A 288,358-nucleotide genomic window follows, 5' to 3' on the forward strand; every position below is an offset into this window, starting at 1 on the left:
GGGGAGGTCAGTGCTAATGAGGCCAATTCAGTTATGGTGGATGTGGCCTATTTCCAACAGTTGACAAGAAAGAGTGAATATCAACAGAGGGAAATTATTTTTTTTGCCAGCAATACCCCTCTGCCATCCATGTACATTGGCCAAACTGGACGGTCTCTATGCAAAAGAATAAATGGACACAAATCAGACATCAAGAATTGTAACATTCAAAAACCAATAGGACAGCACTTCAATCTCCCCAGATACTCAATAACAGACTTAAAAGTGGCCATTCTTCAACAAAAAAACTTCAAAACCAGACTTCAGTGAGAAACTACAGAAATGGAATTAATTTGCAAACTTGACACCCTCAAATTTGATGTGAATAAAGACTGGGAGTGGCTGGATCACTACAAAAAATAGTTTTCCCTCTGTTGATACTCACACCTTCTTGTCGACTGCTGCGAATGGGACTCATCCACCATGATTGAATTAGCCTTGTTAGCACTACAAAAAGTAATTTCCCCTCTGTTGTCCTTTGTATCCAGGTTCAAGAACTCAGAAAGTCAAGTAGCCTGTAATTAAAGGAAAGGCCTAACGCTCCTGGTCTATCATAACTTGGCTTAGGGCTGGTGGGAACCTGAATCACCCAACTCAGTCAACCCAGGCCTACATCAGCTGTTACAGTATCATTCCAGTACAACACTCACTTTAAAAAAAAAAAGCCATCAACACTTTGATCCACCCATGCACTCCCCCGTCCATTCCAATGGTTTTAATTTGTTTTGCTTTCCCCTTGTAGTCAGACTCAGTGTTTTGAAGCACACAGATGTTATTTTAATCAGAAAACCAAAAAAATGGCAATTCACATCAGTTTCTTGGCCCAACTTGAATCTTTGGTCTGCAACTGAGGTTTCCCCGAGTAATTCCTTCTTTAGAATTGGATTTTCAGACTGATAACTGTTGCATTTTGCACCCATGCAAAGCTGATCACACACAAACAGGAGAATACTTCATTTCTGTAGTAGGCTTTCCTTTGGGACACAGTGACAGACAGATTCTTTAGGAATTAGGAGCTTTTCATAAAACACACACGAAAGAATTCCTTTTCCAACACAGGTTTTCTAAAGGGCTAGGAGAAGAATGGACTGCAGTCCCAGTTGAAAGCTATAGTCAAAACAGGAGTACTTTCAGTTTGGGAAACAGATTAATTAATTGGAGATGGATGGTCTTGTGATCAATGCACCAGACAGAGACTCAAAAACTTGCAGCTTTGCCACAGACTCTTCCAGGATATGTCTACACTGCAATAAAAACCCACAACTGACTTGGGCTCACAGGGCTCAGGATAATGAGCTCTTTAATTGCAGTGTACACATCCAGGCTCGAGCTGGAACCCAGGCTGTAGGACCCAGTGAGGTGGGAGGTTGCCAGAGCTCAGGTTGAGCCCAAGCTGGAATGTCTACAACACAATTAAACAGTCCCTTAGCACGAGCCCAAGTCAGCTGGCATGGGCCAGCCAAAGGTGTCTAATTGCAGTGTACATGTACCCCTCATGACTTTGGGCAAATCATTTAGGACCTGATCTAAAGCACACTGAAATGACTACAATTGACTTCGGTGAGCTTTGAATCTCTAGTTCTCAAGTCCCCATGTGTAAAATGGGAGGGATAATCCTGATTTTCTTCCAGCCTTTTGTCTGTCTTCAGCTCTGCTGCAAGCTCTTCTGGGCAGGAGCGCTCTCTTGCCATGGTTATGTACAGTGCCTAGCACAGTGGAGTTCTGATCTTGGTTGGGACTGCTCAGTGCTATGGTTATAAAAATGATGGTGTAACAGAGCAAGCACTCAGAGAAAGGCCTAAGCAATCTGTTCTAAGGCGAATTCATGCTTTAAGGAATAATAGTTCCTTGATAAGACGTATATAAAAGTCTTTTTTGAATTTGATTAACAAATAGATATGCAATACAAATACATACAGGGACTAGTTCACTTTTCCTATGGACAGGAAATTTGCTATGTCTAGTACTCTTCATATTTCATGGCTGGAGTCACTTACAGCCCTGTCCTGCTTCCTTGACATCCAGGTTAAAATTCAAAAAACTTCTGTTGCAGTTTGCAAATGCAATATACCTTCCAGCTCATTTGTAAGAGATCTTCAACTAAAGCACCATAGACAATGTTGCTCCTTAGGGACTCTGGTAATTTCCTACCTGACAATGCTGCACTCAGTCAAGTGTTTAATCTGTAATATAATAAATATCACATTTTGGGACAGATCAATAATTTATTTTTCACTGTCGCAGTCATGAATATTTTGAGGGGGATTGTCCTTTTAAGCTTAAAAGATCTTTTTAAAAGAAGACTGAATAAAAGCTGCTTCTTCTGCCTCCTTCCCCCAGTATATACACTACCCAGTTATTCAGGGATTTGTTTTATTTCCTGGGCTCAATGTACCATTTTTAATGCGATATAACCTGATGTGTTAACATAATGGGGCACAATACGTCATCGAGCGGAGGCAAGAGCCCAGAAAATGAAAGAAAAGGGGTCTTCTGAAATCTGTAGTTCCCCTTGCCCTTAATAGGTTTAGATTACTTCTCATTAAAATACCTGCGTATCTCTTCTGTGTGTTTTACAGTATCAAACCCCCTGCTTGCTTAACACATAACCTCTATTAAATAAACTTAAAAGTTTCAGGTAAGGGCCCAGTGTTGATACTTCTCTGTATACAGTTCAAAAGATACACTTCTTTGTGATGTTTCATGTACTCAACACACCATCTGAGTACAGAAAAAATAGTCCCCCATCCCACACTAGGGTAGTGTCACATCATCATTTTATAAAGACCCAATAACAGTGACAAATATACCATATGCAGAATTTCCCTGTCTAAAATGCTTGAGTATACTTCGGTGGTTCTGATATATAAGATGACGACTCAATCTTTAGTATTTACATAGGTGAGACTGCAAAGAATTGTAAACAATATTTTAAAAATCTCAAAGCGATTGAGGAGGATGCAAAGCTATATTCCAGGTACAGTGTCACAAAAATCCCAGAAGGACAGAAAAAAGCTTAAGTGCCGCTGATTGACATACTGTGACGCTACCTTACAGACAGACTGTGCTGCTGCTAAATGCCTATCCTTGACTGCCCTTTAAGGATTCAATTAATAGGCCTGTAAAGTTTATTAATCCTCTTGGTTTTGGTGGGTGGGTTTTTCTGGTGCTAACTGAATAGATACTCACCTCCAGGAATTCTCTGACAGCAATGAGACGGTTCAAACCGATACTCGACAATTTACAGTCATTACTGTTTTTGAAGGTGTCTTAGTACTACAGTCACTTCTTGATCAACTCTAACATCCACAAAACTCTGAATAATGATTGGAAATAATAAGTGATTCCTTTTAACAGGTTTATTCTTAAACTATCACTGCTATTAAATATTGGGACAGCTAAGTGGACAAAGCATCCCACTTTCACCACAAAGACTACAATTTATTTGTTGTCGCAAATTTACCACAAGCAGTTAGGGACACTTAGCTCTAGCAGGTCACAAGAGGCCGTGGTAATGAGCAGAGAGATGAAATGGGTTCTTTATCCCCAAGAGGTTCCCTCGAAGGCCAGAGTTGAAGTTGCTGGCAGAACAATGCAAGGAAAAATGCTACGAAGTCCACAATTTTTGCTTCAGTTAGCTAGGGAGATGAACAGTTGCACTGCCCTCATGATGCTCCTCAGACATTTCATAGCCACATTTTTCTCACTAGAAGGAAATCAATACTGCCTTAAGGACAGGCTTTTTGATGCTAGCACCTGTTCGTTTCTCCAGTTTATTATTGTTCATTATTTCTATTACTGTAGAACATCCCACCCCCACTCAAAGATCAGATCCAATTGCTCTAGGCACTGTTCAGGCAAGTAAAATGATGTCTGAAAGTTTAATTTGGGATGTTAATCCCAGAAGTTTTAAATTCCTGCTTCCCCACCACCCAACTATCCCATTCTCATATACAGATATTATAAAGTGTCAAACCTAGGAATCCCTGGGCTTGTACTTCCAGTAATAAAAAGGTTGGATTGAAATAACTTAATGCTCACTCAAAAACCTACAAATCTGGGCTAATATATTTTAAATGTAAACCCCAAATCTCTCTGAAACATTGTGTTATGTTCCTTTATGCCTTCTATGGTGACACAGGATGCATACAAATTGCTCTGTAAAGCACAACAAGATAGCATGAAGGCTGCCACAGCCCCTTTTGCCTTTAAAATCGTATGGATGCAGTGAGTTATGATACAAAATGCTCTTGTCTGGTCTCGAAAGCTGTGCCTCTTCCTTCTTTCATTATGAAGACCCAATGGATTGCTTACTTAGCATACACCAGAGGCTATAGATAGGGCGAGCAGTCATTGCAGCCAGAAAGCCCCGGTACAGAACGAATGCAATTACCCTCAATATGCAGCTACTTTGGAGCTGAATTGTGCCGAAAAGAGAAACCCTCCAGGTGACAAAACCATGCGTGACTGGGAAGAACAGCCACTGCCACTCAGCTGAAAAAGCAATGCAGTAAGTGACTCTGATATTGCAGCAGACACGGACGGTTTCCTCCGATTAGTTGGGAATTGAAGATTTGCAGCTTTTCTTGAGCGAGTCTCTACAGTCCAGGAACAGCATCAGAGTTCTGTGAATGTCTCATAGTTCTCTTGATTCACAAACCAAAACGACCAAATGTAACTGATACGCACTGATGCTACTGCATACATCTCACATTGTGTGTGTGTGTGTGTGTGTGTGTGTGTATATTGCAGAGGAGGAGTGTTTGCTGTATGGTTCTGTGCTGAGCTAGTATTGTTAGGTTTGTCATGCTTTTCTATAGTCATTTTTAACAGTGACTAATGGAGGGATGTCACTTAATATGATAGTGCACACCTCTATATTACATTTTAATTAGAACATCGTAATTTATGTGCTGGGGTGCAGATTATTTTCCATGCTTTCACTTTAATGTTTAGATTTAGAAGGACTTTGACTGGCAAGTGTTAAGCTGTTTCTTGCAACTATCAATATGAATGGACACGTACCCTGTTAAACAATAATTTTAACTTGAGTGGATAGGTCTAGTTTGTGATAAAATACTTAAGCTAATTGGGTCTAGGTAGCAGCTGATTTTTGTTGGTGAATACTTGCAAGCAGTACTTAGTCATGCTGTATCTTTGTGTTTTTGTAAATTCCGATGTTCTGATCCCACATTCTGCAGAAAGAGACTGTGTAATTTATAACATGTAGCTGAGTAACAGCATGATTTGAAGTTTAGTTTATGAGACAGAATGTGTGTCTCATTTTGCAAGTATTCGAGGAAGAGGAGTTTGGGTTATAATCATAGGCCTTCACTAGAAACTCAGTTAATCTTTAGAGGCAGATTAACAAATTTAAAGATGTGCAGTTGAATTTGGGGCTAATTCTGAGCTGCATTTTTCTTGATACAGTTTCTTGATACAGATTTGTTCTGTATATTGTGGGGTTCTGGATTTAGATACATTCTAATCTGGCTATTGTGGTCATCACTGCCATTTTGGGTTGTGAAAAAAAAGTTTAAAAAATATAAAAAGGCATTATTTTAAAGAGTTAAAGCGTTACCAATGAATTATAGTTAGAGATTCTCCCAAGCATTGAGTCAAATGTTAACATTAAGCAGCTGTGAGGTCTTGTTGAACAAACCACTCCATTTAAACACGCAACTTTGGTCTAAGAGTAATTGTCTGAACTATTGGAAAATGAAGTACCTCACATTATAAAAGAAAAAGATATCCAGTTCATTTACTTCATCATGTTAGTTCTGTATAAATTTCAGTGTAAACCAATGTCTACTGGGAATTATAGTGTTCCAATGACGTGACTGAAGTAAAGTTTTTGTTGAAATATTTTGTGCGTGGATATTGTTTAAAGGATAGATGTTTTAGCTTTAGGCTAAAACGAAGAAACTGAGAAATACATTGAAATTACAGTTGAAGGGTATCAGGCCTTTCTTCTCAGATGTAATGTACACAAATCTTACAGGTTTTTTTTTTCCCACTTAAGTAGGCATACAGCTGGTTTTTAGATCTGCTCCCTCTGAGAAGGCAATTTAGAAAATTTTCTCCTTCCAGTCTAGGTGGCCTGTGACATATGGTACAGTCAGGCTAAAGTCATTAAGATGAATAATTAATAAGTTAAAGTTATTCCTCAGTAATAGTACAATGAATTATCAAGAGGGACAAATCTGCAATTAGAAGGGACTGCATCTAAAGCTGCATCCCCACTTCCCTGCCCTCTTCTGCTTACAGAACTTAATAGTGCTTCCAGCCCCTCTTGTCTAAGGCCCTGATTCAAAGCCCACCAGAGTCTTTTGACTAACGTGTTTTGTATCAGGGCCTTTGTTATTTTCTATAACAGGCTCTCCATGTGAGTCCAGAATCTCTGCTTAGTTGTCCAGCAATGAACTTGGAGCATAAGAGAGTTAAATATTCAAAGGCCTTGAATGTGTCTTATAAAAGCTTAGTATCGGTTAACTATCCTGTACGAACAGTAGTTATTTCACTTGTAGTGAGAATGCATTTAAGCACAGCCAGCCTTGACACTGCCACAAGACTCCTTCTGAGGTGAACGTTGCTGAAAGTAAGAGTTTTCCAAATGTTTTCCCTAAAAACAAAATTTGGGAGTGGGAAGACAAGAAAATGCAAAGAAGAGCTGATATTGGGAAATATTATATTTGTAGTGAGAGTCACAGGAGGACATTGGATTCACGTGACAATTATGTGGAAGCTTGAAAACTGCTGAGAATCTTTAAGTGTCCTGAACTGTGACTTTATAATAGTTTTTCAGTTGTGATTGTTCAAAGTGGAAATAAATTAATCAAAATGCTAAATGTGAAATCCAGTTCATCTGTCATGTAGAATAAGTATATTAAGTGAGTGTAAGTGCTTTAAATTCTGCTTTACATCCTTTAAACAAAACTTAAAGGGTAAACGCAGCAAAAGCCCTGACTCACAGGGCGAGTTAACTTTATTCCATTTGCAAGTTTTACATTAGAGAAAGATACAGAGGAATGTTTCCCAGGTTTAACTTCCATAATAGTTAGTTGTAGTAATTGATCAGCATCATTAAATCATTAATCATCAACATCATTTAAGGTAATCAAGTCACAGTAACTTTTTGAAGGGTATTTTCCTATAGCTATATCCCTTTACCACTTGTTTCATTTGCAGATGCACTGAAATAGATGCTCACATACAACATGAAATGTGACAGCACCATCCTGTGGTTGGTGAACTAAATCCTCCATTATAAAAACAAAAAACAAAAAAACCAAAGAGCATACAGCAGTTGGATCTATATGTTCAATAATTTCAAAGTGCAATTTGAAGGAGACATGTCCCATTTGCAACTCAAGCCAATGGCACAGGAAATTCAATATATAATAGCATACTATCAAGGGACATACTTAACTATATTCTAACAGTTTTTCATAGCATTTTTAGTAGAGCTGTCATTCTTCATTCCTGCAAGGATAAAGAATATTTGACAGTAATATGCCCTAAAACATAGCACACATTTTCCAACAAAATAAAAGAAGGTGACAGATTCCCCCACTTTCCCCATTCTGTTATTCAAAGCTTCTGGATCGTTTAACTGTCTAGATACTCTTAAATAGGTATAATTATTATTTGCATTTATGAAAGCAGATGACTTGGAACCTTCATTATTCTAGACTGCTGTGATCCAGGGGTGGTTTCAATCAGAGCCTTCCAATGTATTTTGCAAAACATCTTCAAATAATGGAGCCAGTGCTTCAAGCATCATTTAGGAAGAAATGTAATTAAATATCAAAGGTAATTGTTTGATACTTCACATTAGCTACTGTTCACAACAGATGCATTCCTCTCCCCCACATTGATGAACAATATTTTTAGACAGCTGAAACGCTGGACTTGCCACACACACAAAAAAAGTCCTCAGACCTACAGTGCATAAAGAGCAGTGCACTATGTTCAAGGAGGTTAAAGGGGCAAGATAGCAACATTTAGGAAGTGCTCTGACTGAGCTGGTTTGTGGAGGTTTTTTGTTTAAATTTACTCCTCTTTCCTAATGCAAGCATTAACATGGCTATAATGTAATGTATATACTGTACATTTTGAGCTATTTCAAAATTACCTCTCATTGTCATGCAGATGCAATTTAATTAACCTTCAGGGTTACAGAAGAACTAACCTATACTTCCTCAGTCTTAGTTCCCTGTTCTCTAAAGCTTTATAAATATTTTTAGGCAGGAATTTAGTGTCAGGTTAACATGGGTCAATGCATTTTAAATAAAGCTGTGAAATCATGGATTTCAATAAATTTGGGGGATCAGTGTGCTATAGTGCACCCCAAGTACCTGATCCTTCTACTAACATCTGGAGGAAACCCTAAGTATTGCATATTCAATAATGAATCTTCAATGATTTTTTCCCATCCCCTTTGAACTCAGCCAGAAGATAAAACTTGTGTACGGAACACGAGCCTACTGAATAAAGACAAATGCAAAGTGCTCCACTTAGGAAGGAACAATCAGTTTCACACATACAGAATGGGAAGAGACTGTCTAGGAAGGAGTACAGCAGAAAGGGATCTAGGGGTTATAGCAAAAAAGCAAACGTGATTCTGGGATACATTAACAGATGTGTTGTGAGCAAGACATGAGAAGTCATTCTTCCGCTCTACTCTGTGCTGGTTAGGCCTCAACTGGAGTATTGTGTCCAGCTCTGGGCACTGCATTTCAAGAAAGATGTGGAGAAATTGGAGAGGATCCAGAGAAGAGCAACAAGAATGATTAAAGGTCTTGAGAACATGACCTACGAAGGAAGGCTGAAAGAATTGGGTTTGTTTAGTTTGGAAAAGAGAAGACTGAGAGGGGACATGATAGCAGTCTTCAGGTATCTAAAACGGTGTCATAAGGAAGAGGGAGAAACCTTGTTCACCTTAGCCTCTAATGATAGAACAAGAAGCAATAGGCTTAAATTGCAGCAAGGGAGATTTAAGTTGGACATTATGAAAAAGTTCCTAACTGTCAGGGTAGTTAAACACTGGAATAAATTGCCTAGCTAGGTTGTGGAATCTCCATCTCTGGAGATATTTAAGAGTGGGTTAGATAAATGTCTATCAGAGATGGTCTATACAGTATTTGGTCCTGCCATGAGGGCAGAGGACTGGACTCGATGACCTCTCGAGGTCCCTTCCAGTCCTAGAGTCTATGAATCTATGAATTTATGAAACAGTGGACATTGATATTCTCTCTTGTCATTATATTAAACATTTACATTTCAAATCCACTCCACGCAGCTTTGCCAAGATTCAAAACCTTTCGGTGCCCAGTCTGAGAGCAAGTGGAATTAATACTAGAAAGAGGGAAATATTCTAAGAAAGAGTATTCTAGCCCCACATCCAGCCACCATTCAGTTTCCTCATCCTTTGCCCTGAACAAAGGACAGTACCTAAAATGCAGATGCTCACATTTCTCTGGCTAGAGGCAGAATCCTTTTATTTCAAAAGATAGATTTCTCTTAATTATTCTAATCTTTTCCTATTTTACCACAGAGCTTTGGTCCAGGGCTGATAAAAAAAACTGGGCTTGGCTGAGAACAGAGTGCAAACCAAACAGGTTTGCAGCTGACCATTACAGCAGGCAGATCAGGAGAAGAGGGACATTTATGCACCACTTCCTCCCAAGTCTCTGTGGCAAAACACAGACAGCAGTCAGAGGAAAGGATGATACCCCGCTACCGTTTATTGCCTTTCTAGCCTCCAGTGTTTCAGGGCCTGGGGCGGTCTTGCTCTACTCTCATTGAATGTGTTGAAACATGTCTGTGAAGTGGTGTTCTGTATAAAGCCTACAGGGAATATGACCACCACGAAAATCCATCCACAAAAACAAGAGCTAGAAATGATAATATCTTGCAGTTTCTTCATCTTAATCTTTTCTGCAGTTAATCCTTGAACTAGAAATGAGCCAGGATTAATCCTTAAGATTTCCTCTGGCTGTACAGCTAAAAAGCTGTGCTACAGGGATAGCAGAGGATTCCTCCTGATCCAAAGAAACCATCAAATTATGCAAAGCTAGTGTTACTGGCTCCACACCATCCATTCCCTTGTCCACAAAATACTGGGGCTATCAGGCATGTAAGGAGGCAGGATTGGGGAGACAAAGTGGCTTAGAACCACTTTTCCTCACGTCTTCTCAGCTGTGCAGAGGGAAAATTCCTTGTTGAGGGAAAAAGTGTGTGTGTGTGAGAAATAATCAAGCCCCTGGGTGAAATCTGGCTCCACTGAAGACAACAGAAGAGCTGGTTAGAACAAAGTGAGCAGTTGTCTATTAAAAACGCAGCTTGTGTAATGACACAACTGGTCACTGAAAGTTTGTTTTGGAGGGGGGAAAGTTCAGAATGTTGAAACATGCTGCTTTGACTTGTCATTCAAAGTGACTTTCAAAATTGTTACAATTCAAACTTGTATGATATATTTAAAAAGTTAAAACTGAAACAAAATTTCAGGGGGTGATTTTTTTTCTGAAGAATTTTTTTGGGTTCCATTCCAAATCAGAAAAAGCTAATTTTGAAATCTTGTGTAAAACAATTTGTTCTCCATACAGCTCCAGTCAGGAGAGAAACTTCCATTGAAATCAACGGAGTCACAATTCTATGCCATGTGTTGATGTTATGCTTTCAGATTACACTTAATCGGGTGGCCACCAGCTCAGTGTGAAGACACTTGACCTAACTGTGAGACTTTTTCCCTAGCTTTCCTTATACCTTTCTTTATTCCACAGTATATTTACCATAAAGGGTTAAATTCTGCCCTCAGCAATACAGGTACAATTTCTACTTAATTTACTGGGGCAAGCTTCTGTCCTGAGTTAAAAATCAATGGGATTGGCTCAACTAGATTTGCAACTGCACAACTGAGGGCAGAGTTTGACCTTCTGTTGTCCTTAGACAGACAAAATACACAAGCTGTCTTGTTCTTTGATCCTGAGATGCACATTGCTAAATACTGACAGTTCAGTGAATTTTGTGGTCTGCATAAAATAAATCAGCATTGTTAATTTCTTTGTTCTTATGCCATGCCCTGCAGACCAGGCAATTCCTTCTTCAGCTGGAGTTAACTATAGCCCATTTTCCACTACTCCCTCATATATTTGAAAAAGCTGCAGTGCATTGACCCTTTCTTGTTCCAGTCTTGAAAGAAATTCAGATTCTCTCTTCCTCCTGGCCTTACCCCAGACCAAGTTCCAAAGGAATTGGAAACTATCGCTACCTCTTTCTCTTTTCCCGTTAACAGGTATAGCTCACTTTTGTTTGCTTGTACCTCTTGGAGGGTAATAGTGTCCTATCAGATTTACAACAACCATGGCGTTAATGAAAGAGTGGATTCCAAGACCATAGTATTTCTGTGTTTGAAATATCTGGATCTGTCACAGCTGCATAAGCCAAAGTCTGGCTGCCCTATTTACCACCTTTAACAACTTAACTGTGAGCCTCTACGGGCTTGTCTACATCAGAAAGTTGCAGCGCTGGTGAGGGAGTTACAGCGCTGCAACTTTGAAGGTGTACACATCTGCAGGGCACCACCAGCGCTGCAACTCCCTGTTTGCAGCGCTGGCCGTACTCCCGTTTTGTCTTGGGTGTAGAGGATCCAGCGCTGGTGATCCAGCGCTGGTAATCCAATGTAGACACTTACCAGCGCTTTTCTTGACCTCCGTGGAAGGAGGAAGCCTCTGGTAATCAAGCTGGTCTCCTTCCCTGCGGTTTGCTGGGTGGCTCCGGGAACGAGAGAGCAAACCGCGGCGAAGCGGGTCTCCTTTCCCGGTTTGCTCTCGCGTTCCCGGAGCCCAGAGCAAGCAGATCTCCTTCCCTGCGGTTTGCTGGGTGGCTCCGGGAACGCGAGAGCAAACCGCGGCGAAGCGGGTCTCCTTTCCCGGTTTGCTCTCTCGTTCCCGGAGCCCAGAGCAAGCAGATCTCCTTCCCTGCGGTTTGCTGGGTGGCTCCGGGAACGCGAGAGCAAACCGCGGCGAAGCGGGTCTCCTTTCCCGGTTTGCTCTCTCGTTCCCGGAGCCCAGAGCAAGCAGATCTCCTTCCCTGCGGTTTGCTGGGTGGCTCCGGGAACGCGAGAGCAAACCGCGGCGAAGCGGGTCTCCTTTCCCGGTTTGCTCTCTCGTTCCCGGAGCCCAGAGCAAGCAGATCTCCTTCCCTGCGGTTTGCTGGGTGGCTCCGGGAACGCGAGAGCAAACCGCGGCGAAGCGGGTCTCCTTTCCCGGTTTGCTCTCTCGTTCCCGGAGCCCAGAGCAAGCAGATCTCCTTCCCTGCGGTTTGCTGGGTGGCTCCGGGAACGCGAGAGCAAACCGCGGCGAAGCGGGTCTCCTTTCCCGGTTTGCTCTCTCGTTCCCGGAGCCCAGAGCAAGCAGATCTCCTTCCCTGCGGTTTGCAGGGTGGTTCGGGAACGCGAGAGCAAACCGCGGCGAAGCGGGTCTCCTTTCCCGGTTTGCTCTCTCGTTCCCGGAGCCCAGAGCAAGCAGATCTCCTTCCCTGCGGTTTGCAGGGTGGTTCGGGAACGCGAGAGCAAACCGGGAAAGGAGACCAGCTTCGCCGCGGTTTGCTCTCGCGTTCCCCGAACAAGCAGGTCTTCTTCCCTGCGGTTTGCAGGGTGGTTCCGGAACGCGAGAGCAAACCGGGAAAGGAGACCAGCTTCGCCACGGTTTGCTCTCGCGTTCCCCGAACCACCCTGCAAACCGCGGGGAAGGAGACCTGCTTGCTCGGGGGTTCGGGGAACGAGAGAGCAAACCGGAGAAGGAGACCAGCTTCGCCGCGGTTTGCTCTCGCGTTCCCCGAACCTCCCTTGAAGCCGCCCAACAGCGCTGCAGTGTGGCCACATCTAACACCACTTGCAGCGCTGGTTGCTGTAAGTGTGGCCACTCTGCAGCGCTGGCCCTATACAGCTGTACTAATACAGCTGTAACAACCAGCGCTGTAAAATTTTAGATGTAGACATGGCCTACATGTAGCTAGAAAGGGGAGCTATCTGACCTATGGGTACATATTGTTATGTCACTCCAGTGCTCTGGGCTCAGAATTAAGGTTCATAATATAAAAACATAGGCCAAATTCTGCCCTTGTAACATCCTCAATACTCCGTTGGCATCAATAGGTCGCATGGTTATCAGAGGGCAGGACTGGGCTTCATTTTACCTCAAATGCATGTTGGTTACAGGTTAAAATCAACAGCCAAATTGAGGAAAGAAGCTTCCTCCTCTCCTCCCTGCCCCCCCCCCCCAAAATCTATGCATGAGATCTTCCTGCACTGATAGTCTGACTACAGATCTTATTCTGGGGGGGCAGGGGCAGGGAACTTTCCTTCACATCCACAAATGCATTATTGTGGTTATGCATTATGTGACTCTATCTACTCTGTACAATAAATGGAAATACTTACCTTTGCCCTAAATCATTCTAACAAGGAGCTACTGGCCACTGTGTGTGCTGAATGAGATACCAAGCCCAGCTTTGTAATACACCTTCCAATGAAGCTGGGGCCTCCTCGTACACTTTGTAGCCTTGGCTTACTCTCCAGGAAGCTGCTGCAGAATCTATCCATATTATGGCAGTAGCAAAGCAATTTAAATAAGCAGATTTGGCAGCTAAGGGGGAAGTTTTTGTTGTGTCAACACCTTGCTAAAATTGAAGATTGACAGAGATATGGCAAGGCTTACGAAGAAGTAATCTTAAGTCTCCTAGTTCCCACAACCAACCTAGCTTAAAGATTTCTTTGAAAGGTTCCCCACACTCAGAAGATGCATGGGTGGATGAGTAACTCATAGCATTGCCTTTGATCTAAGTTACTGCATGATGCTATCTCTATATTTGTAGGCAGTTTATTGAACCATAATTTGTTTGGGTTGCTTTGTGACTGATTTCCGTATTCTCCACTACCGCCCAACAAAGCTAATGAGACTTCAAACAACATAGCGTACAGAAAATTAACATGGGCAGCTTTGGAGGTGTTGAAAAGGAAGCAACTATGCCTGCTATTAGGTTATGCAAATTAAAACAGTTTTAAAAGGGAATTGTTCTGGAATAATGCTAGTCATCCTACCTCAGAATGTGGCCTTAAGATGTTGGAAGTACACTATTGCTTTGCTAATATCTTTGATACATTTGTAGGCGAATTTTCCCAGCAGATTTCCAGCTTCCATCCCAGGAAAGATTGCCTCAGGTTTACAGATACTCTTATTTATGCATGGACATCTATTTGTAGTTTAAGCAAGCGTCAGCAAAGCGTGAATGCCCAATGCTGCTCACAATTAACTGCAGAGAAGCAAATTACATTGGCACTGTAGTCAAAATTGTAATTCGGTAACAATGGGATATTCAGGGAAATTAAAACTGTACAGTTAAAGTCACGCTTGCTTATTTGCTCAGGGATTAGCATTTCTTCCTTCTTTGGCTTCACTTTCTCCTGGCAGTTTGGTGGTATAATCGAATCATATTCACATCTTGACACCTGGGGCCAAATTCAAAAAAAACCTCAAGGAACTAGTAGATCCCCTCAGCTTACTTAACGTTACCTTACATGCTCCCTATTATTGCTACATCCACTTCCTGCACTCAATGTACAAGTTACACATATTTACTGATTTATCAATGTCTACAGTAATTTATGCCACCATTTACATCACTTCTGAATCAGGTCCTTGACATTTATTATTTTATTGTGGGACTCCAATAATGGTCCACAGAACAACATGATGATTGGAAGATATCCAAGCCCGTGCTGATCTCACAAAGTAGCAGGGTGGTTACCCGCTCCTGCCCTGACAGGGTTAAGGCCAGCCCTGGGAGAGGACTGGGGCTGTAAGGAAAAGCCCAGGCTGCTTGGGAAAGGAGGCACAGGTGGGGCCATGCCCCAAACAGAGCGTGTCAGGTCCTTATAAGAGGCTGCTAGCTTGGAGCTAGAGTAGCTCTCTCTGGGGAGCAGGGCCTGGCTGTCGGTAGCAAAGGTACTGGGAGTGAAGCAGGGCTGGGGAAAGGCCAGAGGAGCTCCAGGCTGGCGACTCACTAGGCTGCAGGACCTGGTCCTAGGCCCACCCCTGAAGTAGTGGGTGGTAGAGGAAGACAGCAAGTCCTACCCCCTTGCCTGTGATGACTGGCTTATACTGCAGTCTGCTTAAGGGAGTGGGAGCTCATTGCTGACTGGCAGTAGCCACTGGCTGAGGCAAGGTGGGTTTAAGGGGTTGGGGGTCCTGGGGAGGGGAGACCCTGAGAGTGAAGGGTTACTGCCAGGGGGCAACACCCCAGATAATGGGGCACCGAAGTCCGGGAGGGACACTGGGGCCAAGTGATAGCAACATACCAGCCTGCAGGGCGCGCCAACAGCTGGAGAGCTCATTCCCTGAGACAACCAGCAGGAGGTGCTGCAGGGGTGAGTCCCACACCCTTACACACAAAGATTTTATGTATATTTCCCACGGAGCAACAGACCATGCTTTAGGCATCAAGGATTCCTCACAATGGCTTAGCAGCAGCTGGAAAAGTCTCCTGACATTAAAGGTTGATCGGCGTTACAAAAGAGCAACTGACAGATCACACAATAGACAAACGCGAGATAATTCTGCTTCTCAGAAATATGGATACCATTTATTTAATAGCATCCACAAAGCTGCTGTTACTCATTATGAACCTGAACTTCAATTTCACAATTGAACATAAACAATATCACATTCCCCTTAAACTGTACTGAAACTGGTACATAACACAGAAATACAATATATAATCACATTCTGCTTATTAGCCTAATTTGAAAGGACTCTATAGCTGTGTCCATTCACCTTTGGTTGGTTAAAATAGAAGTTTGACCTCTGACCATAAATCAAAGCTTAAACTTCACAGCTTGTAAGTTCCCATACCAACATTTGAGACCGTCTAGTTAAACTTGTGAGCGGTTCTATTACATATCTTATTTTCTAGAGTTTGGCCTCATACTTGCTGCATCTGAAACTTGAGGTCTCAGATTCCAGTTTATACATTTGTATATTTTTTTAAAAAATCATGTAAATCTCCAACAATTAGCTATTGTCTTGTAACATACAAAATCAATCCTGAAAGCCAAACCAATTGTCACCTTGTGACAGGGCATTGTCCCACTCCTGTTTCTTTTCTAGCCACAAACGGCTCCCAAACCTTCTTCTGGTCAAACATCATGTGCAATTTATTTAGTGTTCTTCCCAGCATCCTTACAAACTTGTGCAGCTCTGTATACACACACACACATACACCTTAGCTCACACTCAATCAGCCAAGGAGGAGGGGAGACAGACGATATCGTTCTCCCTGGGAGGTCACTCCTGGCTCTGACTCGTAAAAGCCCTCCAGTCTCCCCTCACCTCCTGAGCACTTCCTTCCTGTGCCTTTTCTACTTTCTGGGCCAATTAGCCTTTTGGGCTCTCCTCAACCCAGTTAACATGAGTATTGCTCTAACTCAAATCTCATTCACATACCTAAACCTTTAACTGAAGCGTATTGGTGTTTTTAATTCAAATTGGCTGGCCCGTCAGGTGACATAGGCCAACGGTTCTCAACTTTTTTGTTTCTGAGGCCCTTCCCAACATATTATCAAAACTCCACGGCTGAGCTGTGACACAACTCTTTCTCTGCATATAAAAGCCAAGGCCAGCATTAAGGAGTAGCAAGCAGGACAGTTGCCCAGAGCCCCACGCCATGGGGAGACCACAAAGCTAAGTTGCTCAGGCTTTGACTTCAGTCCTAAGTGGTGGGGGTCAGGGCCCCGGCTGCAGTCCTGTGCAGCGGGGCTTTGACTTTCTGCCCTGGGCCCTACCAAGTCTAACACTGTCCATGCTTGGTGGACCCCCTGAAACCCGAACCACTGATATAGGCTACAGCTCAAGTCAGCACAGCTCATCAACAGCTAAGGCTGCTCTGTGTAGCTGGAGTGTTATGACTCAGTGTGGCTGCTCTCATTCAAGCTAGGCTAATGTAATGTGTTACTAAAGATCAATTTGTTGCGTAGGAAAACATGGGATTGGGGTTCATTGGATGTCAGTGGGAAATGTAATGCAAATATAAGCATGAAATACTCAGGAGGAGTTGGAGAATTTCAAGTAAGAGATGACCAAGTTTTATTTCTGGGTTTTTATAGCCTGTCATGTTTGTTTTCTTTAAAAAAAATTACATAAGGGGAAAGGGATTTACAGAAGGAAACAGATCAGAGTTTCTTTACCCTCTATAATGTCCAAACATACTTTGGAAGAATTCCATCCTCAAATAATTACAACTAATAATCAAACAATTATATCGATCGGGATAGGGAGGAGACACTAGCGATTCATGTATCGGGTCAATTAATGTTCATCATTACCCTAGTACTTGTTTTTTGAATAAGACATCACATTTTAGAAATTAGCATAAAGAAGGTTATAATGCAAAGGGAAGACCAAAGCTGATAATCATGAAATAGAGAGTGAGTGACATAAATGGTATCAAGCTAGCGCTTGACCCAGCACTGTATCCTGCGTAATTTAGAGATTTTTCAAAAGAGTTTATGAAGTTTTATCACTGACAAAGGGGCAGGGAAAGGGAAATGCAAGCCCTCCAGCTTTTAAATGCACAATACTGTACATGCTTACCTTATAGGGACTGGGCTATAGCCTGAACACACACACACACACACACACACACACACACACACACACACACACACACCCCTTTTATTTTTTTTTGTTGAATTGTTGTCTTTTAAATTGGTATGGTTGGTTACTCAAGGACTTCTGGGTTTTCCTTTAGGCAGATCATTTGGTTCTGGAGGCCCCATATTAGTTCATCAAACTAATTAAAACTAAGGCAAAAGACATTTTAGCAGACTTAAAAAAAGAAACATTTTGTAAAATGACCGAATCCTGTTTTGAAACCGTAATACAAAAATAATTCATAGTGAAAGGTTTACAGGAGTCTAGCTGGGATAGCTATTGATTGGATACATTTGGGGAACTTCTTTGTCACTCAGTCCATTGGTTTTATATTTACAGATTCTAAGGCCAGAAGGGACTACTGCAGTCATCTTGTCTGACCTCCGGTATAACACAGGCCATAGGACATCCCTGAATTCATTCCTATTTGAACTAGGGCAAATCTTAGAAAAAAGATCCAATCTTGATTTAAAAGTTACCAGTGGCCGATTTTCTCTTCCCAATCTTTGGAAAGTTGTTCCAATGGTTAATTACTCTTGCGGTTAAAAATTTACACTTTTTTCCCAAACTGATTTTTTTATTCTAATTCTATGATCCTAACACAAAGGAAACCAGACTAATAAGGCAACTAAAAAGAGAAACCTCGCAGTTTGGACTGGACTTTCTAGACAATCATTGGGGTTTCCCCCCAGAAGTAAAGTGCTTTCTGTATGTAAGACATGTCAATCTGCTCATTCAGGTGAAGAGCCCTTTGCTTCCTGTGCATTATTTGCATGAAAGTGTATCATCTTGGTTAATAGTATATCAGTCAGCTATTGTCTATGCTCTGTACAGTACGGTTAGATGCTGTGCCAAAACAAACCTTTTTACAAACTGAACACGAAGAGTGCTCTGACAGTTTTGATTCCCAACGGTGCATTGACAAGCTACTAATCTACCTGAAGACAGAATGTAATTACACAATTAATCTTTTTAATCAAGCACCGCACTTTCAATAGTCTGCTGAAGAAACAAAGAAAAAATCTAACAGTCTGAAACAGGTCTGGAATCAAAGCTCCTTTCAGTAGTCTTAAACAGTAGCTCTAACGGCCCATTTTATATAGAATCAAGGTGCTTACAGCGTAATCCTCCTACGAGATGACGGAATATCTGTACGTGTTCACAGAGTACATCAGCAGCAAGAAAGCAACTTGCAAGCGTGGACAAGAGTCCAGACCCTGTTGCCATTGGTGCAGAGTAGGAAAAAAAAGTGGTGTTAACCCTTCTTTGTGCCCACCCCACCCAGCACAAATGCCAGGGGCTGGGCTGGCAGCTATTAGAGCAGTTTAAGACTGCTGGTCTTCACTCCAGCTTGCCACAGCACCTTCCCCCACCCCCCACAAGGGCTGTTTTAGCAGCCAGGGATCATAGAGAGCTGTCCCAGCCATTCCTCCTTTCTCCCAAACCATGCCCCACACACCAGGGGCAAGAAGGGAAAGTGGTGCATAAGTCAATGTGGTGGCTCAATGCCAACCATAGATTCCTTAATGCCTGGGGAAATCTGCAAGGTGCTGAATCTATCCCCACAGAAAGCAATCAAAGAATTGACTTAGGGCCAGATCTTAGCCCGTGCTCTGGTAGTTAAAAGCAATGTTTAAGTTGCTTGGGCAGTTTTCATAGGAAATTCTTGATTGCTCTCTATCATCTGACTAGATACAAGACAGAGTCAGTGTCCTCTGAAAGGCAGCAGCACTTTCTAGAATAGTAGTACAATGCCACCAGATTAACATTTGCAATGCTATAGTACAGTGGTTTTCAACTTCCCTTTGGGAATCTTAAATATATCCTGCAGACCTCCAAGAGTCCACTGACCACAGGCTGAAAACCATTGCTATAGTATAATCACATAAATAGTGTGACAGGGTCAGGCCAGATGACTACAACAGAGTGGTCAAAGGTAGATACATTCCAGGTTCCAGGTTAAGCGGGTCCCTTTTCCTTGGGTAAGATAACAGGGACTATTCCAGAACACTCAGGAACTTTCTAGAACTAAATTAAGGGAGGCAGGCTAATTAGGACACCTGTAGCCAATTGTGAAGCTGCTAGAATTAAGGCTAATCAGGACACCTGATTTTAAAAGGCTCTCACACCAGTTAGTGGTGTGTGCGTAAGGATCTGGGAGTGAGATGATGTGCTGCTGGAGGACTGAGGAGTACAAGTGTCAACAGACATCAGGAGGAGGTCCTGTGGTGAGGACAAAGAAGGTATTTGGAGGAGGCCATGGGGAAGTAGCCCAAGGAATTGTAGTTGTCGTGCAGCTGTTCCAGGAGGCACTCTAGACAGCTGCAGTCAACAGGGCCCTGGGCTGGAACCCAGGGTAGAGGGTGGGCCCAGGTTCTCCCCAAACCTCCCAACTTCTGATCCAACACAGGAGGTTCCAGCAAAGGGGAAGATCACTGTGCTGTTCCCAGACCCACATATTGGATCATCAGGAACTGCGGGGATTGTTCTCACTCTTTTTCCCCATACTGGCCAGTGATGAAATTATCTGAGTGTGTCCTCCTCTACCTTGGTGGGTCCTGCGCTTATTGGCAGATTCGCTCACCTCAGTGATCTTCCCCACAGTCTAGGTCAGCTCCTCCTGTGTCTGATCATTGTTGGGAGGTTTGGGGGGGAACCCATGCCCACCCTCTACTCCAGGTTCTAGCCAAACACTCCAAACACTTTAGAAAGTGACCCAGTAAGACAGGTAATTGTCATTACTATAAATTACTGCAGTTGTGGCAGCATTACATCCTGCTTTTTTAAAAAAAGAACTTGCCTTTCCAAAAGCTTGGCCCTCACTCCTTTCTTAATCTTTCAAAGATTGCCCTGTGGAGCTGGGGAGATTTTGTGGTTTGGTTTTGTGGGGGAGAGATGGTGGTTTTGGCTATCCTGACTAGGCCGAGATTTCCTTTTGGAGGTTGTGTGGCTAGGAACACTGCTATTATTTAGTACAGCGAGGCTTTAATGTACAGATTTAACAGATGGGAAAACCTAAAAAGGTTAGGGATGTAGGTATTGAAAGAAAAAAGATTGCAAGTCTACACAAACCCAGGACCCTTCTTGACTGAGGCCTCTACTCTAACCATTAGCTCATACAGTCTTTCACTTGATCTTTCTTAACACGCAAGAGAGAATATTTGCAGAGTCAGAGGCCAGAGGGGTCATTTAGTCTCATACTTATCAGGTTCCTTCACCCCAGCCAGCACCGTCAAGTAAATGCAATGCATTTCCTCTTTATTACAAATGGACCAAACCTTTCAAAGTCATCTGGCTTGTCTCTGAAGGAGAACACAACCCATCCCACTGGGAGACAGTTGAAAATATGGTTTATCCAGATACCAACTGGATCCTCACCAACAGGCGCTTTTGTGTGCCAGTCTCTATGGGACTGTATAGAAGGGATGTCTGGAAATGATGTGGCCCAATTTTCTGTGGTTCTGAGCACTTGGGCAGGTCCCCCGACTGCATCTCTGAAACAGAGCATCTCAGACCAGAGTAATTATCATGGCAATGTAAAGTACGTTTGCCTGAACAGATACCAGACCAGAACCAGTAATGAAATTCTTATGTCTCCAGCTGCCAAAGCACCATCAAACTTAGCTAATAAACAGCTAAGAGATTCTCTAGGGGTGTTTGCATGACACAATGTATCTGCTCTTTACTATCTTCCTAAAATAGCCATTTATGTCAGATAGCCCATTGCAAGCCATTTTGGGGGACTCTTGCTTCTCTTTCTAGTCTGCAATGCCCCCTTTCTCACTCTTTAGGCCATTGGAGAATTTATACCTTTGACTAGTAAATTGTTTTGCCTGATGTTTGGTTTGCCCTTGTTCCAAGTTGTAGCACTTGTCTTGGTATCTGGGCTTTTTGGCTATTCTTTTGTACTGGGAATTTTTGCACAGTGCTTAGATACTGGTGGCATATAGTTTAGATTGATTAAATGTATAGTATTGCCCTGATTGTCAAGCATACCTGTATGGTATTAATGCTTACTTATCTTACATGGTCAGCCACCATGAAGCCATGGTGACTTTGCACTGTGAAATCCTTGCAGATTTGTTCCACATTAAGAGTATTATATACATACACTTCATAAATGTAGCTTTTTAAAGGTAAAAATGCAACACATTTGCCTCCTGTGAGAAAAGCACTGTGTGTCAGAGAATTTGGGCTTTCATTCACCCAGACAGATTGTTTCACAGGAAGAAAAGTGCTCTGCCTATAAAACATACCTTGCATTTCTGTAAAAATATTTGAAGCGTGAGAGGAAAACGCATATCTTGCTTTTTTTCTTTTCCAGCTTTGCCTGCAGTGAGAAATTTCCACACAGTTCTACTTACAGTTCTCCTAACACTGATTATTTGGTAAAACGTCACAAAATAAGAACAAAGGACACTTGTCTCACTCTGTAAAGTTTAAATAGCATGGAGCAGTGGTTTTCAGCCTCATTGGCAGACACTTGCTCGGGTTCACATAATAGCCACATAGCATTTACAAGCCTTGGTTTGAAGGCCAAATCCATTTATTTCTCTAGGACTTTCTGTATTGCCGCTCAATATGTTTAAAGGCTAAGTGTACATTGAGGGTTATTAGCCTTCCTTTCCTGAAAATACTGTATATATTCTGCATTAAGGGTTGTCTAGACATCATTAGAGGATAGCTATTCAAATCCATCTAATCTCTAGGCATCACTTCTATGACTTTGCATTTTGATAGCGCCACACAAGAGGATCTCAAAGCCCTTTATAAACACACAGGAGTTAAGCCCTACATGTATTAACATTAAAAAAAAAACAACCCAGCAATAGCCAATATCGCTCAGAAACACATTGTCACATTCATGCTGGAAAGAGAGACACTGCACGGTCCCCTAGTCTGACCTATGCAGGAGACTAGTCTTTTCTTCCTTGGGCTGGGAGGGACTGGTGTGTCTAGCATTGCTCATCAATGAGCCCTTTGGCCACTTCAGGACAATCTAACAATTCCAAGCCAGCCCTCCTCAGCTGGAAGGACAGTGACATTAAGGGAATTAAGTAGAAAAATTGAAATATTTAGGGCGCCCTTACATGTGAGGTACCCTGAGAAAAATATTTTTTTGGAAGTGGTCTCTGCTTGCCCTGTCTGTCTCTCTAAATGCACATTACAACGCCCCCCCTTACCAACATACCTTCCAAATCCTCTTTTGGGGTAGAGGGTAAATGATGAGTGCTCAAATCCCACGCCATACATTACTGCTGAACCATGGTTTTCATTATTCTTTTGCATTTCTTTGGGAGGCTTCTAGACATTTTCAGGCTCACCATGAAGCAGAAATTTGACCAGGAGTTACCTAGTAGTGAACTAAAGCTTGGAAGATGGGAGAGGCTTGTTCTCAGAGTTTGAGATTCCAGCAATCAGCTCTTTAGCTCTAATCAGTAGATCTTCCAAGCTCCGCAACATTTGAGTTGTCTGAGATCTAATGTAATTATCAGTAACTCCTAGAATCTTAGCTAAATGTTGCTTAACCCAACAACAAAGCAAACAGTGCCAAGTGCTTTATAAGTGAATGAAAAAGGATCAGCTATTTGACCCATTTAAGGGAGGAGGGGGGTACTCACTAAATTGCAACAACCAAATTATTTTAAAAATATCTTGAATCATCTTCTAAATATTGTGACCCAAGTTTCTCAACATTAAAAGTCAGAGAAACCTTGGTACAATACAAGCCTTAAATGCTTTCTCCAGACTGATGCATGTGTTCATCAACTTTTTGGGCAACCACAAATGATCTTTTTAATCTTCAAAGGAACTATCAACAGCTAGTAATTTATTATATAGATTTGTTAAAACAAATGTACTGAGGAACACTTCTCTGGTTCATATACAAATGATTTCAAACACAGATTAACTCATGAAAATTTGTTTATTCAAACTGATCTTAAGCCTTTTGAAGTACCAGTGTATGAATTAGTTCTGACTGGAGCAATAGATGAAAAATTAAGTGAGGTTAAACAAAAACAAAAAACCTTACTTTATGCTACAGTAATCGGGATCACAGGGTGTCTGTGCTACTAAAATAGAGTATTGATTTCCTCCTGAAAGAATTTTAAACATAAAAGGATAATTAGTCTTTTTTTAATGGAGGCAGCACTTAAAGAATTGCTTTCTAGTAGGGCTGTCAATTAACTGCAGTTAACTCATATAATTAACTCAAATTAATCATGATTAATTGCACTGTTAAACAATACCAATTGAAATTTTACATATTTTTGGATGTTTTCTACATTTTCAAATATCTTTCAATTACAACATAGAATACAAAGTGTACAGTGCTCACTTTATATCATTTTTATTACAAATATTTGCACTGTAAAAATGATAGCTTTTTTTAATTCACCTCATACAAGTACTGTAGTGCAATCTCTTGATCATGAAAATGCAACTTATAAATGTAGTTTGTTTTGTTTTTGAGTGCAGTTATGTAACACAAAAATGTAAAACTTTAGAGCCTACAAGTCCACTCAGTCCTATTTCTTGTTCAGCCAATCGCTAAGAGAAATAAGTTTGTTTACATTTATGGGAGATAATGCTGCCCACTTCTTAATTACAATGTCACCTGAAAGTGAGAACAGGCATTTCCATAGCACTGTTATAGCTGGTGTCCTAAGACATTTGCATGTCAGATGCACTAAAGATTCATAAGCCTCTTCATGCTTCGGCCATCATTCCATAGGACATGCATCCATGCTGATGACACTCGTTTAATTTGTGACTGAACTCCTTGGGGGCAGAATTCAATGTCTCCTGCTGTTTTACCTGCATTCTGCCATATGTTTAATGTTATAGCAGTCTCTGATGGTGACCGAGCACATGTTGTTTGTTTTAAGAACACTTTCACTGCTAATTTGACAAAATGCAAAGAAGGTACCGATGTTAGATTTCTAAAGATAGCTACAGCACTCAACCCAAGATTTTAGAATCTGAAGTGCCTTCCAAAATCTGAGAGGGACAAGGTGGGGAACATGCCCTCAGAAGTCTTAAAAGAGCAACACTCTGATGCAGAAACTACAGAACCCAAACCACTAAAAAAGAAAAGCAATTTTCTGTTGGTGGCATCTGACTCAGATGGTGCAAATGAACATGCATCAGTCTGCACTGCTTTAGATCATAATCAAGCAGAACCCGTCATCATCATGGAAACATGTCTTCTGAAATGGTGGTTGAAGCATAAAGGAACATATGAATCTTTAGCACATCTGGTATGTAAATATCTTGCAACACTAGCTACAAAAGTTCTATGCAAACGCCTGTTTTCAGTTCAGGTGACATTGTAAACAAGAAGCAGGCAGCATTATCTTCTGCAAATGTAAACAAACTTGATTGGCTGAACAAGAAGTAGGACTGAGTGAACTTTGTTTTATTTTTTAATGTAGGGTTTTTTGTATAAAATTCTACATTTGTAAGTCCAGCTTTCATGATACAAGTACTGTAGTGCAATCTCTTTATTAGGTGAATTGAAAAATACTATTTATTTTGTTTTGTTTACAGCGCAAATACTTGTAATCAAATAAAGCGAGCACTGTACACTTTGTATTCTGTGTTTAATTGAAATCAATTTGAAAATGTAGAAAACATCCATAATATTTAAAATTATATTGTATTGTTTAACAGTGCAATTATTTTCATGATTAATCACAATTTTTAATTGCTTGACAGCCCTACTTTCTAGACACAGAAAAGTTAATCTGTCTGGATCCAACCACAGTATTTCACTTTCATTAAATACTTACTATTTCTGATTATAAAGTTGAATTATTAGGAATAGTATGGTATGATTGTGTCCAGACTCCTATTTTATACATCTGAAGTTTAAATTAGTGTTGAATTCATTTGACATGCATCTGGGGACAAAACTAGGAAAAGAGATCAACTATTTGAGCAATTTTTATATTAGCTGATGAGATTACAGTTACTTAAAAAGTTCAGGGTCAGGACTGGCCCTGTGGTTTAGCATCATCTGAGAATCTGAATTTGGGTGTTAAGTCCAGCCTCTAATTCTATGGCCCAGCAGAGGTTAGAAGCATTAAAGGAGGCAACATTCTGAGTTCCTAGCCACAGGAGCAAATTGTGATACATACAAGAAATCCATTTGAGTGAACAGTGGCATTGATGCATTCCGGAATAGCTGTATCTAATCCTCTTTGGTTGATATCATGGGATCCTTGAGGGGAAAAATTAATAGAGATGGGGAAAAAACATTTCCTGAACTGGGACAAAGTCAAAACCCTCAATTTTCACAAAATAAAAGAGAGTCTGAAAAAAATCAAGTCAGATCAAAATGGTTTTTTAAAAAATATTTCAATATCCTATTTTGACTGTAATGGGCTTCAATTTTGAAACAATTTTTTCAGACAAGAGAACTGGAATTTTTCATTTAGAGAAAACATTGAAATGAAACATGAACAATTTCAAACTTCTTTAAAAAAAACAGAACCAAAATGTATGAGAACTGACCCTTTTCTGCAAAGAAATTCCTTTTCAACAAACTGGTGTTGTTTGTAAAAGAAAAAATAAGATTTCCAGCCAGCTCTAGAAGCCAGCTGAGGAAATGGGGAAGATTCCAGAGACCCAGTTAACTCATAATGGAATTATCTTTCACTATGGATGAGATTATTTACAAAAATACATCAAGAATTTTGGATTTAAATAAAATCCCCATTTTTGTACCAGGGATGTTCTTTTGGGAAAAAGTTGGATATGAATAAAAATTGAGTTTCTCCTCTAAATCAGGGGAATCCAGACCGAATGTCCCCTCAGACTCTTGCTACAGAGAATCCCTGCAGTTTAATGGAAATTGGTAACATTCACTGTGCATGTGCAAAGGAGGTTTGTTTTATTTTGTTTTTTTGCAGGCGACCTGGGTGACAATAGAACTGCTTACAGGTCTGTGTGGAAGTGAATCTGATTAGCATCTGTGTGCAAGTAATGCTATTGTGAGCACCAACGAAACTTTAGGTACAGTCACAACTGGGACTTAGACCTACGTTATTGGAATGCTAACATATGATTGAAAGCCTCGCATCTGGAAGGTATGGATGCAATTGTATTTATGAAATCCAATGTGGTTTCCCTGTCCTCCCCTCCCTGTACACTGCCTATATTTTATGATCAGAAATGGGAGAAAATTTTCTGTTAAACAGGGAAAGGAGCTCTGTGTGCAAAAGCCAGTTAGGAATTTGTCTAATGGATTAATGACACTGGGGAGCTTAAGGGATGTGCATGCACCCACTAGGACAGATTGCTTCTGTTGCTTAGGGATTGTTGCAAAATGGGTCTTTCCCCAGGCCTGAATTTGATTTGCATGTAATTGGGCATTCTGTTAAGCAGAGTTACTTCTCATCAGAAGCCTGTGTAAGTGACACAGCCCTTTTCCAGCTGAGGGCTGAGCAAACCATCTTTAATAAAATTAAGAATGGCCCTTAATCTTCATCAAAAACCAGAAATAAGCCATTCTGAAGTACAAACAATTGTTTTCATACACTCTTGGATGTTCTGGTAGATCTGTTTCAGATGAAGCCAAATTTAGGCTCCAAAAGCTCTCCGAGGAAGGCAGGGAGAATTTCACATACTGTTACCAGTCATGTAAATATAGAATCTTAGGTTAATATACTGTGGGTCTCATTCCCCTCACTGAGGCCAGCATGTATTCAGAGTAACTCCACTGGAGTGAGTAAAGCTGCACACCAGAGTAAGAGCAGTAGAGAAAGATAAACTGACCTTGTATCTAGTCTCAACCTTTATCTTTTGCTTAACTCCTGTCACCCATCCCTTCTGCTTGCTTCATTAAAATATAGGTGTTTTATGTGCTTGGTGACTGCCCAGAAAGATACAGCTACAGCCCCAAGCCACCACAGTGCAGCTATCTCCCTGAGCCTAGCCAACATGGAAATTATCCGCCCAAATTGCTCTCACAGCAGACTCGCCAGCCAGCTCTAAGCAATGAGCAGAGTCTAGAAGAAAACTGAGGCAGAACTATGAAGAATTCTATATACTTCACTTGACATGAGGGTGAGGCAAGCCCAGCAGGTAGCCAGATGAAAATGGAAGTTTTCTTCCTTGCTGCTATTTAAGAGCCATTTATTAAATGAGAGAAATTAAGAATAAAAATAAAACAGCTGAAAGAAACCCATAATAGGTCATTGGGAGGTGATAAATCTCACACACACAGTGCTTCCAGCTGCCAACAAGATGGAAATTCATGTTTAGATTTATATGAAAACACTAATTAACCACAGTAGGCACAGTTAATGTTTATGCAATCCACCTGTAATGCACTCTTACTGCGGTAGGTAGTTACCGTATCAACTTTATTAGGCCTCAAGCAGCGCTTATTTTGAATGATTAATTTTTCTTGCCTGGATGAGAATGAGCATTGGCCAGATGCAACTCTTGCTGCACTGTGGGGGTGAGGCTGTTTAAAAGCTGATAGAGAAATTTCATTAATACTGTTTCCTCTGTGTGCTTGTCTGTAAGACATTAGGTCATTATGCAAAAAAAAAAATGCCATCTCTGTTGTGGCAGTCCTCTAAGGAAGAGCAAGCTGGGGAATATCTTGCTTTCATTGAAAATAAAGGCGAAACTAAGGAGCTTTGACCAGATTCTTATCTGGTGTAAGTCAGCATTGCTCCCAACATCTTGCTCCTACAGCCATACAATTGAACATTTAGCAACGTTTCATGCTTGAGAAAGATTTGTGCCATAGTTCTCATCAGCACTTGACAACATCAGTATCTTTGAGTATTTCATGCCCTGGTTTCAGACCTGCCAGTATTTGCAACTGTACTCATCAGCTCCAATGTACATTTTATTTCATACTGCTGAGTTAACCGTTCTGTTCTGTTCAGATGCAAAGAGTGTTTTTATGTAATGGTGGGGTGGGGGAAGGGTCCTGTTGTATCTTGGTCCTTCAGTTGTTTACTTTCATTGGCCCCATTTGAGTAACTTCCCCTCTGATTATGTTGACCGTTAGAATTATGATTATGGCAGCAATATCTTAGGTCCACAGGCATGGTGTTTACAAGGGCTATTTACTGTGTGTTACTAGATGAAGAGATCAGTCAACTGTCCTTGTACAGCAGCTATGTAATGGTCTTGTCTTGTTAATAACTCCTTTCATACATACTACTGCACCCTTTTAGATAGAATATGCCTTTTATAAAAGATCAACATTTTCTGTGAAATCTTAATACTTTTTATGAGAAGTTTCACTTAGTTAAAAAACAAACAATTTTCTGTCAAAAAACAGTTTTTCAATGGATAATTTTTCCACCAGCCCTAGCTGAGAATCCGTATATGGGAATCTGTAACAGGGTAACAACATTGGAGAGAAAAATCAAGCCCAAACTAGCTGTTCACTTAAACCTCTAATTCCAGACAGCTTCCCCATTCAGGACAGCTCTTAACTTTACCTGCTTGAAGTCAAAGGGTTGTCAACTTGAGCTTAAGTGCTTTCCTGAATTGGGCCCTTAGTCCCAATTCAGTTGCTCAAAATTCTGATGCCTTTGGATGTTAGCTCAAGAGCAGAGCCAGGCTCAGCTATTATCCTCTATCACAGTGTTTCCCAAACTTGAGACGCTGCTTGTGCAGGGAAAGCCCCTGGCGGGCCTGGCCAGTTTGTTTACCTGCCATGTCCGCAGGTCTGACTGATCACACTGCTCTACAGCCAAAATGCTTCTGAAATAAATGTAGTCCAACTTTACTAATTCTGGGTCACTGAGAACGAAAATGATGCTTAAAATTGTTGGTTGGCTCTAGTTTTCAAGATATGCTATTGGGTCAGTATATACGACCCTTGACTTGGGAATGGCGGAGGATAAGTGAGTTATAAAGGGAAGGGATCTCAATTTAAACCAGAAATGACTAAAATACATCTTTGACTGGATCTATGAATAAATCTATGACTGGGTTTGGACAGTACTTGCTTTTTAGGCAAAACAATGAATGATGCAATCTGAAGCTGGTCATACATGATATGAATTGCGTCATACATGATATGAATTGCATCATGTTATTCCTAGAAGTCATGGATGATGCAATCATAACGAAGCTTACATCACTCTGCTGAACAAATTGCCCTATATCAGCTCTAGAAATCATACAGTGTCGTGCTCTCATTTGTCAGTGTTTGATTTTGCAAAGGGACACATTTCTGTTTAGCCAAAGTGAGCAGAGATGCCTCGTACTTGTGTGAACAGTGCAGATAACTTCTGCTATGTTTGTGGTGAAGTGACTTTTGCATCACAAAAGCACAGTATACCCACTATGGTTAAGAAAGCCTATCACTTTTCTTTTGGCTGCAAAATTGGAGATCAGGACAAGAGGTGGGCCCCACACATATGCTGCAACACTTGTGCAACAAATCTTCGCCAGTGGTTGAACAGGAAAAGGAAATCTATGCCTTTTGCAGTGCCAATGATTTGGAGAGAGCCAACAGATCAGACCAGCAATTGTTACTTCTGCATGGTGCCTCCAGTTGGGAAAGGTGTGTCAAAGAAGAAAAAGTGGACTGTGCATTATCCAAATATTCCATCAGCTATACGCCCAGTACCCCACGGAGAAGGACTGCCGGTTCCTGATGCACCAGAATCCTTCTCACTTGAGTCAGACGAGGAAGAGGATGAAACTTCTGGTCCTGAACCATCAATGTCACAGGACCCACATTTTCTCCCATCCTCCTCCTCTGAACCACACCTCATAACACAAGGTGAACTGAATGACCTTGTCAGGGAACTACCCAAGAGTAAGGCAGAGCTGTTGGGCTCCAGACTACAGCAGTGGAATCTCCTGGCAGGCTATCAGGGCAAATGGAGCCCATCAATGCTTGCAGACTATTGCTGGACAGTGACAAGAGATGCTCCATTTAATGAATCCAAGAGACAAGCCAAGAAGCGCCAAGTAGACACTGACTAGGACTAAACTATGTACATAATAGTTTTTTGCCTTTTGTTTCATAATAAATTTTATTTATATAACCCTTTTGCTGATTTTTAAAGTGTTACATAAACAGGACAGGTGAAATATTATCATGTAAAGCAACCATAAACACATGAAAAGACCTAGGTTTACAATTTTTGATTAAAACTCTACTATCTACACAATATACATAGACATAAAATGTAAAAACTTAAATATCTTAGAAACAGTAGCCAATCAGTTGTTTTTAATTGTCATATTTGAATTCAGCACATCAAAATACATAATAAATAGCACATTTTATCTCTGAAGCAGACGACTTCTCAAAAATTGTAGACCAGTGTCATGGCTGGTTCGCTGGAAGCGGTGGCTCCCATTGGCCTGGAGCAGCGAACCGCGGCCAGTGGGAGCTGCTATCAGCTGGACCTGCTGACACGGCAGGTAAACAAACTGGCCTAGCCCACCAGGGACTTTCCCTACACAAGCAGCATCCCAAGTTTGGGAAACACTGCTCTATCACCACTAATACAACCTTGGAAAGTCTGAATAGCACAGCTCTGAAACTATTGTCCCACACCAGATTTCTGGAGCATGAAGGTGATAAGGCTCCATACCTCAGAACATTTCGCTGTGGCTTGGTCTACATTAGAAAGTTTTACCAGTAAAATGTTACTGCTATCTCCACAGGCTTGCCTGCATCCATACTCAGATCTGAGTCCTGCAAACAAAAGCCTGAACTTTTGCTTGCAAAATTAAACCAGTCTTCAGATGGTATGATTCTACTGGCAGGATGCCTGTGTGGACACAGAAGTACCTGTATGGACAAATACAGTCCTCCAGCAACAAACCCACAATGCAACAGTCCCTGCAGCAATGTCCTCTCTAGTCAAAGTTTTTAACTCTGCTGCCCTACAGTCACAATGACTGACTGAAATCTGCCCCCCTGTAAAGCATGTTCTGGAAATACCTCTTTACCCGCCTGCAACCTTTACAACCACAACTGTACAAGCTTGGCTCCAGCTGAATCGCGTGCTGCTTCCCGGTCCAGCAAAGAGGTGCTAGCGTTCCTTGGCCTGTCGTGGGATAGTGCTGTGAAGGCACAGCTGTGAAATTCCTACAGAAACAAAGATCTAGCTCTTGATATTGCAAAGAAGATGCAGAAGCTGGGTTACAACATGGACAAGAACCAATGCTGGGCAAAGAGGAAGAAGCTGTAGCAGGTTTACCAGGAGCAAAAGAGGACAACAGAAAGTCGAGCACTGCTCCCAACAGCTGCCACTATTATAAGGGGTTTGATGCCACACTGAATCGGGATTGCACCCTGGACCTGTAGGCTGAGGAGAAGCTGAATGAGGAGAGGGATGTGGAATATTCAGGCCCAACCAAGAACCAGTGGCTCTTGGAGACCCAGCTGAACCCAAAGAGAGAACTCAACACTGGGAAAGGGGCCTAAGGTCAGTGTAATTTACTGCCCCCCAGTAATGCACAACATACATTCTTCAGAGCTCTTGAAACTTCAGTCTCCTCCCTTTTTCCTCTCCCTCTCTCAAAATGGCAGCGGACTCTGCAGGGAACAAAGGAATTCTGTTTTAAAGTAGCTGGTTTATTTTAAGAGCATGAACTGGCAGTAACAGGCAAAACTGACAGAAAGAAAACGGGAAAAAGCCATACTTTTGCTGCCATTCAATGTACACATGCTTGTTGGTTACCAAATCATATACACAGCCATAGGGAAGAAAAAAACCCGCTTGCATTGATTGTAAGCTACATGCAAACCAATAAGTGACAATTCAAACTACATGATTTTGCAGAAAATGCTTTGTAAACTGGATGCAAGTTTTCAAGTCCAGACCACATTACCTGCAGGCTGTGATTAGATGCAGGAAAGTGGTAGAAATAGTGTGTCGTTAAGTGGTGGGGAGCTGGCATGGACTGGCTCACATTGCTATCTGGCAGTCATAGGGGCCCTCTGCCCCTGGTGGAGGTGCCCGTTTATCTGTGCCTGCACAGCTTTCTGGCCCTCTGGGACAATTTCACTGAACTTTTCACGCAAGTAGAATGTGATTTTTGCTCAGACATGTCAAGGCAGAGCAGCCTAGTTTCTCCTGCCAGAGTAGAGCACCTTCCCTGCCACCCTGTATAGACCTCTCAGGGGAGCATTGCTGCAAAGAGGCTGTCAGTACGAAAAGCCTCAGGCAACCATGTCCCTTTCATTCAGAGCCAACGGACAATATAGAGGACTGCTTTGAATACATCTACACTGACCTGCACCTTGTACTTTCTTTTTTAATAGCAGCCAAATGTGAATGCACCCTGCCAAAATGGCTGTGCTGGCAGGAGTATTCTGGCAGAAATTTCGGCGGTAAAACTTTCGAATGTAAGCAGGGCCTGTCTGTAGACATACTTCACTGCATTAGTGTCTGGTTCCCATGCAAACCACCCTTTGATGTCGCTTATTCTAGCTCCAGTTTCTTCCCCCCAGTTGAAGTGTGTTTGAATGTTACTGAACAATAAGGAACTGCTTATGGCTAATCAATGACTAGCTCCAAAGTTGCAGATGTTTAAAGAATGAATCCGTGTTCTTGTTCTTTTCCAGCAGAGGCCCTCACCTCCTTCACCCAGCAGCCTGACAAAGGGTGGATGTCAAGGGAAATCTCTCTCACCGCTCATTCTGTAAGTCGAGTCAGTTTCCCTCCTTTAGGGCCCCAATGTAAATCAATTGTGTTAAGATAGAGAGAATTTGCAGGCTACAGAAACTGGCCAGCAAACACTGTTCTGTGCTCAAGCCCACACATTTAGATAATGAGGATGGAGAGTCTCTGAGATGATATAGTGCATCAACCACATCATTCTGAGCAGCATGGCTGGTGATGAACCTTGAGTTTAAAAGTCACAGTGCCTCCCTGGAAAGCATGAAATTGCCAGTAACTCTTAAAATTGCTGCAGCTGAAGGAGGAAATTTATAGGAAAAAATGTTTGTTTTTTTACTATTTTTCCTTTTGTTTGCTTTGCACGAGTGACAGCACTGTGACTACAGGCAGTTCCCCTAACAGTTGTTTGGGTCTTTTACAGAGTAACAGTGAAGAGTAACCTATTTTAAAAACAGGAGGCTGTAGGAGCAGGTGTGGCAATTGGATTTTTTTTTAACAGCAAACAGAGGATTAGATTTCAAGTTGATGATGCCCCTTTAACACTGTTTTCCTTGTAAAACAGACACTCTTGACTAGTCTCTCAGGAACAAACAGTAAAGAGCTAAATTAACAAACATGGGCATCGCCACAGAAGAGCCCATGTTTGTTCTATTTCCTGCTTTGCCTTCTGTCCCATAACATTTCCAGCCTCTCTTACCCACCAGGGTGCAATCCTGCCCATTGAAGTCAATGGGAGTTTTGTCATTGACAACAAAATCCTATTTTCCCCATGCTTCGTGATGCATCTCAATGGTCCTTGACAATGGCTTTGACAGCATGGTTGTTTTGCAGGTGTACGATGATGGTAGCAGTAAGCACAAACCCGGACAAGGAGAGATGCAAACAATGGAGGCCCCAACACCACAGACTGTGTACGTTGATGTGGACAAAGGACTAACATTAGCATGTTTCGTCGTCCTTTGCCTTTTCTTGATCGTGATGATTATTCGCTGTGCAAAAGTCATCATGGACCCTTACAGCGCCATCCCAACTTCCACATGGGAGGAACAGCACCTGGATGACTGAAAGGAACACTGCTGGAAGCTTTCAGAGCACAACCTGGATGGCCTTTTCATTCAGAGAAGGTGAATGTATATTAAACTGAGATACAGAGTGGTGCAAATACAGCGTACTGGTTACATTTTCTTGCACAGCAGGTTGTAGACATCGTTGTGTCCCTATCTGATGGTACAGCCTATTTCCAGTATAACCTTCACATATTAACAAGAAAAATTATGATTGTAACTTGAATAGCACAAAAGCTTTCTAGGCAATAAGGCTCCCTTAAATCTTCTAATATAAACCTCAACTTGGCATTCATTTCCTTAAGGAATATTTTTCTATATTGTTTCCAATAAATAAGAGGATGGATAGCTATCAGTACTTGGAAAAGCAATAAGGGCATTTAATCTTTCTTTGATAACGGGTTGCTTACAATATGTTTGTCAGTTATTTTTGTGTGGCTCTTAAGGCTATGAAAATCCCACACCTTATAGGTGTGCAAAGTCTAAGGCTATGAAAAATGCCACATCTTACTGGTGTGCAAAGTCTCCTGGGAATTTCTGCCCCTGGGATGGCAATGAATGTAAGTACTAAAAAGGCACATACGGTGGAGGAGAGAGTGCGCACAAACTTATTCTTGGCTAACTGAGTTCTAGGCACACACTTTCCCCTGCAGTATTGTGGAAATGTACTTCCAAGGGTCAGGATTATGAAATACACAAAACTTGTGATGATTTTCAAATGAGCAGATGTACAATTGCTCCCCTCTTTTATTGACAGTTGTTAAGAGTCAACCTTGCTCCTACCCATCTGGGTTGCACAAGATTAAAGAAACAAAGGCAAGAGAAGAAGAGACGTAACTCAGAACTAGCTACTTTAGATAAGATGGGGTTATATTTTTCTACTGGTCATAAGAAAGAAGAGTATTTAGCAACAACTTATAACATGCATTCTGCTGTGGCGAAATTAAGTACCTTTTAATAGAAGAAATTTTCACAAAATTTGTAATATAAATATCTTCCCTATTTCCCCTCCCCTTAACCATTCACTAATTATTGCAGATAAGAGGAGAAAGGGATTCAAAGAGCACACAGACTATATTGTGCAACTTTGAGGTTTGTAGGGAAAGGAATTGCCTCTGAAAAATAAATCCTAGGTTCTTTATTTCCTGAAGACTTTCAGTCTTGTCTCTGTTGCAAAAATTCACCCACAGCTGCCTTCCTGCAGTGACTACAGGTCTCGCTCAAAGGAGTTCAAGGAACTACTGGAGTAATAAGGAGTTACCCTACAGGAGTCATGCTGCAGATGCTAGGTTTCAACTAGAGCTGTCATGGGTGCATCTGTGAGGAACTAGTTTCCACCAAACTTGGAGGTATCCAGCTACTCACACACAGAGGGGGGTATTTAGCTATTTGCCCCTTATATTTCCAACTCCGTTACCATGCTGCCAGGTGTCTTTCCCCAATACGGTTGCCTCCATGTGGTAGGGTGCATCGTATAGGAAGGGGATATCCAATGGTTGGAGCAAGGAATTAGGAATCAAGGATCTTTGGTTTCAATTCTCAGCTCTGTCGCAGATTTGTTACATGACCAGACAAGTTACTTCATTTCTCTATGCCTCACTTTACTCATCCGTAAACTAAGCCACAGTAATATTTGCCTGCCTCCCATTGTGCTCCGAAGCTTAATCAAGATCAGCAGAGCACTTGGAGATCCATAAATAAGAAGCACTGCATATAGATACAAAGTATTAATGTATTGTTATTACTTGTGAAGTTGGAATAAAGGGAGTGGTTCAGACTCATTATAGGATAGGTTAAATTCCCCCCATTTCAGAGGAACCCCATAAGGTGCTCTGCACTATTTAGTGCCTGCCTTAAGGACCAGATTTTGCTGTTCTTAGTCCTGGTTGTTAGTACTTTGCTCCATTAATCAACCCATTGGTTTCAGAGAGATTCTTTGTGGAGTAAGATGCTATTCCACATGATTAAGGGCATCCAAATCTGGCTCTAAGAGGTGTGGAGGGCATTGTGTAGAACTTCTGCACTGGCTTGAATTTCACCCTCATTTCATTTCCGGTGTTCATTTGGGAGAAAGGAGTTTACTATAAATGCTAGGACCTACCTGGATAGTGCAGCTCTCTACCCAGCTACCTGACCTGGTTGAATTACCCATTGCCACTAATTTAGCTGACAAGTTTAGCTCTGGTTTCTGCTGGCCAGTTACCCTCAAACTGGTTGTGGATTTTTACAATGTGAACATTATTCAACATAGTGTGTGCAAACAAATGGTCGTCTATTTTGTTCCTAGCTACAGCACTGTGAGTATCTCTTTACACTATATGAATTATTGCCTAGGCCACATGGTATTGTTTCTGCTCCCTGACTAGGTGGCTCAATTTTGTCAGCCATAGTTACGTTGAATAGTATCTTACATTGAGTTTATTGCAGAGTTCAACATGAGTACGGGGAACAGAATCAGTCCATTCGTTGGCCAGACTCACTTTTTTGTTTGCAAGTTATCTGTGCGCATAACTGCTCAGCCAATTGACAGTGCAAATGAGGCTTGTGATAGCCATTTTCAGTGTGAACACACTGGTGAATGTTTATCTGCACCCATGACACTTCGGCTTACTGTAGGGTCACCAATAGGACCCCAATCCAGCAAAACATGTAACCACCTTAGAGTTGCTGTTTGGCAATTCAAAACAAGGGAAACGACCTATGGATATGTCTGTTTTCTACTAATAATGCATTTCTGTTTTGGCTGTAACCTCCCTTGATTCACCCTTCTGTTGGTAAAAGGAGAATTCCTCATGCTTATTAGGATTTCCATAAGCATCTACCCAGTCATCTAAGACCTTCCCATTTGAACTTCATATCTACACATGGCTATTTCCTTTCTTCATTGATCATGCAAACAAGACCTGATTTCTGCATCCAAGTCTGCTGCCACCTCACTCACATAGCCCCAAAGAAACCTGGGGGGTTATCAGTAAAAGGCAATATGAACTTCTGTGCCAAAAGCAAAACCACTCCTTATTTCTTGCCTCCTGAGTGTCCACTTGGCATTTTCTCTCCTGTCCTTTAATCAGCACACATTACTCTACTGCACACACAATTCTGATCCTGCAATCCCAACATCACGTAACTTCCCTTGAAATCAATGGAAGTTTTGTGTTAGAAACAGCTGCAGTGTTGAGCATAGATAATAATTTAAACTGCATGTAACAAGTGCCTCGGCTACTTCATTGTATTTTAAATAATTATTCTCTACTTACAATCAGAAAACCTACTCTTCTTGTAGTGAATGTGTTTTATCTAATACAATAAATGGCCTCAACACAGAACTTTGTTTTTGTTGTCTTTTAAAAATAAGGCAGTTCTGGTTCTCTCCTGGTCTTCACAAACCATTCTGCTGGTCTCTACTATCTGAATTGTTCACTGGGCTATAAAGGAGTAGATTGTAACTTTATCCTCTACCTTGAGTAAGAGGTGGCAAATAGACCAGAGACTCAGTCACAGTTCCCTGCCGCTTTGGTCCAAGAGAAGAGTAAGTTACTTCACACCTTTCATGGAGCAGCTTCACTTCCCACAACTACTGTGGCTGACAAATGGGAGCCCCTTCCACTGTCCCTGCAGTTGTCTACATCCTTCTCTTCCAGCTTACTCACAGCCCAGTGTGTCAGACAAGTAGCCAATGCTCTCCTCACCACTCTGGAGTCACAATCTGAGCAGGGCCAAGCCAGGGGAGTCAGAGGGAACTAATTCCCCTGTAGCCTCTGTACTTGTGAGTAAGGGCTGTGACAATCTAGCCTTACTGAGAAGTGTCCCCATGGTAGAATTATGGGGGTAATTTCCAAGGGACATGGTATTTTGTGGGCCAGATTATCAAAGCTGGGGTGAACTGGGGACAGTTGTTCTTGCTGCCCCTGTAAAATCCACCTTTGTGCATATAGCTCACCCATGTAAGCACCTTGTCTGCACTAACAAGTGGCCAGTTGCATGCACGTGCTTGTCCTGGTGCAACTGCTGCACCAACCTTTGAAGATGTGGCCCTTTGTACCTTGATCCTTTGCAATTCTAACCCTATTGCATAAGGGGGGAGGTATGTGGACAAGGATTCTAGGCAGGTGCAAACTCAATTAATGTATCATCTAAAATAATTTCATGGTACAAAGAGATTCTTTTTTGTTCCACTAGTTTCATTTAGCAAAATCAATTTGGCACCAATGAAACCTGAAGTTATGACCACTTTGTTTTACACTAGCAGGATTATGGCAGCAGGACTTCTAGAATTCCCTGAGTAAATCTGTCACTGCTCTTTAATAACTGTAAAAGAAACAGGAGGTTCACAGCACATAACAGGCAACTGCAAATCTTTGCCTCTGAAATGATCCCACCATGTGTGAAATCCTGAAAGCTTTGGTAAAAAAAATTAATGTTTGCACAATGGTCTGGCTTCACAGGCTTAACAAGGAGAGAAGATCAGGAAACCCATTCCAATGGTGGGCCTTTAACATTTCAACACGCAAGAGTAATTGAATAAAAGAATACATTTGTGAGCTGTGGAACCTCTGGCATTTCTAAGCCTATCTGCCTTTCTCAAATGACAGCAGTGATGGGGTACGATCATCATTTTATACAACCACTTCCAGATGGCCTGTTCACCAGCTGCATAGAGGAGATCTCACAGATTCTAGGCTCTAAGTGTTCATAAGTATGGGCTGGAGTGTTCCTGCATAAAGGGTCATGGAAGGCAGCAGCTGTAGACAAAGCTCCTCCTCCCTACGCTGGAGTCGGGATTAATTAGTACCATCCCCTTTTCCCTAGCACAATACAGGGGTTCACACACAAGAAGCAGTGAGGCGATTGGAATTAGAGCAGGGGTGTGGCCACTCTCTGTAGCGCCATTCCCTGTAGACCCTAGGTGGAAATCATGAGGGAGCTAATTCTGTCCCAAGAGGTCCTATGACCTCTAAGTTTGGAGGCCAACCTTTCCCAGACAGCAATTCTGATGTCCCTTCCCTGATCAGCTGTGTAAGAGGGATGCTGAGGTTGACCCTTAGCTCGCAGGGCACTATTTAATGTAGTCTGTCCTAATGATTATTCTGAGGCACTATGGTATAGATGCCTAAGCCCCTGCAATTGTTTACTTTGGACTGAATTTGTATTGAGTAATGTTTGAAAACAAGGAACATTTTTTGGGGAAAATGTTGATGCACATTTAAAATCCACTGAAACACATCAGCTTGGGCTGGCATGTGCTGCATGCGACCTGCCCAACAACAGTATTTCATGGTATTTTCACCCAGGAGAGGAGACCCTTTGAAAGTACTTTCTTGCAGCTTGGTGACACACGGCTAAATTCTTTCCTGTTGTAAATGAACCCTATTCCGAAAGAGTCAATGGAATTATACTTGCTTATACCAGCAGTGAATCTGCAGGGAACTGGAGCCGGAAATGTGGCTGAGCTTGTAACAAAGACTCTTAAAGAGAAAAAACAGTAAGATTTATAACCATATTCTAGCAGGAAACAGGTATGAATTTTCTGAGTTCTCCTAACAGGCTCAAGCTCTGATCTTTAGCTCAGCACTATAGAGTGAACACCCTGAGTCACTCTAAATGCATTTAGGAGAGAAGTAATTAACCCTGAATTTTCAGAACCGAGACCTTGTCCAATGCTAGTTTACAGCTTGTCCTGAAAGAAACAGGGATGTGCACGATGCCCGCTACAAAACTGCAACAGCAGCACAGCCAGAAATGTCATTCCTGCTGACTTACTGTGGGTCTGAGAGAGTAACTCGGTCTCCCACTGCTTGAGGCCAACGAGCAAGGCTAGTGTAGGAGTTGCAAGCCTTGGTGAGAAGACTATGTGCTTCTGCTCTGGCCACCCAGATGCCTTAAGAGAGTCTTGGTTCCTGCACATTGTGGTCTGCATAGGTTGAAGTCTCTAGCGTCCTGAAAAAGCGAGATGAAGCAGGTGGCATTGAAGCATCTGGCTACCAGTATTACATATGACATAGATGCAAGGGGAGGAGAGGAGCTGTCCAGTTGCATCTCACATTGGTCAGACTGTTAACATGAACACGGTAAATAGACTTTGCAAACGCTGCAGAGCCAGGACTATGTATTTAATCTGTTTGGTGGCCTCTGGTGCCCATTAAAAATGGTGGGGCTGCAAGAGGGGTAGAGGGCACCAGTGAACATGCAAGATAGTCCTAGCTTTAGTTTTAAGAGACTGATAAGTTTATGAGCAGGATTATCTGACAGGGTTGCGGGACTGGAGTCAATGGCCCAGGAGGGCCCTTCCAGTCCTAGGTAACCCTCTACTTTGCCTTTGTGGAGCAGAACTGAAACAGCTACACAGAAGCCTATAATCCTGGCTCTGGCCGCCTCCCTCTGCTGCCTGCAGTCCATATGTCATCGATCAGTTGTAGCACAGCTTCCAGCAGCAGGGAGCAGGTCCACCAGGAGCTCTCCAGTGGCAGCAGGCTGTACTGCACCCTGCAATACATCTGCCACATTACATGGATGTGATGTGACTGGTGGGGCTTAGCCCCATCATCCCAGAAGGATCAGCTGCCCCTACAGCTTTGCACGCTCAAGCTGATCACACATAGATTAAACCTCACACACCTTTTCACAGCTCTGTCCTGCTTCCTTGGAGGCACTAGGCCCAATTCTGACATCACCTACACCAGTTTTACACTGGCATAATTTCACTGACGAATTCAATTCACTCCTGATTTAGAAATGCATTGAATCAAAATCAAGCTGGCTACCTATATGAAAAGCCCCATTTCAGCTGATTTCTGGAGAGTTCTCTCTGGTATGGAGATCCTGGTCACACACTTTGGAATTTAAATTAATTATATTTTTCTGCCATTCAGTCTGGAGTGGTTCACAACTGTGATGCCGACCTCAGGGCAGACACCCTAAACTGGTGGTGTGTTCGATAATTATATTTCACCAACCCAGTAAACAAATGTGAATTTCTGGATCACTGTAACAGTCTTACGATGGAGTCACACAGTCCTCTTGGGCATCCCAGTCTATCTTGCCACCCAGGAAAGCTGGAATTAGTGATAGTTGGTTGCTATATTACACCAAAGAACATAACAGGTTCAGGTTGCTTCCAGACCCAAGAGACCAGTCACTTACCCCAGGTCAGTTGAACCTCACATTTCACCCCATAGACAATGCCTTAGCCAATCCTATAGTAAACTAACTAAGGCTTTATTAACTAGGATAAAGTAAAGAGAGTTATTTACAGGTTACAGTAGATAAACATATATCTACATATGAATTATAGTTTGTGGTTCTGAAAGGTGACAGTTTTTTGTTTTTAATCAAAGTTGGAAGGAACCTTAGGAGGTTATCTAGTCCAACCCCGTGCTCAAAGTTGGACCAATCCCCAGACAGATTTTTGCCCCAAATCCCTAAATGGCCCCCTCAAGGATTGAACTCAACCCTGGGTTTAGCAGATCAATGCTCAAACTACTGAGCTACCCTCCTCCCTACAGTAGGGATCTGTCTGCACTCAATGTCTTTTAGGGTTAACCCAGGTTGACCCTGGGAATCTCTGCTTCTGATACATAGCTCCAGCCCTGTGAGAGTCCAAACAGCCAGAAAGAGAGATCCAGTTTCTCCTTGTCAGGGATTATTATCCCTTCCACTCCAGAGTCCAAACTGATGGGATGAGTGTGACACTGCACCCCATATTCTTCATAATGATATTATTATAGGATATGATTATAGCACACTTATGATGTATTTTATGCAAGACAGGTCATGTGAGGTGTCATTGGAAAAGTTATGATTTGCTGAATATGATTATCCTATTTGTCTGCATGTATCATTTTTGTATCTAAAGTTAGGAATATTGACTATATATCGGTATTTCAATTGTGCTTACTCTGGGTGACACAACTAGTACAACAATGAAGAAGCCAGACAGTGCTGACAGCCCATCAGCAAAGACAACGGATCCTGGAAGAACTTAATCTTCCTGTGAACATTCCAGACAGCCTGTGAGTAATAGCTGCCATGACTCTACAAGGACATGTGACCAGGCCACCTGATTCTGGACTCCATCTTGGGATGTCAATATTTTTCCACAAACCAGTCTGGGAACAAGTTTTGAAACAAAGGGTTCCTGCCATATGCTAAAGCTATATAAGGGAGGGAGTGACATTATCTGTTGTTCTTTACTCTTCACAGAAGAAGATGCCTGGAAACACCTGAGGAACAAAGCCTGAACTGGGGGAAGTGCTGGACCCAGGCCAAAGGGATTTCTAGCCTGTGTATGAAAGACCTGGGGATTCCAAGCTGCAAAGCAAATGTAGCTTGTGCCTTAAGAATCTACAAGTCTGCCTGTACCATCAGTCTGGATATGAATAGCAGATTCTTACCCTATCTATCTAGTATATTAAGCTTAACTTGCATTTTTGTTTATTTGTTAGGTAATCTGCTTTGATCTGTTTGCTATCATTTATAATCACTTAAAATCTATCCTTTGTAATTAATAAATGTATTTTATGTTTTAATCTAAACCAATGAGTTTGGAGTGAAGTGCTTGGGAATTTTAGTGCAGAGAGGCTATTGCATATTCCTCTCCACATTGAGGGGGAGGAGAACTAGAGGAGAACTGGCTGGGGTTTGGACCAGAGCAGGATGGTACCGCTCTGGAGTCCTGGGCTGGAAATTGGGGGGTTACTTTGGCTATAGCCTCTCTATTTTGAAGCCATGCTCCCAATTGCTTCTCTCTGCTCCCTCTAGATTTTGCTCCTCTGCTCTGTTACAGCTCCTGACACCATCAGCTGAGCACCACCATTGGCTGTGAATGTGTTTCTCCTATAAACAGCATGGCCAGGTCCTCAAAGGGATTTAGGAGCCCAGCTCCCACTGAAATCAGGATCTGAGCTCGCATAATATACTAGAGGACTAGCTCATATTGTTTGTTCTTGGCAAGGCATTTTACTTATACTGCAAATCAATTAATATGAAGTGCATAACGGAGGCAGAAATAGAAGGAAGAGGACTGCGTTCCCACTCCCAAAATGTGCTGACAATTGAAAATCGAGCATCTGGTTGACTGGGGACAGCTGGAATGGAACAAGTCATGACAGCATACTTCATCATCTCCTTTCTAAGGAAGCCATGTGATCTTAGGCAACATCAGAATGGCAAAATGCAGCTCTATTTTAATCAATAAGCATCAGCTTGTGGCTGGGTATATCCAGAGAGCTTATTCATCAATTAATTGCATGGTGCTACTTGGATATGTACAAAGGCATTTGAAAAAGCATGTTCACACACGTATTCCTAAACTAGCATCAGTTGTTATGTAAGATTTAAGCTAAAATAATGAGGAGAAGAACCGTCTCTTCTGTAGATTACCAGAGCAGTCCATTTCCTCAAGCTGTCAGTCTGGTTTTTGGGCCTTCAAGGAAGGCTAAGGACCAGATAGCAGGGAGTAGCACTAAGGTATTGTGGGTTATTGGGATTTGAAGAACTCCAGTTTTTGTTAAAGGGGGAAGTTAAATTTATTGGATATGAGATAGACCAAAAATGATCCACGCAGGAAACATAAAATGTGGAGAGGCTCATTCCTTTCGCCTAAGTAACTCTTCCTAGAGTGGAACCTTTATAGTTCTTTGTTTCTGATGTAAATACATTTCAGCATTAAAAGTTGACAGGAAACCAAACGTGTGTTGAACTCAGACTAAAATAAGTGACGTCCCTCAAAAGGAGGAGCAGCTGAGTGGTATGCATGGATTACATCCAATCTGTAATTTAAAGTAATGGTAGGCCAGCTCAGAGCCCAGCATGAGCACTCTTAGGTGATGTTTGATAGGTCTAAATACATAGATTAATTTTAAACCATTACGTATTTCTTGGTGAAACTACAAAGTATATTCTCCCTTCCCACCAAGCAGCAATGCAGCTAACATCCTAAACAGAACAATTAGTTTAACCTAACATATATACTTCTGGCTTGGAATTGAAAAACAGGGTCAATGTAATTTTGATCTATCAATTTCTCCTGAAGTTCCATTTAATGAGATCACTAATTCTACTCTGAACAATTATTGAAAACCATTTTATGACCAGACATTGTGGGCTCGGCTAATTAAGGCATTATGAGCTATGTGCATGTGTTTTATGGATGTGTTTGCAGGGTGAGCCCTGGAAAGAGAGACATCGGCATATATAAGCAAACAAAGAAAGCAAATCTAACTTATTTCTCCAGGGTTCAGCAATGATTTACGTGCTTCTGTGCTCACGGATTCAGCAGAAATCCATACTTAACCTCTCAGACCTTTAATTGTATGAACTGACAATACGCACACCAGAGTTCTGTCATGATCTTGACAACCACAAGCATATGTGGCCTGGAAGCATAGACCTCATCAAGTTCTAAAAGCTTGACTGTGAAGCAGAAAGAAGCTTAGGGTAGGAATTAAGACTGATGATTTACCTTCCTGATGCATATTTCCTTTACATCTTTTCCTCACTGGTTCACAAAGCATTTTCTCTCTCTTTTCCCTCACCTCTTACACCTAATAAATAAGAACACCCAGGTATTTTGCCAGAGAATAAGGACACATTTCTGGGCTTCTAGGGATCCAGGAAAAGATAAAGGATTCTCAGGGAGCATTTGCTCCCCTTGGAGTTATAATTCCTCTCTGCGCTCGTTTGCAAGCCCACAAGAGTGGAGCTGCTGGAGAGAAGAAGATGTGGGAGCTCCATTTTGATTTTATTTTTATTATTTTGTCTGTCTTCTCCTGTAAGCTGGGGATCTGAGCAAAGCCTGGAGAAATAGATTTCTGTTGGGTTAGGCTAAGGAACCCATGAGAGTAGAAGACTGTGCTTTGCCGAGCCCCTTTTAACGTTTAAGGAACCTACTTCCAGGGAAAGCTTCTGCAGGTAAAGGGAAATTCTTTGGTGGGGGGTGGGCAAACCATTGAGTCACTGGAGTGGGGGATAGAACTTCGGAAATAAAACCTTCTAATCATTGTTTGTATAAGTTTACACACTGGTGCATGAGATGAAGCTCACTTTTGCCCTGGGGATCTCCATTATATTTGACAGACGCCCTGGGTACCGCTCATTTGTAACTTTGTCTTGGGGCTTAAACAATCCCCTGCTGTGTTTACAGCCCAAACTCTGTAGCTTTGGGCACCTTTTCTATTGTTGCTATATGCTTTATGACAGTGGCTCTCAACCTTTCCAGACTACTGTGCCCCTTTCAGGAGGCTGATTTGTCTTGTGTACCCCCAAGTTTCACCTTACTTAAAATCTACTTGCTTACAAAACCAGACATAAAAATACCAAAGTGTCACAGCACACTACTACTGAAAAATTGCTGACTTTCTCATTTTTACCATATAATTATAAAATAACTCAACTGGAATATAAACACTGTACTTACATTTCAGTGTATAGTATACAGAGCAGTATAAACAAGTCATTGTCTGGATGCAATTTTAGTTTGTACTGACTTCACTAGTTCTTTTTATGTAGCTTGTTGTAAAACTAGGCAACTATCTACACAACCTCTGCGTACCCCAAGTTCAGAACCACTGCTTTATGACAGTGTTTCCCAAACTTGGGACGCCGCTTGCGTAGGGAAAGCCCCTGGCGGGCTGGGCTGGTTTGTTTACCTGCCGTGTCCGCAGGTCCGGCCGACTGTGGCTCCTGCTGGCCGTGGTTCGCGGCTCCATGCCAATGGGAGCTGGTGGAAGTGGTGCAGGCCGAGGGATGTACTGGCCGCAGCTTCCAGCAGCTCCCATGGGCCTGCACTGGCAAACCACAGCCAGTGGGAGCCGCGATCGGCTGGACTTGCGGACGCGGCAGGTAAACAAACTGGCCCGGCCCGCCAGGGGCTTTACCTACACAAGCGGCATCCCAGGTTTGGGAGACACTGCTTTATGAGATGAATAAAGCAAAACTGGACACAGTCAAGACCAGCATGTGCCATTGATTTATACCAGGACATTCCAATGCTTTTGTGTAATGCACGATTCCTTTCATTTAAAAAGCTCTCTAGTGATTTTTAAACTATTTGTATTTAGTTGTACTAGTAGCCCCTGTAAACCCCAACCAAAATCAGGGCTCCACTGTGCTAGGCACTTGCACGCATGCATAGTAAGTGATTTACCATCTATATAGACAAGACAGACAAAGAGTGGGAAGAGGAGCAGAGTGGTGAAGTAAATTGTCCAAGGTGACAGAGCAGGTGACTGGGCAGCCCAGGATTCCTGAGTCTCTTTCCCACTGGACCAGGCTCTCTGAGCAATAATACAAACCTGTGGGCATGCAGTGAAACAGCTCTTGACAGAAACAAAGCCTCTCTTTCTTAATAATGCTCAACAGCATCTTGTTCTTTGCCCTCCACTGTGTATTGAGAAGATGATCTCACTGAGCTGTCCACAGAGATGCCACGTACTTTCTCCTGCCTATGTTTGAAATCTGCACTCTGTGGGCCAGATTCTGATCTTATTTACATGGATGTTACTCCACTTTTACACTTGTGTAGATGAGATCAGAATCTGGCCCCATGTGGTCAATGGAGCCTTGCTCAGATGGTACTGGATGCAAGCCTGAATAGTGGATGCATTTTTAAAAAATGTTCTGTATATATAGTGGGTGAAACTCTGTCCCCAGTGAAATCAGTGGGAGTTTTGTCTTTGACATCAATGGGACAAGGATTTCATCTTGTACATCTGAAGCCATCCTCCTCCCTCCAGTGGAGAAGTCATACATGACAGTACTGCTGGTTTTCCATAAGGGCTATGCTAGGAGCCGGACCTGGATCCTACATATGTTCCATTCACAGAACCTCTCAAACTTCGGGGAGTGTTCAGGTCTTGAGGGCTTATACCAACAGAATGGAGCAGTTTAAAACATTCACACACCAGACTCCATGCACTGATTGTCACTTAACCTTTCCTGCAGCTCCCTTTCTCTCTTGTTACTTAAGCAGAAAGCGCACTTTCCATTTGTCATGCTGGGGACAACTGCACTGATGAGATTTCTCTTTTAAAAAGAAGGTCAGCTCCTGGGAATGGGGCTGCCTTTAGTTCTGCAAGAAATAAGAACACAACACAAAAGATTTATAGGTTTCCAATAAACACATCTGTCTTCCGAAACCATTGCAGCTATGCTGCTACCCGAATGAACACTGTAATTAGTATGTGTACATCAAGATCAGAGCCCATTAACAACAACATGCCAGGCTGGCTGGCCATCAGCAGCTGTTGTCAATACAGATTTTACCCTGCCTTTTCAGAAAATACCTTTTCCTTCAGCATACAAGAAACTCCTCCTTTTTGTCTCCAGCGAGACCATAGCATTATGGTGTCCATACAACAGTAATGCTCTTAGGCCAATGAAACATTCTCCACCTTTTTAGCAATGTTTAACATTATAGGGTGAAATGCTGGTTCCACTGACTTAGTGGGGTCAGGATTTCAGCCATACTTGGTAAAGAACTAATTGCATGGGACTGCAGAAGAGATGGATTCCAGCACAAGAATAGAGAGGAAGACGTGTGTTGAGGCACGGGACCAGAGCTCAGGAGGTCTGTGTGTTATTCCCCACTCTGCATCAACTCCCTGCATGACCTTGAGCCAGTCATGCGCTCTCTGTTCCTCAGTTCTGTATATGTAACAGCCCAGGAGTTGGTAGGATAATTCTGTAATGACTGCAAGGCACTCAGCTGTCCGAGAGAGGTTAACCAAGGCTATCTGAATTGGTAATACTGGACCCTGTGTTTGTTGATGGTGATTATCAAGGAGAGCAGGTTGCTAGGTGTCCTTAAGGAAGCACTGGGAGCAATTTCCTCTGTTCATGAACTGAGCTTCCAGGACCGCACCATGGGCATAGGAGGTTGGGAGTGGAGATGGGCTTGGTGTCACCTCTTCAGAGCAGCTCCTCAGCCCCCTGCTGCAAAGTTCCTTAGTGTCCCACCGAGTTATTCAGGCTCGGCACTGGGGAGAAGATTTGCCTCTCAGTGGGGTGTGGCGACAACCACAGCCCAAACAGAAGAAAACAGGAGGTCGCGCCTGTGGTGCAGGTACATCCTGTCAGTATTTCCAGCATCAAACTCAGATTTCAGTCTAAGCCTGGGCATCTCACAGGAGCACTCCGCACTGTACAGGATGGAGCCCTTCATCAGCTTCTCACCATTGCAGCTACTGGGGTACGATGAGCCATTGTTTGGAGAACCCTGGAGAGCAGGATAACAAGGACAACATTCCTAAGCACAACGTAGATGAAATGGAGGGTGTTTTCTGGATGTACTTTGCTGTCACAAAGCACAATTCAGAAAGTGAACAGGGAAGTGTTATCAACCCCTTCACGCAACACAAGAACCAGGAGTCAGCTCAATGAAATTAATAAGCAGCAGGTTTAAAACAAACAAAAGGGAGTACTTCACCCAACACATGGTCAACCTGTGGAACTTATTGCTAAGGGATGTTGTGAAGGCCCCAAAATATAACTTTTTAAAAAAAAGTTAGATACAGTCATATAGAATAAGTCCATCAACAGCTATTAGCCAAGATGGCCAGGGATGCAACCACATGCTCCGGGTGTCCTTAAATTGCTGACTGCCAGAAGCTGGGACTGGATGACAGGGGATGGATCACTCGAAATTGCCCAGTTCTGTTCATTCCCTCTGACGCATCTGGCACTGGCCACTGGCAGAAGATACGATGTGGGCTAGATGGATCATTGGTCTGACCCAGTATGGCTGTTCTTATATTCACTGTTGGTATTACCCCTACACTCGAGAAAACTGGAGCACAGCCCTGAGCACAGGCTGAACTGCAAGGAAACACTCATGGTAAAAGGCAAACTTTCTCAGGTAACACAGCATGAGACTAAAACTGAGACCTTCCCCACTTATGGGCATTAATGAGCCTGTGGACTTTTCCGCAGGAATTGAGGCATTGACTTTTTATGTCCTGACAATTGTCTAAGAACCTCCAACTTCCAGCAGAGAGTGATCTGCACCTGTGGATCCCTGCTGTGGATGGATCCTGCTGTAGCTGGAGATTGCTCTTTGCATGTCATTCTCTCCTTCTTCTTTACCCTATGGAAGCCCTCTATAAGGCTGGAGAGGAAATAGGAGCAGGAGGTCTCTGACAGAAACTCCACTTCCTCAAATCTGCACAGCAACACAGTGTACATTACTACTGAGTCTACAGTCCCTTAGTTAGCTCTGGCTTTACCTGATCTATCAGCTCACGTCCCGCAGAGAGGACAGGGACACAAGTGTCACATGCAAACTTTGTCACCTCACTGTTGACCTTTCCCAGATCTAGAATATATCTATAGCAGGGGTAGGCAATTTATGGCACGTGCGCCGAAGGTGGCACATGAGCTAATTTTCAGTAGCACTCACACTGCCCGGGTCCTGGCTACCGGTCCGGGAGGCTCTGCATTTTAATTTATTTTTAAATGAAGCTTCTTAAACATTTTAAAAACCTTATTTACTTTACATACAACAATAGTTTAGTTATATATTATAGACTTATAGAAAGAGACCTTCTAAAAACGTTAACATGTATTACTGGCACACAAAAACTTACATCAGAGTGAATAAATGAAGACTCGGCACACCACTTCTGAAAGGTTGCTGACCCCTGATCTATAGTGTACATTCAGGGCACCCAGCTATAAACCTCCTCTACTGAAACCAGACCATTTATTACAGATCTGTTCTCCCCCTCAACCAGTTTGTGACCCAGGACAAACCGTTCTCTCTCAGCCCAATCATGCCTCAGATTCCTGAAGAGCCTCATGTCAGGGACTTGAACAAAGGGGTTTGAAAAGTTTAAGAAGTTTCTCTACTGCTGACTTCCATAAAGAACTCCAGCAGCTTAGAGAGAGAGGCATATTTTTCCAGTACAGAAGCTGGGCTGGTTCATTGCCATATTACTTCAGACTCAGTTAAGGATTTTAAACCTAGCTGTAATTGTTTTTCAGCTAATTTACCTGCTACTGAAGCAAAGCGTATTGGTCTGTAATTCCTAGGATCAACCTTAGCAATTAAAAAAATAATCAGCATGACACTGGCTGAGCTCTAGGTCTCTACTAGAACTGCTGATTTAAACGGTAAATCATGTGGGTCTGATTCTGTGCTGAGCTTCTGGGACGTGCAGCCTGAGATCACTTTTATGTCTGGGTTTTGGGAGCAGCCCTGGGGGCAGTTTTCATTTATGGCAGCCTCATGAAGGCTGCCTGTGAACTGCTCTGCAGCCCAGTGTCCATGGCAGTATACACTATGGACACGTTCCCTACTGCTCCCAGCTCACCACCTACACCAGAGTGATTCTCTCCTGGGACAGCTGTACAGCCCCTACTCAGTGCTAGAGCAGTGTATAAGGTGTAGAGGTGGGGAGACTCTCTGCCTGTATTTCTGCCAGCAGTTCATCCACTTAATTCTTTAATCCAGGAACTCTTAAAGAATTTACCATCCCATCCTGGTGACTCTTTGGCATTCAAGCTATCAATCTAGGCAACACCTCAGTCCCTAGTACTATCTCCCCTGTATTGCCTGCAAGAGTAACTCTGGGGCAGGTATCTCCCAATTATTCTCTGTGGTGAAGACTGATGCAAAGATTCCCTTATTTTCCTTGCTTGCTGTAGTGCTTTTAAGTGTCTCAACAGTAAGGTGTTCCCCACTTCCCACAGAAGGTTATTCTACAAGAACCCACCCCATTCATGGTTCAAAATGTTCGGTCTACATTTTTCTTTGCTAATATAATCCATCTGCTCTTGTCTTGTACCATGCAAAGCTCCTCCTCTGACTCATTGGTGTTTACATCTGTCAAGGTACTTGGAGAAAATCAGGGTGCCCCAGCTCAGAATGCCCACTACTAATGAACTGTGTATGAGGACTCTACTTACATCTATGGGGACTTAACCAGGACAGTATTACAGTCATAAGACGATGACGACACGGAAGGCAACTGCATCATTAAGATATTTATTGATAACAGTTAACATACTCGGGAAACTCCAATCATTTATACCAAAAATACTGATTTTAAAACTGAATGCGTGCACACGCGAACATGGATTTTAATTTCTTTATGTCAGAGAACGGTTACATCAGGAACGTGGCTAGACTTCTTTCCTTCCTGGAAAGTCACCTTGTGCAGGTAATCACGGAGCAGAGATGGCTGGAAGCACTTTTCCTGAACATTGGCCAAACCCCACGCGGTACCCATTTCCCTGGCAGTAACCTGTAATAGGGAGAGGAAGAGAGTCACCAGAGGGGCACCTAACGGATTTTTACAAGTAAAAAATAAAATAAAATAAAAATAGTACAAACTGCAGTACCAACATGAAAGGACCTGAAATGAATGTAAATACACTGATGTAGGCCTAGCTTCTTAGCTGTGCTCAGTGGGGTGATCCAAACCCCATTGATCCAAACTTTCCCATTGACATTGAGGGGCTTTTGATCAGGCCAATACATACTGGATACCACTGTGGGGATGGGGCTGTAAGGCAATATTTGTGGGTCTCGGTTCTATGCTAGCCTGGTCCCTGGCATAGCTTAGAGCAGCCTTAGGAGAATCCTTAGCTTTCCAGACCATCAATGGGGCAGCTACAACTAAAAAACCCAAAAAAAACTAATGGTCAGATCCATTAAACTGTATTGGCACAGTTCCATTGACACCAGCTGAGGATCTGGTCCAAGGTATCCGGCTATGCTCAGTTATATAAACAGATAATGAAAGTCTATGACTGCTGTCAATGTTGCCGGTCATTGATTACATCTGTAACTACAGAACGATTTGACCTCTCAATATTCATGAGAGCTGTGAGAGTTGACATTCTGACCTGCTATCCTACATTTTTTTTAATTCCAATCCTGAGTATGTGGGTGCTGGAAGTGCCCCCTTAGTACTGGTTCATTCTGCCATGTGCTGTATGTATTCAGAAAGAGCAATCCATTAGTTCAGCTTGCGGAGAGCAGGAAAGGAAAGTCAGCTGAAGGCATTTCAGCCTGTATGCTTCAGGCATATCTGAAAATGGTTATTCTGAGATGAAGCAACAGACAGAATTACTGTAGACCTCAGCTGATAATGTTTAGTGAAGGGAACGACAACAGTGATACAACATGTCCTGTGAACAGTTTATTTTAAGGAGCAATTTCATTGTTAAAAGATGGATTCTTCAAAAATGATGAAAGATATTTTCTTCCCTGCATGTAACTAAATGGTACAGCAGTTCCAGTGATTCATCTGTCCCTGAATTTCTATTAACAGAGAAAGAGTTAATGTTATTCACATAATTTGTATCTTCTTACTGAGGGCTTGTCTTTACTGCATTGTTAGCTCAAGGGATAACTCAATGTTACCCCTAACCTGACTCCTGTCTACACACAAAAATCTCTAGCTCAGGTAAAGTGATGCTTTAAATGAGAACTAGCTGGTCCATTGGGGTGATGGGGAGTGGACTGAAGCTTGAGTGCTGCTGACACTTAAGCTAGCAATGCAGTGGGAATGCAGCTACAGGCTACAACTCATGTTAGCAGTGGGTGAGTTGTGCTACACCTATCAACCAGCCTGTGTAGTCCAAATGTTGTTTAGTCATGTGGCCACTCTCCCTTGAGCTAGGCTCACAGAACTTGCAGCCCAGAGGGACAATGGGAAAAGCCACCTTTGTGCTCTTCCAATCTCCATAGAATCATAGGACTGGAAGGGACCAAGAGGGGTCATCTAATCCAGTCCCCTGCACTTGTGGCAGGACTAAATATCTAAACCATGCCTGACAGGTGTTTGTTCAACCTGCTCTTAAAAATCCCCAATGATGGAGATTCTACAACCTCCCTAGGCAATTTATTCAAGCGCTTAACCACCCTCACAGGAAGTTTTTCTTAATGTCCTACCTTATCCTCCCTTGCTGCAATTAAAGCCCATTGTTTCTTGTCCTATCCTCAGAAGTTAAGAAAAAGAATTCTTCTCCCTCCTCCTTATAACAACCTTTTATGTACTTGAAAACTTATGTTCCCTCTCAGTCTTCTCTTTTCCAGACTGAATAAACCCAATTTTTTCAATCTTCTCTCATCAGTCATGTTTTCTAGACCTTTAATCATTTTTTCCCACTCTTCTCTGGACTCGCTCCAATTTGTCCACATCCTTCCTTAAAATGTGGTGCCCAGAACTGGACAATACTCGGGTTGAGGCCTAATCGGCACAGAGTAGAGCAGAAGAATTACTTGTGTCTTGCTTACAACACGCCTGCTAAGATGTCCCAGAAGGGTGTCTGCTTTTTTTGCAACAGTGTTACACTGTTGACTCATTTAGTTTGTGGCCCACTATGACCCCCAGATCCCTTTCCGCAGTATTCCCATTTTGTATGTGTGCAACTGATTGTTCCCTCCTAAATGGAGTACTTTGCATTTGTTCTTATTGAATTTCATTTTTTTTACTTAATTGGCTTGGAGCAGGGAACTGCTGTCAGTGGGAGCAGTGATCAGCCAGACCTGTGGACACGGCAGGTAAACAAACCGGCCCAGCCCACCAGGGGCTTTCCCTACACAAGCGACGTCCCAAGTTTGGGAACCACTGCTTTAGGGAACTGGAGCACCAATCTGAGACACTCAGTATCTGAAAATCAGGCTACTAATTCCAGTGCCTGAATGTGGTTTGAGTGTCCAAGCACTGAAATTTGAACTTTTCTGATCTAGCTGACTTGTCTTAAGTGGCAGAATCTGTGTCAATAAAGAATAATCTCATTAAGTGGTAGCTGTTTCACATCACACAATGCACAGTGCATATTGAGATGGAAGAGATGGGGAAATGCTCCTCTTTGTTCCACATTCTTCTAAGAAGTAAAAACCAAGGACATTTCTTCTTGTTTGAAAAAATCCGCCAGGACAGAGGATGGAGGCTGCAAAAAGAGGCAATGTTCTGAAATCCAGGACATATGGTAACCTCAGACAAGGGGAGTCTGCCTATTAGCAGGTGGTGGGGAGTGACAGTGGGAGCAGCTGCAACAGTGATTTAAAAAGCAAGACGCAGTTCTGAAACGTAACTACTACAGGATCTGCACTTCATTCACCTCATTTACACCACTTGTGTGCAGAGGTCACTCCAGTGCAACTGTAAATTCCACAGCCTCTACACCATCATGTATGTGCTCTCTCAACAGACCCACAGAGAAGCAAGTACATGGTGAGGCTCCACGTCCATCTCTGCATGGAAATCTTCATTGCCTTCTTGTCCATCATACTGTCACCATTACCCCTCTGGATATCTCAGCTCATTTATTGCAGCTGTTGTCAGTTTCAGTAATTCCTGTTCTCAGTTCAGGGGATCTATTACAGGGCCTGCTCTTGTGATGTCAGAGTGGTTAATCTTATTGATGCTTTCGAAGGGGGTAATGGGCTGTACTGATGTGCATGCACCACTGTGTGCTGGATCTTGCCACCTCATTTATTTCTGTGCTCTCTTTGAAGTGCCCCTGCAGTGTTTGTTTAGCTCCATACTCAAACCTTGCACTGATGCTCCTTCACTTGGCTAGAATTATTTTCTTGTGCTCATTCCCTAATTGCAGAGATACCCAGCTGGGGAAGGCACCCTAGTTTTGCCTCTGTGTTGTAGGTATTTCCCCTCTATGACAGTCCTTGCACGTTTCCCAAACAATGTTCCTCTCACCAGACATACGTACCAGCTTCCATGACTTAGTCATAATTGTTTTCTCCTGTTCAAGTCACATTAATTGAATTCTTCCTATCACTTTGGCAGCTTCATTGTCTGTGCAAATCCTGTGGGCTACTCCACTTAGTATATGTGTAAGAATGGTTGTGGGTGGGGAATCAAAGAAACTGTTCAGGTCAGTGGTGGTTTCTGGCTAGTGAGATTTGTTGATGTGAAGAATTTCACAAACAGTTCTCTAAAACGGCCAGCAGAAGAACTGAGGAGATGGCTGCAAACTTGGGCAAAAACAATCTCACAAGAATGGCTTTGCCCATATCAGAAGTAGGAGGAAAAATGTAATTTCTGGTTCTGAATCTGACCTTGAACTAAAAAGACACAGGAGTTGGGTTTGGATCAGGAATTTGAATTGAAACCCCCTCTCCCATATTCAAAAGAGTTTAGATCTAGGATTCTGGGTTTGGATCCTGCAGCCAGGACAAATGGCTCAAGGGCATGCAGGCTTTGGCTGGGAGTTTCAGAGGCGCCTAAGGGAGACAGGCACTCCAATTCTATTGAAATTCAGTTGGCACCTGTCATAAACAGATAAGAAAAGTTAATAGCACAGAAGTACTTTATATCTCTTTGACTATAAAGGGTTAACAAGTTCAGTAAGCCTGGCTGTCACCTGACCAAAGGACCAATCAGGCGACAGGATACTTTCAAATCTTGAAGGAGGGAAGTTTTTGTGTGTGCTGTTAGTTTTGGTTGTTGTTCCTTCTGGAGGCTCAGAGGGACCAGACGTGCAACCAGGTTTCTCTCCAATCTCCCTGATACAGGCTCTTATAGTTCAGACTAGTGAGTACTAGGTAGATAAAGCGAGTTAGGCTTATGGTTGTTTTCTTTATTTGCAAATGTGTATTTGGTTGAAAGAAGTTCAAATGTGTATTTGGCTGGAAGGAGTTCAAATTGGTATTTTGCTGAAAAGATTTTAATTTGTACTTGTATACTTAGGCTGGGAGGGTATTCCCAGTGTCTATAGCTGAAAGACCCTGTTCCTATTCCATTTTAAATTTACAAAGATAATTTTTACTGTTTTTCCTTTCTTTACTTAAAAGCTTTTCTTGTTTAAGAATCTGACTGTTGTTTTTTTATTCTGGTGAGACCCCAGGGGACTGGGTCTGGATCCACCAGGGAATTGGTGGGGAGAAAGGAGGGAAGAGGGAGAGAGGCTGATTTCTCTCTGTGCCAGGATTACTTTCTCTCAGGAAGAGTCTGGGAGGGGGAAAGAGGAGGAGGGAGGAAGGTGAATTGTCCTCTCTGTTTTGTGATTCAAGGAGTTTGAATCACAGTGATCTTCCAGGGTAACCCAGGGAGGGGAAGCCTGGGAGGGGCAACGGTGAGGGAAAGGGTTTACTTTCCTTGTGTTAAGATCCAGAGGGTCTGGGTCTTGGGGGTCCCCGGGCAAGGTTTTGGGGGGACCAGAGTGTACCAGGCACTGGAATTCCTGGTTGGTGGCAGCGCTACAGGTTCTAAGCTGGTGATTAAGCTTAGAGGAATTCATGCTGGTACCCCATCTTTTGGACGCTAAGGTTCAGAGTGGGGGGGTTATACCATGACAGCACCTGTTGTGATAATTGGGGCAACAAATTTAGCCTAAATCTGAGTGAACCCAATTTCCCCATAAGAATTAATGTAAAATGAGGGGGTTAGGCACTAGGGAAATTTTTTCACCAGACAAAAGACTACACACACACACACACACACACACACACACACACACACAAAGTTTTAAACAAACAATTTAATACTGGTGCACAATGATGATGATTGTGAAGCCTGGTTGAGGTGGAAGAGTCAGAGGGTGGGATATTTCCCAGGGAATGCCTTACTGCTAAATGAACTAGCAATTGACTGACCCCTCAACGGTTAACTCTCACAATACTCTACAAGGCAGCAGGAAAGGAGGGATGGCAGACAGACACACACCCTGTGTGTGAGAGGAAAAAAATGCAAATTTTCCCTTTAAGCAGCTGACCCTAGGCTTAAGTACACTGCCTTGTTAATTAAATCAGCTTGTGAGACCTGAGACAGCAGCTACTGTCTAGAAGCTCCTTCCCTCCATTGTGTCCCCTCCTCCCCCCAGCTCTATGGTGCAGGAGCAGGGGGGGAGGGGGAGACACCTTGACTTTAGCCCCCCTTTTTCCTCCCTTCCCCCATACAGCAAGCAGGAGTCTCTGGGGGCAGCTCCAAGGCAGAGGGCAGGAGCAGCACATGGCAGTGGAGGGAGGGACAGCTGCTGCACAGGGAACTTAGGGGAGCAGGGAGCTGATGTGGGGGCTGCTGGTCCATCTTGGTTCCAACCACCCACCAGCTAGCTGCAATGGGCTGCTCTTCCTGCAAGCAGTGGACAAAACAGGTGGCTGCCAAAGGGAGCATTTCACAACTTTAAACAAGCATGTTCCTTAATTGATCAGGAACTTAACATTGAAACAACATTAACCGGGATGACTAAGTGAGGAGTTTCTGTATATAAAACAACTATGGGCCACACACCATGGTTCTAAGCCAGCTCACAGTACCAAGAGAACACATCCTTAATCCTTTTGTTGTTACCTGTTATAATGACTTCATCCCCATCCTGCAGGAATTTACGAGAATGTCCATTCCCGAGGTCAATTACTTTTGTTCCCTTCCATGACATCTCCAGCATGGAGCCAAAGTTCTCCGGATCCTTCAAAGCACAAGTTAGTAACAGAATTGTAAAGCCATTCCACATGTCTGTACTACCATTAACCCCCGACCCCCTGCTGCTGGGAGTGAGAAAACAAATACATTGTTGGATTCTGTGCAATGGAACCTTGCCAGTAACAGTCACTGATCCGGTTCATTGATGTGCTAGCTTACTCGCCTGTCTTTGGTTTTTAACTCCTTACTTGCTGGAGGCCACAACTGCCTAAAGCAATCTTCTCTTTGGTATCATTAGCTTTAGTAATGGGCACTATACGGAAAAATTGGATCCTGTTCAAGGAAGTATGGAGACAAATCTAGGGCAGTATTTCTGCCTCTCAAGTATCTGTCTGTTGCTACATTTCAGAGTCCCATTCACATTCCATTGTGCAGAGGAATGCTACGTATTGTTAAATGTTTAAAGGATTTTAATGTAAATCTGCAGCATGATGTGCTTTTTCCTTCTCTCTAGCACTTCACTTGTACGTGCGTGTACACCCTAGCAGGATGGTGTATGTGCTTTATTACGCTGGCTTGCTACTGGAGCCTTATAGAAGGACAGAGGGCAACGCACTAGGTGACTAGGAGCAAGACCCAACCCCCACTGACATTTCCCAGTGGAAAGTCTCCCAATGACTTTATAGGCTATTGGACACCAGGTTATGAAATCTTAACTTGTCCTTATTTTCTATTTCAGCAAGAGGAAAGAAAACACCACATCACATCTCGGTCCACCACTGAACAATGTCCAGCAATGTGCTGGTCAGGAGACAGAGCTCTGTGAATCCCCAAAAAATACATTGGAGAAAATGGATTTTGCATTTTCTAAGTACAGTGCAACAACAGTGCAGTATAAATTAAAAGAATGGACTATGAAACGAGGGTCATACGGAACTGAGAGATTTGGAAGTGTTAACACTTTGAACAACAGTAACACTTATATTATCTAGAGCAGTGGTTTTCAAACTCTATTTCTGGTGACCCAGTTTAAGAAAATTGTTGATACCTGTGACCCAATGGAGCTATGGATGAGGGGTTTGGGGGTGTGGGAGGGGCTGAGGGTGCGGGAGGGGGTCAGGGTTCTGGGTGCAGGCTCTGGGGTCACAGATGAAGGGTTTGGGGTGCGGGAGGGGGCTCACTTCCAGTGGTTCCCAGTCAGCGGTGCAGCTGGGGTGCAGAGACAGGCTTCCCACCTGTCCTGGCATCACAGACCGCACTGCGCCCCGGAAGCAGCCAGTAGCAGGTCTGGCTCCTAGGCCGGTGCTTAGGGCAGGGGCAGGGGCAGCGTGGAGCCCTATAGTCCCCCTGCCTAGGAGCCGGACCTGCTGCTGGCCGCTTCCGGGACACAGTGCGGTGTTGGAACAGGTAGGGACCAGCCTGCCTTAGCCCGGCAGCACTGCCGATGGGACTTTTAATGGCCTGGTGCCTTCCATTCCCCCAGTTTGAAAACCACCGCTCTAGAGGTTGTCCTCCATCGATCTTAACATACTGTTGCTGTGGGGTTTGTTTTTAACAATGAGATAGTAACTGTAACTCTCAGCAGGATTGGGCTACTTTTGTGGATACCTTTGTGCATGAATATTGTTGCCTCTAAAATACCACAACAGACTTTTATGGATACTGACAGTAGGAAGGCTTAAAAAAATATGTACTCCAAAAAGACTGAGGAAGAACTACGAAAAGACGTCCATGGTAAAACAAAGTGGATTTAAGGCCAGGATAACATCTGATCAGTTTCTAATTGCTGAGTACTTCGTTACTAGCGACAGCTGTTAGTTAAATGCTTACAGGTCCACTGATTGTTCCAGATGCCAGGAGATCTCCAGGTCTGAGGTTGCATCCATTGATGGAGTGATGAGCCAGCTGCTGTTTCATGGTCCAGTACATGTACTGGAAAAAGGGGAAAGTGAAGGACAAACATAACGCACAGATGTCACTAGTCTGTACAAAATGCATTTCATTCTTTCTGGATCATACTGTTAAACATTAGCCCACAAGAATGACATCCTTATCTAATCAGGAGCCTTCAGCAGCCTAAATGGAACATTTGTAATTACTTTAAATTGATCCTCTGGCTCATTGATTGGTCTCCAGATGTATGGCCTGAACACAAATAGTTTATGTTTGAAGAGATGAGACGCAACTATTGTAACCCTGCTTTCAGAACATACAGCACATTAGTACCCCAACTGGCCTGGTCCAAAGCTCAGTGGAATGAATGGGAACCTTTCCAATGACATAACGGACTTTCAGTCAGGCCCACTCTATATGAGTATTTGACCCTTCACCAGGAATAAGCACATGTCAGTGGAATCCTGTGTAGAAAGATTTTAGCACCTGAAGGCGTGGCATTAATGTTGGGGTTAATGGCAATTTGTGGCTACCAGAGTCAGAAATTTCTGTGCAATGTAACAAGTCGACCAGTCCTAATAATTGTTGAAGGGTAGCTGGCCGTCAGCAGTGCAGGTACCTGGCAGTACAGCACAGACATCAGTCACGTTACTAATATGACTTTCAAGGGGAAGAGCCTTTTTAGACACTGACTCGCTAACCTAGTGAGGAGGGTTTTAAATGAAGTTCAAAGATCGATGAGAAAAGCCCACAGGTAAGTATAAAAAAGTGACCTTCACAGAATTCCAGGTGTTGACCTTAAGCGTATGTCTACGTGCAATAAAAGACCTGCGGTTGGTCCGATCAGCTGACTTGGGCTATACAATTATACGTAGATGTTCAGACTTGGGATGGAGCCCAGGCTCTGTGACCACGCCCCCTCACAGGGTCTCTGAGCCTAGGCACCAGCCTGAGCCCAAATGTCTACATTGCAATTTTATAGCCCCGCAGTCCAACTCAGCTGACCCGGGCCAGCCACGGGTCTTCTACTGCAGTGTAGACATACCTTAAGGCGGCTAGATGTTGGGGGCGGGGCATGGAAAATTACAATAGGGACACAGGAGATAATAAGGGGGAAAACAAAAGTTACCTTGAAGTTTGATTTGCATATTGTGGCTGGGGTGCTCATTCCTTCTCCTAAAGGGAGAGGGGGAAAAAAGCAATCGGTGAAGAGGTCTATGGCGTTTTCATTTTATGGCTGGACAGAGGCTTACATTACCATTGCCAGGCTCAGTAGAGAATAAGCCATGACATGCTCTGTCCTGGTATGAAGGGCTGCAAGGGGAGGAAGTACAAGTCAAACAAACAATCTGGTTTCTATCCCCTGCTCTGCCACAGACTTCTCCTATGACTAAGTCACGTAATCTCTTGTACCTCCGATTCCCTCACCATAAAATGGAGATATTATTTCCCTATCTTACAGGGGAGTTGCAAGGCTTATTTTGTACTAATGGTAGGATCTACAGAAATACATAGCATTATTAAAAGGAAAATCTCCTTTGCTATTTTCATTTGCATGATACTTAAGCTAGAATCATGTTAAGGTAAAGTCCTCATATGGACCCCATCAGTAGAATATCATTCCCATTTTACAATGGCACAGAGAGACTAAGTGACATGTCCAAGATCGCATGGGAAAACTGTGGCAGAGCAAGAAATTGAGTCTGAGACTCCATAGTACAAGGTAGTGTCAACCACTGGCCCAACCCAGTTCTCTCTTTGACTCACTGTATCAAACTTTTGCTGCATCATCCCAAGAGGCCACGAACTGCAGCCGTGAAGGGGATGTGTTGGGGATTGAAAGTCAAGAGACGGAAGATACACAATCTCCTGCACCCCCTTGCTGGCCTAACTGGGTTTTAGGGTGCTGAGCTCCTCTTCTACTGACACACATTCAACAGTAAGACCATGATAGTCCCACACATTAAAGCACAGCATCAGAGGATTGTGTTCGGATCCCTATACTCATTTTGGGACATACCTTACTCTACAAGTCCCAATGAAGTCAGTCATCTTTCACCTCTAGTAAAACACACATTCTTAGTACTCTTTCCCTGGTCTTCCCTCTGTCTGTTCCTTCTGATTATTCGTTACCACCCACTTGCCGCATCTTGTTTTAATTAGACTGCAAAGTTATTGGAGTTGGGACTGTGTCTTTTACTCTGTTTCCACAGAACACCAGCACAGTGGAGCTCTGAGCCCGCTTGGGTGTCCAAGAGCTATCGGAACATAAAGAATTATCGTAGATTTTTTTTAAGGTTGTGAAATGGTCATATGCAGCCACCGCAAGGGGACTGTTTCCCATAGCACAGCCCTGCGCTAACGAGTAGGCACATTATGAGCTTTTTTACCTTTCTCTGACTCAGCAAGTATTGCCCTATGCAGAAATCAGGATCGTAGAATTGATGGAACAAATGTCTGAAACTTATGGCGGATTGTACATCACTAACTCCACAAATCATTTACTGTACCTTTGATAGCGACAAAGAGATTTATGTCAAAAGTATAGGGCGCTTCATCACAGAGGTATGGCAGTGGCTTGGGAACCTGAAAGCATATAACAGGCATTACAGCCTGAAGGCCAAAAAGAAAGAGAAAAGACTAGCACATATCTTGGGACATTTTGTAACAGCTCTCTTCACAAGGCTCTGCTGAGTACCATGTGTTCCTTTCTCAGGGCACGCATTTTTCCAGTCCCCTTGCCTTCATGAATAATTGCCTAAGCTACTGTTTCATACACACAATTCTGTCACAAATGTTTATACCACTACCAAGATATTCATTTAATCAAATGCACTTTTTCTCTTGGCCTCCAAAAGCACTCTTGATTTTTCACATGGTTGTTAAACCCAACCAAATAGAATTTTAGTGCACCTTTGTCCTGATTGGCACACTGTGTGTACTCAAAGCTTGCAGAAGGCTTGCAGTTTCAGACTTCAGCTGTTTAGTTCACACACAGAAGAGTGACTTGTAAACTCTCTTCACTGTATTAAGTCTAATTAAATGGCTACATACCATTGAATCAAATACCCTCAAACTATGGGCAGGTTTGCCTCTTGATCAGAACATTTTGGCTAGAGTCCATCACCCCTACCATTTATTGTAAGCACTTGGGTTCTCAAAGCTATGCAGCCATACGCACCATGACTGAAAACCTAGCCTGACTGAAGACAATGGGCATTTTCCCATTGGTTTCAGTGGGGCCAGGATGTCATCCCACATCTTGGAGGCAGGATCAAACCTTGAAGCCAGTAGAAAGGTGCTGGTACAACCAAGCGTTTCTGTTCTCAGAACCTAGAGACCCCCATTCTATTTGCACTCAAATAATTTCTTGTGACCCAGCCGTTCTCTTGCTAACCTGGACGGGGTTTGGCAACACAAATGGCATGAGAGCTTCCATAGTAACAACCCATGGAGAGATGGTTGTGCCAAAGCTCTTGCCCAGAAATGGACCAAGTGGAACATATTCCCACTTCTGAATGTCTCGAGCTGAAAAAAAGGAAAATCAATGAAAAATAATGAAATTTTCAGAGTTACATGGACCCCAGGCCAGTGATAGAGAGCCAGATGAAGAGCTCTGCACACCAACAGCCACCACCATCCACAGAACAAGCAATGAAATACCACCTGCTTGCCCAGGATAGCTCAACCATGACCTCAAGCAGTTATCTGGAGGGCTCAAAAGCACAGTTCAAAGTCCTCTGGGTAGGTCTAGCTTAGAAAGAGAGGCCAAGGTTAACTAAACCTGAACACACACGTTAGCTAACTCCAACCCAGCCAATATTTTTCCCTAGCCTAGACACAAGTTAACATCTTTTATTTCAACTAGTTAAATGGAAGTAAATCTTAAGGTCCACCTTGATTAGTTAAATCGAGCTAAAGTGTTCACCTGTGTCTACACTAGGGAATATGTTATAATTGCTAACTCTTTCCCCTCTAATCTACAGCTACTCTCTGCTGAGAGCACCAGCTGTGGTAATGTTTTAGGTTATGTCCCTGATAAGCAGGAATTAGACCTAAATCAGCTAATTTCACACAGACAGCTAGATGATCTCCACTAGCAGTAGCTCTTAGTCACTACTGACCTGAGCTGGATTTGAACCAATGCCTGAAAGTTGCAGACTGTATTCCACTCCCACTACCCTCGGCCCCTCAGTGTCCTGAGTAGTTTATATTTCTATCATTTAAAACAAATACAATATCTATCAATATTATGTAACAGCAAAAAGCATTCCCCCAGGGAGTCAGAGTAACACTTATTACCACTCCAGTCATTCATAAGGACCATTCCAAAAATGTGCTCATGAGCTTCGTTTATTGGGATAGGTTCCCCAAACTTGTTTCCAGGGCCTACAAAGAACGCCTGAAATGGAAAAGAAAATGCTTCAACCAAGTCAAAGGTTTGAAAATAAAACCTTTGTTTACACCAAGACAAATCCCCTGCAGGTAGTGCTAAGACAAGACAGACAGAGTAGAATGTGATTTTACTTGCTTTCCGCCTTAACTTTAACTGGAATATCCTTGTGCAGATGAAACAAGAGTTACAGCTTTTTCCTTTTCCCATGCGAGAGAGCAGGGTTGAACCACCTGAATAGCAGTGAGCTGATAAGAGTCAGTCATTAAACTCAGGGCCTGAATTTGCCAAAAGGGACTTTCATTTAAACTGCAGCTGCCACATGCACAGAGCTACAGCTAGCGCATTAAGAAATATGATCAAGTCTCCCTGTGCAGAGGTTCTAAGTTCCTGTAACAGAATCTTATGCAGTGAACTCTGTGCTTCCTATTTGCCTAACCAAGGAATCTTCCCTTCTCTACATCCCTCTGCCACCTCTGCTTAGACCTTTGCAGCTACAGCCGATTAGGTTATCAGCTTAGAGACTCGCTAAGGGGCATGCCATGGGCTAATAGAAAATGAATATATTCGGTATTTCCTACAACAGTCTCACTAAAATACACACTACTTACCAGTCCCTATTATGCAGCCACTGTTTTTCATACCCCTTGAACTGGAACGATACCGGAGAGGAAAGTTAGCCTAGAATTGCATTTTCTCATGCAATGCTTAGGTATTGAATTCTCCCCTTTGAAGCAAGTTCTATTGTAGGCAATATACCACCCAGAGGGAGGTGCTAGAAGACTGTATATAACTGATGTTATGAAAACATAACAGGACAAGCTCAACCTTTTACTCTCTTTTATTAAAGGGAAAGTTGTAATACAATAAATATATCCTACCATTTCTAACTCAATGTCCAAAAGTTTGCAAGCACCAAACACTGGAGGTTTAGCTGTGAATTAAACAGACAGAAAGGTGCATTATGAAGCTAAAATAAACAAGCAATGAAGCTAGAAAAGACAAGAGGCGGCCAAACATACTCCAATGCCATGCTGCTCGCTAAGAGGAACAGCGCATTTCAATAGCATGACCAGGAACTCACCATCGTCAGGTCGCATCTGCCCCACTGGTCTTTGAATTGGTGTCCCCGACACCACAACCGAAGATGCACGGCCATGGTAACCAACAGGTAAGTGCAACCTTGTTAAAGCAAAAGCATCGATTGTGTGTTAAATGCTGTATTACAGTCACCAGAACCATGCACTGTGGAAGCTCCAAGCACTCTACAGTAAGTTACTAAGTTTCCCCTGTCATCTAACCACTTTTTTGAATATATTTTTCCTCTGAATGGTGCATCCAGATTTATTTACTGACAAGCAATCATTGGTTTCTTGCTATATGCGAAGAACCAACTCTCAGATGAAACAGTCTCTGAATCAGAGACTGTTTCCAACTGACTCCTCACAGTCGCTCCTTTCTACAACAACTCAACACAGCTCAGACATAGTGGGGAACGGAGACGTGGAATTTCAGACACTGGGGGACAGGTCCTCAGGTGGTATACATCATCATAGCTCCATAGCAGAGCTATATGTACACAAACTAGAAATCTTTTTTTCCCTATAAGGTTATACAGGCCTTTGCAAAACGCGTAAAACACGACATGTGAAAACAAATAACTGAACTACGAACCAGTTAGGCATCAAAGCATTCTCTTTCCCTCTGAACATGATCCCAACATTCGTAGCATGTTCCCTTGAAGAATAGAAGTCAGTGTAGTCTCCTGGGAAAAAGAAAAGCAGAAAATATAGATCAACTGTATGAAAGACCCTTATCTGGTAGGACAAAGGAGCATAAACTTTCCACATTCTGTTGCCCTGAATAGGATGGAGAGAGAGAGAGAGAGAAGTAGAGGAGTTTGGAAACATGCAGTCACAAGACTGTAGTAATCATGCAGATAGTCTATAAGAGGGGACGGTTGCCAATGGCACATGGAGGGTAAAAGTTACACACTACAAAACTGTTGTTCATCTTTTTAAATTTGCAGTGAAGAGCAGCAAGAAAAAACACCATTTCAACCCATTAGCTACAAATATATGAACAAGCCACATGCTTTGTACAGTTTAAACATTTTTTATTGTCATTTTCATTTTGCTGATGCTATTGAGAATGCAGTACTGCTAACAAAGGAAAGGATTTTGTAAACAGGGCATCTACTGCCCCCTGGTGCCCTTTTTGGGAAATGGTTTGACTCACATTTCAATTACCTTGGTCGCCCTGATGGAACTCAAAATGTATCAAGTGGGAATGAAGAATAGCAAAGATAAGAGACTTTCCTCCCCTTCCTGGCTCCACCCTTACCTGTTGAGCCCACACATGGCTTCAGGTCCCCAGTCTAGCACCAGTTCCAAAGTTACTGACAGAAACACTTGTGCCAATTCGTGTGATTTTATCACACGTCTCATACGATTTTGTTATAGCCCCAGCTCCTGGAGTCAGGTGATTATGTGAGACTCACAGTTTTCATTTAAAGAAAAAAGGTTTCCCCTTATAGTTGCAGAGAAAGGCTTAAAATTTGACTCACATGCACCATAAAGGCTCAAAACCCAGAAGGCGAATAAACAGAACTCCACAATATTTTATTCTATTTTTTTAACTCTCATGATTGCTGGTGCCTGACCTGTTTGAATGTTTGGGCTTGGTAGTATTGCAGAAGAACTTGCAGGCCACAGTGGCAGAGAGAGTTTTTGAAATTCAACTGGTCATTGGTTAGAAACAAGGCTGATTTCACTCCATCTCCCTTCCTTGGTTTGTATTTATCAGCTCTGTTAAAATCAATCCCTCAAAAACACACACACACTCATACAAGTCTTGCCTCTTCCTTCACCTGAAGGTCATAATGTGTGTGCTCCATAGTGACAGACAACCTTATAGAAATAGATGGAAATGGTTGCTCTGGTGCTTTCCGGAATTGTCAGACTTAACCTAATGAGAGCTACTAGTCCCCCAGGCATCCAGCCTCCATAAACCCAGGACCTCCAGAAGTCACCCTGCAACCTCAGTGCAAAATTCAGCCCAGTGCTCACTCTTAGGGCAACTGTGACATTGCTCTGGTAGGGAGGATCTAAATGGCATAACTGAACCTTAAGTTATTTGTAGTTACATGACACAGTGTTCTGTAGTCGAAATAATCATCTGCCTAAAGAAAAGGGCTTTAAGCCAGTGGGGTCATATGGGCCTTTGCAGACATAGTTCTGACTTCAGGGATTATGTGGCACTAGGGAACCTTGATTTGATTAAGTTAGTAAAAGTTGATTCCGGAGACCTTACATCTATGTTAAAATATGGCACACATTTTATTTGTGACATCAGAGATGGCGCCTGCAGTTAAACATCTGTAATATCTACTTTACACCCATTCCTTGTCACAGCCACAATCTGACCATCCGGAATATCTGGGGCATGTGGGAGTCTCAGTGGATACAAGCAAATCGTGTAGATATCAGTTCAGGAGACTTACCAATTTTAGCTGGAAGGTGCATTATAGTAGAGGCCTGAGGTACAAATGCTCTAAAAATACAAAACAAAGATTACAACTCTCAAAAAGACTGGTGTTACCCTGGGCTGGCTTAGAGGAAGTTCAGTCTCTTTTTGCACTAACTACATTCTGGCATCTGCTCTGAAAAAATCTTGCCTTGCTGCAATTCTGCGCTAGCTCATAGTCTATGAAGTGAGGGCACAGGCTGCTATTGCACTGAAGTGGTTAACTGATTCTACGAGCTCCTGTGAGGAAATGTACAATAGAGCACTGGAAGGGTTCCACGCCTGGGAGATCTCATTCTTTTCCTATGGGAGGAAATGCATCCATTGGGATGCGCTGGCAGGTGAGTATGTGTGTTCTCACTGCCCTCTTCTGGATGGAAGGTGTGATCGCACTTGTTTTAGATTCAGTTGCTCTCCTGCACGAGGCCTAGAAACAGCCTTTACTGACAGCTGTAAAGCTCAGAAGGTCTCTCCTTAGACCAGGTGTTAAGACACCCTTGTTTTCTGACCTCACAAGTGCTAAACCTTTCAGGACTCCGGGGGTACGTCTACACCGCAATAAAACACCCACAGCTGACAGGCTCACAGGGCTGGGGCTGTGGGGCTAGTAAATTACAGTGCAGATGTTTGGGCTTGGGCTGGTGCCCAAGCTCTGGGACCCGGAGGATCTTGACTGCAATTTTATAGTGCCGCCTCCCCCTCGAATCTTGAGTCAGCTGACATAGGCCAGTGGCAGGTGTTTTATTGCAGTGTAGACATATCCTGACTTTCATGCTGCATGCATGGGATTTATGGGACCAGGGCTGGCCTCACACATGGGCGACTGCCCTCTTCCCACCTTTCCCCCTCCCCCCCCGCAAGCCAGCTCAAGGCCCCTTTAAACCCCAAGCGCTGGGCCCAGAGCCAGGGAGAGGAAGGGTTAAGGGAACCCTGGCTGGGAGCTCCTGTGGTGCACTAGGCTCCACTTGCTAGCCCTGGCAGGGCAGAGAGGGACAGGATTTCCTCCTCCCCTGCACCAGCCATACCCAGGGCTGAGTCAGACCCACCTCTGGGACCCTCCCCCAGCTGCATGAAGCTCTGCATGCCTTCTTCCCCCGCTTCCTGCCCCCGTCACTCCCCATCTGTGGGGGGAGGGGACACCGTACGGGGAGCTGCCCCTGCGTTTGCCCAGGGCACCATTTTCCCTAATGCTGGCCCAGAATGGGACTATACGGATATCTATCTATGCAGCCAGCTCCAATTTCATTACAGCAAGGAACTCACATGAAAGTTTACCTCAGGTTGATACTGTATTGTGCCTTCTGAGTTTACAAAAGGCCTTGAGAGCTACACAACAACAGATCCATCTCTCCAGAGCTATGTTAAATATTTACACAGAGCCACTGTTAAATGAAGCATCAAGGAAGGGAGAGAAGACTGGAACTGCAGTGACTTTCAACTACTCTTCTCCAGGGAACTGGACACTCTGCCAGCGAGGCTAGAACACCTCTTTAGGTGATGCACTGATTGCTTCTGTTTACACTCCAGCAGCTTCTAATAGTAGTGTGCAATAGCTCCCAAGCCTGAACAATAATAGCAACCACTCTGCTCCTCTCCACCAACTCTTCGGAAAAAATCTCCTCCAGCTGGGAATAATACCCCAGCTCCAAATACAGACAGACCCTGAGAAGGCTGAAGAGCCAAATAAAAGTGCTTTGTACATGTGACGAGGAACCACAAATGTTACTCTTGAGTCACTTCCAGCTCCCGAATGCCTCACCTTTTCCGTAGCTCAGAGTTTTCTCTCAGTGTTGGCTCATTGGCTGACAGTAGCTTTTGGAGAAACATTCTAGCTTCCTTCCAAGCTTCATGGCCCAAGCCCATGAAGTCATTAAGGGCTGGCTAAAATACAGTATAAAGATAGAGATGTGTGAGAGTGAACATTTGTTTTCTCAGCTCCATTTGCTGTACATGTGGGGTACCTGCTGTGTTACCAGTACTGAGATTAAGTTACTAATCCTGAGGTAACAGGCAGCTCCGTGTGCAGAGACCCTGCCTATCATGATCATGAATATGGTCTTACTGTTTCTTTGTGCTCCCCCACTCGTCAGCCAGTATACATCTGTTGTCTCTTGTCTCATACTTAGATTGCAATCTCTTTGGGGAAGGGACTACGATTTTCTACAGCACTTATCACTATAGGGTCCTGGTCTGTGAGAGAGGCATCTAGGTGCTCTTGCAAACCAAATAAGTCTAATAATTAAAATAATCATCCACCTATATCTTCAAATACCATGGAAGCTTGCAATGACAAGACTAGTTGTGATCTGAGATATAAATTATATTAATGCCCATGCAGAGAGCCAGCAAGGTCTATGTACCACTTAAATCCCACTTAATCCAAGTTGTTTCCTTTTGGAGATTCCTCCTCATGAAGATGCCAGAAATGTAGGTGTTTAAGTGGAACTGGAGTTGTGTACAAACCTTGGTACTGGCCCTCTGAACTAGGTGGATTTCACTCCAGAATGCACTTCTTAATCAGATGAAAGAAACCTTTAGGAGAGCTCATTTATTTTACTATTTTTAAATTTTAATTGCAGGTGCTCTTTGTGAGTGGCTCCATTCCTAAGTGATGTAGGTTCCAATTCAGTAAAGTGCGCCTCCCCCTACGCCTGCCTGTGCTTTGCTGAACTGAGGCCATAGTTAGACCATCTAACACTCTGCTTCTGATTGCTGCAGAATCATCTGGGCAGCAGTGTGCACACAGTGCCAATCCAGCACTGTTACACTCCAGTTTTAAGCCAGTAATTCCATTTAGCAGAGTTACACTGACATAAAACAAGACCACCACAATGGTGAATTAGTCCCAATCCCCCCCACCCTTTTATTTTTTTTTAAAGGGAGGGGCAAACCAGCAACTCAGGCACTCACTTGTAAGCTACCACAATGCTCTTGATCTGAGCCTGGGTCACTAAAATTTCATATGACATTCCATTTAAAACATGGTAGAGATGGACACTGTCAAACTGTATGATAAATACCTGGTCAAAGACATCCTGATGCTTGGAAAGGGCTGGTCCACTGAACAGATGTTTAATAGCACTCAGATCCAATACCTGGTCTCCAACTGCCACCCCAATTCTGTGCCTAGGCTACAATGGGGAAAAAAATGTTGATACCTGTGGCCGATAATGCTCTTATGAGGGTTCTGGGGAAAAAACAATGTAGTACAAGGCGTTTAAGTGGGGCAGGAGCTGAGGAGCTACATTGGTGCCTCCTTTATCATAGTTATAATTAATGGACAAAGGCTGCTGATTTTAAAATCTAGGAGGAAGAAGGCAGGAGAAGCTGCTTTTTTTTTTTTTTTTGGCAAATTCCTCACAGGTTTTGAGGATGGAAGGACATCCTTCCACCCCAACCTTCCAGGGGTGTGGTAAGGGGAGGATATTGCCCTTCCCCCGACTATCTATCCATGGTACTCATATGCCCCCCAATCACCATAGTATCAGAGGGCCTCACAATCTTTGTGGGTTTATCCCCTCACCCCATGGGAGGTAGAGAAGTGCTATTATCCCCAGTTTACAGATGAGGCAGAGAGAAGCTAAGTGATTGCCCAAGTCACAAAAGGAAGCTTGTGGCAGGGCAAGGGACTGAATCCGAGTTAACCAAGTCCCAGGCTAGTGCTCTTATCATTGATCCATCCTTCCACATGGGAAGGAGGAAAGGCTGGTGTGGAAGGTTCCCTCCATGCGTAAAGAAATGAAAATAAAAACCAAAAACCTGCTCATCTGTGACAGTTTTTATAGGACCTACACAAACTCTGTTCAGAACTTGCACTGCTACATTTGCAGTGGCACAGACCACATCCTCCCTAGCACAGCTGTGCTGAAATCATAAGGACGCTTTGGCATTACAAATTAGTGAATTTAAATAGTGAATTTAAATGAAATACAGCCATAGTAACCAGTTTCATCCCAAACAAAAGTACAGATATTCAATTTTGTCTCAAAGAAAACAGAATAAAACCAGTACAGATTTAAAAACAACTGCTTTTAGCCTTTTTTCTTTGAACAAGACCCCAAATCTGATTTGCACAAAAATAATCCTAGATGTTTGTTCAGCAAGCACTCCTGCCAGAAAAATATCAGGGCTGAACAAGCTAATTTGTAACTTGAAGCCCTTAATAAAATCAGTTATTTTTACTGAGTGATTATTATAATATTGTGATAGGACATTAATTACCAAAAGGTATAAAAATCATATTAATCATCTTTTTAAAAAAAATTGAGACATTTGTGCAATAAAGATGAGTTACCAGGGAAGGAAAAAGTGCATGAGACAGTAACACACAAACACACATATGGGAACAGATTAAGGGCACGTCAGCACTGCAGTAAAACACCCATGGCTGGCCCATGTTAGCTGGCTCGGGCTGTGGGGCTATAAATTTGCAACGTAGGGTTAAGCTGGCTCATGTTCGCTGGGTCAGGCTGGAGCCTGGGCTCTGGGACCCTTCCCCACTCATGAGGTCCCAGAGTCCAAACTTCCAAATCAGCTAATAAGGGCCAGCTACAAGTGTTTTATTGCAGTGTAGACATACCCTTGGTTTCATCATCCAGCTTTTATCTTTGCAAAACACCAGATAATTAGAGCTGAGGCTCTACTATGCTCAAATTCATTTTTAAACTACTACTAATAGGTAAAAACAATGCTAGAGACTGACTGAGAACCATTACGATGACTCTGCAATGTCCATTAACCATTGACAATCCTCCAGCTTCTCCGTTTTCAGAGGTATCTGCTTGCCAGCTCTCTTTTTTATGGGTGTGTGTGGTGGTGTGTGTGTGTGTGTGGGGGGGTGTTTCAGAGGCTCCTGTATTTCATTTCTAAATGTGCACATGTGAATGTAATCTGTTGCAAACAGCAGCATTGAACAGTAAATTGAAGGTATGTGGTATGATTTTCAAAAGGAGTCTAAAAGAGTTAGGGACCCAGTTCCCATTGATTAACCCAGGCCTGTACAACATGCGGCCTGCGGAGCCTCACTGTGCCGCCCGCGGGGGGATTCTAAATCCTCCGCACACGGTGCTCTGCGGGCAGCCCAGAGCCCTTTGAATCCCGGCCACAGCAGGGAGTCAGAGGGCGCTGGGCTGCCCGCAGATTCCCAGCCATGGCTGGGATTTAAAGGGCTCAGGGCTCCCCGTGGCTGCGGGCAGCCCAGAGCCCTTTGAATCCTGGCCCGCAGCTGCTAATTGCCCCTTCCCCGGACCCCTGCCACAACTGCCCCCCAGGACCCTCACCCTCTATCTAACACCGCTGGTCCTTGTCCCGATACCCCTCTCCTGGGACCCCTGCCCCTAACTGCCCCCCAGGATCCCACCATCTATCTAAATGCTGCTGCTCCTTGTCCCCCGATTGCCCCCTCCCGAGACCCCTGCCCCTAACTGCCCCTTGGGATCTCAGCCCCTATCTAAGCCTCCCTTCTCCTTGTCCCCAACTGCCCCCTCCTGAGATCCCCCCAAATTTCCCCCAGGACCCCACTCCCTACCTGTCCCCTGATAAACCTCTGGGACTCCCATGCCTATCCAACTGCTGCCTGTCCCCTGACTGCCCCCTGAACCTCCGCCCCATCCACCCCCCCCCGCTCCCTGTCCCTTGACGGCCCCTCAGAACTCCCTACCCCTTCTCCAACCCCCAGCCCTCTTACCGTGCCACTCAGACCAGCGTGTCTGGCTCCATGCAGCTCCAGACACGTTGCTGCCATGCTCCCCTGCAGAGCCCACAGCCCCAACCCCGCAGCACCTGCCTTCCAGATTTGAACACCTCAAAACTTCAGGAGTGCTCAAGCTCAGTTTGGGCAGCTGTTACGTCATTTCTCTCAATCAAATATACTGAACCACTGTAACTTGCTGTAGAAAAAGTAGGATAAAATTGAGCAAGAAATGCTTGTTAGGACTGGAATTGCTATTTTCAACAGCCATTGCCTTTTTGTTTGTTTAAAAGGAAGACAGTGATACTGCATTGGCAAATTCCCCATAGAAAGAAAGAGTGGAACAAAAGAATAATAAAGGCACCTCAACTTTTCTTCATTTATGGAGGACGGTCTTATAATATGCATCCAGATATCCTCCAATCACACAAGCTGAAAATTGTTCCACTTTACTGCAGTTCTGTAACCATATGGGAACCAATCCTGTCTGTGTTTTGTGCACATCCAAAATTCCTGCTGAATGACCCGCTTTGGGAGCATTACCAGTGACCCAGGGCAGGGGTGGCAGGAGGTGTGTGTGTGGGGGGACAGTTCAAGGCTGGGGCACCAGTGGTGTGGGGGGAGGGCACTGGTGGGGAGGAAAGGGGGAAGCCCAAAGCTGGGGCAGCAGGGGGTGTGGGTCAGTGGGGGGAGAGCCCAGGTCTGGGGCAGCAGGGGGGTACAAGGGGGAGCCCAGGGGTGAGACAGGGGGCAGTCAAATTTTTTTTTGCTTGGGGCAGCAAAAAACCTAGAGCTGGCCCTGCCGGGTTCCCCCAGCCGCCGGAGCCCCGGGCCCTTTAATTTGACCCTGAGGGCTCCCAGCCACCTCTTCAGCTGGGAGCCCCCGGTTGATTTAAAATAAAGTATCACCTCCCCACCCCCAACCTTCCTTTTTGGCCCACAGTTGTTTTGGTGGGGCAGCTGTTTTCTTTGGAATAATGTGGCCCTCGTCGCTTTATGAGTTGTGCAGGCCTGGATTAACCCAATTAGGCTTCTTTCAAAACCCTAATCATGTTTTTCTTCTATGGACAGAAAATATAAGTGTTGCTGTAGCTATGCTGGATCCAGGATATATGAGAGAGAAGGTGGGTGAGGTCATAGCTTCTTCAGGTCAACTTCTTCAGACCTGAAGAAAAGCTCAGTGTAAGCATGAAAATTTCTCTCTTTCATCAGCAGAAGTTGGTTCAATAAAAGATAGGACCTCATCCACCGTGTCTCAGAAAATATAAGTCCCACAGTGTGGTCCCTGCACATATGCACTGAATGGAACATTAAATATAACTTGCAGACTACTACAAAATTTCAAATGGATGTGTGGACCCCTTCGGAAATGTTAGACATAGTCTGAACTCCCAGGAGTTCATGGACCACAGGTTGAAAACCACTAATATAGAAGATAAAGAAGAGACTTGACTTGCCCAAGTCACTCAGCTAGTCAATTGCAGGGTTAGGAACAGAACCCAAACCTCCTGACTCCCAATCTTAATTAGGGAAAAAATGAAGGGTAGGCCCTTAATTTATAGGATTATAATTGTGGCCCTGTAGTCCACTATCATGTTTAAAACAAACCTTACTTGAAAAGATATTTAGCTTGGAAGGATTAGATTTTTAATCAGTAAATGTCAGTAAACATCAATTCCACTGTATATACAGGAAGTGACAACAATATTTCATCAATAATAGTTGAAGTTTACTGACAGGCAAACTAAGAAAAATGCCACTTGAGAGCTTATTAAAATTTTATTTAAGGATATTGACTGTGTATATTGATAATTTGTGTTTTAATGGTTATAAAACTTCGAGCAGGAGGTTGGACAAGATGATCTCCTGAGGTCCCTTCCAACCCTAATAATCTATTATTAAAATAAGCTTCCAAACTATATCTCAATATCTACTGTGAAAGCCTAATTATTTTACACAGTGATTTCTTTTATCAAATTTAGCGTTCAGATACATCAATTCATATTGCTTACAACGAACATTTCACAATACAACTAAGATCAGTAGTATATAGGATAAAAGTTAAAATGGGCCTTTGAGAGAGAAGAGGAAGGAAGGGTTAAACTCAGCCATAAAGAAGATGATAAAAATGGTGCTGGTAAAGAAAAAAAAGTGAAAACTTAATAGCATACAGAGAGGCATGAATACAGACTTTTATACTCAAAAGCAGAAAAAATATATTAAGTCCATATTACATACATATAAAGTACTTATAGAAAATATTACTGTTCTTTAAAGAAACAGCCTTCAGGTCATCATTAAATTAAGAAAAAAGACAGTATATATGCTGAAACTTCTTAGTGCAATCAGCTAACCCCTAGGATTCCCAGCCTGGCAAGCTTTTCCTGTCCCTGGCCTCTGGGGATCATCACACAGCATTTGAAAAAAATTATTTTCTCCTCATTCATAGCTTCTGAACTTCAGAGCAAAAGATTCACCCACAACAGCAGCAATCTTTGCAACACAAAGACAAAGCAGCAGATAACTCACCTTCTCCTCGGTAGAGAAAACCCCATAGGGAAGGTTCTGAAGAGGGAAATTTGAGTTCTCTTCTATCTGGATGAAAGACATTTTGAGCTCAGGGCAAGCTGCGGGGCACTCTCCCAGCTCAGCTACAATCACACTAAGAGAGCCTCCACATGTTGCATTAGACAACGTGGATCTGTCGGCCTACCCTCTTCTTCAGCCTCAAACCAACCAGAAGCCGCTCTCCAGCCCACTCCCTTCAGCCCTGCTCCTGCTTGTAAGCTAGATGGTTAATTAATACCAGAGTTCTGCATGACTCAGCAGCAGGGGCCTCTGCATCATTTAACAGTTTCTGGCTAGAGCCTCTGTAGAGGAGTATATTGCATGGTTACTGAGGGGAAGGCTGTTCCCCCTTCCTGAACCCTTGATTACTGGGAGAATCTACAAATATGTGTCTGCTGGGCCAGGAGACATACATTGATTTCCCATCTGTTGGGGGCACTTGGCTATAAAAGTATCAAGTGACCCTACAAGAACCTAGACACAAAAGGGGCAGCTCAGCTGTCAGCTCAGATACCATGGGGAGAGCAGACAGTTTTCATTTAGACTTTGTGCAGTTTAGAAGTTCCAAAAGAACCCCATTTGGCCGATTCCTTCTATAAATCTCCAGCCGCTGAGGTGTGAATATCTGCTAACAGTGGCAAAGGACAGAAAACACAACCTCACTCTGTCCCATATCTTTCCCAACCCTCCTAGGTCCTTTTGGGAAAAACCTAGACCAAAAGTTAAAAATCCAATAGTACCACTGTTCTACACGTGGACACAAGGCTGAATGTAAAAGCAGGACTTTTTAAAAGAAGAAAAAAGAACGGCTGGGTTAGGATGAGGGAGAAAATTCCTTTTTAATGAAGATTATATATAGACTCCTGGCTATCAAACCACAAAGCTGATTATCCTGAATTGATTTTGGTGGGGGATGAGACTAGTTAAAAGAACAAAGATTTGCTTGGATTTATTTTGATTTGCTCTGCTCTCTAATGTAGCAATTGTAAAACCTACTTTACTAATTTAAAGTGGCATAGCTTCAGTGACTTCAATGGTGCTGTGCTAGTTTACATCAGCTGAGGCCTTGGCCCATGTAATTTTAGGAATGTTATTTGCATGGAAAAATTAGCTTTCAAGCAGTTATATACTATGTTTAACTGCAGTAGTATCATAGTATACTGTGACATTTGAATACCTACATTATTATGGTAGCCAGTATATATTGCTAAACATTTCCACAGCTGATTTGATTTTATCTATGCCAAAACACAAGTTATAGTTAAAGCATTAAGTTTTGAGAATGTGTTTCATTGAAACGCACTTAAATGCCTCTAGAATTAGGATTTCTTATAGCATCACATTTAATGATGCAACAGATGCACTGGTATAAAGGGAATTAAATGCTCATCCACTAGCATCAGGCAGGCCATCTACCAGGATGTGAAGCATCAGTGTCGTAGTGCTGTCATTAAGCATAACAAGAGTCAAATCAAGCTCCAGTGTCATGTGCTATTTCTATTTTAGTGCATTAATAAATTGTGAAGGATGTTGTCCAAAGTCTATTATATACAATGCACTTAACTCCTAGAGGAATTTTTTTAAGCTTGGAAGACAATGACAGCATGCCCTCAACAGCCAGGCTGCATACTTATTTCATTGGTTCAAAATAGATTTGCACAGAGGAGGAATTGGATAAGGTTGACTCTAAATCTTTGTCAATACCTCCATCTGATTTTGGAAAAGCAGCATTTTAAGTTCTAGTTTCCTCTGGCTTGAGGGTGGTTGTTCCCAATATGCAAGGTAGAGGGCACAATTGTTCCTGCTGCATGTCATAAGTGCAGAACCAGGTAGCAAAGGGAGCATGGGAGCTGCACAGGCAGCTGCTTTCCCTGCACTTGTTTCCCTCCTCCTCACTCACAGATGTCAGCCTTACTCCTGCTCCTCCCTCCTACATGGAGCAGAGAGGCAGCAGCACCTTTTAAGCCAACCAGCTTCTCTTTATGCATGGTGCGCCTGTTCTCTGGTCAGTCTTGCAGCAGCACAAACACACCAATGGGCTGCTATGTTAAATATACAGTAGAGATGAAGGGAGAGAAAGGAAGCTGTGGGGAAAGAAATAAAAAAAGAGGAATGAAGGGAGGGACTGACAGTGTGGGGAGGAAGAAGAAAAGGGGGAGAGGTTGAAAACTTGAGAAGGAAGATCCAGAAAAGAGGAAGGGAACTGGGTGAAAGGGTAGTAGGGGAGGGTAAAAATGGTAAGCAAAACCTGTGGAAAAAACATAAAATACAAGACTCAAGGGCGATGTGACTACCATGCTATGCCATTGCATGACACTTGGATGCACTGTTCACAACATCATAAATGAGGATTTTTAACCCAAAAAGACTGGGGGACCACTGAAATATCTTGATTTGCAAGACCTTGATTCATGCCCTCCCCCTAAGTGCCACAGCCAAGGAGTCCTTAGGAGTGCATGGTTCAAAGTCCACATCTGATTTTCAAAGTTAAAACCTCCATGACATGTTCCTGCAGCTACAAAATGGTTTTCTCCATCATCTGAAGTTGTAGATTACCTCACATGCTACCTGATGGAGTCAGACCCTTTTTGCAGTGCAATGTATCCGTCTTATCTGGTAATTGTCAGCAACCACTTTTCCTGCAGAGTTCAGAATTTTAAAGGATGCTTTCAGCATTGATTAAAGAAAATTAATCTTTTAAAATAAAGTCAAAAGCCTGAATGGCTGAGCAACTGCACACAAAATCTCACTTGTTCCACAGTATTTGAAAGCTGTTTAATCGGAAGTAAGAATCACCAAGAGAAATGTAAACTGCAGATCAGATCCAGAGCGGAATTTGAGTCCTATTTCTGCATATTTGTAAGTTTTGTAAAGAATCCAATGCAGGGTGAGCTTACATGTGCAGTTACAAAAAACTCACACACTTTCTTATAGTTATAGCACATAGCCTTTAAATGGACATTGGTGATTAGATGTCTGTGAACATCTGTTGGCAGAGTGACGATCCAGGACTTGACAAGAAAGGCAGCTATGAGTCACAGAACAACTGCAAGACGGCCTTGTCTACACTGCCAATTTACAGTGCTGCAACTTTCTCGCCTGGGTGTGAAAAAACACGTTTTTTTTCAATTTCGAGAGGCTAGACGAAAAACAATTTCATGTGCCTCATTTGCCCCAGAGTTCCCTGTCACTTTTATGATCACATTTGCCTATTTTAAAGTTCATTTTTATGTCTTGTTGCTGTACAAAAGACAAGTAGGGAGAAACAAAAATATTGACTATATACAAAAAGTGTTTTCAAATGCACAAGTTAAGAATGACGAAGACTTTATTCCTTCCAGTCTTTCAATAGGTAGGTGTTACTTGTAACTGTAGGTAAAATAAATTCAGATAAAAGTTGACTTAATTGCTATTCAGACCTACAAGGGTATCCGAAAGCATTGTACCTGGAGAAACCAGAGACAAGAGGTCCAAATCAAAATAGAGGGCTGAAAGGAATCAGCGAGACAGATACCAGTGATCAACACAAAATACCCCCGTTTTTTAAAATTTTATTTAATCAAAGTTAAGACGTGGATAAACATAAATACAGCACAGTTACTTCAGATCATTCTTCATATTTGTGTACATACAGACTGATGAATGTAATCCCAGTGAAACCTTCAGTCAGCAATGAAGTGCATACTAGCCTACCCCGCCCCCCCCCCACACACACGAAAACAAAATCTAATTTTTTTTTTTTAAAACCACACAAACTTATAATCTCAGTACACACTCTCTCATTACAAATGATTCATACATAAATAGGTAGTGGGTGCAAACAAGCTAATATGCTAACATGTATAACCTTTCTTGTTAATGAAAACCAGAAGCAGCCATAATGATTAAAATACATTCAGTTACTGATAACTAGTTGTGCCATGAGGCATTACCAAAAAAGAAATCGTGCTGCAGAGAAAAGCTATATACAACAAGAAAATAAACTGCAAAGTTAATGCATGCATGTTTTGTACTGGAAAAGCACAGCCCTCCCATGTTTTCTCCATGTTTGTTATAAAAGCCCTCTGCACTCAACTAAAATTAAAATGATCTTAAAGGATAATACTTATAAAGTTTTTACTTAAGTCTTCAGCCACAGAAAACTGCAATGAAAATAAATGTTCAGAGTCATTTTCAAAACAAAAACAAAAAAAATCTATTCTTCTGATGACATGCATGATTAAAAGGTCTAGGCAAGATACACTGCTCTACATTCCTGATGACTAAGGAAAAAGCTCAAGTCAATTTAATCTGCAGATGGTCTAGGGATTTTATATTCCAGCAGAAGTAGCAGTTCAGATCTTCTGAATCTTTTCCCCAACAACTACAGGATTTTCTTTCCTGATTTTCTCAGCAGCATCAGCTTTGTAATTGTAAGAGCAACTGTGTACATCTGAATAACGGTGCACACCACAGTAAACGTTTCCACACCGGCATTCAAACCCTGTAAACACAAATATTGACCTATTAAGACAGACACTAAAGACAATTTAATTCTACAGGTTTGGCTTTTTTAATATCCTAAATACTACATTCACATTTGGTACCAACTAATCTCAGTCACCGGCAGTCAGTAAAAGCCAGTTTCTGCTGCCAAAATTGCTGTCACATAAAGCACCAAAGTAATAAATCTTTGTTGTAGTGATTATAATAAAGAGCCCTCACTTCAAACATGCATCACTATACAGCACTACAAAAATATACTCCCTCAAGACTTTCTGCAGACATTTTTTTCAGTCATCACACAGTGGAACGACTCGAGTAATTTTCAAATACTTAAACTGAATCATACCACTTCATTATGAAGGCTGATTAATGAGCAGACTATTACATTTACCTCAACTCCCCAGGCCATTATATAGGAGCTCCCAAACAGAAGCATTTGTAATGAAGATCATTTTGCTTAATAAATGAAATAGTTAAAACACAAAGACATATGAAAAGTCCTCTTTAATAAGAGCTACTGGTTGAAAACCCCTTAGGGCCAAGTTTTACTTCAAATACATCAAAGTCAACAGATTAACCCACACATGAATCTGAAGGCAGAATTTGGTCCTCTGATATTAACTGCATAACTTAGTCTTGGATTAAGAAAAGAAAATAAAATATTTCTTACCAGTAAGTCCCACCTTCTTCCGGCACATGAAACAGCGATTCTTTTTCTGTTTTGGTTTGTCAAGTGACTTGTCTTGTTCTTCAGATGTAGACTCTGCACTCTCTGACACTAAAGCTAATATAAAAGAGATAAAACACTGAAAAAAGAGTGGAAAAAAATTGCAAGAGATTTGTTTGAGCCACAAGAGAATTTTGTAACTTCAGGCTCTGGGACTTGTAACCTTGTTGTAATCAATTTTTCCTTCCATAATCTACAATCTAATCGTGTGTGGAACTTGCTTTAGCAATATTTCTGCATCACACAACAAGTGCACTTGAGCTCCCTCTTTCAAAATTTAATTATCCAATCTGACTCATCCAAGAGAGAAGTCAGTTGACAGTACTGAATGTTTTATATATATTTTATAACATACAAACGTAAGAACTAGTAAGATAAAGAAAGACCAAGGTTTAAATATACACACACTGTTCCTTTTAAATCTCAAAAACCAAGATTTGAAAATGGACCTGAAGTTATCAAGTTTGGCAAGATGCAAGTGTAAGGTTTAACAGTTCCATAAAATTGTTACAATTAGCAGTATTCAAAGCTGATTCAAGTGAGAAGCACAGATAATTTACCAGAGTTTAGCAAAACACTCCTCTCTTCTGCAATGCTGCCTCACAATGCTATCTTGCTGAGGATAACAATACTGGATCAAACAACTTTCGGGATGTCATATTTACACTACTGAGATGCAGCTTCTCTTTCCAGCTACTGGAGGCTAAAGTGAAGACATCCATTGCCAATGGAGAAACAAATTTAATTATGAAATCTGAGGGAGAAAGAATTGCCCGAAATGAAAACTACATCCTTTTGGGAAGGTGGAGCTGTAATGTTTCCAGGCAATTCTAATCTTCTCTCACATCTTAAAGTGAGACATGGGCTGCATATGGGAGAATCGGAGTAGAGAACATACAACTGAACAAGTTGCCTGACCCAAGAAAAACATGACTGGTATTTTGTTCAGTTGCTGCCCTCTTCTCTACACCTTGGTGTATCCAAAACTTAAACAAACTGACAGCAAGGGAAATTAACCTTGTTTTAAATGGTTTGTAAGCCAAACACTACTACCAGCTATCTCTAAGTCACAACAGGACAAGCTTGCACTGCCTAGGGTGTAGGAAAGTGAGCAGAAGATATAGGATGTGCAAGGAAAGGGACAGAGAAAGAATGAAAGGAGGCTGCAGCTGGGTGAATGCCAGCGGAAACCAGGTTAATCATATACATTCCAAGGAAGGGATACAGCAGTAGTCCTAAAACTTTGTCTGAACCTTGGCTACTTTTTCTGACAATATACACACAGGCAGAATCTGTCAGAGATACGGTGAAGTAACACTTAACAGCTCTTTACCACCTCATTACTACTCCTAAAGACTCATCTTTACTTGACAGTTCATGCTTTTTTTACTGTCAATATTATCTGAATGTTTGGGGTGTGTCATAACTTATTCCCAGATTTGGACCTTAGCGTCCAAAATATGGGGGTTAGCATGAAAACCTCCAAGCTTAGTTAGCAGCTTGAACCTGGTAAAGCTGCCACCACCCAAAAAATAGAGTGTTTTGGGGCACTCTGGTCCCCCCAACAACCTTCCCTGGGGACCCCAAGACCCAAATTCCTTGAGTCTTATAACAAAGGGGAATAAACCATTTCCCCCCCCCCTTTTCCCTTTCAGGTGTTCCCTCCCTGGGTTCCTGGAGAGATACACAGAAGCAATCTCCGCGAATCTAAACAGAGGGACGCCACCCTCTCTATTTCCAGTCCTGGAAAACACAAGCACCGAGAGAGAGCCAAGCTCTCCCCCACCCCCCTCCTTCACCCAGAGGGAATGCAAAGTCAGGCTAGTAAATCTAACACACACAGATTTCCCCCTGACTTCTTCCTCCCACCAATTCCCTGGTGAGCTACAGACTCAATTCCCTGGAGTTCCCCACTAAAGAAAAACTCCAACAGGTCTTAAAAAGAAAGCTTTATGTAAAAAGAAAGAAAAATACATAAAAATGGTCTCTCTGTATTAAGGTGACAAATACAGCGTCAATTGCTTAAAAGAATATTGAATAAACAGCCTTATTCAAAAAGACTACAATTCAAAGCACTCCAGCAACTACACTATGAACTAACATGTAAATACTAAAAAAACAAACCTATCTTTGTACTTACAACTTTGAAACAGAAGATTAGAAAGCAGGAGATAGAAAAATCCTTCCCATAGCCGAGAGGGACAGACAAGACAAAGAACAAGGAACTCACACCCAAACTTCCCTCCACCCAGATTTGAAAAAGTCTCATTTCCTGATTGGTCCTCTGGTCAGGTGTTTCAGGTTACTCCTTTCCAGGTAAAAGAACATTAACCCTTAGCTATCTGTTTATGACAGGGTGTGCTTAGTATGTACATACAACTTTGAAATTATCAATGGTCCAACTATAACTGTCTTCAAGTGTTTGTTAACTAGAAGTCCACTTTGTAGACTGGCAATCTGACACTTTGAAAACTAAAAATAAAAGGTTACAAGAGACAGGAAAGTAAGTTTGGATGCAGAACAGGAGAATCTAAGTCTTTTAGAACTAACAGGATGAAATTCTAAGGTAACCAACTCCACTCATTTACTCAAAGAGACTTGGGACAAAGCATGACGTGCAACAGCATGTACAATGGTGGCAAGGTGTGTGCAAGAGAGGAAAAACCTTATTTTAGTGAGTTAATATCTTAAAAGTTACTGTTTAAGGAAAATTAGTGAGCCACAAAATACTAAATAGCAAAATAAAGGTTTGTTACAGCAAAAACCTAATGCAAATAAATACATCAATTTTGTTGAAAGGTTAACCTAGTGAGGATAAATATATAAATGAAACATCCATGAAGACATCCATTCCATTGTAAAGCAATATTACCATCATGACACATTTGTACCAAAGAATTTTATATGACTTAATAAATACTATACATTTGGTGACATATAAGTAAAACTTTCACTAACCTATAGTACATAGTTTAAAATCTGTATCATACATCTCTCCACTCTCTCTGGAGCCTTCATCTAGGAAGTCAGGATCATCTACATTATTTTCTCTGTTTGCATCATAAAGTAAGTGTACTCTGTTTCTGAGCCCCCTGTAGTATGAAGTAAATCTAAAATATCCATCAGCAAGTCCTCTCCCATATGGTCTACTGAAATTCTCTAGGTGAGGTCCACAGATGCTGGTTGGGTTGGCACATTTTAGATCCATTTCATTTAAATGTCTCAATAATCTGTGCTCATTTTAAGTTACTCATTTGCACTTTCTGTTTAGAAATTCCTTGAGTCTTATAACTAAGTAAGTAACTTAATATTCACAACTGTGGAGCCACTAGGGCGCTTGCTTAATATTGCTCCACGTTGCCATTTGCAATAAATGTGCTCTTTTAAGCACTACCGGCAATATATGCAAACTAAATCTGAGCAGTTCTGTCACAGCTCTGATCCAAAGCCTTTTGAAGTCTATGGAAATGTTCCCATTGATTCCATGCGCTTTCAGTCACACCAGCAGATATAGTGAGCTCCACAGCATTTACCTAAGATATTCAATAATGCATGCAATGTGTTCCCTGTAGTTAGTCCATTTTTATTTTAAATAATAGTCCAGCTCAAAAGATTATTGACCTATGGACTGGACAGACGAAGACGAGTCAACAGTGAGCACCATCCAGTAGTCAGACAAGACAGACAGGCCTTTCATACATTTAGCCAAGTTCATTTTCATTGAGCTCAGTCAAGTTTCATGATGGCACACAATGCCCAGTGACTTAAATCAAGCTATTTCTACTTCCTGGCCATCTACAGAGGAGGCCTGAGAGCCTGGTTTTTATGGTCTCAATCTTTTGCTGTTCTGGGCCAATGTATGTATCTACCATCACGCTGAGTGCACGTTTCATTAAAAAGCTCTCAACCCTACCACTTGTTGAAACTCACTCCCATTCTAAAAGTTATGCAGATATTGCCATTAAGCAAGAAAAAAGGCAGACCAGTCTTTAGCCCTACTATGCTGCGTATCCCCTTAAGTGACCTTTACATTATAGTCAGAAGAAGTCAAAGAATATTGGAGAGTTTAGCTGCACATGAATAAAAGTACTACTGTGTTACCCTGCATTTAGCAGGGAGCATACATGAAGATAATGAAGGTCTGTAGCACTACAACTTGCAAAGTGGTTTACCTGAACATTTCTAGGGCAAAAACCTCATGAGGGGGAAAAAAAAAAAGTTAGATTTTATCTTAATGCATTTTGTCTTGTCATATTAGGGATAATGCTCATCAGATATGAGAATGTTCACAATTAGTATCTTTTAGAGTTATCCAATGTCTTTAGCTTTGCTACAGTATTTAATACCTGCAAACAGTTTGAGTAAACAAACTGTAGAACATACTGACTATTTGAAAGCCAGGTTTGCTGAAGTTTCCTACTTCTTCCTTGATCTGTTTTGCAAGGCATAACACAAACTTGGGTGTATAAAGGCAAATCCACACAGACTAGATCAAATCAGAGCCATCTGAGGGAATTTGTAACCTGGCAATTTTACCTAGGTTGCCTGAACATGTTACATGATATCTGCACAAGTGCAAATAATACTTCATATGTCTGTTTGCTAGTTTGTTTTTTTAACTTCTAGGAGAGTCTAAGTAAGTGTGATTTGTCCAAGCTCTCATTTACACTTGCAGCTGCATGTAGCATATGTGTAGCCACATGCTACAGGGAAAAGCAGACTGCAGCCACAATGCTGTGTGTACCTACATATGGCAGTGAAAGGCTCTGGCAGTTGGATAGTACACTGCTAAAAACAAAGTGTAGATATAGGAGACACAGCTTGGGCATGTAGAGAGACATCCAGGGTATATATTCTAGGGTCTGGCATCTCTTTACTTACCTAAGCCAGTGGTCTCCAAAGTGGGGTGCGTGCACCCAGGGGATGCGCAAGAGAATCCTTCGGGGTGCACGGCAGGAGGAGCACCACTGGAGCAGCGCCACTCCCCCACCCCCACCCCCGGCTGTTCAGCCAGGAGTCAGAGCAGCTTTCCACCCTTCCCTCCCCCTGGCAGTTCGGCCAGGAGTCCAAGCGGGAGCAGGGGGTGCATGCTCAAAAATTTTTTACTGATGGGATGTGCGATCAAAAAAGTTTGGAGACCACTGGCCTAAGCAGTGCCTCAGTGTCTACACTGCTGTTTATACCTGTGCTAGCTGGGTATGCAATGTCCGCACACTGCCTTAAGTGCAGACCTACCCATTATTGCAGCCTTGTGTGTTCTGTTACACAAATCTAATAGTAACCAATTTAGATTCCCACAAAAAACATTAGTGCATACTTTAACCTTTATTAAATGACCAGTATGGAACATACTCGTAAACATCACATGATTTATTTGAATGAGGTATGTTTATATTTGGTTTATGTTGATTATATTGTGCAGAATATTTTCATTTTGAATTCTCAGCTGATGCAGTGTTATATGCAATAAAGAATTAATGCTTCAATTTGGCACTAATGCCCCACTCTGCTTTAACCAGAAATTACAAGCTATTGGGGGGAGGGATAGCTCAGTGGTTTGAGCATTGGCCTGTTAAACCCACGGTTGTGAGTTCAGTCCTGGAGGGGGCCACTTTAGGGATCTGTGGCAAAAATTGGTCCTGCTAGTGAAGGCAGGGGGCTGGACTCGATGACCTTTCGAGGTCCCTTCCAGTTCTAGGAGATTGGTATATCTCCAATTATTACCTTATTACCTTTATGGGAGCTACTGAAGCAGCTACCAAAACATGAAACTTTCTTAATTTAAGGTGAACAGGTACAACTTTCTCATGCACAAAGCTAGCTCCAAGCAAAAATTTTGTTTGCTAAGCGTCTAAACAAAAAAATTAAGTGTTACCTGCAAAACCTGGAAGTGAACAGACTGAACTTTGTGTTTGCAAAGTACAGTGTTAGTGGTCTGCATAGAAACTCCCTTCAAAAGAGAGAGAGGGCTGACTGCCACCACTGGAGAACAGTTATGAATTTGCTTGTGACAGGGAATTCCATGTCTGGGTTATCATGGTTTAGATCTGTAGTTACTAGATGCTGGTGATCCTTACAGTGAAACAGGCAGTAAAATGAGGCATGAGACCACAACGCCCAGAGTTCCTCAAGCACCAGGCAAAGGAAAATTCCCATTATAGTAACTCCTCACTTAATGTCATCCCATTGTAACGTCACTGATCTACTAGAGAACATATTCATTTAAAAGTTGTGCAATATTTGCTTATAATGTTTGACCGTGGGGGCTTGGAACCAGGGTCGGCTGGCAGCCCCCCCGCCCAATCAGCTCCCGTCCACCCCCCTACTCAAGCACCTCCCGGCTGCCAGCAATCCCCCCCCTCCCCTCCCCATGCTGCTCGCCTGCAGCAATCAGCTATTTTGCGGCACTCAGGAGGCTCGGGGGGAGGAACGAGGCAGCAGCACGCAACCTCCCCCTCCCTCCCCTTGCCTCCCACTCACAGCAATCAGCTGTTTCATGGCATTCAGGAGGCTGAGGGGAGGTGGGAGGAGTGAGGACATGGCGCACTCAGGGGGGAAAGAAGGTGGAGCAGGGGCAGGAAGTGGCGTGGCAGGAGTGGGGCCTTGGGGAAAGGGGGTGGAGTGGGGGCAGGCCTAGGGCAGAACCAGGGGTTGAGCACCCCCCAGCACTTTGGAAAGAACAGCAAGAGGAGCAGCAGGACGATCCTCCCTCTTTCACCCTCTGACTCCAGACTTCAACCAAGCTTCAGTCGTCATTGCTGAGTACAGTATTAAATTGTTTGTTTAAAATTGTTCCAAATTTATATTGTATATGTAGATAATGTCTTTTGTCTGGCAAAAAAAAAATGTCCCTGGAACCTAACTCCCCTATTTACATTAATTCTTACGGGGAAATTGGATTCGCTTAACATTGTTTCGCTTAAACTTGCATTTTTCAAGAACATAACTATAACATTAAGTGAGGAGTTACTGTATCAGGGCTTCTAATTTATGTGAGCCTGCCCTCTGGTGAAAAAACCAACCAACAATATACTTTTCACTCTTTTGGGGGAGGAGGCAGGGTCATCTGGCAGTGCATCCAGATGGGCAAGCCTTGGAGACAGGAGGAGAAACCTCTTATCAGCTGATTACCAGCTCCATATTCCAGAACGAACAGAACACCAAACTGGCCTCCAAGCACTTCCTTTAGGGCACTGGGTCAATGGAATGATACAGAATCCTTGTTATATGAAGGAACCACAAACCCTGAAAATCCTGAGATGACATGAGGCCAAAGTGAAGTCTGGGATGTTCCCAGCAAAGAGCCCTCTGAAAAGGGAGAGCAACCTGATCCATATCATTAATATTTTACTGCTGGGGAAATGTAGGGAAGCGAGAACTGTAGCTCACAATACCAGACAGTGTCAGAATGGGAGATATGAATCTGCTGCAGAAGTAAAATAAGCAGCCTCAAGGTCAGGAGTCTTTCTAGACTACCCTTGTGTTTTCCTATCTGCAATATTGAGAAGGATACTAGAGTTTAATAGCTAGTCTGTCTTAGAAAACAGTGCATCTGCCCAACTGCCCAGTCCATTCAGGGGACACCCATGTCATAAACAGATAGTTAAGGGTTAATAGAACAGGAGTACTTCATGTCTCTTTTGACTGTAAAGGGTTAACAAGTTCAGTGAGCCTGGCTGTCACCTGACCAGAGGACCAATCAGGGAACAGGATACTTTCAAATCTTGAAGGAGGGAAGTTTTTGTGTGTGCTGTTAGTGTTTGGTGGTTGTTCACTCTGGGGGCTCAGAGGGACCAGACGTGCAACCAGGTTTCTCTCCAATCTCTCTGATACAGTCTCTTATATGTCCAGAATAGTGAGTACTAGGTAGATAAGGCGAGTTAGGCTTATGTTTGTTTTCTTTATTTGCAAATGTGTATTTGGTTGGAAGGAGTTCAAATTTATATTTTGCTGAAAGGATTTTAATTTGTACTTGTATACTTAGGCTGGGAGGGTATTCCCAGTGTCTATAGCTGAAAGACCCTGTACAGATTCCATCTTAAATTTACAAAGATAATTTTTACTGTTTTTCCCTCTTTAATTAAAAGCTTTTCTTGTTTAAAAACCTGATTGTTTTTTTTATTCTGGTGTGAGACCCCAGGGGACGGGGTCTGGATTCACCAGGGACTTGGTGGGGAGAAAGGAGGGAAGGGGGAGAGAAAGGTTATTTTCTCTCTGTGTTAGGATTACTTTCTCTCTCAGGGAAAGTCTGGGAGGGGGAGAGCGAAGGGGGAGGGGAAGGTGAATTTTCCTCTCTATTTTAAGATTCAAGGAGTTTGAATCACAGTGATCTTCCAGGGTAACCCAGGAAGGGGAAGCCTGGGAGAGGCAACGGTGAGGGAAAGGGTTTACTTTCCTTGTGTGAAGATCCAGAGGGACTGGGTCTTGGGGGTCCCCAAGCAAGGTTTTGGGGGGACCAGAGTGTACCAGGCACTGGAATTCCTAGTTGGTGGCAGCGCTACAAGTACTAAGCTGGTAATTGAGCTTAGAGGAATTCATGCTGATACCCCATCTTTTGGATGCTAAGGTTCAGAGTGGGGAATTATACCATGACAACCCACTTGAAGAGTCTGTTGTAAAGTTTGTAGAGCTCAAATTGCTTTGTGAGGGCAGATTTGGCATGTGGATTGGCACAAGCCACCCATGTTCTTTTGCATATATGAATTAACTAGCATGGCCTCCGGCTTTTCCTATCCCATTCCCCTCACCAATTTTGCCTCAGAATCTTCAATTCATAGTCACAAAGACATTTGACAATTAGTCCCAGTTCTATTGATGAGGCTCTGCAGGAAAGCTCAGCAGGTAGGTTCCTTCCTAGTCTGGACACATTCTCTCTCTTCAGACGAGCTAGTAGGAGAGTGTCATGAGAGAGATCTGAGGACTTGTTCATTTTTAATAGGGCCAAAGGATGAAAGACAATTACAGATTCATCCCCAGGGAAGAAATCAATTGTAGGTCTCAAATCTTCTCAGGAGAAATAAATGGGTAAACCCAACCCTACACTGTCAGATGAGATCGCTCAATTCACTCCAGGACTACTGCAAAGAAAACAGGGGAAAGCCAGTCTGGAACCACCTGAGCTCCCTTACCAAAAGGTAAGTGGTCTCTGTACTCATCTCAGAATCAGTCAGTTATAAGCTAGGAGTGGAGGTTCTGCTAGTTTTGGCAAGTTATCCCGTGGTTGGGGTCTCTTACAGCAAACCCTCATGGAGCAGGGACAGCTCACTGAAGAGAATGGGTGAGGAAGAACCCCTTACTTTTTCATTCACCTGTGGAAGGTAAAAACAAGATGGTAGATGCTGCAGAGATGGAATGGCTTAACTGTGCTACAAGCTGAAACGAAGTGAGTAGAGAGCAGAGCATGCACCGGATGCAAGGAGAAGAGCCATAGGACTGGAGAATCTTGGAAAGTTATTTGCCAGCGTGAGAACCAGTAAGGAGAAGGGAAAACCCAGCTGTGTGGCAGGGAGACCAGACCATGGAAATATACTTTTTCCTAATATACAGTCCACAGCATTAGATCTCATATTAAAATTTAATCTTCATAGATGAAACTGAGGAGTGTTCACTTGGGGGATAATTCCATATGAATAAGAGTAAGATATTTTACCAACGATAAGCCATGGCAGTTTGTCTGCAAAATGGGAATATAGAGATATGCATTTACACATGTTCATTTACGTACTGATGGATTTTGATGTGAGAATTTACCTTAGAAATATCTCTATTTTAAACTGTGACTACATAAACTAAAAAAGCATGAAACCACATAGAAGAACATTTTCCATGTTCTTCTATTTAGCACAGGTAGCAGTCAGTCAGAAAGACGGAGTGACACATCCTATCTCAAAGAGGGAGAACAGTATTCAAAATGATAAAGTTTAAACTTTAGAGTATATCTGAAGAGTGGGGTTCAGACATCAGGGGTGGGTGTGATATAAGAATATAGCTTCAGTCATGTTTAGTAAATAATTAAATTAAGTTAGAGCAGTGTTTCCCAAACTTGGGACGCCGCTTGTGTAGGGAAAGCCCCTGGCGGGCTGGGCCGGTTTGTTTACCTGCCACGTCCGCAGGTCTGGCCAATCGTGGCTCCCAGTGTCTACGGTTCACTGCTCCAGGGCAATGGGAGCTTCTGGAAGCGGCAGCTCGTACATCCCTCAGCCCGCGCCGCTTCCAGCAGCTCCCATTGGCCTGGAGCAGCGAACCATGGCCAGTGGGAGCCGCGATCGGCCAGACCTGCGGACGCAGCAGGTAAACAAACTGGTCCGGCCTGTCAGGGGCTTTCCCTACACAAGTGGCATCCCGAGTTTGGGAAACTCTGAGTTAGAGGTATAGCAGGTCTTGTATCTGTGGAAAAGCCAGCCACATACTTCTAAATTTAGGGTGAGATTTTTTTCCAAAGGTGCTCAGCACTGCCCTAATCTTGCTCTCACTCAGGTGCAATTTAAATCAATGGAGCAAGACTAGACAACACTAAGCTCGTTTGAAAAATCCCACCGTTAAGGCCTCTCCACGATGCCTTGGGGTTGATACATTCATATCACATAAAGACCCTGAAGGTGGCCCTGCAACAGTCTGCTCCACTGTCCTTGTAGCTGAAACAGTCAAGAGTTTCTCTGCCACTGCGGTGAAGATAACCAACAGCATAGTGTGAAAGGGCCATTCCACGGTGGTGGCAAATATCAAATTAGTCTGGAACATTTGAACACTGCCTGAAACAGCTAAAGCCATCCTCCTCCTCAAGCAGTAAAAACCCTGAAGATTGATATCTGCACCATATCTGAAGTGCGCTGACCAGGAAGCAGTGAAAAGAAAGTTGAGGACCACATAATGATGATAATGCCTAGGTATTGCAAGGTTCTGAGAAAAATTAGGGACACAGAATTGGTAATTCCATTCTCTCCCCGCTCCCTCTGCCCATCTCATAAAACTTAACACTATTATATATCTTTACTTATGATCATGTTAAATGTGCAAGCTTGCTGTAAGTAACAGAAAACCGTGTGGAAAAAATGCACTTTGTGCCAACCATAAAGATTTTAGGGCAGTATTAGTAAAGTCACCTACCCAGAAAAAGCCAGTTATTTTCTCATGTATTTTCCATTTTCTTTCTAGCACCTGAATTTTAACCCTTGCTGCAAAATTACAGCAGGTTTGGTGTACATAATTTAATCTTTGATAAGATGCACATTAATAGTACATTAGATGTCCATCAGTCAGCCTTTTACCTACCAGATAATATTACATATTACAGTGTATTACCAGTTTCAAAACGGATTGAAGACCACTAGAATTACTCACACTGCATCAGTGCTACAACAATGTATGCTACTGCTAGCATATTTACAGCTAATATCCGAACTATGTCAAAAAGTTCACAATCTAGTTTGGGCAGATAAAAACAGACCATTGTCCATTATCTATATTTTTAACAGCACCAAGTTTTCATCACTCAATAGTGAAAATCTGATCTTAATAATGTTTAAGTAAAAAATAATCCATTCATAATGTTAGCTAAATGCGTGTTTCCCCAACCCCAGTTAAAACCCTAGCACTAAGGCGCACACTGATTTTAACTGCAATTTATATAGTTAGAATTCAAAGTCAACTGAAATGTGAACATTTTTGTCAACCTTATTTGAAGTTTCCACACAAGTAGTATTTCCCCATTAAAAGCACATGCATACCATGTTTTGTCGTCTTTCAGCTTTATGCAACATTGTCATTACATTGCTCAGAATGCAGATTATTAGAATTTATTATAAAACTACTCAAGATGTAAAAACAGCATAAATGTTTAATACATGCTTTAATTATGCAAATTCAGACACTAACCTTGCAAATCTTCTGTTTCAGGTACTGTTTTGTCCACAGCTGTAATTTCTGCTTGGGATGATGCTACAGATTCTGTTAAAAGTGACTGGTTTGACACAGGACTAGGAAGAAAACAGTTGAGAATTCGTAAGAGCCAGGTACAGGCTTTATTTTCACAAAGATTGATCAGATATTATAATAGGACAACAACGCAGTGTGCCAAATCTTTTAATGTAGAACTTAAGGAATTCAATGGCAAATCACAGCACTAGTTAGTGTTTAAACAAACAAAACAAAACAAAAAACAAAGCTGATGAGAAGCCAAATATTTTCAGCTTCCATCGTAACACACACTTCAGTTAGGAGTAGGTTTGGCAAATTCAATTTTTATTTTCTCATTTTAACTGATAATACTGAGGTTTATTTTTAAGTTTTTTATTTTTACCCATTTGAATTTTCATAGTTGCAAGAAATTATGGGAGAGATTAGACAAATTATTATTTAATGACACTAGGAATTGAGATTCAAATAGTTAAAGAGTTATAACCTTTAAAGCATAAATTGTCAACATCGAGTCAAAACAAACAAAGTAAATATACTTAAACCAAACCCTAATAAATTCTCAGGCAGGTTTGTCTTACTTTGCCTATCTGTAAATTTTGATAACTACTGATAGAAATATTTTGTCAGATTGCGTGTGTATAGTGAAACCAATGTTTATCAAAATTTACAGATAACAATCTAATACTTACCTGCCTAGTTAAGAGTAATGACAACTAGATGAAGGAACAGTAGTGATTACTAAACCTCAGATTCACATACTGGTGTGTTTAACGTGAGTAAGACAATTGCAGCTTGTCACTGTAAGTGGTCATTAGGCTGTAGCCTGAATCCAGGAAAATAGGGGAATCTACTCAAATACTTAGGACTTCCACAGAACATCTTGCATTCTTCTCTCCCATTCTATCATCCCCTGTTACATAAGGAAGCCCGTACAACTTTGTGATTTGAGCCTTCAGCCACACTGACGATGCACTACTTGGAATAGATCAAAACTCCCAGGGGCTGTTAGGGTGCAGGGCAGGAGGTAGATTTTAAATTTAATACTTTTCTAAATAAAACAGAAGTTGAAACTTGCATAAGTGATTGAGGGTGACAGTGCACTTCCCTTTTAGGAATTCACTAACCCAGAGGTGGATTACAATTTTGTGGGGCCCTGGGCCAGAGCAAGCGGGGGGCCCCTCCCCACCCTTTTCACCTGCAGTCCCTCCCCCCATGGCACTCCTGCCAGGGAATGGGGTCAGGGAACAGGGGCTTGCTCCTCCCGCCTGGGAGCAGGGTTGGGCGTGGGAGCTTGCCCTGCTCCCCAGCAGGAGCGCCGGGTGAGCAGGTGAAGCAGAGAAAGTCACCACGGCACAAACCCACTCCCTGGCAGGAGCACCAGGCGAGCAGGCAGAGGGGGACAAGCCACCGCATTCCAACCCTGGGGCACCAGGGTGCCCATTTTTCCAGGACCCCTCATTTGGTTGGGAACCCTGGGCATGGGCCCTGTTGGACCAGTACCTAAATCTGCCAATCAAGCCAGATATTATCAGAGAACTGATGGAAGGAAAGAGAGGCTGGCTCTGGATACTAGCCAGGATCTGGGGGAGGAAGGGTAAAGGTGCCTTGCATCATTTCAGAGGGTTTTCCTCTGCCCCTGGGCCTATAATACTTTGACACTTTTCCAGACCTGGCATGAACTTTGTGCATTTTGACTGGGTAGAAAGGCAGTATTACTGTTAAGTACAAACCTTCCACCCAAGCTGGAAATAGAAGGGCAACAGGATCATAAGATCAGCTAGCACTGCAGGTGGTATTTAGCTCATAACTCATACTTGTAAACTTGGGTATCAAGTTAATAGCTTTCATAAATATTGACTGAGAAGCTGTAAACTAGGACTAGTTGTGTTCAGACAACTATAAACAAAGAAGTCTAATCTTACCTAACTGTAGTCTATGTTATGGCATTTTTAAAAAGGAGAAGCTTGGTTGATGAAGTTAGAAATTGCAAGTCAATTTACTTTAAATTTTAATATAATCTGCTTGTCTAGCATCTTTCATGCCAAAAGATCCCAATGCACTTGAAAAAATTAAACTGCTGTTGGGTTCATGTCATTCAACACTGAAATGCAATGACCAAAATAAGTAAGTAAATACTCAGCTCTTACATACTGCTTTTCATTTGTAGATCTCGGAATGATTTACAAAAGACATATCTTTTACTAATTTAGACGGAGGTGAAGGAGACAGCAGTTGAGTAGCAGAGCTAGGAACAGAACTCAAATCTCCTATATCCTATTCTGAAAACCTATCCTCTATATCAGTGTTTCCCAAACTTGGGCGCGGGCCAAGGGACGTACTGGCTTCCACTTCCAGCAGCTCCCATTGAACTGGAGCAGCGAACCGCAGTCAGTGGGAGCTGCGATTGGCCGAACCTGCGGATGTGGCAGGTAAACAAACCGGCACAGTCCGCCAGGGGCTTTCCCTACACAAGCGGCGTTCCAAGTTTGGGAAACACTGCTCTAGATGAGCTGATGAGATGAAATGAAGCAAACAGTTCAATATGCAACACTGCAGTTCTCTTTACTGACACGCAATTAGAAGAGCTTTCTTGTCCAGTTAAAGTATTTATAATTAATAGTTACTATTTCTAAGAAAATCACAGCCAAATCAACATGTTGTGGAGTGACGAGACTTCATAGGCTCTTCTAGTGCAGACAGGATTTCTCTATGATCAGAAAGGTGTCACTGCAGAGATTTTGGCATTTGAGACTTTGAATTTAAAAAAAAATTGTTTTCAAATATATTTATAAGATGATCTTGTTTGTATAATAGTAATTGGTACAGAAATCTCATTTTTAAGCATGCAAGATCAAATTGCTCATTTCTCATTCCCAATTTTTAATGTTTAATTATTCAACCTCAGGACGTAGTTGAAACAATCATGTTTATATCAGTTTGTATGTAAAATATTGACTAATAAGCATAGACAAGATAATTTACCTTGGTTGCGTAGACTGGGTAGATGTAGAGTCTAATGTTGACTGAGTTTCCGGGACACTGCCTTCTGTGTGCTGTACTGGTAAAGACTCAGTTATACTACTGACAGAAGTTGCTGGAAGAAAGACACTAATGTAAAATGGGTTACACTGTCTTCTGGAGTTACAGAATTTATCCATAACAAAGATTCTTCTGCATGTGGTCGCAATTCAACATGCTATTTTAACATATGGTGAAATTCCTTGCTGAATCAGAGCCTACATTTTAATGTATTTATATTGTACTGTAATTACTTACATTAATTATGTCTGGTCACATTTGCCCACTTCCCACCCTTGTCCACCGAAAGCCCACACTGCACATATTTCAAAAAAGCAGCATTAAACAAAGGAAAGCATGACTGTTTTAAATTACTCAAAAGCTTCTACGAATAACTGGTATTTCAACTTCACATTTCTGTAAGAGACTAATACCACAGAAGATATTTTAGAATATTTGGGACCGGTATCCAACTGCCCCTGTATGCCCAGACACGTTTCATCCAGCTATCATTTTACTTAACCCATTTCACTATGGATCCACCACTGCACTTTTGGCAATGCATCAGCCAATAACATGCCATTGAACTGAATGGAATATTAGGGCCTACATGAAATGACACATTCAGTAGCGCAAGTTATGCTTTCTACATGGTCTACTTCAGTCAACAAGTACATAAAATGACATAGCTTAAAGCCAAGGAACTATACAAGTATCTCTGTGAAGATATTGTACTGTGTCTATATCCAAAGAAGTCTGTAACAGACTGCCTGTACTAGAATGCAAATTTCTTCATTTGTTTATTCAATTGTAAAGAGAGACTTAGGCCATGGGAACACTATGGACGGAATCTCTGTGTTGACCCAACTTATTATTGAGCCAACTGGCAAGTAGCTCATTGAGTCATACTACCAGAAACACTGCCTCCAGGATCACTTAGTGTAGTGAATCATGACACCTCCAATAAAAGAGGTACAATTCTTGCCACAAAAGGTCGGATGTATTTTCACGGTCTGGCCAATAGAAATAATTTTGAAATTGAAGAACCACCTTCTCCAAGGCCAAGTACTATAGGATCTCCTGGGTTTTGTAAAACAAAACAAACAAAAAACCCACAAAAAGCCACACACACCTACAAGAGGGAACAAACAGTAACATAAAATTGCAGTAACATACAAAGATTCCATTGAAATACTCTTAGAACAGGTCCACACCTAGGGGCCCAGATCCTAGAGTCATGGGCTATCAGAACCAGAGCTTTTCATTTAAATGAATCTCTAGCCCTGGTGGTTGTGAAAAAGCTTAAAAATGTGACCTGAATGTAATCCATACTGTGAGGTTTACCAGAGTCTGCACGCAGTTTCCAGCAGCAGAAGCTGCCATTAGTCACGAAAAAAGTCTGGCCCCACATTCACCACAAGAAAACGCCAGGGTTTAGCTACACATGAAAGACCACCATATCATGGGGCTAGTGGGACCCTGCTGCTGCTTTCACCACTACTTGGAATGAGAGGGACACTACCAATGGTTCAGAGGGGAAGGAGTCTCCTAGCTCCTCTAGGCAGCTGAAGGTGAGGAAGGAGAGGCCCCTGGTTGTAACTGCTGCCCATTCCAAGTGGTCAGGGGATGGAGGACCTCTGCTGCTGACCTGGAGTAGGGCCAAAGTGCAGGAAGCCCAAGTGAAGTGTGCCTCAAGCTTTGCGTTGTCCTAATCCAGGTGAGAAGAAAGACTGCTGTGGCAACCTTTCTAAAAACAATGCTTCCTGAGTTGTGTTTGAAGTGTCAATCTTAATATTGCACCAATGATTTCCAGAATTTAATATTTAGATTTTGTTCTAAATATTTTTCATCTGCCCCAGACAGGTTGTTCTCTGTAGAGTCAGTAATTCCTGATAAATCTTCTCTGAAGAGAATTTCTAGCATTTTTATGATGATATTGGACACCTGGTGCTTATTATATTTTGCCAGAAATAAATGCAAGGCACAAAAATATAAACTACAATTACACTTATAAAAAGATTATCCACAGTATGTTTATTTCATTTTAAAGTGGATTAAATTCTGTAAAACAGTAGAGACTTTTTGGCAGCAGTACAGTGGATTGCCCCCTCTCTCATTCTTTGTGTTATCATTGGCTGCTGAAAAAAAAAAAATCAAACCCCCACTTCCAAAAGGATGAGGCAGGGTCAGGAATAGAATCTCACTCTAATGTAGCACACAAGCTTTGCTCAAATGGGAATCAACATGTTAGAGATTAATCTAATACTTATCAGCATTACTTACCAGGAGGGCTAATTCTACCATTACTACTATTCTGCCTTTGAAGGTGTTCTTTATAGCAAATTGAACACATTCCATTTGTACGAGGGTTTCCATAAAATCCGCATCCAGTGGAACAAAGCATAGGCACTTGGCTATGGTTAGTTTCTTGAGCCATTTTCCTCTTCTGTAAACCTGAAATTCACATACACAGCCAATGATCTAGTGAACTCAGATGACTGTCACCTGTTGCATTTTAAAATACTAAGGTTCCTACTGCTTTGGCATCATCTATTCCAGGTACAAAAGTCTACTTTAGAAAAAAGGATCCTTGGGTTAAATTCTCTACAATTGTTTCATGGAAATCAGTGTCTTTAAAAAACAGAACCACCACCACCAAATTTCAAGACCCTGGTTAAAAAATAAAACTGCAGAAGAATGAGCATCTTCCATTGACTTTGGTGGTAAAGACTGTACAGGACTGAGCCATTTTAAATGAATGTGCAGTAGGGTATAAAGTTTCATAAACATACCGTTGTTTTTTTTTACTTTCATGTGGAGCATTCAGTAACTCATCACTTTCAGAGAGACTATATTAATTCCTATACTACACCCTGAAAGCACACTTTTTGAAGCTTGTACTCATGACACTACTCAAACTCTTAAAGTATAAACTGAAGACTAAAGAAGGGAAATATTCCTGCTTACTTCACAACACTGAATCATGAACAGCAACTACAAAAATTGTCAGTCTATTTCTCTGAATTTAGGAATCTGTTACATTATAAATTCATATTCAGAAGTTACCATTTTGGTCAGGACTAGCATTTGAACAGATACATTCCTCTATACCTCAAGTCCAACAAGATTTTTGCATTTTTGGAATATTCTCTCATACAATTTAGATCATATGTGGTAATCAATTTGGTAAGTGTTGCTTTGCAAGTTACCCTGTCTTTTATTTGTATTTCTCTCCTTATTAACAAGGAACATTTGTCTTGCAAGCTAAAAAGCTCAGATGGCCTTCTCTATCATGAACTTCTGTGACGAGTTTCCTTAGCAGTTCTCAAGTGACACAACTCTTAGATCAGGCTATTGGAATCTATACCATAATACATGAATTCAATACAATCACTTTGTCTTCTTCACATTCAATCAAACCTCCAAAGCTGACCATAGTATATAGTTCAACTTTAGCCTATACTACAGTGTCAGTTTCAAATAGATCATATCAATGTGCCATGGGGGGGGGGGGAAGGATAGCTCAGTGGTTTGAGCACTGGCCTGCTAAACCCAGGGTTGTGCGTTCAATCCTTGAGGAGGCCATTTAGGGAACTGGGGTAAAAATCTGTCTGGGGATTGTTCCTGCTTTGAGCAGGGGGTTGGACTAGAGGATCTCCTAAGGTCCCTTCCAACCCTATGATTCTGTGATCTCTATGATTACCTTAAAGAATGCCAAGCTGACTGTAAAGTACAAAATACCACAGAATTGTTAAGCAAATCTGACATCTGCCTAAGCTTGGTCCATAAAATGTTCTCACTGTACAATTTATTCAGCTAGAGAAGAAAGGAAAAATACTCTTATAGCAGAGTCAGTCAAATTTATCTTTTAACTTCAGCTTCTTAAACATCTGACAAATGCTCAAATGTTTTCCCCTCATGGTCAAAGGTCTTAAAATACTGCCTCACAAATTTTAATGGTAGAAATTTCTGAACAACATCTTTCTTCTACAGCTTAGTTTTCACAAGTATATCAGTGCAGGGAGACTGCCCTTTCATTATGAGTATAAGTAATATGAATCCGACCAGCTGAATCTAAAGAGATCTTTTGAATTAATATTTAAGAAGTTTACAGACCATTATTGTTTCTTCTAATATAGCACCTAGAGACCCGACTCAGCAAGATGCCCCTTGTGCAAGGCACTATACAAGCAAGCAACAGAGTTACTCTGTGCCCTCAGGAGAATAAAAATCTGGCTTTGTGACAGGGCACAAATATGAAACAAAACAGACATAGGTGGGGATGGAAGGATGTGGTAACAAAAAACAACAAATTCAGCATAAGCAGAAGTCTCAGATCACCATTTGCCTAGTCACTGCAATGGTCCATTCAAAATTTACACTATATACCCCACCCCAAGAAGTGATATTGTTGCACACTGGAAGCTTGTCAAGACTTGACAGTTGAATTCAAGTAAGAATGATACAGTAGGTTTAGACCTATGAACATTTAGTGTACAGCAAATATTGGTTGTATGGAAGCTAAATCCACGTTCCTAAGTTTTCCTCATCAGGGGCACAGCCAAACTATAAATAAAATGAACAGTGGATATGTCAGAGTGGATTTGAAGTGAGCAAGGCAATCTAGTAAACATGAGACCGAAGGCCAGTTTCAGCAATCCTAGTCATTTTCCAAGCAAGGGAGTGTCAGTATATACTAATGATCTTACCATTAATAGCAGGTGCTTTGAAACTAGAGAATAAAGTCAATGCTTTTTTCTCCAGTTTGCCTATATAAAAGTGGCTATTTACTATAGGAGTATTACCAGTGCTCTAGAATGCATGGAAACTCTGTGTAGATACTAAAGAAGCAGAGGGAAACTTACAAGTTCAGATATCTCCGACATTTTTATCATGAGAAGGCTGCCTGACTTTTTGTATACAGCACAACCTCAGAGTTATGAACACCAGAGTTACGAACTGACCAGTCAACCACACACCTCGTTTGGAACTGGAAATATACAATCAGGCAGCAGTAGAGACCAAAAAAAGCAAATACTGTACAGCACCACGTAAAACAAACTACTACAAAATAAAATAAAGGGAAAGTCGCATTTTCTTCTGCATAGTAAAGTTTCAAAGTTGTATTAAGTCAACGTTCAGTTGTAAACTTTTGAAGAACCACAACATTTTGTTCAGTTACAAACAATCTCCATTCCCAAGATGTTCCTAACTCTGAGGTTCTATTGAATCAATTTTAAATAAAATGTTTCTTCACTGCAAAGAACTAAACATCTAAAAATGGTACTAATTGTCTTACTCAGAACCAGCTCAACAGTCTAAAGCAGAGGTGGCCAAACTTACTGACCCTCTGAGCTGGATATGACAATCTTCAGAAGTTTGACAGCAGGGTGCACCTGCTGGGAGTTGGGACTGCGGGAGGTACCTGCCAGGTCTTGGGGCTTCAGCCCCACTCCTGCTGAAGCTCCAAGCCCTGGCAGGTGCACCCTATGGGGCTTAATCCCTGAGACCCCCTGGGCAGAGGCCTCACCCCACCACCCTGCTGCAAGGCAGAGGTCTCAAGCTCTCCCCACCCCAACTCTGGTAGGTGGAGAATGGGGGGAGGAGAGTGGGGGACTCCGTGAGCCACAATGTCTGTAAAAAGGAGCCACATGCAGCTCTGCAGTGGGGTGGATTGGCGGCCCATAGACCTGGAGGGGGAGGAGCCCCTCATTCAACCCTCCCGCTGGAAGTCAGTGAACAGGACCAGAAACAAAAGGCCTGCAGGAGAACTTAGTTGAGAGGCAGCTGCTAAAGGAGCCAAACGACTCCTGTGAGCCCCCAAGATGGGAGGCTGCGTCAGACCCTGAGGGAGCTGAGGACTGGCCAGGACCATCAGAGCCATTTACAGAGGAGCTACAAGTGCTGACAGAGGTCCTCTTCCCCAACGACCAGGACGACCTCTACAGAGCCAAGTACGCCCTGCGGGGGAGTTGGGAAGTGGCCCAGGGGTAGCCGACGCATCTGGCTGCACTGACAGCTAGTGAGTCAGCATGTTGCTATCAGGATCCCCGCTGACCCAGTGGCGGACTGCTCTGCCACTGAGAGGGCCCTGGGCCAGGACATGGTGGAGTGGGTAGCAGTCTCCCCCTCTCCTAGGCAAGAGGCCTGCACTTGTCGGCCCTCCACCAGAGCTAGGAAGCCCCACTGTTTGCTGCTCAGCCTGAGCGCAGGCCTGACCCCTCAGACTCTCTGTTGCCCTGCCCCGACAAGGGGCTGGGGCTCCGTAACTGTTTGTTGTTCAGCCCTGATCACAGGCCTGAGCTCACGTCTCCCATCGCCCCGCTGATTCCCCAAGTCAGCCAATCCCCAGAGACCTAGTGGTGTGGATTGGCCGCCCACAGACCCAGAGGGTGAGCAGTCACTCCCTCAACAGAGTGCAGGCTCTTGAGCCACAATGTCTGTAAAAGAGCCACATGCAGCTCATGAACCACACTTTGGCCACCCCTAGACTAAAATTTCAAGCTTCGTGTAACTGAAGATTGGGGATCATGAGACCAGATAACTTTACAAGTATGAAGTATGTGCATTTGGGCTTTTAGTTACTACCAGTGTCAAACACTCCATACTTGTCAGTGTCCACAGGCTTCAACCGTCAATCAGTGGGATCAGTGACAGAGGCATTTAGTAGCATTAGTCTAAAAGGAGATTAAAAACCTCAGGTTTAAAGGAAACAAAAAACTCCACTTTTTACTGTCCCAGCATTCCTCCTCAGAAAAGAGGTATGTCTCCTCACCCCTATTCCTTATTTGTACACTTGTAAGTGTACACCACATGTGCAGCGATTGCTGTATTACTATAAGATTTAGTGTAGCGAGGCTGCAGGTGCAGATCATGTAACTCTGCTTAAGCACATACAAATCATGAACAGTTTTCCGGTTCCAAGGTGTGCTTCAGGTGCCAAAGCAACATTTGAGTTGTACAGATACTCCCTGTATATTTTATGGAGATTCTGGCCCCCACAACCACTAGGGTGGAGCAAACCACAAGAATGATATCTTGGTGCCTCAACTACAATAACAGAACTAAATACAATTTGTACCATGTTGATCAGTATACTACAGTATCACTACTGGATTGGAGAATGAAGGAGAGAAAGCTTACATTAAACTACGTACCTGTTGTGTTAATAAAGACTATTGCCAGTACTTTTGTTAGAGCCTTCCATTTCAAATTTCACTTGGGGATGAAATCTGACTACAGTATCATTAAATGCAGACTTTACATAAATTAAGTAGCTAAACTATTCCCCCACGACCATAAACACACTTAGACTGGTCCACTGTGGAACTGCTAATAGTAACCTTCTACCATTGCTAATGAAACAGGAAAAGAAACTGCAGACACATCCTTCCCCATTCAGCCACCCCAGTGGCTGAGGGTATTACTTGTGCTGCTCACTCATACTGTAATTTCTCATCAGAAGCAAGGTTTGACAATCTGCATGGTTAAATTGTTTTTACTTTATAGCACCTACAGGTATTACTATCTGGTAAGTCCTGAGGGTCTGAAAATCATTCAACACTAGTATTTTTCCATTAATGAGGGGGAGAGGTTGGAGTGGGAAAACCACACTAGGAGACAAAGGATTCCCACCATATGCAAAAACTATTTAAGGCAGGGGAGTGACATCATCATGCTTCATTCTTCATTAACTCCCCGCCAAGAAAGAAGGCTGCTGGAAACACCTGAGAAACAGAGACTGAGCTTCGGCGGGGCGGGGAGGGCTGAGCCCAGGCTAGAGGGGATCTGGTCTGTGCAAGAAATATCTGGAGTTTTAAGCTGCAAGCAAGTGCAGCTCGTCTTCAAGAATCTCTGCAATCTGCCTAAAAACAGTTAGGGTGAGAATTTGTTACTTAAAAACAGTTTCTTTAGTATATTAAAAACTTAGATTGTGTGTTTGTTTTATTTGCTAGGAAATCTGCTTTGATCTATTTGCTATCCCTTATAATCACTTAAAATTTATCTTTTGCAGTTAATAAATTTGATTTTGTTTGGTCTATAACCAATTTGTGTAGAAATCCTACCTTGGGGCAGAAAGCTGTGTAATCCCTCTCCACACTGAGAGAGGGAGTGAATGTCATGAGCTTATGCTGTATAGTTCTCTGTGCAGCGCAAGACAGTATAATTTTGGGTTTCCACTCCAGAGGGGGGTGTGCACTTGAATACTGAGCAGTTCCTTAGCTGAGCCTTCCCATGCAGAGCTGATCTCAGCATCTGTGTGTATAGCTGCAGCGGGGTGTGTCCCTACCAGTATGTGTGCTGGTTAAGTGCAGCCTGAAGCTAGAGGGAGGGCTTGGCTGGCTTGCCTCAGCAATACAGTGTAAAGGGAGCCCAGGCTGGTGGGTCAGGTGGGCTCAGTGGTGCCACAGTCCCAGGCAGCACCCTGAAAAGGGGGTGTGGGAGAGAACCTGTCGCATATACTTGTGCAGAATTTTCAAAAAGGGAAGGGGTGTTTAAAAAAAAAAGTGAGGAGAGAAGGAAGCAAAAAGGATCTCTCTCATATATAAACAGGATTTCTGTCTTATATATGTATAATATATACATACACACTATATGATAAGTGTATATATTACATTACAGTACATGTAATATGCATATTACACTATTTTCACTACAAGTACACATTATCCTGAGCAATATCACTGCCTTCAAGACATCTGAGCAACTGTATGCAGGACTTCTTTGACGACTGTAGAACAAAGTAATCTCTCTTGACCTAAACATTCTATTGGATTTTCTCATCTAAGAAACATGGGAGTTATAAGCGTAGTAGCTCTTTCCATTTTTTGTTGCAAGACATCATGGGAAGGAGTTACCTGTTTGCTACATAAAACCCAGTCTTCTAGAGAAGGAGAAACTAAGTGGTCTAAGAGGCAACTGCCAAGTCTACCGAAGGCCAAGAACCTAATAATTGACTTAACCACATCATCTATTGAAAGAAAAAAATTAAAGTAACAAGGGTCTATGAAGGGAACCAGCCTAAAATGTTACTGCTTTGACATTCAAGAGATGCAAACTCCTTTGCTTGAAACGGGAAAGAGAGCCCAAAGCTGGAAACAGTGACAACATATACATAAGTCACAAATGCTGCAAGTTTAGACAAAACAGCTATATGAATTTATATCAGTCTCTACGAACAGGTTACCTCAGAAGTACTATATAGGCCCATGATTAACAGCAGGAGAGAACTTGTAAATACAAAAAAACCCCCAAGAACACTTAATTTGGGGGTTATCCCACAAAAGACAGCAGTCAGGATTTTTCCTGAGACCAATTCTAAACCCTGGTAAAATCAGAATTTCATGTACACTGAAAGAAACTTGGGAAAATCCATGTTATTTAAGTGAAATACTAGATCAAGGTCTAGGATCTAAATATTTATCTTGTTAATTTCAATACAAGAAATATGGCAAATATGGATATGTGCTATTTAGTTCTTACAAATCAGCTAACTATATGGGTGGAAAGAGCCTGCTTTACGTAAGAAAGTTCAGACAAAATCAAAATAAAATTTTGTAGAATTTAATGTTTAACCATGCTGGTTTAGTATGTTTTAAACCTAGTTTCAGAGAAGTCAGTTTTCAATATCCAGGTTAGCAGGACAACATTTTAAAATATTTACTCACACAGTTGGGGAGGAACAAACAGCTTAACACGCTTCCTGACTTCCCTATCTCCAAAAATCTACTTACAGTACATTTTAAAATCTTGTTTATTCCAGTACTCTTCAATTTTCTTCCTGTAACATTTAATGTAATTGATTTATACATTTTTAAGGTTATGTTGAACCACTGAAGCAGAATCATATTGCCTTAGGTTGAATAATCATAATACCATTTCATGTTCCAAATTAACGCCCAGAAACTATATAAAAATGTATTCTATTAAAATCACTTTTTAATAAGTCAGCTACCTGATATTCACCTATGATTTCCTATCGCAAAGCCACTTTCTGGTGAAAGATGTGTTTCTTCAGTGTTTCATACATGTGGCCTTTCAGCTAAGATCAAAATGTATATCAGACCGATTCTAGTTGGAGCTCTGCAGAGGATGGAAAAGACAATCCTAATTGGTTTCCCACCTAATCTTCAATTCCTGTAATTTTACTGGAATCTGAAAGTTAGCAACCAGCCAATGCAATAAAAGTACTATTTTTTGATACAGTCCACATTTGGAGCCTTCCAAAAATCCAGCAACATAGTAAATCTCACCACACTGACCTGTTCATGGGGAGGGGAGGAGATGAATGGCTTACTTACCTGGTTCACACTCACACTGCAAAAAGGAGGGAAGAACAGCAACAAGCGGGGAGGTAAGGATGAAAGTGGAAGGTCAGCAGGTAAAGAACGGAGTAGGGACAGTAGGTAGGAGGAGGGGAAAAGATGCAAGTGGTGGTTTAGCTTTGATCTCACAATCCCAACAATGAGTGGGCACAGGACAACAGGAGCAGGAAAGAGAAGAAAGAACAGCAATGATTATGTCTGACCTGGGCTAGGACACAAGTTACTATAATTAGTAGTATTACCATATAACACCTAGGATACCTAGTCATAGCAGACCACTGAGCTAGGCACTGTACCAACAGCTAACAAGATCACACTCCCTGCCCCTACATTATTTACTACCATAATCTGACGTGCTCTTCAAAATTTGATTGCTTCAGGACTTACTGAACATATATTTCATTACTACTCCTACACAAAATAATAATCCAAAGAAAGTTACAAGAAAAACAAATTCTCTATATCAATACCAAGAGAATCACTGATTATGAAGATTTAGCTTTCAGCAAATGTCTTTGCATACAATGCACCATGAATAGCTGTTACTTTGAAACAGTAATTACTACTTACAGCCACACTCAATGTTCACATAGAACAGATCAGCAAAAAATAGTTTTAAGGATCAAAGATCCTAGCTGCTGAAAATAAGGCACTTCAGGAACTCTGGTTCATCTCTTACCGGTAGAGCAAATTACATACAATGACCACTCAAAGGATAAGTGGTAAGCAAAAAATCACTTTTTGTACAAAATGTATTCACATCAAGCTGCATTGTACAAAATGAAGTGGTGGTTCCATAAAGTTTCCCTGCTCTCATCAAGCTGCTCTAGCATGACAGAGAAAATCTATTGAAAGATGTGTAAGTATTAGGAATATCAGCATTATAATAGTACACTCAGTTTTCTTGAATACTAAGAAATCACATTTGGTTTACACCAGAGATTTAACAGAAGCAGAGCATGAACAAAAAAGAGTTTCACGAAAATGTTAGAATTCCAGAAACTACAGGCTGTTACACAAAGCTATTGGTTTTTACATAGTTTTTAGAGTACCACTTCTTTATACTGAAGCATCTGACATACCTGTTGCACTGCATAGGAGACCAAATGCCCCAGTCCAAAGATACAATCTCAGAGTTCTTTCCCAGTTTGTACATATTCAGTTCAGAGTAGTGAAATACAAATAAAAATCACAAGATGTGTTTCAGATGTCTATCATTACATCATTTATGTATTTAAACTGTGCATATTTCTGGTTTCCAAGTTATTCAGAAATAACTTTGCAAAGTTAGGGCCCTAAAAATCTCAAATCACATTTTTCCAAGTCAGCTTGCCTTGTTCCACTGGTGGGAGATTTTATGAGAAAAAGCTAATAAAGACAAGGCCAAAGTGCCTACAGTGAACTTGTCAAAGCAGTGTTGGAGAAGTTATCTTAAAGCAAAACCAGGAAATGTTTAGTTTCCAGAAATGGCAAGAAAAATTGCTGTTTATCATTTGACTGAAGTCACAGTACCAATAGCAGCACACCTCTATTTTCCAATACTGAAGTACAGCATCAGTACTATACACAAGTCCTGACGAAGCCATAACATTGTGGCCCAAAGGTAAGTGCGCTAACCAGAATGTCATCAGGACACATTCAGAATTTAAGACTAAAGGGCACTGCTGTAACATTTTAAATTACTTTTACCCCTTCTATGACAGAGGAATGTTAAACTGCTGAGCCATACTTATAGAGCTACAAATCATAGGAAAATAAGAGCTTTGTTGCTAGAGCTGGATTCAGGCTGACCTCCCCAAAACAGGAAATAAAAATGCAAAATCATGCCTATAGGTTAGACAAATAGCAAACAATCCTTACAGTAGGCATGCTTATTTTGCAATAAAATTTGAAGGCAGAGGTAGCTGGAACACTATGAACTAAATAGTAATACAGGAAAAACAGGAACCAAAGTTGTTTGTACAAGCAAAGACTAATTCTGAATAAATTTCAGACCCATAAATATGACCATTGCATATGAGATTGTCTTATCCATCTCTGAAGGGACTTGTGTGAACATCTTTCTGGGGGAGGTCATGAGGAACAATGGAATGATAAAGGAAACTTGAGAGGTATAACTGAGGGACACAAGGGATGCAAAGGGGATGGTAGGGAGGAAGAAGATACCCGATATCGGAGACTGTCTGGGACACGCTGTCTTATGGAAGTGTTGGGGGAAGCTGAAACAGAGAGGTTGTGTTCTCACAGTGTAAAATTTTGCTGTTCAGTTTAGCTAACCCAAGGGGTACCTTTCTAGATTAGTTTAGGATTCTGAAGGATAAGATCAGGTATGTTTTGAATATCATTTATAAAATGTAAAGAAGAGTAGCACAACTCCAAAAGCTGTCTTAGATCCTGTGTTTGAAAACAGTTCTAGTTTTGCAAGATGATATTCTGCAAAGGAAATTCAAACCTTTACAAAATTAGTAGTTTATTTTAAGCTTCAGTGAATCGAATATTCTAAGGGTATGTCTACACTGCAATGTAAGCCAGGGTTTGAACTCTGGGTCAAGCTTAACCCCTCTTCTGTCTACACACAAATCATGCTAACCCAGGGCTTGGACCCAGGGTCCCAGAAGCCCTTGGGGGTAGGAGTATTTATCTACACTGAAGTAGAACACCTGCAGCTGGCCTGTGTTAGCTTACTTGGGCTGAAGCTGTGGGGCTATAAAATTGCAGTGTAGATAGTTGGGCTCAGAACCCTGGTTTTTGGCCCTTGCAAGGGGGAAGAGTCTCAGAGTCTGGGCTGCAGTCCAAATGTCTACACTGCTATTTTTAGCCCAGCAGCCAATGTCAGCTAATCTGAGCTTTCAGACTCAATGCTGCAGGTTTTTTAAAAATCACAGTGTAGACTGCCCATAAAGGTATGCCTACGCTGCAGTTAGACACCTGCAGCTGGCACTTGTCAACTGAGTCAGTCTTATGGGTCTTGGGCTGCAAAATTATAAAACTGCACTGCAGACATTCGAGTTCAGGCTGGAGCCCAAACTCTGAGATCCTATGAGGAGCGTGTCACAGCCTGAGCTCCAGTCCCAGCCTCAACATCTACACTGCAATTTTACAATCCACTGCCCAAACCCCAAGGGCCTGAGGCAGCTGACATGGGCCAGATATGGCTGTTTAATTGCAGTGTACACATACCCTTCTCTCTCAAAGCAGCAAGGGCCTCACTTACTTTAAACAGATATTTAAACCTAGAGGAAAGAGGCAGTGATAAAAAGCTGTTTTAACACAAGTTCTCAAAAGATACCTGTTGCAAAGAATTTTGACAGCAAGAACAGAAACTAAGAGCAGTTGCTGCATAAACAGTACAGTGTAGAATTTGAAAGTCAGTTTATAGCATTGCAGTTGTACAACAGCTAGCACAATGGAGTCCTGGTCCATGACTGGGGCTCCTTGGTGCTACTCCAATACAAATTGTATCATTTAAGTTAACAATTCAAGACCTGGGGATATGGTTAACTTTCAGGGTTACTGCTATTACCACTCACTATAGTATGCTATGTTGCTTCTATCTGGAGTTGTGCACCATGTCTAATTTAAGTGTACAGAATATACAACATTCTCACTGTGATCACATGTTACACGGGGCACTCGGCTGAAAGTTACTGCCTTGCCAACTGTAGAGAGGATATGCAGGGACACATTTTCAGCATAGTGAGAAATATAAGCATTCAATTCCCTGTGGCAAGAATTACTTTTCCAATTTTCTACAATGCACTTAAATTTATCCATTGACTCAGAGGGTGCTCCTCTATTTTTGTATTTGGGCATCCAGTAACTTATAAGGTACATTTTAAAAGCCTGTTCTCCAAGGATTGTAAAAAGTGAGTGTAACCATAGGATAAAAGTGCTGATTCTGCATGCTGGCTAAGAAAGACTTGTGCTGATCATAGCTTGAAAGGCTGTCTTTCAACCAACAGAAGTTGATCCAATAAAATACATTACCTCACCCACCTTGTCTCATGCAGTCTAGTTCACCAAAATCCCATCTGCACAAGTGAAGTTTAATTATTCATTGCCCCGTACACAAGCTGTCAACTTGCACTAAGCATGGGGGCACTGGCTGATTGGCACAACACAAGTCACACAGAAATGAAAGTTGGCCTCCTTCCTCAGTTTCCTTGTAGATGTCCAAAATGCCAACTGCCATACATTAGGCAGGGAGCACACAGCTGAATATGTATATAGTCTCCTTGAAGTGTAGCTTGGGGATCGTTTACAAAAAATAGGGAGGCAGGTCAGATTTCATTATCAGCCTCAGATCTCAGCCTTGTCCATCCAGGATTTATGTTATGTCAAATCAGCACCTTGTCTCAGAGGGAAGAGTGTTTATTTCACTATACTGAATCTACAATAGTTTGCATTTATGTAGTGACTTGCCTTTTGAAGGTTCGCAAAACACACCACCCGGGGGCAGCTAACTGAAATCATGCAACAGTGGTATAGGAAAGCACATTTCGCCAAGAACGCTAAGGCTACGGGCTGGTCTTCACTACCCACAAGATCTACGCTGCTGCAATTGATGCAGTAGCTGACTCATAGGTCAGAAGGGACCAATATGATCATCTAGTCTGACCTTCTGCACAAGGCAGGCCACAGAACCCTACCCATCCACTTTTATAACAACTCCTAACCCAGGACTGAGTTATTGAAATCCTCAAAATTGGTTTGAAGACCTCAAGCTGCAGAGAATCCACCAGCAAGCGACCCATGCCCCACGCTGCAGGGGAAGGCGAAAAACCTCCAGGGCCCTTGCCAATCCGCCCTGGAGGAAAATTCCTTCCCGACCCCAAATATGGCGATCAGCTAAACCCTGAACATGTGGGCAAGACTCACCAGCCAGCACTCAAGAAGGAATTCTCTGCAGTATCTCAGTTCCCATCCCATCCAACATCTCCCTGCAGACCATTGAGCAGACTTATCTGGTGATAATCCAAGATCAATTGCCCAAATTAAACTATCCTATCATAACATCCCCTCCATATACTTATCAAGCTTAGTCTTAAAGCCAGAAAAGTCTTTTGCCCCCACTACTTCCCTCGGAAGGCTGTTCCAGAACTTCACTCCCCTAATGGTTAGAAACCTTCGTCTAATTTCAAGTCTAAACTTCCTTATATCCAGTTTGTACCCATTCGTCCTCGTGCCTACATTAGTACTAAACTTAAATAATTCCTCTCCCTCCCTAACGTTAACCCCCCTGATATATTTATATAGAGCAAGCATATCCCCCCGCAGCCTTCTTTTGGCCAGGCTAAACAAGCCAAGCTCTTTGAGTCTTCTTTCATAAGGCAGGTTTTCCATTCCTCGGATCATCCTAGTAGCCCGTCTCTGGACCTGTTCCAGTTTGAATTCATCCTTCTTGAACATGGGACACCAGAACTGCACACAATATTCCAGATGGGGTCTCACCAGCGCCTTATATAACGGTACTAACACCTCCTTATCCTTGCTGGAAATACCTCGCCTGATGCATCCTAAAATCGCATTTGCTTTTTTAACAGCCGTATCACATTGGCGGCTCATAGTCATCCTGCTATCAACCAATACCCCAAGGTCCTTCTCATCCTCTGTCGCTTCCAACTGATGCGTCCCCAACATATATCTAAAATTCTTATTATTAATCCCTAAGTGCATGACCTTGCACTTTTCACTATTGTATTTCATCCTATTACTATTACTCCAGTTTACAAGGTGGTCCAGATCTTCCTGAATAGTATCCCTGTCCTTCTCCGTGTTAGCAATACCCCCCAGCTTTGTGTCATCCGCAAACTTTATTAGCACATTTCCGCTCTTTGTGCCAAGGTCAGTAATAAAAAGGTTAAATAAGATCGGTCCCAAAACCGATCCTTGAGGGACTCCACTAGTGACCTCCTTCTAGCCTGACAGTTCACCCTTCAATACGACCCGCTGGAGTCTCCCCTTTAACCAGTTCCTTATCCACCTTACAACTTTCATATTCATCCCCATCTTTTCCAATTTAACTAACAGTTCCCCATGCGGAACCGTGTCAAATGCCTTACTGAAATCTAGGTAAAATTATATCTACCGCATTTCCTTTATCTAAGTAATCCGTCACCTTCTCAAAGAAGGAGATCAGATTGGTTTGGCACGATCTACCTTTAGTAAATCCGTGTTGCAATTCGTCCCAATTACCATTGACCTCTATGTCCTTAACTACTTTCTCCCTTAAAATTTTTTCCGAGACCTTACATACTACAGACGTTAAGCTAACAGGCCTATAATTACCCGGATCACTTTTATTCCCTTTCTTAAAAATAGGAACTACGTTAGCAATCCTCCAGTCGTACGGCACAACCCCTGAGTTTATCGATTGCTTAAAAATTCTCGCTAACGGGCTCGCAATTTCACGCGCCAGTTCCTTTAATATCCTCGGATGGAGATTGTCCGGGCCCTCCGATTTTGTCCCATTAAGTGCCCCTCTTCCTCCCCTCCCCTCCCCCAGGACCTCTGCCTCATCCACTCCCCCTGCTTCTTGACCACCCCTGGAACCCCCTGCCCCAGACTGCCCCCCGCCGCCCCATCCAACCCCTCCTCTCCTTCCTGACTGCCTCACCGCAGGACCCCTACCCCATCCAGCCACCCCTTTTCCCTGACCCACCTACTGGAACCTCTGCCCCCATTCAACCCTCCCTGTTCCCCACCCTCTGACTGCGCCCACCCCTATTCACACCTCCAGCCCCTGACCACCCCCTTGAATTCCCCTGATCTTTATTCAACCTTACTTCCTGCCCCTTACCGCGCTGCCTGGAGCACCGGTGGCTGGCGGTGCTACAACTGCACTGCCCAGCTGGAGCTAGCCACGCCACAGCACAGCACAGAGCACCAGGTCAGGCCGGGCTCTGCAGCTGCACTGCCCCAGGAGCTCGCAGCCCCGCTGCCCAGAGCATTGTGCCCACGGCGCAGTGAACTGAGGCTGTAGGGAGGGAGGACAGCGGGGGAGGGGCTGGGGGCTAGCCTCCCGGGCCAGGAACTCAGGTGCTGGGCAGAATGTGCCTCTGGGTTGGATGTGGCCTGCAGGGCATAATTTGCCCATTTCTGCCTTAGATATTCAAGTCCAGGTCAATTTCCCCTTCCTCCTCCTATCATCCCCCTACTCATTTACCATCCAGAATATTTAGATCAGCAAGTTAAGATCACAATGGTCTAAAACCAGTATCACTGGATGCCACTGTTTCCCCACTTAATATGATGGCACCCATGTACAGAGTTCTTTCCATAACGCTACATAGAAAAAATATATGGTCACATGGCAAGAGGGAGCAGATAAAGGGGATGGAAGAAAAAGAAAATCTGTAGAACTAACAATATGCATACCAAATTTCAATTCAGTCATTTTGCTTGCAGGTTATATAATTCCTTTCTTTCTCTTTTGTGCTTTTAAACTGTAACCTCTGAAACAGGGCCTGCCAGTCTGTGTATCTGAAGTGGCAGACACCCTTTGAGGTATTTATTAACAGTACTAAGTACTCTCTTTCCTCACTGTTGGTAAGTGATGAGGACAAAGAACATATGGGATACTGTGTTTACGGTGACAGTAACATTTCATCGGGCAGGATGTCCAAGATCAACAATTCACAATTTGACCAACTGCAGCCTTCACCAGTAAAAAGTACTTCGGCCTGGGATCTCCACTGGGATCTCCTTAGAAACATGTACAGTAACAAAAGATTGAAAAAGGTAGACACAAGCTTGTTGAAGAAACATATAGATAAATCACATGATTAAGTCAAGTGAAGTTTCGTTATTTAAAAGACCTACCCTACCATTGCTGAAAAATATTATTTTTTTAAAAAGCTAATTTAGGTGTAAAAGTCAATTTTTAAACATTAAAATCTGTTTTGTGAGGCATATTTCCAAGTTGAAGAGCCTTCTGGTCAATTAAGGCTTACCAAAGAGTTTCAACTAATTCTTATGACAGGATAAACAGCATTCTAGGGCCTTGACAGTGAGAAATTACACTGTCATCAGGGCTGAGGCAGGGACATGAGGATTCTCCAATACAGGGGACAGGCTGGTATCACTTCCAGTATCTGTGATTGTGGAATGAAGAATTGATGTAAAAATTAGAAAGAGATGGGGAGAAATGGGCAACAAACCAGCAAGGACTGGTGTATGTACTGTGCATACAAAACTTAGGCCATAGGTCACACTGTGACTTTGCAGAATGGCAAGTTAATTGCTGTAGTAAAATCAAACTTAACATTAGCCATGTCAGTCTGAAATCTCTAAAATGCAGTTTTGTAGACATGTACAAGTTGCTTTTTCTGGCAAGTTAGAAAAGTAGACTGAGCAATTTTACTTAAATATATAGGAAAAAGATAAACAGAGGGTGGAGATATAACAATGGAGAGAGAGAGAGAAAGAACAGAAGAAACTGAAGGAAGATACATTATGATTAATTAAGAGAACAGTGTGGCATTAAGAAGGATAAAAAGGACAGAACAGAAGCAAGTTATCTTTTAAAATGCAAGAGACAAATTTAGTTGACTGTCAATATGGTTCATAACTCCTAGTTTTAAATCAAACTTGCAATTTGTACTACACCTATGAAAAGGCATCAATATTAGAAAGTTGGGCCAGACCACAAGAATTACTTAAATACAGTGAGATGAAAGCTTTCATTCTTTCTATCCTTACCTCTAAATCTTACTGGGAAACTGATTTGTTGTAAGTTAGTTGATAGCTCATTTTTAAAAAGAAAAGAGAATCTTTGTAACATTAACAGCAAAGTGTCTTTTTAATAGAAGTCTACTGTTGTTTAAAATCAGTTGCTTATGTGTTCTGTTAAATAATTCATAATCCCCCTCTTTAGAATCCCTGCTGCTCTACCGAGGTGGACAGTCATGTTTCATTTTGTGTTTCACCACCTCTTAATAGGGTTGCCAACTTTCCAACCACAGAAAACTGAACACCCTTGCCTCACCCCTGCCCCTTCTCTTCTCTGAGGCCTCTCCCTCCATCGCTCATTCTCCCTCACCCTCACTTGCTCATTTTCACTGGGCTGGGGCAGGGGCTTGGGGAGTGGGAGGGGATGAGGTCTCCAGCTCGGGGGGAGGGCTCTGGGGTGGGGCAGGGCCAGAAATGAGAGGTTCAGGGTGTGGGAGGGGGTTCTGGACTGCGACAGGGGGTTGGGGTGCAGAAGTGGGTAAGGGGTCTGGCTGGGGGTGCTGGCTCTGCAGTGGGGCCAGGACTGAGGGATTTGGGATGCAAGAAGTGGCTCCGGGCCAGGGTTGAGGGTTTCAGAGTGTGGGACGGGGCTCTGGACTGTGGCAGGGGGTTGGGGTGAGGGAGGGGATAGGGGCTCCAGCTGCAGGCTCTGGGGTGAAGCCAGGGATGAGGAGTTTGGGGTACAGATGGGAGATTAGGGCTGGGAGTTGGGGTGCAGGAGCAGGTGAGGGTGTCTCCGGTTCCTAGGTAGAAGCATGGCCAGGAGGCTTTGCGCGCAGCCCCCAGCTGCAGGCAAAGCCCCCGCAGCTCTCAATGGCTGCAGTTGCTGGCCAATGAGAGCTGCGGACCCAGCGCTCGGGGCAGGGGAAGTGCATGGAGCCCCCACGGCCACCCCCATACACAGGAGCCAGAAGGATATGTTGCTACTTACCGAGAGCCGCATGGAGACAAGTAGGGAGCCTACCAGCCCTGCACCAACTGTTAGTGGTGCTGACCGGAGCTGCCAGGGTCCCTTTTTCAGCAGGTGTTCTGGTCGAAAACTGGACACCTGGAAACCCTACCTTTTAATAAACTGGGATTTTTATACTGTGCAGTGATTACATGACCAACTTATCTTTGAATTTTACTCAGCCAAACTTTACAACTGCAAAGCAACTTTATTCCAATATCCAGCAGTATCATGCAATTATAATAATAAAAATAATAATAATAATTAGAACTATCCCAACATAAAAAGCCTAATGAAGTTCTTAGAAAATTTGAATTATATAAACTCCCCTGCACTGACAACAAAAGCTACCTTAGTAAGCTGCTTACCTGACTTCAGAGAAGCGAGACAGGAAAAACCACCTTCAACTTCTTATTTTGCATTCTCACCCTTTAACAGACACACCAATTTATCCAAAAGCTGCAGGTCTCTTGTTAAGAAAGGTTCACTGTATTGCCACACCTGTCCTACTAAGCTGCTTTAAACTATGTTCTACTGGACAATAAAAGTACTACAATATTAAGGACATAATTCCATGAAGCCGTACTTCTGAAAGCAACTTGATTCACTCCACTTCCTACAAGAGTTTAATGCAAAAAAGTAACCAAGTTTGTAATCTGATGCTTAGCATTTTTTCTTTTGCCATCAGATACACAATATGAACAACTGGTTAAATCAATCTACATATTTCTAAACACATTTAGTTCTAAGATATATAAATTACTCCTTAGTTTGAAAACTACTACCATCAGCTTGATTTAGTCCCAAATGCCTGTAAAAATAGGATTTATGGGAGAAACTTAAATAGTCCAACAGTCCAAAGTTGTGTTAGTACTCAACAGCCAGAAAGTGAAAGCATCTAGTCTATTTTCTTTGCCCAAGTTAAGTGTAGCGCAGACACACATTCGTGGTAGAAAATCGTTATGAGTGAAAGAATTTCCTTAGTCCAATACAGGGCATTCAAGTATGCTGGCAATAGCTAATTTTTGGCCTAAAAAAATATTAATTTTAAGCTCCTACTGTAAGGTGGCTTTGAATTTGTATTTATATATCTCCCCAACACCTCATGTGGCTACACAAATTAGCACTATAAATCACAGGAGGCACACCATAGCATTACTGTCGTAAACACGGGCTTCTTAAACTGTTTGAGTGGTTGTCAGAGCCTGCCAAGTCAGCCATGCTGTTCAAAGTTTGGTCCAGCAAACATGGTATTACTACATATTAGGCTATCCTTCAGGATGTGGTATTTGTCAGTGTCATGATACAAATGTGTCACAGCACAACATAAAATGGCTAACCAGGAATCACCCTGTGCACAGGAAGCCTAAATTCTGAATGCGGAGACAAGTTCAGGTTCTGCAAATCTTGACAGGTTAACAGCAGAAGAGGTAACTTCTACGGATTTCCCATTTAAAAACTACTGTATGGGAAGTAAATATTCACCCTCTTACACCCCTCATCACCACTTTCTGGCAAATATGAAGCTTTCAATCCCTATAGCTTGTTTAATATGTAAGGGCTTGGCTACACTGGCACTTTACAGCACTGCAACTTCCTCGCTCAGGGGTGTGAAAAAATAACCCCAAGCACTGCAAGTTTCAGCACTGTAAAGTGCCAGCGCCGATAGCTGTGCTCCCAGCGCCTGTAGCTAGTCCCCTTGTGGAAGTGGGTTTTTTTTTTTTTTAAGAGCACTGGGAGAGGGCAGCGCTTTAACGTTGCTAGTGAAGACTCGCCCTTAAGTTCAAGGCGTCAGTTATTTGACAAAGAGCCTCAAGATGTTGCCTGAAGTGGACTTAAAGGGGTAAGGGAAAGAAATAAGGTTTTAACTCATTTTGTTTCTTCATGATTAATAAAACCTTTTAAAAAAGCTCTCTGTATGTAGCATTAAAAGTTCATGGTTGTTTACCCCATTTTACCTGCAATATTATGAACAACTAGAGAACTAGGAGCATAACAAGCAAGTGAAGCCTGATTGAGAGAGGGCAATGCTTTTCATTTAGACTGTTTAAAACGTTGTTTTTGCTAATCCCTGTTTAACTCAAAAGCCCTATAAACAGTTGAAATAAGATCTGTAAAAATGTATCACCTGTCCCCCACCCTTCAGTTAAAGGTTGAGAAATTACCACACATATCTGAGGGTATGTCTACACTCTGAGTTGGAGGTATAAATTCCAGCTCAAAGAGACATACTCATGCTAGCTCACTAAGGACAGAATATAGCCGCAGCAGCACAAGGGGTTAGCTGCCCAAGTACGTACCTGGGTCTTGGATGGGTATATAGTCAGGGTGGCTAGTCCCTCCCACTGCTCATGCTGCTATACACTATTTTTAGCACACTAGCTCAATCAGAACTACCAGGGGTGTGGCTTCTTGAGCTGGAGTTTACCTCTTCATCTCAAAGTGTAGACACACCCTCACACATCCAACAAAATCAGGGAAGAAGGACTTAACATTTCTGATATTTCTACAGTAAAAAAAAAAAAAGGCAGAAAAAAACATAAATGTTATGTTGAAGAAACTTTTCAAGCCTCTGTTACATACATCTTACAGGGCCAAAGCTATTTTTTATTGCTTTACAGGTCATTTTATTGATTGACTATTTTCACACAACTTTGTTACAGTATAATCAACCTCTTCCACAGCAACATTCCACACCATAGCAAGCCAAAGACATCCACTTGAAGTCCCTGATCTTATGTATGAGCTTGGTACCTCTAGTACCCTATCCGTAATCTACTTGCTGGCAGCACAGCACCAACAGCCAAAGCTGCTCCTTGGATCCCCACTTAGGTCCTGTCTTCACTAGAAAAACAGCTACATGTGGTAGCTAACACCTAACATGGCAAATGTGGTAAAAATTCTAGTATGGACAAGGCAGTTTTTACAAACATATTAATACTACACCACTTTTCCTACTTTGGACAACCTTAAAGCAGTAGCTTCACCATGAAGGGAGTTCCATGAGAAATGCAATACAGCCCCAAGTTGTACTATCTTTCCCAAGTACTGTAGTTTACACAGAGCTGAAGGGGCGGGGGCGGGCAGTGTGCTTCAGCTACACCCATGCTCAATGCAAGACCACATAATCACTACTCCATGGAGTGACTTCAGAAGGTAGGTGGAAGGAAGAATGGGTCCTTTGCCCTCTCTTTTGCATGAATGGATGAAGAAAGCATGATCTAGCTCTAATTGTCAGTTAGGAGTTTAAACTTAAAGAGAATGTAAACTTCACCTTACATCAGATGTGCAAATTTCCATCTTGACATAAGTAGTACGTACATGAATCTCCAAACACAAAATATACACCCCTCTGTGTGTAGAAGACTTGTCTGTGTAAGATGATGTTTTACCAGTAAAAATTGTTGGAATAACTAGCAAATCTATGCAGATTGCTTAGCTACAATTCTGAATATAGGCAAGAATGCCTGTTGTATCTTGATACAGAAGTTCTCCAGCCATGCCAGCAAAGTGGTACATTTATCCTTTAGGGCCAATCAGAATTATATACATGAGGTGAAGACTCAGAAGTGACCTGTTCAAAAGTTTAATGCATCAGGAAAATTACTGGTCCCATCTTTACTAGCCAAGTAGATCATGTGCGAGAAAAATTAAAGAATGGTTGCCTCAGCCACTGACTGGTTTGAAATAAGTTAAACCAGAAAAGTCTGCTGAAAATGTCAGCTAAGTAAAAGAAGCATTCTGCATAATTAGTATTTAATATTACACAAATATGTATGATTTTGCTTGTGTACATTAAATATACATACATATAATACATGCTTAGTTTGCACAAGTATAAGCCTGTAGTTTTTTTTTTTCTTTTTTCTTTCATTTGAAACATGAACTCTGGTCACTCAATTAAGGCCTAACTTCAGCTGAAAGATGTTTGGGATACTTTGCACTTAAAGTCAACTTTTGTTGAAGTACTCCCTTTCTCCTGTAATTAAAGAGTAGCAATTTAAAAAAGAGGCATCTGGCCCAAGGGCAGTTAGAATGGCCAGTACAGCTACTGATGAGTATTAAAAATATTTCCATAGTTTGATGGTCACACATTTTGTAACAATACTTTCTAGTAGTAAAACACATTCCCAAAAAATTTCAGAAAGTGAATGAAATTATTCCATAATAAAATCAGAATATGTAATAAGTGTATGTAAGCCTATAAAATACTGAACCAAGTCTGAGATGCCACTGTAATAGGATGTTCTTAGACAAAAAATGAAACCAATTTATGATCCAATTTTTTTAAAAAGAAAATTAACTAATGGAAAATTGAAAATGTGTGAAGTGTACCATGTTGACCATGTTTAATTATCTTGTGAAATGCTTTGCACTGTCACCTGGAAGATCCTGGTTTGATTTTCATGTCTGTTCTTCTGTTCCCCAAACTTCCAGGTACTGCCGCATCTTTAGCTATTTGTAATGCATCCATCAACTTGGTATTTAAGGATTAATGTTAATCAATGTCAGAGAACATAACATAGTATTTCTTTGATCCCCGGGAGCAGGTGTGTACGAATACATCTGTGCATGCAGGCACATACAGACACTGTTTTGTGAAGGAAGGAGGGAGTAATTAGGGAAGGCTTTTTAAAAAAAAAAAAAAAGAAAAAGAAAAAAGAAAAAAGGTATGCCTTGCATTTGAACCAAATATCCAGACTTGGGCACTATCTGATCTCTCTGTCTAGGAATACAAAGGGATCACAGTAAAAACACTTTGCAATACTCAATAGAAACTCCTCTTCATAATACAAAATTTATAGCATAGTCCAAGCCTGAAGACCCTTGGGACACTGAGAAAAGGTATTACAAAAAGTCATCCCTAAATATGAAAGCAAAAGGGGAGGAGGGGGAATGGCATGGAAAATGAAGATAACCCTCTCCCTGCTCCCAAATAACAAGTAACCACCACACTATGCTCAAGTAATACATAAGATTTGGAGTGGTACTGTATTGATTAGTTTTGAAGGAAGCCCCATCTTCAGCTGGAAGGACCGTGGCTGCAACAAAGCGCAAGAGGAATGAATTTCCTCCCCTGGCCCCCTTTTGTTTTTGTTTTTTTTTTAAATTGGAGCTCTGATGGTCCTTAACACAACTACCCAGAATATCAAGAGAAAAGGGGGGTGGAGGGGACTTAGAAAACATTAAATCTAGCTTTTAAGCTTCTTTGCATACACTGTTCCAAATACACCAAAATCTATACAAAGTGCTCTTCTCCTTTTTATCTATAACACAAAAAATAAATAGTATCGATCTTAAATGACAAACATGGACATGACTTAAAACTAAAGCAGATGACTTTAAACAAATGTTATCATTGTATAATCTAGAAGCAACTGTCACATTCAGTTAATTCAAGTCTCATCAGAACCAGAGAAGTCAGAGTTAAAAATAAAAGCTCTTTTGCAGTTACACAACATTTTAGAAAACAGCAGCATGATCCTCAATTTTTTACAATTAACACAACCAGGTAAGCTACTGTTGTACAACTTGACTTTTTCAAATAAAAATACCAAACTTTAAACTAGCTATAAATGATAAAAGAAACTCAGTCAAGTTTGCATCTCTCAACAGCTTATTTCCTGCCCAAAGAGCCCTTTTGTTCTGCTTCCCCGCATACATTTTAATATTCTGCCAGCACTGGAAAACAAAACAATCAAAAAATTTGGCACACACGTAAGCATAAGTGCCTGAGAGGGTAAAATAAAGAAATACAACAAGATTAGAACAAACAAAAAAATCCTACCAAGAAAATCTGCACAATTTTCTGTTTGCTTCACCCCAGATTAACTTCACTGGAAGCTGTACTCCTGAGCAACCTAACCTGAACAGAAAGCCCCACCTTCTTCAGTTCTACTGGCTGAAATGGAAAAAACTCCACCCTGTCACTAAAACTTGTATCTGTGATTGGTAAGACTTAATATCCATTATTTAAAGAACTTTTCCTTGCTAGCATGTTCGGTTAATCTGGTTAACACACCCTGGACAAGCTGGTTTCTTAAAGAAACAGCATACAAGCCTTTAGTTGTGCCAACTTAAGGTACTTTATTACATTATTTTAACTAGCTGGATACCAATTAACATTACATAAAACTGAACAATACAAGCCTAGATTTTGCTACTCTGGATCTTGAACATAACACTCAAAACCATATGGATTCATAGGGTTTTATCTAGAAACATAAAGGTGATGTTAAAGAATACATACTTTTGTCAAATCTGATCAGTCTATTACTAAAGAACTAGATGTACTGTAAAACTTCATGAAGTGAAATGGAAAGAATTCTATCTATATAAAGCTTAACTGCTGCTTGCTTTTTAATACAGGATAAAATTTAATTCAAGCTCCAGGAATAAATTCACTATTTAAAAATCACATAATAAACTAACTGAAAAATTAAGTACACTATATGTAACTTTCAAGGTATGATTTAGTAGTCTAAACTTGAAAATATGAAGTCAGTCACTTGTTTCAACCTGCTTTCTTCTGCTAATTGAAGACATAACTCAGCAAAAGTGTTTTCCATAGTGTGAAAGCCAACATCTGGATCTTACCATGGTTGAGGTATGTTTCTGTGTCAGAGACAATGAGTGGTTTTTATTTTTTGCTGATTCGATCTTTGTTTATCTAACACTATTTTAAAGCTATTTTTTAAAAAAATGGATTTTAAGAATTAGATCTGATAATTAGCTTATGATTAAATATTCCATTTGGCTGATCTTTACACTTCATAACTGAATAATACAAAATGCTGTCAGTTTGCATTAACAAGATCATAAGTATCAGATACTTTTTTTTTTCCCCCCCAATGAACAGCTCCCTCCTCACCTGACAGAAAAGTCTACCTAACTGACAAACCTGACATTCAAGGGGAAAAAGTTGCACAGAATAAAGAAGCATCTTGCATCAGGTCTCACAAATGCACAGATCACTTCAGGAAGACCTCTCCCTGACTCAGCCCAGAAAATGCTGTAATCTGCAGACTGACAGATGAACAGGACACCTGTCCCCTTTTAGTGCCACCAAAGTTCAGTCAGTTAGTGTTGTATTACATGAAAGATTTTCCTGGGTTTAATATTTCATCCATTTTCAAACTCTACCCATGATGGTCCAAGCTGTGAATTATCTGCACATTTGTACTTTTGTCAGGTTTTGTTGGGGGTGCGGGGTAGGGAGCGGGTTGGTATTTTTTTCATTTATTTTTTTTTAATACAAGGGAAAAGTTAGAGGAAGAGACAGGAGGAGGAAACAAGGATCTCCAGGGAGAACAACCAATTCCCAGACCTCTGGTTCTCACACCTCTTTCCTCAAGACTCCATTGCAGCAGCTTTCCTTCTGAAATAATTAAGGTCTAGGCCTGTGTTTCCCAAACCTGTGACGCCGCTTGTGTAGGGAAAGCCCCTGGTGGGCCGCGTCGGTTTGTTTACCTGCCACGACTGCAGGTCTAGCCAATCACAGCTCCACTGGCCATGGTTCACTGCTCCAGGCCAATGGGGGCTTCTGGAAGCAGTGTGGGCCGAGGGACGTACTGGCCGCTGCTTCCAGTGGCCCCTATTGGCCTGGAGTGGCGAACCGTGATCGGCTGGACCTGCGGTCATGGCAAGTAACAAACCGGCCCGGCCTGCCAGAGGCTTTCCCTACACAAGCGACATCCCCAGTTTGGAAAACACTGGTCTAGGCTATACTGCAAAATGGATGCCAGTTTCAACAGTAACTGCACACCGCACCATAGTAACTCTAGCTCAGGAACCAATCCATGCAACAAACCTCGATGCCAACTCTGCCCACATATCTACACCAGCGACACCATCACAGGACCTAACCAGATCAGCCACACCATCACCAGTTCATTCACCTGCACATCCACCAATGTAATATATGCCATCATATGCCAGCAATGCCCCTCTGCTATGTACATCAGCCAAACTGGACAGTCGCTAGGAAAAGAATAAATGGACACAAATCAGATATTAGGAATGGCAAGATACAAAAACCTGTAGGAGAACATTTCAACCTCCCTGGCCACACTATAGCAGATATTAAGGTGGCCATCCTGCAGCAAAAAAACTTCAGGACCAGACTTCAAAGAGAAACTGCTGAACTTCAGTTCATCTGCAAATTTGACACCATCAGCTCAGGATTGAACAAAGACTGTGAATGGCTTGCCAATTACAAAACCAGTTTCTCCTCCCTTGGTTTTCACACCTCAACTGCTAGAACAGGGCCTCATCCTCCCTGATTGAACTACCTCATTATCTGTAGCTTGCCTGCATATATATACCTGCCCCTGGAAATTTCCACTACATGCATCTGACGAAGTGGGTATTCACCCATGAAAGCTCATGCTCCAAAACGTCCGTTAGTCTATAAGGTGCCACATGATTCTTTGCTAGTTTCAACAGTGTTGAGGGATAACTGTTTTATATAGGGTCTCCAAGATTGTATTTGTAGAGCAATGGGCCCTCTTCATCTACAATAGCAAAATAGTTTAGAAGTCCAAGATAACATAGTATTTTGCTGTGACTAAATTATTACTCACATTTGAGGGGGATATTTACAGCAAAATACTAGGCTGAATTTTAAAGTATGCACCACTTTCTAACAAAAGCTTTTTTTAAATTAAAAAAAGGAGGGGTTAACTTTAAGAAGGCTCTACAGCTGCACAATGTATTCTAGTGCCTAATATACTAACTGAAAAAGTCAATTCAGAGGCCTAATCCCAAGATGCTTTGGTAGGATTCTGTACTTTGAATGCACAGAACATTAAGAATAAAGTTAACTCAGATCCTCTTCATATAATTTCACAGCTGTATTGCAAAAGACAGCATTAAATCATAAAAGTGCCACGCAGTCTAAGCAATCGATGGCAAGAACATAGTTTAGGCAAATAAAGCAATATGAGTAAGACTTGTGAACGGTCACAATGATACCTAGGACAAACTCCTAACTTTCAGTTTGGCGTTCATGAAGTTGTAGGTCTGTGAGAACAATAGCTACAGTCACAAAATCTTATCATCAAAACCACCCTGCTCTGGAAAGGCAACATCTTCTGCCCTAAAAACAAGTTTTGTTGCTTACATATACAACCTCATTGTATTTACGTAGTACCTTTCTTCCTAAAGAATCCCAGAGTGCTTTAAAAGTCCATACCTATCCATAACCACAGAAATGCAGCCACCGTCAGATGATCTACAACATCCAAACAAATAGCACACTACATAGTAGTGAAAGGGGAGACAATTTTGTGCAAGGATACCCTATTTTTACTAAGTGGGCCAGGGAATAGTTTGCTGCTCTTGTGAAGTAAACAGACACCCACACCCACACCCACAAATCAGAGAAGTGGGGTAAGGATATAACTGGCTTGGATTCTTATTTATTACATATCAAAGTTCACGTTTGAATACAGCTGAATTTACGGGTTAGAAATCCAGGTTGAAATTTTGTTGCTCAAATCCCTGTCCAGCCTCAAAGAAAACCATAATCAGGACTGTTGAAAATGAGCATGAAGGACACTAATTTCATAGGGTTAATTTCTGCACACATCCTATATTTTTCTGGATCAGAGTCTGGAGAAATTCACTTTATTTCAAACTCAGGAAAGAAAGTTAAGCCTTTGCTGCTCTTGTAACATCCGCAGAGAGAGCAGAGTGAAACTGATGTGATCATCATAGTTGCAATCTGCTACTTAATTAGGGAAGCTCTGAGCATGAGCAACCTTGAAGACAAATTCAAATTTTAGCTGCTATTGTAACTTGCACTGGAGACAAGAGTAAGGAAAGAAGGTGCCTTAGTCTCACTTGATTATTTTAATTGTAGAAAACCCAGAAGTCTATTTCTGCTGCAATATTAAGATATATAAAAGATACAGCAAGTTAGTGAGACTAGATAGCTCAGGAAAAGAAGAACTGAGCCTGTTACATTTAAGTCTCCAGTTCAAACAGAACAGAATGAATGGCAGTGATCGAAAGCTTTCATCTGAAGGCTGTTCAGTGATCTATGTAAAAACGTCAGTCTCAGTCCAGGTCCCTATGGACATGTGTGAATCACAAAAACCTGCCAAAAATTGGTGCCATGTGTGAAGCAGTCTTAGGAAACACAACATTTACCTCTAGGTTTCTACAGGTTAATAAATGGCAACGCAACATAGGGAACTACAGCTTTCATGTGCTGTACCTGCACTGTGGAAAAAGGGCTTCAGCCTCCAGGACTGTCAATATGCCAGTACCATTATGGGTTTCATTCTTCGGTGTGTTTTTTTAAGAAATGCAGCTCTAACTTTTAGCCTGCTTTCCACCGTTATCTGCCTTTTAATTTTAAGTTATGGTACTAGTTATTTATCTTGCAAATTCTCTCTCACTCTGGGCAAATTTTAAAATTTATGAATATTTACACAAACAGTAATTATGCTTTTGAAGTTGCTATATACAAAAACTTTACTATTCTTAATAATTTTGAAAATAGTATACCTATTGATCACCAGATTAGCTCTGAATACTTTAAATTATTTTATAAAAATAGCCACTCTCTCAACAGATGACTGACATGTACACTAGTGCCATGACTACATGAACATACATATCATTGTTTCAAAAGTATATTCCAAAAACGCTATTCTGTTCACTTTCTTATACCATGGTGAGGGCATGGTATCTGGACATATCCTCAAAAGAGAGACTGATTTACATCACTGATGTATTCTATGTATACCAGCTCCTCCCTGAGTTAGTTGCATGAGATTGCATTTTGCAGATATGCTAGTAGGTTATGAGTAGCTGCGTGGAAAGATCAAAGAATGGAGATTTGCATTTTCAGCTGAAAGTTTTGAAGTTAGTGTTCATCCTTTGATCCTGTGGGTGTGAATTCCACCACCAAGAACAAACTCTCCCCTGTGCAGATGAGCTTCTCCTTAGTGATATACAATTCCATTATTCAAAAGGAGCAAAACTGTCAATGGCAGTCAAGCGCCTGGAGGGTTAAGCAGTATTTCACGTATTCTAGGGTAAAACCAGAGGATTAGGACCAAGACCTTGAATCTGACTATTTGTTCAACAGGAAGCCAGCAGAATGAGCGGTATACAGATGTGCTCTTGGTAACCTCACAATCTTTCTAGCAAAAAGTGACAAAGCCTTGTGGTACCTTATAGACTAGCAGACGTATTGGAGCACAAGCTTTCGTGGGCGAATACCCACTTCATCAGATGCATGAGAACTCTGTCGCTTTTTACAGATCCAGACTAACACAGCTACCCCTCTGAGTCTTTCTAGTGCTTTTCTGGATGCTTTCAATCCAAGACATATTGCACTGCTACAATCAAGTCTGGAAATAATAAAAGTGCAAGGCCTTAGATGCCTGGCTAGCCATAGAAGGTCAAATGTGTTTTTGTGACTGATGCTACAGGAAAGCACAACAAAAATATCCTGAAGGACCCTATACATTAGATACCTTAAAGTCTCCAATAGTCCAAAATTGTCAGCATGGCAGAAAGCACCTCACAGTGCTTCCTTCTGCCTAGGAGTAAAACAGGACAGAGTAGCTTCAGCCAGTTTTTCACCCAGATGCTAGGTGACAGAGATTTCGTGAAGATAAACAGTTGAAGCTGCAATTGTCAGAAAGATGTAGCCAATACTCAAGAAGTCTCAATCACTCCCAAGGATTATGATATTCAGTAAGACCAGGAAAGAGTAGTGACTATTATAGAACTATACAAGTGAAAGCTCTGGTGGTAGACATCATACATCATGCCTTTTGGCTTCAGCCCCTGTGGAAGGATCCAGACCATTCCCTTGACATCAGCCATCTCGCTCAGATGGGACAGGAGCATCCTACAGTATGGTTGAGCCTGCTGAATTCAATAGCCTAAGAACATGTGTATATCCATGTTAGCCCTTTTTGCTAAACTGAAATAAGCATGTCCAGTAAGCCTATATAGAACAAGCCAAAATTTGTTCAACACCTGATTCCAAAAGGCTACTCAAGATCCAGGTGCATATAACTTTATCCCAATTAGCTGCCAAGCATACTTATGGTTCTTTAAAGAGAAGTGATTAATATAGTTGCTACAAGAAAGCACACATTTTCACAGGAACAGGAGGTACCCTAATCAGTAACCATAGTAACTTCTCAGTAGCTTGTGTTAATATTTCTGTCATCTACTGATAACTTTAAAAAGAGAGTGACAAGTTATTTGTATGGGGTTTTGTGCAGACTGTTTGAGTTTAAGGTAGTCAGATGCTGAATTTATAACTACCGTAAGTTCTTATATTTTCAAACATACACCACTTGAGTTATAAGAGCAAAACAATATGACTAACTGGAAGCCAATTTCCATATGTATAATATGCCAAACTAATTGCTTATGAAAATAAAAAAATAAAAATAATACAAAGGGACCCAAAGACATAAATACATGCAGGAAATAGTTTCAGTTCTCTCTTTAAAAAATAAAGAAAAGAAAAGAAAATGAAAAGAAAAGTTGGAGAAAAAAATCACAACTATTCAGTAGTGAAGGAGACAACTGAAAAGAAGTCACATCAATAGTGATAGAGGGGTGGTAGTAAATATCAAATCAGATATAAGCTTGCAGTGATATATAGCAAAAAAACCAAAAACACTATACACACACCACACAATGACACTTTGGGAAGAACAAAAAGGCAGATCAGGGGTTCTCAAATTGTGGGTCGGGCCCCGAAAGTGGGTCACCACCCCATATTAATGGGGTAGCCAGGACTGGCTTAAGACTTACTGGGGTCCACAGCTGAAGCTGAATCCTGAGCTCCGCTGCCAGAGGCCAAAGCCTGAGGGCTTCAGCCCTGGGTGGTAGGGCTCAGGTTACAGGGCTCCTGCCTGAGGCGGAAGCCCTTGGATTTCAGCTTTGGGCCCCCTGCCAGGGGCAGTGGGCTCAGGCTTTGGCCCCACACGCCCCTCCACCCGGGGTGGCAGGCCTTGGGCAGGCTCAGGCTTCGTTCCCCCCCCCAGTAATTTTTGTTGTCAGAAGGGAGTCGCAATGCAATTAAGTTTGAGAATCCCTGGACTAGATAGAAGGGGACCATCCCCTTCTATATGACACATTGGAGACCGTTTCTAGTGCAAAGTACATTTCTATGTACCTCGGTACCAGAAAGATATCAATAGATAGAGAGAATTCAAAGAGCCGTGATAAAAGTTATCAAGGAGCCTGAAGAAAATGGTTAAAAAATTAAGGAAAAGTTTAGGACTAGATACATGTAACTCTGCTGATCATCTAAGGGAATGAGAGTATGATTAACCATCTAGAATTCAAAGAGTGTAAACACATCAAGAGAGGAATTATTTAAGGTGGAACCAGAGGCTATAACAAGGAATAATTGGATGAAATGAAGAGGACTGAATTTCAGTTTTAAAGGTCATGGCTATAAAGTTCGGGATATATACTACCCTCAATACACTAATGTTAATAGAAGTTTGACACAATAATTGAGAGTAAATTATATACCCTCAGCAGAATGAAAAAAAGCCCACCAGCCAAATTCTCTACCCACTCCCCCCAGGCCTTTTGGGCACAGATTTCAGTCACAGAACAAGTGCAGACACAGAGTGAGAGAAAGGACCTCAGTGCAACTATGTAAGACACATCTAAGTTCATAAAACCTGGGAAAAAGAGGTGCAGCCGCTTCTGCCACCACCGCTGCTGGTGAGTATCTGTCATTACATAAATACATTCGCTGCATGCTTCTGTAAAAACAGTTCAGTGAAATAATTAATGCTGACCTGTAGGAAGTCATTCTTTCAGAGTTAACAACCCACTGAGACAAAAGGAGATGTTCACACCACTCACGCCTAGCATTTCAGGCTTTTCAGAGACTGGAGAGCGAGCACTGCATCAAGGTTACATTGGGAAGGTTATTTTCACAAGTGTAAGGACTAGAAAAAACGTAATATTTTAAAATGAAATCCTAAGTCAATCATACACACTGGTTCGACTAGGAGCTTAGTACCACAATTTAGATTGTTCAGTAAGCAAAAATTCATCCACATGCTCCCAAAACAGCCAGGTGTTCTGGACTGAAGCCATCCTAGTATTAAATATTTATATCATAGTACTGCCCTAAGGCCCTAACCCCCAATGGAGCACTGGCTGCTGTATAAAAACACACAAGCATACAAACTCAATCCTTACCCTTACAACAGAAGCAGCAGTCTCTGTGTTTACATAACAGAAGAGCTGGTTGAAAAAACAATTTAGGACAATTCTCTCAAAAATGCATCTCGGATTGGTTAAACAAACTATTATGACCACCTCTTTATAGCACCTTTTGCTTGGAAAGATCCCATAACACTCTACAAAACAGAAGAATCCCATCACCTTTGAAAAAACAATGAGAAGTACTTGTGGCGCCTTAGACACTAACAAATTTATTTGGGCATAAGCTTTCATGGGCTAGAACCCAGTTCATCAGATACATGGAGTGGAAAATACAGTAGGAAGACAGACAGACAGACACACACACACACACGGGCTGCCTTACCAATTCTAATGAGACAATTCAATTATGTCCAAACAAATTTGTTAGTCTCTAAGGTGCCACAAGGACTCCTTGTTGTTTTTGCTGATACAGACTAACACAGCTACCACTTTGAAACCTATCACCTCTGAAATTCAGCCTCCCTACAGCAGAAGCCAAGATACCTGCAAACAAGTTGAGTAACAACAAGGGAAGGGGAATTGTCACTGAAGGACACTAGTAGAAATTCTACCCTTATAAAGTTGCCCTTGGGCTTTCATGCTATTAGTGTTGGGCGGGGGGGGGGGGGGGGAAGGGAGAGAAGAAACAACCCAAAAAAGGGAGAAACTACAATTAAATACAACACACTGTGTGGAACTCAATTTTGACTCCTTCAACCCTCTGTACCTGATGGGCTGAGTCCAACTCCCCTCTCTCCGTGCCCCACAAATTACAGGAAGTCCTAGAGGCTGAGCCACATAGCCAGATGCTCCTTCCTGGACGCTCACCTGACTCATCCACACAAACATCCAGGACTGGGATGGGGGCAACAGAACAGCAGCTTCCTTGAGTGAGACTCACTTCCCATGTTTGTGTGTGGGAGGGGTGCGCCCCACCTGCCCCGTATTCCCCATGGGGGCCCGTCCTTAGCCACCCCCTCGTCTCCCTTTACTCTTCCCGGGGGCCCCCTGCTGCGGGGCCCCCCTCACTCCGGGCCCCTCTGCGATCAACCCCCCCTCACTCCGACCCCCCCCCACCTGCGGTCAGCCCCCCCCTCACCTGCGGTCAGCCCCCCCCACTCCGAGCCCCCCCATCTACGGTCAGGGCCCCCCAACTCCGAGCCCCCACATCTGCGGTCAGGGCCCCCCCAACTCCGGGCCTCCCCCATCTGCGGTCAGGGCCCTCCCCACTCCGAGCCCCCACATCTGCGGTCAGGGCCCCCCAACTCCGGGCCCTCCCCACTCCGGGCCCCCACATCTGCGGTCAGGGCGCCCCCGGCCGGGGCCGCTGGTCCCCTTACGCTCCAGGCCACGGTGCGGAGGGGGGGGAGGGTGCCCCCATCACCACGCTGGGGGGGCTGCCCCTCCAAGACAGCCGCCTGGCGGGCCCCCGTAGCCTGGCACCCGCTCTTACCTGGCTCCAGGGCCCGCTGAAGCCCCCACTCCGCCCGGCCGCCGCCGCCGCTGGCCCCGCTCGCTCGCTCTTTACTAAACTTTTTTTTTCCTGTTTCGTTGCCCTGAGAGTGACGCGGGCGGGCGCTGATTGGCGGAGCCTGGAGTGTGGCACTGGCTCCTGCAACTAATTATTACAGGGGACGGCGGCGACGTGAACCACAGAGCTGGACAGAGAGGGATTTAAAGGGACAGCGCCCCAGCGCGCAGCAGCCCCCTGACCCAGCCGTGGGACGGGGGGCAGAGCAGAGGGGGTAGGGCAGTAGGTGAGGTAAGGGGAGAGCGTGGCAGAAGCTTAGGGGAGGCGAGCGGCAAGTGTGGGTGAGAAGAGGATGGGATAGGAGATGGGGAAGGAGAGCAGGGATGTGCAAAGGGTGGGGGGGGGTAGGGTTGATGGGTAGGAAGGAAGGAGAAAGGGGAGATGGAGGAGGAGGGTTAAGGAGGAGGAAGAAGGAAAGGGGCAAAGTGTCAAATAGGAAGCAGTTTTGTGGCAACTGTAACATGAATCATAATAACACAAGACAAAAATGTATTGATAGGTCAGGGAAATGTCCTCCCCCCCATCCCCATGTATTTAATGTTCAGTAACTCCTCAGCCAGGGCACCAGTGCTCCCTCCTCTATATATTTCTCTGCAGAGCTCTACCTCCAACAGTGACAATCTAAATGAGGAGAGTTAAAAACAAGCCATTCTATTTAAAGATGTGTCAGGGAACTTACATATTGCAGAACACGCCCTTTAAAAGCTACCTTGATCCAGAGTAAGGGATGGAACCACCTTCCACATAAATTAGGGGTGGCAGGTCTGTTTCTGTGGTTTGTGTCATTGTTTGTTACAAGTTTCCTGAGTAATATTTACTTAGGACCAGAGCTTCAAGACCTTTGTGTGGCTTCTTCCCATTCCAGGAATATTTCACAACTAAATCACTGACGCATGCAACCTTATATTCAAACAACTTTGCAGCTGAGCGCTCTGTGGAGAGAGAAGAGAATTCCTGTGGCATCCCCTTTGAAGTCAGTCTGATTAAAAGATTTTGCTCACTGAAACCAGCATGATCTGTAAGTATTTTTCCCTTTAATTATTTATTTATTTGACTGCTGCTCCAAAGATTTTACATAGTTTCATCTTTTCAGCTCTCCACTGTACCCACTTCTGCATAGGAAGATGTTTAGCGTTTACAAGAATGATTCTGGCTTACTAAACTGAGATAAATTTTACTGTGTAGCCTTTTTTATTGTTCTATGAACATTAAAAGTATATAGTCATGTCAGTCCGTTAATCAAATACATTCGTGGTCACTTGCTTTTAGTTTAGTTTAGCTACTTTATTTCCCCTATAAAAAGTCAGCTCCAGATTTTGAATATCTTGTAGTTCTGTGCAATATGTCACACCAGTTTTATTTTCCCATGGAGAGCTGAGACAATATACCACATCTTATTTTTATATAGCGATTTTTATATAGCGTCTTCAGTTCACAGTATCACATAACCACACAGAGAGTCAGCTGTAAATTAAAGCATAAAGGAAGGTTTTAAAATGAGATTTAAAGAGCATGAATGACTCAGTGGCTTGAAGGCAGATAGGAGAGGTGAGAATTCCAGATAGATGAAACAGCACAAGCAAAAACGCAACCTCAGCTGTGGAAAGTTGAGGGGAAGAGGTCAAGATTGGAGGTACACACAGGAGAATAGCTGGATGATGGGTCAGAGAAGTTAGGTAAAGTGAGCCCATGGGGAGTTTTTTTTTGCGGGGGAAAGAACAATTTTGAAGTAGATTAAGAAATGGAGAGGAAGCCAGGGAAGGTGATTATGGATAGGACATGTTTCCAGTTCTTGGAGGGAACGTTTAGCCAGGTTGCTGCATTTTAGAATTTCTGAGTTTAGATAATAGGAATTTGGGAACACTATGAAGAGAGGATTGCAACAGAACATAAATCAAGATTTCACAAGAGATAAAATCAAGGTACAGATGATCCAGTAATAGACTTACAGACAGAGGAGATTCAAAAAGTGAAAAAGGTTCTGCATGAAGATGATTTGTGATTTCTAGGTTTCTGGGCATGGTATCTGAAACCATGTCTACACTAGAAAGCTTTCTTGGTAAAATGTCTGCAGGTAAGCATCTGCCAAAATAGCTGTAGAGTGCATTCACATTTGTCGGCCTTTGCTAGTGCAGTGCTACCTCACAGTGCCAGGTTGTATTGGCAGAAGATATGTGGTATTGTGCATTGGCATCACAGAGTCCCCTGAACCACTGGCACACTACTTTGTGGGAAATTTTTGTGGTGTACTATGGGATACCAGCACAACTTAGGGAACTGGGGGAGTTTGAGTCAAGTTCCCACCATTTCTTCTGTTCCATCCCATAATCTTCTCTTTTTCATACCAGTTTTAAAATTCCCATGTTTCTCTCTGGTTCATCCCACAATCCACTCTCCTTCGTTCAGGTTTTCAATCTCTTCACCATCTCGCCATCAGAAATATGGATGCTGAACAGATTAGTGGAGCTCTTGTGTCTATTTCAGAGACAAGATGACTGATTCTTTTGTATTTGCAGAACCACCACAGTGACTGGTCATGCAGCAGGGAAAATGAGAATAGTGAGGAGGAGTAGATGATGAGGTAGCAGTGAATGAAACTGGACAGCCGCTGTAGGTATTCACTGAAACCTGGAATGATGCAGAACTTTCAGGGGTGGAAGGCCACATTCCTGTAGTTGTTTACCAAGTTTGTCCCCAACCATTCAGTGCATACACACCAAAATGAGAACTGTTCTGACAGTGAAGAAATGTGTGAGTTAAGGGCAGTAATACTGATAGCGGAGCCAGGAACACGAGACAAAGACTCATGGACTTTCCTCCTTGAAACATTCAGACTCAGGAAGTTATCATGTAGCTAGGAGCTGACAGAGCCAAGACAGGCAGCTAAATGGAAAATAGAGAGAGAATAGAAGATGTGCAGTTGTGCGTCATCTTCATAGATAGTGCCTGCATTTGAAGCTAGTAGTGAATTGTCCCCAAGGGAGAAGTTATATGGAGAAGAGGCCCAAGGAAAGCGTCTTACAGTAACGGAGGAGATAGAGGCTAGGTGTAAATCTTGGTCCACTACAAATGAGAAAGGTGTGATTAAAGAAGGAAGATTGAAAGCAAGAGAGGAAACCCCAGTTTTCTCACTGGAGGAACTAAAGGAAGATAGCACCATCAGTAGTATAAAAAACTGCCCTGAAGTCAAGTAGGATGAGAAAAGAGAGGGATCTGTGATCAGGGGAAAGAATAAATTGTTAAACACTGGGAGAAGGGCCTTCTGCTCTCAATACTGAGAAAGGGTCTCAAAGGCTCAACAGAAACAGCTGGTGGAAAGAGAAATCTATTTGCTCTAAAACGTTGCTGAGGAGGAGCAAGAGACTGAAGATGAGATGGGAAATTATCAAGTGAGTAGTTTTTTATTGTTTTATTATTTTTCCCAAGAATGAGGTAAAGTAGCAAGTTTGATTTTCAAAAGGAAGAGCGTAGCATGCTCCTCCATGAGCTCTGTGGAGAAAGCAAAAGCAGGAGAACTGCTGAGGACCCGTGATAGGATTTAGTCACAGTCTGGATTTTAGAACAAGCTGTGAGGGAACCAATACCATTAGTGAATTAGGACTAGGAGTCATGATCCTGTGTGACACTAAGCGCCTGCTGCCGGGTGATGAGTGGCCTTGTCTCCCATTAATTTCAATGGAAATAAAAAGCCCTAACACTTGGCAGGAGTTTAGAACCTAGTAGGATCTGGCCCTAATGGGCCAACTGTTCCTTATTTTCCAGAGTTGAGCTGGTTACAGAAACAATAACCCATTGGCATGGTTAAACATGATTTGCTCTTGCAGTATTAACATGCATTGACTGAAATCCCAAACTTCTGAAGAGCTGTAACGCTATTAAGGAACACAGTTAAAATACAGTGCTGTCGCATCTATCCTGCAAGACACAACTGTATTTCAGCATTGTCAGAAGACTACGATATTGTAACTTTCCTGAACATGGGAGGAGTTAACGTGTAGATGAGACGTTACACTGCACACTTTAACTGATTTTACAACTAGGTTGTGATACAATTGATTCCCCTTGTTTTTTGTGTCTACTCACAGAATATTAATCCATGATTCCTAACTGTGTGGATGGACCATATTTTGAACCTGTTCATTATCTGGGCTGTAACACAATTAGGCTGCAACTGGGTTGCAACATGTTTCTTCTGATCAGCATACAGAACCATACAACTATGACTGTGTACAATAGTTAGGGTAACCAGTTCTTTTACTTTCCAACTCTGCATGAGAAGCTATCCCAAAATGGATTGCTCTATACCATTAATATCTAAAATCCTGTGCCCTCTGACACAAGTAGCTGGGGCATTATGGGATACTTGCACAAATTTTCCCAGGAGGCACTAACACAGTGGGCCATATGGTAGCCTTGGACTGGCCAACAAAATTGGCACAAAAATATATCAGGATAAATGATGCTATGTGGACACATAGATGCATGTGAGATGAGCATGTTGGAGTCTCGTTGCTTAAACATGGTCTTTTCTATAGGGTAGATGGAGCCTTTACTAGATTTCCTTCCCTCTTCCTCTGATGTAATTCTTTTCCTGGGCATCATCAGCTGGTAGCTTTCTGTCTAGATTCCCTGAATCACTGCTGTATGACGTTCTTGTCACGCTCTTCTGTCCTTGTCATTCACTCGTTCCAGCTGAGTGATCTTTCTGTTTTGCTTTTCTGTTACACTCATTTGCAGTCTCAGCCTGTTGCATGCTATCATCTTCCTAGTTTGCCTCTTTCATTTCTGCTCTTTTCTTTTCTCCAAACAGTTTTAATTTTAAAACTATTATTAACCAGAAAGAGAGACTTTTATGTCAAATGAATATAAAGCATTGATTGTTTTCCTGAAAATGCAAGCATGCTTGTGTGTTTAGCATATGTCATATATAGACAATCAGCTCCTTACTAAATCTGGTAAGCATAAAGCGGTCTCTGGACCTGCCTCATGTAGCCATATAATGCTACCATGAAATGGAGTAATCATCTACCATACATAACATTGTGTATTCCAGTGTTTTCTCAACCTTTTTGATACCGGGGACCAATTTGCTGCCTTCCTAAACTGTATCAGAGAGATCTCAGGGACCAGTGCCAGTCCACAGATGGGTCGTTGAGAAACACTGGTCTATTCAATACTGCTATCAGAATATGCAGTCATGTCATTGTCTATTCAGTGCTTGCCATCTCTACTTGGTGTATACAACAGGTTGGACAGGCTCTGAGATTGCAGCTCAGCAGGACACAAGAGCAATAGGGACAGTTGGAGCTTGGTTCACATGAGGGTAGTTATTGTTGCACATAATTTCACTTTAGTAGTCATGACATTTTGCCTCAAGTTTGTTAACAAAAAGGGTCAACCCACTAAGGGTGGGCCTCAATGGAAATTCCTACTCACTTATCTAGGTACTTATCTGGCCCCTGTTGTGGTAATATCTGAGCATCTCACAATCACCAATGTATTTATCCTCCCTCAACCCTGTGAGTCAGGGCACTGCTATTATGCCCATTTTACAGATGGGTAAATGAAGCACAAAGTCTCTACATGACTTGCCCAAGGGCACACAGGAAATCTGTGTCCCTCATTTGTTCTGTGACTGTCCCTCTAACCTTGTTGTTTCAAAAAAACTATTTGTCAATGACAGAAGAGTCTGCTGCAGCTACAGAGGGAATATCTTGTGTCAGAATCTCCAGCTTCATGATGAAACTGGGTCATTAGGCAGGCGAAAACATCTCTCTGATTGCTCACAAGGTAAACTATTTGTTCTTCAAAAATCTCCAGGCGGTTATCTACTTTTTGTGAATTATACTGCCTGAATTCCTCCCCATGAGAAAATATTGAGGGCTGAAATTACTTGAAATGTACAACAATTAATAAAAAGTTTTACAGCAAAATAGATTTGATCAGTGTCTCCATAAGCAATCCAATTAATCTTCACTATGAACAATTTATCAGGTTTTGCGGGGGGGGCGGGGGAAGAATGGGGGGGTAAAGTGAATTATTAGAGAAAAATCATAAAACAGAACATATCTATGGGTCCATGGATATTTATAATGCTTCTGAGACCTTCTGAGTGCTCATTAGCAAGTCTGGAGGTAAGCCTTTTAACATACCCAGATGATGGTATATTTTTTCCCATCAATTGCCATCTATTCTGCCATATCCCTTCTGTTTTGGGTTTTCTTATACATACCTTAAGTGTATAGTGGATCTGACAGAGGGGAATGCTGCCCTGATTGTCTGGCTCGGAAAAGAAATACATGGATTTTGAAAATTAATACCAATATGTGGATGTGAATAGCACTTTTCATCCAACGATCTCAAAGGCTTACACCATTCATTACCTCTACCACCAACACAGACCTGTGTGCTATAGCCACAATGCAAGAGGCACAGAATCTGGCCCTATTGCCCCTGTTGGCGGTTCCCTAAGGGAACTGCTGGTGGATAATAGATCCTACAGCACCCTCCCTGCAGTCTCCGGTGCAGAAGGCGGAGGGTGGGGAAAGCAGAGGGAGGACAGGGATGAGGATGGCTTATTCCCTGCTGGAGGTCAGTCACTTGGGGACCATTGCCAGCTGGTGAAAACAGCCACCAGGCTACTCTAACCTGTGCTAGGGCCATGGCTGGGCAGAGAATCAGAGAACTATAAGTGGCTCCCTGAGCACCCTCGTACCCATCCTGTCTCTGCTACACCTTGTGGAAATTTGGTACAACAGAGAATCAGGCCCTGCATGGGGGTTAGCTACATCCTAATGCAACACAGAGTTAACTGCCTAACTCTCCTATATGCCTTTGAAAATCTCACCCTATATGCAAAAATATAATAATATATATCACAACACTTACCAGTCTTACACCACAATACATGCCAAGCTGATCGTCATAAGTAACCGTTGAGGAAGGCTATGGAAGAGGATCACTGAAGACTGTAGGATAGAAGATAGGCTTCTCCGTAACATCCCACTCAATGAAATGTTTTAACTCCACCACTAAATAGCACAGCTAGCGATTCATAAGGTGTGTCAGTCATCTTAGAACGCTAGACCTTTTTGGCTCCTCCTTCCTTCCCCTCTTTTCCTCCCCCTCTTCATCGTTCCTCCCTCTCCACTTTTCACATTCCTCTCCTTTCTTCTGCTGCCCTATGAACTACTCACTGTTGAGCAGCGGGATTGTGACATAACTGATAAGCAATCGGACTATGACATCAGAGAGACAAGTCAATCCTCTCTCCCAGCTTGCCTCTACCCTACCTCTTTTCATCTTCTCCTCTACTCAAGAGTATGACCAGGATTTGACATTAGCAATAAGCCACATCTCCCTTACTTCTCTCCTATTGTTTCTTCTGCTTCATTCTCCTTCAGTTATTTGCATTTGGCAGTTCTATTTGTTGAAATGTGTGCTGTATAAACAGGGATATGAACATAAACAAAATGGTAACACAACCCACATGTGTTAAACAGCATATGTTGTTTCCTGATTTGCTCTATCAGAAGTCATTTTGCAAGTGCATATTTGTGCCTCTGCAGTTTGCACTGACCATTTTCCCCCTCTTTCTTTCCTTTTTTCTTTATTTATTAGGTTTATCTTTACTAATATAGGGTCACATCTTTATCCCTTCATTTAAAAATCTTTGGAGACTGTGGATGAATAATTATGTCCTCCCAATCTTTCATTTGGCTGGCAATCTTCAACAGGAATGTACTGTTCTAGGGCTTTTTTGATTTGCATAGTCGGAGCCCTTTGATCTAAGCCTGGGCACATTTTATGGGCTTACTAAAGTTTCCCTGCTTTGGGAAACTGCCAATTAGTAGAGTGACAATTGTAAGTGGCAAATTTTATAGCATGAGAATAGTTATCAGGCACATAGTTCATGCACACACCTTCACACGGTGGTTGTCATTTTCTTAACCAATGGTCACTTCAATTTTTCTGGAAGTTACATCTTTTTACTACTAGGGGTCAGTGTACCTTAAATGAAGAGCTCATAGATTCCAGAGTATCTATCCCATTCAGTCAGAAGGAACTTTGGGATATCTAAGTACATCAAGTTTTTTGGAAATATTACAACCCTAATATTATTTAATAAAATATGCTTTGCAGTATACATTACTCTCCTCTATAATACTTTCCTCTCAGAACCAGGGCCGGCTCCAAGCACCAGCGAAGGAAGAGGTGCCTGGGGTGGCCAATAGAAAGGAGCGGCAATCTGTCTATTGTTGGGGTGGCATGTCTGGCTCTGCAGCAGCAATTCGGTGGTGGGCCCTTCAGTGCCTCGCTTCCTCTTTGGAGGCACTTCGGCGGCAGCTCAATCGGGCTTTTCTTTTTTGTTTTTGTTTTCTTTGCCCCTTGGGTGGCAAAAAAGCTGGAGCTGTCCCTGCTCAGAACTGCATAGTAGTGCTCATCTTCCCTATTTTTCACTTGCTATCTGTGCAGAGTAGTGTATGTGTGTGTATGTGTAGCTAGCTAGCTAGATATGTACACACACTGTGAGATTGTAAAAAACCCAGAAATTCTATATATAGCGATTGGTATCATTGCTGTTAATTTGCTGAAGTACCTAATTATACAGTTGCACATATTGGATCATGGAAGAAAGGAGTGGGGAGCAATATAAACCCATAAAATAGCAAGCTGTGCATTAAGAGTAGGGCTTTGTGTAGTAAAAAAAATCAATATTTAGTCCTGTTATATCAGAGAGAACCATAAAAACTGATGGTCCTTGTACTAGTCCATGTCTAAGTTTAATTAGATCTAAGAAGAATTATGTCTTCTCTATATAGAATATGTAATAATGTTTCCCCAGAACACTTGAAATACACATACAATACAACCTGTATAAACTCTTTTCCACTGGTATAGAAAAAGGATGGTCTTGCCATTTAGGCAATAGACTGGAACCTAAGAAATCTGGATTTTTCCCTCCAGCTCTGGCGCAGACTTTCTGCGTGAACTTGGGCAAATCACTTAATTTCTCTTTGCCACAGAGGTAATAATATTTCCTAGCCTCACAGGTGTGTTGTGAGATGCTGAGTGGCACACACAATCCAATAAATTAAAGTAAATAAATTATGTTAGTGTTCCCTCCCAGACCAAGGACAGTTTTAAAACTGCTGTGTTATTAAATTATCATAAAATTCAAACAACTACATCTTGCACAAGCCCCATTGCTGCTTAGTCCTTTTAGAATACACACAAATCTGTTGCTGAAACCCGAGCTATCTCCTCTGAGCCTTTCAGCAGACTTTCAATTCTTAAAGAGACAGGGCACAGGTCAATCTAAATCTGATATTCTGTTATGAGTTGTACGCTCCCCCCTCATAAATGTAATGGTGACCTGACATTTCTATTAACAAAATATAGCACACAGCTCATCTATTTGACTTATTAGCAGTCATCCATGAGTATCACAGCTCATAACAGTGGTCCTCGAGTCTTTGGGTCTTTCCTCTGTCAGAATTTACTGATGGTGGAAGCTTCTAAATCTCTCTTCAGTTTATTTCATATGAAGCTGATGGTTTCTGTGGCAATTTTAGTTCTACTATCCAACTAAAGAGTCAGTTCTAAACTCCGTAAATCCCCAAATATAATCATTCTTATCTTATGAAATAACATTTCCTATATGATCGATATTATAACTATGAAACTCCAAGTCACTGGGCGTACGGAAAGCTATTTAGAAAATGTATTAAATTAACATAATTACAAACTATCCAGAACTATATAACCCTTCATTTACCAATATTACTTCAGACTTGGACAGAATGCAGGATAAAGTACAGGAATAGGCACTTGACAGATCAAAGGACAAATATGAAGTCAATCCACCAGTTCAAAAGTTAGATTTAGATATTGATTAATAGGTGTCCCTAAATGTTCATATGTCAGTATCTGTGGAACTCTTCTCTCTCTATTTGGATGACCTCAGCAGTCAGTGGGTTGTTCTGGTGATCTGTCTTGTTGTGCACTACTGGTTCCACATTGGCATTCAGGTCCTTCTATGGCTGGTCTGAATGTCGTATCAGTCTGATCAGCAGTTTCCAGGTTTACCAGATCAACAACATCCTCACTTCCCAAAAGAAGATGAAATGTGATGTACACACAGATTTTATCACTTTTAAAATGTATTCCAGAAAGTTGGCAGGGTAATAGCTGTGGACACATCTGGATGGACAACACAATGAACATTTATTTACAGAGAAAAGAGTCTCCAGGCTCTGACAGTCCTTAGTTACTGCTGAATTACTCTAGGTGACTGTGTATTTGTTTATTGCAAAAATGTATACTACTGAATTGATGCTTTCCCATGTAGCTGCCTCAGTGTCAGGGTACTTAGAAGAATGCTGCTATACCAAACAGAACTATAAAAAAGTCCCTATAAAAGACTCAGCAGTATTTAATATTTTATTCATCATCATGTTATTATGTTTGGCCTGCAGTACAACAGCCTCATAGAAGCGAGACATTATGTACAGTAGAGGAATGACGAACGTTTTCCCCACAACTCACTCAGTGAGTTCCCCTCCCCTGTTTTGAATCCTTGTCTTCCAACAATTTTTCTGCTTTCAAGGAAGAAAAACCAAACACATACACCTCTACCCCGCAACCCGATATAACATGAATTCGGATATAACGCGGTAAAGCAGCGCTCCGGGGGGGCGGGGCTGCGCACTCCGGCAGATCAAAGCAAGTTCAATATAATGTGGTTTCACCTATAACACGGTAAGATTTTTTGGTGCCTGAGGACAGTGTTATATCGGGGTAGAAGTGTACTTTATTTTATGAGTAGCGAGGACTCAGAACAGGATGTGTTTAAGCTTTCATCCCTTTTTCATTTGTGCAGTAGATAGTATGTAAATATTTTTTTCTCCAGGAAATATATTCCATGTTTTAATCTTGCTCAGTCTGAGAAATTGCCTTGCAGAGCATTATCTCTCCAGTTAGTGATTCGAGAACTAGAAGAACGATAAACAAAGTTTAATATATATCTGAATAATGATGGTAGTTTTATTGCAGGAGTTGTAAGCCAAGCTACACAAGCATAAATACAGATGTTAAAGGGAAACTGCGTGATTGCTGACACCAAGGATTCAAAAATAATGAGTCAGGCCTCAAAAACCATGTGATTGACTTACAAATTATTTTAAAAATAGTACAGTTTGAGGGTCTTTTTATTTTGCTTCTGGTTTTTGAGTCACATTTTCTAAACTTTTTCTACAAGCATGAAAGCTAGAAATTTTTTTTTAAGCTGAGATTCTTGAATAATAATATGATTCCAGAAATAGGAGCTTTAAGAAAAACAAACAAACAAACAAAAATCACAGCAAGAGTTGGCAATAAAATGGTGAGAGTTGGCAAGGCTGTTTTCTGCATAGGTTTTTATATGTTGCTCATCACTGTAGTATCTGGGTGTCTTCCAGCAGTGCATGACTAATATCTGTCACATGTAGTTTGTTCTCTCATCCTCTCCCCTGGGGAAGAATTGTGTGTGCAGTGGAGTGTTTTGTTGGGTTTTTTAAAAATGTATATGCTGTTCTGTGTTTATATTGTGGAAGGCAGGTCAAAGAAGTGCACCTTGCACGCGTCATGGAATATGGTGAGGTTTGTGATGGTCCTCAGTTCCTGGGAGAATTCCTTCCACAGTCAGGGACACCCAACAAAGTTCTGCCTCCTACACAGGCAAGCATTATCCTTACTGTAGAGAGATCCATTGTGCCAGAGGAACAGAGTTGTCAGCCGGAGCCTTCGTCCTGGATTTAAGTACCTTAGGCCCAGGCCACTGAGTGCCTTGCTCAATAAATAGTGTTGGGTTCAAAAATGAGGTTCAAAAAAGAAAAGAGGAAGGGGAATAATTCCAAAATTTAATGGGTGAAATTGACGAATGGCAAAAGACCCAATTAACCAGGCTGTATGCAGGTGGAGTGCAGGGCGGTTGGAAAGTTGAAATCAATACCTCCCAAGCCAAGGCCAGGAAGCTGACCAGTTGTGTTATCTTCTTGAGGTAGTTCTTCCAGCCTACGGCTGGCCTCTGCACAGTTCTGAATTTCACCCAACATGAACAGAAATATTTACACAATTGAAAAAAATGTCAAGGAAAATGGTCTATATTTTTGGATTAAAACTTACTTCGATGGTTTTGGAAACCCAAACACAGAGGCACAGATGTATAAATCTGAAAAGTGAAACTCGCTTTAAATGGGAAGGGGAAGTTACCCGTCTCAATTCAGTGACAGCATCAGTGTTGTCAAGTCTTGCGATTCTATTATGAATCTCCCAATATTTGGTGTTTTTCCTCAAGCCCCAAGTGCTGGAACCAAGGGATTTTTACATGAGAATTTCAGCTTTCATTTACATATATCTGGCCCCTATGGTTACAGAGAAAAGTTTGAAAATGTGAAGCAAGTGCACTCTAAAGACTCAGAAATCAGAAGGCAAATATGAAGTATCCAAATTTTATTACTTTAAAACAATCTCACAATTTGAGGGCGGGGGCACTGACATATTTGCAATGCTGGGAGCTGGCAGTATTCAGGGCCAGCTCCAGGCACTAGCTTATCAAGCAGGTGCTTGGGGCGGCAACTCTGGAGCGGGACGGCACTTTAAGGTATTCAGCGGCAATTTGGCAGAGAGCCCCTCACTCCCGCGAAGGACCTCCTGCTGAATTGCCGCAGATCGCGATCGCAATCCCAGCTTTTTTTTTTTTTTTGGCTGTTTGCAGCTGCAAAACACCTGGAGCCGGCCCTGGCAGTACTGCAGCATGAATGGTGAGAAGTAAACTAGATTCTCCAAACATTACTTCCAGGCTGATAAAATCTTATTGGGAATGTGCAGAGGGAGCGATTCTGGCCTAATGAGAGGGAGTGTGCTCTAATGATTGTACCATAGGACTGGCAATTGGGGATTCTCATGATAGTCTTGATCCTGCCACTGGCTCACCCTCTTAAGCCTGATCCAACTCTCACTTCAGCAGAGATTAGAATGGACTTTTAGGGTCAGATTCTCTTCCCCCTTTACTCATGTTGAGTAGCACTTTACTCCATGAATGGCCCCACTGAAATCAATCTCTCTGCTGGAGGACTAAGGTACTACTCAGTACATACAAGGTGATCAAACACTGATCTTGTGCTCTGTTTGCCCATCTGTAGAAAGAGGACAAACAACACAGAAATGTCCTGAGGTTTAATTAATTAGGCCTAGACCGTGTCCTTGTTTTACTACCCAAGAAAGGGAGTGAGAAGGATTAAGCCCTCACTTCCCCCATCCCTGCCCTTTCCAGACTGGGTCTGGGCCTGGTACAGAACACAGCCCTTGCCCTCTGGATGAGCCCCACTATGAGCAACTGGGCAGGGATGGGGTGAAAAATGGATGGTGCTTTAATTCCACATGCGGGCTCAGACGTGCACTGCCCACAGTAGCAGGCCACGTGGGAGAGGGTAGTAAGCAGCACCTTTGTCCTAACTTACTTCCCAGGAGCAAGAGTGGAGAAGGGGAAGAATGACTGTGAATTCCTTTGTGAGGGCACTCCTGGGGCAGGGCAGTGACTTTGAGCTTTGCCTCAGAGCTCAGTGTAACCCTCAGTGTTTGTAAAGATTTCTGAGGGCCTTTAATGGAACTACACATCGCATGGTAATAACCTTAGTCCCAGATTTGGACCTTAGCGTCCAAAATATGGGGGTTAGCATGAAAACCTCCAAGCTTAGTTACCAGCTTGGACCTGGTACCTGCTGCCACCACCCAAAAAATTAGAGTGTTTTGGGGCACTCTGGTCCCTCTGAAAAACCTTCCCTGGGGACCCCAAGACCCAAATCCCTTGAGTCTCACAACAAAGGGAAATAATCCTTTTTCCCTTCCCCCCTCCAGGTGCTCCTGGAGAGATACACAGACACAAGCTCTGTGAATTCAAACAGAGTGAATCTCCCTCTCTGTTCCCAATCCTGGAAACAAAAAGTACTTTCCTATTCCCCCAGAGGGAATGCAAAGTCAGGCTAGCAATCCAACACACAAATCTCCCCGATTCCTTCCTCCCACCAATTCCCTGGTGAGTACAGACTCAATTTCCCTGAAGTAAAGAAAAACTCCAACAGGTCTTAAAAGAAAGCTTTATATAAAAAGAAAGAAAAATAAGTACAAATGTTCTCTCTGTATTAGATGATACAACACAGGGTCAATTGCTTAAAAGAATATTGAATAAACAGCCTTATTCCAAAAGAATACAAATCAAAGCACTCCAGCACTTATATTCATGCAAATACCAAAGAAAAGAAAACCATAGAACTTACTATCTGATCTCTTTGTCCTTACACTTAGAAACAGAAGACTAGAAAGTAGAGCTACTTCTCCAAAGCTCAGAGAAGGCAGGCAGCCAGAAAACAAAGACCTTAGACACTCAATTCCCTCCACCCAAAGTTGAAAAAATCCGGTTTCCTGATTGGTCCTCTGGTCAGGTGCTTCAGGTGAAAGAGACATTAACCCTTAGCTATCTGTTTATGACACGCCCCCCAAATTGCAGACAGTGGGGAAGCTCACTGGCGGCGATTTCCTTCTAGAACTTGAAAATAAACAGATTAATACAACACATGCACCTTTACATATACTACTAAGTATATAACTAACAGACTTCTACATTTTAAGAAAACTTTTTAACTACTGAATTCTGGGAAACTCTTACGGGAGAGTGCATCAGCTACTTTGTTAGAAGCTCCTGTGATGTGTTGAATTTCAAAATTAAAATCTTGGAGAGCTAAACTCCAACGAAGAAGTTTCTTGTTGTTCCCCTTGGCAGTATGAAGCCACTTTAGTGCAGCATGGTCAGTTTGTAGTTGGAACCGCCGTCCCCAAACATAGGGGCGTAGCTTGTCCAGGGCGTACACAATGGCATAGCATTCCTTTTCACTGACTGACCAGTGACTTTCCCTCTCAGATAGTTTTTTGCTGAGAAACACGACAGGATGGAAGTTGTGATCTGTTGCTTCCTGCATGAGCACTGCTCCTATACCACGCTCAGATGCATCTGTGGTTACTAGGAATGGCTTGTCAAAATCCGGGGCCCTGAGCACAGGGTCAGACATGAGCGTTGCCTTAAGTTGGGTAAAGGCCTTTTGACACTCATCAGTCCACTTAACTGCATTTGGCTGGGTCTTTTTGGCATTGGATAGTTGTCCGGACGAGTTACAGCATTTAGCTTCCTTCAAGGTAGGACACCAGGTTATGGTCTTGAAGGCGCAACAGGCCCATAAGATGGAAGCATCATGGGAAGGGCCCTTCACGGTCCAAGAGCGCCTGGGAGCTGTAAACTACCTCATAGCATTTCCCAATTCCTCACTAAAGCCTAAAGTGTACCATGTTAATTCTCTCAAGCCTTTCTATTCCAGAGACTTACAGGTTTGTCAGTTTACAGTCCAGGGACATGATGCTGAGTGGCCTGACGGTGTCTACTACGATGGGAAAAAAGACGGTGGCGTGGAAGAGGTGAACCTCTCAACCACCCTGGAACGTCTGCAGCGGCAACAAATCAAGGAGCTGTGCACTAGCTTCGCCCCATTGTTCTCAGCCACCCCAGGACGGACTAAACGGGCATACCACTCCATTGATACAGGTAATGCTCACCCAATCAGAACCCCACCCTACCGAGTGTCTCCTCATGCCCAAGCTGCTATAGAACGGGAGATCCAGAACATGCTACAGATGGGTATAATCCGCCCATCTACCAGTGCATGGGCATCTCCAGTGGTTCTGGTACCCAAACCAGATGGGGAAATACGCTTTTGCGTGGACTACCGTAAGCTAAATGCGGTAACTCGTCCGGACAACTATCCAATGCCACGCACCGATGAGCTATTGGAAAAGTTGGGACGTGCCCAGTTCATCTCTACAATAGACTTAACCAAGGGGTACTGGCAAGTACCGCTAGATGAACCTGCCAAGGAGAGGTCAGCATTCGTCACCCATGCGGGGGTGTATGAATTCAATGTCCTTCCTTTCGGCCTTCGAAATGCACCCGCCACCTTCCAGAGGCTGGTAGATGGTCTACTAGCTGGACTGGGAGAATTTGCAGTTGCCTACCTCGATGATGTGGCCATTTTTTCAGACTCCTGGCCCGAACACCTACTACACCTGGAAAAGGTCTTTGAGCGCATCAGGCAGGCAGGACTAACTGTTAAGGCCAAAAAGTGTCAAATAGGCCAAAACAGAGTGACTTACCTGGGGCACCAGGTGGGTCGAGGAACCATAAACCCCCTACAGGCCAAGGTGGATGCTATCCAAAAGTGGCCTGTCCCAAAGTCAAAGAAGCAGGTCCAATCCTTCTTAGGCTTGGCCGGATACTACAGGCGATTTGTACCACACTACAGCCAAATCGCTGCCCCACTGACCGACCTGACCAAAAAGACCCAGCCAAATGCAGTTAAGTGGACTGATGAGTGTCAAAAGGCCTTTACCCAACTTAAGGCAACGCTCATGTCGGACCCTGTGCTCAGGGCCCCGGATTTTGACAATCCATTCCTAGTAACCACAGATGCATCTGAGCGTGGTATAGGAGCAGTGCTCATGCAGGAAGCAACAGATCACAACTTCCATCCTGTCGTGTTTCTCAGCAAGAAACTGTCTGAGAGGGAAAGTCACTGGTCAGTCAGTGAAAAGGAATGCTATGCCATTGTGTACGCCCTGGAAAAGCTACGCCCATATGTTTGGGGACGGCGGTTCCAACTACAAACTGACCATGCTGCACTAAAGTGGCTTCATACTGCCAAGGGGAACAACAAGAAACTTCTTCGTTGGAGTTTAGCTCTCCAAGATTTTGATTTTGAAATTCAACACATCACAGGAGCTTCTAATAAAGTTGCTGATGCACTCTCCCGTGAGAGTTTCCCAGAATTCAGCAGTTAATAAGTGTTCTTAAAATGTAGAAGTGTGTTAGTTATATACTTAGGAGTATATGTAAAGGTGTATGTGTTGTATTAATCTGTTTATTTTCAAGTTCTAGAAGGAAATCGCCGCCAGTGAGCTTCCCCACTGTCTGCAATTTGGGGGGCGTGTCATAAACAGATAGCTAAGGGTTAATGTCTCTTTCACCTGAAGCACCTGACCAGAGGACCAATCAGGAAACCGGATTTTTTCAACTTTGGGTGGAGGGAATTGAGTGTCTAAGGTCTTTGTTTTCTGGCTGCCTGCCTTCTCTGAGCTTTGGAGAAGTAGCTCTACTTTCTAGTCTTCTGTTTCTAAGTGTAAGGACAAAGAGATCAGATAGTAAGTTCTATGGTTTTCTTTTCTTTGGTATTTGCATGAATATAAGTGCTGGAGTGCTTTGATTTGTATTCTTTTGGAATAAGGCTGTTTATTCAATATTCTTTTAAGCAATTGACCCTGTGTTGTATCATCTAATACAGAGAGAACATTTGTACTTATTTTTCTTTCTTTTTATATAAAACTTTCTTTTAAGACCTGTTGGAGTTTTTCTTTACTTCAGGGAAATTGAGTCTGTACTCACCAGGGAATTGGTGGGAGGAAGAAATCAAGGGGAGGTTTGTGTGTTGGATCGCTAGCCTGATTTTGCATTCCCTCTGGGGGAATAGGAAAGTACTTTTTGTTTTCAGGATTGGGAACAGAGAGGGGGAGTCTCTCTGTGTAGTTTCACAGAGCTTGTGTCTGTGTATCTCTCCAGGAGCACCTGGAGGGGGGAAGGGAAAAAGGATTATTTCCCTTTGTTGTGAGACTCAAGGGATTTGGGTCTTGGGGTCCCCAGGAAAGGTTTTTCAGGGGGACCAGAGTGCCCCAAAACACTCTAATTTTTTGGGTGGTGGCAGCAGGTACCAGGTCCAAGCTGGTAACTAAGCTTGGAGGTTTTCATGCTAACCCCCATATTTTGGACGCTAAGGTCCAAATCTGGGACTAAGGTTATTACATGGTGGCAGCGGTGGGAGACAGAATCCAGAAGCCAGTAGAAATATTATATTTTTCTTTTCTCTGCTAAGGGCTTTTTAGCAGAGAGAAGCAGTTGGTTTTAAAAGGGAACCAGAGAGAATTTTTTTTCTGCTCTCTCTCGCAGTTTGTGGCTTGCATGTTAAGGGTCTTTTGTCTTTTGTCATGCAATAGCCCTCCCATTAGGAGGCAAGTACCGGCACTTATATGCATGCAGAGAAAAGAAAAATATAATATTTCTACTGGCTTCTGGATTCTGTCTCCCACCGCTGCCACCATGTAATAACCTTAGTCCCAGATTTGGACCTTAGCGTCCAAAATATGGGGGTTAGCATGAAAACCTCCAAGCTTAGTTACCAGCTTGGACCTGGTACCTGCTGCCACCACCCAAAAAATTAGAGTGTTTTGGGGCACTCTGGTCCCTCTGAAAAACCTTCCCTGGGGACCCCAAGACCCAAATCCCTTGAGTCTCACAACAAAGGGAAATAATCCTTTTTCCCTTCCCCCCTCCAGGTGCTCCTGGAGAGATACACAGACACAAGCTCTGTGAATTCAAACAGAGTGAATCTCCCTCTCTGTTCCCAATCCTGGAAACAAAAAGTACTTTCCTATTCCCCCAGAGGGAATGCAAAGTCAGGCTAGCAATCCAACACACAAATCTCCCCGATTCCTTCCTCCCACCAATTCCCTGGTGAGTACAGACTCAATTTCCCTGAAGTAAAGAAAAACTCCAACAGGTCTTAAAAGAAAGCTTTATATAAAAAGAAAGAAAAATAAGTACAAATGTTCTCTCTGTATTAGATGATACAACACAGGGTCAATTGCTTAAAAGAATATTGAATAAACAGCCTTATTCCAAAAGAATACAAATCAAAGCACTCCAGCACTTATATTCATGCAAATACCAAAGAAAAGAAAACCATAGAACTTACTATCTGATCTCTTTGTCCTTACACTTAGAAACAGAAGACTAGAAAGTAGAGCTACTTCTCCAAAGCTCAGAGAAGGCAGGCAGCCAGAAAACAAAGACCTTAGACACTCAATTCCCTCCACCCAAAGTTGAAAAAATCCGGTTTCCTGATTGGTCCTCTGGTCAGGTGCTTCAGGTGAAAGAGACATTAACCCTTAGCTATCTGTTTATGACACATGAGCACCAAGTGTTATATTATTATTAATTATTACGCCTGATAGAATGTCATTCAACAAAGGCATTACTGTGTGAATGTCTCCATTTTAAATCAAATCATTTATCAAAATATATATTTCTAAATTCAGTCAGATCTGTAGGCAGCTGAGGGGAAATATTTGACAAATACATGTGAATATAAAATTTTTTTATTTGGCCAGTTCTAATTAGTATTACATATAAACACACTTTTGGGGCCAGGCACTTTACTGCTCCATGCCTCAGTTTCCCACTCTGTAAAATGGGGACAAAGATACTGACCTTATTTGTAAAACACTTTGAGATCTACTAAAGAAATGTGTATCATTATTATTTCTATATATATAAGTTCTTGTCTTGGCAGGGTCCCCTTAAATATACTGAGCCAAATTATTATCCAGGCCAACTCCTTTGACTTCAAGAAAACTAGAATAGGGAACAATTTGGGCCAGTGTTTTATTTGCACCCCCATCACTCTTTGCGGCCCTTAGATTTTTGCTTTTAACTAAGGATGTTTTGCATTACTTTCCTCTGGCTGGCGACCTTGACAAAAACATTGGCTTGCTATATTTTCTTAGCACCACTGAAATCTCGTTCACGTTTATTTTCATTACACCAGTACACAAAAAGCATGCCAGGTGGTTAAAGATCATTCTATATTAAATACACATTTCAGAACTTACAGCCACAATAAAACTCTCACCTTTATACTTACTGGCTCAGGAATTTTGTTTCCCCCCCCCTTTATTATGCAGCTATAAATTACAATGACATAAAACATATTATTGTTTTCCTTCATAATTTTGCCATTGTGCTATTTTATGACCCAATAATCCAGCTCCCAAGTGGTTAGTCTATGAGGACAAAAGCCAAGTGATGTATCATGGACAAAGGAATGGGATTATTGCCAGATAAAACAATCAGACTATTTTTATGGCTAACATGCTAAAAGTGTTTACAATAGGTTTTTAAAGAATCCCTTACATTTATATGGTACATTGATAATGGGGTCACGCTACCCACATTGAAAAGTAACTGATGATGGCTAGGAAAGCTGGTGACTGCTCTGCACTACCAGTGTTACAAAAATATAGTTAGGAAAGGAAGCAAAGAACAATGTAGCTATTTGAAACTACAGGGAATTTTAGGTTGGCAGACTATAGTATAATTATCCTTACTAGGATTTGGCCAGGACATGAGTGTTATCAGGCTTATTCTTGAAAAAAAAAAGTCACAAAGTATTCATGGACCAAGTTCCATAGCTTATTTGAAAGATGGGACTTCCACAAGCTTAATTCTCCTCACTATCACAGTGATCAAGGCATTGATTTCACACCATTCTGACTCGGAGAAGGAATGCCACTCACAGAGTAAAATGCACCACTTCCTGTATTTTCCTTTGGGAGTCTCCCATCCAAGCCCCGGTGAAGTCCAATTAGCTTACGAGATCTAAAGAGTTCACAGCTTAATTAGATATGGCTGCAGAAAATTTTACAAAGCAAGGTACCTTCACCTGTAATGAGCGTGACAGGCAGCAACAGAGCAGTACTTGGTCAGTGTAATGTGGGCACCTTGCTGATGTTTGAGTTGTAGTGAAAATATTGTACATCTAAGACAGAGCTAATGTTTCCTAAATACAGTAGAATATGTGATGCTGTCATGACTGAAATACATCATTAGTCTATTGCTACTGTTTTACTGAGTAGTTTAGGGCTGCTCTAAGTTCTGCCTTGGGACCAGCCCTGCACAGATCCAGGAATGGGAAAGAGCAAAGGTGAGTTTTATACTACCTGTGCAACTCACTCACCTAGACTTGAGCAGTGCGACCTTCGGCTGTACCAAGGAGCTGGCCCCAGATGATTAACCCAGATTCGTTTTATAATTGAATCAGTGAATGTCAAGCATGGACTCCAGTTTAAATTGTGTTTGTTTTTCTGTGTTTAACAAAGATCATCAGGCAAAAGTGTTTAGCATGGTGCACATGAATTTTGTAGTGAGAGCCCCATTAACATTGCCAAGAGATGTGTAGCTAACCCCTGCACTGAAATTTTATCCCTTAATAGATTTTCCCTCTTCCAGGGATAAACAGACTGTAAAGCTGCTTGGTCTTTTTACCACCTGGGAACTAGTGGTCCTGATCGCCTATTGTTGGCACTAAAGAAAAATGTGCTATTCATTAAGTTAGAAAAAAATCCTGACTTCATGTCAAAGGGATAATGGAACCAAATTACCAGCATAATAATAGCCAGTATTGATTGTTATTGATCAACACTTCCTAGGTTGATAATTCAGCTGTTTGTTTCAAGATAAGTCTGAACAAATTCCTTAGGAAACGCTTCCTGATACCATCAGATCATCCATGACCAAGAGCTGTGGCCTACACAGAGTCAGCAGTCTTCCTTTTTCCTCTAACTATAATGTATATATATCCTACAAGTAATTGAAACCATAAAACTATATTAAAAGTAGTTTATGAGTCTGACTAAATGCCCCAAAGCTGTTATTCAGAGTGAGAGGTTATAGCATATCTTAATATCACATTGCAAGTCAAACAAGCATGCAAATGGTGAAGGGCTGGAGCAAAGGACAGGGGTTTTAGCTTTTACAGTGAATTTCCTTGCTATAACCCTTGTTCTAACACTATTGAAGTCAGCCAAGCACAAAATGTTCATTGACTTCAGTGATGCAGACCAAACCCTTAATGAGTCTCAGATACTTAGGGACAGATGCTGCTGCCCTTATTCACATTGGATCAGGAGGGAGAATGCAAAGGTAGTGTACAATCATCCTCTCCTCTGCCTTGAGACTTGTGTCCAGCACAGGTCAGCCAGATGCAAAGATATGATTACTGAATTCTAATTTGTGACACTTGCCAAGAAGAATGAGATTGCACAGTTGTCAGTGAGGGTCTGTTGTAATAATTTGGCTTAAAAATTTACCCCAGTTGTAAGCTTCAAAGTGAAAATGATGTGTAAATTCATAAGATGTCGCAATAATGTATAATAACAAATGTTGTTGGGAAAAGGAATGTGATGGGGTGTCCACCCTACACAGGATTAGAAGGGGTTGAGGTAGCCAGGTTGGCCAATTAACTGCCCATGCTGCACGTGGAGGATGAGCCAGGGAGCAGGAAGTTCATTAAATGAGGCTTAGTGGGGCAGGAATAGGTGGGGCCTATAAAGCCCAGAAGCTGAGAGCAGAAGGGAGCTGCTGGGAAAGGCTGCAGGAAGGCAAACAATAATTACTCTCTGAGAAGTGAGAGGAAGGTTTGGAGCTGGTACATCCAGAGAGAGACAGGGATGGAGCAGTGAGGTTAGAGCAAGGAAACCCAGAACTGCTAAGCTGAGGGTCCTTGGACTGGACCCTGAAGAAGAGGGTGGGCCTGGGTTCCCCTGCCAGCCACTGAAGGTGTGGCATAGAAATGAGATAGTGAATGGGAAGACTGCCTAGGACTGCTGATGGACTGTACCCATGAAGAGGGAATGCTGAGTGACTTAGCTGGAAGGCAAAGGAGACACTGAAGGTCCTGGAGTGAGAGGAGCTGCAGACCAGAGTCAGAGAGATGGCATGCAAACCATGGAAGGGGGTGTCCACCTCAAGAGCTCATCCTCAGAGCGACCAGGAGGAGGGGCCATCCCAGAGATGATTGGAGCAGCCTGTCACAAGTAGTAAAGAAACAGACACATGGTTGCCCCTGATACAAGGGGAGGTTGAACCCTAATGCAGGGGGCCATAATAAAGAAGGAGCCCCTAAGGGAAAATGAAAATGGAAATGCCTCCAGGACAGGGAGGGAAGTTGTCTCCTACTAAGGTGGATGCCAGAGTTGTTGCTCCCACAGAGGGGAGTGGAGAACCAACAGGGGTGAGTCTGTGCTATGTGGGGACAGATATCAGAGAACCAGCAGAGACTGTGGGAATCCCATGTGTATTTGCAAAACTGTATGGTGTGGGTAGCTGGTCAACAGCAGCAGCTGTTGACTTGGACCCTTGTGCTTTTCCTGGATCTCTCTTTTCCCTGTGGGGATAACGTCTATTTATATGGCCCTTTTCCCCATATCCAAAGCAGGTCCTCCTCTGACCCAATTGCTTATTGAGTGGGACTCTCTGGGCCCTTGTCAGCTGTACAGCAGCTGTACAGAATCCTGCAGGAAAGAAGCAGGAGGAGACGTAAGAACCAGGAATGGGAAAAGTACTCTGGGACTAGGAGGGCAGAGAGCCAACCCCAAACAGGCTACAGCTGTGGGAGCAGGGAGCACCTGAAAAGGGAAGGAAAGAGCCTTCCCAGGAGGCAAGGACTGAGACAAGGGCCCAGAGAGTCCCACTCAATAAGCAATTGGGTCAGAGGAGGACCTGCTTTGGATATGGGGAAAAGGGCCATATAAATAGACGTTATCCCCACAGGGAAAAGAGAGATCCAGGAAAAGCACAAGGGTCCAAGTCAAGAGAGAAAAGAAGAGTCAGAGGCCTGCAAGGAGCCCAACAGAATGGTGGAGAAGCCCAAGAGGCAGGTAAGAAGTGAGATGAAACTGGGGGGCTGGGTTGGGGGGAAAAGGAGAGAGACTCCAGGAAGAAAAGTAATTAATGCAGAGACTAACACCGAGATGAACCACAAAACAGTGGGGACTCAGACCCTGGGGGCAGAGGTGCTGGAGGACTCGGTGGAGCAAGTGGACCCTGTGACAAGGAGACAGAAAAACTAAATTAGTCTAAACAAAAAGACCTACTGATATGGTTGAAGGACTACGTTAAAATCATGGTTAGTAAAAACAGAAGATGTGCAACTAGAAATGAATTAATCAAAACTGGTGTCTTAGATATTAGGCCTAATTGGTGGACAAAATAATGAAGGAATGGGCTAGTCCGCCCATCACTCCCTTCCTGGGTCCTTAAAGAAAGACTTTGGAGGGAGAATATGGAAGAGCAGAGAGGCTACTGGAGTGGGCTACACCATCATAGCTGCCACACCCACCATCTCCTACGGTCCATGACCTTCTTCATCGTAATCCTGAGGAATAGCCTCACTAGTATGAGACAGAGACCCAGATAACACTGCCAGCCCTACCAGCTCCAGCTGAATCTCAAATACCACTCAGGATGAAAGGGAATCAGACTTCAGCAGCAACAACCACAGCTCCAGCCCATCTCCACTGACTCCTTCTTGTCCCCAAGAGGACAGTTATTACCATCTAAGAGACTGTCAAGCAAGGGAGATTTTCCTTCTTAAATTATCTCCAGCTAATGGGCACAGAAACCAGAAATCTTGTTAAAATTAAACCCTTACTTACTACTTTACATTTCAAATTCTTTTCCTGTTTTTCTGTATCTTTATTACAAGGCTAAAAGGATTTTTAGTGGCGTGTTTGCCAGGGTACTAAGCAGGCTGAGGTCTCTGTATAACAAACCTTGTTTAACGCTGTTTAATGTTGGACAGTGACTGGGTTATGCTAACACCTTTGGCCCATTTATTCCATTTAAATTAATACAACAAGCCTCATTTGGTTTGTGAAACCTGACTCAGCCAGAAATTATGGGCTATAAGCAGGAGTTAGAGAGTGAAATTCTATGGCCTGTGTTATGCTGGAGATCAAATGAGATGATCTGGCCTTAAAAATCTATTACTGGTAATGACGAATGAAAAGTAAAGAACCCAGCTTGACTCTCAGAGCCTGATTCCTGCCTTGCAAGTGTCTAATGTGTAGACATTTACACCTGGGCAATGTGAGTGCAAAATGGATGTAAAACACTACAAAATCAGGATTATAACATTTTACACCTATTTTGCACAAGGTGTAAATCAATGGAAATCGGGCACTGAGCGCACAAGCCATTTGCATGGCTGGCAGTTAGAAAAAAAATTCTCCTTGTAAAATGAGGACATTTTATCTGATAATAAACCTACAGCCAGACAATGACAGTTTTACAGAGAAACTCTTCATGGCAGCACCACACTAAGTGTTACTGGGTTGTAAAATGTTTGTCCACCCAGACTGCTAGCCTACCCTGTTAAAATGATGGAAGATCTTTGTCACAGCTAAAAAACTTCTCCAGTGTGGACCTCTGGATTCTTAACCAGATCGATTTTTCTTAGAATATGGTAGCGATACTTATATATTTGTTTTAAATGCAGAGGATGACATAAGGACCTGCTGCTGCAATCCCTTACTCACCCTGCATGTCTACACTGCAATAAAAAACCCACATCACCAAGTCTCAGAGCCTCGGTCAACAGACTGGGGCTCAGGTTGAGACCCTCCACTCCAATGGGGTTTTAAAGCCTGGGCTCCAGCCTCAGCCCAAATGTCTATGGGCAATTGTTAGCCCTGTAGCCCAAGCCCCATGAGCGTGAGTCACCTGAACTGGCCCAGCCACGGATCCTTTACTGTAGTGTAGAAGAACCCTTTGAGGTCAGTGGGAATTGTCACATGAGTCAGGTCTAGTTGGGTATGTATGGGATTACAGGACTAGGTCTCAAATTTGCAGGGAGTAAGGAACAAGGAATGCTTAGAGATATTTCTTTGGACTCAGATGAAGGCTGAGCTGGGTCTGACGATCAGACAGATTGTTGATGTACACCTCTGTATCTGCAGAGAATGAATGCATCACAATCAAAAGAGCAAGATTTCCTTTGCAGAGTAACCAGTTGCATATTAGTAATAGCCACCTTGTATGCCTCATGCATACCACATCTGCTAGGCCAGTCTCCTTATCTTAGGTAGGTTTGGCATGCTTTGTTCTTGACATATCCATATTGGCTATTACTTATCACTGTATTACAAGGTGCTTACAAATTGGTTGTTTAATAATTTGCTCCGTTATCTTTCCAGATTTCAAAGTTAGGCTGACTGGTCTACAATTCCCTCGATTATCTTTGTTCCCCTTTTGAAATATATGTACTATGCTTTCCCTTCTCCACTCCTCTAGGACCTCACCCATCCTCCGTGAGTTCTTGAAGATAATCACTAATGTTTTTGAGATTGCTTCAGCTAGTTCCTTAAATACCTTAGGATGAATTTCATCAGGCCATGCCAACTTGAATACATCTAAGTTACCTAAATATTCTTTAACCTGTTCTTTCCATATTCTGACCTGTGTTCTTTTCTGCTTCTTGTTAATATTAATTGTTTTAAGTATCCATTCACAATTAACATTTTAAGAGAAGACTGAAGCAAAATAGTCATTAAACGCCTCAGCCTTCTTGGTGTCATCTTTTATTAGCTCTCCTTCCCTGCTAAGTAGCGGACCTACACTTTCATTCATCTTTCTCTTGTTCCTAATGTATTTATAGAACCTCTTCTTATTGCCTTTTATGTCTCTAGCTAGGTATAATTCATGTTGTGCTTTAACCTTTCTGATTTTGTCCCTACATGCTTGTGCTATTTTTTTTTGTACTCATCCTTAGCAATTTGTCCATCTTTCCACTTTTTAAAACATTCCCTTTTGATTTTCAGGGCATTCAAGAGCTCCTGATGTAGTCATATCGGTTTCTTGCTATTCTTCCCATCTTTCCTTTGCAACCAGTTAGTTTGCTGTTATGCCTCTAATATTGTCTCTTCAAGAAACTGTCAGTTCTCCTGAACTCCTGTTTCCCTTAGATTTTCTTCCCGTGGGCTTTACCTACCCAAACTACTCCATGTTTGTTAAAGTAGGCTTTTTTTAATTCCCTTGTCCTTACTCTTCTGCTTTCACTCCTTCCTTGCCTTAGATAATCATGAAGCCTATTGTTTCATGATCACTTTCACTCAAGTTTCCTTCCACCTTGAGTTTCACAACTAATCACTTCCCTGTTAGTCAAAATCCAGTCTAAAATGACTGCACCCTTCCCTGGTTACTTTCTCCACCACCTGAAACAAGTTGTCCCCACCACATTCCAAGAACTTATTGGACATACTGTGTTTTGTGTTATTTTCCCAACAGATATTTTGGTGCATTTGCGCATAGACATCTAAGATATGGTGCAGGTTCCGCCACTGTTTTCCCTCTTGTTACTCCTATGTTTCTATTGTAATTTTCCATTCCTCCTCTTCTCCTCCCTCAAACATCCAGCCCTCTGTCAAAGTCACCTTTTTTTTTTAAAGTTCAGTATACTGAACTTTGGGCTTTCATAGACTTTAAGGTCAGAAGGGACCATTATGATCATCTAGTCACCTGTCCTCTTTGTACCTAGGTCAGTGCACTTTTTTGGTCAATATTTCTGTCATTTATTAAACCTCACTTTCTCACTGAATTTGGGAGGCTATCCAAAAAATTAATTTGGTAACAACAGCATTGAGCTGTCCAGTAAATAAATTGACCTTGAATGAATATGAACCATTATTGTGCAAAAGGCATGATTACCAAGTAGCACCAAAAACAGATGTTGCTACACTGGACAAATTGGTCCACAAAGATTTCCAGATTGTACAAAACTATCTTAACCACAAGTGGTTAAACAGAAGAAGAATATTTGTAGCTGTTATATAGGAACAAGCATCTTGGAGCAAAGTTCAATATGTAAGAGAATGAATCACCTTGAAGTGCTGTAACACAGTTTAACGGAATAATTTTACAGCTGGTAAACCTTAGTAGGGAAGAAGTGTGATTTTAAAAGATGGGCTTGTTAAGTTTGTCTTACAGAGTGCCCCTAAATGTTCAGTCTTCTTTGGTGTCTTAACCAAAACATAAGTTCTAAGACAGTGGCTCTCAACCTTTCCAGACTTCTGTACCCCTTTCAGAAGTTTGATTTGTCTTGCATAAACCAAGTTTCACTTAACATAAAAGCTAGTTGCTTACAAAATCAGACATAAAAATATAAAAGTATCACAGTACACTATTACTGAAAAATGGCTTTTTCTCATTTTTACCATATAATTATAAAATAAATCAATTGGAATATAAATATTGTACTTATAATTCAGTGTATAGTATATAAAGCAGTATAAACAAGTCACTGTATGAAATTTTAGTTTGTCCTGACTTTGCTAATGCTATTTATGTAGCCTGTTGTAAAACTAGGCAAATATCTAGATGAGTTGAGGTACCCTGCGTACCCCTGGGAGTACGCATACCCCTGGTTGAAAACCACTGCTCTAAGAAACCTTGAGGAATTCTGCATCATCACTGTGGCAAAGCAACCTGTAATCTATGCAGTATCAGAGGTGAGAATTGAGATTTAATGTATAGATATGAAAAGATGCCAAGAATATCACTTTAATTTTCAGCGAAATGTCTATTCTATATATTTATAGTAGCACCTAAAGGCCCCAGTGAGGTTGGGGCCCCACAGTGTCAGGTTCTGGATTGACAGACGGAGTAAGGAACAGTCTCTGCCTGGAAGATCTGAAGTTTCAAGGCCCCAACTCTGTAACTGACGGCATGTGGGCACACTCCAGCTCCGCATGGAGCCTCCCTGACTTCAGCCAAAGGTGGAAGAAAATAAATATTAGTATTCTCATTTTGCAAATGGGGGAACTGAGGCAGAGAGAGATCAAATGATTTGCTCAAAGTCATGCAGGAAATCTGACAATTGAATGAATCCCGATGTTCTGAGTCAATTGTGTGATATGAGAACTCAAGGTTTCCTGGCTGCCCAGCTTTTGTTCAGACCACAAGCCTCTTCCAGTACCGTCAGCCTACCCACTCAATTGTATAGAACTGAGACCAGACTTTCCATCCTCTTTAGACAACTAGAGAAAGGAACTTCCCTCCGAACTTCACTGCTTATTTACTTGCTCAAGAATATGTAGAGGATAAATGTAAAGCCAACTAATAAAGGGGGTTTTTTGGATCAGAGATCTCCATTTCAAAGCAGATTTATCATTCATTGTAAAATCTCCAAAGGAAAATTAAATCTAAAGAAGAAACAAGGATGATGCTATTGTTTAAGTTACTTGAGTGGTTGCACATCAGACCTGTATTTTCTCACTGGATGATTAACAGCTGTCCAACACAGATAACAAAAAAGCCTGTTTGGTTCAATAATTCATGTTCTTTCAGATTGTGCTGTAATAAACCAGATAACACTGAACATGTTATTCATCATGGCTGCTGAGTATAATATTGTGCCATGATGTGATGTCTTAGTGCAAAATCAGGAGTATATGGGAAAACACAAAAGAGCTTGAATTAAGGTCCCTTTCTCTAACGTATCTATCACTTTAGGCTCCACTTAGCTCCATGCAAGTGGACTCCTGTCCCCTGGCAGCTGGAGCTACTGAAGTCAATGTGGTACCACTCAGGCACACGGGGTCAGTCAGTGCAGAGCTACTTTGATGTCAAGGGTTCTGCACAGGTGCAAAAGTCCACTCCAGCCTTAATCTGGATTTGAGTTTGTGAAGCTTGCATGGCTCTAAATCTACTGTAAAACTCCTAATGAAATCAATAAAAGGCACAGTCTGGGGAATCATTGGAAAAACAGCTAATTTCTTGCTATAATTTGCAGCACTTTATGCATAATCTCCACCTGTTGAAAATATCTGGTGTTACCCCTCCATTATCTGCAAAGATTCCAGCCCCAAATCAGTGCAAAGCAGGTTTGCAAAAGATTTATAGGTATTGTGTGGATTAATGTGGGACTACAAAATTATCACCCATTCCTTTGTTGCTACTGAATTTCCTTGGTGCTGATATTTTATCAAAACAATTTAAAAACTGACTCATAATTAAATGTGAATCACAATTGCTGCATGATGAGTGAACACTAAGGTCCTGCTCCTGCAATTCATTGAAGGCAATGGGGCTCTTTGTGGGCTTAGCAGCCTGTCCACATGCAATGAATTATAAGCTCATGTCCTTGGCTTGTAAATGGTTCAGGGCAGGCACCACCTTTTAGATATAAATTTGTGAAGTGTCCATTGCCAAGTACAACGGGGCCCTGACTGAGGCATCTAGGTGCTGCCATTGTACAATAATACGTAATACTAGGAGTCAATAACAGGCAGCAATGGGGTTATGTTGAAAAGACTAGAAAACTCCTAAAGAACTAGCCTTTCTAAAGGACAAAAGTTCACTGGGGCCCAAATTCAGCTTAAATGCAAACATATGCTTAAGTCTCATTATTGTAATGCTTAAAGTTAGGTTTGTGCTTAAGTTTCTAACTGAATAGGGACCTAAATATGAAAATGAAGTGATGGGCAAATATAGATAAAAACATAATGCACGTTGAAGCTAAGTGATACAAAAAGAGAGTCTGTTAGGACATTTGATTTTTGCTCTGAAGCAAATTTCCATTTGCTATAGTTAAAGAATGCCCATTAGTTTGTGTAACTGGTAAGCAAAGCATCAAGCACCAGTTTTGCTTCACTCTTGTTTTATAGGATATCTTTTACTTTTATGAAGTCGAGAGTATTTCTATGTGCTCAATAACACAGTGATGAGTGTAGTATAAATACCTAGACAGATAGATTAGTTAGCTATTTGTATTCACCATCTCCTGGGTAAAGAGGAGTGCCATCACAGCATGCTCTTTGGAAGAGCAGAAAATCACAATAAACACAAGGATACAAATATATATATAGCCAATTTCTTGCTATTATTTGCAGCAATTTACGCATAATCTCTATATGTTGAAAATAATCTATCCCTAATGGTTGCATAAGCTATTGGGTTCACTGACCCATCCCCAAAGCATCCTTCTGAAGTCGTTTATGTGAGGCTGATGCAGAGATCATTTCTGCAACATGCAAGGAGCACAAAGGCAAACTGGTGTGGCTGCTCAGGGGGCAGACTACCCCGCATGTATTTTTTCTGCGCAAAACCTAAACCACATCACGAGTTATTCTGTGGATTTCATCCTGCTTATATAGAGTCTCAATTCTCAGACTATATATGGGTGGAATGAATTTCACCTCAAATGCTTTGAGACTCTAGGAAGAAAGGGGTTACAGAAATTGAAAGTGCAAAGTAGTTTCACCTGTTTCTGATCTATTGGGTAGATTACAGGTTTTTGAAAAGAGCATGTAAACATTAGAGATTAGCATCTTGATATTTTCATGCAAAGATACATATAGGAAGGCAATAAAATTCTTGAAAACTTTCTGAGTTAGGGTTCATGACTGTAGTTTAATACGCTACATGCTTTATTTTCAACATATCAAAATTAGTAAAACCACATTCGAGATTTATCTCTTTAAACATAATTTAAATTTAAAACAGATTTGGATGGTTTAAAGAGTAAGAAGTATCTCTCAATAGTACATTTGAATGTTTCTGCTCTTTAATAACTCAGAATAGTTCAAGACAATTTAAAACAAATGTGCTCCTGGACTGAAACCCTGATTATAAAGTTTTTCTTACAAGCACACTTGAAGGATGAGCTACGAACCTCTATCAATACTGATTTATAATGGAAGTACTGGTATTGATACAGCCCTCTTTATAGTGTTGTGAACAGAAAGGATATTATAGAAGAGTGATGAAGGACTGGATTTGTTAAAAGAATATATTTTCTATCTTCTAAAGGAAGATATTTGATTTCTGAATCACTAGCTGTGTGATGGTGTGTACAAACCCCACTCTGGGGAACAAGGAGCAACTCTGGTCATAAGAGGCTCTGTCCAGCCATGCCGGGGCTTAAAAGGGTGCAGCACAGCTCAGTCTGGGTGGTCAGTAGAAAGGAGAAGCAGCAAAGAATCCTGTGGCACCTTATAGACTAACAGAGGTTTTGGAGCATGAGCTTTCGTGGGTGAATACCCACTTCCTCAGATGCATGTAATGGAAATATCCAGGGGCAGGTATATATATGTGTGCTAGCAAGCAAGCTAGAGATAACAGGTCAGTTCAATCAGGGAGGATGAGGCCCTGTTCTAGCAGTTGAGGTGTGAAAACCAAGAGAGGAGAAACTGGTTCTGTAATTGGCAAGCCATTCACAGTCTTTGTTCAATCCTGAGCTGATGGTGTCAAATTTGCAGATGAACTGAAGCTCAGCAGTTTCTCTTTGAAGTCTGGTCCTGAAGTTTTTTTGCTGCAGGATGGCCACCTTAAGGTCTGCTATAGTGTGGCCAGGGAGGTTGAAGTGCTCTCCTACAGGTTTTTGTATATTGCCATTCCTAATGTCTGATTTGTGTCCATTTATCCTTTTCCGTAGAGACTGTCCAGTTTGGCCGATGTACATAGCAGAGGGGCATTGCTGGCATATGATGGCGTATATTACATTGGTGGATGTGCAGGTGAATGAACCAGTGATGGTGTGGCTGACCTGGTTAGGTCCTGTGATGGTGTCGCTGGTGTAGATATGTGGGCAGAGTTGGCATCGAGGTTTGTTGCATGGATTGTTTCCTGAGCAAGAGTTATTATGGTGTGGTGTGCAGTTGCTGGTGAGAATATGTTTCAGGTTGGCAGGTTGTCTGTGGGCAAGGATTGGCCTGCCACCCAAGGTTAACAGATCAACAGAGCCAGACGTGTACCCAGAAGCCTCCTACTGCAAGACAAACCCAAGAGAGAAACCAACAGGACTCCACTGGCCATCACATACAGCCCCCAGCTAAAACCCCTCCAACGCATCATCAAGGATCTACAACCCATCCTGGACAATGATCCCACACTTTCACAGGCCTTGGGTGAACCATCACTGGTTCATTCACCTGCACATCCACCAATGTAATATACGCCATCATATGCCAGCAATGCCCCTCTGCTATGTACATCGGCCAAACTGGACAGTCTCTACGGAAAAGGATAAATGGACACAAATCAGACATTAGGAATGGCAATATACAAAAACCTGTAGGAGAGCACTTCAACCTCCCTGGCCACACTATAGCAGACCTTAAGGTGGCCATCCTGCAGCAAAAAAACTTCAGGACCAGACTTCAAAGAGAAACTGCTGAGCTTCAGTTCATCTGCAAATTTGACACCATCAGCTCAGGATTGAACAAAGACTGTGAATGGCTTGCCAATTACAGAACCAGTTTCTCCTCTCTTGGTTTTCACACCTCAACTGCTAGAACAGGGCCTCATCCTCCCTGATTGAACTGACCTCGTTATCTCTAGCTTGCTTGCTAGCACACATATATATACCTGCCCCTGGATATTTCCATTACATGCATCTGAGGAAGTGGGTATTCACCCACGAAAGCTCATGCTCCAAAACCTCTGTTAGTCTATAAGGTGCCACAGGATTCTTTGCTGCTTTTACAGATCCAGACTAACACGGCTACCCTCTGATACTAGAAAGGAGAAGACTTTCCTAGTAGCTTCTGCTGGAATACAGCAGGAGCCTCATGCTGCCCCAAAGCAGACCTCAACTCAGAACTGCAGCCCTTTGCAGAAGAGAGTTGAACATCTGCTTGTGAGTTGGGAAGGAACCTCCTGACCCTCTTTCTGGTGGAATATGTTGTTGGCCAATAGCCAGGCCTTCACCATGACTCTGGAGAGGCAGGGATGCAGTAAGAAGTGACTGGGGAAGTAGGCTGGGTGGTACCCTTACGCAGGTTGCACACATGAACTGCCTGCCCCAGGACCCTGGGTTGGAACCCAGTGGAGCATGAGGGCCTTGGTTCCCCTACTGCCAACCCTGGACTTGAACCACTACGGGATGTGGTCTGGTGAGCTGATCCCCCATCACAAGCTGTTACAACTTATATACAAACTTTTAGTATTAAGTACAATTAAATTTCAAACTCAGTTATGTTTTTAGCATTGGCTATTTAAACCTGTTCTATAAAAATAGAAATAGTATCTTACGCCCAGTTCAGCAAGATACTCAAGCATATGCCTTACTTTAAATATGCGAATAGTCCCACTGAGGTCAGTGGCTGGGACTCTTAAAGAAACTTCAGGAAGTTAGGCACTCAAATCCCATTTAAAATTCTTGGGAATTGTGCACCTACTTCCCATTTGTGACGTTGAAAAATCTCACCCAATGCTTAAAGGTAAGCATGTGCTTAAGTAGTTTGCTGAAATAGGGCTTACATGCGGCAGGAGTTATCTATTGACAAGTCACCATGTAAAGTACCTTCATGCTCATGCATGCAGCCCAGCTCTAATGCATTTCAGACTGCAATAACACTCTCTCTCTCCCCTGCTGGCAATATTGTTAGATGTAGACCTGAACCAATGCTACTGATCCACTTGCAAGTGAACTTTGCAGGTGTCCAAATTTCCCTTGTTTTTATAATAGGCCAAACCCGAACTAAAGATTTAAGAATCTTAAAACTTTGAGGTGTTTGAAAAATTTGCTTTTGCTCTTTGCTGCAACATGAGACATGTCTTATAATGACATTGATTCCTGCAAGCCTGTTCCTTTGCCACATAGTACCATGGTGAGATGGGTATTTAGAATACCAAAATGAATTTGGCTGGAGCCTGAGGGTTTTACCAGTGACGCATGAAATCTTTGTGGAGGATTTGTAGGGCTCTAACAGGGCTTCAGTCATGCTCCCCTGCAAGGGGAGCTTGAAGAGATGTGTATATTGCTTGTTTCACCATTGGTAAGATATAGGGATCATTCAAACTGGCTCAGTGCTGAGTAAAAATCTGGAAAGGAGGTGAGGGATGGCTCAGGACAAAGCCATACATAGAGGAACATTCCGGAACAGTGTCCCCTGGTTACCAACCACACCAAGCTCCATCTCCCCATCTTAATGATGAATGTTGGTTCTGGGACCCAGTATGTTGCCTTGCCTCACCTCATGATTATGAGGCTGGGTTTGGAAAAAGATGAGTTGCATTGTGGATTAGGCTATATACTGGTTAGTGGGAGGTGGCAGGCAATGAGCAGTACAGCCAGCACCACCCCCGTGCCCTGGCATCTTTATGCCATTCTAGTGGTGGAGAGAGGTTGCAAAGGGGACAGAGTGCAAAGGGGACCCGCACAAGAATTCTTTCTGTGCAGGGGCTGAACAGGAGCAGCATATGTAGCCTTATACTGCCCATCCTTAGTCTCTGGTGTATGGGCATGCTGAGAGCAGATGGATTGTTTCAGGGACAGGAGGGGGAATGGCTAGAGTGCTCAGCTCCTAGCAATGGTGGGCTCCACTAAAGCCCAATGGCAGCTGTGCAGAAGCTGTTACAAGTTCGAGGAGCCCTTCTATGCTGGGATCCACATTGCCCTGCACATTATCCCAGAATATGTGAGGGGCAAGAGTAGCTTGGTCTCACCCTAGCCCCACCCCTCGGGCTGTGCTATCTGTGCTTCATCTCCTGAGAGGTGCAGCACAGATTCTGGCCCCTGCCCACAGTCTGGTGAACTGGTTCAATTGTCTTAAGAACTGCTGCCCTACTGCAGCTATTTCCTCTTCTATTTCTCTGTCACGTAAAGATTAGGAGAAGAGAAATTTAAGGAGATGAGCATTCCAAAACTTTGGAACTGAAGTGTTTAAGGTTTCTAGACTGACTGAATATGCTGAGAGATGCAAAAAATAAAAATAAAATAAGAATAAAAAAATCACCTAATCATTTATACTGAGAGGCAGTGGGTGAGCACAAATACCATTGTGTTTCTGTTCCTCACTGTGCATACAAACAGACGCAAGACACAGAAACCCTGAACAGATAACTGCTGTGACATTATTTCCTATACTGCTGGAACATTTCTGTGCATGCAGAAATGCTTGCTGCGGGCAGGTGGCAGCACACCACTGAGCAAACCAAACCGTCTTTTGCTTGACAATAACATAAATTAATCATTTATGCTCTCAGACAGGTTGGTTCTGAAGTATTAATAATTTTCATTAATTTAGAAGGGGAAGTCACTTAGGCCCCTCAAAAGCCCATGGGTCACCTCTGCTCCAAGATCTCTTTCTTGAGCAGTAACAATTAATTTAGACCCCATCATTTTGTATGTATAGTTGGGATTATGTTTTCCAAATGCATTACTTTGCATTTATCAACATTGAATTTCATCTGCCAGTTTATTGCCAGTCACCCTGTTTAGTGAGATCCCTTTGTGACTCTCTGCAGTCAGCTTTGGACTTAACTATTTTGAGTAATTTTTTATTGTCTGCAAATTTTGCCACCCCCTTTTCCAGACCACTTATGAATATACTGAACTGCACAGGTCCCTCTACAGACCCTTGAGGGACCCTGATATTTACCTCTCTCAATTGTGAAAACTGACCATTTATTCCTACCCTTTGTTTCCTAACTTTTAACCAGTTACTGATCCATGAGAGGCCCTTCCCTTTTACCCCATGACAGCTTACTCTGGTTAAGAGCTTTTGGTGAGGGACCTTGTCAAAGGCTGTCTGAACGTTCAGGTTCACTACATGAACCTAATCACCCTTGCCACATGGTTACTGGCCTGCTGTAATTGCCAGGAACTCCTCTGGAGCCATTTTAAAAATAGACGTTACATTAGCTACCCTACAATCATTTGGTACAGAAGCTGATTTAAATGACAGAATACATACTACAGTTAATAGTTCTGCAATTTCATGAGTTCCTTTGGAACAAATTTATCAGTTGTTTCACAACTTCCTCTACTCACATCTCAATCTGGGAGAGTTCCTCAGATTTGTCATCTAAAACAAATCTCTCAGGTGTGAGGATCTGCCCCACATCCTCTGCAGTGAAGACTGATTCAAAGAATTCACTTAGCTTCCCCGTAATGGCCTTCTCTTGCTTGAGTGCTCCTTTGGCAGCTCGATTGTTCAGTGGTCCCCTCGACTATTTGGCAGGCTTTCTACTTCTGATATACTTAACATTTTGTTGCTGTTAGTTTTTGTGTCCTTAGCTAGTTGCTCTTCAGATTCTTTCTTGGCCTGCCCTATACAGGATTTTATATTGGATTTGCCAGAGTTTACGCTCCTTTCTATTTTCCTCATTAGGATTTGGCTTTTGAAGGATGTCTTTTTGGACAAGTCAGAGGTAGAGGAAAGCATGGTTGTTGGCCCCTACCATTCAGAGACCCTCCTCTTTTCTCCTGCCTCCCAAGCACCCTGTTGACACTAGAAGCACCGATATCTTGTTCTCAGCTGCTGCCCAGTAAAAACCCCTGTAATTTGTATGTGTGTGTGTGTGTGTTCACAGTGCAGTAGGCCATATCACTTAATGCTGACTGGATGAATATTCTCTTATACCTGGATTCTCTGAGAGAAGGAGGAGTTGTGTAGGGGAAGAACTTTGTCACAGTCACTTCATTTCAATTGTCAGAGCCTGATCTTCACTCACATGAAGGCTTTGTGAGAATAAGGGCAGAGGTATAATCTTATAGAGCTGACACTCCCTTCTTCCATAGGCAAGAGGAAAGATATACCAGATTGGGGTTCCCTCTTATCACTAATAGGGAAGATTTAGTCACCATGTCCAAGCAGTCCAGAGTGAAGCATTGGCCACTGCCAGTGGCAGAATATTTCTCAAGAGTTGCATGTTCCAATAGTGTGCACTTTTCTTTTAAAAAGCAAAATGAGGCAGATCCTCAATGGGTGTAAATCAGCACAGGCCCGTTGAAGCTACACCAATTTACACCAGGTGAGGATGTGGCCCCTACTAATGTATTCTTGTAAGGCCTCACTTCCTGCATGATACATCATTCAGAATAAAGGGGTGGTTTTTTTGTACTCTTTGACCTCAGTCAGAATTTTTCTTTCATTTCTGAACTCATAGCCACAACCCACACATTCATTTAAGGAAGATTTACAGGAACTTCTGTGATGCAAGTGCCTAGCTTGTAGTTATTTAGTTCAGCTCTTACTTTCACACTCTTAGTTTCACACTGGTCAAAGGCTGTGCTTTGCTCTGAGCCTGCTTCTAAATGGAAAGCTCTGAGTACTGCTATGTTTACTATTTAGTCCAAGATTATCTGAAATACGTTCTTCAGGAACCACAGCTTGGACCAGCCCCAAGCAGAGTTGCTCATGTCTTAAGACACGCTGCATCCTTTCTGCAAAAGGAAAATGAAGAGAGTCTGAAACCATGTTTGGACACATTTGATATTACCTCTGTAGATGCTGCCAGAAGAATTTTCACTCAAGTCATGGATAAAGAATTTGCTGATGGAAACACTAACTGGGGACGGATTTTGACAATATTTATGTTTGGAGGAATTCTTTCTAAGAAGCTTCAAGAACACAGAGTTCAGCTTACAGGAGAAAATAAAAAGCAGATTTCTTATTTCATCACAGAGTACATTATAAACACCAAGGCTGAGTGGATAGAGGCAAATGGAGGTTGGGTAAGTTTCAGTGCTGTATTTTATAACCATTTTTCACTGCTATCTAGATCAGAAGAATTTTCATTAATAAATTTTTTTAAAATGTTCTTTTAACTACTGTCAAAAAGAATTGACAACTTAGCCAGGGCTTTATCATTTGCTTTATTTAAAACTTTTATAACTTGAATTCTTCCTTAAGACTTAAAGCAAATATCTTGCTTCAGACCTAAATTAGAGGAAAATACAAGACCTTTTTAAGGTGCTTGTGACAGTATAAACCACTAAAGTAAGCCCTGAATCATTTTTATACTACACTTTCCAAACTGAAATTAAAGTGAAAGGACACAGTAATAATGCTATGACCAACCTAATCCAAAGCCTTCTGAAGTCAATGGAAAGGCAAATCTTTATAGGTGAAATCCTGTCCACATTGAAGTCAATGGGAGTTCTGCCACTGAGCTCCATACAGCCAGGTTTTCATCCTCTGTCAATTTAGTTGTACAGTCTGATAATTAAATACAATTGGAGTTAAATCCTTCTTGCCTTATTCATGCACTGAGACTACTTGTGTGAGTAGAAATTGGCTGAGATATTCCTAGGACTTCCCCATGGTTATTTTACAAATACAAGTAAAGTATTTGACAAACAATAGGTTTCTTTTTCCAGCTTCATATATATGACCATTTAATGAAAGTTCCTGTGCTGATGCAGAGGAAAGTTGTAGGAAACTCCGCTCTTCTGCTTTGCAGGGTTTCATCACGCAAACCTGATTTTCTGTAGGAGTTTTGGGGAAGTTGATGGTAAATGCCATCAGAGCCTGAGATCCCCTGGTATTTTGTGCATGTATATATATGCAAATGTCACTTTCTCTTCATATCGCCTCTTTGGGCCCAATTCTTCTCCCAGTGCAATTACTCTTGATTTATACCATTGTAGATGAGCTCAGAATCAGGCTTATTTTCTCTTTTCTCAGCTGTCCCCATTTACTACTGTCTTTATCCTTTCCCACACTTTTCTCTAGCTTGCTCTTGCTCTATTTCTGTTGGGTAACAGTTGTAGTGAGTTAGTGGTGCTTCATACATCATGTTTATACAAGCTTCTTTGCCTGCCTCTTTCAGTCAAACCTGTTTAAGATCACCATCTATTCCTGACATTTTTTTCTCACTATATCTGGAATTTTCAAGAAGTACCTCATAACACCAGAAAGAGAAAGTTTAAAGGGGGAATATTTATAAGCATATTAAAACTGAAGCACGGACAGTTATGTTACTTGCAGAAATGAGCCCGAACCACAAAGTGTAAATCCAACCTAAATAACGAACCTTCTCCAGAAGGGAGTAGGCAGGGAGGGAGCACATTTGGCCATGTTATGACCTGGAGATGAAACAGGCTTTGCATGATTTGCAAATAGCTTCAGCTATTGTTTTTAAAGCCCAGTTCATCTTTTTCTGAGGTAGTTGTCTGTAAACCTGCGTCTATGGGAATAAAGGTTCAACAGCTCTATTGAACTGGAAGCCTCCTGCGATCATGAAACAATGGTGCATTTTTCACAAGCTCATTATTTTAAAGCTATAACCAGACTGTACATATTCTTCTCCATAGGAAAATGGCTTCCTAACTATGTTTGAGGAAAAACGATCATGGCTGTCCTTATTCAATATTAAAGCAAAAATCATGGATGCTTTTTCCTTCTTCAGTCAGTACTATTGACCAGACGGAGATCAGCCTTCCCCACGTAAACTGGATGTTGCCACAAGACACATTACAGTGGCTTTCTTCAAGCAAGAGGAAAATGAAAAAGCCTTCTAGAATTAAGGACATGTTTTCTTGCTTACATTATATTTTAATTTATATATATACTAGTAAATGTTTAGGTGCTGGCTTATTTGACAACAGTAAAGACTGGAGTCCTCCTGCTATCGAAAAGGTACAGAACTGACTCCCAATATGCCTCAGCCCTGACCTGGAGAGAACACCTCTAGGAGAGACAGAGAGCAGTTCAGTGTCTATCTTCTCTGATGCACCTTCAAAGACATGCATTGTTTCACCTACATATAATCCTATGGGTTAGGAGCACTATCAGTTTTAATTCTGAATTTTAAAAATTTTGTGAATTAAATTTCTTACTTTATTGCATTTTGTTGTTTACTTTATCAGCAGTAGACTTCTTAAATAAAGGGGGTAAAACACTCACTCATGAAAGTACATGCAAATTCATGAGATGGATCAAATGATCACTTGGGACCAGCAATTTAAAATGTGTGTATGTATTTACTAATCAGTACAATGGCATCTGTGTAATAATTTCTGTTTTTAAAAAGGTTCTTCATATGCATGGTGTTCTTTCCACCTGCAATGACCACTTGATTTATTTGTTTAAAGAGATGCTTTTAAATGGCCACATGAAAAAAGTTTATTTGAAATCAATAAATTATTTGCATCTTCTATAATTAAAATGTGACCAATGGGTTTTTGGAAAAATATATTAAAATATAAACATATACTTAGGCTGAAAGTTTATTTTTACCAAGTTTCATCTCTGAAAAAACATTTTTTTTCTATTCAGCTGAGTTAAATCACCTCGTAAAGTAAGAGTGGGCATAGGTGCAAATCTAGGCAGTATGGGCCTGATCCAAAGCCCACTGAAGTCAATAAAAAGACTTGTTTACAAGTTAGTCTGCAGTATTTTTGGTGCATTATCTGTCAGCTTGTGTATGAGCAGCCTGTTAGAACTTGATTAAATAATATATATGGATCAGATTTGGATGGCAGTACAGTACTACATATTTAGGGGATACATTTAGTGAATGAAGTAGGAGCCTCTGAAAAGTCACAGGAACACCTTCTAATGGATTTCTTGGCTTTCCTTGTCAAAGGTGGACACATTTGTACTGACTCAAGTCTTACACTTGCTCTCTGACTTCATATAGTGATTGTTAAAGATTTCAACTTATGCTAACTAAAAGACCTTTTCTTTAACTACTAGGACCCTAGGATTCGCCTGGATAGCTAATAAGAGTTGGGACTTGCTGGTCTCCCTTACAGGAACGGAGGGAGTGAACCAGGGTAGGAAACACCAAGTACATATGGGTGGGGAACAGTGGTTCCTTGCCATGCCACCTCTTCTCTGAGAGCGCTCTATATAAGCATGGTTCTGTAGTGTTGGATGTGCCATAGCAGGAAGGCAAGCAGTTGCTCTTGGAGGGCATGTTCTCTATGTGACGTGGTGGCTTTTTGATAGAAAATGCTCAAGTGTTTAGAAAAAGTTACAAGCAGTATTAGCTCCCTCTACAGTTTCTCTTCTCACTGGAAGATGGGATACTGCAGAGCTGCAAGGGAATGGTTACAGATAGTACAGCTCCTCGAGAATGTTAAGGAGGACTCTTTAGAGCACAAAGAGGTGGAAAGCCACCTTCAAAGATAGCCCGGGCTCTAGATAACATGGCATGCCTTCCATGTGGATCCTTGCCATCCCTGGGATGTGCAAATCCAGCTTTATTTGATGAACCTCATGGAGTTTCTGCAGTACATTGTCTTTTCCTACAGGAATCCTGGTCACTAAGTCACTGACCCTGGTCATTCAGTTCACCTTCAGACACAATTCTCAATGTTTATCTTAGTTGTCACTATTATTACTATTGTACAGGCAAAGAACTTCAGTAATTCCTAGGGATTGTAGATCAGCAGCAGGGAATCAAAAATGACGATACTGCTAATTGTGAACAAAGTGGTTGTAAATTAAGTGTTTAAAGATTTGTAGTTAGCGCTCCTTGTGAACTTTCTCTGTCAACTAAATGACACATTCATTGACAATCTTTAGGTATATTTTGTCCCAATGGAAAAATACAAGTTCATTTTTTGTCTAATAACTTAACTTGTATAACTTGTATATTAAATATACAAAACCAGACTTCACCTTTTATATAGACATAGAATTACAGATAGACCATGTAATGGTTTTAGCACTTGTCTTTCATCTCTAAAACATGGGTTTAAATAAGGGAAGCTAGGATTATCAGCTAAGTGATCCATTGGGACTAGGGACTATCTTCACCAATAACAAAATCTATAGCTGCTCTGGATTTATGAAAAAGAACAGCTAGTATATCTGGTACCTCTTTTTATTATTTTATTATTCATTCTTTGTATTATCATAGTTTCCAGGAACCTTAGACCTGGAACGGGACTCCAGTGTGCTAGAAATGACAGACCCTGACCCAAGGATCTTACAGTCGTACAAGACAATAGACAGCAGCTAGATACAGAGAGATGGGGAGTTCAGGGAAACAATGAGACAATACTGATCAGCATGAGAAGCAGTAGTTTCAGCACCCCAACAGCCTAACCATTGTCAAGTTTTTGTAGGCCTCACAGCAAGAGTTTTTAAGGAGAGTTTTGAAGGAGGATAATGAGTTTGTTTTGCAGATGTTTACAGGGAATTTTTTCCAAGGCTGAGGGGAAGCATAGGAGAAAGCACAAAGATGCTTGTTTGAAAATTTAACAAGTGGTCAATAGAGGCGGGCCTTATGAGCCAACTGGAGGCAGAAGTCACTCTTTTGATAGTGAATGAAAGATGATAGGTAGGGTGGAGATAGGTCGTGAAGGGCTTTGAAAGTGAACACAAGTAGCTAACATTTGATACAACAGAGAAGAAAGTCAGTGAAGGGATTCAGTTACACTGGTATATCTTGATTTCTATGTGATATCTAAGTATACTTGTATATTTTAATGCTACTGCCTCAATTGTGTAGAACACTACTGACGTTGTTTGGTTACTGACATCACGTTAGGCACCACCACATCTGCAGTGCATCTATACCACAACCATTGAAGACATCACTTCAACTGTCAGGCAAAATACTGGAGCAGCAGACAATGCTCTGTTGCTGGAGGAAAGGGCAGTCAAACGGCAGTGGAACAGCACAGAAGATGAATACATCAGTATAGTGGTCAGGTAGTATAAGAATGTCACTGCAGCACATGATGGTATTGAGACCTACCAGATCACCTAATCCCATTTTCCTACCAATGGAGCATTGATCATTATTGTATTTACTAGTGTTTGGTCAGATATTTTAAATGCCCCAAGTGATGACGCTTATGCCCCTTTCCTTGGGAGACTGTTGCATGAGTTAATACATGTTCCTGACAGGCGTGATGCAAGACAGTGCAGGCCACAGAAACTGCTGAGACATACTGAAAGGGAAGAACCACACTGACAAAAAAAGCCATCATCCATTCCTGTAACTCACAAAATTCCCCTAGCGTTCCAGACACTGTCTCCTACTCTCCCTCAGTTGTCATTTAGTCAGTATGAGAACTGGAATCACTTGGTCAATGGCTGTTAAATTATATTACGTTCTACTCCCCCTTTGGATAGCAAAATCATGATGGGATGATTTCTTTATGATGTTCTGTTTACACTAGGCAAAAATGATTTGCAACCAAGTGTTGGATGGGACGCCTTTCTACAAACACAACAGTCAACTTCAGACTGCTCTAAATTATGGTTGGGGGGTAACATTAAACCATCTTTGCCACCTGCCTCTGGTCCTGTGCTGAGCACAGCTGAGGCAGGCCAGTGAATCTGGAGCAGTATTTCTAACAGAGTAGCAAGCCCCCCAGTACATTAAAAAGTATCTTTCAGGTCTCTTCATACATCAGACAGAAGCAACATAGGCCCCTGACATCTTCCAAAGTATTTTTGACAGTCATTTTCAATTGGTTGATTTTAGTAGTAGATGCTAAAGTCTGAATCATTAAAAAAACTCTCACAGTAGTGAATCTCCAGGCATTCTAAAATCAGAAGTCAAATCATGAGATTGGCTTGCAAATCACAAGATTTTAATTAGTTGACTGGCTTCTGATTCTTTAGGGTGCACTTGGTTCACATTTTCAAACTGTTCTTTGGAACCATGAGGATTAGAAGTTTCTGAAAGCAGAGACTGTTAGTGAGCACTCGACTCCAAAAGCTACAGGTTTAAAAACATCAACCTCTGCACCAGTGGTGATAAAACCAGAAGAGCTGCCAAGGCTGATTTCAAGCTTACAAGGATTTGCAGTCAGAATGGGTGGGTTGGGGTCTCATGGGCGGCCAGAATCACAGAATCATAGGACTGGAAGGGACCTCGTGAGGTCATCTGGTACAGTGGTTCTCAAACTTGGGCTGCCACTTGTTCAGGGAAAGTCCCTGGCGGGCCGGGCCAGTTTGTTTACCTGCCGCATCCACAGATTTGGCCGATCGTGGCTGCCACTGGCTACGGTTTGCCGCTCCAGGCCAAATGGCGGCTGCAGGAAGGGCAGCCAGCACGTCCCTCAGCCCATGCTGCTTTCTGCAGCCCCCATTGGCCTGGAGTGGCAAACCGTGGCCATTGGGAGCCACGATCAGCCAAACCTGTGGATGCGGCAGGTAAACAAACTGGCCAGCCCGCCAGGGACTTTCCCTGAACAAGTGGCGGCCCAAGTTTGAGAACCACTGATCTAGTCCAGTCCCCTGCACTCATAGCAGGACTAAGTATTATCTAGATCGGGGTGGGCAAACTTTTTGGCCTGAGGGCCACATTGGGGTTCCAAAACTGTATGGAGGGCCAGGTAGGGAAGGCTGTGCCTCCCTAATCAGCCTGGCCCCTCCCCCCTCCCGCCCCATCCAACCCTTCCTGCTTCTTGTCCCCTGACTGCCCACTCCTGGGACCCCCTACCCATAACCAACCCCCTGGGACCCTACTCCCTATCCAGCCGCCCCTGGTCCCTGTCCCCTGACTGCCCCAACCCCTATCCACATCCCCACCCCCTGACAGGACCCCCAGGACTCTCATGCCTATCCAGCTGCCCCCTTCTCCCTGTCCCAACTGCCCCTCAGGACCCTCTGCCCCTTATCCAACCCATCCGCTCCCCACCGCCTTACCATGCCACTCAGAGCACCAGGACTGGCAGCTGTGCTGCCCGGCCAGAGCCAGCCACGCCGTCGCGCAGTCTAGAGCACCAGAGCAGGTTGGCAGCTCTCGCAGCCCCGCCACCCAGAGCGCTGGCGGCATGGCAAGCTGAGGCTGCGGGGGAGGGGGGACAGCAGGGGAGGGGCCGGGGGCTAGCCTCCCCAGCCAGGAACTCAAGGGCTGGGCAGGACGGTCCCGTGGGCCGGATGTGGCCTGCGGGCTGTAGTTTGCCCACCTCTGGTATAGCTCCATCTATGAACTAAATAGCACAATAGAGAACAGAACGTATGACCTTACTACTTGAAACACTGGTCTCTACCATTTCAGCTACAGAAGAATCTCTGGTACAGTGAAGTAATAGGACTTACAGAGAATCCTGTCTGTGGGCCTGTTTCTAGGGTCAGCCAGCTGCAAAAACTTGGGCAAGTCTCAAATTCCAGCCACTCACTGAACTGTTAAATGGGGCATAAGCAGACCTGCCTGGAGGCATTACACAACAGTGGAGGACATTTTCCATTTTTCTCCTCTCACATCTAGGCAGACTCATTGAGCTAGTCAGGGACAAGACTTATAAGGATTCTGCAGAGAAACTATAATGCAGGTTCCCTTGTTCTATGTGTGGACTGCCCCAAGTGTAAATTGGGTGGTCTTGTGCCAGTGCTTGTGTGTACTTGTCACCACTGTCCTCTATGTTATGTTCATGACATACACTCAGAGAAGTTAGATAAAAACATAAAGTACTCTTGCTGAAAGGTTGCAACGTAACACAACTTTATTTCTTAGAATTCAGAAGAATAACACACACACACAAAAGAGACAAAGCAGGTTACTCCCTAAAAGAGAGGCACAACTCACCACACTTTACTCTGAGGTATCTTCAGACTGACTGCTGCTAGGCCCAGATCCTAACCTGCAAGCAAGGTCAGGGGAAAAACCCCATTATGTAAAGGGCAGCCTACGATTGTAACACAGTTTTCAAAACACTACACGTTACAGAATAGAATGTCAGGTGATTCAAGTTTCTGTGAAATATATAATCCTCTGTTGCCTTATCTGCAAATGGGCTAAAAGCCATATAATTACTGATGACAAACAACGATTCTTCTTTAGTTCAATATTCCCATGCAGTGCAGAACACCATCAGAGATACACAGTGGAGATTGGAGTGAAGACTTTCACCCTAGCATGTATGTAGTTGTGGTTTCCCCATATAAAGGAGAAAACAAGGCTGACACTATCATTTGAGCAAATCCCTTTAAATGTCTGTATCATTCAAACAGTGGTATGCCGAACTCCCAAGTTACTTCAGGTCAAACAATTCCATATTCTGTAACAGTCCACAGATCTGCTGAGGAGTTAGCTAATTGTATGCAAAATGCTAGGAAGGACTGAAGGCTTTCCGAGGACTGGGGCAATTCTGTGACATTTTTTGTGCTCTTCAAAAGTCAATTCTTGCAAAATAAGCCCATTTCCCCTAAATAACCTCACATACAATAGCAGATATTGTACAAAAGTAATGTCCTCACTACTTTCCCATCTGATGGTAAATAATATTTGTTTATTTTATTTTATTTTATTTTATTTTTGTGTGTGCTGAGATGAGTCAGAAAGAAGAGAAACCTTTCATCCCTTTAGGAGAGTGTCAGTATCAGCTTCTGCCATTTCTTCTGCAATCGATTAGCTCCTGGAAATTAGGGGGGAGAGGGGTTCAGGAGGGTTGACATTTTGCTGTTCAATAGTGACACCTGCTGACTGCTCAGGAACATCTTAATGGAGGTCTCAGAAAACACAGTTCAGCCCTAGTGGCTGGCAGACAGATATGGTGATGTGAGTTGTGTCTACAGAGGTGGGGTAGGGTGGGGGAGTTGAATAATGAGCATACTAAGTGCTTGATAAAAGCACAGAGCTGACCTGAGCAAAGCCCCTGCAATCAGTGCTGTTATCTGTTTGCAACTCTGCATGCGCTGCATGTGTAAACCATATTGCGTTGCTCCTCTTGACATTAGGGACCATAGCTGGAGGCCCTTACTCAGGCAAATCTCCCAGGACTGAGTAAGGACTTCAGGATTTGGCCCTGTGCAGAATGCACTATTGCAAAGATAGTGCCTGGGAATTCAAACTTCTACAGCAAAACAAATGGTGAGACAGTGCACCTCAGCGTCCACTGTATACTGCTCTCGGTTGTTCAGAGCTCACCCAGAATCGTTCCTATTACTGCCAGAACTTCCTCTTCCTCTCGCCTACTGCTGCCACAACTTCTGTCACTGGGGCCAGAGGTGGATTGTTCAAATGTTCAGCAGCTCTTTACTCCTCCCGCCCCCCAGCAGCTGCTTCTCTCACTGGAGCCAGGCTGCTCTTGAATGGCTCTCCAGTTTCTCAATCCACCCCAAACCTGTCTTCCCTCTGGGGATGGGGAGATTTCCTGCAGCAGTTCTCTCTTGGGCAGTCTGTCCCTTCCCTTCAGACTCTTTTTGCCCAAAAGAGCATTAATGGCCTTCCTTTATCTGTTCCCTTGACAACTAAAATGGAGACCCAACAGGAAGGAGAGCAGGTCATGACTTCCACTGAGGCCCCTCTTGCAGCCTGCCACAGAAAAGGCTGAGGAGGGAGGGGGAAAGGGAGGGGAGACAGAAGCTGGGAATGAGCGACAGAGGGTGGATCACTTGATGATTACCTGTTCTGTTCATTCCCTTTGGGCACCTGGCATTGACCACTGTCGGAAGATAGGACTGGGCTAGATGGACCTTTGGTCAGACCCAGTATGGCCGTTCTTATGAGACTATCGCGGGTCAGAATGAGAGTTGGTGATGAAAGTCTGCCTGGCAGCACACGTCTTAGAGTGAATCTGGTGAATTTGCATCTCAGATTTACTCATGTTTCAATGAGTCGAGCAATTGTCTTTTTATTATTAGTAATTGGTGGTTTTCTGTTTCTTATTTGAGGAATCTCTAGTCACCAGGTTTTCAGTTATTTTGGGAGGAAAATAGATACATTTTTTAGACTAAAAAATCCCCAAACCTACTTTTTTTTGCACACATTTTTTAAAGTAAAACTTGAGTTGATGGCAGTAGATTTACACAGCAAGCAGAATTTGGCCTAAAGTTCAAGTGTGGAGTCTAATTTTCCTTGATTTTAAGTATCTAAATGTCAATGTGGCTGTTTCCACAAGAGTCAGCAAAGCCTTGTTGAATCTTGATAGACAGTAATTTGCATAACCCTAAATGCACATTTATGTTTAATGAGTGGTAGTCATGTTAGTCTGTATCAGCAAAAACGAGGAGTCCTTGTGGCACCTTAGAGACTAACTAATTTATCTGGGCATAAGCTTTTGTGGGCTAGAACCCACTTCATCAGATGCATGAAGTGAAAAATACAGGAGCAGGTATAAATACATGAAAGGATGGGGGTTACTTTACCAAGTGTGAGGGTCAACCTAACGGGATAAATCAATTCACAGCAGGATACCAAGGAAGGAAAAATAACTTTTGAAGTGGTAAGAGAGTGGCCTATTACAGACAGTTGACAAGAAGGTGTGAGTAACAGTAGGGAGAAATTAGTATTGAGGAAATTAAATTTGAGTTTTGTAATGACCCAACCACTCCCAGTCTTTATTTAGGCCTAATCTGATGGTATCCAGTTTGCAAATTAATTCCAGTTCTGCAGCTTCACGCTGGAGTCTGTTTTTGAAGTTTTTGTTTTTGAAGAATTGCCACATTTAGATCTGTTATTGAGTGACCAGAGAGACCAAAGTGTTCTCCTGCTGATTTTTGAATGTTATGATTCCTGATGTCAGATTTGCATCCGTTTATTCTTTTGCATAGAGACTGTCCAGTTTGGCCAATGTACATCGCAGAGGAGCATTGCTGGCACACGATGGCATATATCACATTGGTAGGTGTGCATGTGAAAGAGCCTCGGATGGCGTGGCTGATGCGGTTAGGTCCTATGATGGTGTCCCTTGAATAGATATGTGGACAGAGTTGGCACCGAGGTTTGTAGCAGGGTTTGGTTCCTGGGTTGGTGTTTTTGTTGTGCAGTGTGTAGTTGCTGGTGAGTATTTGCTTCAGGTTGGGGGGCTGTCTGTAGGTGAGGGACTGACCTGTCTCCCAAGGTCTGTGAGAATGAAGGTTCATCCTTCAGGATAGGTTGTAGATCCTTGATGATGCGCTAGAGAGGTTTTAGTTGGGGACTGTAGGTGACTGCTAGTGGCGTTCTGTTACTTTCTTTGTTGGGCCTGTCTTGTAGTAGGTGACTTTGCGGTACCCTTCTGTCTCTGTCAATCTGTTTCTTCACTTCACCAGGTAGTCTGCAGTTTTAAATAATGCTTGATAGAGATTCTGTAGGTGTTTGTTTCCATCTGAAGGGATCGGAGCAAATGCGGTTGTATCTTAGAGCTTGGCTGTAGACAATGGATCATGTGATGTGGTCTGGATGGAAGCTGGAGGCATGTAGGTAAGTATAGTGGTCAGTAAGTTTCCAGTACAGGGTGATGTTTATGTGACCATCTCTTATTAGCACTGTAGTGTCTAGGAAGTGGACCTCTTCTGTGGACTGGTCCAGGCTGAAGTTGACGATAGGGTGGAAATTGTTGAAATCTTGGTGAAATTCCTCAAGGGCCTCCTTCCCATGGGTCCAGATGATGAAGATGTCATTAATGTAGCGCAAGTAGAGTATGGGTGAAAGAGGACGAGAGCTGAGGAAGCGTTATTCTCAGTCAACCATAAAAATGTTGGCATACTGAGGGGCCATGCGGGTACCCATAGCAGTCCCGCTGAGTTGAAGGTATAAATTGTCCCCAAATCTGAAATAGTTGTGGGGGAGGACAAAGTCACAAAGTTCAGCCACCAGGTTTGCCGTGATGGTATCAGGGATGCTATTCCCGATGGCTTGTAGTCCATCTTTGTGTAGCATGTTGGTGTAGAGCAGTGTTTCCCAAACTTGGGATGCCGCTTGTGTAGAGAAAGCCCCTAATGGGCAGGGCCGGTTTGTTCACCTGCCACGTCCGAAGGTTCAGCCGATCGTGGCTCCTAGTGGCTGCGGTTTGCTGCTCCAGGCCAGTGGGAGCTGCTGGAAGTGGTGCGGGCCAATCACTCCCCTGGGACCCCACCCCCTATCCAACCTCCCCTGCTCCCTGTCCCGACTCCCCCAACCCCTATCCACACTCCCGCATCGTGACAGGCCCTCTGGAACTCCGACACCTAGCCAACCTCCCCTGTTTCCTGTCCCCTGACTGCACCCCCGAGACCCCCTGCCCCTTATCCAACCCACCTGTTCCCTGCCCCCTTACCATGCCACTCAGATCACTAGGACTGGCAGCTGCACTACCTGGCCGGAGCCAACCATGCCACCGCGCAGTCTAGAGCACCGGGGCAGGCCAGTGTTTCTCACAGCTATGCTACCCGCTGCCCAGGCGAGCTGAGGGTGTGGGGGGACAGCAGGGGAGGGGCAGGGGGCTAGCCTCCCCAGCTGGGAGCTCAAGGTCTGGGCAGGACGGTCACGCGGGCCAGATGTGGCCCGCGGGCCAGTTAGTCCACCTCTGATCTAGACCATCCCTGACAGGTGTTTGTCTAATTTGCTCTTAAAAATCTCCAGTGATGGAGATTCCACAACCTTCTGAGGCAATTTATTACAGTTCTTAACCACCCTGACAGTTAGGAAGTTTTTTCCTAACATCCAACCTCAACTGGCCTTGCTGCAATTTCAGCCCATTGCTTCTTGTCCTATCCTCAGAGGTTAAAGAGAACAATTTTTCTCTTTCTTATTTGTAATAACCTTTCAAGTACTTTAAAACTGTTTTTATCACCCTTCCCTGTCTTCTCTTCCCCAGACTAAACAAACTAATTTTTTTCAATTTTCTCTCATAGGTTATGTTTTCTAGACCTTTAATCATTTTTGTTCCAGAAGAGTCCTATGCAAGAGCTTCCATGTTTTAAAGGCGGTAATACACATTAAAAACAGCTACGAAGTGTTTACATTACAAAACCACATTGGACCCATGTATCGCCTTGCCATTAGGTCCCTGTCCTGCAAACACTTCCAGGGGCTTAACCCTCAGCATGTGAGCAGCCTAAGAGCACTGTGGGCAGCGGGAACCTGGGTGCCGGGCACCTGGAGTCAGAAACACCCTGGGCAGCAGGAGTGTGGGCACTGGGGATCCCTCTGGCACAGGGAACCTACTGGAATCCCCCTGGGCAGCGGAGGCCTGGGCGCTGGGGATTCCCTTGGGCAGTGGGGGTCTGCGGACGCTGGGGATCCCCCTGGGCATGAGGAACCAGAAACCAATCGGGCAGTGGGGTCTGCGGACGCTGGGGATCTCCCTGGGCATGGGGAACCAGAGACTAATTGGGCAGTGGCGACCCGGGTGCCTGTGGATCCCCCTGGGGAGTGGCGGCCTGCGGATGCTGTGGATCCCCCTGGGCACAGAGAACCAGAAACCAATCGGGCAGCGGGGGGCTCGGTGCTGTGGAGCCCCCTGGGCACGGGGAACCAGAACCAATCGGGCAGCAGGAATCTGGGCGCTGTGGATCCCCCTGGGTAGCGGGGCACTCGGCGCTGTAGAGCCCCCTGGGCACGAGGAACCAGAAACCAATCGGACAGCGGGGAGCTCGGTGCTGTGGAGCCCCCTGGGTAGCGGGGAGCTTGGCGCTGTGGAGCCCCCTGGGCACAGGGAACCAGAACCAATCGGGCAGCGGGGGGCTCGGCGCTGTGGAGCCCCCTGGGTAGCGGGGCGCTCGGCGCTCTAGAGCCCCCTGGGCACGGGGAACCAGAACCAATCAAGCAGCGGGGACCTGGGCCGCGGCGCTGGGGATCGCTCTGAGATCTCTAGCGCCCAGGGCCCGCGAGAAGCAGGCCTCGGGGGAGGGGGCGCTGCGTGCGGGGGAGGGAGGCGGCGCGCAGAGCAGCGAAGAGCCGGGGGCTCATTCTGCGCATGGAGAGCCGAGGGGAGGGACGCGGCCTGGGGGGCGAGTCCAGCGAGATGGCAGCGGCGCTGCGAGCCGCCAAACAAGCGCTGCGAGCGGAGTTGAAGCGGCGGCTGAGGGCGCTGAGCGAGGCGGAGAAGCAGCGCCAGTCCCGCCTGCTGAGCCGCAAGGTGGGTGTCCGGCGGCCGGGCTGAGGAGCGGCCCGGGGCTAGGACCCTGCCTGGCTGCCCTGTAGCTGGGCTTACTCCGCCCTTTCCCCCGCTCGCCTTGGAGGCCAGAGCCCTCCCGCGTGGAGTCCCGCCGGCTCCAGCGCGCCCCGAATACCAGGCCCACTCCCGACCCACTGCTCCTCCCCGAGCGGGCCCCGCGAGTCCTCCAGGGCCAGGCCCGCCCTGCCCTTCAGTTGGGGCTCTGGTGCTTCCCCCCGCCCCGGGTGCAGATGAGCTCAAAGTGCCTGAATCTGCTGCAGAACTCTCCCTACCTCTGCTCGCCATTCCTGCCTCCAGGCCTATGCCCCCCAGGTGGACTGATCTCGGGGTGTGCGCGCCAGACCCCCGTTCAGATCCCACCCAAAATATAGATTTCTTCCTCCATGCCTGCAAGTTCATAATATTAAAATAATGTATAACCTTTAAATCAGATCCTCTGGATTGTCCAGTGCAGCCAGTTAACTAGGGGCCTGGCCACACTAGGATAATGAAATATTTCTTGGGGGAAAAAAACAAGTAAAAAGGCAGGTAGCTAAGCTAGCACGTTTTCTAACACGTTTTTAAACACTAGTGTAGCTAGGATAGCAGAGCATAGAGTTCACCTCATCTAATTAACACATGTTAAAATACAACTTGCACTGTCTCCCTTAGAGTTTAAAAACCTGTCAACTAGTATATTATAAATATACACCTTTTATTCCCGTGTGGACAAGCCCATAGCCTGTCTTCTACTGAGAGCTCTTTGGACTGACTGCTGTTTGTGTCTTGAACAGCACCAACTAAACTGATGCTGCTAAACGCGTAATTTAAAACTAATGAGAAGGTATAGGTAGGCTTAGAAGGTTCGTAACATAAATGAATTTGGGCTGAGTTGTGAGGCCCTGATCATGCAAACACTTGTGCATGTGCTCAGCTTCTGGTCCTATTGGACTCAGTAGTAAAACTCCCATTGGTATCTGTGGGGGCAGAATTATGGCAATGCTGAAAGGTTTTGAACGTTCGACCCGGAAGTGATAAAGTTGGGTTCGCCTAAAGGGAAGATACTGGGCCACTGTCTAGTTTGCTGCAGAATATGTAAACTGACTAAGGCCTGATTCTGCAAATGCACAAGTGTTTAACTTTACTGCCATGAGTAGCCCATGTGTAAGAGTTTGCAAGGCCAGGGACTTAAATATTTGCAAAATATACAGTGAAAATCTAAATCCAAAGCTCTTTTCAAACAGATTGTAAGTGGTAAATTGAGATAAAGGAATTACCTTCATTATCAGGAGATTAGTGTAGTGGGCATTGAGAAGTGTTTGAAAGTGTTGAGAAAACATCCTAAGCAAAGGCTGAAAAATTATCTTCATAACAGATTATAGGAATTGCAGTTGAGAACGATAAAAGAGACTTGACTACTTTACTTGGAACTTGAAGAATGCTTTTACATAAATTCCCGTCTTGGAAAGATCTTAAATTCAAATTGGAATAGCTGCAGTAGGCTGACTTTCTTACTAGTATTTAATTAGCTACTACGTGACTGTGCTTGCATAATGTTTGTGTTCCTGATTAAAGTCATGCTGTTTGCATGCTCTGATTCTGCAGTAATAGTCATCAGCTAATGTACAAAGGCCAAAATGTTTTCTCTTTGGAAACTTCTGTAGTGTGACAGGAGCTACTCCCTGGGCCAGGGAGACATCTTCTGGCTGTTGGTACTAATGTGAATGACTGTCTGATTGTATTTGTCTTCAAGGGCACAATATAACTGCACCATGCATTGATCGCACTATGAATTTTCCACACTGTGGAAGGGGAGAAGTAGGTAGAAGAGGAAACCTGAAAAGAGAAAGAGAGAGGAGAAGAGTGGGAATGGGATAGTTATTTTTTTAAAAGTCAATAAAGAGATCTAATTTTTATATATCCCACACGCACAAAGTGGGGAATAGCCAAATAACTATAGGCTTTTTAAATAAATGTAAGAGACTTAGTCAGAGGGGAGAGAGAAAAATTAAGTAAAGTTAAAAACAAGTACAAGTAGAAAAAGGAATATAGAACTATGTTTAAAAAAAAAAAAAAAAGCAAAGTGACAAGGGTCAAAGCATAGAAAGGCAGTTAGTCCAGGATTATACAGACCCACAAAAGAGAACTCTAATACTGGTCTGCATACTCCAGTCCCATTAAATAAGACTAAATTAATAAGCGTAGCCCCTATATCGCCCTGCACTTTGCATTTGCACCACTACAAAGTTGAGTGTAAATCACTTTCAAATCAGAATGGAAGCATATTACACTTGCTTTGTACTGTTGTAAGTGATGACACAAGGTGCAGAGCAATCAGGACCCTGGCCTTAAAAACCCTTTAAAAAAATTTCAGTGTGGTTCAGGAGGGTGTTATGCAAGTTCTGAAACTTTTTACATTTTATCACACGCACACCACATACGCAATTTCTGATTCTCTTCCTAGGTTCAGCCCTAGTGCAGCTTTTTGGTCTAGAGGGCCTCTTTTAGATCAAACAAATGCAAAGGCAATTTCTGCTACATTCCCTAGATCAGCTAGGAGAGTGGGCAGCAGTAAGACTGCCTATCAGCAGAAGCATTTAGGAAAACACTTCTGGGACCTCAAACTCCTGTACAAAGTTCAGTTTGAGCTAAAGAACTAAGGGCCTGATCTTGCAAGGCATTGACCCTCAGCTTATTTTCCTAGGTAGGCAGGAGGAAACAACTCTTTTTGCCTGAGCTAAAGCTTTTAGCTAGGTTTTTCTTTTGAGTTTTGGACATTGACACTGTCATGGACGTACTTCTCACCTGCCAAGACCCAAGTATGGGACAAAATGTATGACTTAAAATATAAATGAGGAATACAAACACTTTCTCTGCTCTGTGGACTAACATCTGCCTGTCCCATGCACTTTTTTCTGCAGTGATGTTGATTGTCTGAATGTGCTTGCACTATACATTTTAAAAATGCATAAAGTACAAATGCTTATAGGATCAGCAAAATATACTGAACATTGGTCCTGTGCTAGTGATGAGGGAAATGTTCCATCCATGAGTTATCTCACACATGCTGTCCCAAAGCTATGTTACTATATCCTCAGTAATGCTAATACGGTTTATAAACTGAATACACAAAATCATCTATGTTAATTTCACTTTTAGTAAACACCGGGGTGAGGGGCAAAAGTTTTCCTGATGTGAAACATAAACTCTCACTTCAATATTTTCAGCCTTTTCACAGAGAATATTACTCAAACCTGAGTTTTTAAGTAAAAAAAATAAGTGGATCTTTTCATAAGCTTTTGAACCTCATTGCAGTAATTTCCCATGTAGGTGATTGGGCATGCCAAGTACCAAGAGTCCCAAAGAATTGCAATCTTTCTGAGTATGCAGGACGAAATTGAGACAGAAGAAATCATTAAGGACATATTTCAGAGAGGGAAGGAGTGTTTCATTCCACAGTACAAGCCCCGGAGCAGTCACATGGATATGGTCAAGTTAACATCCGCTGAAGAAATTTCTTCACTTCCTTTGACATCTTGGAACATTCATCAGCCTTGTGATAATGATGTAAGAGAAGAAGCTTTGTCTGGGGGTAAGTGTTTCCTTATATCTGATGCTGAATCTCAGGCGATGCCTACACTAGAGAGCTTACTCCAGCCCTCACAACTGACGGTAGCTCTTTCACTGACGTAGCGCTGTCCACACTGGCGCTTCAGTTGGCGTAAATTATGTTGCTCAAGGGGGTAGCTAATTCAATCCCTGAGTGACACAACTTAAGACGACTTAAGTTGTAGTGTAGCCCCATCCTCAGACTCAATGAGCAGGAGTTGCCTGGGATCAATAAGAAGCTATTAGAAGGGAAGGACAGTGTGTTAGAATGCGCTCTGGTTCCTGATATCCTAATTTCTGGAAGTTGTAAGCTGGAATATAGGAGTTTTTATAGAATCCTGGATTCTAAATGATGTTGTGTGTGGATGTATCCTAGTGTCTTCGCAGAGCCTGTAGAACAGCTTTTAGGATTGAGGTCTTAGACTGCAAAATAAAAGCACTTTCTTCTAGAGCTGGGGGAATATTTCAATTTATTTTCTGTCGTTATTCGTTCACATTTTCATTTGTTTATTCATTTCAGCCTCAGGCTCTTGGCACTTTATTTTGTCAGTTTTATAAGTCATATAAAAATTCTAGTCTGTAGAAAACTAATTTTACTGCCATTTGACCTCCAAATCAAACCCCACCACATCCAGCTCTTCAACAGAACCCTCTCCAACTGCCCACAAATTATAAACAAATTTGCTTTGCCTTTGTTCACATTCCTTCTTTGTTTGCTTTCAGCAAATATTTCAGTGAACATCTTCACTGGCAGAAATATTTAAGAATATTAATGGAAAGCAAATACTGAATTCATGTGGGAAACCTGATTCTGGGGGTATGTCTACGGTGGTGAGTTTCTGCGCAACAAGTTATACTACTTTTATTAAAGTACTGGAATTAAACCACTGTTGCGTGTCCACACTGCTCCTTGTGACAGTGGAGCGCATCCACATTAGCAGCTCTTGCAACGGCAAAGAGAGCAGTGCATTGTGGTAGCTATCTCACTGTGCAACTGGCTGCAGGGTACTTTGGGAAGGGTTTGCAATGCCTCATGGGGCAGGCACAGTGTCACATGATGCAGGTTTCTCAGTCACATTGTTCCATGGGCATGCTACTACATTGCCAGCTGCTTTTCAAGGGCATTCAGAAACTGAGCTTTGAAAGGGGAGGGGCACATGCCTTCAGGGCAGCTGTCCGAATTCAAAACAATGAGCACAGTGGCCACTTGCAGGATTACGGGACACTTCTGGAGGCCGATTGATTGCTTTCTGCGCTGTAATGTGTTTACACTGCCAGTACAGTGCTGGAGCCTCTGCACTGTAAGGCTTCCGACTCTCGTTGAGATGGTTTTTTTTTTTGCAGCGCTGCAGCTGAGGAGTTTCTGTGCACTAAGTAGCTTGGCAGTGCGTACATCTCAGGAGTTACACTGCAGAAAGCTGCTTTACTGTGCAGAAACTTGCCAGGGTAGACAAGGCCTGAGAGTTGTTCACCTATACAGAGACTCACCAGATTGCATACTATGTGTGCAGTCACCAACAGCTCCTGTAAGCTGGATACTGCAGCAATTCAAACCAATTCAGTTTAACTGGATTTTTAAATGTTTCTTATTAGCGTGTTCTTTTCCCAGAAGCATTAGGTTTTTTTTCATGGGAATTCTCTTTGGTCATTTAGTGTTATCAGCATTAGCATCAGTACTAAGTCTCCATCTATCAGAATTTTCACTTTATTTTGTTTCAGTTGATTGACTTGTTAATTTCTTCTCTTTTGTCCATCTTTCTCACTTTAGAATTCTCTATAGTCACATGTTAGATGGCAGGTGATTTCAATTGCCTCCTATGGTCATTCTTTCTTTCCCCTGTATCCAGCATTTTTTGTTGTTACTTTCTTTCCTGTTGTCTGTCTTACATGAAATTCTGTAAATCATTAATCAGCAGGTTTGAGATCTTTGGAAGGTGGCTCTTAAAACATCTTAACATTTTATTTAGTTAAGCTTAGTTCAGCCATAAGAGACAACTTACTACATGTGATGAACTATAGTTAGTTGCATTTAACAAGCCTAAGGGTATGTCTACATCTACAATTTTGCAGCGCTGGTTGTTACAGCTGTATTAGTACAGCTGTATAGGGCCAGCGCTGCAGAGTGGCCACACTTACAGCAACCAACGCTGCAAGTGGTGTTAGATGTGGCCACACTGCAGCGCTGTTGGGCGGCTTCAAGGGGGGTTCGGGGAACGCGAGAGCAAACCGGGGAAGGAGACCAGCTTCCCCGCGGTTTGCTCTCGCGTTCTCCGAACCCCCCTGCAAACCGCAGGGAAGGAGACCTGCTTGCACGGGGGTTCGGGGAACGCGAGAGCAAACCGGGGAAGGAGACCAGCTTCCCCGCGGTTTGCTCTCGCGTTCCCCGAACCCCCCTGCAAACCGGGGAAGGAGACCTGCTTGATTACCAGAGAGGCTTCCTCAGGTATGCTGGGATAGCTGCTTATTCCACGGAGGTCAAGAAAAGCGCTGGTAAGTGTCTACACTTGATTACCAGCGCTGGATCCTCTACACCCGAGACAAAACGGGAGTACGGCCAGCGCTGCAAACAGGGAGTTGCAGCGCTGGTGATGCCCTGCAGATGTGTACACCTCCTAAGTTGCAGCGCTGTAACCCCCTCACCAGCGCTGCAACTTTGTGATGTAGACAAGCCCTCAGTTAGAGATCAGAATGAGAAAACAGGAAAATCTTAGGGTGAAACTCACCTACAGTTGGGGGCAGGTGACTGGCAAGGAGGGGTAATGTAGGGACCACTGTAGCTCTTGTGCACTGTGGAAGAAGCCTGGCACAGACGTCTGCAATAGGGCAGCCCGGGGAGGCATGTTTACATCGATCCTGTACCTCTCACTTCAAGCAGTGCCAGAGGGGCTGGAATAGCAGCTACAGCTGGTCAGAGTTTTTCAAATTTCAATGTTTTGATTAAAGTTTGAATTAAAAAAAGAATGAGGAAAAAATGTCCCCCATTTTTCGGTTCTCTGTAATAATGACCGGTGTGTGCGCACGCGCATGGCAGCACATGTTTTGGTCCTGGGTTGAGGGGGTAGAGTTTTCCTCTTCAGTCTTCCTGTATGGAACCTTATTATTATCTATTTGTGATATCTTTAGATGAGTTCGGGGTTATCCTGTTCAGAGACTGGAAATGCAAACCTCCTTCCTCTTCCCCTGAATAGCTTTTGGAAGGTTAGAAAGTGCATTTAAGCTCTTTGAGGCTATTGCATGATGAGACATGAAGTAGACAGACTATTCCTACCAGAAAAACATACAGAACCTGTGCAAAATGTTGTTGCCATATTTATTAAACTTTGGTACATTTGCAGGAATGCCAAACTGCTTTGTTACCACCCTTATCATCCATTGTAATTATGAATGTCTGAATCCTTTGTCTCCATGATGTTATCAAATGTTGAAGTGATGAATGGTGTTTACATTGTTATGAGTAGATAACATGGTGTTTTAATAGTAAAGTTCCCATTGTTTGCGTATATTGCTATTAATTTCCATGAAATATCTTGCAGGTACATAAATAAGTTGTGTCATCACTGACTATATTCATTTATACATGACAAAACAGAAAGCTCAGATCCAGACTATCTGTAAAACTTTGCTTCTCACAGGTCGGACTCTTAAGGAGGATAGCTCATCTATTCTATGAATGGTGTTGTTAAACCTTGGCTATGCATTCCAGGTTCTAACAGATAAGATACTCCCTTTAATTGTAGTTCTTTCTCTGTTAGATCAGGATTGTCCCTTTTCATCTTGGTAGTGCACAACATTACACAGAGAAATTGTCTTGATCCTCTTACATTATTGATGTAAAAATAGAAGTCTTTCATCCTCTCTACCACGTAAAAATGACACAGATCATTTGTCGTTTAAAATGTTGCTTTCTGTTGGCGTTTCTAGATACTAAGCAATAAAACAAGCAGATGTGCAACAGTGGCAAAGTCCAAGTTCAGCCCTATTAGGAGTCTGCTTTTTGAGTCAGTCTTTAATTACATGATAACATACTATTTTTAACACAAAACTCCTGTCTAATTCAGTGCACTGGATGGACCTGCTCTGGGGATGCATTAGGGTTGAGTAGAGCTGCTTACACCAGTTAGCATGATCCCATTGAAAGGAAAATGGATACTTTCAATTTACAATTGCAGCAACCCATTGGCAAGTACTTCGAAACTGTTATTGAGGGAGCATTCGCCCCATTTCAAAGTTTGCCATTGGGAACTACCTTGTGGAAATATTTTTAGCTGGAAATACACTGTTTTAGCCACCTTTAAAGTCCTATTATTTATTTTTGTTGCACTCACTACACTCAGGACTTTGGTAGTGATAGTCAGCTCAGAATTCTTAACAACTTAAAAATATATAGAGCCTTTAGTGTTGGGACATATGGCTTGGCAATATATTATTGAGAGGTTCACATGAAACCTAGCTACAAAAGAAAGATGGCATTTTAAAAAAGATAAAAGGCTGAATTTTAAAAACAGTGCACCAGGAATAAGAACTTGGAAATATGAGGCATATAAAGGAGTTTAGAAATAGAAAACAATATAAGAGGAAAATAGTATAACTGAAAGCAAGTAAATGTCTTGTATGTCACTTCAGACACACTAGTTGTTCAATAGCTATACATGAAAATATGATGGTAACTTATAGAACTGTGTTAAGCATTTTGAAATAAGACACATTGCATACAATAGTCTGGGGGTTACTGAGACAGATGGAAAGAAAATGTGTTCTGAATGTCAGATAAATGGATATGTTGGAAGCAATGATGTTAAATATTACTGCATAGTGGGAAAACAGAATGCTCCAAACAAGATTTTAAAGTAATTGAGGGTGTTAATAGATTGTCTGCTCTTTGGGGAGACTTGATTAAAATTTACAGTATAATATATGTCAAGGGATAGATTATAATTTGAAATTTCTTTAGAATGGTCATAAAAAGAAAAGCTGAGACAATGGCATGAAACCAAATTGAAAATTGAGGCTTAGCTCTTAATGTAATTTATTTTTTAATGAAATGATTTAAAGTTTGGATTGAACTTCTGCTTGAAGACAATGAGCCATAGTATTGTGTTGCATAGGAAGAATCAGTTCAGTTCTAGTGGGTCGTTTGGTGAAGAGATGATTCTTCCTCTCTTGTAACATAGGAATTGCCATTCTAGATAAGGTCAGTGTTGCATCTTGTTCAGTATCCTGTTTCTGGTAGTGTCTAATGTCAGATACTTCAGTGAAAGGTGTGAGAAACCCCTGAGTGTATAGCTATGTAATAATGTGTCCATATTTTCTCTTTCTCGTCATTATTATAAGAATCTAATCCTTTTTGGAATTGTGCCAAGCTTTTTGCTTTAATATTGCCTGGTGGCAATGAGTTCCACAGGTTAATTATGTGTAATGTAAAAATATATTTTCTTGTATCCATTTTAAATTTGCTACCTTTCAATTTAATCAACTGGCCTATTGTCCTTGTATTATGAGAGGGTAACTATGACCACCTGATCTACCTTCTATATAATATTAATTGTTCTTTTAAAGCTCTATCATATCACCTTATTTTTTTTTCCTCTCTAAACTAAACCATCTCAGTCGTTCCAGTCTCTTTTCATAAATCTTTTCTGGACCTCTGAGATTTCTTCCCACTGGTCGCTGAACCCCTTCTATTTCTGCTGTCTCCTTTTAAAGAGAGGGTGACCAGAATGGAATCCAGTATCTGAGGCGAAGGTATATGTAATATGATTTATGTAATGGCAGTATAATATTTTCAGTATTTCCTTTATTTCTTTATACACCCTAATGTTTGCTTTTTGACTGCTTCTGCCCATTGAGAAGTCCATATGGATGCCTATACCTTTTTCCTGAGTTGTTACAAAATCTACCCTCCATATTCTTTAGGTCCATAAAATACATCACAGAGAACCATACATTTTTTCTTATAAAATATGTCTGCATTGTAACTGGGAGTGAGCCTCCCAGCCTGGGTAGACAGACTTGCACTAGCTTGGCTTGAGCTTTCCTAATAGGTAAGGCTGGAATAATACCTGTAGCCAAAACAGTACAGGTTTGAGACCCAGCCATGATAGCAGCCATGTCCTACTGGCCTTCTTTTATTTTCCATCCTTTGGCTGAGAGATGGGTGGCTTCCACCAACTCCTAATATGACATTCGACCAGCTGGCTCTTGGACTGAGGACATGAGTCATACAGAATTGCCTGCTCTTGATCTTGGCTTCTACACTAGCTTCTAGCACAGGGGTGGGCAAACTTTTTGACCTGAGGACCACATCTGGGTATGGAAATTGTATGGCGGGCCATGGATGCTCACAAAATTGGGGATTGGGGTGTGGGAGGGGGTAAGGACTCCGGCTGGGGACGCGGGCTCTGGGGTGGAGCTAGAAATGAGGAGTTCAGGGTGTGGGAGGAGGCTCTGGGCTGGAGCAGGAGGTTAAGGTGCGGGCTCTGGGGTGGGGCTGTTGATGAGGGGTTGGGGGTATAGGAGGGTGCTCCCTGGTTGGGACCGAGGGGTTTGGAGGGTGGGAGGAGGATCAGGGTAGGGGGCGGGAGTCAGAGTGCAGGAGGGGGTAGGGGTGCAGGTTCCAGGTGGCGCTTACCTCAAGCAGCTCTTTGAAGCAGCGGCATGTCCCTCCTGCAGCTCCTATGTGGAGGTGTGGCCAGCCATTCTGCACACTGCCCTGTCTGCAGGTGCCGCCCCTTCATCTCCCATTGACCGCAGTTCCTGACCAATCGGAGCTGTGGAGGCAGCAGTTGGGGCCCCCTGGCTGACCTATGTATAGGAGCTGGAGGGGGGACATACTGCTGTTTCCAGGAGCCTTGCGGAACAGGGAAAGCCCCTGATCCCCCTCCCAGCTGGAACACCGGAGTAGGGAAAGCCCTGGACTTGGCTCCACAGCAGGAGCTCAAGGCCAGATTAAAACATCGAAGGGCCAGATGCATCCCCTGGGCCATAGTTTGCCCACCCCTGTTCTAGCAGCTGCCTGAGCCTGTTTAGTAACAATCAGCACCCGCTCCTGGATTTTTATGTGCACTTTTAGTTGTGCCCTTAGCTGTTCTTGGGACTTCAGTATCATACGTGTTTCTGAGCACATTTCCCTTACCACTGCTGCTCTCTCTTTCTTTGGAATGTAATAAATAAATGAACTGCGATAGTACAAAAGCAGGTGGATTTCACTGGCATCATTTTGTAATGTTTTAAACTTCTTTACTCTGAACTTCTTTTGTGTAGCCTGTAGAACATGAACAAAATATGGCTTAATTCTAACCACACATCTAACCAACAGCATGCTGCTGAAGTTCTAAAAGCCTTTGGAATATTAAAGCTGTTCGCTTTTGTAAAGTTCATTAACTCTTTTTAAAAGGTTTCTGTTCCTTTTAATCCCACTTTAAGTGTTGTATCACTGTTCTCCTTGCATAAAATGTCCTTGTTAATCTCTCTCACTCAGGAAAACAACTGAAAAGATTACTTCTTCTGTAATTAATTGAAGTGTAAAGGAAAGTGGAAATGGCATAGTAAAAGGTTGTAAATTCACTGCAAGTGGCTCTGAAGTGTTTTGTCTCGAAGAGGGCTAATTTTATTACAATGTGAACAATAACACTGTTATTTTCTTGGTACTGTCTCCTAGATACAGAAGTCTTTCAAAAGCAAATAACAAGTTGTTCTGGGTTATGGCCAGAGACCTACATCAGAGTTTTAAGAGAAAAATTTGGACATGCGAGTATTACTTTCTACCTCCATGAGACTAATTTAAAGAGCGATTATATCTTCATCGCTTTATTCTTACAGATGATTTTTGTTCATGACTTTTGGAGTAAATGTAGAGCTGGATTGGCAGGGTTGGAGCCTGTACCCCTTTCTTTGTCCACAGAGTAGAGATGGTATGGGCAATAGGAGTGGCTATGTCTCCATGCTGCCCAAGAGTGTGCTTCAGCCTGGTCTTGGATGGACCATCTCTAGGGAGAGAAGATCTCCCTCCTTGGCCCATTTAATCTTTGTCCTCATTGCTGAGACGACTAGCAGTGGACCAGTTTGTTATACAGTTAACTCCTAGCACCTCCTCATCATGTACACTGGGAAGTACCTTGGAGCCTGGAGAAGGAGAACTCCTTAGCGCCAGAATGCGGGATGATTCTCCTGCTGCTTCATAATGTGAGTAAGGATATAACTCAGCGGGAGCACCACATTCTGGTTCAACAATTCCAGCTTGTGCTGACTAATTATTTTGAGTATTTGTGATGTGAGGACTACACCCATCAAGCCAGCACTTTTGTGCTCTGAAGTGATGCAATGATTTTCCTTTACCAGCAGGTGTCAGGATTCTACAGATTTAGTAGCTTGAGCTAGTGTCATATTTGCTGTCTCCTATAATTAAAATCTTGTTTAGGATTGGAGTCACACACAAGGGAGAGCAAATGTTCCAACCCAATGTCTTAAAAAAAAAAATGAGCAATCACAGAGTGGGTGCTGGGATTCCAGGTGTGGTCATTTTTATAAAGCCGATCGTCTGTACAAGGTTTGTGTGTAAGTAATCAGCCATTCTCAGTCATTGTGATGATAAAACGTGTCTGACACAGATGGCAGTGGTGCAGTGTCCTGCTGACTACATGCACAATAAACCCTGCCAGATAAACATTCCTAACCTTTTTATCCTGTGGACTAACTCTTTATGGGAGTTATGTTTATGCATCAAAGAAGAAATTAATGGCTTACATCTTAATGGTTTATATTTCACAGGCAATTTAGTTGCTCCAGCAATGGAGTAGAAATATTGATAGTAACACTGCATAATCTTAAAAAACAAAAAAAAAACAAAAAAAAAAACCAACAAATTCCCAAACTATTTGTCATATTTTGATTTAGTCATTTTTATTGATTGTATCGTTATTATCTGTACACTTTAAAGAGAAGCAGAATAATAAGGTTTGAAAATGTCATTACACTGAGGTCTTGTCCCCACATACAGCACTGCAGAGGTGCAGCGGCAGTGCTTAATGAAGATGCTATCTATGCCGACAGGAGAGCTTCTCCCATAAGCGTAGGTACTCCACCTCCCCAACAGACGGTAGCTATGTCAACAGAAAACCTCCTATCTACATAGCACTGTCTATACCAGGAGTTCGGTCGGTATAACTGTATCGCTCGGGGTGTGGATTTTTCACACCTCTGAGTGTGACGTAGTAGTACAGAAAAAGAAGTTTGCAGTGTAGACCAAGCCTAAAATCCTCATATTTTTCTAATGTTTTACAAGTGTAAGATCCATTTGGGCATGAACACTTCAAATGTCAGTGCTGTTGCAAGTTTCTTTAAAGCAGAAGCTTTGTGACCTAGCATTTGCTGATCCAACAAAAGGTATCAACATGTTGCAAAGTTGCTCTTGCACAGATTTGTCCTCCTCCTTTTGGCTCCTTAGCAGGTGCTCTGTATTTTGCTGTCTTAACTTTGCATTTGGACCCAGGTGCAACCCCTTAGTGCCAGAAAGCTTTCACTATCTGTGTTTTCCCAGTCAAGTTATTCTAGCCTCTTTGCTCAGAATTACGGGAGCAAATAACTCACTTATCAAGGAAATAAATATTAAAGCAGATAACCAGAAGGTTTCTAAGCAATGATTTTTTATTTTGGACTCACAGAACCAGAAAGTATTTTAAATGGCTTTAAGTGAGGAATGTGGCTTACGTGCTTTGCTTATATAATGTACTTTATGAAAATACTTCAAAGAACCATTCCAATTAAATGGCATTTCTCCTAGCAAATTCTGAAAAGGGAACGTACTAAACTTTTAAACCTGAGCTGACATATAGCTTAAACCACAAGTGAAAGGCAGCATGTGATGGTTTCAGTCTGATCCCTACTATAGTCTTATTCATATTGTGAAACCAGCTACAGTTTTGGCTCAAGTCTTAAAATGATACCACCAGAGGCCCTGATTGTAAATGAAAGGATATTTATTGGTGAAGCTAGTAGGAATGTCTGTGCAGTATGGACACGTACTCCATATCTGGCTCCAGCCAGTGCTGTAAGCCTTTCCCATTCTTGGGCACAAAATTTACAAGAATGTATATTTTAAAAAAGAGAATACAAATAAACATTCTCATTCTGTTTTTATCTCAGCATATTGGAATAGAAGCTGAGCAAAGGGCATTTTTAGTGTATTTTTACAACTTTACTAATGAAAGAATTTCTGCCACTCATCTGTTTTACACCTGTATGACTGATGGGGATCATGTAGTTTCTCAGGGAGAGGTGTAAATATTTTATTAAGCCGTAGTTCAGCAGGAATTGTGAAGTGTGAATTGTGAAGACTAATGTTTCGTGCTGACACAAAACACTGACATGAATGAGTAGATGGATAAATGCTGAGTTGCTCAATACCTGTTTGTAGAGTCCGCTGATGATTCTGTTTTCTGAAAAATATTTTATTGAAGTAATAACACAAAATATTTAACTTACTCTGAGTGATTGTATTGGATGGATATACTTTTGGGGGATCTTAATGTATAAAGGGACAGTATTCCACTGGGATTTTTCTGAGTGAATGATATTGCATAGAGCAGTGTTTCTCAAACTGGGGCTGCTGCTTGTGTAGGGAAAGCCTGCCCGTGGTTCGCAGCTCCAGGCCAATGGGAGCCACTGGAAGCAGCAGCCAGTATGTCCCTCAGCCCGTGTCGCTTCCAGCAGCTCCCATTGGCCAGTGGAAGCTGCGATCGGCTGAACCTGTGGACGGGGCAGGTAAACAAACTGGCCTGGCCCATCAGGGGCTTTCCCTACACAAGTGGCATCCCAAGTTTGGGAAACACTGGCATAGAGAATATGTCAACATAGGTCACCAACACCTCTTGTGGACATGCACAAGGCACTGCCTGCAGTGTAACCAGTGTGATTCCACTGCTGGGGGCAGGGGCTCCAAGAGAGCACCTCTTTTGAGCTACAGAGCCCAGCTCTGTCAGAACTCCCTGTGCACTGGGGACTTGACAGTGAGGTGGGCCGAGGAAGCAGCTGTAGCAAGGACTGGACCTGCTGTGATGTGAATTCACTGGCCATCCCTTCTGCAGGAGGAGTGGTGCACAGGCATCACAGAGGCTGTTCTGGCCTTGAGGTCTGGAGCAGTATTTACGAAGCAGCAGAATCATCCTGCGCTGTGGTGGTAAGGAGTTCTTCTCCAGGCTCCAAAGAACTCCTCAGCATACAGTGCAGTGATGTGGGCTTTTGTGCTGGAGGAAGGGTCTGGACTGGAGTGCTTAAGGAAGAATTATGGCTGTAGCCCTTTAAAACTCAGGATGCTGATTAACATTGTAAATAAATCCAAGTGCCAATAAACTGATCAAGAGAATACAAGCCTGAGCAGTGTGCCCAATTGCTGGGATTCACATGGAGAGTAGAGGGAGGAATAAGTTATCTGGTACTTTCTACTCTGATAGGGCCCAGTTCAGCAAAGCGTTTGAGTATGTACTTAAGTCCTAATAAAGTCAATGGGACTTAAGCATGTGCTTTAGGACCTGTTCCACAGCCCATTGACTTCAGTGGTCTTTGGAAGGAGGCCCTTACTCAGTAGGGATGGTTTACTGAATTGAGGTTTCACTATCTAGTATAAGGTTGCCAACTGTCCCTTTATTATAAGGGACATCCCTCATTTAAATAAAAAGCTGTCCATCCTAAAAATCAGTATGGCATGCCTTTTATCCCATATTTCAACCACGGTTGTAGTACTGTCATACTGGTCCAGTGTGTTGCTCCAGCATCTGAAATCCAGCAAGGAGAAGCACTTCACTTTGCAAAGTGCCGCTGATTGGCAACTTGACCTGGTGCCCCAAGTCACGCCACCACTCAAATTTGGTCTACCATCCCTCTGTCTCTGGACCACTGCTGCAAGTTACCCCTCCCACTGAAATCTGAAACCGTGTCCCTGAAGGTTGCAGGTGTAGCTTCCTCCACTCCACACCCCACCGCTTCTTTAAGCAGCAGGCAGAGACCAGCAACTGCAGCCTCCAACTCCGCTCCTGGTACTTGCCTGAGGTCCTAGGTTCTCTGTGGCACCCAACACTGGCAAGAGAGAACCCCTAGGAAGGACTGGGGAGGAGACGGGACACACCCCTAGAGGCTCAAGCGAAGACTGGCAGAGACTACGTATTTTTGAAATACAGTGGTGGCAACCCTAATCTAGCAGTTTGTTTTGAATTGATACCCTTTACTGCCGTGTGTTTGAATAAATGGTAGGTCTCTCTCTTGGAACCTCATTCCAAAGAAACAACCGGACACCAATAATTAGAATAATTAGCGTGATTATTAATAAACAAAATAAATGCTGCCAAGGTGCCTGGAATACTGCATTGTTAAACATTCACTGCAGATCGCACATCTGGAGGGAAAGGCAATTAAATAGTCACCATTTAAATTTAGCTGTGGTAGTTGATTTTTTTCAAATAAAACCAGATCTGAAGGTTAGTCCCATAATACAAATGTGTTTGAGGTTGTAAGGGAACTATGGCAGTGAGAACTATAGAAATGTCTATATGAAGAGCGGCTTAACCCCCCACCCCAGCAAATACCTAAAATGGCAGAAAAAGAACCAATGATATTTCTTACGTAGGTAACTTGTGTCTCTCGTGTAGTTCATTATGTCAGCACAGCAAAGTGGAGACAGTGTGGAGCTATGTGGATTTACCTCAGCTGAGGTTCTGGCCCTTTGTGCTTTAGCTTACTATTTCCAGAGAGGTGTGACTTTTTTGCTGAGCGACTGGTACTGATTTTCAAGGGCTTGATTGTGTGAGCTAACGTGAGTTATTAGATATGAATTTTCTTTCTGTTCAGGGGATTCTTTCTGCTTTTTAGCAGACTGGCTGGGGGAGTCAAAATACATAATTGCTGATGTTTGTGTAATCACTTGCATTATTGGTAAATGTCAGCATAATTGGTTCTGGATGAATAACTTTTTTTCAAATGACTTATTAATTGCAGCAGAGGGCAATGTTTTTGTCTCCTTTCTCATTAGAGCAGGGCAGATTGATAAGAACAATACATCTCCCATTGTTAAATGTATATGCTACAGGACATGGGTCCCAGACACAATGACGGGAAAGTGCAGCATAGCTATCGGTTTCCCACATTCAGGGTCCTTCAAGTTTGCTTTCAGTACTGATTGCTTTAACTGTTTTTATTTCCTCCCTACCATTTAGCCAGAAGATCAGGCAGAGGGTTGTCTCTGAAACTGAGCCCTACAATTCTGGGACCATGTTCCAGCTCAGGATTGTGGGCTTGTTCCTGTTGATCTCGACATGCTCAGGATTGGGCCCTGTCGTAGGCAGGTTTCTCATTTACACCTGTCATCTCAGATAGTGCAACCTCTGCAATGACCCAAGACTCTGCTTTTGAATTCAAAGATTTCCACAAAAGCTCAGGATTTTTCTAAAATTTAGAGCTGAAGTATTAGCATTATTAACAACTGCAGCAGCTGTGCTGGCCCCATCCAGATCATGCAGGGAAAAGGCCCCTCAGCCTAGCATCACTTCTACTTATCAAATTATTTATTTATTTATTTATTTATTTAGATATAACATTATTATCTATTTATTTATCATCTGTGTTGTGGTAGCACCTAACAGCCCCACTTGTGGACCTGGGCACCATTGTGCTAGCTGTTGTACAAACACAGAACAAAAAGACAGTCCCTGCCCTAAAGACCTTACATTTAAAAAGGAATGCCCATACAAAAGCTCCAAGCACCCGGACCATAATTAAAGTTGCAATAACCACCCAGAAGCAGTAATACTAATATATAAATAAACTTCATTAATCAAAGGTAGCAATGTACCTCAGTCAACAGAAGTACAAACACTCCAGAAAAGCCTCTCGCCTTCCTCCAGTAATGCCCAAGAACATACCTTGGTCCTTCTCCCAAAACCCCACCAAACAATGATGGGAAAGTGCAGCATAGCTATAGGCGGAGCTAGGAAAATTTATACCAAAGTTAGTCTGGGGCTAAGCTAGCATGGGAAAAGCACAGCACTGGAGATAAGTGAGTCTCGGAGCCAATGAAACTTCCAAATAAATGTCAGTCAACTTTGTGTGTGAATGAGGAATGATGTTAAGTGATAACCACGAATGTGCTCTAATTGGCTCAGAAAGAACTACCCCACTATTAAAAGGCACTCCTGGATTACTCGCATCATTAGTACCCATGGCTGGATCCTCCAATCCATAACAAATCATCTAAACTTCATCCCCTGGATGTCAATACAAATGATGTCTTGGGTCAGGTGTTCAAAAGAGCCCTGCTTCCATTTAGGCACCAAAATAAGTAGCCAGGTTTTAAAAGATAGATTTTAAAGAGTTCAGCATCTTGTCTGTAAGAGCCATAGTGAAAGCTACTAAGTACTGCTGGAAATCTGACTCCGTGTCTAGTGACTCTGTAGCACTTTGTGTATTTCCCACCTCCATCCATTTGTCACAACTGAGGATGCTGTTCAATGGGTTTATCTTGGGTGAAATTTTGAATGGCACGTTGGTGATTTAGGAGGCTACATCTCATTTTCAAAAGTGATTTAGACAGTTTGGAGCCAAAGTTTCATTGAAAGTTAATGGGCTCCTAAATGATTAGGTAGTTTTTGAAAATGAGTCTTGGAATGGGATTTTCAAAAGTGCCTAAGCAAGGTAAGGTGCCTAACTCCAATGAACTTTTAATGGCACTTCTGAAAGTGCAGTCATAGTCCCCTAAGTCACTTAGTCTCAGATCCTCAAAGATATTTCCTGACTCCCATTGAATATCTTAGGATCTGGGCCTTACATGTTTTTGAAAATTTTACCCATGTTTAAATGAATCTTGTGCTAAAATTTAGAGAGATTATTTTTAGAAGGAAATAAAGAATTTCAGTATGTGATGAGGTGCATAAATCCTTTGCAAGCATTTAGCTTTTAGTATTATAACTTTCCCAAGCTAAGCAAGCCCTCTCTCCAGCTGCTGGTACCCGTTTCTGTGCTTTGTATGCCACCAGGGTGGATATCTTTAATGTTGAAGGCAATTGAGTGTGTTAACTTTTGTGTCTATGCAATCAGAATAGAACTGTAGGCAGCAAGCAGCTAGAGCTTTTCCCTGTTTGAAAAGTGAAGCTTTAACAAAAAAAAATAAAATGTAGATATTTTTATTTCTGTGATCTGTCACCCAGCTGAGCTGCATAACTCTGAGATCAGAGAAACTTTTCATTCCCTGATGTTGGATACGTTTTGAAAAGCAGTCAGCATTGAGTGGTGTTGAAAAGGCAGGTGCATATACTCTTCTCTTGTTGCTTATGGTGTCCATTCTATGGAGAGAGAATATCTTTTTCAGGAGGATGGCTTAAACACAAAAGTAAATGATGCCCTCTGGGCTCGATTCTCCATTGATTTGCAATCATTCACAACTATGAAAGTGGGTGGCAAATGCTACCAAATCAACGTGTGATCTAGGGATTGAAAGCACTGTATAACAAATAAATATTACACAAGCCACAAGGCCCTCTGTGCGGTTACAAGAATTAGGGCTGTCAATTAATTGCAGTTAACTCATGCTATTAACTCAAAAAAATTAATCTCGATTAAAAAAATTAATTGCAATTAATCACACCGTTAAACAATAGAATACCAATTGAAATTTATTAAATATAGTGAAACCCTGCTATAACATGGCCCTTGGGGTCCAAAAAAATCCCATCGCGCTAAATGCGGGGTCGCGGTATAGTGGGGTTTCAAATCAGTCAGGTGGTCCCCAAAGCGGTGCATTAAGGTGCACTGCCTAGTGTCCCTGGTGCCTAGTGCCCAGCAGGGGAGATGAGCTGTGGCCCTCCGCCTGCTGGGGACAGAGAACTCCGGGGCTGTGGGCGCCAGTGCTCTCTGTCCCCGGCAGGTGCAGGGCCGCAGCTTCCCTCCCGTTTCAAGAGGAGCCGCAGCTCCCGCCTGCCTGGAACAGAGAACTCCAGGGCTGCAGGTGCCAGTGCTCTCTCTCCCCAGCAGGTGCGGGGCTGCAGCTTCTCTCTCCTGCCATGGTGTTGGGGACCATTGGTACAGTATCATACTGTATTATACTGTACCTTAAAGGGAGCTAACCTGCGATTGTGTTGTGGCGGGGCGCATTATGGCGGGATTTGACTGTATATTGGATGTTTTTCTATGTTTTCACATATATTGTATTCTGTGTTGTAACTGAAATCAAACTGTATATTTTTTATTATAAATATTTTCACTGTAAAATGATAAAAGAAATAGTATTTTTCCATTCACATCATAAGTACTGTAGTGCAATCTCTTTGCCATGAAAGTGCAATTTACAAATGTAGATTTTTTTTGTTGTTGTTGTTACATAAATGCACGCAAAAACAAAACAGTGTAAAACTTCAGAGCCTACAAGTCCACTGAGTCCTACTTCTTGTTCAGCCAATTGCTAAGAGAAACAAGTGTGTTTATTTTTACAGGAGATAATGCTGCCCTCTTCTTATTTATGTCACAAGAAAGTGCGAACAGGCATTTGCATGGCACTTTTGTAGCTGGCATTGCAAGGTATTTACGTGCCAGATATGGTAAACATTCGTAGGCCCCTTCATGCTTCGGCCATCATTCCAGAGGACGTGCTTTCATGCTGATGACACTCGTTTAAAAAAAAAATGTGTTAATTAAATTTATGACTGAACTCCTTGGGGGACAATTGTATATCCCCTGCTCTGTTTTACCCACATTCTTCTGTATATTTCATGTTATAGCAATCTCCAGTGATGACCTAGTACATATTGTTCGTTTTAAGAACACTTTCACTGCAGATTTGACAAAACACAAAGAAGGTACCAATGTGAGATTTCTAAAGGTAGCTACAGCACTCAACCCAAGGTTTAAGAATCTGAAGTGCCTTCCAAAATCTGAGAGGGATGAGGTGTGGATCATGCTTTCAGACGTCTTAAAAGAGCGACACCCCAGTGTGGAAACTACACAACCTGAACAACCAAAAAAGAAAATCAACCTTCTGGTGGTGGCATCTGTGAAGCCTATTTAATGTTTGTAAGGTATAAAGTCCTTGAAAGGAAGTTGCTATATCAGTACAATGTATTATTGTATAAGTAGGCCATGAATATGGCAGATTATATATTTTATATATAATTTTATTATTAAATGTTCTCATATCTTGTGACATATGAGGCAACCCAGTGTTTCCTCCTCCGTATGTCTAATACCATGTTTCTTGCTTCCTCGTAGTCTGTTTCTATGACAGCAACAACTTTCTCAAGGGTGTTCTCATATGTCATCTGTTGTCCTCCTCTTTTCCCTCTTCCTCTTAGTGGTATCCAGTCAATGTTTTGTCTAGGAATACAGTTTTTTGACATCAGTACAACATGGCCAAACTGCTTTATCCTTCTTTCTCGGATCATTGTGACTATAGTCTGTTGGCCAGTCCTTTGTAACACATCAGCATTACAGTAGAACTTCAGAATTACAAACACCAGAGTTATGAACTACCAATCAACTACACACCTCATTTGGAACTGGAAGTACACCATCAGGCAGCAGCAGAGACCCAAATAAATAAATCAAATACAATACAGTACTTTGTTAAACATAAACTACTAAAAAAATAAAGGGAGAGCAACATTGTTCTTCATAGTAAAGTTTCAAAGCTGCATTAAATCAATGTTCAGTTGTAAACATTTGAAAGAACAACCATAATGTTTTGTTCAGAGTCACAAACACTGTTAGAGTTATGAACAACCTCTATTCCCGTGCTGTTTGTAACTGAGGTTCTGCTGTAGTTACTTTATCCCACCAGCTGACACCAAGTATTCTCCACTAGCATCTCTTTGCCAAGTAACAATGTGAGGATCATAGTAACACAGTATATCTTTATCTTGGTTCTTGTATGAATTTTCTTATTTTTCCAAATACTGGCCAGTTTTGAAAAACTCCACTTGCTTTTCCAATTCTTGCTTTCACTTCCTTATGGAGATGGCCATCAGCACTGCTTGTGCTTCCAAGATATCCAGACTTGTTAACTCTGCTGTATTCTTCACTCTCAATCACATATGCACCATAATTGCTGATTCCTCTTTCAAAGATCATGACGTTCATTTTCTTTTCAGTGATTTTTAATCCTACTGTGGCAGCCTCATATTTGACACTGATAATGGTCTTTTTCTGTGGACGTTGCAGAGAAGGAGGAAAAAAGTCTATATGGAAAGGCAAATGAATGGGGCATGCAGCTGTTCTCTCCTTTCCAGTTTAAACTGCGCTTAGGTTTTGAAAGATAACAAAAATAAATCATTGTTTACATAGTACAGCCCAAATCCCCACCCTGTCCCTCAGTGGACGTGGACCCATCTGTGTGTGGAGGAAAAGGGAAATAGGATGCAAGGGTCCGTACTGGGTGGAGCATGGTTCTATGGGGGTAGGAGGGGCTAGCATGTCCATGAGTGGCAGGCCTGTCCTTGGGTGGCAGGCCTGGAGGTGGCACTATTACCGCAAGTATCCTATGTATGGGGGCAAACGTTCTGGGGGTGAGAGGGACTTTCCCTCCCCAACCTTGTACTATCCTGTTGAGGCCCTGTTCAGTGCAGATGGTGGTCTTATGCATCTTCATTCCTGGCACCCCTGTGTGAATTATTATATGGTTGCACCTCTGATCCTTCTCTGATGGAGCTCTCTAGCACTCAGCCAAATTACAGAGATTGGGATCTGGGGGCAGGATTTGGGGCTAAATGCTACCTGAACTGACTTTAGTTTCCTTTCAGGGTAGCACCTATGGCATGTCATCTTTCTACTGAAATCCTGTTTGGTATTTCATTTTAATCTTGTGCTGCATGAATTGTTTTGAAATCAGATAGTACATTGTGAGTCAGGGCAAAGAAATTCTACAGCACTCTGGCATCTGGAAAAGTGTGAGGGTGCCTATTACAATATTTACAGCATCATTTTTCATATTGAAGATTTGCACAAGCTTGTTTGAGTTACTCAGCATAAAATCAATGATTGCAGAGGGGCACACTCATTAGAACAGATTCTAGTTCTCTAGAGATCCCAGAAAAAAACCCAACACTTTCTTAAACTAATACATCTAAATTCATTGAAGTGTGGCTTGTGCCATCAGTGAAGTGATACAGAAAATGTATTTCTTCCCAGCATCATCCTGCCAATTCCCTCTTTCCACAGCACTCACATTCGCTTGCCTTCTTCCTGCTTGCAATATACAGATAAAGTAAAATGAAAGTGGCTGTGTAAAATGCACCTTCTTACTCTGGAGATTTTCCCCTTGCATATATTAATATCTGCTGACTTTAGTGACTAAAAAGTTTTTACTGCTCTTTATCCTATGAGCTCAACACAGCTGAGAGAGAGTGTGCTTAAGGCTATTCCTTGTGCATCATCAGCAGAATTGTTTTTTAAGTTCCAGTCGCAGGGCCAGTCATTTATACTCACGCAGTCCCAATGAAAGGCAGGAGTTTCCAGAGGCATAATTTGAAGGGAATGGGGCTGTACAGGGGTAACTCAGGGGAGAATTTGACTTTTATTACTGATGACAATGCTAAAGGAGGAAAGAGATTACTTGACTCTTAGGGTATGTATACACTGCAGTTAGACACCTGCAGCTGGCCTGTGCCTGCTGACTCAAGTTCACAGGGCTCAGGCTCACGGGGCTGTTTAATTATGATGTAGACACTTGGTTTACAGCCCAGGCTCTGCGACCGTCCCAGCTCAGATCCTAGAGCCTGGGCTACAGCCCGAGCCCAGTCATCTACACTACCATTAAACAGCTCCTTAGCCTGAGCCCCGCTAGCCCAAGTCCTCTGGCATGGTCCAGACACAGGTTTTTAATTGCCATGTAGATGTACCCCTAGATCCCAGACTGAGTTTGCAGGCTTGCCAGCAAATGTATCTTTTGACTTGTAAACTGAGCACGTGATCGCCAGTGGCTGAGACACCATAAACGTGGAACCTCATGATGCTGTTTTTACAGGGTCACTTTTTAAGGTACAGCTGCATTTTAAGACCTCCTGTCCAGCTCTTCTGTTTTCCTATTTTACTCGTATTTGCCATTTGTCTCCCCTTTTAAATCAAAATGTTCAGACCTCTACAGTGTTCTCACTTCCCCTTTTATTTCAGGTAGGAGGGAACCAGTAAACATTTCACAGCCCTCCTATTGGCCAATTCCCTGCTGTTCTTCCCTGGGCTTTTTTGAAAGCAAGTTGACTAAACTGGCTCAAGCCATATTTGTGAGATACAGCTTCCACTATCTCACTTTGCATTTTTTTATATTCTGATTAGTCAGAAGGGTAGAATGGATGGATATTCACACCGGTAATTCTTCTTTCAGTAATGATGAGCAGTGCAAGGAAATCTGACAGTCTGCTCTGTATGTGCAAGTGAGTTGGTCTGAGTGTATTTTTAACTTACTTTCCAGAGTTTAGTACTTGTACATCGGGTGCCATCAGGTGGATACCCTGGAAACATCCCTACTCAGCTGTAGCATTTCCAGTGTAACCTTCCCTACACTGCTTTGTGTGTTGAGCCTCATCCCTGACTCATAGTGCATTATCTGTCAACTAGGTGTCCCGTTTTGATCTTGGTTTGTGATGAGAACAATGCAGTTCAAGATGGTGGCAGATGCTAGTCTGCAGTTAGGGCAAGCTGTAAAAATACCTGGAACAAGTACAGTAACCAAGTAACTTTAATAAAACACCACTGCTGAAACACCATTTTTGGGATGCAAATAAGGAACAGTAAACAGGATGTTAATGAATGCCCTATCCAGATTCTTTCAGTTCAGCTGTGTTTTCTAGGCTTCGCCATATATTTCTGTCTTCCTCATTTTAATCTTTTTTTCTGCCACAGTGGCATCGGACAGAACACTGTTTCCTTACACTGTGAAACAATAAGTGTGATGCTAATGGTTCCAAAGAGTGGCATTAGCTTAGCCAGGGTTATTTGTTCAGAAGATACCTTTGCGGGACTTTTCATACTCCCAGGACAAGCAGTGGTGCTCAACATGTTGTCTGCCTCTAAACTTGGCAGCAGTTCAGCATTGTCTGTTTCCTTTTTCTGCCTGGCAGACATGTGAATCATCTGCCAAAACAAGGTGGGCAGAAGACTCTAAATTCTAGTTACCCTACTGGTTTGACCCCAGACCACATCAGTCTCCAGAGTATTACTAATGCTGGAAAAAATGGTTAATCTGATCCTGAATGTACTGTGCTTTTTTTTCTAGTCTGATTGGGTGGATCACCTGTAAAGGTTTTACCATTTATACATTAGAACACACATCTGTTTAGGAGAATGACTTCTTAGCCAACAGCAGTTTGGTTTATCTCCTATCCAAGCTAACTGGTAACCCACTTGAGATTAGAAGCTCAGTCATGAAAGTATAAACTCTCCCCTCTCATGGGAAAAACATGTAGAGAAAAAAGCTCTTATAGAATTTCAAGAGGCTGATCTTCTGGGGTTTCAGAAGACTAATGCCCTCACTAGGGAGGAATGTGACCATCAAGAGGGGCAAGGGCCTGGCCTTGAAACCCTCAGGCTCTGGGGAATTCAGTACCAAAGCTGACAGATCCTGATGCAACCACAAGAAGAGTCAACACCTTTGTGCTGCTGCCTGGAGCCCCTAGCAGCTGTTCATTGTTGCCCATCCAAATGCCTCTCAGGAAGGGAGAGGCCAAAGAGAGGAATTAATACTGCTTACAGTAGCATTGCGTCCTATGTACATTTCTGCTTGCAGATCCTTTGAACTTTGGGGAACATGCCATACAGAGTGGCTGCTCCATGGTGGTGCCCACACAAACTCAGATACCCTTGGGGAGGGTGAGGAAGCATGCATCCATTTCCACACCTCAGCCCCTCTTTGGCCTTTGCTCCCCACCACAGAACGGGGACCTATAGCGTATAAGCCAAAGTTTATGAATCAAGGAGACTGGGCGTAAGAGGGACCTGGTTGTAGACTGAGCCATGGGAGTGACAGCAATGGCTCAAGCAAGATTATTACTAGTACCAGTGTTTTTCCCCCCAACCCAAAAACTGAGTAATCATTTAAAAAACCCTGACCTAGCTAACAAGAGCATACACTGTGTCCTAGATATAAGGTAGCAAGTTTGTCACAGTGGCCTATGTTTAGAACATACCACATCCCAGTTGCTTGGTTTATGGGAAGCCAGGGGGTGGTTCAATTACAGGAAATTCTACCACTGTGTTAAGAAGTTTCCTCCCTCTATATCTTTTTTCTTTTAATTTCTTTTTCTTCATTTTGTGGCTGGTACTATGGGTTGCTTTTCTGCTTCTTCCCACACTTACTAGGTTTGTTTGAAGATGGGTGTTTTTTTCCCTTCAGGCTTTTCATAGGCCTAATTATTTTGCTGCTGATCTAATAGTCACTGGATAAAGTGACTATGTAAAGTTACAGATTTAATATTCAAGGTATTTTTCATCTGTGCAAGAAAAAGGAGGCATTTAGCAAAATATAAAACCAGCATTTTAACTTGATGTTGGCAGATATGTGTAAATATTTAAGCCATAAGGAAATCCACAGCACTGGTTTGTTAATCCACTAATCTTTATTTCATTTGATGTATTTTTTCCAACAGGAGGCCTTGACCTCATCCTCATGCCAGGCCTTGGGTTTGATAAAAGCGGCAACAGATTGGGAAGAGGGAAAGGATACTATGATACCTTCCTTGAACGATGCATGCATCATCCCAAAGGAAAACCTTACACGATTGCCTTGGCTTTCAAGGAACAGATCTGTGACTCAGTGCCAGTGGCAGAAAATGATATCCAAATAGATGAAATCCTTTATGAAGGTAGCTAAAAGCATCTGGATACTGCCGACTACAAACTGACCAACGAAAGACTTCATATGAAGGCACAAACTTGTAATACTCATACATTATTTTTGTAGCAATAAAATACACTATTTTTAACAACAACAAAAAAAGTCATGTTAATAAAGACTGCAATCAATAGAAACAAGAAAGGGTGACTATTAAAATAAAGATAATTTAATCTGATCATGTTTCTGTTTGTTGAATTACCCAATATTTAAGATGGCTGTTTTATTGCCCTGTTTTAAAATTGAGCTCAGTTACTAATGAGATTTCATGATCCAATCTGAAAGCAACTATTTACTGGAAGTAAAGTTTCAAATATGGCCATAGTACTTAATTATGCACAACCATCAACAAAACATTAGTACTCAAGGAATCACCACGTAAGCCACACACTAACATGATCACAAAGAGGTGAATAGAAAAAGCCTTTGATTGTAAAATCAATTTAGGTTACATACTTGGTGGTTAAACCATTCTCTAATTATAGAAGATCTGTATGCTAGCAAAAACATGGCCAGATCCCTAGCTATGCAGTTAATATATACCCAATCTCCATGTTTCAAATATAAACCCATAAACATTTCCCTTGGGCAGAAACTTGGCAGATGGGTTCTCAAGCTGAACATTTTTTTAAACTATAACTCAGAAATGGTTTTGATTTAAGACCTGTCATTTTCCAGGTCATTACTTCATAATGTATTGGAATAGTGCATGAAATTTGGGTACAATATGTTGAAGAAAGGCAAGAGAGAAGCCTAGAGGAATTGCAGGGAGAGCAACTACTATAGGGTGATAGGGTTTAAAAGGGATGGACTCAGAAAAGGTTAAAGCAATTTAATAGATACAAATTGGTGAAAGGGGTTATTGGAGATGGTGGAAGGGAATGTTTTTGGGATGCAGAATAACTGACATAAGGGGAGAGAGAACAGGATAAATTGTTCTAATTTATAATGGAAAAAGGACTAGGGGCCTGATCCAAAGCAAATGGAAGATAATGGAGTCTTTCCATTGATTTCTGTGAGATCTGGCTTCAGATAATGTATTGCTATGCATAACAATTCTTTGCTTCTTCAGGGCTGAATCATGACCCTGCTTGCACAGCTCTGCAGGGGAGCTAGTGGGGAGAAGGAAGACTCTTACTCTCTTCCGTGTGCGATTTATGCTACAGGTAGCAGTGCAGGAAGGGAAGTGGGCAGTGCAGAGCTGCTCTGTGTAGGTGGGTGGGAAAGTGTGGAGATGTTCTTACTGGCAAAGCCACACTGGGTATAGACCTCATATGGTTTACTCCTTCCCTGGAGCAGCATGGAGAGTGGGAGGAACACTGCTCTCTCCTTAGCGGGCTGCTCCAGTGGCAGCACAATAGGATGTTGCCCCTGGCTCAGGACAGATCCGATAGTCATGATTTAGCCCATCCTGTGGGTATTTAGATTTATAAATTGTCTGTGCACAATTCAGCACCTAGCTTTTTTGTAGCACTATGCCAGATAGCTATCCGTACATGTCCTAGGTAAGAAATAGAATTGGAGTGCACCAGAATAGTCCCAGTCTTGGGCTCTATGCACCATCCAAAGTAATGTGTGAACACTGAAACATATCCATTGAAAGGATGTGGTGGTAGTTAGTGTTATAATGTAATATTCAGATATGGGAATTAAAGATAAACAGAAGGTAGCAATGAAAGGGAACACAATCTTTATTTTCTTTCAATTCTACCCTGGCCTCCTTCAATATATTTTTATACATGTATAATTTCTCTTTCAACTGGCACATTATTTCATTCATTTTAACCAATTCACTCTGTTTGCACATTAAAAATTCTATGAATTCTCAAGCACTGACTACAGAACAGAAAGCCCTTAAGACTTCACAGATAATTTTTGTTCACTAAATAATGCCTACAATATACATGGGCTTTTTAATCTAGAACTGTTGTATTCAGTTTCACTTCTATTTTTGATACCATAGTAACTCAATAACTGTGTTAAAAAATCCTATGTAATTGTAAATTCAATAGATTTGAGGATTTGCTTCAGGATGAAGTTAAATTCCTCCCAAATATAATGAAGGTTTCCATGGAATGAAAGCAACCATAAAGAGATCTGACAGAATTCTCTGTTTTGAAACAGCCCAGGAGGATATTTGCATTTGAAAGGTCCCAATTCAGATGCATTGCTGACTAACTCTTTGGAAAGATTTGTGGCTGCAAAGAATGATCAACCCATTGAGTTCAACCTCCAAAATAGACAGAACTCCTCAAATAGTGGATGCATCAGCTAATAATGCATATAGAGCTTAATGATACAACCCAGCTGTCTTCAACCAAATTTCTTGCGTAAGTAAGGATTGCAGGTCTGGCCCTTTTGAATTTAACCAAAAGGGCAAATTTATCTTGAAGAAGAAATGAGTAATAGTAATATACTGTCATCTGAAGGACCTTTATGGGTTATTTAAGTGAAACTGAGTTGTACCTGTAGAACAGGGGTCGGCAACGTTTCAGAAGTGATGTGCCGAATCTTCATTTATTCACTCTAATTTAAGGTATCATGTGCCGGTAATACATTTTAACATTTTAGAAGGCCTCTTTCTATAAGTCTATATTATATAACTAAACTATTGTATTTAAAGTAAACACGGTTTTTAAAGTGTTTAAGAAGCGTTATTTAAAATTAAATTAAAATGCTGATCTTACGCCGCCAGCCTGCTCAGCTCGCTGCCAGCCTGAGGTTCTGTTCACCTAGGCCGGCAGCGGGCTGAGCAGAGCCTGCGGCCGGGACCCCAGACCTGGGGGGGTTCAGGGGTCAGGGCAGAGGGCTGGGGGAGGGGGGGGGGATCAGGGCAGAAGGCTGGGAGGGTGGGGGGGTCAAGGGTCAGGGCAGAGGGCTGGGTTTGTTGGGGGGTGCAGAGCAGAATGCTGAGTGTGTGGGGGGGTCAAGGCAGAGGGCTGGGGGTATGGGGGTGCAGAGCAGAATAATGAGTGTGGGGGGGTCAGGACAGAGGGCTGGGAGGCATGGGGAGTGCAGGGCAGAATGCTGAGTGTGTGGGGGTCAGGCTGGGGTGCTTACGGCAGGGGGTTGGAAGGGATGTGCCCTATTCCAACCCCTTCCCCCAGGCTCCGTCCCTACCTCTCACTGCGTCCTGCAGGGAGCTGCCTGCACGCTGCCGCTCTTCCCCCGCCCACTCGCTAGGGCCATCAGCTGATTGGCTCAGGGACGGAGAGGGAGCGGGGCAGGAAAGCACCCCTCTGGTGGAAGAAGTGGGGCAGGGGAAGCTTGGCTGCTGCAGGACCATGCTTCTGCCTCCTGCCCCCGCAGGGGAGAGCGGTGGGCGGGGGCGCTGAGGGCCAGGACCGTGGCAAGCACTTGCACCTGTACAGCGCTGGGAATTAAAGTTGTCTTTGTACAGCTGTGTAGGGAAAGCGCTGCAGTGTGGCCACACTGACAGCTACCAGCGCACTGTGGTGGCCACATTTGCAGCATTTGCAGCGGTGTTGGGAGTGGTGCATTATGGGCAGGTATCCCAGCGTTCAAATGGCTGCAACGTGCTTTTCAAAAGAGGGGGATGGGATGGGGTGTGACAGGGAGTGTGGGGGAGAAAGGGAGAGTGGATTTTTGGAGCTGACACTGTGTCAGCTCCTTGCCTTGCAAGTTCCGACCCCTTCCCCCACCCCTCTCTCATTCTCTAAATGCAAACAGCCTTCTTTGTTTTTTTCCTCACAGTCCAGATAAGCAGCTGCTCCGAAACGGACCCCCGTGCCCGCCAGGCTGCTTCTCTCCTCAAGCAAACAGTAGCTGTGGACATTCCAAAGGGATCCCCCTGCCTCTGCTCATTCACAGCAAACAGGAGCTGTGTTTGTTTTTTGGATAAGCAGCTCCGGGAGCCCCGAGTTCACAACAAAACAGAGGCATCACAACAAAACAAAGAGTGTTATCTTTACTTAAAAGCATTATGAAAAGGTTCCGGAGGTCAGTTACAGCGTAGTAAGATTAATCACTGTTTACATTGGCTCTTGCAGCGCTGTTCTCTTTATTCCTCTCGCCGAGGTGGAGTACATGCAGCGCTGTAGCCAGGGAGATACAGCGCTGTATGTGACTTGCCAGTGTGGATGGGGAGTAAGTTACAGCGCTGTAAAGCCACCACCAGCGCTGTAACTTTTAAGTGTAGCCAAGCCCTGACAGGAAGTTTTTCCTAATGTCCAACCTAAACCTCCCTTGTTACAATTTAAGCCCATTGCTTCTTGTCTTATCCTCAGAGGTTGAAGAAAACAATGTTTCTCCCTCTTCCTTGTAACAACCTTTTATGTACTTTAAAATTATTGTGTCCATCCTTGGTCTTCTCTTTTCCAGACTAAATAAACCTTTTTTTTTTTTTTAAATCTTCTCTCATAGGACATGTTTTCTAGCCCTTTAATCTTTTTGTTGCTCTTTTCTGGACTTTCTCCAATTTGTCCACATCTTTCCTGAAGTGTGGCACCCACAACTGGCCATAATACTCCAGTTGAGGCCTAATCAGTACGAAGTAGAGCGGAAGGATTACTTCTTGTGTCTTGCTTACAACACTCCTGCTAATACATCCCAGAATGATGTCACCTCTCAAACTTCTTTTGTATAAGCTAAACAGTTTGAACTCTTTAAGGTTCTTGTTTGTGGGTGGATGGATGGATAGATGGTGTAAGACCTAACAGAGTTAGTGGTAGCAATTTCTGGTATGATATAGTTAGTAAAATTATGGCTCCTGTGCATTAGTATCTGATGTTTTTTATTTTTCAGTTTTGTAAACTGAGTGTATCTAGATTTTATTAGAGAGGATTTGCGCTTTATGAAAAATGGATTATGCATCACTTTATCGTGTGCATTGGACTCCTTTGTTTGGCTTTTGATGTGCTGATGATCTTCTGGAAATGCATGATTTTAATGTAATGCGTAGCGTTTGATTAATGTCAGCCTTGTGCATTATTGGATGGAATTTAATAAAATGTAATTAATGGTGTTGTAATGAAATGGATATTTTGCCATTTCATATACAGTCACTTTAGAATATTGAGGATTTGTATTCAGTTAATATATTTTATATGTTCTAAGAAATGACTCAGGAAATGGAACTGAAACAGTCAACTATGAACATAGTCTGTAAAAACAACTCAGTGAATGTCCATATTTCTTTGCCTTCAATCACTTTTATGCCAAATTGGCTCACTTTACCAGTGAAAAGATGATTTTTCTAACTTCTCATTCTGCTAACTCGGCCTGGGATCTGAAAGTCAAGCTGGGTCTTTCTGTTTCTTGCGTCATAAAGACTGCAGCCAGAAGGTTAGCTGACAATTTTGGTGATGATGCCTGAAGGAGAATAGTCTCCAGCTTGCTGTTCCATTCCTGTATTGACTGGCAGCTGTACAAACTTGGTTATGTCAGTAACTCTGGCAGATACAGTTCAAGACACCGAGTAGACATGCTGAGTGAGAAGATGTGGATTTGGTACAGCTCCTGTTCTGGCTATTTTAATCCTTTCCCCATCACTGAACTTATGTTAATGTATGAAAAAATGATTGCAGCATGTTTGTGAACATTAGCATGCAGGAGTAGAATTCTAGCTTCCCTTTGCAGACTGATGCACACTGCTTATTAACCCCTTGTGAGCACGCAGCTGTTAGACGTTTGGGAGCAAATTCTTCTCTGTTATATTGGTTTGGCTCCGTTGTAGTCAATGCATCCGCACTTGTTTGACTGAGACCGTAGTTCAGCTAAACACTTCAAGCAGAATCTATCCTTATTCAGCAAAGCACTTGCTTAAATCCCATTAAAGTCAATGGGACTTCTGCAAATGCTTTAGTGCTTTGCTGACTAGGGATGGTTTGCTGAATCAGGATTTGAAGGCAACAGGATTGCCTTTTTTGTTAGAGACACCTAATTTTGACTGCATAGATTCTATTGCAGTTTCATATTATACATAAAATTAAGATATCACACCAGTGAAACAGAACATTGTCAGAGGATAATGGTTTCCTGCTGCTACATAAATGCTGAGGCAAAGCCATGGTGTTTGTTTTCAAACTAGGACATCATAATCTTTTGACCATGTTCTATTAGAATTTCTTATTTCATTTAAACCAGATGACTGCTGTAGATTGAAACATTTTATCTGATACCTGTTGGCCCAGTGTAATAATAGTTTCAGGGTGTACCATTGATGTCCTGCGGCATTCTCTATAGAAGAGATTGATTATTGTACCTAGCCAATTAGATATCTGTTTATTCACAAGATTACTATCACCTTTTTGAATAAACTCTTATCTGACTGGCTAGAGTTGATTTGTTAACTTTAATAAATGAATAATGGCCAGGCTGACTGGTACAGATTCCATTCAGATGATAACAGGTAAGCAACCATGTATAAAAAAAATCTATTATATGATGAATGGGTTCTGGGGACAACACAAACTACTCGGCACAAGAACAAAGTAGAGATGGAGCTAAGTATTCTTATAGATTTTACTTCGCGTTTTTGTTTTGTTTTTCATGTGGAAATTTAAGGGGGAAAATGCAAGAATTTGAACTAAAAATATAGGCCCCAATCCTGCAAAGACTCGTGCGTATGCCTAACGTTACTTGCAAGAGGCAACAGAAGTCAATGCAACCACCTAGTCTACAAGGTTAAGCACATGTGTAAGTCTTTGAATGATTGGGGCCATAATTTATCAGGGGCTCTCAGACTTCTTCTGTTGCGGACCACACTTTAATACTGAGATTCTCCCATAGACACTTTCTCTCCCAGTCGCAAACCATTCCATGGCTATTACAGCAGTTGCTTTCCTAATACTTTCCCATGTAAACATTCAATGTATTTTTGCTTGGGAACAAGCAGGAGATGTTAGCACTATGTGCTTAGCCAGCTCTCAGTGGATCACCGACTGGTGTTTTGTAGGCCAACAGCGCTCCATTGGCCATAGTTTGGGAATCACTGGACACTGGTTATTGTGAATGACTCTTTCGATTTGGTGATAGAAAAACACAAACTTATATTGTCTTGACAATTGTGGAGCTCAGAGCACTAACTAGGGCATTTTAGCACCCGGTGTGAGCAAGCATATTTGTATCCCCTACTGTGTTTTCCCTTCATTTCTCTGGCCCATTTTTCCACCTCCGCGGCTTTGCGCCTTGGGTGTCTGCCCCGCTCATCCTGTCCTGGTTACAGCCCTGGCGCAGCTAAATAAATGCAACAGCTTTAATTTGACATCCAAGCCTTCCTGCTGTCACTCTTTTTTGCCGTATACCCTGTATCATTGTCAGTGATACAGCATATAACAGTGTTTCCATGGGACAGGGTTAAGGAACTGGCATGCAGGTCAGAATGATTTAAGTTTACTCAGCATACAATATCACTTGGGGGAGCAGGGCAAGCTGCCAAAACGGAATTGACTGGTTCTTCTACAGTATCCGTTAATGCTGGAATGTCCTGTTAGGAATTATAAAAATGTGTTCTAAATGGTTTAATTTTTCCCCAAATGGGTAAGCTATGGTCTGTTTCAGTGTCCAAATACAGTGAACATCATTATCGCTCTTCTTGTGACAGAGCACTCAAAGCAGTAAAGTTCCAACTTGTTTATAAACAAGTTTGCCTGCCTTGCATAAGAAATGGATAGTTGAAGGAAAAATATCATTACCAAAGGAATAAGTTAATTATACTTCAGTATCCCAGCAGAGAATGCTATCGCAGAGTTTTCACTAAGATCTGACCAATGGAGGAGTTAAAATTAAAAACTGTCCCTGGGGAGAAACTTGTACATTTTTTATTGCAAGGGGCTTTTCCAAGCTATTTTAGTTTAATTACCCTCTCCCCGAAAGAAAGGCCTAAGAAACAAATTAACGTAAAGATTGAAAATGGCTCTTTTTAAAAGCACATTCATGTCTATGCGAGATGCAGATTCTGTGAGTGAGGTGCAAATGTAAGGCAAAATCACAGGAGGCTTAAATTATTTATGATTTAAAAGTTGTTTGTATAGCACAATAATATACCTGGTGTTATACACTCATGGGCCTGATCCAAAGCCCACTGAGGTCAGTGCTCCTATTGACCTCAGTGGGTTTTGGCCGAGGTTCATAGGCCTTATCCTGCAGTGAGCTTCTTGCAAATGGACACTTGCTCATACCTGGGACCCCATTGGCTTCACTGGGGCTTTGCAATGGTGCAGATGTTGGCTTGTGAGGAGCTTGTTGCAGGATATGGGATCACAGATGGACATAAAGAGAGGTGTCTGGGTGCCAGTGGATGGACAGACACAATGTTAATGACTGGTTCATCCACTTGCAAATGGGTGAGGTTTGGCTATTTTGCCCTCTTCTGCCAAACAGATACGGTTGGGATACTTGCCACCCAGGCTTCTCAGGTGTTGAACACTTCTTGAAGGGAGGCAGAGAGATTTAGCGCTTTGAGGAGGAGAACGGAAAGTCAGGAGACCTGAACTGTGTACCTGGCCCTGCCACCCTTCGGGAGAGGAGGGTGAAACTTCTAAATCTCATATATTTTGCCAGAGAATGAGCCAGCCCTTACTACTGAGTCTGCTCATCTCTTAGTGCACATAACGTGATTCCAGAGCTCGCCTGTAACGTCACTCCCCTGTCCTTCAAATTCCTCCACAAGACCCACTTCTACTGTGATGTCAATAGGAAACTGTCAGCTGGTAACTCGGGCAATTAAGTAGGGACATCTGATTTTTATCTTATTTATGGACCTATGTAAATGCATGCTCTATTCCTCACTTCCTTGTTCTCCTTCTCCCGTTCCTTCCAGTTGTTTGTTGCACTTACTCGTAGCTTCTTGTTTTAATTAGACTGTAAACTCTTTGGGGCAGGGTTCTTCTTCTCCTCTTTGCCCTGGTCTACACTATGAGTTTAGATCGAATTTAGCAGCATTAGATCAATTTAACCCTGCACCAGTCCACACGACAAAGCCATTTTTGTCAACTTAAAGGGCTCTTAAAATCAATTTCTATACGCCTGCCCGACCAGGGGATTAGCACTGAAATTGACTTCACCGGATCTAATTTGGGGTAGTGTGGATGCAATTCAATGGTATTGGCCTCTGGGAGCTGTCCCAAAGTGCTCCATTGTGACCCCTCTGGACAGCACTTTCAACTCAGATGCACTAGCCAGGTACACAGCAAAAACCCCAGGAACTTTTGAATTTCATTTCCTCTTTGGCCAGTGTGGCAAGCTCATCAGCACAGGTGACCATGCAGTCCCAGTATCACAAAAGAGCTCAGCATGGACCGAACGGGAGGTACTGGATCTGATCACTGTTTGGGGAGATGAATCCATGCTATCAGAACTCTGTTCCAAAAGATGAAATGCCAAAATATTTGAAAAAATCTCCAAGGGCATGATGGACAGAGGCTACAACAGGGACCCATAGCAGTGCTGTGTGAAAATTAAGGAGCTCAGGCAAGCCTACCAAAACCCCAAAGATGCAAACGGCTGCTCCGGGTCAGAGCCCCAGACATGCTGCTTCTATGATGAGCTGCATGCAATTTTAAGGGGGAGCCTCTACCACTACCCCACCCCTGTCCGTGGATACCAGCAAGGGGGGAGTCTCATGCAACAGGGGTGAGGATTTTGGGGATGAGGAAGATGATGAGATGGAGGAGGATGAGGATAACGCACAGCACGCAAGCAGAGAAACTATTCTCCGTGACAGCCAGGAACAGTTTCTCACCCTGAAGCCAATACCCTCCCAACTCTCCTAAGGTGGGCTCACAGACCATGAAGCCGGAGAAGGCATCTCTGGTGAGTGTACCTTTGTAAATATAATGCATGGTTTAAAAGCAAGCATATTTAATTATTAATTTTCCCAGAAGACTTGAGATGCATTCCCAGTCAGTACAGCCCCTCTTTTAAATGGCTAACGCAACGGGTGCTTGGTATGGGAAACGAGGGTGCTGCTGTTTGAAACCATTCCCACATGTTATGAAGGTTGAAGAAGCTGAAAGACCATGGTTTACCATGGCTGCCTGCAAGCCGAATTCTGTTGCCCAGCCCTGCATGTGTGATCTCTCACACCAAACCGGCAGGCCCTCAATATAAGAGGCAAAATGTGACCTGGTACCGAAAGCACATGTGCTATATAATGTTAACAGCTTGGTTCACCATGAAAGAGTCTACTCATTGTTCTCTAAAAATGTATCTTTTTAAATACTACTCTCCCTTTTTCCCTCCACAGCTGCAATTGTTTCAACGCTACCCCTATCATCTCCATCCCAGAGGCTAGCACAGATAAGAAGGTGAAAAAACCTGCACTCGCGATGAAATGTTCTCTGACCTCATGCAATCCTTCCGCACTGAAAGAGCTCAGCAGAATGCATGGAGACAAACAATGTCAGAGCCCAGGAAAGCAGAAAATGAACGCGAGGACAGGAGGGATGAGCAAGATGAGAGGTGGCAGGAGCAAAATCAGAGGCGGCGGCAGAGCGATGAGAGGAGGCAGGATGCAATGCTGAGGCTACTGGGGGATCAAACTGACATGCTCCGGGGTCTGGTGGAGCTGCAGGAAAGGTAGCAGGAGCACAGACCGCAGCCGCTGCCCCGTGTAACCGCCCCCCCTCCTCCCCAAGTTCCATAGCCTCCTCATTCAGATGCCCAAGAATGCGGAGGTGAGGGGGGAGCCCTCCAGGCACCCAACCACTCCAACCCAGAGGACTGCCCAAGCAACAGAAGGCTGGCATTCAATAAATTTTGAAGTGAAATGTGGCTTTGTTATTTCCTCCTCCCTTCATCCACCACCCCACCCGGTGCTTCCCTCTTCCCCCACCCCTCCCGGGCTACCTTGGCAGTTATCCCCCTATTTGTGTGATGAATTAATAAAGAATGCATGATTTTGAAACAATAATGACTCTATTGCCTCTGCAAGCAGTGATCGAAGGGGGGAGGGCTGTTGGCTTATAACGAAGTAGAGTGAACCAAGGGGGCATGTTTTCATCAAGGAGAAACAAACAGAACTGTCACACTGTAGCCTGGCCAGTCATGAAACTAGTTTTCAAAGCTTCTCTGATGTGCAGCGCACCCTGCTGTACTCTTCTAACTGCCCTGGTGTCTGGCTGCGCATAATCAGAGGCCAGGCGATTTGTCTCCACCTCCCACCCCACCATAAACGTCTCCCCCTTACTCTCACAGATATTGTGGAGCACACAGCAAGAGGTAATAACCATGGGAACATTGGTTTCGCTGGGGTCTAACCAAGTCAGTAAACTGCACCAGTGAGCTTTTAAACATCCAAATGCACATTCTACCACCATTCTGCACTTGCTCAGCCTATAGTTGAACAGCTCCTGACTACTGTCCAGGCTGCCTGTGTATGGCTTCATGAGCCATGCCATTAAGGGGTAGGCTGGGTCCCCAAAGATAACTATAGGCATTTCAACATCCCCAATGGTTATTTTCTGGTCTGGGAAGAAAGTCCCTTCCTGCAGCTTTTGAAACAGACCAGAGTTCCTGAAGATGCAAGCGTCATGTACCTTTCCTGGCCATCCCACATTGATGTCGGTGAAACGTCCCTTGTGATCCACCAGTGCTTGCAGCACCATTGAAAAGTACCCCTTGCGGTTTATGTACTGGTTTCCAAGGTGGTCCAGTCCCAAGATGGTGATATGCGTTCCATCTATTGTCCCATCAAAGTTAGGAAATCCCATTGCAGCAAAGCCATCCACTGTGACCTGCACATTTCCCAGAGTCACTACCCTTGATAGCAGCAGCTCAGTGATTGCTTTGGCTACTTGGATCACAGCAGCCCCACAGTAGATTTGCCCACTCCAAATTGATTCCTGACTGACCGGTAGCTGTCTGGCGTTGCAAGCTTCCAGAGGGCTATCACCACTCGCTTCTCGACTGTGAGGGCTGCTCTCATCTTGGTATTCTTGTGCTTCAGGACAGGGAAAAGCAAGTCACGAAGTTCCATGAAAGTGTCCTTATGCATGCGAAAGTTTCGCAGACACTGGGGATCATCCCAGACTACGCAGTCCCACCAATCTATGCTTGTTTCCCAGGCCCAGAATTGGCATTCCACGGCATGAACCTGCCCCATTGCCATCATGATGTCCAAATTGCCAGGGCCCATGCTTCGAGAGAAGTCTGTGTCCATGTCCTCATCACTATTATGATCGCGCTGTCATCGCCTCCTCGCCTGCTTTTGCAGGTTCTGGTTCTGCACATACTGCAGGATAATGGGCGAGGTGTTTACAATGCTCACAACAGCAAAGATGAGCTGAGCAGGCTCCATGCTTGCCGTGGTATGGCGTCTGCAGGCGAGCAGGAGAGCAGAGTTGCAGCAGAAGCGGTGAATGACAAGGGATGCCACGAGAATAGATATTTATACTGAACAACTAGAGGACCTGCATGGTGGATTCATGGCACCAGGGGAGCTGAGTTGCAGCAGAAGCAGTGGAGGATGACGTTTAGCACTCCGCACATTTCCCGAGGAAGAACACATGTTCCCTGGAGCCAATGACAGACAACATGGAGAAATTCACTATCAAGACACGAGCAGGAGAGCAGAGTTGCAGTGGATGACGATGGGTTGTCACAAGAACAGATATTTATAAAGAGAGGATGTGCGAGGTGGATTCATGGCACCAGGAGAGCAGAGTTGCAGTGGAAGTGGTGGTTGGATGATGACAGTTAGCATTCCTACTGCACCGTCTGCTGAAAGCAGTATGGCATCTGCACAGAAAAAAGAGCGAAACGATTGTCTGCCATTGTTTCCACGGAGGGAGGAGTGACTGATGACATGTACCCAGAACCATCCGCGACAATGTTTTTGCCCCATCAGGCATTGGGAGGTCAGCCCAGAACTGAGCAGTGGAGACTGCGGGAACTGTGAGATAGCTACCCACAGTGCAATGCTCTGAAAATCGACACTAGCCAAGGTACTGTGGCCGCACTCCACCGACTTAGTGCGCTTAGTGGGGACACACACAATCGACTGTATAAAATCGCTTCCTAAAAATCGACTTCTATAAATTTGACCTAATTTTGTAGTGTAGACATACCCTTTGTTTGCATAGCGCCCAGCACAATGCCAATTCTGATTGTGGCCTCTAGGGACTGCTGTAATGCAAATAATAATTCTCCACCAAGCAAGTCAGATAGAAATTGACACACAAAAGCTGCTTAGTCATTCATCAGGTAGCTGAGATCTTAGTTTGTACTTTGTTATGGTGTAAATTTGCTGCTTAGTTTCTCAGCCTTTCTGAAAACTATTGAATCGTGAAAAGAAAAATGCGTGTAGCAAATGCCATCTTGTCTGTCACCAGGATAATGCATTAAATGGCTTATCAATTCCAGGAGAAGACTACAGTCCCTGTGAGACTGCTCCGATGCATATTTAGGGAACAAAATATGTTGACGACTTCAGAATAGTTTTGACTGCAGGATTATGGTGCATAAAATAAACACGTATTTTATTCTACCACATCCAATAGTACCTGAGGGAATAAGAAAGGCATGCCAACATTTCTATAATTTAGCTTATTCATGGGAAAGTGACAAATGAAAAGTGCATGCAACACACATTTGAAGAACAGTTATTTAATGGACAGCACTCTGTGGCTTGAATGTTATCAGCTGAAAACAAAGAGAGTTAATTACTAGGAATGGCAGATCTATATTAATACATATGGAAATGTCCTATAGAATGTAATAAAAATGAAAACCTTTCTATAGGTTTTTGATATCCCCTTATAGAATTGAATAGAGAATTATATACTTTCTATTGAAATAGTTAAAACTGTTGAAGAGGATCATTTGCTATTAAATATCACAGGTTTATAGAGTAATTGCTGTAGAGACCGATTAAATTGGATATTACTTTTTCATTCTGGATTTAGATAGAAATACAATCCATATTGGATTTATATAATTCCTTTTACAAATCTTCTTGCTTTTGTCTGAATTTCTTTCTTGTCAGGACTTTGTCAGGATTTTAATCAAGATTGTTGTTTCCTTGCATATAATTGTTACTTTTTTTTTTATTTTTGGATCTTACATACCTTAAGATTTTTTCTATGCCTGAATGATGTCACTTTTGTTTGTGCTGGGTGTTATGTATATCTGAGTGTTATAGCCAGATGGTATGCTGTATATGTGCAGCTGTATGCTAGTAATATCCATACATACATGTAGAAGAAAATTATATGACTATTTGTCTACAGAACAACGGCAGCTTCCCCCAGTTCCCTGCACATTATAGTCCTGATTCTCCAAAGCCTTACAAACAAACAATGTAGATATTTACACCTATGCAAAATGAGCGCAAATCAGAATCCTCCTTTTACACCGGTTGCTTTTAAACTTACTTTGTCCAAGGGCAAATAACTTGAGAAAGGTGCAAAGCAGTGGAAAATCAGGCCCAATAAAAGTGCTTTACAAAGGTGGGGATGTATCATGATGCCCATTTTACAAATAGAGAAACTGGCCTAGAGAAGTTTTTTCATACTCAGGATATTACAGCTAGTTAGTGGCATGGCCAGGAATAAAACCCAGCTCTTCTGATTTCCACTCCCAAGCCCTATCTTCTGCTCCAGGCTCCCATCAACGTGCTTTAGGTCTGAATTGTAGGGATGATCTAAATTGTAGGGGATTTTTTTCTTCTATGTTAATATAGTACAATGGGGTTCTGGTCTACAACTAGGGCTGGTAGGCGCTATAGTCATTATAGCAATTAATAGATGAGCAGCTAGTTCTCTCTCAATCGTAAGTACAAACCTTGGTCTCCAGTGATAGTGCTAGCCAAGTGGCAAATTACTGCTAGCTGTAGCAAAGGTTTCTGTCATGCTGACATTTGTGGTGTTTGAACTGGACTGAGACCACTAAGCTTACATAGGCCTGTAAACAGTTGTCGGATGTGACTTCTGGTCACAATCAGCTTGGGTTGGATACAAACTTGGGCTGAAAGCCTCTATCCCAAGCTCCTGCTGCTGCTGTTATTGTCTCAGATAGCAAATCCATAAATCACTGCACAACAACACTAAAACATTCGCATGAACAAAATGGAGTTTAACAACAAAAAAGGGATAAACAGCAAATGCCACAGATTTCTACCTTGTTTTAAACTCACTCCTAGTCCCCACAGAGAAGGAAGCCAAACGACAGAGACCTTGACTGGAAAATCTACATATAATAAAAACAGCAAATGCAGGGAGAGCAGATGAGTCTCTGAACACAAGCTATGAAGGAGCCTGCTTAAAAGTCTAGTCTAAAAGACCAATCATTTTGGAGCCATTATAGTCAATTGCAGTGTAACAAAACACATTTTGAGCGCACTATGTCAGTGGAGACCAAGACCACCATCATCCTTCCAGCTGGCTAATCAGCTCCCATGGCTTTGTTTCCCCAGGCCTGGGGCTGCAGTTTGAGTTGCTCTCTCTATTCATCATTAAAAGAGGGAACCTGCCCTTCGTGCCAGAAACCTGCTGCAGCTCAGACTCATCTAACCCGTGGCTAAGGTGACACTTCAGGTAGAGATGTTAACAACACACTAGGAAGTTGTGCTGTATTTCCTCTAGCTGCTTTCCTTGGGGCTGCTATAACCTCTATGGAGATGTGCCATCCAATCAGGCTGTGCTGAGGCTCTGGCAACTGAGGCTGACTGTCATCTGGTGCTACAGAAGTGTTAGTTCTTTACCGCGTCAATCTTCTTTTCAGGGCTTTTTGATAATGTCTCAGAGAGAGGAGGGATACGATCAATAACCTTTAGGGGGCATCATTTTGTGAACCTATCAACCCTTTAAAAAGATTAGAGACAGTAAACAAAACAGAAATCCAAGAAATCAAACAGATGGAGGGGAACTGAAGCAAGTCATTTCCTAGTTGTTCTGCAAATCGCCGCCTGGTGATTCCTCACAGATCCTGGTGTGCAGATGTACACTACTCATTCAGTTTCAGGATAAATACCGTCCTTTCTGCAAGTGTTAAAAGCATCATTACAGCTTATTAAGTAGAAGAAAGGGCTTGTTTCCCTGAGACTTGCTGGCTAAAATGACTTCACTTTAATATGTTTTCTCTGTTTTGAGAGTATGTAGACTTGGAGAGATCATTTAATAGCTTTGCCTCAGTGTCCCCAGTGGGTAACTGAGCTCTCAGAATTAATAGCAAAGCCTCTTTATTTAATGTTTGTACAATACTTTTGAGATCAGAGAATATCAGGGTTGGAAGGAACCTCAGGAGGTCATCTAGTCCAACCCCCTGCTCAAAGCAGGACCAGTTCCCAACTAAATCATCCCAGCCAGAGCTTTGTCAAGCCTGACCTTAAAAACCTCTAAAGCAGGAGATTCCACCACCTCCCTAGGTAACCTATTCCAGTGCTTCACCACCCTCCTAGTGAAAAAGTTTTTCCCGATATCCAACCTAAACCTCCCCCACTGCAATTTGAGACCATTACTCCTTGTTCTGTCATCAGGTACCACTGAGAACAGGCTAGATCCATCCTCTTTGGAACCCCCTTTCAGGTAGTTGAAAGCAGCTATCAAATCCCCCCTCATTCTTCTCTTCTGCAGACTAAACAATCGCAGTTCCCTCAGCCTCATTTGTAGAGACTTCGATGGTTAGAAGTCTCTACAAATGCCTGTTTTCATTGTTTTGCTCTGCACTGCATCCTGAAATGAAATGTGTCTGTTACAGCTCCCAGTAACCACTTACGTGACAGCCACCATCTCGGCCAGCCCCAAGCATTGAATCAGGGACCTTGGGAGCTGAAAGTGCAGATTTCCACACAGCTTGAGTTAAGAAGCCAAGAACGGTAGCTGGAGGCTGTAATAGACTCGCCTTTTCTGTGAATCAGGCACAGAGTGGGATCCATAACACATGAAGCAGTGGGAACAAGGCAGTTGTTGGTTTGTAGAAAATAAATGTAAATTCAATTTTAAAGTAAGTTTTTGGCTAAAATTAGAACTGGGTCTGATTTGCTGTAATTTGTAACAGGGGACATCTCCAGTTGTAAACCAGTTTCCACCATGCTTGCATACTATTGCAGCACTAGGGTTGCCAAGTTTGGTTGGACGTATTCCTGGAGGTTCCATCACATGACATAAACTTTAATTAAAGATTAATCTTTAATTCCTGGAGATTCCAGGGCAATCTGGGAGGGTTGGCAACCATGTGTGGCACACCGATTAAAATTACTGTCTAAATATGAAAGTCGCTGTTTAAATATTAAGCAGTGAAGTGCTGCCTCTGATCACTAGATCACTGTGAAAGCAGGGTAGAAGATGGTTAATAATCTCTGACACAGGGTGCCACACCCTGCCAGTGTCCATCAGCATGGTGGCTGCCAGTAGGAGGCTGTGAAATGGCAGTTTCAATTGCCTGCTTTGTTGGCAGATGTGCTTTATAACTGGAGCAATGTGTATCTCTGATAGCTAAACTCAGCAAAGTGAGTGCACTGCAGCTGCCTTACAATAGATCCAAATGGGCTAAAACCAAGCAGCCACATCTCTACCTTGATCCAGCACAGAAGCCCCTCTCCCACACATGGATCTTTCGTGAAGAAGTGGTGAGCACTGCCTCTGTGGTAATGCCTCTCCTCCCTTCCCTTGCTGAATGGTGCTGTGCTGGAGCGCCCCATGGCTATCACTTCACAGCATTCCAGTGTGTTTGGACGTAGTGAGGAAGGGGAAGGAGGGTTCTGATCTCCAAACACTCCAGTCTCTTCTCTTGCAATTCCATACACAAATCCAAGTGGGAGCTAATACAGCAGGGAGCTGTATTATGTCCCTCTGCTTTCTCTCCACAGGGCCATTGAGCAGACATGTGAGGACACATCCTCCGGCCACACGGCTGCTGCTGGAGCCATGCTGCCAAGAAGGACTGAGTCATTGGAGCAGCAACCATCCCTACAGAGCAGCTCCTACCTCCCAGTTAAAAAGGATGCTTTACCCATGAATCCTCAAGAACTGTGGGATTAGGAAAAGGCTTGGGCTTCCAGATCCTCAGCCGTCCACAAACCACTGCCCCTAGACACAGGAAAACTCTGTGGGTGGCGTGGGACCTAGAGTGTTGGAGGGGGAAAGGTGGCTTTAATCCACTTTTCCACTCTTCTAATCATTGACCAGCCCCTAGCATAGTTTAGAACTCTCCAAGGGCTACTGTAAGATACACTGGCTACAGCAGGCCCCAAGGGAAATAATTTAATAGTAATATGTCATCGTTCTGCATCTCTGTGAGGCCCTTGTTTGCCGTTCATTCGTTCTATTTGGTCTTCCACACAACAGTTCGTTGTTTGTAGCCTTAAATGTAGGACAAGGTGAGTGTGTATACTAAACCTTCATCACTCATTATGCTGTCCTATTGAATCTCACAGCCCAAATGGCTGTAGTGCTCTGACTTTTATATACAACATTTTGCTAAATATAAACTTAGTTTAACAAGTGAACAATGCTGCTGCAAGGCGTACAGGATAATGACTTTCAGCCTAAGAAATGGTAATGGTAACATGCCCAGGATACTAAATTAGGAAGCTCTGATTTCAAGGCAGTGGCTATAACAGGTTGAGTTTGGGGATTTCTTTCCCCTCCCATAATTTGTATGACTGTAGGAAGTAGGTTACTAGCATCATGAGTCATAGCCCTATTGACTGAGGACTTTGAGAATGATAACATTAAAATCAGCTCTAATGCTGCTTTGCTTCTCTGCCAGAGAACAGCAAATTAATCCACCCCCAAAGTTTCACTCTGTTCTTGTTCATCTGCTAGAAAATATGTACAGTAAGTGAAATATGTGCTGATAATTATTTCGACAACCTTCATGTATGTACATCATAAAGGATCAGCATAGACACAAACATCAGGATTACGATATTCTGTGGCAACTGTGGTGATTAAGAGGAAGTTAATTAGAAGGCACTAATCAAATAGACCCTAGAGTTTATTTTTTTAAAATTTGCATTTGGAATGGGAGCCTCATTTTTAATGTGTGTGGTTAGCATTCCCTATGGACTTTCCTTGCGGTTATACCATTTCTGTTCACATCCGCAGGTTATATTCAGTAACCCATCAAAAATAGTGACTTTCTGTAAAAAAAACAAACAACAAAATTCCCAAAGATTTTTCCTGGTTCTCACAACAGACAGGCATAGGTGGAATTACTGTGCAATATTTATCTAAGATCAGAAATGTTCCGGGTTGCCTGAAAAAATGTATCCAATTATTTTTGTTGGTGTGGCCTGTTTTAGATGAAAATTGGTACAATATCATGCACATGCAGCTGAAGAAGAAAACTTCCTTTTTAAATAGATAAAACACTGGAGTTGGGATTTATGCCTAGCACAGTGTTTCCCAAACTTGGGATGCTGCTTGTGTAGGGAAAGCCCCTGGTGTGCTGGGCCAGTTGGTTTCCTTGCCGCATCTGCAGGTCCTGCCAATCGCGGCTCCCGCTGGCCGCGGTTCGCTGCTGCAGGCCAATGGGAGCTGCTGGAAGCGGCGCGGGCTGAGGGACATACTGGCCGCCGCTTCCAGCAGCTTCCTGAGACTGCCAGAGGCAGGAGGCCTTGTAGTAAGCTGGGGAAACTCAGGGAACAGGAGATTGTGTGGAGCTAGGTCGGATGGAAGGAGCAAGGGGAAACTTGGTCTGGGTTTATATTGTGCATCCTGCTTTAGTGAGAATTTTTGATTGTTTATACAAATTTGAAACACATTTCATCTGATCTCGCCCATTGTATTGACCTTCCTTCCAGAACATCTAAGTGGATGAGTTCTATTTTGTGCTCAGAATTCAGTATTGTTGTGTATAGTACAGTAGCCCTTAGGAGCCCCAGTCGTGGGCCAGGAGCCCGGTGAGCTAGGTGCTGTACAAACAGAACAAAAAGTTGGAATCTATTTCCATATTTTTACTTACCATACAAGCTTACTGAGAATCCTTCTGAGCAGGGGCTCAACAGTGCTAACCGTGAGCAAACCTGACCTCAAACTGATAAATTAAGAGGCAAGAGGGCGAAAATAAATTAGTTCAATTCCAAAGTTTGTGAGAAACTGTAAGACAAAGAATATAGAATTGAAAAAAATACTGCTAATTTTGGAACACTTATCTTCATTTTATAACATTCTGTTTAAATTGCAAGGTGCTGGACTTGACCTCTCAAGGTCCCTTCCTGTCCTAAATTTCTACAATAAACCTCTATTCCTTTTATTTAGATTTTGCATTATTCCCAATCGAATGAAGAAAGATGGAACACTTTTTGAATTTTTTTTTCTCTCTCTCTCTCAAAAAAACCCCTTGGTTTTGAAGATCACGTTGTAATATGCAAGAACCCAGCCAAGGACATCTGCTTTTCCTTTTAATGTATTAAATGTTGCTTAGATTTCAGCTGAATATGTAACCCTTTATTAAACTATGGCTAATGAGACAGAACTCAGTTAGGAAGACTAAAATATAGAAAGATTAAGTCAGAAGAACCAGAATGAACACTTGTACTCCTTTACTTTTATTAAATCCATTTAAAACTAACTTTTCCATTTATCTTTCATGAGATTTTCATTACTTTCTCATCCAGTGAGGACCAGATGCAATTGTCAGTTTTATCATTCATTTGTCTAATCTTCTCTTAGCTGATGGGCTATTTAGGCATTGGATGTGATATTTTACTGCTAGTCTGAGCTATTGTTTCATCCCCCTCCTTCCACCCTGTCCCATCTCCTTTTACTTCCTGGCATTACTGAGTCTTTTTTGCAGTTAGGAGGATAGACTATACACCTTTAAGATCCTGTTCAGAGTCATTCCAGAAAGGAACTCAGCTAGCAAAAGATGCCATAAAAATGGCTATTGGCCTTCCTACTTCCCCCTAGAAGTCTGATAATAATTCTGTACATATTTTACATGGCATGGAATAGTTTATAAGGCCAACCATCAGGATATCCAAGGTCATTCATAACTGGATCTCATTTAAGGCACCACTCAAGCACTGTGCAGGAGAAATCTGCGGCTGTGTACATATAGCAATGGCACATATATGTACACTTCATTAACACAAACAGCTACATTAAATGTAACGGTCTTACTTGTGTGAGTAAAGTAGCAGGGTTTGTTCCTGTAATGTCAGTGGGGTTTCTCATTTTGCCTATACTGTAAATCTTCTCTAGTCTTATTAAAATGTACCTCCGAAACCTCTTTCAACAATAGGCTCTATGATCTGGAAAATATTCTATGGGATCCAAAAGTAGGACAATAACTGGGTTTTCACAAGTCAGTTATATGGTTATTCGTGGTACATCCAGTGTAACTCTTGTTGGAAATAATAGTGATTCTGCAGTAATTCATATCAACACAATCATATCTCCAGATCATTTTGCAATTAGCTTGTGTCATTGCTGTGTTTCAGGGAAGGTGGCCTGTATGGGCAGATATATCACTAAAGAAAACAACGTGGTTCCCTTCCCCCTCAAATATTTCACTCAGATCTGACAAGAGTCTTGATTCTGTTTTTAAGCAGAGCTGGCCGAATATTAAAAATGATGATCTATGAATATATTTTGAGCCAAAGCTCTTTGTTCTGTTCACCATTATTGATGGGGTCCTATTACTTGTTATTTATTAACATTCTTTGAGCTGTCAGGGTTTGTGGAAATATACACAAATCCTGAAAGTTGCATGAATTTTAGCAAAATTAAGATATTCCTTCAAAAATTCACACTGGAAGCGTGCTATTGGCTAGTCATTATCAGTAACTGGATTATATAATAACTGAATATTATTATGATGATGTTATTCTCTAGTTTCATAAATGTCATTCATCCAGTCAGGGAGAAGAAACAATACCATTTGACTCAAGAGACACACCAGCAAAGGAGCAAAGCAAACAGTTCTCAATTAGCCTCAGGGCTAAAAAAATTATTCATCCAAACTAATTATGAGAATATGTACCGATAACCAATACAGTCACAGAAATCAGGATCAGTTCACAAATCATAGAATCATAGTCATTGAATCATAGGACTAGAAGGGCTCTCGAGAGATCATCTGGTCCAGTTCCCTGTGCTCATGTCAGGACTAAGTATTGTTGAGGGATGTACTGGCCGCCACTTCCAGCAGCTCCCATTGGCCTGAAGCAGTGAACCGTGGCCAGTGGGAGCCGCGAATGGCCAGACCTGCGAACGCAGCAGATAAAAAAGCTGCCTGGCCCGGCCCACCAGGGGCTTTCTCTACACAAACACCGTCCCAAGTTTGGGAAACACTGGTCTAGACCATCCCTAACAGGTGTTTGTCTAACCTGCTCCTAAAAAGCTCAAGTGAGAGATTCCACAACCTCCCTGGGCAATTTATTACAGTGCTTAACCACCCTGACAGGAAGTTTTTCCTAATGTCCAACCTAAGCCTCCCTTGTTGCAATTTAAACCCATTGCTTCTTGTCCTATCCTCAGAGGTTAAAAAGAACAATTTTTCTCCCTCCTCCTTGTAACAACCTTTTATGTACTTGAAAAGTGTTATCAAGTCTCTGTCTTCTCTTCTCTATACTAAACAAACCCAATTTTTTCAATTTTCCCTCATAGGTTATGTTTTCTAGACCTTTAATCATTTTTGTTGCTCTTCTCTGCACTTTCTCCAATTTGTCCACATCTTTCCTGAAATGTGACGCCCAGAACTGGACACAATACTCCAGCTGAGGCCTAATCAGCATGGAGTAGAAAAGAAAAATTACTTCTAGTGTCTTGCTTACAACACTCCTGCTCATGCAGCCCAGAATGATGTTTGCTTTTTTTGCAACAGTGTTACACTGTTGACTCATTTTTAGCTTGTGATCCACTATGACCCCCAGATCTCTTTCCACAGTACTCCTTTCTAGGTAGTCATCTCCTATTTTGTATGTGTGCAACTGATTGTTCCTTTCTAACCGGAGTACTTTGCATTTGCCCTTATTGAATTTCATCCTATTTACTTCAGACCATTTCTCCAGTTTGTCCAGATCATTTTGAATTATAATCCTATCCTCCAAAGCACTTGTAACCCCTTCCAGCTTGGTATCATCCGCAAACTTTATCAATGTACTCTCTATGCATTATCTAAATCATTGATGAAGATATTGAACAGAACTGGACCCAGGACTGATCCCTGCGGGACCCTGCTTGTGCCCTTCCAGTATGACTGTGAACCACTGATAACTACTCTCTGGGAATGGTTTTCCAACCAGTTTTGCATCCACCTTATAGTAGCTTCATCTAGATTGCATTTCCCTAATGGTGTGTGAAGAAGGAAAAAGGGCTACGTTCATAACAAATGTTATTTGCAAAGAATAATTCCCTCAGTTCCATTCCTCTGCCACCCCTCTCTGTAAATAATCAGCTGCTGGAGCAGAACAACTGAAAAAATGCTATAGCAATGTCTAGCAGGGAGAAACTGCAAGAAAGAGCAGCAGAGCATAGATCTGAGAAATAGAAACTGGGCCAAGTTGCCCAAGCCTCAATAACTACCTTAGCGATCTGGGGTCTGCACCTTCCCCTACCCTTTATTATAGTGAAAATAGTGCCATGCACACACAATAAAAACAGATGTGCATTCTCATTGTTTCACTCTCAACAGCTGGATTACATTGGTTATAATAGCTCAGCAGTTGTTGCTCTGAAGTGATTTGCATTAAACTGTTGCTTATTTTCTGTGAGGTTTCCTTTTCCTTTTAAAGAAAAGACTTGATCAGTAATAATTATGCTCGTATCAGTGTACTGGCAGTTGGGTTATTTTCCATCTAGAGACCCACACTATGATTTAATGAAAAGAAACCTGAGTCTAAGGCCCCAGTCCTTCAGTGAGGCCCACAGAGATATCCAGGACATAAATCATTTAGCAGGCTGCTCAGACAAGTTGGTGAGGACTCAATCACTGTTTTCTCAATATGCGTGGTTGAGTATTTCTCATAATTCCTTGAGAGATAGTAATTAAATACCATCACATAAGACCCAATGTGTCCCAACTAGAGAACAAACTCATGCTCTTAATTATTTAGCCATCACATTAAACAAACTAGCTCCCCATTAAAAATAGATGCAGAAGATTCAATTAGATGTAACAGTGTATTGTGAATTTCATGACGTGCTGGCTTTATTTCTACTGGTCCTTGGCAATAATGAAACAGTCTTTTATATTTACCCAGGAGGAATATTTTTTCTTTTTAAATACTCATTTCCTTCTTAATCTTATAGCCACAGTAAGCCAGTTCTTCCCTCTCCAGAAGCCATAGGGCAGGTGGTGGGGAGAAAGCTTTTCCTTGCATTCCAACTACATTTACCCTCCATAAAGCCCAGGACAGTGGCGTCCCAGTCCATCCCCCAGGCTCCGAGGTGCTACCACAGTACAAATAATAAATGATTATGAGAGTGGATGATGAGGGCATCTCATCTGGTTGTACCCTGCTCAAACTCCACTGAAATCAACATAAAGGAGTAGAGAATCAGTCCCATTACAGAGGAGTGTTGAATATGCACAATTCTCTTAGCTGTTGCTCTCCCTCCCATAGCTGTGTATGTAAGCTTAATGCCAGTAGATGCCAATCAATCTCCCTGGATGACAGATTTCAAAGTTCCCTGATGTCTTTATTTTAGTGTGTATCCTGCAGCATCCCCGCCAGCCATTGGCTGACTATGTGTCAGGAGACTATAATTCTCCCACCAACCAGTTTTTGTCTCTTGCCCTAGCCCTTGTGCTTCAGAAGCACATTACCTTTTGCCAAGAGATGGAATTACAGCCAGATCCAAAAGGGCTGCCCTTAGTGCTCCATGAAATGCTAGGATAGGAAAGAGGTTGCAAATTGGATTTGGAGCTAGGACACTCCACCCACACCTTAATCCAGGGGTGGGCAAACTACAGCCCGCAGGCCACATCCAGCCCACGGGACCGTCCTGCCTGGCCCCTAAGCTCCCGGCCCAGGAGGATAGCCCTGGCCCCTCACCCACTGTTCCCTCTCCCCTGCAGCTTCAGCTCACTCGCTCCACTGCCCGTGCAATGCTCTGGGTGGCGGGGCTGTGAGCTCATGGGGCAGCGCAGCTGCAGAGCCCAGCCTGACCCAGTGCTCTGTGCTGCGTGGCGGTGGAGGAGTGGTCCAGCTCCAGCTGGGCAGCACGACAGTAATGCTGCCAGCCACCAGTAAGGGGGCAGGGAGCAAGGGGGGTTGGATAGAGGACAAGGGAATTCGGGGACTGGTCAGGGGGTGGGGGTATGGATAGGGGTCAGAGTGGTCGGGGCGGGAACAGGGGTTGAATGGGGGCAGGGGTCCTGGGGGGGGAATCAAGAAGGAGGGGGGTTGGATGGGGTGGCTGGGACAGTCAGGGGCAGGGGTTCCAGGGTCAGTCAGGGACAGGCAGAAGGGGTGGTTGGATGGGGCAGGGGTCCCAAGGGGGCATCAGGAATGAGAGGAGGGGTTGGATGGGGGGTGGGGGTCTGGGGGCAGTCAGGAGACAGGGAGTCAGGGGGTGTGGATCGGGCAGGGGTCCTGGGGGTGCCATCGGGGAACAGGGCGGATTGGATGGGGCAGGAATCCAGGAGGTGGGGGGCAGATAGGAAGTCAGGCCTGGGCCACAACCCCCTCCACTAACCAGCCCTCCATACAATTTATGAAACCTGATGCAGCCCTCAGGCCAAAAAGTTTGCCCATCCCACCTTAATCCATCAACTCTACAGCAAGTGCAGCCCCTACCAGCCACTGGAGTGAAGATCAAGTTTGCTCTTCTTCCTAAGTCTCCTGCATGGCACTAACAATAATGCCAGATGTCAGGGTTCCCCTCTCCCCACTCTGAATTCTAGGGTACAGATGTGGGGACCCACATGAAAGACCCCCTAAGCTGATATTCTAACATCTTAGGTTAAAACTTCCCCAAGACATAAATTCCTTTCCTTGTCCTTGGACGGTATTGCTGCCACCACCAAGTGATTTACACAAAAATTCAGGGAAGGGTAACTTGGAATCTCCTTCACCCCCTTTCCTGGAGAGGCTTGAGAATAATCTACCAAACAGTTGCCTTAGCAACGTGAACACAGACCAGACCCTTTGTCTTCAGGACACTGAAATCAATCAGGTTCTTAAAAGAAGAACTTAATTTATAAGGAAAAGAAATAAAAGAATCACACCTGGAAAATCAGGATGGAAAGTAACTTCACAGAGTAATAAAAAGATTTAAACCACAGAGGATTCCCCTCTGGGCTCAGCTTTACAGTACAAAAAACAGGAATGAAACTACCTCTGTAGCACAGGAAAATTCAAAAGCCAAAAGATAACCTAACACATACTTCCTTGCCCTACTCTGAGTTTCTGTGGTTTCAGAGGGATTATTCCTGGTATATTTTCAGGAGATATTGTACCCACTTGGCTTCTCCCTCTGTCAGGAGAGAGAACAACACACAGACCAAAAACAAATCCTTCTCCCCCAGATTTGAAAGTGTCTTCTTTCCTCATTGGTCCTTCTGGTCAGGTGCCAACTAGGTTATTTGAACTGTTTAACCCTTTGCAGGTAAGGCAATCCAGCACAGCTGCCAAGGAGGAGTTTTATGCTACTGCATACATAAAGGTTACTACCCTTCCCCCTATATTCATGACACCAGAGTACAAACATATAGTTATGAAACTCATTAAATGACATTTATAAAATAGTCTGATGCAACGGCTGTTGAAATGGAAAACTAGGTACAGATCAGGATGGGAAAGTATCTCAAACACAGGAGGGGTTGAATCTTTTCATACAGTTTGTATATCAGTCTTGTCCTTCCTGGAACTGCTGCACTTGAGGCTGCAGAAGTGGAACTACAAATTTCATCACCAATTTGAACAATGCCTCTTGGTGTACGTCATTACATCTCTTTACAGAAATGCCACCATCAAGAGATGGTACTTTTGGGAATATGGTGAATCCTAACTGCTTTGAGGAATTTGTAATGTTGGTCATTTAAAGGACTGTGGTCATCTGAGTGACCATTGGATACCTCCTAGAGGACCCATTTCATGCTTCTACATCACAAACCAATGAGCCCTAGAAAATAGCATAAGAGTTAAAGTTGTCCACACAATATGTTAATCTGGAAGGTGATATGGAAAGAGGGAACATTTTAAGCAGTTTCACAGTCAAATTTTGAGTTTCGCTAATTAGTTGTGTCTATATTTAGCTGCCAAATCTCTCTTGCTTTTCAAGGTGGGCAAAAGTTATAATGTGAGAAACATCACTGAGATATATTTAGCTTTCACTAGGCACCCACATTCAGGGAGTGTTGCTGTAGTAGCTGGAATGAGAAGAAAAGTTTAGTTCTGGTTCAAAGGAGCTCTAAATGAAAGCACATAGCTGGCTAGGCTCTATACATTTACATTTCTTCAGCGCACACAAATCACATTTATATTGCTCTAGGGTCCGAGGATCAAGAATTGTATATTCTGAAATATGAAATAAAAGCATGGGCATTATTACTAGAACTCTCTCTCTCTCTCTCTCTCTCTTTCTCTCTCTCTCATACACACACTTCAACACCTATTCCCAAATCAGAAACCTCAGGTTTTTGATTTAAAAAATGGACATTTCAAAACAACTCAATTTTCATGAAAATATTCAATGTTTTGGTTTTGTTCCTGGAAAGTTGCCTGGAAATGCAATTACCATCTACAGTCAGCTCCAATTATTACTATTTTACATTAAGTGAACTTCCATGTTGCAGCCTGGGTCCTTTCCATTTTAACGACAGCTTAATTTGCAATAGGACACACTGAGGTAGGGCAACCACCATTGTTATAAAATTTGAGTTACATTTTGTGTACGCTTAGTCATTTGGTGGGCCGTCTGCTCATCTTGTCTCAGCCAGATCTGAGGATCTCTGACCCAATCCAGCCCAATCAATGGGCCTAATCCAAAGCCCATGGAAGTCATTGAAAAGATTTAGCTGATTTCAGTGAGACTTGGATCAGATCCCAAGTGTCTCCTCTTGGGAGTCGCTTCCAACCTCAGATCTCTCACGTAGCAGTACACCCTCAGTTGTTCTTTGGCAGGATACCTAAAATAACTTGACAATGAACAGGCAAGCCAGCTGGCGAGACCACTGCTATTATGGTGACCAATATTGTCTCATTGCTTACTGGTGTTCTTCTTGTCTGTTTGTAATATTCACAGGTTGTCTCTTGTCTTATACTTGGATTGTGAGCTTTTTGGGGCAGGGATTGTCTCTTCGTTCTGTTTGTATAGCGCCTAACACAATGGGGTCCTGGTCCATGACGGGGGCTCCTGGATGCTACTGTAACACTAATAATAATGATCAATGACGGGCTGACTTTTAAGATTGTTTTTCTTCAATGTGTTAGTACCGACAGTTTTCTCATATGCTTTAAAAAGCAGAATTAGGAATTTAAATACAAACACTGGACCAAATTCCTTCCTTGAATGACTTCCATGTAGTTCTGTTGAGGTCAGTTTGATCGGTCCATGTTAAAATGATGTTAACGGCCAGATTGTCCAGGTTCCACCCACACATTTTGCACGGTCAGCTATTTGCATGTGCAAAAATGCACTTGCAGACACAAGTTTATTAGGTATAGTCACCTGACTTGCAGTTACAAAAGCACATTTGCTTGCACTAAATATGTATCTCATGCGAATATGGGATCACATTCAACGTTTGCAAAAGGGATGAATTTAAAGACCCATTTGAACATGTTTCCCAGATTAGTTTTTCCAGCTGTTCTTTAGCTAAGGAGCATTAAGGCTGCAGCCTTATCTTGGTGCTGTATACAGTTATGCGAGAGGATGTGTTTTCTATCAGAATGGGACTAAGAGCAAGGTGTGCTGCTTTGACTGCTGCCTTTGCTACTCTTGTGTCTTTTGTTTTTTATGCAATGAAAGAAAAATACCCAGGCTTGGTGAGGTTTCAAATAAATATGTTTACCACATATACCCAAACATACAAGGCCTAACTACCTGCATACTGCATGGACTGGTTTCTGAAACACAGAACACAGTGAGCGCCGCTAGAGGGCTCACAAACTATTTAAAGGGATACTACCTAATTCCTGTACACAAGAGCTTCTGATTTACCATATGATCTTGAGGAAGCCATTTAACCTTGAGATGCTTCAGATTCCCCGCCCGTACAAAGATTACATGTAGACATGCGACTCACCAGCCCATCTGCCCCATACTGGGTAGGTGTAGCATAGTCACACTCTCCTTATTTAGCACTCCCTGCTGAGAGCCATTCCAGGCCCGGGGTGGTCTGCTGCTTTTTGTGAGCCAGCCCCCTGGCCAAGTCACACAGGACAGGTCTACTCTACAAGCTAGGGGTGTGATTCTCAGATTACATAGACATACTTGTGCTCGCTCCCATCTGAGCTCTCATGAGAAAAATAGTAGTATAGTCATGGTAGTGCGGGCAGCAGCAGTGGTAGCCCAGGTTAGCTGCCCCGAGTACACACCCACGGAGTTCAGGTGGATGTGTACTCGGGGCAGCTAGCTTGGTCTCACTGCTGCCTGTGCTACTGCTATTTTTCAAGTGCTAGCTCAGATGAGAGCTAGCACAAGCATATCTGCGCAAGCTGGGAATCATACCCCTTGCTGGTAGTGTTGATGTAGCCATGGAGTTCCACCTCTTCTGTGGTACTAATAGTCCAACAAATAATACACCATCAACTTCACATTGGGTCTTCAGTCTGAGTCTGGACTTTCTAGTCCTACTATCTGTTGGGTTACAGAAGTCCTTACCCCTTGCCAGAAGTTGGTTCCGTTCTAGCTTCCTCACTGCGCTGGTAGGGGAACCCAGGCCCTTTCTCTCCAATGGATTCTGATCCAGGAACTCTTGACTAGGCAGCCAAGGCTTGACTACACAAGCCCCTGTTTGCCTTACTGAACCACTTCCTACCTTGCTCTGTCTTGGGCTTTTGCCTCAGCCTCTTCTTGGACTCTGAGTTTATCAGCTTTGCACTCTCTAAGCCTCTTCCACCAGGCCACTGCCGAGCTTCTTAGCACTTTCTACCACCCAGCTCGTTCTGCTGGAGGGGAGTTTTCTCCACTTCCTTGGCAGGGCAGTCCCTGACTCAGTTGGCCCTTCCACCAGTGTGCAGAATCCTGGTAAGATCACTTCCTGCTGCTTCTTTCCAAGTTCCCTGGGGTCCCTGCTGCAGGTGTACCTTCCTTCGCAGCTCTGTCTGCCAGCTGTTCACCTCAGCTCCCTGACTCCAGCTGGACTTCTCTTCCTGGGTGACAACCAGAGATCTGCTTTCTCTCCTGATCAGAGTCTAACTGAGCAGGTTCAATCCTTTTAACTCCTTCCTTCAGGCTTGACACCTACTGCGGGTGTCACAGGGCGAGGCTGAGTGCACGCATGGACTCTCATTAACCCTGTGAGACACACTGTGGGGTTGGTACGCCCTATCGCAGTAAATAATATTGATCTACCTCACAAGGGAGTTATTAGGATTAATTAATTAAATTTTGTAAAAATTTTTGAGATCCTAAAAGGAAATGCAAAAATATTCTCTCGTGTTGAGACCCATGTTATTTGCTGTTCACCATATATAGCCTTGCACATGTTAAAGGGGATATATGAACAAAGATTACAAAAAGCTACTGTGTGCCTCATGGATCCAGTCCCAAACCATTGAAGTCAATCAGTCAATGCCTCTGACTTTAATGAGAGCAGGATCAAGATCCATATTAACTGATTTTGGCTTAATATGCTCACGTATGTCCAGCGATCACCTTTCCCTACTGACCCTCACCTTCCCTCGAGCTCTTCATCTACTGTTTAGCAAATAGGGTCTGATACAGATTGGATTTTTAATCCATAACAGGACTTCACCTCTCATTCTCTTGTTACTGAGTTTTTCAATAGCCCTTTGTGGTAGACCTTAAAGCTGTCTGAAAATCTAACTAAATTATATCTATTGGTCTAAATAAATAGCCATTGATTCTCCTTTAGACATTGTTTTGTTCACTTGTACAAAGAATTACAATAGGTCCAAGAGGCATGCGTTACCTGGGTAGAAGCCATGCCTGTTTGTCCCCATCGCAGCATGCTAATCTAGGAATTACTACAGTTTTCAAGATCTTCTTAACATCCTTTTGTAGATGGATTTGATACTGGGCTTCCCTTGGGTAACCTCCAGTGCACCACCCATGTGTATGATAAATAGCATATTTTTGCTCCTACCTCAGCTACTTCACTCTTTAGTTCTGTCAGAGATCTTGGGTAAATGCCATTCAGTACTGACTGTTTATTGCAATTTAATTTGTGTATCATTCAGTCACTCCTTTTTGATTTCTCTTGCCTCTGAGAGTGACTCACTTTCTTTGATTGTGAAGAATTTAGTGATTTCCCCATCATACCCCATAGTGAAAACTGATACATATAAATGATGTAAGCTTTTCTTTAAACTCCTTATCCTCCTTGATTTGCCCACTACCTGTAGTCTTCAGTAATTTGATCTAGGGGGTTGTCTTTTCACTATTATTTTCACAGTGTCTAGCACAATCAGAAATTGTGGCCTCTAGTCTCTGTTGCAATACAAATACTACATTTTGGTGCACTTCAAGAATCGTTCTTTATATTTTTGGCCATTTATTCTTCATTTTCCCCCTTAGCTCTCTGACTTCCTAATGGTATCTTCCTTATCTGACAATGTTTATGTACCATTCTATTACCATTTCTTGGTGTGACAAGGTGGTCTCATGTTTTGTGGGGTTGTATACATTAGGGGAGGTTTTTTCCTCCTTACCTTTAAGAAATGTCAGTCATTTATAACCGTCTTATGTCATGGGGCACCAGCAACATTCCAGTGCCGTACGAACCCAGTATGACCTCACATAGGATTTGCTGCGATGTGTCCTGATGATGTGAATATATACAACCCTGACTGGGAGAGTCACCCTGAAGCACAATGTGTTGGTAATAGGCTAAAGTTGGCATAACTATCAACCAGAGAGAGAGAGAGAGACTATGACTTTGTTGTATTAAAGCCATACTCACCACTTGAGATGTGCCTGCAACACTTGGGCTGAACTTCCAAGAAGGGAGCACAAGCAATCAGTGTGAGTGTTTCTTCTGGTGAACAAAACTATGCCCTTCCTTATCCAAGTTAAAGCTGGACAGCTTTACCTTTGTATTATCAAGTGCTGTGTTCCTAAAGAACTTAATTAAAAAAAAAAGATTTACACAAGGTTAGGTTTTCTTTATACTCATAGTGCCTTCCACTTTCTGATAACTGTATTTACTTCATCAATAAAGTACCAGTCTCAGAGGATCCCACCCTTCTTCTAGATAGGATGTGTCGATTTGTATTCTGCTGCTGTTTTCGGTAAGATAACAAATACAGGAAGAGAACATCAATCCTGATTTTTTTCTTTCTTTGTCTACCCTACACTCTTCTATTGTGCCAGGACTGCTAATAGCATTCTGTGTTACTGGTAGATTTAATAGGAGATGAATGCTGAGTAGTGCCTTTGATACCTGTTACACCTTCACAGATGCTCAGTGCAGACTCCTCCCTCACCACCCAGTTTCTGTCTGAATTGAATTCATTTTCCATAAAAATCACATATCTGCAGTCCCAAATACATTGGATCAGAGAAGTATATAGAGGACAAATGTAGTCCACTGACCTCTCATATATACTCATATGTTCTCATCTCTGTGACCCTTTCTCCCTTTGAGCAGGAAAGATAAATACTCAAGCTTTTTACTTAAATTTCATAGCATTCACAAAAGTCATTGTGTGTAACCAACTTTAATTATTTAAAAAGGCAAGACTTTGTATGAATATTTGTACTTATAAAGAGCCAGGGATTCATATTTCATAACACTGGGAACTAAATTATTTACCAGCCAGATATATTGCGGGAGCCATGGTGCAGATGTGCTTGCTAATGACCTCAGTCGACCATAAGTGTCAGGCAGTCATACCCACGTAGTCAGGCCTGGTGGAAGGAGCAGAGGTCAGAGCCAGATATTGGGTCGGGACCAGGCTGAGGGTAGCATTAGAACCATGGTCCAGGGACAGGCCAGGGTCAGACAAGCCAAATCAGTATAATAGCCAGAGTTTGTGTGCCGGGCAAAGGTCCAAGCTATGGTCGGAGTCTGTTGGTGTGGGGGTCAGGAGGCAGATGTGAAGCAGAAGCGGGTTAGTAACGGGTCTGGAGCAAGATCAGAGTAGGGCCTGGACAAGGCTGGAACAAGGCTTGGGCAAGGCTCTGACAGGAACAGGAGCCGGATCAAGAGCAGGCTGGGAGCCTAGGGAGTCATTCACACTGCAAGGCTGCAGAAGGGTTCCTAACTGGGTTGTCCTGTTGCACAGACTGATCTGCAGCTCTGGCGGGATTGGGGAAATACCTGAGCCTGGGGGTCATCTGACCCTTGCTCTACTCAGGGATAGGCTAGTACTGCCTGCCTGAGGACTGAGTCACTGCTGGCTCTGTTGGAGGGGTGAGTTATGGCACCTGGGAGAGCAGCCCTGGCTTGGCTGCGGGTTTGCCTCACAGCAAGGACCATCATCACTAGGGCTGAGAGGGGATTTAACCTTGTAGTTGCCATTCTCTTCAGCCTTCCTGACTAAGGAAGCCAATGCATGCCACTCAAACATCAGGTTTTGAAAATTGTTCATTTACTGCCATTAAGGCTAAAAAACGTTATGGATTCTCAGCTGGTTTTGAGAATTAGGGAGTACAAGGCTTGCTTCCCGTTCCACCAAAGGGAAGTAGAAAAGACTATGAGCTGAAGTCCTGAGACACTGTCAGGTCAACATCCGAGATGAGGGGCAGCACGTCCCTCAGGTGCTGGAGTCTACAACCTGACAATGCTGCCTCAATACTGCAGCCTTTAGTCTTGTAGAGCAGCACTCGCTCACATCAGCAAATGTATTGCAGCTCACTGGAATGATAACATTCCAAACTAAACTATCAGCAAGCTATATTGTGCACACCATGATGCATGTGTGTGAGGGTTGCCGTGTCAGACCGAAGTTGTTGGGTTGCAGGTTTGATGCACTAATTTTGGTCAGAGAGGTGGAACCCACAGTTATTGAAGAATATTCTTTTGTTTTACCCTGCCAGTTAAACAAGCTGCTCAGGAATTCTCAATCTCAAAAGGTTTAGAGTGTGATTCACCAAAACCATCCAAATAGTTGGATGGCTATCTGAACAGTTTTAACCTGTGGAGATTCCAGTTAGGTCCCCAAAACTGTCTGACCACGTCCACCAAGACCTTTTTCCAGTAGCACTGCATCACCTCTGCTGTTTGCCTCCCAACATGTCACTTCGATGAAACGCACTGTAAAAACCTGCATCCGAATTTTTGCAGATGTCCAGACTGTGAACGTTTTTTTCCCCCACCGACAAGTGACAAACATTTGAATGATGTGAAAAATTGTGTGTACTACACCGGTGTGTTTGTAGAAGCTCTGCAAACCCAAAAAGCATTTTTAATTTGCCATCCAATATTTTACACAGCTGTACAAATCAGAACCTTGACAGATACAAACTTCTTGTTTCATGCAATTGACATTCAAAAATAAGATTTTCCATTCCAGGCTAGGGAAGCTGAATTGGAAGAAGGAAAAAAAAAATTGCCAGTGAAGATCATGATGAATCTAGAACTGACTAGTGCATTCATAACTCTGCCCTTCATGAAGAATGGGTTTTTGGAAGCCGAAACTCATTTGCAGGCACCAAGCAAGGTGACATAGTGCCAAAGAATCAAATGCAGGAAATGTTGCCTAGTTTTGTATTTTTTTAAGTAACTTAGATTTTCAATTTATGTTCAGCAAGGAAGAAGCTGGGAGAAAAAATCCCTGAATTTATTCCATCATGCAATACATATTCTGGCAGAACACTGCATGCCTTACATCAAAGGATCCATAGTATTGATTTCCTGAAATGAAAAATAAGTTTAAGGTGGAGTGCTTGAAAAAAAATCAATATAATGCAAAGTGACTGAACAGAACTATCCATTGTAATGACAGTAGTCCAGGAAGCTTATCAGTTCCATAATGTGTTGGTGTCTGGACCTTTATTTTCATTAGATTTGCCATTGACAAAATGCTGACCTTACCCCCGCCAACCTGCCTGAAAATAGATTGAAATTAGTGCTGTTCAAAAATGCCCATTGTGTTTCCGTAAAATGTTTGCAAATGAAAATGGAACACACCGTGAAAACGTCAGCACTGCCAAATGGGATGCTAACGACCAGCCAATCAGTCAAATCATTGGAAAGTACCTCCTGGGACTAAAAAACACTGGAAACTTTAACCAAATGCCAGTGAAAGCATCCCAGAGGCTATTAGCAGAGAGCCCCATGTGTGTGTTCAACAACCGGCAATGAGAGAGAAATGTAAATTTCATTCCTTGGCTACTTCAGGACCTTAGCTATGTGTGGGAATGTTCCCCATCCCAATTCACCTCCTTATCCTCATTTAAGACCCTCCTAAAGCCTCACTTTTTCTCAATACACACAAGAACCGAGCAAATAACATTAGAAAAGCCAACCTGTGGATGGGACTAAGGGTTGCTGGGCTTTTCTGTAGGATGAATTCTAGTTCTTTTTGTTAGGGTTAGTGGGTGGGGCCTACGTATAGGGGCCACCCACAATCCCTGCCCATCTCCATGTATTTCCTAGAGGACCAGCAGGGAATCAGGGCCACCTGCCAGCTCTTTGTCCTGGTGTCACAGCTCCCCAGAGCCTGGCAGCATGATTTCCCCAGCTCATGTCTGTCCCCAGTGCCATTCAAAGAGGATGCTGAATGATAGATACAGTGGGACTGTATTAACGTTCCAGAGAAATTTCCATAGGGCCAGAGGGGAGAGTACTAGAAATGTCACAAGGACAATGGTTTGCATTCTCCTAGCCCAACCCCACAGCTGCCTCAGCCTGATATCACTCCATCTTCTCCCTGGGCCAATGGAGAGCGCTCTGCTGTGTCTGAGCAAGGACAAGGACTGCAACTGTTGATGCACCTGAGCCCTCTTCCACATCGGACAGTTACAATCTATGTATGGAGCAACAGTGACTTCCTGTTCCGCATTTCTAAGTATGTCCCGGCTTCTCTGTGTCTGTCTTCCAGACAGTAACAACAGATCTCAGAGGCATGAACTTATTTTGTGTCCTCTAGAGTACACATTGTCAGCATCTAATAAATAAGTAGGCTGCTGGAATATGTTAACATGGCCAGTGACATGAATACCATAGAGGCGTCTGAAGCACACAAGCGAGTGTGTGATTGCCAATCAGTGGGAAAGAAGACCAGTTGTGTCACACATTTCCATAGCACTTCGACAGCACTGGGCAGTGAAGAACCTTCATGGATCTCGCTCTAGCAGCTGTGTGCACAGCACGTAGCACAAAGGGCTTGCAAGGCTTATTCAGGCTTCTGGATATTATTGCTATTTAAATATTAAAGAATAATTAATATCGTGTAGTTCAGCATTGCTGGGAAAGGAATGATGGGGGTGACCGGCGTGTGTAAACACTTTGCCATTATTCAGGGGAGATTAATGCTGGCGACTCCAGTTAATATTCGTAGGGATTTATTATTATTTAATTGTATTAGAAATAATGTAAATAGCACCATTCATGTTCACCAGCCACATGCCTGCATGCTGTACATCAGCTCCCTGCACGTGATTGAGTGGCTGGGCTTCTCTGTATCCCACTCTAACACCTACGCAGTGGGAAGCTGGCACACACCATCTGGAGACCTGGGCTGTGATCTGTGCCTCTCACTTTTCCCAGTGCCCTGCCATAGTGGCTCATTGGTTCAGGGCCTCATTCTCTCCCCTTTCTGTTCTTCTCATCTTGCCCAGTATCCTTGCTCTTTTCCCCTTTGTTCCCCAAAGCAATGCCTACCTCTGCTGTAGACTCAGAAAGTCTAAGAGGCCATCTACTGAGATCCCAGGCAATTTCACTGAGAGCTCCCTATGGGAGAAGAAGCTACCGCAGTTGCCCCTATGCCCTTCACTTACTTTTTTACTCTATTTCTTCCCCAAAGGGAACTTGAAGGGATTTCTTTGCTTTCAAGTCCATCTTTTAGCTAGTTTTTGTCTCTGTTTTTCAATCATCCTTTTGCCTTTCTCATTTTCGTAGCTACTTCTCTCTTTTGTTACAGGCTCCGAACCCCCTCTCCTTTGGAGCACCAAAATGTACAGTTCTCTCTCTACTTTCAGGAAAATAGCCTGGGCAGAGTGAGAACATTAAGAAGCTCAAAGTAACTGTCTGCACCTATTTTTAGCCAAATTTACTTGAAATGCCTGTGCAATCTCCTGGCCTTGACAGACTCCCTGCTGTGCAGGATGCTAAAGGAACCTTCGAGAACATGCTCAGAGTAAATCCAAATGGCACAGCAACAGAAACTCTCCCACAGCTCATCTCCACTCTTCTTCTGATGGGTCACTGCACTTCTGGGCACAGTGACACTCAAGCAGCCGGTGGCAGCTCAGGATTTGGATTTTGATCCCAAAGTGGGAAGGTGCTTGAATCTGGGGGTGTAGTTTGGCCCATTAGAAAGATAGGATTTTTTCAAAGAATTCAGGTTTAGGCCAGGGCTTGGATTTCAAACGCCCCATCCAGAGATGCTTTGTCTGGTTCTGGAGGTGGGCTCAGGTCCATCTCTGTTTTGGGGATGCGAGAATTAGTTTTATGTGGGTGAATGCTGGTTTTGCTAGACCTAGCCTAGCTAAAGATTGGATTATGTGCAGTTTCTTACTGATTTCCTGAAAACACAAGTGCCTCATTGTTCCAGTGATGTTTTGTAATGCCTACAGAAAACTTTAAGAGGGTAAAGCAGCTGGTGCACTGAAACCACAGCCTATTGTGCTAACTAATATTGTCTCCTTGTTCTCTTCTTCTCCCCAGTCTATATCCAACTATTTGCTCTTGTTCCATGCTTAGGTTGTAAACTAGTTGGGACAGGGACTGTCTTTTTGTGCTGTGTTTGCACAGCACCTAGCACCATGGGGTTCTGGTCCATGACTGGGGCTCCAAGGCGCTATGACAAAACAAACGGCAAATAAGAATAATATAGTCAAAGTTTTTTCAAAGCCCCATTGTAGGGTCGGAGTTCGTCTTCCTTTCTGAAGTTAGTTGTATTAAGAGGGGGTTGACTTTTTTCCCCCCACACAAAACATTTATAAAGGAAATGAACAGTTTCCAGTTTGTTTGAAATGTTTCACTTTTTTGTTTGATTTTTAATGAAAAAATTTAAAACAATTTTTTTCTGAAACAAAAGGAACATTTCGGTTTTGCAAATTTTTGTTTGAAATGTTCAGGGTTTTCTCTCTCTTCTCTCCCCCTTTTCCTAGTGGAACAAAGGGCGGGAGGAAGTAAAAAAAGTGAAAGTGTGTGTATGTGTGGGGGGAACTACTTTTCATAGACTTTAAAGCCAGAAGTTCATCCATCATGATCATCCAGTCTGACTTCCTGCACAGCGTAGGCCACAAAACCTCTCACCCACCCACTTGTGCAACGAGTCCATAACCTCTGGCTGAATTATTAAAGTCCTCAAGTCTTGATTCACCAATTTCAAATTACAGAAACTCCACCATTTACTCTAGTTCAAAGTAGCAAGTGACCAGTGCCCCACACTGCAAAGGAAGGTGAAACCCCTGAAGGGTGCCTGCCAATCTACCTTCCCAACTCCAAATAGATTCTCTCACTATTATTTTAACCTTTTTCACAATTTTTCACTAGGAAGTCTTTTGTTAGTCATCCTGGGGCATATAAGGCAGCACTATAGGATCAGTCAATGTCTTTCTATTACACAGCATCTTGGTCAGGATAGTGTGTTGTAGAACTTGCAATATGAACAACAAGCTACCTGCAATAACAATAACCTCATTATGCAATGATGCAGCTACCTGCAATAACAATAAGTCATTATGAGTGATGGACAAACCTCTAAAGGTCTGGCTCTCCTCTTTGGCTCAGAGTAGAAACCAAAGCTTATCTGTGCTAATTCATTGCTCTTCATCTGGAAATTAGGCTGGAAGCTTTATGAGATTAGGTTTCCTTGTGACATTTCTGGTACTCTCCGGTTTGCTCTGGGACAGAAATAGTGTGAGAACAATGTTTCTGATTCTTGCAGTAAGGTGCCTACTTATTTGGGAGAAAGTATTGATTAGCAGAAAAGATGGAGAGGCAAGAGTTTGAGTCTGGGTTTGAGTCTCAGGTCTGGAACTGACTCTTGCCATGACCTTGTGCATGACATAGGGCAAAATATAATTACTGTTCTATATGGCTGCAGACCATCCTGATTAGGAAGTATGAAATAGACTTTTGGTCTTATCCATTTGACTACCAGGGCATATATCACAATTTCGAAGCAAATGCTAACATTTCTAATCAATAATGAGGTCTGCATGACATAAATTTTTACCGTAGTCACCCTTGATTATCATAGGTCTTGTTCCTTTTAATACTTGGGCTTTGATTTATCTTTTCCCTCCTTCAGAATTTTGGCCTTTCCTCTGAGTTACATGGAGACCTCCCATAGCCAGAATGTACTTAGATGATCAAAATAAAAAATGAATGTTGCATTTTTGCACTGAAGAAATTAAAGGAGGCAAATAGAAAGCAAACGTGGTTTTGTTTTAATATATTTGTTTTAAAAGGTGTTTTAACTTTTCCAAAGCTCACATTGATTTCCATTAAGGTTCAGATGTTAATTCAGGCTGGCTGTTATCAAGACCTAGTCAGTTGTCCTGTGTCACTGTATTTTGCATTCTATATTCAAGAGTACCGTGGCTCTTTACTGCCAGGTTCCTAAAGGAAAATATGGGCTTGTATAAGGCTCTTATGAAAGTAGGTGCAAGCTTCCCAAAAGTACTGGAGCTGATTCACAGGAAAAGGTCCAATTTTTTCCTCTATTGTTTTGTTGTTACAGGGAAATGAATTACCTATGGCATAATGGCAGAACAAAAATAGACTGCCTTTGTAATATACTATGCAAAGGACTGGAATACATACTTTATATGCCCTTTCCCCTCAACAGTTCTTTGACAAATGAAAATATATCTAGCTGGATTTCCCTCCCCACTCCTGAGCTGAAAGGGTCCATCCTTCTACAGCATGACTGTTAAACGTCATGCATATTTTGTAGCTTTGGACATGTGTCTGAAACCCAAATCACATTACTGCTGAGATGCTGCTACAAGAGATATGCAGAACAATTCAGTGCTGTTTTGAACACTCAGCTATCTGCTGTGCTTGCTGCTTCCCGAGTCCTCTCATGTGGAGGATACTTTCCATTTCACGTTTCTATCACTGAGAACAGTTGGTTGTGATAAGGCAATTGGTCTGTTGGAGAGCAGCCGGTATTGCTTTCTATTATATTGGTAGCTGCTGGGCTGCATTTTTCAGTCTTACAGTATAGGGCAACTCATAGCAATACTACACTGAGAAATCACCTCTTCCTGATCAGGACTGAAGTAGGACAGAGTATTAAGAAAATGCCTTGTTCCATAGGTAATATTCAACTTAACACAATTGTTCAACTCTCAGCTTTGAAAACAGAGAATAATCACTGTGGGAAGGGAACAGTTTCTTCCTCTAGAATGAGATAGAAAGATCCCATGTCTACTGAAAGTGAGGAGAGGGGAATATCCCTTTTTTGCTGGATCTGTGAAAAGCACCAAAAAAATGTGTTTTGCCAAATGTGTGTTTTCACTGTGGTGAAAGGCCATTTCATTTCAGCAAAAGGAAATGTTCCTTTGCACTTAAGCAAAAGCCCTCTCTATTTTTTTGCCAGTTCACTAAACTGGCATTGCTGGGGAAAAGAAAAGCAAGAAGATCTGACAGGGAAACAATTCCTCCTCCTCATTTTTCATTGCAATGTCTACATTTTCTCGCCTATTCGAAAAGGCCGAATTTTGCAAAACCTCTGTAACCGACAGCAAGTCTCCCCTGAATTCTACTTTCCATTTCAAGAAGAGAATGTGAATCTTACCAATGTAAACGTGATTGTGTCAGCAGGAAATTCTGCACCAGTCCCAATTTCACCCACTTTTGACAATCAGTTATATTGTTTTTAACCTATCAATTTATGCAGCAAACATTGGTGAACATTTATTAAGGCCTTGATCCTGCTAATGCATAAATGAGTAGTCCCACAGAATTCAATGGGACTACTCACCTGTGTAAAGTTATGTAGTTTGTATTTGAAGGATCAGGACCTTAGATTGAAGCTAAGCTTCTAGGGGCAGAGACAGTCTTATGTTATGTTTGAAGAATGCCCACCACAATGGACCCGCTATTCTCATTGTGGCCTGAGAGGGCTAATGTAATGGAAATGCTCTGTAATAATAGTGATGGGGAAGATGGGTGGTTAGGCACTCTCTGTAGCTGATATGTATACTCTGTGGATCAGCTGAGTCCAACATTTGTGGCTATTCCCATAATCTCAGTGAATTTCAATAGTTGTGCAAACAGAATAGTCCCAGATTTCTATTATAGTCACATCTGGTTTCATCCAAATCATGGACTGAATCCTAAACTCCATATTCAGGGAAAGGACTATGTAAAAATGAAGTAAGGACTGCAGGATTTGGCCCCATGATGAAAATTAATTTAAAATACCCTTGTAGTCACCCAGTCAGTAACAAAAACCTGTTTTCAAAAGGTTATAGGTTAATTCCTCCAGATCTGCAAATGTATTGCAGACAAACTCAAGAAGGATTAGACAGGCCTGACTGTATTTCCAAAACATTGTCTGTGAATCAAACTTCATTTACACATGCTGCCAGTAACCCTAGCTCCTTTGCTGCTACCCTGTTCAGAGTTTGCAATTTTAGTTTACAGTTACATGCAAGGCAAACCTATCAAGCAATGAATTACAAAGCTGCTCTCAGGAACATAATATTTATATTCAATGCAGACAGGCGGCAAAATGTAAATAGCCAGTTTAGCACCATTGCAGGAGCTTATTGATAATGCTACTTGCATGTCCTTTATATTGAAAAATTACACACCTTTTGAAGTCACAGAGCCTTGAGGAATGGACTGACCCAGCTCTTGGGGTAAGCACTGTCATAAACAGATAGCTAAGGGTTAATGTCTCTTTCACCTGAAGCACCTGACCAGAGGACCAATCAGGAAACCGGATTTTTTCAACTTTGGGTGGAGGGATTTGAGTGTCTTTGTCTTTGTTTTCCGTCTGCCTGCCTTCTCTGAGCTTTGGAGAAGTAGCTCTACTTTCTAGTCTTCTGTTTCTAAGTGTAAGGACAAAGAGATCAGATAGTAAGTTCTATGGTTTTCTTTTCTTTGGTATTTGCATGAATATAAGTGCTGGAGTGCTTTGATTTGTATTCTTTTTGAATAAGGCTGTTTATTCAATATTCTTTTAAGCAATTGACCCTGTGTTGTATCATCTAATACAGAGAGAACATGTGTACTTATTTTTCTTTCTTTTTATATAAAGCTTTCTTTTAAGACCTGTTGGAGTTTTTCTTTACTTCAGGGAAATTGAGTCTGTACTCACCAGGGAATTGGTGGGAGGAAGGAATCGGGGAGATCTGTGTGTTGGATTGCTAGCCTGATGTTGCATTCCCTCTGGGGGAATAGGAAAGTACTTTTTGTTTCCAGGATTGGGAACAGAGAGGGAGATTCACTCTGTTTGGATTCACAGAGCTGGTGTCTGTGTATCTCTCCAGGAGCACCTGGAGGGGGGAAGGGAAAAAGGATTATTTCCCTTTGTTGTGAGACTCAAGGGATTTGGGTCTTGGGGTCCCCAGGGAAGGTTTTTCAGAGGGACCAGAGTGCCCCAAAACACTCTAATTTTTTGGGTGGTGGCAGCAGGTACCAGGTCCAAGCTGGTAACTAAGCTTGGAGGTTTTCATGCTAACCCCCATATTTTGGACGCTAAGGTCCAAATCTGGGACTAAGGTTATTACATGAGTGGCAGCTGGTGGGAGATAGACAGAACCCAGAAGCCAGTAGAAATATTATATTTTTCTTTTCTCTGCTAAGGGCTTTTTAGCAGAGAGAAGCAGTTGGTTTTAAAAGGGAACCAGAGAGAATTTTTTTTTTCTGCTCTCTCTCGCAGTTTGTGGCTTGCATGTTAAGGGTCTTTTGTCATGCAATAGCCCTCCCATTAGGAGGCAAGTACCGGCACTTATATGCATGCAAATAAAGTGGTTTTTCTGGTTTCCTTTCATTGAACATTAGCTAGAGAGAGAAAAGGAAAAAAGCACTGTTGCTAGGCAGACTTCAGGAGGCAACAGAACCTGCAGTTCAGAAGATAAACACCGGAGGGCACCCCAACACAAGAAAACAGGAACCATGACTTCTAAGGCAAAAATTGACGCCGAAGAGCAAATCAAAGAAGCTGAACACAGGCGACAGATGGAGATGAAAGAAAAGGAAGAAAGCATGAAACTGGCAGCCTTCCAAAGAGAACAGGCAGCCCAAGAGGCAGCACACAAAAGAAAACTAGAAGAAGAAGAGATAGCCTACCGAAGGAAACAAGCAGAAGAAGAGTTGGCCCACCACCGAGAAATGGAAAAACACCAAAAAGAAATGGAAAAACAACAAAAAGAAATGAAAAAACAACAAAAAGAGAATGAAGAGAAGGAAAAACAGAGAAAACATGAACTGGAGTTGGCAAAAGCTGGGCTGCATGTGCCAGCCAACCCTAACAACCCGGCGCCAATTATTGCTCCACAGCACAGGAAATTTCCCACCTACAAGGCAGGTGATGACACCGAGGCCTTCTTGGAAAATTTTGAAAGAGCCTGTCTTGGGTACAGCATTCCCGAAGACCAGTACATGGTAGAATTGAGGTCACAGCTCAGTGGACCTTTAGCAGAGGTGGCAGCTGAAATGCCTAAGCACCAAATGAATGACTATAAACTTTTTCTAACCAAGGCCAGATACAGGATGGGGATAACCCCAGATCATGCCCGTCGGCGCTTCAGAACCCAAAAGTGGAAACCAGAGGTGTCATTTCCCAAACACGCCTACTACATTGCAAAAAACTATGAGGCCTGGCTAACAGGAAACAACATTCAAACCTTGGAAGAACTGAACCTCCTCATACAAATGGAGCAGTTCTTGGATGGTGTTCCTGAAGACATCACACGGTACATACAAGATGGAAACCCCAAGAATATCGCTGAGGCGGGGGAGATTGGAGCCAAATGGATGGAACTGGCAGAAAGCAAGAAAGCTACTGTCAAGGGGAACGATTACCCCAGGGGGCACACAGACCATAAACCCTACAACCGAGGACAGCCAAAGACCCCCCATACCACCCAAGTAAAGCCACAGATACCCTACCCTTCAACCTCACCAGTCTCCAGTAACTCACCTCGGCCCAGTGACCCATCAGATGGAAGATGCTTTAAGTGTAATGAACTGGGACATATCAAGGCCAACTGTCCCAAGAACACCATGCGAGTGCAATTCATTACACCACCATCACACCCAAGATCCCCAGGCCCGGATGCCTCTCAAATACCCTTGGAGCGAAGGGAAAATTTGAGAGTGGGCGGAAAGAAGGTTACTGCGTGGAGAGACACGGGGGCACAAGTGTCAGCTATCCACCAATCCTTCGTTGACCCCAAATTCATCAACCCAAAGGCCAAAGTTACAATTTACCCCTTCATGTCACAAGCTGTAGACTTGCCTACAGCTCAACTGCCTGTCCAGTACAAAGGCTGGTCAGGAATGTGGACTTTTGCAGTCTATGACAATTATCCTATCCCCATGCTACTGGGGGAAGACTTGGCCAACCAGGTGAGGCGGGCCAAGAGAGTGGGAATGGTTACACGTAGCCAAACCAGGCAAGCTTCCAGACCCATTCCTGTTCCTGAGCCGTCCACAGAGGCCCCGTCTGTGTTACCAGAGACCCAGACAGAGGTAGTGGACCCGGATTCCATGCCTACCACTGAAACAGCCACAGCATCTCCAGTCCCAGGCCCGGAACTGGAACAACAACCAGCACCAGCAAGTGCAACTACATCTTCAAACTCAACGCCAGAGGGCGCCAGCGAGCCAAAACTGGCAGAAGCGACAGACAGCCATACCCAAAAGGCTCAGCCAGAGCCTGAAATACCCTCAGGTGCACCAGCGGAGAGCGGTTCACCAGCAACGGAAACAACCCCATCACCTACATCGCTTCCAGAGGGACCAAGCCCAAGTCCACAGTCTGAGGAAGAACTGGTGATCCCAGCCTCAAGGGAGCAGTTCCAGACTGAACAGGAAGCGGATGACAGCCTTCAGAAAGCGTGGGCGGCGGCACGGAGCACCCCACCGCCTCTCAGCTCTTCTAATTGATCCCGGTTTGTTATAGACCAAGGACTTTTATACAAGGAAATTCTTTCTGGTGGACACCGGGAAGAATGGCAGCCGCAAAAACAGTTGGTGGTTCCAACTAAGTACCGGGAGAAGCTCTTAAGCTTAGCCCATGATCATCCCAGTGGCCATGCTGGGGTGAACAGAACCAAGGACCGGTTGGGGAAGTCCTTCCACTGGGAGGGGATGGGCAAGGATGTTGCCAAGTATGTCCGGTCTTGTGAGGTATGCCAAAGAGTGGGTAAGCCTCAAGACCAGGTCAAGGCCCCTCTCCAGCCACTCCCCATAATTGAGGTCCCATTTCAGCGAGTAGCTGTGGATATTCTGGGCCCTTTCCCAAAAAAGACGCCCAGAGGAAAGCAGTACGTACTGACTTTAGTGGACTTTGCTACCCGATGGCCAGAAGCAGTAGCTCTAGGCAACACCAGGGCTAACACTGTGTGCCTGGCCCTAACAGACATCTTTGCCAGGGTAGGTTGGCCCTCTGACAACCTTACAGATTCAGGGTCTAATTTCCTGGCAGGGACCATGGAAAAACTGTGGGAAACTCATGGGGTGAATCACTTGGTTGCCACCCCGTACCACCATCAAACCAATGGCCTGGTTGAAAGGTTCAATGGAACTTTGGGGGCCATGATACGAAAATTCATCAACGAATTCTCCAATAATTGGGACCTAGTGTTGCAGCAGTTGCTGTTTGCCTACAGGGCTGTACCACATCCCAGTTTAGGGTTTTCACCATTTGAACTTGTGTATGGTCACGAGGTTAAGGGGCCATTACAGTTGGTGAAGCAGCAATGGGAGGGGTTTACGCCTTCTCCAGGAACTAACATTCTGGACTTTGTAAGCAACCTACAAAGCACCCTCCGACAATCTTTAGCCCTTGCTAAAGAGAACCTAAAGGATGCTCAAGAAGAGCAAAAGGCCTGGTATGACAGACATGCCAGAGATCGGTCCTTCAAGGTAGGAGACCAGGTTATGGTCTTGAAGGCGCAACAGGCCCATAAGATGGAAGCATCATGGGAAGGGCCCTTCACGGTCCAAGAGCGCCTGGGAGCTGTAAACTACCTCATAGCATTTCCCAATTCCTCACTAAAGCCTAAAGTGTACCATGTTAATTCTCTCAAGCCTTTCTATTCCAGAGACTTACAGGTTTGTCAGTTTACAGTCCAGGGAGAGGATGCTGAGTGGCCTGACGGTGTCTACTACGACGGGAAAAAAGACGGTGGCGTGGAAGAGGTGAACCTCTCAACCACCCTGGAACGTCTGCAGCGGCAACAAATCAAGGAGCTGTGCACTAGCTTCGCCCCATTGTTCTCCGCCACCCCAGGACGGACTGAACGGGCATACCACTCCATTGATACAGGTAATGCTCACCCAATCAGAACCCCACCCTACCGAGTGTCTCCTCATGCCCAAGCTGCTATAGAACGGGAGATCCAGAACATGCTACAGATGGGTATAATCCGCTCATCTACCAGTGCATGGGCATCTCCAGTGGTTCTGGTACCCAAACCCGATGGGGAAATACGCTTTTGCGTGGACTACCGTAAGCTAAATGCTGTAACTCGTCCGGACAACTATCCAATGCCACGTACCGATGAGCTATTGGAAAAGTTGGGACGTGCCCAGTTCATCTCTACAATAGACTTAACCAAGGGGTACTGGCAAGTACCGCTAGATGAACCTGCCAAGGAGAGGTCAGCATTCGTCACCCATGCGGGGGTGTATGAATTCAATGTCCTTCCTTTCGGCCTTCGAAATGCACCCGCCACCTTCCAGAGGCTGGTAGATGGTCTACTAGCTGGACTGGGAGAATTTGCAGTTGCCTACCTCGATGATGTGGCCATTTTTTCAGACTCCTGGCCCGAACACCTACTACACCTGGAAAAGGTCTTTGAGCGCATCAGGCAGGCAGGACTAACTGTTAAGGCCAAAAAGTGTCAAATAGGCCAAAACAGAGTGACTTACCTGGGGCACCAGGTGGGTTGAGGAACCATAAACCCCCTACAGGCCAAGGTGGATGCTATCCAAAAGTGGCCTGTCCCACGGTCCAAGAAGCAGGTCCAATCCTTCTTAGGCTTGGCCGGATACTACAGGCGATTTGTACCACACTACAGCCAAATCGCTGCCCCACTGACCGACCTGACCAAAAAGACCCAGCCAAATGCAGTTAAGTGGACTGATGAGTGTCAAAAGGCCTTTACCCAACTTAAGGCAACGCTCATGTCTGACCCTGTGCTCAGGGCCCCGGACTTTGACAAGCCATTCCTAGTAACCACAGATGCATCTGAGCGTGGTATAGGAGCAGTGCTCATGCAGGAAGCAACAGATCACAACTTCCATCCTGTCGTGTTTCTCAGCAAGAAACTGTCTGAGAGGGAAAGTCACTGGTCAGTCAGTGAAAAAGAATGCTATGCCATTGTGTACGCCCTGGAAAAGCTACGCCCATATGTTTGGGGACGGCGGTTCCAACTACAAACTGACCATGCTGCACTACAGTGGCTTCATACTGCCAAGGGGAACAACAAGAAACTTCTTCGTTGGAGTTTGGCTCTCCAAGATTTTGATTTTGAAATTCAACACATCACAGGAGCTTCTAACAAAGTAGCTGATGCACTCTCCCGTGAGAGTTTCCCAGAATTCAGTAGTTAAAAAGTGTTCTTAAAATGTAGAAGTCTGTTAGTTATATACTTAGGAGTATATGTAAAGGTGTATGTGTTGTATTAATCTGTTTATTTTCAAGTTCTAGAAGGAAATCGCCGCCAGTGAGCTTCCCCACTGTCTGCAATTTGGGGGGCGTGTCATAAACAGATAGCTAAGGGTTAATGTCTCTTTCACCTGAAGCACCTGACCAGAGGACCAATCAGGAAACCGGATTTTTTCAACTTTGGGTGGAGGGATTTGAGTGTCTTTGTCTTTGTTTTCCGTCTGCCTGCCTTCTCTGAGCTTTGGAGAAGTAGCTCTACTTTCTAGTCTTCTGTTTCTAAGTGTAAGGACAAAGAGATCAGATAGTAAGTTCTATGGTTTTCTTTTCTTTGGTATTTGCATGAATATAAGTGCTGGAGTGCTTTGATTTGTATTCTTTTTGAATAAGGCTGTTTATTCAATATTCTTTTAAGCAATTGACCCTGTGTTGTATCATCTAATACAGAGAGAACATGTGTACTTATTTTTCTTTCTTTTTATATAAAGCTTTCTTTTAAGACCTGTTGGAGTTTTTCTTTACTTCAGGGAAATTGAGTCTGTACTCACCAGGGAATTGGTGGGAGGAAGGAATCGGGGAGATCTGTGTGTTGGATTGCTAGCCTGATGTTGCATTCCCTCTGGGGGAATAGGAAAGTACTTTTTGTTTCCAGGATTGGGAACAGAGAGGGAGATTCACTCTGTTTGGATTCACAGAGCTGGTGTCTGTGTATCTCTCCAGGAGCACCTGGAGGGGGGAAGGGAAAAAGGATTATTTCCCTTTGTTGTGAGACTCAAGGGATTTGGGTCTTGGGGTCCCCAGGGAAGGTTTTTCAGAGGGACCAGAGTGCCCCAAAACACTCTAATTTTTTGGGTGGTGGCAGCAGGTACCAGGTCCAAGCTGGTAACTAAGCTTGGAGGTTTTCATGCTAACCCCCATATTTTGGACGCTAAGGTCCAAATCTGGGACTAAGGTTATTACAAGCACTGCCAGATTTGGGGTTGGGGCGGGTGGAATACAGATGGCTGTCTCAGTTTCCAAGCTTACTTTTCTGCCCTGCAGCCTGCTGGGAAGGATTGATTACTCTGCTCAGAAAGCAGAATCAGCAGATGTTATTGATGTGGGACCAGCGTTATGCATAGCACATGCTGTTGATTTGGAGAAATACCACATATGGCATCATATTTTAAATCCACTCTGCCAAATATTTTTAAATGAACCTGCCATTTCTATTTGAATTGATCCAGTTTTTCTAATATCTCTTTTTGGTGTCTAGATTATTGTTGTGATAAAGACCAAGACACATTAAGCCTTTGTGTTCGGCTCAGTTGCACATTATGAATCAATTGCCTAATGCAAGGAAATGATTTCCCGAAATCCTGTTATGGTGGGAGGGAACTTTGCTTTGTTTTTGTTTGGATTTTGTTTTCACTCTATTCTCACTGCTCTATTTAACACTAAAACAACAAGGCTGTTAGGCTGGTTACCAAGTCCCCAGATGGCCATACGGAGAACTTGGTGCTATATTTATGTGATGGCTGTATCATAAAAATGGATAAACAAATGATTTAAATGCAGAGCTGGGTTTGAACTAAACCTTAAGACCTGGTCACTGTATGGGAGTGACTGCAGGGGAAGCGTTCAATATCCGAAAGAGGATCCAGATCCATATTTCCAGCTCGTGTGTGTGTGAGTGTTGTGTGTGAGAGAGAGAGTCCCACAGAACCAAAGTAAAATCTGGAGCTGAATTTTGCAGGTGCCCCTTCCTCTTAAAGGACTAATCCGGAACACCAAACTTTGGAGGGTTTGAAATCCTGCCCTGGAACTGAATTTCCCAGCATGGTTCCATCTCTGTTTCTAACGCATACTGACACCATACAAATAGAAAACAGGATTTTGGCTTAGTCAAGTGTTTTGCCATGTATTTTCAGGACAAAAGTTTATAGAGGATCTCAGAACATTTGACCTAATTGAGTGTCTGATCCTATTCCCATTGGGGTCAAAGATAAAACTCCCTTTGGCTTCATTGGAGCAAGATCCAGCCCTCAGCCTCACAACAACTCTGTGAGATAGGTGTTGTCACCCCCACTATATACAGAGCTAGAATGAGGCCCAAAGAAATCAGCTGACTTGCCTAAGGTCACATAGCATACCAGTGGCAGAGTCAGGAATGGAAGCCAGGCTTCCCGATGCCCTCCTCTAGCCCCCTCTCTAAAATTAAGCACTCTTGAATAGTTGTACAGAACCTGGCTTCCTCCACACTCTAAGCTGGCAGGATCTGTCTGAACTATGTTTGCTGCATGTGCCCTGGGGAGTAGGGAGGGAACATGCCCCGCTCTCCTGGGAGCACAGGGATTCCCATTCTTCCTGGCCCTTGTGCAGGCTGTGTGTGATGGGAAGTGGAGCCGTTTATGCCGTCCCTTCACTGTTCACTCACATCAGGGCCAGGCAGAATCTGACTCTGTGCATTTCGCTGCATTTTGTCCCAGCATGGAACCACCAAGCACAATGCAATTAGCAGAGAGACAGGATAGTCTTGTGGCTAAGGCACTGGACTCAGGAGACTCAGGAAATCTGGGGTCACTGCCAAGTGCTACCACAGCCACCCTAAGTGACCTTGGGAAAGACACCTAATCTCTCTGTGCCTCAGGTCCTCGTGTGCACAAGGGTCTGGTAAAACTCCTTTCCCCACCCTTTCTCTGACTTGTCTATTTGGACTGTAGGTTTGGGATTTTTTCTTCCTATGTCTATGTACTGCAGCTAGTGCAGTGGGAACAGGATCTTGGCCTAGGGCTATCATAATAAAAATAGCAAATACTAATAATGAGAGATTCAGAGTCTCATTTTCACAGCATGTGCAACCATGTCTGTGCAGTGTGTCTAGAGTTATAACTGTCGAGCATACAGATCATCTGTTTTCATTGTTGTAACATTTTTAAGGATAGTTGGTGGATTTTTCCCTCTTTGCTTTTACAGTATTCAAACAAAGTACTGTATAGAAGAGCAGGTAATGGAAATCCACCTACTGCTATTACTTTGTTGGCAGCCTGTCTGAAATACAACACTCAGTTCAGGCCGTTTCATTACCTGGAAGAGCTAGACAAATTGGAGACAACTCAAAGAGCAGTTAAAATGATTAGGGGCTAAAAGGATTGATACATGAGAAAAGACTATGAGCTAAATATATATAGCTTGGGGGAACAATGACTAGGAGCACGGTAATCATGTTCAGATCTAGGAAATATCAGGACAAAAGCTCTCTTAAACTGTAAAATAGTCTCCGCAGGAGAGTGGGGGAAAGTGCCATCCCTGGGGATATTTAAAACAAGATGGTGGAAAATGATATAAAATATAGTTACAGTAACTCCTCACTTAACGTCCTCCCACTTAATGTTGTTTTGAAGTTACGTCGTTGCTCCATTAGGGAACATACTTGTTTAAAATTGTGCAATGCTCCCTTATAACGTCGTTTGGCTGACTTTACAGGGAGCATTGCACAAGTTCCTCTTCTCCGCCTCCTCCCCCTCCGTTCCTCCCTCCCTCCCAGCGCTTCCCCTGCCACCAAACAGCTGTTTGGCAGCACTTAGGACTTTCTGGGAGGGAGCGAGTCGGGAAGCTGCCCCTCCCCACCTCCCTTGTCAGGCAGGGCCACCTGGAACGCAGGGGCTTTAGGCACTGCAGGGCCTGGGCTAAGGGGACCCCGGGACCCTGGCCTGCAGCTCTAAAGCCCCTTTCGGAATGCGGCCCTGTGGGCCGGAGGACTCAGGAGGAGCAGGGGCAGCCGCGCAGCCAGCAGCTGGGGAGAAGCAGCACTTACCCCTTCAAAGCCGGCCAGATCGCGGCCATGGGGGTGGTGCCGCGCTACGCAGAGCCACCTGCACACTTCCTGCCACCTGACTGCCCCCCTTAGAACCTTCAACCCATACAAACCCCTCCCCGCTCCTTGTCCCCTGAACACCCCCTCTCGAGACCCCCACCCCCTCTCCAACCCCCCTGCTCCTTGTCCCCTGACTGTCCTCCCAACCCCTATCCACATACCCACCCCCTGACAGGCTCACTGGGACTACCACTCCCAACCCTCCCTGTTCCCCATCCCCTGACTGCCCACCCCAGAACCTCTGCCCCATCCAACAGCCCCCTCCTTCCTGACTGCTCCCCAGGCCCCTCCGCTACCTTACCCAATCCCCCTCCCGCTCCCCAACCCCTTACCAGCAGCAGGAGCTTGCAGCCCCAACACCCAGCCAGATCCAGCTGCACTCCCCATCTGCCCAGCAGAAGCGGTGGGCCAGAGTGCGGCCCGTGCAGCAGCGTGGCTGCGGGGGAGGGGAGACAGCGGGGCAGGGGCTGGGGACTACGTTCCCCAGCCAGGAGCTCAGGGGCCAGGCAGGACGGTCCCGCGGCTGGATGTGGCCCATGGCTGTAGTTTGCCCACATCTGATCTAGTCTGACCTCCTGTCTAACCCAGGCCAGAGAACTTCCCCAAAATAATCCCTAGGACATATGCTTTAGAAAAATATCCAATCATAGAATATTAGGGTTGGAAGAGATCTCAGAAGGTCATCTAGTCCAACCCTCTGCTCAAAGCAGAACCAACCCCAACTAAATCTTCCCAGCCCGGATTTTGTCAAGCTGGGCCTTAAAACCACTAAGGATGGAGATTCCACCACCTCCCTAGGTAACCCATTCCAGTGCTTCACCACCCTCCTAGTGAAATAGTTTTTCCTAAATCTTGATTTAAAAATTGTCATCGATGAAGAATCCATCATGACTCTTGGTAAAGTGTTCCAATGGTTAATTACTCTTACCATTAAAAATTTACACCTTATTTCCATTCTGAATTTGTGTAGCTTCAACTTCCAGCCATTGTATCATGGTATACCTTTCTCTGCTAGACTGAAAAGTCCATTATTAAATATTTGTCCCCCACGTAGATACTTATACTCTGCGATCAAGTCACTCTTAACCTTCTCTTTGATAAACTCTGAGTTTATTACTGTAAGGCATGTTTTCTAATCCTTTAATCATTCTCATGGCTCTTCTCCGAACCCTCTCAAATTTATCAACATCTTTCTTGAATTGTGGACACCAGAACTGGAAACGGTATTCCAGCAGTGGTCACACTAGGGCCAAATATAGAGGTAAAATAACCTCTCTACTCCTACTCCAGATTCACCTGTTTATGCATCCCAGAATCACATTACAGGAGTTCTTTTGGCCACACACTGCGAGCTCATGTTCAGCTGATTATCCACCATGACTCCCAATTTTTTTTTTCAGAATCACTGCTTCAAAGGATAGACTCCCCCACTCCATCCTATAAGCATGGCTTATATTCTTTGTTCCTAGATGTATATATTTATTTTTTACTAGTATTAAAACATACATTGTATTCTTATGCACAGTTTACCAAATGATCCAAATCACTCTGAATCAGTGATCTGTCCTCTTCATTATTTACCATTCCCCCACTTTTGTGTCATTTGCAAACTTTATCAGTGATGATTTTATGTTTTCTTCGAGGTCTGTGATAAAAATAAATAAAATAGGGCTAAGAACTGATCCCTGCAGGATCTCACTGGAAATGCAGCGGCTCAGTGATGATTTCCCATTTACAAATACATTTTAAGACCTATCCATGAGCCAGATTTTAATCCATTTAATGTGTGTCATGTTAATCATATATCATTATAGCTTTTTAATCAAAATATTGTGTGGTACCATGTCAAAAGCTTTACAGAAGTCTAAGTATATTACATCAACACTATAACCTTTAACAACCAGACTTGGAATTCCATCCAAAAGGATATCCAGTTAGTTTGACAGGATCTATTTTCTATAAAACCGTGTTGATTTGCTTTAATTACATTACCCTCCATCAATCATTTGTTAATTGAGTTCTGTATCAACCGCTCCCATTCTCTTGTCTGGGATCAATGGCCAGCTGACAGGCCTATAATATCCCGATCATCTTGTTTACCCTTTTTAAAAATTGGCACATTAGCTTTCTTGAAGTCTTCTGGAACTTCCCCAGTGTGCCAAGACTTATTGAAAATCAGCGTTAACGGTACAGCAAGTCCCTCAGCCAGCTCTTTTAAAACTCTTGGCTGCAAGTTATCTGGACCTGCTGTCTACTGTGAAATGAGATGACACAGGGGTCCATGCAACTGTGTTTGCTCTCTGGATCTGAAAGCCTTAGGAAAGAAATAAGTACAAAGAAGTGCAAGGATGGAATGAACCTCTGGTTCTGCCCCAAACCACGCCCTTGTCTCTGGTCAGCTGAGCTCAACTTTTCAGAAGATACAACAATGGGCAATAAGTGTATGTCCATCCATGGTATCAGTTAGTCAATCTGGCAGATTTGAGACTGATCAACTGAATAAAACAGACTTGTTGGGAAAACACTGCTGTCCAGAGAGAATGTGCAGAGCAGAACTGGTCAGAATTTGCCAATTCAGCAAAATTGGAATGTTTTGCAAAGAAGGCCCTGATTCGGCCAAAGTTCCAATGGAACCCAGTCATCAGTTCAGTCTGTGTGGTTTGCTGCCAGCTCACTTGCCTGTCTCCTTGAAAGCCAGCCAAGAGGACTGTCCTGGAGTCCAGGCTCCATTCTCTTTCATTGAGAATTTAATTCTTTTTTCAAAAAAAAATTCATTTCTAATCTGAATGGAACCAAATTTTGAAATATTGAAATTCTCCATAAAACAGAATTACCTTTTCCCACTCAGTCCTACTGCAGAGCCTTGCAGGAGGTGTCTGGTGGGGAAAGGGATTGGAACTATGTCTGGAAAATCTCAAGTCAGCCCGACTTTCTGTGTGGTTTAAAGTGACAACACAAGCTTTGTGGAAAATAGCAGGTATCAGGACAATGGCTTGGGTCTGCATGGTCCAAATAATTAATATTGCCATAGTCCTTGGGAACCCCAGCCATGGACAATTGTGCTAGGCACTGTACAAACAGATTGTCCAGACAACTCACGTGTGCACCTAATGTGCTACATGAAGAAAAGCTACATAGTTTAAACCAGTAGGTTGGCTAAGGAAGCAGTTGTTTAACTTAAATCCTAATAATGCAGGGACTTTGAAAACAATGCCTCTAGGAAAGTGAAAGTAGCAAGGAAGATAAAGTGATATAAATGAATGTGCCATTAAAGAACCAGAGAGCTAATTTTTTAATGTCATTAAAAAAACCCACACTCACACCCACAACAAAAGCCTCATTTAAAAAAAATGTTAAACCAATTTAACACATTTCTGCACACTTCTGAAGTATGTTAGAGGGCTTATTTTATCTACTCCTATCACTGTTAAGAGCTAATCGGAACATATTAATGCATCCCACGTTATGAAAATCTCTTTTTCATTGCAATAAAGCAGTGAAATGAACTTAAAGATTTTACATACTTTGGTTCTATGGATGATCTATTTCAGGGTTTCTCAAACAGGGGACACCGTTTGTGTAGGGAAAGCCCATGGCGGGCCGGGCCGGTGTGTTTATCTGTCCTGTCCACAGGTCCAGCCGATTGCGGATCCCACTGGCTGTGGATTGCTGCTCCGGGCTAATGGGAGCTGCTGGAAATGGCACGGGCTGAGGGACTTACTGGCCGCCGCTTCAGCAGCTCCCATTGGCCCGGAGCAGTGAACTGCGGTCAGTGGGAGCTGCGATCGGCCGGACCTGCGGACGGGGCAGGTAAACACACTGGCCCGGCACGCCAGGGGCTTTCCCTACATAAGCGGCGACCCCTGTTTGAGAAACCCTGATCTATTTGTTGTCCAAGTTGAAGAGGCAGCTAAAGGAGTGAATGTTGCAAAGGAATGCTGAGGCCACAACGGTATAGGCCCCGATTCATAAGTACTTAAGCATGTGCTTACTAGGCAGTCAATGAGACTTAAACCCATGCTTAATGTGAAGCAAGTGCTTAAATGCTGTCCTGAATGGGGATGCTTTCCTGAATCAACACCATAAACAGTGAAATACTACTAAAAAATCTCCCCACAAAACAACAGCAATGTCTCCCAGGAGGAAAAATACCTGGCCAATAACATCAGTTGTGCCATCTGGCATCACTACCTCAGATCAGATCAACAAGAACAAATACAACACCTGTTCAAGGGGGGTGAAATTCACACCCAAACAACAGTCCATACACTACCACTCAAGCCCTCAAAATGACAGTGGTAAAAGCCTTGTCAGACTGTACATAGGAGTGTACACATAGCCTGAACCTAGCATTGCATATTGTATTTGCATACAGATTCTTCCCTGGAGGGGTTGATTTGTTATATTTTTGCCAAACTCTTGTTGATGTCAATGGGAATTCAGTGCATAGCTCAAGGGCAGTATCCAACATATTCAGGGAATCAAAACATGCTGAACACACTGATAGAAACAGGAGCCTAGGTTTTGTGGTTGTTTACTCTTCTTGCTTAAAAAGAATTAGAAATCAAAACAGGTTTCCTTTAATTCTCTTTCTGATGCAACAATTTAGGGAGGAAATGTAGGGGGGCTGGGCATGACAGTCTGCAGAACAGTGGTGGGCAACCTGTGGCCCGCATGCGGCCCGTCAGGGTAATCCGTTGGCGGGCCACTAGACAGTTTGTTTACATTTGCACGGCCTCCTGCAGCTCCCAGTGACTGCGGTTTGCCATTCCTGGCCAATGGGAGCTGCGGGAAGAGGCAGCCAGCACGTCCCGGCAGCCCGCGCCACTTTCTGCAGCTCCCATTGGCTGGGAAGGGCGAACAGCGGCCACTGGGAGCTGCAGGCAGCTGTGGAAATGTAAACAAACTGTCTGGTGGCCCTCCAGTGGATTACCCTGATGGGCCGCATGCGGGCCACAGGTTGCCCACCACTGCTGTAGAAGGTTATTAATAGCTCTGGAGGAGTGGGAAAGAGTGAGAGAAATAGATTAGAAAAGCAGAAGGATATAATCACTGTGCAAAATATGGAAGATCTGAGGAGATATCTGATGCCTGCAGAGAAAAAATGAGCGTGTGATAAGATTTTTCTCTCTCACAGCAGAGTCTGAAAATTCAATCAAATAAGTCAGGGTGCCCTCTCTCCATAACAAAAAGCACAGGTCAGAAAGGTCAGCATATGTATGGCTAATTTTAAATCAATGAATTCTCACCTGGAAGGCTGAGTTTTGAATGTCTCCAGGATGGGGGGAAAGGTGTAAATTGTTCAATACAGTAGTTGTAAATAGCCGAGAGGTCTCAGCCCAATGTCTAAGGTGTTGCATGCCATAAAGTCTGATCAATTCAGCAGTCTCAGTGATGGGGATTTAGGCAATAGAGAAACAGAGCTGAAAAGCTGTATAGCAAGATGTTTAATGGACGTTTCTCACCCCCACCCATTCCAACCCCTCACTGAAGCAATTTTGAGATTTAATTACATTCAGTCACCTGTGTTTTGCAGTTTAATATAAATGGCTTTGTACGGTATTGCGGAGTCCTGGGAGAGCTTATATCAGCCTGTAGGGTTTAGCATGGAGTTCTCCTGACTATTACAATTGAAAGTTTTAAGGCTAAATCATTCATCTAGGAAGAGAGCAAACTTATACTAGTTTTTAAGATTTGCAGTGACAGCTCTTTGGACTTATGCCTCTCAGAAACAGCAAATGGATGCAACAACAACAACAGCACAATGAGCCACAGCCTCCTCCTTCCTACACTGGTATAACATGGGTTGAATTCCATTGAAGTCAGTGGAGTTACCCAGCACAGGTGAGAGCAGTTTCAGGCTTGGAGATCTGAAACTCACTAGATTAGGAGGCAATCTCCTCCCTAAATATTAACATAAATACCTAGGCAGTTCCAGCTCTGCCCTTTGTTGTCTTTCTGTATTCTGTGGACGTAAAACATGACTAATAAGATTAAGCTTTTTATATGTAAAACATAAATATGACTTTTTAATATGAAACATAAATGTGGCTGATTTAAAAAAAAAAGCTTTCATCAACTTTGGAAAAAATACTGACATGCTAGCTGTGCTGACAGAAGCAAGCTGTATTGCAGAATCAATGCCTGCTTTGCCTGATTCTGCAAATGTTAGTAACCAAGCTCATTTTGGAAACCAAACTCATCAAAATGCTGCTTGGTGTGACCTCAGCACAGAACAATTAAGTATCTGTACCATGTGTTGCTGTTATCACTAATATTTAGGGGCAGATTTGGATCCCCTCACTCACACTGAAATCAGTGAGCCTGCTCGTGGAGGCAGGTGCCGTTAATATGTGTAAGGGAATCACAATCCAGTCGCTAAGCAGTTAATCCAAACTCTGCTCTCAGTCATCTTCTGATTATCTACAGTACTTTATTTGAAAATAAAAGGGATATGGTGCCTGGGGAAAGTACAAAGCTTTTAAAGGAAATGTTACTCTGAAAGAGCATGTGTCAGTTATCGAAAACGTATTAAATCATAGCAAACAAGGCTTTGGAATCACCTACAACCATTTGCTTTCCTATTTTCTTCTCCTTCAGCCCCATGCTATCTTGATTCAATCAGGGAACTGACAAATGATTGATGTTCTCTGTTCCTTGAAAGCCACCAATACAATGCTGGATAAACCAGTCCCAGAAACAAACAAAAAAAGGCAACAGGAATACTAGCTCGAACAGTGTGTGCGTGCATGCGTGCATGCACTGATTTTGCAGGTGTAGCTGAAATGATTGGGAACCTGTGAACATCACAAGTAGTCAACATGGCAGTGGAGCAAAACCTGGGGTGCACCATAAACTAGACATGGGGGACCTGCTCTCTGTTGCTGCAAACCTTGTGTCACCATTTAAACCAGTGCCGAGGGGGTATAACATGCTATCATTGTGATTTAGCAGCTTTTTATACCCAGTTGGCACTGATGCAAAGGAGTTCATGACTTGGTCAAGAGCAGTGAAGAATTGGGCCCAGAATACAAGTTTAACTTTCTTCAAGTAAATGAATTACAAGCTAATTGTGCTTACTATATTCTGCTCTGGTGATACTTTGCTTACTTAATGCATTTCTGATGCACTCATATTTTATTGGCTGCTGCTTGTTGTACGCACATGGTGGTGGCTTGTTGCCAGTGCATTGGATTTCAGCAGCAGAAGTTGTCAGTTCAAAGCTTGCTTAATATTGTTCTTTTCTCTGGAGAACTTTCTTTTTTTTCATTTGTCACAAGGTTTCTCTGTGCTTTTATCACTGTTCCAGCAGTGCCGACAAGATTTATTTTTACACAGTCTAAAATGTGCTACATTTAACAAAAAAAGCGTATGCCACTAAGGAAAGAAATACAGTAGGCGGAATAGTGTCCCAGCATTCATGTGGGTAAGTACATAAAACTGCTACACATATTACACCCATGTTCCTCGCTATCCTCTGGCTACCATTTGTTTCTGGGTGTAATTTAAGGTGCTAGCTATAGAGACTTGAACAGACTGGATCTGAGACATAATAATCTGAAAAAAACACCTCTGTTCTTCTCTCTCTCCATAGCAGTCAAGATCAGCTGGGATTTGTGAGATCTCTGATTCCAGAGAGAATTTTCTTGGGCCAATGGCAGTGCATTCTGAATAAAGAGTCCTGACTTCCTTCGGCTGTTAGCTAGAGTCAGAGTGTAGAATCATAGAATTTCAGGGTTGGAAGGGACCTCAGGAGGTCATCTAGTCCAATCCCCTGCTCAGAGCAGGACCAACACCAACTAAATCATCCCAGCCAAGGTTTTGTCAAGCCAGGCTTTAAAAACCTCTAAGGATGGAGATTCCACCACCTATCTAGGTGATACATGATCTGTATATGATATATGATATGATAATTCCAGTGCTTCACCAGTGAAATAGTGTTTCCTAATATCCAACCTAGACCTCCCCACTACAACTTCAGACTACTGTTTCTTGTTCTGTCATCTGCCACCACTGAGAACAGCCTAACTCCATCCTCTTTGGAACCCCACTTCAGATAGTTGAAGGCTGCTATCAAGTCCCCTCTCACTCTTCTCTTTGCAGCTTTCAGGGCAAAACATAAGGTGCATCTGTTCAGATGAGTTTTTGGTGAAGGCAAGTCATCATTGTGCTCCAAGAGCAATGGACACATGACCATCTATTCTCTTCTCTATTCTGTTCTTATTCTGTGCTCATCACTATATTATCCAGCACCTTCCAGGAGTGCATTAAGCTTTCAGTGTAGATGGTTTTGCTTTATATTCATTGAACTGTTTAGAAATAATGTGAGGTGTCCAGATGCAATGGTGATGGGCATATATAAATACCTGTACACTTAGGCAATAATCATCCCTCAGAGGCTGTGCAAAGTAAAACTGCCTTAAATCTTGAACTCAGTAAAAAACACTGGTCCTTTAGATGAGGGAAAAAGACATTTTGGGGGGAGAGGTTACTGAGCATTCAGCAAAATTCTATAGTGAGTCAGCAAAGGGTACTCAGCCTTGAACTTTGTATACAGGGGATAGTTTGGGTCTATCCACAGCTGACACCTCCACCTGGATGGTGGTGATTTAGTGATGACACTCAACTGTAAGATAGCATGTATGCAAGGATTTGGGCTAGCTTTTGATCTGACCGCATAATTGCTTCCAGTTTTTCTGTTATACACCATTCAGCAAGTGCATTTTCAAGACTCCTTGGGTACAGAGTGATAGCCAGCCAAAGGCATGGAAAGCTCGGGAGGGAAAATATTCCGAAAGGAACAAACAGGATACAGTGTGTATGCTTGGAAGCTGGGAATCCCCCACAGTTCAACCCAGGGCAGTGGCAGGTGTGCAGTGCCAGGAAGTGGCAGATGCACACTGCATGAGCAGAGGAAGACAAATGAAATGCTGTTGGGAGGACTGGGATGTCAGTTTCATGTCTACGTGCATTCCTCCCAAAGATGCCCTTGTATATTGTAACACATCTGCTGTGCATAAAGAGAGGTATCTTTCTAGATAGCCATGGGACCTCAAGCTAAAGAGGAGCTGTGAGGCAGCACCGCAAAAGTAGAGAGAATTAGGTTTGCTTATGGAAAGAGTAATGCCTATTAGTTACAAGAGGGACCGAGGAATCAGGTTTCCTGGGTTCTTTTTCTACTTCTGTCACTCATTTTGAGCAAGTCACTTGGGCCAAAATTTTCAAGCATGGCAACTAATTTTGGATGCTGTAATATTTGGGTGTCCAACTTGAGGCACTGAAGGCCTGATTCTCAGTAGTAACTTACTGACATGGGGCCCAAATACTACAGGGATGGGCAGCAGTATAAGATAGAAGTGCTAAGCACCCTCAATTCTCTCTAAAGTCAATGGGAGCTGTGGATGCTCAGCACTTCTGAAAACCAGGCCCAAGACGTCTCAAAATCGGCACCCCAAAAGAGAAAAAAGATCGCTTTTGAAATTTTTGACTTTGTCCCCTGGATGACGGGTTGTAGCCATCAAACAAACAGGGCTAACACTCCTTATCTACCTACCTATAGGGGTGCTGGGAAGTCTTAATGTATACATTGTTGTGAAATATTTTCAGATCCTTGCATGACAACTCCTATAGAAGTGCCAAGTCTTATCCATTACGATTATTTTATTAGCCAAGAAACTAATGAGATGGGATCATTCTAAGGGCTGGGCCCTATATAGGAGTTAAAGTACCTGTGTGACTTTGTCTTAACTGATGTTCAATAATTTGTAAAGAGGAAGGACTTTGTTTTAGTGAGAGCAAGCATTTGAATACTGTGTCTCTCTCTTTTTCATATGGTGCATATCTCCAGTTCACTGTCCTAGCAGGGATGAACTCCTGTCAATGAAAGCGGCTGGGAAAATCACTTGAAAAGGTGACATTCAGGGCAGATAGCTAGAATAATACTTTGAGAAAACTAACCTCCTCTGCCCCCAAAATACAGCAGTCCTTGTGAAAGTCTTTTCTATTTGCAGACCACGGATTCATAAAGGGCAGCTATCTGACCTCACACTGCATTCCAGATTAATCTGGAATTAATTGGATTAATTGGAGTATGGTTACCTACTCTCAGCAGCAATGTAAGTTTCTGGGTGGCTGCCCATGGCCAGACCCTCACAGATTTGCTCGATTGGTGGCAGAGTCCAGCCACCAACCACCAGGGCCACCCAGAGGAGGGGGCAAGAGGGGCAATTTGCCCCAGGCCTGGGCCCCGCAGGGGATCCCACTAGAGTTTTTTGGGGCCCCTGGAGCAGGGTCCTTCACTTGCTCCAGGGGCCCCAGAAAACTCTCTCGAGCCCCAGGCTCCTGGAGCTTCTTCCACTCTGGGTCATGGTCAGCAATTTGGCGATGGAGAGTCCTTCCACTCTGGGACCCACCGCCGAAGTGCCCCAAAGACCCGCAGCAGAGGGTCCTTCTGCCCCGAGACCCACCGCTGAAGTGCCGGGTCTTCAGCGGCAATTCGGTGCCGGGGGCCTCTCACCGCCGAAGACCCCAGGCCTCCTGAATCCTCTGGGCAGCCCTGCCAACCACAGGTAGCAAGGCATGACTGGTGTAAGCTGCTGTTCCTGATTTGGACCCCATGCTCATCTGTTTGATACCAGTGAGACCATTATGGTACAGTATAAGATAGCAATTTTCATCCAAGTATCTCAAAGCACTCTACAAAGGATGGAGTAGGTATCACATTACTATGCTGAAATCATTTAACAAAGCCACGAAGACTTACAGCAGCTGAGGACATGGCTTGCCAGCTCTGAATTTGGACCCGGGTGTCTATCTGAAAGTGCTGGGATGGGAATGTCATGGGGGCTGGTGGACTGGAAAAGCTGAGCAGAGAGCACACAGAGAAGGAGGTGGATACATAGTTTTTCTGAGGGGAAAGAAGGATTGAATATGGACACTATATAGTTTAAATCTACCCCAAATGCATATCCGTACCTGAGCACTGACAGCAGCAGTCTCAGTGCTATAGTAAACAAGCAGAGAAATATAATCCAGGTTACTTCTGTGTTTCAGAGGGGAAAAAAGAAGAGCAAGAAGCAAAGGAAGACACAGCCATGCATCACAGGATACAAGCGTGTGGTCCATTTTAGCCATCTGCCAGTTACCATAATGTGTGTTTTTGCTGATGCATTGATGGGAACTACCCACAGTATGTTACAGCAGATTGTCTTTTCCTTCTCTTTACTGTATTCTTTTTGTGACTATTTCAGATGATTCCCCCCAATGCCTTCAATTCAGGTCCTGGGTTACAGTCGCGAGGGTAAAGTACAACTTAGTGACCATGCACAGAGAAACTCTCTGGTCTCTTAGCACCCTTGTGTGGGAATAAGGTCAGACTGGAATCTCAGGCCACTCTCACACAGCTCTCAGGTCCCAGCCTGCATAAGACAGCACCATGATCCAAGAGAGTAAAGACTGAGCTTTAAACCAGCATTGCACAACACCTCTACATTGGAGGAGCTGTCCCTGAGTCTATACATTGCACCAAACTGTGCTAGAAGCATTTGTGTCTATTGGAAACTTTCCCTGTCTATGTTGCTGCATGTATACATTCACCCAAATGTGTTTCTTTTACATCCCCAGCCAAGAGCAGCTTGATGTGATGCTTAATTTGTGGTGTGTAATGTTGTGACACATTGCAGTCTAACGATGATATAATATACAGAGATGAGCAAAAGAAGCACTAAAATTCAAGCCCACCAGGAAGTATGCAGTGCACAGCTTGCATGCACTTATTTTACTGCCATTCAGATTATTTTCATATAGTTTTGTTTATCTCTAGCATTATTGTTATTAAGAGCCAAAGAGAGACAGTTTACTTGAGCGTAAGGCAAACGACCATTTAATAAGTGCCTGGCATGCATTTGAAATTGCATTTCCCAAGATACACCTGTCCTAACCACATTAACAATAAAGAGGAGGCATGCCAGTCACACACTCAATTCTTCGGGGGTAGTTTCAGTGAATCACAGCCAGACCATGACTGACCTTTGATAGGATGCACAGGAGGTAGGGTGCAAGGAAGTTAATCTGGCTTGAATACTCCACACAGGAGCCAGTCCTTGCTCCTTTGGTGAACACTCAGACTGGGTGGGGAGTTTCAGGTAGGTGGACACATGGCTCCATTCTTCTGGCCATGCAGCTTGCGAAGGATGGTTGTGCCTCCTAAGAACATGGACTGGAAGGGACGTCCTGCGCCTTGATTCCAGTCCCCTGCTGTCATGGGCAACCCCATCATGTAGTCCCTTTGATACATTTACGAAGCTCCATCTTAAAATCAGTTAGGTTTCTTGCCCCCCATGGCTTTATTGGAAGGCTATTCTAGAACCTCCCTCCTTGATGTTTAGTAACCTTCTAATTCCCAGCCCAAATGTACACCTGGCCAATTTATACCCAGATCAGCTGGCTGCCAGGGGAAGGATTATACCTCCCCACTATTCTTATTGAGGCAGCCCTTAAAATCTGCAACCATATTGGTTCCTGTTGTGCTGTAACTCATGGAGTGGGGTGGTTTGCATCACCTCCAGCACAGGTCCATGCTAAATGACACACTTAGTCCCTTGCTTAGTATACAAACTTTAATACCAAGTGAAAAGCCGCTTCAGGCACAGGTAAAGTCTCTAAGGAAGTGCCTACCCGACAGAGCAGAATATCATTATTGCCAATTGCAAAGCATTCAAAAATCATGACTCAGGCTCCAAAAAATCAAGAGCTTTTTAAAAATTATGTGTTTGGGTTTCTTTTTATTTCTGTCTTGAATTTTGAGTTTTTAGGCCCCACCCAGGTCATGTTTTCAAGCTTTTCCCTACACCCATGAAAACGAGACACTTGGTTAAAAAAATGAAGGCAGAAACTGTCTCAAAATCGCTCAGCTTCAGGAGTTAGAGCTTGAATGAAAACACCAAATACTGCAAAACCTGCGATAAAATTGCAAGACTCGGCAACGTAATACGGTCAGAGCCCTACCTTCTTCCTGTCTGTTCATTGTTGGGGTTATAGAAATAACAGTCGCTATGGAATACTGATGGAATACATAACATTGTAAGATTTTTACCAAAATAGGATATTAAGAAATGATTTGAGATGCTAACTCATAGCTGCCAGGTCTGCTTGTCACACCTATCAATGGCTTACATCATTCACTTGCCCCCTCATTTCTTACCACAAAAAGCCAATGGCAGTTCTTAATGTTGTTTCTTTTACTCTTTTTGAATTGATTCAGTTCATTAATTGGATTCTCTTTGGGTATTTCTGTAACTGTGACTACTGCTATTAAAATCTGCAATTTGCAGGAAGTACTCTGCTAATTTAGCAGTCAGGCTATCTTTTAACGCTACAGAGAATAATAAAATGTTCTTAAATCAGTATGAATTATTAAAAAGAACTGGTTCGTGAAAGAGACAGGAAGGATCTGTTTTCATGAAAGGTTTGTTTAAAAAAAACACTCACAAGCTTTTTATTCCCTCCCACCCCGTGTTCCTCACAACTTCTTGTCAACTGCTGCAAATGGACCATTTTGATTACCACTACAAAAAGTTTTTTTCTCTCCTGCTGGTAATAGCTCACCTTAACTGATCACTCTCGTTAGAGTGCATATGGTAACACCTATTGTTTCATGTTCTCTGTGTATATATATATCTTCCTACTGTATTTTCCACTGCATGCACCCGAGGATGTGGGCTGTAGCCCACAAAAGCTTATGCTCAAATACTTTTTTTAGTCTCTAAGGTGCCACAAGTACTCCTGTTCTTTTCATAAGCTTCGCTGTTTCAGTGAAGGAATCTCATCTGGACTCTGATCTTGCAGTGGAATCTATTAGCTGGATCATCTATGTTCACACACTCTCATTCACCCAGTAAGATTCCACGCAAGGACAATTGCAAGACAGGACTCTAATATGTAACTACATCAAGGTTGCACATTATGCATTTATGCAGACACCTGTTATACTGTGATATGCTAGAGATGTATAAATAAAAAAATTATACCCTCTATGCCTAAACTCAGGCACTTAACTCCATAATTAGGCATCTACAAAAATGGCCTGATTTTGAAAGGTGCTGAGAGCCTGTAGCTCTCATTAACTTCAGAAAAGGTTTTGAGAGCATAGCATTTCTGAAAATCAATCCACTCACATAAGAGTTCCATCCTGCATAGTGCTGAGCAGTTTGCACTGATTTAGCAAACTCATGAGACTACTCTCATGCTTAAAGTTAAGCATGTGCTGAAGTGTTTTGTCGGAGCAGGGCAGCATGCTCAGCATCATGCAGGATCGAGCTCTGCATGTCTAAATGCAGTGATGGAGTTAGGTGTCTGCATTTAGATCACTGAGCCAAAGGCAGTGAATTGCTGTAATCTCTTGGTGGCTCAGATAACGATAATCTGGCAAATTTCCTACTGCTCAGATTATATTCCCAGTTTGCCAAATTGAAATTTAAATCAAGAAAAGGTAAAATATCAGTCTTTAATATTATATTCACAGTTTATATCCAGGGTCCATTTACAGAGAGTTTATAAAGGCCAAATGAAGAATTAATAGATGTTTCAAGAAATGGGTAATTAAATGTTATGGATTGGTCTAGAGTCCCAACAGGTCAATATGTTGGTCATGATCTCAGTTTATACCATCTTCAACACCTTTTACTGGGGTGCTCCAAACACATGCTACTCATGTCTGTAACATGCTTTTAACATCTACTAATAATCTATTAACTCTTTGTACACCATTTATAAATAGACCCCTAATATAAAGCATGACCATACTAGGACAGGTTAATATGTAAGGAGCATTAGGCTGCAGGTTGCTCATTTGAAGAACGTATTTCCAGACAAGCGGAAGGAGATGTTGATCTTATGAATCTAAACTATGAGCAAGGAGTAGAATCTGCTAGATAAACAGATTACAGAGTGAAGTGCAAGAATTACAGATCTGTAAGTTCCTGGACCAACTGGGAGGTAATACTGTTAATTTATATATTTATTTGACTATTTGGAGATTTTCCCCAGGTTTGAGTTTTATGTTTAATGTCTACCCTGCTGTTTTAAAATGAGAGCTTTTAGAGCAGTTCATCTAGTTATGCCAGGACGGCTCCTGCTAGAGAAATCATTCTTTCATACTATCACCTTGTTACTTTACAATCAGTTCTGCTTTTAAATAGCAAAGGAGCTCCATGGAAGATGCCAGTTCTGATTACAGTGTGAAATGTCTAACCTTGGTTTACAGCATCTAAAAATGTGTTTCTCACAGCTTGAGACTTACATGGACTGAGACTGTGTTCAGCTAATAGGGAAAATAGCATCACTGCCACTTTACGGCATATACTGATCACTCACGTGTACAATCAGCTTTACGAAATGCAGCAAGATGGAACATTACTATAGGTTAGCTCTAAAATTGAAGTTCTGAAATGGAATGACTAACTCGGAATGTTACAGAAGCATGAACACAGGTGCAGCTCATAGCCTCGGTGCTATAAGAAGTGTGTGACTTATGGCTGGTCTCCCTAGATATTTTTTATTACCATTGATTTTGCTTGCTTTATGGACCCTTGACTTTTGCTTGCTAAAATGTTTCTGTGTCTATGTGCTCATCTTAACCAAAAATTGCACACTGAATAAAGAGAAAACACGTCAGATTCTCCTTCTCACCGGTGTGGGGGTGTACACCCCAGACAGAGCCTGAGGGGGTGAAGGCCAATTAACCATGTGGGCTGCACCTGGAGGAGGAGCCAGAGAGCAAGGAGAATTAATTACAGATAAAGTTCAGCTGGGCAGGAACAGGAACAGCCTGTATAAAACCTAGTAGCTGAGAGCAGAAGAAGGCTGCAGGGAGAGAAACTGTAGTCACTCTCAGGGTGAGAGAAAGTAAGATAGGAAGCAGCCCAAGGCAACAGCAGTAAGGTTCAGGACTATGCCGACCATGATTGCTTGTGTAGGGTCTTTCGGCTGGAACCCAGTATAGAGGGCAGGCCTTGGTCCCACTACCAGCCCCTGGGTAGTGGTGCCATTAAGGGGCAGTGAATGGAAAGATTGCCTGGGACAGTGGGTCATGAGGGACTTTGATTCCCCAGAAGGGGAGACCAACAGTGACCTGGCTGGAGGGCCAAGCCATGAAGTGAGAACAGTTAAGTCCTGAGGAGAGTGCGACACAGAGAGAGTGATGGAGTGTGACCACAGGAAGGGGCATTGGCCTGGCAGAGCTAATCCCCAGATGTGGCCAGAAGGAGGCGCTCCAGTGGTGAGTAGACACTCAGTGACACTTATGTACCCTGGTTTGACATCAGTATAATTCCATTACTTTCAATGGCATCCTTCCTTCCTTACACCAGAGTAAAGAAAAGAAGAATTGGGTTTAATGGGCTAAATCTTCAACTGTGCTGGAGTAGAGCTCAATGTAGCTGTTGCAGGGAGACAAAGGTAGTTTTAAACAGGCTTTCATCCTCTTGCTGTTATGGGGCTATCCAGGGGTCACATTAGCCACTGGTACAAGTTAGAGCAGCCGACAGACTGCTTTAACTTGCCCTGGCTTCTAACAACCACTAGGAGTACCATGTGCTTCATTCCAGACATGTTCTCTTGCTCCTGAGATGTAGCCTGCACGGCAGTAGAACCAGCTATGCCAATTCTATGCGTGCTGAAGATACACCCTCTAGTGCTCCTTTTAGGTCCCCTGGCATTGCTTTAGCTATACAAAGGGACAGTAGCATGAGCTGGGATCTGGCCCAGAACTTCCAGACAAACAAGTTGTGTCTCATCATTGACTGTGTTTGGGTCTATATTAATTTTACCACCTTCCCTCATCTCTTGTCTCTGAGATGGTTTGCTTCTAAATTTTGTTCAGTGCAATATGTGAACAATATCAAATGCTTGTTTGGGAAGCAACAATGACCACATGTAAATCTTACCGGTTTCTGCAGTAAGCTGGATATCTTGCTGGAGTCTGCATCGACAGACCTTTAAAGGGGTGCCAGGAAAGATGTTACAGATGTGTTTGTAACCTTTACAGGCAGCAGGAGCAGACTTCCCCTACTCTGCATTTCTTTGCTGGGAAGGACGACCCACATGGAAATGATACAACTTTGGAAGCTAAACTGGCATCATTCCTGAAGCTACTCCGAATGATTTCAATCTCCCAACCCATAATCCCACATGAGTCAAGAGCCCAAACAGAAGAATTCTTTCCTCTTTGTAATTTTCCCCCCTATAGAAATCCCAAACTTCATGGTAAATATGGGGTGGTTTTTATAATTTATCAGAGGCCTAATTACCATGGTGCTACACCTGCATATTTTTTCATAGATGCTCAGGTGTCTGCACGTTTGTGTCATGACTTTACCATAGCGAGGCATGGCTTGAGGGCGTCCATAGGGCAGCACAGGAGAGAGGAAAGGACAGTTCCTCACAAGCTGTGGAGTGGTAGGGAAGCTGCTCCCTGGCACGACTGCTACAGAAAAATTTTTGAAGGAGAAAGTAGTTAAGGACATTGAGGTCAATGGTAATAGGGACAAAATACAACATGGTTTTACAAAAGGTAGATTGTGCCAAACCAACCTGATCTCCTTCTTTGAGAAGGGAACAGATTTTTTAGACAAAGGAAACTCAGTGGATCTAATTTACCTCGATTTCAGTAGGCATTTGATACAGTTCCACATGGGGAATTATTAGCTAAATTGGAAAAGATGGGGATCAGTATGAAAATTGAAAGGTGGATAAGGAACTGGTTAAAGAAGAGACAACAACGGGTCATACTGAAAGGTGAACTGTCAGGCTGGAAGGAGGTTACTAGTGGAGTTCCTCAGGGATCGGTTTTGGGACCAATCTTATTTAATCTTTTTATTACTGACCTTGGCACAAAAAGTGGGAATGTGCTAATAAAGTTTGCAGATGACACAAAGCTGGGAGGTATTGCCAATACAGAGAAGAACTGGGATATCACGCAGAAAGATCTGGATGACCTTGTAAACTGAAGTAATAGTAATAGGATGAAATTTAATAGTGAAAAGTGCAATTAGGGATTAACAACAAGAATTTTGGTTATAAATTGGGGATGCATCAGTTGGAAGTAACAGAGGAGGAGAAGGACCTCGAAGTATTGGTTGATCACAGGATGAATATGAGCCGCCAATGTGATATGGCTGTGAAAAAAGCTAATATGGTTTTAGGATGCATCAGGCCAGGTATTTCCAGTAGAGATAAGGAGGTGTTAGGTACCGTTATACGAGGCACTGGTGAGACCTCATCTGGAATACCGTTTGCAGTTCTGGTCTCCCATGTTTAAGAAGGATGAATTCAAACTGGAACAAGTTCAGAGAAGGGCTACTAGGATGGTCCAAGGAATGGAAAACCTGTCATGAAAAGAGACTGAAAGAGCTTGGCTTGTGTAGCCTAACCAAAAGAAGGCTGAGAGGGGATATGATTGCTCTTTATAAATATATGAGAGGGATAAATATCAGGGAGGGAGAGAAATTATTTAAGCTTAGTACCAATGTGGGCACAAGAACAAATGGATGCAAACTGGACACCAGGAAGTTTAGACTTGAAATTAGATGAAGGTTTCTAACCATCAGAGGAGTGAAGTTCTGGAACAGCCTTCCAAGGGGAGTAGTGGGGGCAAAAAACACATCTGGCTTCAAGACTAAGCTTGATAAGTTTATGGAGGGGATGGTATGATGGGGTAGCCTAATTTTGGCAATTAACTTGGCAACTGATCTTTGACTATTAGCAGTAAATATGCCCAGTGGTCTGTGATGGGATGTTAGATGAGTTGGGATCTGAGTTACTACAGAGAATTATTTCCTGGGTGCTGGCTGGTGAGTCTTGCCCACATGCTCAGCGTTTAACTGATCGCCATTTTTGGGGTCTGGAAGGAATTTTCCTCCAGGGCAGGTGGGCATAGGCCTTGGAGATTTTTTGCCTTCCTCTGCAGCATGGGGCACGGGTCACTTGCTGGAGGATTCTCTGCACCTTGAGGTCTTTAACCACGATTTGAGGACTTCAATAACTCATTTATAGGTTAGCGGTTTGTTACAGGAGTGGGTGGGTGAGATTCTGTGGCCTGCATTGTGCAGGAGGTCAGACTAGATGATCATAATGGTCCCTTCTGACCTTAAAGTCTATGAGTCTATGAGATTTAGACTTCCATATTCCCTGCTGCTATTGCACCTTCACTCGGTGGGGAGGTAATGGCTGGTGGATCTACATAGCAGTGGTTCCGTGGCCTCACCTTGCTCATTCACAGTCTGTTGACAGCATTTTGTAGCCTGTAGGAGTGTGTCTCTGCAACCCAGTGTTGAAGGCTGCCCTTTGAAGTTGCAGCTTGGGTTGCAGCTCAAGCTCTGAAGTCTAGGGACTAGGGTGGGCTTCAGAGCTTCCAGGCCCCACTCCCAACCCTTGCTATGTGGAAGTGGCTGAAAGATCGAACCAAGAAGCTTAAAAAATCACCCTGCCAACTTGCCAATGCCTCCTCACGCTGACCGTATGGCCAAAAGCACAAGAACTGGGCTGAACACTTGTTCTGAACAATGGAAGGAATCAATCAATTCACCTTCTGAAAGAGGGGCTTCAGAACTGATGGATGGTGTTCTGTTGGTACTAAGCGCCAGTTCGGAGAATGGGATGTTGCTCACCAAAGATGAATTGTGTCCCTTCCCACTTCAGGTGGCAACGCAGCTGCGAACTGTGATGACTACTGAGAAACGAACAGGCAATTTGAAATGGAAGTTTCTGTTATGCTTCCAGAGGCAGGCATGACTGCTTTAAAGTGACATCATCAAGATTTGGGGCCTAAACAGGAAGTTACAGGTACCTTCAAATGGTCACATTAAGAAGGAATCTTAGCATTTATTTTTAGTTTCAACTGATCATTGAGGAAACATGAGGAAACAAAACCAGACTTGTTGCATCCTCACTTTGGCTCTCTGCTCCCACAACATGATGCGCGTTCTGTTATTAGATTTTTTTAGCAGCCAACCTATCTACTAACTTTTCCTGTTTGTTTTTCCCCATGCCAGACAATGAGATCAAATGTATTTATTTGCTAAGAAGATGGTTTAAACATCTCTTGAAATGAAAACACGATAGTCCGATTTGGAAAGCTTTTTTTATTTCCCCCCTTGCTAGTTGTTTCTCTCTCTCTCTCTCACTTCCATTGTGTGGTAAACCCAAAATGCATGAATTTTTTATGTACATTGTGCCTCATTTGTTACTGCAGTATACGGACCTGATTCTCTTACCTGTGAAAAGCATGTGTAAAGTGCTGCCGGTGGGGCAGGGTGGATTGTTTCATACACTAGGGCAGCGGTTCTCAAACTGTAGTTCGAGGCTCAGGTTACAGGACCCCACATGGAGCTAAAGGCCTTGGGCTTCGGCTTTGGCCCCCCTGCCTGTGGGACTTGGGCAGGCTCAGGCTTGGTTCCCCCTCCTGGGGTCATGTAATAACTTTTGTTGTCAGAAGGGGGTCATGGTACAATGACGTTTGAGAACCCCTGCACTAGGGGAATCCCCAGGTGAAGTATAGACAATATATCTGCTTGCAACTCACTGTTATCCTGCCTGGCCTCAGTCACCCCACTCCTAAGGGGCGTGGCTGGAAGGAAAGAGGTATGACTGAAGAGCTGCTGAGTTCTGATCTTGGAGGAGGTCATCATAAGTGATGCAATTCAGAGCAGCCCCGAGAATGCTCTAAATTTCTGCTCAGGGCTGAATTGGTGGTAAATAGAGTGAGGATCAGAGATCCTTAAAGAGCATTGCTTGGTCCCAATGTACCATGCATTAAAGGTCCCATCCTGAGGATCTGACCCTTCAAATAAAATATTGCATAACATCTTAAATATTTGTTTAACATATATTCTGTGCCCCCAGGCTTTGTGAAGGATGGAGTTGGTTGCAGTTGTCAGAGAAAGAGCTTAAAGGATAAAAAGTTGAGTATTAACTTATAAAATGGGAACTATATTTCATATAGCAACTTTTATTAGCTGGTGCTGCTGGTCTGACTAGTAATAACCATGTGGGTTTCTAAACTTTTAATGTGAGTTGCTCTTTTTATTACCTTTTGGTTACAAAATGAGTGTACTCCGTCAGCTGGGAAATGGAAAGACCTGATTTATAGCATTATTTCTCTTCTCATTCTACAGGAATGTTTGAGACTCACAGAGAACCTAATCCAAATACCTATGAAGTAAAGGAAAATCTTTTCTTTGGCTTTGAGATTTGTCAGGTCCAGATTATGGGACATTCTGGAGCGGATGTTGTCACCCACAAATTCATTTATTCCTGTGTTTGTGCTTTTAGGGCTGCAGTTCAGAGAATTAGAGACTATCAAGCTGGGCATCAAATAGACACGTTCTGAGAAATATATTTGGCAAGTTATTTTCATTTGTTTTTAACTTTATCTGATCATAGAACAATTCACAGGCAAGAAGTCCTTTATGGTCTTTGGGGAGAACAACTTTTCTAGATTGTTTGTGGTGATATCCATTTCCTTAGACATAGGGGATGGGTTTGAACTCTTTATAGATCCATTGAACATCATGATCTAGAATACTTATTCAAGGTTTATTGATTATTATAGGCAAATCCTCTGGCTATCACCATAATCATGCCCGGCATAGTATGCTATATTACTAACTTCTTAGTAAAAATAACATATATATTTTGATTTGTTTGTTTCCCATTACAGTACCCAAAAGTACCAATATGAATGTAGCATTATTTTCGTGGTTCTACAGTCCAAGGCTGTGTGGAATCATAGAATCATAGACTTTAAGGTCAGAAGGGACCATTATGATCATCTAGTCTGATCTCCTGCCCAATGCAGGCCACAGAATCTCACCCACCCACTTCTGTATCAAACCTGTATCTGAGACATTGAAGTCCTCAAATCATGGTTTAAAGACTTCAAGGTGCAGAGAATCTTCCAGCAAGTGACCTGTACCCCACACTGCAGAGGAAGGCGAAAAACCCCCAGGGCTTCTGCCCATCTGCCCTGGAGGAAAATTCCTTTCAGACCCCAAATATGGCGATCAGCTAAACCCTGAGCATGTGGGCAAGACTCACCAGTCAGAGTGAGTCAGCAATAGCTTCAGAGAACCCATGAAAGCGTTCTCTGAAACTATTGCTAAACTGATAATTGCAACAACATTTGCCTATATACTTCATGCTCTGGTAGCATTAACCTAATCCAGGGAAGCGGCACGGGTGAGGGATGTGCCGGCCACTGCTTCCCGCCACCCCCATTGGCCTGGGACGGCGAACCACAGCCAGTGGGAGCCGCAGTCAGCTGAACCTGCTGAAGCGGCAGATAAACAAACTGGCCCGGCCCACCAGGGTGCTTACCCTGGCGAGCCGCATGCCAGAGGTTGCCGACCCCTGACCTAATTACTTTGTAAAAGTACTTGGAACTCCTGGATTATGAAAGGCACTGTATTGTACAAAAACAAATTTTAGCCTTTGTAAAACTTCACTATGTACAACACTGAAAAACATTCTTGGTCCTTTAAAATTATGTCAGCATCATAAAATAGAAATAGAATAGATCATCAAGTGCCTTGATTTGCTTTCTATTTCACAAGGATACAATAGAATAGAATGGTACTAAAAGCTGCTTAATTGATTTTTAAATTCTTCAAAATGCAACAAATCTTCAGCACACTTTTGCAGAACTGTTTCCAAATAGCTTTGTCACTGTTCTGTCCCAGTAACAAAGGTTGTATATTATCACATGGAACTTTGGATCTCATCAATATTTAATCTGTGATTTGTTACCACACATCTGTTTTCACTGATAACAAATTCTTCCTTTGAAATAGACCCTGTCTGCTTGGATTTTGCAACTTTCTGCAAAATGAGTTTAGAGTTTTGTAATTTAGCCAGAGAGTACTTGTAGGCATTTTATGTCAATAAGGTGCATTACCTCACTGATATATTGCAACACTACAAAAGGTTTACATAGAATGTTGCAATAGCATAAAAATATGCATGTGGGTTTTTTTAAGGATTTGGATTATTTCCATGTGCCTTTTGGGCTACGTTATGTCTCTCTAGAATACTGCCACTGTTTTGCATGAAATATATCTACGTTCTTGCAAGTGATTTTGTGTGTGTGTGTGTGTACTTTCAGTTCTATGGTGGAGTGCTACAACAACCATGACATTGATAAACTACATCCACAACCTAATACATATTTCCTTTGCTGCTTCAGGAGAAAGTATTTGGGACTGATTTTGTTTCTGATTCTTTCAATTTCTTCTTTGAATTTAATAGATCTCTTTATTTATGAAAAGAGAGCTACTATTCAGAGAGATCTATTTATATATCTGTTTACTCTATCACCTTAGTATCTGAGTGCTTCACAAACATTAATCTGATATCCTTCATCATGCTTCTAAATCCAGGTAGTATTATTATCTGTATCTTGCAGATGAACTAATACACAGAGAGGTTAAGTGACTTGCCCTAGGTCCCACGGGACATCTGTAGTAGAATCAGGAACTGAAGCCTGAATCCTAGCCCAGTGCCTTAGCCAAAAGGCCCTCTTTCTCCCAATGACTGGATGATATATGGATGCTGAAAACCAATTTAGGAGAGTATGTTGTGCAGAAATCCTTAGAGGAAATTCTCTTGCATAAATACATTTAAAAGCAAGACAATAACATAGGAGATTGCAAAGTTCAAGAGGACTCAGTTGGATTCTCTCTTCTTCTAGATCCATCATGTGCCTCTTAGTCCTTCTCCTGCTGAGTCTTACAGGGAGGGGAATAATTGAGTAACTTACTACTTATTAGTAAGAAACAAGCTAAATCAAGCTATGATTCATGCTTCCAATTTGTGCGTTTTTTGTCAATGGCCAATGAGAGAGAATTGCAAAACACCACCGACTCAGATGCTTTGGAAACTGTGTGTGTAGTCTTTGTTACAGTTCAGGGCAATTATACTTGTATTCCCTCTGTGTGGTCCAGAAAGGGCACTTCCTCTAGGCTTCCAGGTCACCAGCCATTGTTTCTCTTGAGCAGAGCTATTAGTCTCTCTTCCTTCTGACAAGGCTCTTTCTAGGCTTCACAGTACCCTGACAATACAGTCATTTTTCCCATCCAAGGAGAGCCTGTCTAAGCAGGCTTGCTTTGTGTCTTTCCTCAGACAGTACGCAAAGTGATTGCCACAGTTATAAGTTACCACACAGCTGTTTCTAAGCAAGCAAATTTATTCTTAAGGTAAAAGTATTACAGAGACAACATATTAAAAAGAACCTACATGCATGTTAATAAGATTATCAAATATGACCCCCGCCCCCAACAAGGACTCTGGTTGGTGATTAGTCTTTCAAACCCCACACAGGGTGTTCCCTGTGGTCATAAGTTCATCACAGCATTGACTCAGAACAAGCACTCTGCCTTTGGGGCCTCAGTAGGCCAAAGTCCTTCCAACTCCTCCCTAAGGATTGGGGCCCACCTGGGACCTGTACATTTGCTGGATCAGAAAGGAGGCCCTGAGTCAGTTTAAACTGAGGTTTTTTTAATTCAAAAATTCTCTTTGTCTATCAGTCCCTGGAGAATCCAGTTTGAATTAGTAGATGCAACCTATCCCAGGCATCAAGTCAAAGGGCTGATAACCAGAGGAAATACATTAGCATACTCCCTCCTCCTAGAGGAGTTAAATGCACTAACACACAAACGATTACATGTTTAATATGATGGACCTCCAGCATATCAAACTCAGTTCAATTGGCCTTATCCAGGATATTGCAGTGTATTGTTATATTTGTCACAGTCTTCTTTTAAGGAGACTCTTCTTTCCTCTGTTGGTCTGACAAAGGCTTACAGTGTTGCTTCAGTCACAGTTGGATGTCGTTTCCAACAGCTAGTAGTTAGTGGTGAAGCTCTAATTACAACAGCAGTAACTAGGCCCATACTACAGGAAGTGAATCCACTCCTGAAAGGAGTTGTCCTTATCGGAGCAGTCCTCACTCAAGGTCTGATTTTCAAAGTAGACCTCCAGTTATGCAGGTAGAGTTCAGAGTCTGCACTAAACTGCACAGAATGTTTTATGCCCACAATAAATTGCTGGGAAAAGGCATGAAATATGCCCGTGGAATTGAGGGTTCAATTCATTGGAGGCCCAAAGTGGTACCTACAGACTGGAATGCAGTATGAAAATCAAACCTGTAAGAATCCCAGTGAAAGCAATAAAGCCGCTATCTGTAAGTAAGCACATGCAGGATCAGATTAAGGTGACCAGATGTCCCGATTTTATAGGAACAGTCCTGATTTTGGGGTCTTTTTCTTATATAGGCTCCTATTACCCCCCACTCCTGTCCCGGTTTTTCACATTTGCCGTCTGGTCACACTAGATTAGACCCTGCAGGCAGAAACTTGGATATAAACAGCCAGTACATCGATGGGGATTGTTTTGTACATTAGAATAAAAATGATTTACCTACAGAACCGCACAGGCACAGTGGGCTTCCATCCAATAATGTCTGCAAAGCACTGAGACATAGAAAAGAGTCGCTACAGAAGAGCAAATTACTGGTACAGGGCCAAATCCTGAAATAATTATTTGTTTTCATTTCTACTCTGGTAGCACCTAAGGACCCTATCTGGGAATCAGGAGCCCATTGTATTAGGTGCTGTACAGACAAAGTCCCTGTTCCAGACAGCTCACAATCTAGAATCAATGTTAGACAGAATTTACTACAGGAAAACTCTCCATGAAGTCAGTGGGAGCGCTGATTGGTGGAACCTGTTTATTCATGGATGCTACTGTCTCAGCTTCCCTTGCCTGAGTCTGGGTGGAGTAAATCCTGAATAAGGAGTTCCAGCTTTGGCACTATAGGTTTTTTAATTAAGCCTAAATATGGTTTTAAAAATACTACTCTACTTCCTTTTTTCTCTCTAGATATTGTCATGGGCACAGCAGTTGATATAGATTATGTAAATAAGTTGAGGACAAAGATGCTATCAATTACTAAGTTTTCTCTGGGAATTTAAATATTGCAACAGCATCTTAAAAAATTATACTTTGCTTTATCAGCCTACAGGTTTGGACAATCAGTGCTCACATTTGAATACCTCATCATGTGAAGCTGTACAGTTTCACATTGG

General features: G+C 42.8%; 5 protein-coding genes across 8 annotated transcripts; 3 read left to right on the plus strand and 2 right to left on the minus strand.

Moving 5' to 3' along the window:
• The first annotated feature begins 26,688 nt into the window (after window positions 1-26,688).
• CTXND1 (cortexin domain containing 1) lies at window positions 26,689-34,515 on the plus strand. Its single transcript, XM_050967843.1, has 3 exons — window positions 26,689-26,842; window positions 33,322-33,398; window positions 34,208-34,515. Exons 2-3 carry the CDS (start codon window positions 33,366-33,368, stop codon window positions 34,439-34,441), a joined length of 267 nt encoding a protein of 88 aa, XP_050823800.1. The 5' UTR covers window positions 26,689-26,842; window positions 33,322-33,365; the 3' UTR covers window positions 34,442-34,515.
• A 16,932-nt stretch (window positions 34,516-51,447) lies between these two features.
• FAH (fumarylacetoacetate hydrolase) lies at window positions 51,448-76,018 on the minus strand. The gene is made up of 14 exons (XM_050967823.1): window positions 75,800-76,018; window positions 70,602-70,712; window positions 69,341-69,462; window positions 67,559-67,608; window positions 65,731-65,821; window positions 65,141-65,238; window positions 64,938-64,990; window positions 63,966-64,065; window positions 63,061-63,191; window positions 62,174-62,249; window positions 60,793-60,839; window positions 59,601-59,702; window positions 57,699-57,816; window positions 51,448-51,677 (listed from the first exon to the last, which is right to left on the minus strand). The coding sequence occupies exons 1-14, from the start codon at window positions 75,878-75,880 to the stop codon at window positions 51,598-51,600; spliced, it is 1,260 nt and encodes a 419-aa protein (XP_050823780.1). The 5' UTR covers window positions 75,881-76,018; the 3' UTR covers window positions 51,448-51,597.
• Window positions 76,019-79,373: 3,355 nt separating this feature from the next.
• ZFAND6 (zinc finger AN1-type containing 6) lies at window positions 79,374-131,767 on the minus strand. 2 transcript variants are annotated; one of them, XM_050967839.1, is made up of 6 exons: window positions 131,653-131,767; window positions 98,268-98,438; window positions 95,949-96,060; window positions 92,925-93,025; window positions 80,994-81,107; window positions 79,374-80,321 (listed from the first exon to the last, which is right to left on the minus strand). In XM_050967839.1, exons 2-6 carry the CDS (start codon window positions 98,419-98,421, stop codon window positions 80,173-80,175), a joined length of 630 nt encoding a protein of 209 aa, XP_050823796.1. In that variant the 5' UTR covers window positions 98,422-98,438; window positions 131,653-131,767; the 3' UTR covers window positions 79,374-80,172. The 2 variants fall into 2 exon arrangements, with proteins under 2 accessions (XP_050823796.1, XP_050823797.1); XM_050967840.1 differs by lacking the exon at window positions 131,653-131,767 and adding an exon at window positions 121,777-121,850.
• A 93-nt stretch (window positions 131,768-131,860) lies between these two features.
• MTHFS (methenyltetrahydrofolate synthetase) lies at window positions 131,861-210,595 on the plus strand. Of its 2 annotated transcripts, XM_050967837.1 has the most exons (4): window positions 131,861-131,956; window positions 132,596-132,748; window positions 187,287-187,548; window positions 210,173-210,595. In XM_050967837.1, the coding sequence occupies exons 3-4, from the start codon at window positions 187,341-187,343 to the stop codon at window positions 210,394-210,396; spliced, it is 432 nt and encodes a 143-aa protein (XP_050823794.1). In that variant the 5' UTR covers window positions 131,861-131,956; window positions 132,596-132,748; window positions 187,287-187,340; the 3' UTR covers window positions 210,397-210,595. The 2 variants fall into 2 exon arrangements, with proteins under 2 accessions (XP_050823794.1, XP_050823793.1); XM_050967836.1 differs by lacking the exons at window positions 131,861-131,956; window positions 132,596-132,748 and adding an exon at window positions 183,740-183,938.
• Window positions 169,459-172,419, plus strand: BCL2A1 (BCL2 related protein A1). Of its 2 annotated transcripts, none has more exons than XM_050967842.1 (2): window positions 169,459-169,937; window positions 171,614-172,419. In XM_050967842.1, the coding sequence occupies exons 1-2, from the start codon at window positions 169,518-169,520 to the stop codon at window positions 171,653-171,655; spliced, it is 462 nt and encodes a 153-aa protein (XP_050823799.1). In that variant the 5' UTR covers window positions 169,459-169,517; the 3' UTR covers window positions 171,656-172,419. The 2 variants fall into 2 exon arrangements, with proteins under 2 accessions (XP_050823799.1, XP_050823798.1); XM_050967841.1 differs by having other exon boundaries at window positions 169,464-169,937; window positions 171,519-172,419.
• Window positions 210,596-288,358: the final 77,763 nt, after the last annotated feature.

This window comes from Gopherus flavomarginatus, chromosome 9, assembly GCF_025201925.1.
Source record: "Gopherus flavomarginatus isolate rGopFla2 chromosome 9, rGopFla2.mat.asm, whole genome shotgun sequence".
Classification (NCBI taxonomy): domain Eukaryota; kingdom Metazoa; phylum Chordata; order Testudines; family Testudinidae; genus Gopherus; species Gopherus flavomarginatus.

Excerpts from the sequence above, each read along its gene's own strand:
- CTXND1 (XM_050967843.1), top strand. The coding sequence starts at position 33,366 with ATGTCAAGGGAAATCTCTCTCACCGCTCATTCT. Across the intron at positions 33,399-34,207 it reads TCTCTCTCACCGCTCATTCT|GTGTACGATGATGGTAGCAG; the intron begins GTAAGTCGAGTC and ends GTTGTTTTGCAG.
- FAH (XM_050967823.1), bottom strand. The coding sequence starts at position 75,880 with ATGTCTTTCATCCAGATAGAAGAGAACTCAAATTTCCCTCTTCAGAAC. Across the intron at positions 65,822-67,558 it reads GCACCTTCCAGCTAAAATTG|GAGACTACACTGACTTCTAT; the intron begins GTAAGTCTCCTG and ends TCTTTTTCCCAG. Across the intron at positions 63,192-63,965 it reads CCTTATGAATGACTGGAGTG|CTCGAGACATTCAGAAGTGG; the intron begins GTAATAAGTGTT and ends CCTTTTTTTCAG.
- ZFAND6 (XM_050967839.1), bottom strand. The coding sequence starts at position 98,421 with ATGGCTCAAGAAACTAACCATAGCCAAGTGCCTATGCTTTGTTCCACT. Across the intron at positions 93,026-95,948 it reads ACCCAGTCTACGCAACCAAG|TCCTGTGTCAAACCAGTCAC; the intron begins GTAAATTATCTT and ends TTTTCTTCCTAG. Across the intron at positions 80,322-80,993 it reads GAAGAAGGTGGGACTTACTG|GGTTTGAATGCCGGTGTGGA; the intron begins GTAAGAAATATT and ends TTGTGTTTACAG.
- BCL2A1 (XM_050967841.1), top strand. The coding sequence starts at position 169,518 with ATGGAAAGCTCTGAGTACTGCTATGTTTACTATTTAGTCCAAGATTAT. Across the intron at positions 169,938-171,518 it reads TAGAGGCAAATGGAGGTTGG|GAAAATGGCTTCCTAACTAT; the intron begins GTAAGTTTCAGT and ends TCTTCTCCATAG.
- MTHFS (XM_050967836.1), top strand. The coding sequence starts at position 183,777 with ATGGAGAGCCGAGGGGAGGGACGCGGCCTGGGGGGCGAGTCCAGCGAG. Across the intron at positions 183,939-187,286 it reads CCCGCCTGCTGAGCCGCAAG|GTGATTGGGCATGCCAAGTA; the intron begins GTGGGTGTCCGG and ends TTTCCCATGTAG. Across the intron at positions 187,549-210,172 it reads AGAAGAAGCTTTGTCTGGGG|GAGGCCTTGACCTCATCCTC; the intron begins GTAAGTGTTTCC and ends TTTTTCCAACAG.